The sequence below is a fragment of the Myotis nattereri genome, assembly GCF_964212035.1.
Source record: "Myotis nattereri genome assembly, chromosome: 2".
Lineage (NCBI taxonomy): Eukaryota > Metazoa > Chordata > Mammalia > Chiroptera > Vespertilionidae > Myotis > Myotis nattereri.
Genome location: NC_138076.1, coordinates 121066245 through 121327332, shown reverse-complemented (window position 1 = coordinate 121327332; position 261088 = coordinate 121066245). Strand labels below are relative to the sequence as shown.

General features: G+C 40.3%; 3 protein-coding genes across 5 annotated transcripts; 1 reads left to right on the top strand and 2 right to left on the bottom strand.

The window, feature by feature from the left end:
• Positions 1 to 70607: 70607 nt before the first annotated feature.
• Positions 70608 to 224774, top strand: WNK1 (WNK lysine deficient protein kinase 1). 3 transcript variants are annotated; one of them, XM_081083652.1, is made up of 31 exons: positions 70608 to 72398; positions 118108 to 118280; positions 137760 to 137980; positions 139127 to 139284; positions 161620 to 161708; positions 163619 to 163838; positions 164888 to 165221; positions 166932 to 167119; positions 167544 to 167576; positions 169759 to 170007; positions 171829 to 173064; positions 175078 to 175161; positions 182059 to 182208; positions 183381 to 183839; positions 184520 to 184798; positions 185492 to 185589; positions 185692 to 185854; positions 186238 to 186354; positions 186667 to 186840; positions 187020 to 187077; positions 187220 to 187342; positions 188082 to 189523; positions 190644 to 190727; positions 192637 to 192714; positions 193287 to 193347; positions 200658 to 200716; positions 202543 to 203201; positions 205900 to 206102; positions 207700 to 207894; positions 214561 to 214748; positions 221860 to 224634. In XM_081083652.1, the coding sequence occupies exons 1-31, from the start codon at positions 71637 to 71639 to the stop codon at positions 222175 to 222177; spliced, it is 8655 nt and encodes a 2884-aa protein (XP_080939778.1). In that variant the 5' UTR covers positions 70608 to 71636; the 3' UTR covers positions 222178 to 224634. The 3 variants fall into 3 exon arrangements, with proteins under 3 accessions (XP_080939778.1, XP_080939776.1, XP_080939777.1); XM_081083650.1 differs by lacking the exons at positions 167544 to 167576; positions 169759 to 170007; positions 171829 to 173064 and having other exon boundaries at positions 221860 to 224774; XM_081083651.1 differs by lacking the exons at positions 167544 to 167576; positions 169759 to 170007; positions 171829 to 173064; positions 183381 to 183839; positions 184520 to 184798 and having other exon boundaries at positions 221860 to 224774.
• Positions 224775 to 226227: 1453 nt separating this feature from the next.
• Positions 226228 to 260619, bottom strand: RAD52 (RAD52 homolog, DNA repair protein). The gene is made up of 11 exons (XM_081083653.1): positions 260521 to 260619; positions 259087 to 259188; positions 258190 to 258283; positions 257955 to 258022; positions 256160 to 256278; positions 254712 to 254787; positions 229763 to 229959; positions 229450 to 229595; positions 228304 to 228387; positions 227452 to 227658; positions 226228 to 227103 (listed from the first exon to the last, which is right to left on the bottom strand). The coding sequence occupies exons 1-11, from the start codon at positions 260605 to 260607 to the stop codon at positions 227042 to 227044; spliced, it is 1242 nt and encodes a 413-aa protein (XP_080939779.1). The 5' UTR covers positions 260608 to 260619; the 3' UTR covers positions 226228 to 227041.
• LOC308513536 (thymosin beta-4-like) lies at positions 226624 to 226758 on the bottom strand (the record flags this gene model as incomplete). The annotated part of the gene is made up of 1 exon (XM_081083654.1): positions 226624 to 226758. One exon carries the CDS (start codon positions 226756 to 226758, stop codon positions 226624 to 226626), a length of 135 nt encoding a protein of 44 aa, XP_080939780.1.
• Positions 260620 to 261088: the final 469 nt, after the last annotated feature.

Here is a 261088-nt window from a genome sequence, read left to right as displayed (position 1 = left end):
GAAGCCAGCAGTGAGAAGATCTCTTAATGCTGAACAGTGAGAAGAGCCCTACAGTGGAAACCAGATGGCCCGGTTCCTGTGTGTGCGGGATCACTGTGTTCTTAGGCACGTCACTGAACTTCGCTGATCTTCTCCTTTGTGAAAAGTGAAGCTGTCCAAAAAGATGATTTCTAAGATCCCTTCAACTCTCAAATTCTGTTTCTAATGTGTGTTTTTATTAAACACTTCCTGTGTAACAGTATAAGATCTCAGATCCAGGTCTGAATTTTAGTATGTAAAAGTTAAGGATTCCTAGTGGAATATTTATGTAATTAGAAAAATTTTAAGAAAAGTTACCCCTGTTACCTCTGCTAGTAAAGACTGGACAGGACAGATGCACGACAAACAAGATACCAGAGTGAGAATAAAGGCATACTTCAGGAAATGCTTGCAAACTCATGTATGCTCACTTACATATTCATTCAGCCACTTCCCAACTCACTGCCCCAGGAATCCCAGGCCCAGAAGGAAAGGGAAACTTTGGAAGAGGGAGCTACCAGTGCAGGACCTGATGAGGGGCCTACGTTGGCCAAATGGATAATTAAGAGATTGGGTGACTCTAGCACTGTCCAATAGAACTTTCTCTCTAATGAACTAAGTATTCAGTATAGCAGCCATTAGCCACGTGTAGGTATTGAACACTGGAAATGTGGCTAATATGACTGAGGATCTGAATTTAAAATTTAATTTAATTTAAATATATTTACATTTAATAGCTAGTAGCTACCATATTGGGCAGTGGAGCTCTAGACCAAAATTCAGTATATTTAAAACATTGAGCAAAAAAGAGAGAGAGGGCCCTAACCGGTTTGGCTCAGTGGATAGAGTGTCCGGCCTGTGGACTGAAAGGTCCCAGGTTCGATTCCGGTCAAGGGCATGTACCTTGGTTGTGGGCACATCCCCAGTAGGGGGTGTGCAGGAGGCAGCTGATCGATGTTTCTCTTTCATCGATGTTTCTAACTCTCTATCCCTCTCCTTTCCTCTCTGTAAAAAATCAATATAATATATTTTAAAAAAGAGAGAGAGAAAGGGAGAAAGAGAGAAAGGGAGAGAGAACTCATGGACATGGAGAACAGTGTGGTGATTGCAGGGGTGGTGGGGAAGTGGGTGGAGGGGAAGTGGTTGGAGGTGAAAGAGGGGATAAATGGTGATGGAAAAAAAGGAAAATAAAATAAAGGGAAAAAAAACATTGCTGAACTGTGGTCATCACTTATTTAATACTCCCACCCTGGCTGCTCATCTCTTGATAGATTTTCATTAGACAAAAGTCTGATTTGACATAAATAGGAACAGGTCACACAGCCCTCATGGGAATGCCCCCCTGAGACCCGGGGATGCTCTTGGTTGTGGTAAGTAAAATTCCCCTTTGGTCTTTTGCACTCAGGGTAGGGGGATTTTAACTGTGACTCACTATTCAATGAATGATTAATAACAGAGCCTTGTCATGTTGATAGGGAACACTTCTCACCTCTCACCTCTGTGATGAAGTTAAAAGGTGCCTGGCACTCCTTTGGTGGCTTAAGGGATTGAGAAGGGTGAGAGACGATCTCTTCTTAATAAGAGAGACATCAGTGGTTTTCAAAGTTTTTAAAGCAAGGGGTTCCTTTAAAAAAAAAAATTGAGATCTTATGCAGAAGTTAACATAAAGCAGATTAAAGTGAAACTGATGGGACCTGGAGTCACGTTCCACCCTCTATTTATCAAGCTACCCCTTAAGGCACCTCTTGGGAATTCCTGGAATTCTGAGCAGGTGACATGGTTTATGGGCCTCTAAGGGCCTTGGGTGTGTTAGGGCTGAGCAATCACAAGTCATACAAAATTGTGTGGCTTTTTTCAAGTCTTGAAATGACATATTGAACAATAAAGAAAACATGAAAAGCACAGTCAAAATTGTGCCCACTGATCCCAGCAGCAGATGGGATGCTGGCCCACAGGGCCTTTTTTATTGACGGTGTTCCGCAGTGAAGGCTAAGTCTCACTGTTGCACCTTTTCCCAGAGAGCACAAAGGACTCCAGGTTGGAATGTGGGGAAGATGAAGGCTGGAAGGTGCCATGGGGAATGGGTACAGGGCTGCAAAACTGGTGGGAAGAGGCGGGCAGGCGTGGGTGGGAGGGGGTGGAGTGGTGGTGGTGGTGGTGGTGGTGGTGAATCACACAGCACAACAGTAGAGTTCTTAGTAGAGTATGGAAATCAGAGCTCTGAAAAAAACCTCAGAGATGGAGGTACCAGTCTAACCACTCTGTCTTATAGTTGACAGAGGAAGCTTAGTGGTGAAGGTGGATTAGAGAATTAGTAGGTAAGTGTCCTGGTTATCCTTTTAATCACGTGGATGTATACATGTGAGTGTGTGTGCATGTTTCATGGAAGACAACTAATATGGGAATAGTTGCTTATAATTTCAAAATACTTTGTACATATTTTATTTGACACTCACAATGACCCAGTTGCAATTTACAGATGAGGAAACTAAAACCAAAGTGATTTGCCAAGATCATGCAGCGACTAGGTGATAGAGCCAGAAATATTCAATTCAATATTTCTTCTTTCCAATTCTTTTTCTTTTTTTCCACATGCTACTGTTTAACATATCCCCTCAACCCCTGCCACACACTCAGACACAAATCCTATCATTATTGCTACTTGTGCAGTGGAGCTACACCAGTGTTGATGACAGTAACTCATTATCAACCAAGAAAGACCTACTTTTGACTTCTGGTCCTGCTATTTACTAGTTGTGTGTGCGTGTGTGTGTGTGTGTGTGTGTGTGTGTGTGTGTTTTAAAATAGACTTTATTTTATAGAGCAGTTTTAGGTTCACAGCAAAATAAAGCACACAGTACAGAGATTTCCCACATATCCCTGACCCTACACATGCACAGCCTCCCCCACTAGCAACACTGGGCACCAGAGTGATACCGTTGTTATAATCGGTGCATCTACACCAAGATATCACTGTCACCTGAAGTTTATGTGTACATTAGGGTTCACTCCTGTTGTACATACTATGGGATTTGACTAGCTGTGCTTTTGAGCAAGTTACTTTTTGCTTCCTTTCCCCCTGTAAAAATGGGGATCATAAAATCCAATTTGTAAAGATCACTGTGAAATTAAACTAAATCAGATCATGGTTGTAAAGCGATTACCTGCCTTGCACAGAGTAATAAGAACACATTAGGTGGAGCTAATATGAGCTTTCATATGAAGGTCATCAGCTAAGGTCATAAGCCTAGCTGTAAAACCTTCCTGAGTCTTTTTCTTGTTCTCCTTTAGCTCAGCCCAGACCCTCTAGTCTATACTAACATAATTCAGCCAGAGATGAGTTTTAGAAGTTTCTTAAATATATTTGTCCACAAATATTTACTGTGCTACTGAGAGAAACTTCAGTTGTAAGTTTGGTTCTTAGAAGAGGAAGGGTTAGGTGAAGCAGGGATAAAATGCATGGACATTTACCAAACCCTTAAGTTGGGCCACAGGACAAGAAAGTTCTGATGGGATGACCTGCCACTAGAAACAGAAGGGGAAGAAAAAGTGCAGAAAGGGAAAAAAAATCAGAGTATGGGAGAGAGCTGCTGCTTGAGCTACTGTGAATGTGAAATAAATAAATGTTCTCAATGAAAGTTTACCAAAGGAGACATTTAATACTGCAAACTATAGACTATGCAAACCGAATGAGCCTGCATACTTATACCCACTTCTCCTTCACACCGCCTACCTTCAGACATCTTCCCAGAGGGCAGCTGGGGGAAATTGAGAGAAGCAAAACCAGCTTCCCTCATTTTATTTTTTTAATATATTTTATTGATTATTTACAGAGAGGAAGAGAGAGAGATAGTTAGAAACATCGATGAGAGAGAGAAACATCGATCAGCTGCCTCCTGCACATCTCCTACTGGGGATGTGCCCGCAACCAAGGTACATGCCCTTGACCAGAATCGAACTTGGGACCCTTCAGTCTGCAGGCCGACGCTCTATCCACTGAGCCAAACCAGCTTCGGCACTTCCCTCATTTTAACTTGTGAACAGCCTTGCCGAAAAGGTCTTGTGCCAAGTCAAGTGCTCTCAGTTGCTCCTTGACAACCAATTCCTCCCCATTTTGTTTGTTTTGAACAACATTGAGAGTCTGAACAACAGTATTTACATCACTGTTTCATATACAACCAGTCAGTAAGCTTTTCAAAAACAGGAATCATGGCTTCTACTTCTGAACCTCCCCTGGTAGACAAGCACAGAGTGGGTGATGCTGGGTTTCTGCAGAGTTTAGTGCCGGGTTCCCCAACCAAGTCAGATGCACAAAGAGGTTCTTGTTAGAAAAACTGTGGGTAACTGAGACCCAAGTGCGAGGGCACAGAACTGGACGTGCAGTTTCCTGAGGACTTGTCATAATGCGGCATCGATTGCTTTGTGATCTGAGGTTAGTCATTTCCTTTCTGTTACCTTGGTTTCACTTGTCTGCAAAATGGGGAGTACAATTTTACAAAGGACATGTATTTGCCTTTTTTTCCTGATTAAAAAAAAATATATGTTCATAATGGAAAACAGAATATACAGAAGAGTAAAGTATAAAATAAAAACCACCCAAAAGACAAACACTGTTAACATTTTGGTTTATGGTTTTTCAATCTTTTCTGTGTGTGTGTGTGTGTGTGTGTGTGTGTGTGTGTGTGTGTTCCCAGAACCAGCTGCATAATTTGCAGTGCCCAGTGCAAAATGAAAATGTGGAACCTCTTATTCAAAAAATATTACAAATTCTAAGACGGTGACAGCAGAGCATTAAACCAAGTTCAGAGCCTTCTCAAGCACCAGGCCCTGGGTGACTACACAGTCATATGCTCATGAAGTTGGCTCTTTATAGTGCCTCCTCCAAATAACAAAATCATTTATCTTTTTAAAAAAAATATATTTTATTGATTTTTTTACAGAGAGGAAGGGAGAGAGATAGAGAGTTAGAAACATCGATCAGCTGTCTCCTGCACACTCCCTACTGGGTATGTGCCCGCAACCAAGGTACATGCCCTTGGCTGGAATCGAACCTGGAACCCTTGAGTCCGCAGGCCAATGCTCTATCCATTGAGCCAAACTGGTTAGGGCAAGAAAATCACTTATCAACTGCTTTCTATGTGTCAAAGATTTTACCTAAATTATTTCTAATTTAATTCAACTTCCCTAAAATAAATGTGATTCTTCCTCTACCGTCTTCATTTTTCAGACAAAAATTATTTTTATGAGAGAGGAAGGGAAGGAGAGAGAGAGAACATTGATGTGAAAGCAAAACATTGGTCAGCTGCTTCCTGCACGCCCCCCACCAGGGATGGAGTCTGCAACTAAGAATGTGCCCTGACCAGGAATCAAACTGCAACTCTTCGTGCATGGATGACACCCAACCAACTGAGCTACACTGGACAGGGCAGTAAAAAATTTTTTTAAATGAAATTGAGATTATACTATATATAAAATACATTGCAATCTTTTTCATTTTATATCATGAGTGCTGTTTTCCCTATGTGTCTTAGTCTGTTCAGTCTAACAGCATAGACTGGGCACCTTATAAATAGCAGGATTTGTTGCTCACAGTTCTGGAAGCTGGAAGTCTGAGATCAAGGTGCCAGCAAGGTCAGGTGGGAGCCCTCTTCCGGTCACAGACTTCTTGTTGTATCCTCACATAGGGGAAGGGGTTAGAGAGCTCTGTGGGATCTCTTTTATAAGGGCACTAATACCATTCACCAAGATTCCAAGTCATGATCTAGTTACCCCTCTAAGGCCATACCTACTCAGACTATCACCTTTGGGGTTAGAATTTCAACATACAATTTTTTTTGGGGGGGGGGGAGGTGGAGACATAAATATGTAAGTAAATATAGGAGGAAAAAAGTGGCTATTTGTAAGAAAGATTTAAGTGCCAGATGATTAGGTATTGAAAATAATTTCATTACAAGATTATATTAATAGAAAGCACCAATGAGGCAGAGCAGGAGCATGTGGCCAGTGGAAATTTAACCTATACCCCTCATCTGGTCAACAGAACATAAGCTTTTCATTCTCCTGCTCTGAATACGAAGGAAGATATCTTTGCATATCCCCAACAGCCAAGAAGATTTTTATCAATCTCACTCTTTATTGTTTGCAAAATAAAAGCAATATAATTTTCCATCTCCCCCTTAGACAGATAGACACACACACAAACTCAAGTATCCCAATAGGGAGAGTGCATTCCCCCTCTATCCCTTGTCAATCACTGAGCTACATGTAAAAAGAGCCAGTTCTAAAGCTAATAATAGAAACCTTATAATATACTACTTCAGACTTTGGGAAATTTGCTTAATCACTCTTAAGTCTCAGTAGCCATATCTGTTACATGGAGCTCATAAGAGCTACTTATGAGTGTAAAGAGGAAAGGACCTAATAGATAGGCCTTTCCCAAAGCCAGGAATCTCTACGCCAAGAGCCAAGCTTAGGTCACTGCAATTAGACTTTCTTTGGAGGCCTTAATTCCTTAATGAAAACTGCAACCATGATAGTGGTGCCTGGGATCAGGAACTGGAAGAGGACAGTAAGGCCTATCACTGTACACACTTCCTCTCACATGTCAATTTTTTTTCTTGGTTGATAAACTGTGGTTAAAAGAAAGCCAGGATAGCTAGGGAGAAAACCAAGGTGGCGGCATAGGTAAACACCGGAAATTGCTGCCTCATACAACCACTTCAAAAATACAACTAAAAGACAAAACAGACATCATCCAGAACCACAAGAAGGCTGGCTGAGTGGAAATTCTACAACTAGAAGGGAAGAGAAAAGCACACTGAGACTCAGAGGAGGTGCGGAAGTAAAGTGCAGAGGTACGAAGGCGCACGTGGAAAGGGCTGGCAACTTAGGATGCGGCTGTCTTTTTCAATCGGGAGGGAGTCTCAAGCTCCCGACTGCTCTGAACTCCAGTTCCGGGCGAGTCTCTGGGGACTCAGACTCATACGGGGAGAAACTGGAGTGTCTGGCATCGTTCAGAACTTGAGGGCAGCTATCCATTGAGCCTAACTGGTTAGGGCAAGAAAATCACTTATCAACTGCTTTCTATGTGTCAAAGATTTTACCTAAATTATTTCTAATTTAATTCAACTTCCCTAAAATAAATGTGATTCTTCCCCTACCGTCTTCATTTTTCAGACAAAAAAACGGGATCAGAGAGTTTAAGTAACTTGCCCAAATTTACATAGCTAGTAAGTAGCAGAGACCATATTCATACCTTAGAGGTGCTTGCAGCAATTACCGGGACACTGAGACACGGGGCCTCTTAGGGTAGGACTGAGGATCAGCCATAGCTGTTTGCTCCACCTTGTTGATTCCTTGAGACCCCAACCCACCCAAGCTGTGTGCAGAGGCTTTTGCATATGAAAGGCCTGGCCCTTTGCAATCTAAAAATTAACTAACAATCTGCAGCTGGGTCAGAGAGACACAGAACTTCCAAAAGAAGGCCCAAGGCCCCACAGCAGCTTGCATTGATTCACAGCTGGGCCTCATCTAGGCACCTCCAAACCCCAAACAAAGAAGAGGAACCTGCATATCTCTCCATAGCTCCTGCTGGGTAGCCTCAGGCAGAGGCTAAATTAGCACCTCCTTAGAGATCCAAGAGCCAGTGTACCCAGTGGTCAAGTGGGTCCATCCAGATTACAACTCCTCAGATCCATAAGGGACACACTCAGGGGGCAGACTCAGTGAGCACCAAAGCCCCACTGAAGCAAGTCTTGCCCCAGAAGGGTGTCTTCAGCACAGAAGTTCTTCCACTGTAGACACAGCTGATTCTCACAGCCAATTGGCCTGGAGGTCAATTCCTCCCAGTGATACCTACAACAATCAAGGCTTAACTACAACAAGACTGTGCACAAAGCCCACAAAGGGGTGCACCGAGAGTGTCCACCTCCGGTAATTGGGGAGGCTGAGCCACTGGGCCCTATAGGACACCTAGCACAGAAAACCACTCTATCAACACAGGGAAGCAAAAAAAATGTGGAGACAAAGAAACAGGTCACAAATGACAGAAATGGAGGAAAGCAAATTACAGGAGATAAGAGTTCAAAACCACGTTTATAAGGTTTTTCAAGAATTTTCTAGAAACCGCCAATAAATTTAGTAAGACCCTCAAGAAATCTAGTGAGACCCTCGAGGTTATGAAAAAGGACCAACTAGAAATTAAGCATATACTGACTGAAATAAAGAATATTATACAGAGTTTCAACAGCAGACTAGAGGATCACAAGAATCAAGTCAAAGATCTGAAATATGAAGAAGCAAAAAACACCCAACCGGAAAAACAAAAAGAAAAAAGAATCCAAAAATATGAAGATAGTGTACGGAGCCTCTGGGACAACTTCAAGCGTACCAACATCCAAATTATGGGGTGCCAGAAGAAGAGAGAGAGCAAGATATTGAAAACCTATTTGAAAAAATAATGACAGAAAACTTCCCCTACCTGGTGAAAGAAATAGACTTACAAGTCCAGGAAGCGCAGAGAACCCCAAACAAAAGGAATCAAAAAAAAAAAAAAAAAAGGAATCCAAAGAGGACCACATCTCTCAGAGGTGCTTGCAGAGATTACCGGCACATCATAATTAAAATGCCAAGAGCAAAAGACAAAGAGAGAATCTTAAAAGCAGCAAGAGAAAGACAGTTAGTTACCTACAAGGGAGTACCCATACGACTGTCAGCTGATTTCTCAATAGAAACTTTGCAGGCCAGAAGGGAGTGGCAAGAAATATTCAAAGTGATGAATACCAAGAACCTACAACCAAGATTACTTTATCCAGCAAAGCTATCATTCAGAATTAAAGGTCAGATAAAGAGCTTCATAGATAAGGAAAAGCTAAAGGAGTTCATCACCACCAAACTAGTATTATATGAAATGCTGAAAGGTATCCTTTAAGAAGAGGAAGAAGAAGAAAAAGGTAAAGATACAAATTATGAACAACAAATACACATCTATCAACAAGTGAATCTAAAAATCAAGTGAATAAATAATCTGATGAACAGAATAAACTGGTGATTATAATAGAATCAGGGGCATAGAAAGGGAATGGACTGACTATTCTCGGGGGGGAAAGGGGTGTGGGGGGTGTGGGAAGAGACTGGAAAAAAATCATACACCTATGGATGAGGACATTGCTGGGGGGGGGGGGGGGCGGCGAGGGGTAAGGGCAGAGGGTGGGGTGAGAACCGGGTGGAGGGGAGCTATGGAGGGGGGAAAAGAGGAACAACTGTAATAATTGAACAATAAAGATTTAATTAAAAAAAAAAAAGAAAGCCAGTGTACAGCTACCTTTTAGGGGAAAGAAGAATCACAGAATGCAGGATATGGGAGGTGAAAAAATATTCAGTAGTTATTTATCCCTGAAGTCAACTGAGTTCCAGGGAGCTGAAGTAGGGACACCAGCATGAATCCAGTTTCTTCTTTAACAGGAGCTGGTGTTGTTACCCCCCTCACAGAAGATGAAGGGCATTGGGGGAGGAAAAATTCCTCCCCGTTTAGTATTGTTTCCACCTATCAAAAGGTAACTTTCTAGATGCCATGGTGACCTTGACTGGCAAGCACTCGCAACCCAATGTTTTATAAAGCGATTTTCTTAAGAAATAATATTATTAGACTTTAAATATATACAGTGCAAAGTGTTCCACCGCCCCCCCCCCCCCAATAAAAATCCCTGTGTTCTGAGGATCTGTAATTCCAAGTCTATCTCAATGGACCATGAAGGAACAGGGATGTTTTGGGCCCCTGTGTCGTGTGCACTGGCACTGCTCTCTCTGTCATGGGCACCCTTCCTACTTGGAACTCTCTCTCTCTCTGCTCTTCACTAACATTCCTCTGGTACCCTTTTATCATTACTAATAACTAACCCGAGTTTGGAACTTCAGCATTTACCAAGTATATTCACAGACATTGTTGCATTTGGGACTCATGACAGCCCTGGGCGTCACCTTCATTTCTCAGATGCGGTTGAGCGACTTGCCTGTGGTCAAACACTAGTTAACAGCAGGGCTGAGGCTAACATGCAAAGCTTTTTACATCACATCTTCTAGAATTCTTTCCTCTGTACCTTCTTGCCTAGTTAAATCGGGTGTAAAAATATGTTCTGTGCCCCCCTGAACTTGGCAGAGCCACCGCTTTCCCCCCTTGTTCCATTCTGTTCCTCCCCGGCATCACCAGTTTTTCTCTACTCTTCTCAGTCACAGCATTTGGCCACTTCCTCCCCATCCTAGGTAAGCTGCAGTTTTCTAGCACTTTCAAATTTACTTAGAAAAGCTTACCAATGGGAAAGACCCTTACACTTTTCTGTCTTTGATTTCTCCCCCAACTAGAAGTGAACGCCTACTTGAGAAACTGAGAATCCCTGTAATTACTGTGGGTTACATTTGGTTTTGGTTCTCATTATGATTTTTGAATTATTAATATAGTATACGTCTTTTATAGAATATTTGGAGACTACAGAAAAGGGGGGAAATACCATAAATAACTTCATGGTCTTAACACACTCTAGCACATCGTCTACCTTGATAATGATGATATTTTAGAAAAAATTCGACTCTCCACTTACTCCTATAATTATCACACTATTTTTGCACTTAGAATGTTTTTTAAGCTAATGGTTCCTTTTCAAGACACCACTGCCAATTCATGAGCACAGGGCACCACTAACTGCTCTGCCTTGGCCTGTTAGAGAGAACCACAAATCCTGTTTCTTTTGAAGGACGAGTCAGCTTATTTTAAACAGTTCTGCTGCCCACTAGGTCAGAGAAGGCCTCTATGAGGAGAGTATTTGAACTTGCTCATCTCTGGGTAACAGTGATGGTGCTTGTCCAGATCTGGCCATTCAAAAGTTCTTTGTAATTTAGGCAAATTCAAAATATGTCTTCTTTTCAGGAAGAAGGGATATATAAAATGCATCTATACAGTATATTTAGAAGAACTCTTCATAGTTTGGTTTAAAATTTCCTAAGTTTGGGTGTATATGTATATGTGTGTTAAGTCATGACATAAATACATAAAATGTTAGATATAGAAGTGACCTTAGTGATCATGGTGGGTGATGTGTAAGTGAAAGATACACCAGAATCACTGAGAGATGGACACATATGTAACAGAGGAAGCATTAGATCCAAAAGGTATAAAGAATTATTACAAACTAACAGGAAAACGTAAACGATGACATTGGCAGAGAACTTGAACAGATGATGCACAGAAAAATTCAATTGCTAAATATGAAAAAATGCTCCACCTCACTGGTACTCAGAGACATGAAACTTAAAGTGACAATGAGATACTGTTTCATATCCATGGAATTGGCCAAAAATAAAATGTCTGAAAATAGCAAGCGATGGAAAAGATGTAGGAAAAGGAAAACTGTCATACGTAACTGATAGAAATTATAGTGTCTATTTTGAAGAATAATTTGGTAATATCTAGAAAAGTTAAAAATGTCCACATTCAAAGACCTTGCAATCTACTTCTAGTTATACTCCAAGCAGCTTTTCTCAAATAGGATTCTTCATCTGAACCAGAGAACACAAACAATTATTGGAGTGACTATTTTCTCAACTCTCCCATGGATGGTACATAACCAGTATCACTCTATATGCATAGGAGGGAAGTTACTTCATTACATACAGTCATTGCATTATGACATTAGGATTTGTCTCATTAAATGCAACTGAGAAAGACTACCAAGGACTCTGTCAAACATATTTACAACACCATACCACAGGTAATAATGAAAAAATGAAAATAGTTTGTCCATGTGTAAGGGAAGAGATGAATAAATCACAGTGTGTTTATAGTATGGAATTCTATGCAGCAGTTTAAATAAATGATCCAGATCTGCATGATTCAGCATAGATAAATCCTGGAAACAAAATATGATTTAAAAAATTTAAGACATTCTAAAAGTGTGATATCATTAACAAATATTTTATAAAATGCACAAAGTAACAATATATATCATTTACAAAAATGTTTACTAATATTTTGTAGTAAAAAATATAAAACTGGGTCTAGATATGCACTAAAATTCATGACAAGGGCTGCCTCTGAATGGAGAGGAAAATAGGTCTGGGGAGGGAAGCAAAGGGGACTGTGACAGTCATTGGGTCTGTTTGTGAATATTCTGGCTTTTCTTTTAGGCACATTCTTTGAAGTTAGGCATGACCATCTGACTTACCTTAATCAATAAAATGTGAGTGGAAGTGTTACTTTTGAAAGGAAGATTTAAGAACCATATGCACAATTTACTATGTTCTTTTTCCTTTTGCTATAGTAACTAGCAGTATTTCATATGTCATTGTCTCAGGCTATTTCATCAGCTTGAGTCCTGGAGAAAGGACAATGCACAAAAGAGTTCCTACAGTAAACATGTGTCACGATTCAGAAATAGACTTTTGTTGATTTCAGCCACTAAAATTGTGGGATTGTATGTTTCTTACTGCATATAGCCCAGCCCATTGTAACTGATATAGAGACTTCATCTTGTTCTATAATGTTTTATTCCTCTTTTTATTCTTAACGTCTAAAGAAAATATAACTAAATATATTCATTTCAGAGGCGCGTACATAAGTATTATATCACTCTCAATATTTTTTGGTACTAAAAGAAGTCACCTTGGCCCTAGCCAGTTTAGCTCAGTCGATAGAGCGTCGGCCTGCAGACTGAAGAGTCCCGGGTTTGATTCCAGTCTAGGGCACATGCCTGGGTTGCAGGCTCCATCCCCAGGAGGGGACATGCAGGAGGCAGCTGATCAATGATTCTCTCTCATTGTTGATGCTTCTTTCTCTCTCTCCCTCTCCCTTCCTCTCTGATTATATATATATCTATCCCTGGCTGGTATGGCTCAGTTGGTTGCACATTGTCCCATGCATCAAAAGGTCACCAGTTCAATTCTAGGTCAGGGCACATGCCTGGGTTTCAACCTTGATCCTCAGTGGGGGGCGTGTAGGAGACAGCTGATGTTTCTCACATCAATGTGTGTTTTTTTCCTCCCTTCCCCTATCCATTCCTCCCTATCTAAAAATCTATAAAAACATGTTTTTAGAAAGAATCATCTAGAATAATTTTTCACAAGACATTTGATATGCAAGGGTGTAGGATAATATAAGAGGCATGTGCATTTTGAACAAACTCCCCAGATGAATTTGATAGGCTTCCCTACCTCTTCTCTGATCTAAAAAGCAATTCCTTTATTTATAGGAGAGAAAACTGTGTCCCAGAAACAATAAATATCTGGCTCTTCATCAAAGATTAATCTAATGCTGTAGCCACGAGGCCTTGTTTTAATAATTTTGACTCCAATCCAAAATTGTTACAGGAAACAGTCCTATGAAAATTTTCTGCATTTATTATAAAGCTACTGTCTAGGACATTGTCTATTATATTGCACAATAGCCCCTAAAATAAGATCTTATGTGTGAAAAAAATATTTTAAGAATTTAGTTCCAGGAAAACCTTACTCTATTATGGATAATTGGTAGGCATCCTCCTTTCTTTACAACTTGTTTTCCTTTTTGTTATGGTTTCCAGGAGGCTTAGAGGCAAAAGTATATTTAGCACGCATGATAGCCTTCTTGGTTTGCTTCGTCTTACCTTATACAACCCTGATACTAACTTTATTGTATGCATGCCCTTTGTTTAAGCTATCTCAAACCTCTTCAGAACAAAAGCAAAGAAACGGTAAAGGCTGTGTCATACTACCTCCTTTTTCAGGCTCCCTGTTGACTGTACTTCATTTCTCTTACATCAAGAAAACCCCAACTGCAGGAGGTACCTGCTTATCAGTCCTTAGCATGGCACAATGTTAAGTAAAAGTCTGACGTAACCCAGGTTAATTTATAACTGAGGGTAAGTTTTGATCACCTACATCAGTATAAATCAGGGGCTCCTCTCTGTGGATATATATTTTTGGGTCTACGTCATATTCTAAAGCAGGTGTTTCCATAACTATCTCTTCCTTTCCTCCTCACAGAGTATTTTATACTAAATATCCTAATGAAAAACACAGAATTAAGATAAATTCAAAGGGTTCACTAATACACCCAGACCTGTAATGTAAACAAAGGAATCACCTCAGTAGTGAAAAACTGTGCCAGGGGACAGGGGACTTTAGTTCTATTTCTAGGAGTGCTATTGTCTTGCTGTGTGACTTGTCCGCATTAGGATTTTGTTTCGTGTCTGTATAATGTGATATTTCTTCTAATTCTAACTTTCATTAAGATTTTATTTTTAAAAATAAGTAATTACTTTCTCATATTTTTTAAATTCTCAAAATTAAAAAAGAAGAAAACACAAACTTTTTAAAAAAACAAATAAAGAATTGAAATATTACACATTATCAAGCATGTAATCAAAGACAGGCTGTGGAGGAAATCAGTTCCCAGACAGGTAATGGCTTGTGATACAGGACTGGAATCTTCATCTCTAGGTGGGACAAGGGTTATGTTTGCTTGAGGGAGGTGGGGAGTTCGGGGGAGGAAGGGGGGTAAAATGACTTCAGACAAGGTTATTTTTCAGCATTCCAAGACCAGCTTGATTTTTATAAAAGCAAGGAACTTGAGAAGTAGAATTCATGCCAGTATGATCAACTAAAACCCTGTTTTCAAAATAGTATTCTGAGGAAAACTACCTTGAGAATTGCTAAGTAGTGGTCAAATCTGGAAAATTAAGTATGCTCTATTTCTTTGCTGGAGAATCATAATGAGCACGGAGCACTTTTCCTGCTCACTTCTGTGAACACCTTCCATGTTGCACTAAGGCCGTATCTTCCCTCTGGATCAGGAGTCCTGGACTCTTCTGTGTGGTCCTGCCACAATGTTACTCAGTTACTAGGTCAGGCCTATTGGGGTCTTGATCCCCCACCTAAAAATTAAGGAAGATAACACTTGTCCACACATAATAGGGATGAGTTAGGGAATGTTCATAAGGGCTTCCTCACCTTGGAAATTAGGTTCTATAGAAACAATTGCATTATCTCAGTCACATCAGCCCAATAGAATAATGTCACATCATCAACACAACAAATCTGGACCTAGCAGACACTCCATACTCAGCTTTCTATTCTGGTCTCTGAAGGGATTAATATAAATTCCATACACTTCAAGAAGCAAACCCATTTCATGCTGGTGCCTGTTTCAAACATAAGGAGGAATAAACAAAGGGCAGAACGAGAGGGCACAACAATAGTAGTTAATATCTATTGAGTATTTACTATATGCTAAGCATTGTGCTAAGAAGTTGAAACACACTATATTTAAACATACCCCATTTTATCCTCACCAAATCCTGAGGAAGGCATGCTTATTATGACAAAATTGAAGTTTAGAGAGACTAAATGTCTTGTTCAAGGTCATAAGGTATTAAGTGGCAGAGTTAAGACCTGAACTAGGCCTGTCTGACTCCAATGCCCACACTACATTAATGTTTCTTAAGGTGGCACACATAAGATGATCTTAATGTATTTTTATTGTAATAGTTTTACATTTTAATGTATATTAGAAAAATATAATATGCATAGCAAACCTATGATTTCATTAATGAATATTATAGGTGAGGGTAAGCAAAAGAAATTTTAAGTATATTTCTAAAAATATTCAGAAAACTATGCCCCGACTGGTGTGGCTCAGTGGTTAGAGTGTGATCCCATGCACCGCAGGATCGCAGGTTTGACTCCCTATCAAGGCACATACCCAGGTTTCAGGTTCAATCCCTGTTTGGGGTAGGTATAGGAGGCAATCTATCGATGTTTCTTTCTCACATCAGTGTGTCCTCTCTCTCCCTCTCCTTTCCTCTCTCTCTAGAATCAATGAAAAACATACTCTCTGGTGAGGATTAAAAAAAGAAAAAGAAAACTAGAAATCATAAAGGTAGTCTGCTAGTGACTGAAGTTGGAGAATCTCCGCAACATACCTATCTACCTTCCAACAGAGACATTAGAGGGAAAATGCTGGCAAAAACCAGTTAGATTCACTTTATCAAGGCTTTAAACTTGCTTCTTTCCCTAAAAAAACAAGTGTCCTCTATGTTCTTCAGAAGGAAGTGCATGAGAGCACATGAAGTTTTGTGATGGCTGAAGGCTGGCAACGGTTGCTGTGTTTACCTGGATGGGGGCGGGGGACTGGCAGAAGAAAATACCTGTGATTGTGAGATCTGTTTCACAGAAAATCACAGATGAAAAGCACTACCCCCTACAGAGAAATAAACAATGTCTTCAAGTCCTTGCAATCCTCTCCTTGACCTCCCAACCATGTGCAATTGCCCGGTTCATCTTTCAGTTCTATGAAGAAGGGGAGGGAGGGTCTTACTTAAGACTTCTTGGTTACAAAAGAAACCTGCTCAACTGGTTCAAGCCAAGGGGAAAGAAAAGCAACGGCAGAAGAAATAGAGGGGTTTTGATGAGCTTACTCAGTTTCTCACCACCAGGAGGTGGTACCAGGAGTGGAAATCAGTACCCAAGATCGCTGACCATTTCCTTGAGTGCCTCATTGCTTCTCTGAGGTTCTGCTTCATTCTCTCTCTTTCACAGCGTCATCAGGGATGACCATCTGGACTCTAGCTTTATATAACTTCACAAGTACCAGTGTTTCTAGGCCTCAATTCTAAATTGTCATAAGAGAATCAGATTGGCCCAGCTTGAGTCAGGAGTTCATTGCTGTTCAATGCATTACAACCACAGTGTAATGGGCTCTTCTGAAATCTAGTACCTTCATACTACTTGGTATTGGGTTCTGTGAATTCTAATAGACAAGAGTTGGGTCAACTTCCATGAAATTACGTTCCTTATGGTCCCCGTGTTTCCTGCTCTTTCAGTTTAGCAAGTTGTATTTTCGTATTTTGCATTTCAGAAAAAAGAGTGGATTTACTGCATCAGTAGCACTGTTTCTTTCATTGTACCAACTTTGTTTTCCTTGAGGCTTGACAGTGATGGACACTCACAAGGTGATAAAGCTGGAATCATTTGGGATATAAGGAAAAAGAGTTAAGGAGTTGGGCAATCGGTAATGGTTACTGAGTATCCACTGGCATATGCAAAGTGCTCTCCGGAATGGCTGAGTGATGACAATTGACTATGATTATGATAATGGTAATGGTGACAAAGAAATTAGAAGGATGGACATTTCTTTCTAGCTGGTGTATTTATTTTTTAATATCTTTTTGTTGTTGATAGTACTACAGCTATCTCCCATTCCCCCAGTCCCCCTTCTCCCCTTCTCCCAGTCCCTCCGTCCCTCCTCCCCCTCCCCAGGTCTTCACTACCCTATTACCCGTGTCCATGGGCTATGCATATAAGTATATAACTTCTTTGGTTTATCTCTAGAAGGATGGACTTAATGAGAAGACATAAGAATGTGGATAGAGAAAAGAAGCACAAACAATTGTTTCCATGTAGTAATAAGGAATCTTGAACTAAGGACTCAAAGACTTGAGTTTTAGACTTGGCTTTGTGATCTCAGACTAATGACTTAGCTAGTTGGGGTCCTTTAGTATAAAAATTAGGGTGCTCCTCTAAGTCAGAAATTCCTGTGATCCTACAGTCTATAATTCCGTGCCTGGAAGAGAAAGAGAATCTTGGAGTAAAAGGAGTGATCAAAGCCAGATGAAGATCAGAAAGGTCTGGTTTCTTACGGGAGAAAAATTTTCAAGAATGATTGAAATGTTTGAGGACAGGCTTTTGTAGAAAGGAGAAAGCAAGGTTGAGGTAATAGGGAAAGCCTAAGATAATAGCTTACGGGTAGAAATGAGAAGTGTGATACTAGAGAAAGAGCCCTAGACCAAAATATAATCTGGATAAATCATTTCTCTTTTCAGGGTCTCAGCTTTCTCCAGCTCTGTTTTTCAGAGCAGAAAATTGGATAGGGAAAGAAAGCAATCAGGTTTGCCTAGCTGAACCAGAGTCTAAGTTGAAGTATTAAAAAAATTAAGGTGGGTTGGAGTGAGGTATCTTGAAACTTGTATTAAGGAATTTCCCTGGCTTAGAACAGGGTAATTGGTTTTTACCATTAAATTCCCTTTGGTTTTTACCATTAAAATTCCAAGATTGCAAGCCGCTCTTCCTCATTGTAAATGTTGGTTACTATCGAACATTACCAATGTTCAGAGGACAGAAATCAGGATTGAGACAACTATTGTATACATCGGCAGCAATAGCAGTTCTATAAGATGACTCCAATAGAGTGTAAGGACAGTGTTGTTGCAGGCAGACAAAGAACATGAACTACAATCCCACAAAGGAACCAAAAAAGGCAATTTCAAAGAAAAAAAAATACTCCCAATATGCAGAATTACAGTGTCTGAACACAACAACTTGCTGGGCTCTGTTCTGATTTTGGTGACTGCATGACTCAAGATGAAGGGCTGACAAGTTGAGATCTGAAATCCCCTTCAGCTACATCTGGGAAAACTTGGAGTGGTAGTTGGCCATAACCTGTATTCACCTCTTTTTTTTTAATCCTCACCTGAGGATATTTTCCTATTGCTTTTCAGAAAGAGTGGAAGGCATGCAGGGAGGGAGAGAGAGAAAAACATTGACATGAGAGAGAAACATCAGCTGGCTGCCCCCCACACACACCCTGAGGGGAAGTGAACTGCAACCCAGGTATGTGCCCTGGACCAGTGGGAATCGAACCTGTGACCCTTTGATGTACCAGCTGACTCTCTAACCCACTTAGCAACACTGTCCAGGGCATCACTTATTTTTCAAGTAAAGTCTTTAAGGATCCTAGCAAGGCAACTGAAGGGAATGATCAGTTACTTAGGCTAAAAGAACAAAATGAGAAGTTGCTGGGTTGAGGTAGAAGATAGGAGGGACATAAAAAAAATATAATTAGTCCAGAGGTCTTACTTTAAATTGTATATTAAGGTAGAGGAACGGAGTGAAATAGTCTGAGTTCTCTTTGAAGAACTTCGGTGTGCTTTCCCTCTATAGCTACACTGAGAGCTGAGAGCAGAGTAGTAGCTTACCAGCTGGGAGAGAGAGAAAGAAAAAGAGAGAGATAGAGAGAGAGAGAGAGAATGATGACAATAATAATTGTTTTCTCTGAGCTAACCCCCCCAAGCTCTGTTCTTTCCTAAAGAAAGAAAAGTGTCTCTCTGGGATTTTTTCCCCTTCAACCCTCATGTTTTATTCAGGATTGAATAATGAAAGGAAGAGAAATAAAAAAAAAAATGCTAATGTTTATTGAGGGCCTTTGTATGCTAAACACTTTCTCAACTACTATTTCTTTTAATCTTAACATCTTTACAGATGAGGAAACTGGAGGGTCAGAATATTTAAGTAATTTAGGGTCTTCCCATTATAAAAGGAATAAGTGAGATTTGACCTCAGTCAAGCTCTGGGTCCACACCAAAGGGCAACAAATCAGGGCTGCTGTAGGCCATTAGCCACCAGGGGGACCAGATGAGTTTCGTGGCTTAGAGCAGTGTTCTCAAACTTGAGGGTGCAGCAGAATGTCCTGGAGGGCTTTTTAAAATCCAGGCTGCTGGAGTTCATGCCAGAGATTTTGATCCTGTAGATCTTGAGTGGAGCTCAATAATTTACATTTCTATCAAGATCCCAGTGGTGCTGATGCTACCATTCCCTCCAGGTTCGTACTTTGAGAATCACTGGCTTAGAGCTATTACATATTAAATAACGGAAGAACATCTCCAAATACATGCTCTAAAGAGAGTGGAGTTAAGGAACACAGGAGTGTTACATTTATATATGAAGGCCTGCACATTCCAAAGTGTCCTTATTCTGAATTCTCCATATTCTGAAAGCTGATAGAACCACATCTTCTTAATTTCTGGTGTCATGCAAGATTTCACCCACAAAACATTCTAATTTGCAAATGTGTACAGTTATAGGATTCTGCATTTGTGAGTTTGTATACTTGCTAATACAATTTTATTTGTAACCCCAAAATCAATCCTAGCAGTGCTTTTGAAGTCATACATGAGCATGTTCAGAGCTGGGAAAAATGTGAGTTGCCCTGAGCACATGCATGTTCTCAGCTGAGGTCAAACAAGGTGACATGCCTCCTTCTTATTTCAGCTCTCATTCTGTAAACACCCTATTTGAGGTCCACTTAGCCATGTTTTTCACAGTTTTGTGTTGTTGGTTTTTTTTTTCAGTTTTGTGTTTTCTCTTGGTGATTTTGCTGCTTAAAAATGTCTCCAAACATAGTGCTGAAGTGCTGGCTAGTGTGCTAAGTGCAAGAAGGCTGTGACGTGCCTTACAGAGAAAATATGTGTTAGATGAGCTTTGTTCAGGCAAGAGTTACAGTACTGTTGGTCATAAGTTCAATGTTAATGAATCAACAATGTGTATTAAATGAGCCTAAAGGAGCCAGACCAATAGACGTTGTGAGAATTTAAGAAATTTAATTGCTTTCTCTCACAGCAGGCTGAGACCAGTGTGTCGGTGACAGCCCCAAGGGGGTGGTTAGGTTCTCTTATATTGGGTAAAAGTATGAAATATCGGGCCAGGGTGTGGGAGTGTGAGTTGGTCAAGCAGAGGGGAGGGCAGAAGTGAGTCAAGGGAGTCAAGGGAGAAGAGTGCACAGGTTGGTCAGGCGGAAGGGAGTTCTTCTTACCTTGTTTCTGCAGACACCAGCCATCTGCCCCGACCTATGGGAAAAGGCTTATAACATATATTTCAGAAAACATGTCCAAGCAGGAGAGATTAAGGGTAGTTCACCCTAACAATCAGTTGATAAAAATGTGTGACAGAGTTGTAGGACTCTAACCCTGTGTTTCCCCTAGGAGCAATGATTCAGTATTCACTAATTCAATAACATCATAGAATATAGCTACCATGAACAATGAGAACTGATTATATATTATAAGGAATCTGAGGGGGTAAGGTGCAGGAAAGTACCACAAAAATCAAGATACGAATAAAAAGAGCAAGACTTGAAAATTAACTCAATGACTACATAAAGCTTGGCAAATGCAAATGCATGTGTATAAATTGTATGCAAAACTATGTTGTTTCTCTAGTTATTTCATATGCAGAATATAGGGGAATATTACTGATATTTGTTATTGTAACATGTCAGCCTTCTCCTGCTATTTCCTTTCAGATATTTTGTGTTTACAAAGTGGCTTTTATGCCCCCATCTCCATCCACCCTGTCGCTGGAGAACTGTGAGAACCCTCTGTACTAATGCCAGGCTTCTCACATTCAGTACCCAGGCCTCTGAGGAAGAAGGGCAGGGGCCTCACAGTTGCTGTTTATCTCACTCCTGTTGTAACCAGAGAACAATGGGTCCTGCTGGTGAGAAGAATACTTCCATTGTTGGCATGGTGGCTTAAGATGGGGCGCCTTTCCTTTGGTTCTGATTTTCTCAGATTAGCTACTTTTCAAAGATGAGCTATAATGCTGGGAAGCCAGAAGAGAAATCTAGTACCCGATACAATGTAAAACCATCCACACACAAAGAGTGCAAATACGGCCTGGAACTCAGATCATACTTGACATAGAGAACTTGGTTCCCACAGGTTTGGGTGGGGTTAGCTGTGTAGAAACCTACTGTCCTCAGCATGAGCATAGTAGTAGTAGAACTAAACTGTCTGGGGAGGAGAGATCCAGCTCAAATGGAAGGGAGAGTGGCAGCACTCTCATTGAGTCAGAACAATTCAAGATCATTGTCAGTTAAGTATACGAAGGTCCTTTCATTTTGTTTGTTGTTTGTTTTTATGTTCTAACTGAAAAAGTTTGTGATTTTTATGCTCATTGTCATAGTCTTCAGTCTGTCACTGGATCAAGATCAATTTTGTGTGCTATTGACAGTTAATTCCACAGTTTTCTCCCCTGTGACACTTGATGGCCAGTGTGAAAGAGGTTGGGAGTGCCTAGTTCCTCAATTTATGCTAATGAGTATAAACTCTGATGCTTTCTCTTACAGCACATTTGCTTTGTCTTTAGCTATTACTTGATGGAATGATGCATCTTGGGGCTAATCAGAATATTAATACTTTTCCTCCCATCATTTAAGTACTTCTGACTGGGCTAATAATCAAATTAACAGAGACAGATTAACAGGAGAAAATCAAAGGGTTTAATACTTGCACATGGGGAATTCACATAGACATGAAATTTCCAAAGACATTGAGGCAACATTGGGTATGTAAGACTTTTTTAAGACAAAGGAGAAAAGTGGGAAAGGTGAGGAGGTGGAGTATTAGATTTCAGAAGTGAACATGGGTAGGCTACAGGTAGTTGAGGAAGACTTGAAACCATACCTAGTAGGAAAATTCTTGCCAGGTGACTCAGAAGCAATAGGACACAGAGGGTATCTAACTCACAGGCCCCTGCCAGAAGTCCTCTTCTTTACTATAATTAATTAAAATTAGACTAAGGCAAACATCCTAAGATCTCCTTCCTGAAGCTGGTTTCTCTGAATCTCTTGGGCAGGAAAGGGGAGAGGGTCAAAAGTTTTTCTCTGAGTCTTATTTCTTAATAAACAGCTTAAAATCAATATCCCAAAAGGGCAGCTTCAGGGTAGGAAAACTTTGGTTCCCTTCATGTGCTTATACTCATCTTTCATGTAGTCTCAGCTGTGGTGAGCCCCTAAGCTCAAGGTCATGTCCTTTCTAAGGTAGTCCATATCCAATGTCCAAGGAGGGTATAAAGTCATGGAATTACTTGATGACCAATTTTAGTTCCAGACCTAAAATTGGGGTTGAATGAGGCTGTCATCAGGCCTGCATGGCAGCTCAACTTCTCCTTCAACTCAATTCTACTTCCCCGCCCTTTCTTCCTCAGTTGTGATCCCAAAGCGACTTTCTGATAAACTGAGACCATTATTAGAAGCCTCAAGCTCTCAAAAAAGTACAAGATCTTCTCTCTGTAGCTAAAATTAAACAGAAGGAGACAGGTGTATGGAAAAGCCAAGAACAAAGAAAATATTGATGATAAATTTTTAAATGCCAGGCTTATATTTTGCATCACTTTAATTCAGTTTCTTCTATTGATCATTTCTGGATGACTTTGTTATCCTCTAAAATTTGTATGGAACAGTATTGTTGCCACTGGATGTGGGGTACTTTCCGTGTTGCGAGGAAAAGCATTTCCAGGGACCCGCACGAGAAGATGACGTCTGGTGGCAAAGTTTATTCGGGAAGCAAATTAAAGAAGTTCCTCAATGTCTCATCTCTGTTCGTCTTGCCATAGAAAATCAGGACCAGAAATAGAGTCAGTGTTCAGAGATTCTGTGCCATATTAAAGCTTAATTCAGTCTAGCATCCGGCTAGCTTTGCTCGTGTTCCTGGCTGCACTCACTCTGTTGCTGTGCCTCCCTAGCTAGGCTCCAGCCTGGAGCCTGTGTTTGGAGTTTGAGTGGCAGTCAGCCATGCAGCTGCTGAGGCCACATGGCTAGGAGAGAGAACATGCAAACACATGGGCAAGTGCAGGTGAGAAAGAGAGAGAGGGAGAGGGAGAGGGAGAGGGAGAGAGAGAGAGAGAGAGAGAGAGAGAGAGAGAGAGAGAGAGAGAAAGCTTGGGAGGAACCAAAAGCTTTTTCAAAATAGCCAATCAGCTTCCCAAACTTTCCTGCTGGCTTACATTGGCGTCCACCCTTAGCCAATGATCTTTTCCCCAGGTTAGACTTACAGGCCTTATGGTTGAGTACCTCCCCCGTGCCATTTTTACTTTATTGCTCCTGTGTTTAGTTCCCGCTTTGTTCTATCCCATCCCCCAGTGATGTGTGGGGAATGGACCAGTGGTTTGGGGGAGGGAGGGTGGTGAAGCTGTTGCTTCCTGGTGAAGCAAATAGGCCTCTGCTTCCCCACTGAATATGCTCAACAATGTCTCCCCCTTTGCTTCCCTTCCCATCAATAATGAGCTAACTATGGTAACAGTATGCCAGTTCCCCAAAAAATTAAAAGTAGAACTGCCATATGATCCAGCAACTTCACTTCTGGGTGTATATCCAAAGAAAGTGAAAACAGGGTCTTGAAGAGATATTTATGTACCCATATTCATAGCAGCGTTATTCACAATAGGCAAGAGGTGAAAGTGAACAAATATTCACCAACAGATGAATGGATAAGCAAAATGAGGTGTACACATACAATCGAATATTATTCAGTCTTAAAAGGGGAGGAAATTCTTACACATAGATGAATCTTGGAAATATTATGGTAAGTGAAATAAGGCAATCACAAAAAGACAAGTAGGTATGATTACATTTATATGAAGTGTCTGGAGTAGTGAAATTTGGAGACTCAAAGTAGAATGGTACTTGCCAAGGGCTTGGGGGAGGAGGCAAGGGGAGTTGCTGTTTAGTGGGTACAGAGTTGTAGTTTTACAAGATGAAAAGAGTTCTAGAGATTTGTTGCACAACAATGTGAATGTACTCAAAACTACTGAACTGTACACTTAAAAATGGTTTAGATGGTAAATTTTGTTTGGTGTTTTTACCACAATTAAAAATAAACTTTTACGTGGCAAGATGTCAGAATTAAATTTTGGCAAGGGAACATTTAAGAGAGCATTTCTCAAACTTTTTTCTGTGTACACAACTCTCTGAAAATGGTTGTCGACCTGAGATCCTGCCCAGTGTAAGCCTTTGAAGGAGAGAAGTAAATTTTTCCCTGAAAGATACAAGCAGAGAAAGATAAAGCCTGGAAGAACCCTGGAAAAGAACAAGCAGGAAGTTCTCAGAGAAGTAGTGCCAAATGCAGGAGTTGCTCACCACAAGCCTTGCCATGTGGTGGCTGCAACAAGGACAGGCACTTCTTGTGTCCTGCAAAGATCATCTGAAGACAGAATGGGGAAGAGTGGAGAGAGTGCACGGGTTCAGGGCTGCAAACGAGCTAGAGCTGGTTGTACGCCACAGGCAAAGAAAACTGGAAGGAAAAACGATTTGCTGTGAATCTCAGAGGGCAATCACAATAGCAGGTGCTAAACAGGAAGAACCAGAAAAACAGTTTTTGAAGCCCTGCCTAGGAGGGCTCACAGACTGACATTTTAAAAGCAAAATGATACAGCAGTACCATTAGTCAAGTAACAGGCTGAGGATTCTGGCAGCCAGCGGCAAAAGCTCAAGAGACTCTGATGGTGCATCAAAGTCTCTCTTGAATTCTTGAGTGCCAGGTGGGGATCTTGGCTAATAATATTTGTCCTTTCATGTCTGGTGTAGTTCATATAGTACAATGTTTTCAAGTTTCATTCTTGTAGCATGTGCCAGAATTTCCTTCCTTTTGAAGGCCAAATAATATTTCATTGTATGTATATACCACATTTTATTTACCTATTCATTTGTCAAACGTGGTTGTTTCTACCTTTTGGCTATTGAAAATAATTCTGTTATGGACATGGGTGTATAATATCTATTTGAGTTTCTGCTTTCAATTCCTTTCGGTGTAAACCCAGAAGTGGAATTGCTGGATCATATGGTAATTCTAACTTTAGCTTTTGAGGAACCATCAATCTGTTTTCCATAGTGGCTGCACTATTTTACATTCCCATCAGCAATGTACAAAGATTACAGTTTCTCCACATCCATACCAACATTTATTATTTTTAGTGGTTTTTAAAAAATATATAATAAGCATCTTACTGGGTATGAAGTAGTATTTCTTGTAGTTTGATTTGTATTTCTCTATGTCTAATGATGTTAGCTATATTTTCATATGCTTACTGGCCATCTGTATATCTTTGGAGAAATATCTATTCAAGTCTTTTGCCCTTTTGTGTTGGGTAGTGATTTTTTGTTGTTGTTGTTAAATTGTAGAAATTCTTTGTATAGTTTGCATACAAATTCCTTATCAGATATATGGTTTGCAGATATTTTCTCCCATTCTTTGGGCTATCTTTCCACTCTTTTAAAAAAATTGATCTTAGAGAGAGGAAGAGAGGGAGAGAAGGGTGAGAGAAACATCGATGTGAGAGAAAAACACAGATTGGTTGCCTCCCGCATGCATCCCCATCAGGAATTGAACCTGTGACCTGGGTATGTGCCCTGACCAGGAAATGAACCGGCAACATTTTGCCCCAACCAAGTGAGCCATAGATTTCTTTGATGTAAAAAAAAATTTTAATTTTGATGAAGTTCAATTTATTTACTTTTTCTTTTGTTGTCTGTGCTTTTGGTATCAGATGCAAGAAATTATTTCCAAATCCAATGTTCCCTATGTTTTCTTCTGCGAGTTTTATAGCACTTACGTTTAGGTCCTTCATCCATTATTGAGTTAGTTTTTGTATATGGTGTAAGGCCAAGGTCCAACTATGGTTTTTTGCATGTGTATACCTAGTTTTCCTAGCACCACTTGTTGAAAAGACTGTCCTTTTTCAGCCTTATTATCTTTTATGTTTATGTCTTCAGGTTCCCTCCTTTGGTAAGAAAAACAGGAATTACCTAAATTATCCTCAGGTAAGCAATATTTAAGTAAAATACATTATATGTAAGTAATTTGGAAACAAAACCAGGTTACTAATATTAGAGCTATGTTAATCTTATGAATCTTAAGTTTCACCTCTTTCATGCTCCTCTACATTTTCTCAGCTTGAAATGATTCCTTCTTGTATTGATCTCTTAGCATTTATTGTCTGTAATTTTTTTACTTTTGCATGAATTTAAAAAATTAAAATAGATTTGACATTAACATTGTGTAAATGTAAGGTGTGATAATATTTATTAAATTATTAATTGGCCCACCTTTTTCTCCAGCAAAAAAAATTTTATTTTTTTTGGCTTGCAAACAGAAATTTATTTTTCACAGTTCTGGAGGCTGGAAAATATTATGGTGCTGGCATAGTTAGTGTTCGGTGAGAGCCTACTTCCTAGACAGGACCTTCTCCATGGCTGGCAAATTGGTGCTGGCTGTTGTCAGGAACCTCGGTTCTTCTCCATAGGGTCTTCTTTACAGGGCTGCTTGAGTGTACTCACAGCATGGTAGCTAGCTAAAAACCGCAGGAGGGGCAATCTAAAAAAAAACAAGGAAAAGGCTCCTATGATCTTTCTGCAGCTGAACAGCTCATTATTACTCTCATAATTTAATGTTACGGGTTTCATGTTAGGGATGATTTTATATGCATTCAGTGTCCGGTAGTACAATGTCATCAAGGGAGTATATAATTATGGAAGCTGAGACATCTCACAGTCTGCCGTCCGAAAGATGGATGCCCAGGAAAACTGGGGTATAATTCCTGTCCAAATTCAAAGGTCTGAGAGCCAGGGGAGCCAATAGTATAAGTCCCATGGAGGAGCAACAAACTTTTCTTGGGCATAATTCTTGTATTCTGTCCCAGAACTCAGAGACTGAGGTGAAGAATACTGGCAAAATCCACACAACCTAGATGTGCAGGGGACTCAATGCCCCATGGGGCAACTTTGACCAATGGGGCCAGGAACCAATTCTTCCTGCTCCAAGGTGGATACCTGTGAGACCATTCAACATAGCTTTTCAAAAAGTCCTTAAGAGACAGAGACTCCATTTCCTACAACAACCATTTTGAGACTACACCTTTGTATTGGCTCTCCCTCCTTTCCAGTTTTACTGTCCTCAGTTACATGGGATTATAGATCCTCCACCCCACCCCAATAGTTTTACTCAAGCCTTGGTCTCAATCCTAGCTTTCCAGGAAGAACACAGGCTAATACAACAACCTTAGTCTTTTGATATCTTTTGTACTTTTTAAGTTCAAAAATAACAAATGATTTCTTGATATAAGATTAAGAGGGGCCTAATTGTTTTGGCTCAGTGGATAGAGCATCGGCCTATGGACTGAAGGGTCCTGGGTTTGATTCTGGTCAAGGGCATGTACCTCCGTTGCAGGCCTTGGTCTGGGTGCATGCGGGAGGCAACACATCGATGTTTTTCTCTCTGTGTCTCTCTTCCTCCCTCACACTCTCTTTAAAAATTAATGGATATCCTTGGGTGAGGATTAACAACAACAACAACAGGAAAGACTAAGAGGATAGTAAATGTTGGGAATCAGCAAGGATTTGGCTATGTGATTAAGATAGAAATATTTAGTTTCTACATAAAACTAAGCAAGGCAATAGGCTGAAAATAGCCACTATTATGGAACCAACTATTTTGAAGGCACTGTCAGTTGACCAGAAGCTAACATTTCTCCTATTTGCCTCCTTCACAAGGCATCACTCTATGTAAGGAGAGCTGTAGGGCTCAGCTATAGGGTTAAGCCTCAGACAGACCTCTTGGCAAAGCCAGAAACAAGTCCCAGCTTAGAGGGCACAGCCCTCTTAGCATAATTAGGCTTGACCTTATCACGCTGCTCCTGCTCAGTAGATCTTATCTGGGTAGCTAAGTGCTGCCAAAACAAGTGAAACTCACGAGAACACTGTAACTATGGTGACCACTACCTTGTTTACCTCTGGCTATAAAATAAAGGCTCATCTTGCTGTCTGGGTCTCTCTCTGTGGCCTTAGCCAGGCACAGGAGATCCCCGACCCAGCTTATTCTCTTTGTCTGTCTTTGCTTATTCTCTTTGTCTGTCTTTTCTACAACCTTCGCTGCCCCACCTCAGGCTCACTGAACCCTTGGCTGAGCTGGCCCGGGACAGAGAGTTGGTGTGATAATTTCTCATATGTAACTATGCCATACTCTTTTCCCTTGCTTTTTAAAATAAGGTTTATTTGTTTTTAATGTGTACAATTTAGTGGTTTTCATTACACTCACAAAGTTGTGCAACCATCACCAATATCAAATTCCCAAACTTTTTCATCACTCTAAACAGAAACCCATTTTTATTAACAGTCACTCCCAATTCTCCCCTCCTCCAAATCCCTGGCAACCACTAATCTACTTTTTGTCTCTATAAATTCTGGACTATTCTGGACATTTAATATTAAAGAAACAATACAATATGCGGCCTTTTGGGTCTATACTCTTTCACTCAGCATGTTTTCAAGGTTCATTCATGCTGCAGCATGTGTCACTACTGCTAAGGTTCTTTCTTCCTGACATCAACCGATTCTTTGCCACCAGCCGGGGTCCTACAATTCAATTCTGCCAATAACTCCGGGAGTTGGGGTCAGATCCCACAGGATAAAGGCTCAGTCCCACAAGACTCTTCCCATTTCAGATATCAGCTGCAGATGGAGTGGCCAGGATACCCATAATTCTGCACAGCCAACTACAAATTCAGGGTTTCCCAAGGTCCCCCTATTAGGTTTGATAATTCACTAGAATGACTCTTACAGAACTCACTTACTATTACCTGTTTGTTATAAAGGATGTAACTCAGAGCAGCCAAATGGAAGTGATGCATGGGGCAAAATATGAGAGGAGGCACAGAGCTTCCACGCCCTCTCAGGGCACTCTAACCTCCCAGCACTTTGATGTGTTCATTAACTCACAAGCTCTCTGAGCCCCATTGCATTGTTTGTGGGCTTTGAGGAAGTTTCATTATGTAGGCATGGTTGATTAAATCATTAGCCATAGGTGATTGAATTCAATCTCCTGCCCTTCCCTCTTTGGATGTTGGAAATGGGGCTAAAAATTTCAACTCTCTAATCATGGCTTGGTCTTCCCCAAAACCAGCCCCCAAGCTGAAGCTATCCAGGGACCCACCAAGAGTCAACTCACTAACATAAACTCAAGTGTGGTTGAAAGGGGCTTGTTATGAATAACAGAAGGTTCTCCTATCACCCCTATCACTTAGGAAAACCTAAGGGTTTTAGATAAAGCTGTGTGCCAGAAACTAGGGACAAAGACCTAATTTATATTTCTTATTGTACCATAATACATCATTCCTTTTTATGGCTGACCTATATTCCATTGTATGGATATACCATTTTGCTTATCCATTTCATAGCTGACAGACCTTTGTGTTGTTTCCACCTTTTAACTATTGTGAACTATACTGCCGTGAACATTCATGTACAATTTTTGTGTGGGCATTTGTTTTCTTTTACCTTGGATAAATACCAAGAAATGAAATTGCTGAATTAAATGGTAACTCCATGCTTAACTTTTTTAGGACTTGACAAACTACCAAACTGTTCTCAAACACTTGTTTGCTTTTTAACTTTCTATGTGCACTATTTGGGTTTTATCTCCCAATTAACTTTATAATCTTAAAGAAAGGACCAATGTTTTCTACTTCCCTGCATCTGTATTTATCTTAATGCCTTACACCTAATAGAAACTCTCTAAGTATTTGTGTGTGATCATGTAAGTAAGATAATATGCCCTTTATCCTGGGAATCTAGTAACAAAAACAGTCTTACTGTCAGCTGGTTGGTGGACATATCTATGGCTTTCTTTGCTTTCCTTACTTTCCACACTGGAGAACTTTAGGCAACTGTTGGTTTGTGTGTGTTGTGGGGAATGGACAGAATGTAAGAGGGAGTGGAATTAGAAGGAATGGCTTACCTTATCTTTCTAGTCAAATGTTTATACTGATTCCCAAAGAATGTTTATCAGTGCTTATTCAAAGCATGGCATCCAATTTATACCATGCTCACAGTCTGGCAATGATTTGAAGGATCTTCCCTGTACTATTCAACTCAACTCAACTCTCCAATCATATATATGGAGACTTACTCCAGGGGTTATTCAGGATTCTCATTTGCAAGTAACAGAAAACCAATTTAAACTAACTCATGAAAAAAATTAAAAGTAGAGAGGATGCCATGGCCAGTTGCGCAGTGTTTAGAGCATCAGCCTGCAGATGGAAGGGTTGCAGGTTCATTTCCCAGTCAAGGGCACATACCTTGGTTGCAGGTTCCCCAGCCCCTATATAGGAGGGAACCAATTGATGTGTCTCTTTCACATCAATGTTTCTCTCTCCCTAACTCCCCCTTCTCCCTCCTTCCACTCTCTCTAGAAATCAATGAAGGAAATACCATCAGGTGAGGATTTTTTTTAAAAAGTAGAAAAGAAATTTATTGGTTGGGTCTTTGGTATCAGATTGTTCATGCTTGCTGTCTCCCTGAGTCTATTGGTTTCATTTTATTCTGTCTTGACTTTATTCTCAGAAAGATTCTTTCCAACTGGCAATATGACATCCCCTGGCAGTCCCTTTGATTCTCATGATCTCTTTGACACCAACACCAGAAAGTAAGGCAACTATCATGAACGTGGCTAAATTGTTTACCATCCTGCTGTGGTAGCCTAACATCAGGCTACAGTTTATTCTTTTTAGGGTGGGAACTCTGGAGATACCCGAACAGTCTAGACATCCATCCATCACACTGGTGTCCTCTACTTCTCTCCTCACCACAACTTCCTCTGGAAATTATTGGCTCAATAATTTGCGCCTCATGCTTGGATAGGAAGCACCTAATCTTGTTCTTAGAAAGGAACATAGAAGCCATAGAATGATTGGAAAATATATTGTCTCAGGATCCATTATTCAAAACTTCCTGCCATGCCTTTCCTTCTCTACTTGCACCTTTGCATTGGGCTTATCAAGCTCATTGAAATAGTCCCAGTCCTGCTGGGCAGCCATTCCTGACAGAGAACCTCAACAAGCATGCGAGGTTCAACCCAACGGTGTGCAGGGCTGAGGCTAGGACATGCAACCTCAGCCCTTTCTTCACTTGACCCTAGTATTCTTGCGTCTTTTCCAATACTGATAAATGCATCCCTATAATAATAAAAACTAGGATGCTCTTACAAGCCCAGATCAACTCCACGGTGAGATTTGGAAGTTTTCTATTGCTTCTTTTTCTGTCCTTCTGTGGCTATTGCTCTATCATTCCCCCCAAACTTTGTGAGCCAGGAATGGAAAAAGACATAGACACAATTGGAGCCTGGCTCACCCCACACTATTATGTTCCAGCAAGAAATCCAAGGAATCCAAACATGCTAAATTTAAGTCTACCCAACATTATAAAAATATAGTTACCAAGGTAGAAGGATATACAGTTTTAACAGTTTGTTAGCATAAATTATAAATTGTTTCTTTGTCTGTATTTGAGTGTTGGGCCCTGGAAAAGTTAGAAACAGACCTGTTTCTCCTTTTTTTCTTTCCTTTTCTTACTAACTCTGATGAGCTGTTGTCTTAGGCACCCTCCTAAGAAGCAGAGGACCAAAAGCATTAACTTTGCCAAGTAAGTCTTGGATTTGTATCTGCTATGCCTTCCACATAGGTCAATCACTGATGGACCCAAACCCTACCAAGCAGAGACACCTAGGGAAAGAGGATGATGTAATCAGTGTATTTATGCCTCATTTAGAAAAGTTTGTTGGTACGAAAGGAAGAAAAAAAATCATATTGGTGTGGGTTATGAATAGAATGCCTCAGCAGCAGCTTCAAGAAACCTAAGCATGCTGAGAAGTGGTATGCAAAACAAGTATGAGAGCTCTCCTAATGTGAAGAATCGCCCCTTTGGAAGAGCTCACAGAACTTTACATTCATTGTCATACCACCTACCTAAGAGGTGAGATTTACTATTATGGTTACATGAAGATGAGGAAACTGAGGTACTAATTAGTAACTCTTAACACTTAATTAAAAGTCAGTCCCTCCATGCCAGGGTAAAAACAAGTTTTGCAGGTGCCTGAAATATTTATGGTGTGTAAATTATATCTCAATTAAAAAAAATATTTTGTTATTGATTTTAGAGAGAGGAAGGGAGAGGGATAGAGAGATGGAAACATTGATCGGTTGCATCCTACACAGGGATCAAGCCCACAACCCAGGCATGTGCCCCGGCCAGGAATTGAACCATGACTTCCTGGTTCATGGGCCAACTCAACCACTGAGCCACACCAGCTGGGCAAATCATATCTCAATTTTTTAAAAAATCAACTATAACTCTTGACCAGAACCAGTTATGTAATTTGCAGGGCCCAGTACAACAAGAAAATGTGGGACCTTTGTTTAATATTATGAGGAAATTCAAGACAGTACAGCAGAGCCTTAACCCAAGCATCGGTCTTTCTAAGCAGGGGGTCCTGGATGACTGTACAGGTTGCACAGCCATGAAGGCAGCACTGTACATTGTGCAGGTGAAGTCAGATGTAAAACTCAGGTTCCCAATGTCCCAGCAGAACAGTGATCCTCAAACTGGGGGACATAAATTCCTCTAATAAATTTTGGGGCATCTTGAGACTTTTCTCATTGTTTTATTTTCCTGTCATCACTAAAGTTTGATAAACACAGGGCCATCTCGTCTTCTATCAAAAGTCAGTCCCTCCATGCCAGGGTAAAACCGGCTTTGCAGGTACCCGAAGCCTATATAATTTTAGGGCCTTCTGTAGGAAAAAGAATACAAAATTACAAATAAAAACTAGGTCTTAAAGAGGCCCATGCCAGCAAGGAACCCTGAGGCATCAGCTTCATTAGCTTCGGGATAAATCTTCTCTTCCTGCACCTATGTCCCAAATCTCCTCTCCTCTCAACAACTGAAGGCTTTTTCTCCTTTGTTATCCCTTCCCTGTCCTGTGTCATTAACCTCACTGCATCTATTATCATTCCTCCACTCCTGCTTCCCCATTAACTCCTCCTCTCTTTTTAGGTGCCTTCCTTTCTGCTCTTTTCAGAGCCAAACTTCTGAAAGCGTTGTCTTCACGGGCTACTACTGCACCTCCAACCCACTGCCTTGTTTAGTTCCCACCTCTCCACTGAAAATGGCTTTGTAATGCTTCTTAACAGTAAATTATATGGCTCCTTATTGCTTGAACCTGTGAACACTGTTCTATGCTTACCTGTTTGAACTCTCAGCAGCATTTGTCACAGCTGAGATCCCTCTCTTTCTTCAAGCTCCTCTCTTGGTTCAATGGCACCACAATCTCCGTGTTCTCCTCTTAGGCCTCTGTTCCTTTTGCTCTCCTTTGCAGGTCCCTTTTGCTCACACTCTAACAGTCTTTATGGCATATGAACTGATTAACCCACCTGGGGCACAATCCTCAAGTTCTTTTCTCTTCTCTTCCCTTCCCTTCCCTTCCCTTCCCTTCCCTTCCCTTCCCTTCCCTTCCCTTCCCTTCTCTTCTCTTCTCTTCTCAATCTATACCACCTTCCTAACCTCATGTACCTTTATGGGCTGAGGACTCCGATTTTTAGAGAGAGGAAGGGAAAGGGATAGAGAGATGGAAACATCAATCAGCTGCATCCTGCACAGGGATCAAGCCCACAACTTAGGCATGTGCCCCAGGCAGGAATTGAACCATGACTTCCTGGTTCATGGGCCGACTCAACCAGTTCCAGTCTCAGATCACTATCTGCCAGTTTGGCATCTCCACTGGGATGTGTCACAGATACCTCAAACTTAATATGTCCAAAATGGGTCTTGGGGCTCCCTTACTACCCCAAAGCCAACTCTCCCCTAGCTTTACTCATCTCAATATATAGCACCATCACATAACCAGTGGCTCAAGTGAGAATCATTCTTGATTCACCAGTAAGTTCTATAGAAACCAACCCCTCAACCAAAAACCATATCTCAAAGGTATTTTCTTCTCTCCATTCCCCATGATCACACCCTATCCCACCTAGCCCGTGATTTCTAATTCCAGTAATAGCCACATCACTGGTCTTCTCCCTTCCTCTGCTGCTCCCTGTTTTTCATAACAACCAGAGCAGCACTGTCCCATAGAAATATAATATGATCACATATGTAAGTTTAAATTTTCTAGTAGCTACATTAAACTAAAAAGAAACAGGTAATACTCATTTCAACAATATATGCTATTAACCTAATATATTCAAAATATTATTATTTCAACATATAGTCAATATAAAAATCAGAGAGAGCCGAAACCGGTTTGGCTCAGTGGATAGAGCATCAGCCTGCGGACTGAAAGGTCCCAGGTTTGATTCTGGTCAAGGGCATGTACCTGGGTTGCGGGCACATCCCCAGTAAGAGATGTGCAGGAGGCAGCTGATCGATGTTTCTCTCTCATCGCTGTTTCTAACTCTCTATCTCTCTCCCTTCCTCTCTGTAAAAAATCAATAAAATATATTTTTTAAAAAATCAGAGAGAAACCAAGATGGCGGCATAGGTAAACACCGGAAATTGCGCCTCCCACAACAAACTCAAAAATACAACTAAAAGACAAAACGGACATCATCCAGAACCACAGGAAGGCTGGCTGTGTGGAAATTCTACAACTAGAAGGAAAGAGAAAAGCACACTGAGACTCAGAGGAGGGGCAGAAGTGCAGAGGTACGGAGGAGCATGCAGCAGGAGCACACTGGCGACTGAGGACGCGGCTGTCTTTTTGAATCAGGAGGGACTTACAAGCCCCTGACTGCTCTGAACTCCAGTTCCCAATGAGTCTCTGGGGACCCAGACTCATACAGGGAGAGACTGAACTGTCGGGCAGCAGGCAGAACTCGGAACTTGAGGGCAGCTTTCTCTCAGAGGTGCTTGCAGGGATTACCGGGACACTGAGACTCGGGGCCCCTTTGGGCAGGGCTGAGGATCAGTCATAACTGCTTGCTCCACCCTGTTGATTCCCTGAGACCCTGCCCCACCCAAGCTGTGGCAGAGGCTTTTGCATATGAATGCCCTGGCCCTTTGCAATCTGAAAATTACCTAACAAACTGCAGCTGGGCCAGAAAGACCCAGAACTTCCAAGAGAAGGCCCAAGGCCCCACAGCAGCTTGCATTGATTCACAGCTGGGCCTCATTTGGGCACCTCCAAACCCCAAACAAGGAAGGGGAATCTGCAGATCTCTTTGTAGCTCCTGCTGGGTAGCCTCAGGCAGAGGCTAAATTAGCACCCCCTTAGATCCAAGAGCCAGTGTACCCAGTGGTCAGAGTGGGACCATCCAATTACAACTCCTCATACCCATAAGGGACACACTCAGGGGGCAGACTCAGTGAGTACCAAAGCCCCACTGAAGCAAGTCTTGACCCAGAAGGGTGTCTCTAGCTCAGAAGTTCTCCCTCTGTAGACACAGCTGATTCTCACAGCCAATTGGCCTGGAGGTCAATTCCTCCCAGTGATACCTACAACAATCAAGACTTAACTAGAACAAGATTGTGCACAAAACCCACAAAGGAGTGCACCAAGAGTATCCACCTCAGGTAATTGGGGAGGCTGAGCCAATCCTATCGGACACCTAGCACACAAAGCCACTCTACCAACACAGGGAAGCATAAAAAATGTGGAGACAAAGAAAGAGGTCACAAATGACAGAAATGGAGGAAAGCAAACGACTGGATATAGAGTTCAAAACCACACTTTTAAGGTTTTTCAAGAATTTTCTAGAAACCGCCGATAAATGTAGTGAGACCCTCAAGAAATCTAGTGAGACCCTGGAGGTTATGATAAAGGACCACCTAGAAATTAAGCATACAATGACTGAAATAAAGGATATTATGCAGAGTTCCAACAGCAGACTAGAGGATCACAAGAATCAAGTCAAAGACTTGAAATACGAAGAAGCAAAAAACACCCAACCAGAAAAGCAAAATGAAAAAAGAATCCAAAAATACGAAGATAGTGTAAGGAGCCTCTGGGACAGCTTCAAGCATATCAACATCCAAATTATAGGGGTGCCAGAAGAAGAGAGAGAGAGCAAGATATTGAAAACCTATTTGAAGAAATAATGACAGAAAACTTCCCCTACCTGGTGAAAGAAATAGACTTCTAAGTCCAGGAAGCGCAGAGAACCCCAAACAAAAGGAATCCAAAGAGGACCACACCAAGACACATCATAATTTAAATGCCAAGAGCAAAAGACAAAGAGAGAATCTTAAAAACAGCAAGAGAAAGAAACTCAGTTACCTACAAGGGAGTACCCATACGACTGTCAGCTGATTTCTCAACAGAAACTTTGCAGGCCAGAAGTGAGTGGCAAGAAATATTCAAAGTGATGAATGCCAAGAACCTACAACCAAGATTACTTTATCCTGCAAAGCTATCATTCAGAATTGAAGGTTAGATAAAGAGCTTCACAGATAAGGAAAAGCTAAAGGAATTCATCACCACCAAACCAGGATTATATTAAATGCTGAAAGGTATCCTTTAAGAAGAGGAAAAAGAAGAAAAAGGTAAAGATACAAATTATGAACAACAAATACACATCTATCAACAAGTGAATCTAAAAATCAAGTGAATAAATAATCTGATGAACAGAATAAACTGGTGATTATAATATAATCAGGGGCATTGAAAGGGAGTGGACTGACTATTCTTGGGGGGGAAAGGGGTGTAGGGGATTCGGGAAGAGACTGAACAAAAATCGTGCACCTATGGATGAGTACAGTGGGGGGGGGGGGGTTATGGCGGGGGTGGGGGTGGGAACTGGGTGGAGGGAGCTATGGGGGAAAAAAAGAGGAACAACTGTAATAATCTGAACAATAAAGATTTAATTAAAAATAAAATAAAAATCAATGAGATATTTTATTTTTAATGTAATTTTAAATGTACAATTTTACATATACCAAATCATATATATTTTATACTTAGAGTATACCTCAATTCTGACTAGCTATATTTCTAGTGCTCAATAGTTATAGGAGGCTATTGTTTACCATATTCTGAAGAGCCAGAGTGATTTAAAAAAAAGTAATTCGAATTACTTTTAATAATTTAGTGCTTAATAACTTTTCGGTGGATTCACGGTGCATTTGGGACAACACCAAAACTCTTCACTGAGGCCTACAAGGGGATCCATGATCTAGCCCTATCTTTTCCACATATTCATCATCCTTGTGCCTCTTTTCTTGTTGTTCACTTTGCTCTAGCCATCTTGGCTTCCTTTCCATTCTGAGAACACACCAAGTCTCTGTCTGTCTGTATGTCATGGTTCCTTATCCTCAAATTTCAGCTTAAATATTATCTCATCAGACAGGCCTTCCCTGCCTGCATCTAAAAAGGTCCATCTGGCCCTGAGCAGTTTTGCTCAGTGGATAGAGCATCGACCTGCAGACTGAAAGGTCCCAGGTTCGATTCCAGTCAAGGGCATGTACCTTGGTTGCGGGCACATCCCCAGTAGGAGGTGTGCAGGAGGCAGCTGATCGATGTTTCTCTCTCATCAGTGTTTCTAACTCTCTATCCCTCTCCCATCCTCTCTGTAAAGAATCAATAAAATACATTTTTTAAATAAAATAAAAAGGTCCATCTGTGTTATCATTTATCACAATACTCTGTTATCTTCATAGTGCTTGTTATTTTCAGTTTGTAATTATATTAGTTTATTATCTATCACCTCTATTAGGCTATAAGTTTCATGAAGGCAGGAATTATCTCTAGCACTGTATACAAATCTTACCTCTAATTGGCACTCAATAAATAAATATGTGAGCACCCTAACCCCCTCACTAAGGGAATAGGAAACAAATTCATTTCAGTAGAGTTGTGCATCAAATTATAATAAATGCATAAATAAATAAATATATCATGGCTAGAAGATATTCTTTCCTATTAACCAAGGAAAGGTTTTAATGTAGATAAAGCTAGATTTGGTTTGTTATCTTTCTTTTTGAAGATAGCTTAATATTTTCTCTGCAGATAGGGAAATTTCCTTGAAAAATATTCTATTAAGGGGATGTGCTTCTGGGACCTTCCAAATCTTAATATAATAGTTCCTTGAAAGTGAAACTCTTATTCTATGAGACAAAACTAGAGACTCCAAAGCCTCTGGCTTTAGGGAAAGGTAGCTGGAAGATGAATGGATGTCCTTGATGCCAACCTACAGTGATTACTAATTTATTCACTCATTCAGCAAATGTTGATAAATGCCTTTTTAGCAGGCACTGTTCTAGGCTCTGGGGATACGGAAGTGAGCCAAACAGACAAAAATTCCTGCCATTTTTTTTTTAAATTAAATCTTTATTGTTCAGATTATTACATTAGTTACTCTTTTTTCCCACCATAACTCCCCTCCACCCAGTTCCCACCCCACCCTCCGCCCTCACTCCCCACCCACTGTCCTCATCCATAGGTGCACGATTATTGTCCAGTCTCTTCCCTCACCCCCATACCCCTCCCCCCACCAAAAATAGTCAGTCCATTCCCTTTCTATGTCCCTGAATCTATTACAATCACCAGTTCATACTGTTCATCAGATTATTTATTCACTTGATTTTTAGATTCACTTGTTGATAGATGTGTATTTGTTGTTCATAATTTGTATCTTTACCTTTTTCTTCTTCTTCCTCTTCTTAAAGGATACCTTTCAGCATTTCATATAATCCTGGTTTGGTGGTGATGAACTCCTTTAGCTTTTTCTTATCAGTGAAGCTCTTTATCTGGCCTTCACTTCTGAATGATAGCTTTGCTGGATAAAGTAGTCTTGGTTGTAGGTTCTTGGTATTCATCACTTTGAATATTTCTTGCCACTCACTTCTGGCCTGCAAAGTTTCTGTTGAGAAATCAGCTGACAGTCGTATGGGTACTCCCTTGTAGGTAACTGATTTTCTTTCTCTTGCTGCTTTTAGGATTCTCTCTTTGTCTTTTGCTCTTGGCATTTTAATTATGATGTGCCTTGTGTGGTCCTCTTTGGATTCCTTTTGTTTGGGGTTCTCTGTGCTTCCTGGACTTGGAAGCCTATTTCTTTCACCAGGTAGGGGAAGTTTTCTGTCATTATTTCTTCAAATAGGTTTTCAATATCTTGCTCTCTCTCTCTTCTTCTGGCACCCCTATAATTCGGATGTTGGTATGCTTCAAGCTATCCCAGAGGCTCCTTACACTATCTTCGTATTTTTGGATTCTTTTTTCATTTTGCTTTTCTGGTTGGGTGTTTTTGCTTCTTTGTATTTCAAATCTTTGACTTGATTCTTGCGATCCTCTGGTTTGCTGTTGGGAGTCTGTATAATATTCTTTATTTCAGTCAGTGTATGCTTAATTTCTAGTTGGTTCTTTATCACAACATCGAGGGTCTCACTAGATTTCTTGAGGATCTGACTACATTTATCGGCGGTCTCACCAGTCTTCTTGAAGATCTCACTACATTTATCGGCAGTCTCACCAGTCTTTTCAAGGGCCTTATTAAATTTATCTGCGGCTTCTAGACAGTTCTTTAAAGACCTTAAAAGTGTGGTTTTGAACTCTATATCCAGCAGTTTGCTTTCCTCCAATTCTGTCATTTGTGTCCTGTTTCTTTGTCTCAGCATTTTTTATGCTTTGCTGTGTCGATAGAGTGCCTTTCTGTGCTAAGTGTCCCAATTACCTGAGGTAGACACTCTTGGTGCACCCCCTTGTGGGCTTTGTGCACAGTCTTGTTGTAATTAAGCCTTGATTGTTGTAGTTATCACTGTGAGGAATTGACCTCCAGGCCAATTGGCTGTGAGAATCAGCTGTGTCTGCAGTGGGAGAACTTCCGTGCTGGAGACACCCCTCAGGGGCTAGACTTGCTTTGGTGGGGCTTTGGTGCTCACTGAGTCTTCCCCCTGAGTGTGTCTTTTATGGTTCCATGGAGCTATAGACTGGATGGTCCCACTCTGACCTCTGGGCTTCCTGGCTCCTGGATCTCTAGGGAGGTGCTAATCTAGCCTTTGCCTGAGGCTATCCATCAAAAGTCTCCCTGCAGGGCTTAGGCGGGGCAGGTCCCATGGGATCAACAGGGCGGGGCTAGCAGTTATGGCTGCTCTCAGTCTTGCCCGCAGAGGCTCTGCTTCTCAGTGTCCCGGTAATCGCTGCAAGCCCCTCAGAGAGAAAGCTGCCCTAGGGTTCTGACCGATGCCAGACAGTCCCGCTTCTCCCGTATGAGTCTGGGTCCCTAGACACTCGCCCGGAGCTGGAGCTCAGAGACTGAGACTCCCTCCCGTTTGAAAACGACAACCACGCCCTCAGCCGCCAGCCCGCTCCGCATGCACTCTGCACCTTAGTATTTTACTTCAGCACTGCGCCTCCTCTGAGTCTCGGTATGCTTTTCTCTTTCCTCCTAGTTGTAGAACTTCCACTCAGCCAGCCTTCCTGTGGTTCTGGATGATGTCTGTTCCATCTTTTAGTTGTATTTTTGAAGTGGTTGTTTGAGGCAGCAAACTCCGGTGTTTACCTATGCCACCATCTTGGTTTCTCTCCTGCCCCTTTTTGAGTTTACATCCTAGAGTGGGAGATAGATACTAAATAAGAAACGAAATCTATAGTATGTTAAATGGTAGTAAGCTCTACAAAGAAAAATAAAGCTAGGAATAAAAATAGGGCATCCAGGACTTACAGTTTTAGGTAGGATGACCAGAAAAGGCCTCAGTGAGATAGTGATACTTGCATAAAGAACTGAAGAAAGTGAGCCATGTGGCTAAGTTAAGAGAGTTCCAGACAGCAAGGCCAATGTACCTCGTAGCTGGAGTAGAGTGAATGACAGAGAGAGATGTTGGGGATGAGGTCAGAGATATTGGGGATTGGTGAATAGAGCCAGAAGTTGGTCATAATAAGGCCTTGGGCTTTTGCTCTGGGTAAGATGAAAAATCAATGGAGGGCTATGAGCAGAAGAGCGACATGGTTCTGATTTGCATTTTTAGATGATCACTCTCACATATGTACTGGATGAGTGAGTGAAATTGATGAATGAATGAATCTACCAACCAATCAATTAATCAGGGCAAGAAAAAATAGAACTAGTAGGCTTTGACTCAACTTGGGAACAAGAAACAATGTTTAGAAATAACCCCTAAAAAGCAGTGAACCTCCTGATTCACTTTTTTTGTTAGATTAAAGACATAAAGACTCAGTTGAGGTGCTTGCACTATTTACTGCAGATCCTCTTTAGGCTTGTTATCTATATCCTAAGGAGGGTCAGGCAAGACACTTGAGCTTGTGAGAGGAAAGCAGCTGGCTGCTGGTGAGCCTGGTGGAGGATCTCAAGCAGCTCCTTTGTCACTAGAAACCTGACTCTTTTTGGTTTAGAGAGACAATGACAGGCTTGGCTGGGGACCAATAGAAACCTGCCAAGTATACAGTCTGCTTCTCTCAGCCTAGACAATCTTTGAGAAAGGAGTGTATCTTTTGAATTTGCAAAATGAGACAGCAAAGGGGAGAACTAACATTTCTCATTAGTATAACACTCAGATTGTGTCAAAATGTGTTGCTGGATCTATTTTGTTCTAACTGTGAGAAAGCAAGACTTATCCATAAACAGAAGGGAAGATATAATTGTGGGATTTAGAACTGAAGGAGCTCCAAAATGGCTCCTCTAGAAAATTTATCTCTGCTAACCATTGTCTACCCCTGCTATATTCTTTACTTTTCTCTTTTTAAAAATGGAAATTAATGTTCTAATTACAAAAAATAATACATGTACATAGTTTAAAATTCAAATACGAAAGAGTAAAGGATGCTAAGAAACAATATAGACATGCAAAGTCTCAATAATATAAGCATGTAAAATCTTCCTAAAGTCACATATGTATTTGACCCTATCCCAATATTAGGATATTTTTAGAATTATACAAAGAAATGCTAAAGTAAATGCTGAAAAACAAATGTGCAAAACTAATGATGAAATTTCTGAAAAAGAAAAATAACAGGGCAGGATTAACTTAATCTGATTCCTACCTCATTCCTTATACCAAAACAAATTCCAGATGGATCAAATATTTAGACGTTAAAAATAAAACCATAAAAGTACTGGAAGAAGCATAGGAAAGTTTTAAAAAATAATCTTGAGTTATGTTATGATTAAATTGTGTTCCATCAACTGTGTTTCCTATGTTGAAGTCCGAACTCCCAGTATCAGAATGTGACTGTTTTTGGAAATAGAGTCTTTAAAAAGGTAACTAAATTAAAGGTCATTTGGATGAGTCCTAATCCAGTCTGACTGGTGTCAATATAAAAGATGAGATTTGAAACCAGACACACACAGCGACAAGACCATGCGAGGACTCACAGAGAAGGTAGCCATCTACAAGCCAAGGACAGAGGCCTCGGAAGAAACCAACCCTGCCAACACCTTGATCTTGGACTTCTAGCCTCCAGAACTGAGCGGAAATCAATTTCTGTTGTGGTACTTTGTTATGTCCAGCCTAGCAAACTAAAAACAGGTGACTGCTGAAACCGGTTTGGCTCAGTGGATAGAGCGTCGGCCTGCGGACTGAGAGGTCCCAGGTTCGATTCCGGTCAAGGGCATGTACCTGGGTTGCGGGCACTTCTCCAGTGGGAGATGTGCAGGAGGCAGCTGATCGATGTTTCTCTCTCATCGATGTTTCTAACTCTCTATCTCTCTCCCTTCCTCTCTGTAAAAAAATCAATAAAATATATTTAAAAAAATAAAAACAGGTGACTGAAATCTTTCTAAGCAAGATATAGAATTTAAAAGCCATAAAATCAATGATGAATAAATTTAATGACAGAATTTAAAACTTCTGCACAGAAATAAAAACAAACATCCAAAAGCCCACCCCACCCAAAAAAATTAATAACCAGCTGGGACAAATATGACTACCAAATGGCTAATTTCTTTAATTAAAGAAAAGAATAAAGGAACCCAGGATTGCCAAATTCTTCTTTCTTTCTTTCTTTCTTTCTTTCTTTCTTTCTTTCTTTCTTTCTTTCTTTCTTCTCTCTTTCTTGTAATAGAAGCTGGAAATTCAAAGTCTTATGTGATATCACCTGATGGTTTCACATTGAATACTAATTTCCAATTTAAACACTGTATGGGCCAACACTGTATGGGGCTCTGAGTTTATGATCTCTAGTCCAGATTACCAGCACAAGGGGCCTTCCCTTCAGCAAATCCATCCAAAGTGGGCTGTGAGTTCTTTTTAAGATTTCACTGCCATTGAGTGATGCAGAGTGTTTCTTCTTAGTCATCCAAAAGCATACTTACACACAAACACACACACATGCCACAAATGCATGCACACACACAGGCAAACCCAATTAATATTTAACTCTCAAATACAGTAAAGGTTGGAACTACATTATAGAAGAAAACCATTTTCCAATATGCAAGATAATATTTACTATCCCTGCCATGCTAAATGGGAATAGCTTTACATTTTTTTTGTGCAGAGGTATGTCAGTCACTTCCTCTTCCCCTCAGTGGTAACACAGGTCAAGAGGCCTGCCATGAGAAACAGGAGCCTTTACAGAGTTGTCTGTTGATTGATGGCTACACTGAGAACCTGAAGTAGCTTTTAAACACACACACACACACACACACACACACACACACACACACACACCTTCTATGTACTTTAATCCAAATCACATTCCCAAGCAGACATCTCCAGAAAGGAGAGGAAATGAGAGAATTTATGATCTACTTGCACAAGAATCTCCTCCTATGAATACCAGTAAGTGTGAGGTGAGGGATGGTGTGCCTGTTTGTGGAGGTAGGGGTGGGAGGGTTGTAAAAATTATAATTAAAAATTTTAACTATGGCTAATCTTGGATAGTAAGATTTGGGATGATTTTGCTTTTCCTCTACATGATTTTCTGTAATTTCTACAGTGAACTTGTATTGCTTTTAAAAACCAGGAAAAGAATAATAAATATTATAAAAATCATTTTGTATGCTAATCTTATCTTTCTAACTCCTTTAAGTAAGGGGTCACATTTTTTTTGGTATCCTATCTCATACTATAATTTAGGGCTCATTGTTGGCACTTAATATACTCTTGCTAATTATCATTAATTTGGAGTCTTTTCCACAGCTAGTCCTGATCAAAGTCACCTAGGCAGAAGTTTTGCCTGGGTAAGAATGATCCTCATGAAACTGTCTGGAAAGCAGAACCTATGGGGTGTATGTGTATTGCCTATTTGGACTTTTAGCCAGCCTCATAATGCTGTGTTCCAGAAATCTGCTCCAGGAGTGTATTTGGCATTATTTTAAACTTTCAATAGTACTTATTGGTTTACAAGATTGCCATTCACAGATTTAATACTAGATGGTGTGCATATCATCCATCAAATGGAATGTTATTTTATCCAAGAAGCATGCTCTGATTTCCTCACCTAGAAGTAATCTTTCCTTCCTCTAATTTTTATTACATATGGTTTCTACCTCCATATCATGCATCATTTTCTAAATTTTTGTTATAGTTATTTGTGCATACATCTTATCGCCTCTCCTTAATTCTGTGTTTCCGGAATTGGGACTCCTTCTTCAGTCACCTTGCTTCTACAATAAGAGAATAGCTACCACTGATCAAGTAGTTGTTTGTGTGCTAAGATCTTCATGCTATAGGTGGAAGTGGAGTTCTTGCGACATCACAAGGAAAAGAATTTCCTGAGACTTGCATGGGAGAATGAGTAATATTCATTTGGGTGGAAATAAACCCCTGGGTTCCCAATGTCCCATTTCCCTCCATCCTGTCATGGAGAAAGTCCAACTGTGTCTTCAGCAGGGCCAGAATCAAGGCCACTGCCCATAGTTTCTGCTCCATATTAAAGTCCAGTCCAGTCCAGCATCCTGCGTATGGAGTGTGGGGCGTGGTTACAGTGTTTTGGCCAGGTTTAGGCCTCAGACCTATGAAAGGACAGGGTCCTCTCATTGCCACATGCAAGTCCCAGCTGGAAGGCAAGGCCCTCCCAGCACAATCATAGTCAATGGCTGTGGTTGTAAGCTTGAATCTATGGTCCAAACACGTAGCCCCACGTGCCTTGTGCTAGAGTTCAGGTGCATGTAGTTGAGTGAGGTTGAATCTCACGAGAATGCTGTAAACAACTTGATCACGCCCCTACTTTGCCTCGTGATCTCTGCTATAAAATAAAGACACAGCTTGTGGGCGGTGGTGCTGCCTCCTCATCAGGGAGCAGCGTCCCACCGAGACCCAGCTTTCATTCTCTTATCTTTTCTCAATCCTTTCACCCCCCCCACTCAGGGTCACTGAACCAGGCTGAGCTGGCATGGCACATAAGGCGCCCTGGGGCTGAGTATACCATGGCCGTGTCGGCTCCCCACAATGGAGTCCACACAGCTATGGTTCATGTGGCTGCTAAGACCACATGGCTATGGAGAGGGACCACGTGAACGCACAGGTGAGCAAGAGAGAGGGAAAAAAGAGAGGGAACTCTGGGGATTTTAATCAGGAGCTTCTTCAAACTAACCAATTAACTTTCCAAGATTTTACATGCATCTCATGGGGTTCACCCCCTAGCCAATCCATTGTTCCCCAGGCTAGACTGACAGACAAGCACCTCCCCTGGGCCACCCCAACTTCTGCTTCATATGTGCCCACCTCTCCTTTCTCCCTGCAACAATCCAGTATAGGAGCGGGGAGAGAGGGGTGTTAATCTCCTTGGAGAAACAATGGTGTGTGAAGCTGTAGCTTCCTGGTGAAGATTCCCAGGTAACCATGCTTATAATGTCTGACTTTTTACAATGTTTGCTTTCTTTCCTTTATTAATATTAACTAGCTAATTATGACAATAACATTCACGTGGACAATCCCATTTAAACTTCACAACTACTCCTAATGAAGTATTCTTTATCTCTCTTTTATAAGTGAAAACAGGGGGACCTAAAAGATTAATATCTTGTACAGCAGATACCTGGTAGGTCACTAAGCAATGGAGCCTCGATTAAAACTCAAGTACTTTGACCTCAGAGCCTATGCTCGTCATTACTGGGTCATAGCACCCCCCAATAATACTTCCTGCACATTGTAGGCAATAAAAATGTAGTAAATACTTGTTTAATGGATTCATTAATTAGTTAAACAGTGATACAAGAATGTTTGGTCAGCTGTTAGGAGACCTTCTCAGTTCCAGATACCTCCCCTGACCTACAATTTTGGGACTGTAAAGCATTTAGGAGCAAAATCAGGGGATATTCAAGGGTTAGATATCTAGACCACCATCAAACCAAGTTCTACCAATACTAAATTAGTAACATTAGAATTAACTTAGTATACTGTTTTACAATCCTATGCAAACATAGCTGAGACTTACTAAAGAGGAGAGATTACACATCTCAAAGAACTAAATAACATAACTTTTGAACCTTGATGTTCAGGGGAGAGGGCAGATATTGATATATCTATACTAATAATAGCTTAGAGCCATCATGACCTAAACGACCAGACGGACAACTGGTCACCAGGAAGTGCATGGAGCACCTCTCGGTCCCTCCCCCACAGCCCACAGGCTCCTATCACAGCAAGGCTGGTGGCAGGCTGGTGGCAGGCTGGTGGCAGGCTGGTGGCAGGTGGGTGAGCAGGGTGGCGGGGGTGGGTGGGGAGGGCCAGGCAGGCACAGCTAGGTTGTTAGCCTCCGGCCCGGCCTAACAACCTTGCTACTGTGGCGGCTTCAGATGAGACCCAGAGAGAGGCCCAGAGACAGGGGTGGGGCCTGATCAGCAGCTGCTGGCTGCTGGTGAGGCCTGGAAAGAGAGAGGCAAGGCCTGATCCACAGCTGCCATGGAGGCTGCAGATCAGGCCCAGAGATAGGCCCAGAGAGAGCAACAGCTGTCAGCGGGGCCATTCTGGATTTCCCAGAAGAGCCAATGGCTGCCTAGGAGGTGGAGCTTTTGACACTGACTGGCATAGAAACCAACCAATCAGAACCTAATCTGGATAACTGCAAAGGCAGAACCTAAGGTGGGGGCTGAGGAGGGGTTTTAAGGGCAACAGCTGTTTGGTGTAAGGTGTAAGAAAGTGGTTCAATTTTTTAATAACCGGTTTGGCAGTATATTGCATATGGCTGGCTATCAGTCCAGATATAGGGATTATGTATCTTTGTCTGCACAGAGCATCTCCTCCTGCTGAAAAAGGCTCCCCCCGCCCCCCCCCACCCCCGCCTATTTAAGCAATCCTATCCTATATAATCTATCTATACTAAAAGAAGGGTAATATGCTAATTAGACCAGGTCAACCGGCCATCTTCCAGATATCTGACTTCTTTCCAGACAAAGCCATGGTGGCGGGGGGTGGGGGGGGGTGGTGGTGGGCAGGGCCAAGGCAGAGGCAGTTAGGGGTGACCAGGCCAGCAGGGGAGGGCCGTTGGGGGCAATCAGGCTGGCAGGGGACCAGTTAGGGGTGATCAGGCAGAGGGGTTAGGGGCAATAAGGCAGGCAGGCAAAGAGGTTAGGGGCAATCAGGCAGGTGAGCAGTTAGGATCCAGCGGTCCCAGATTGTAAGAGGGATGTCTGACTGCCAGTTTAGGCCCGATCCCTGGCAGTCAGACATCCCCCAAGGAGTCCCTGATTGGAGAGGGTGCAGGCTGGGCTGAGGAAACTTCCCCCACCCCCTCCATGCACAAATTTTGTGCACCAGGCCTCTAGTAGAAATATAATATCTATAGCTATATGTATCTTATAAGGTTATTTGTGAGGTTTATTGAGATAATGTGAAATATCCATACAGTGTTGGGTACATAGTAGGAACTCCATGAATATCAGCACTACCCTACACTTTATTCTCATTTCCCACTTTGCAGTTAAGTTGAAAGAAGGCACAAAGCCAAAGCAGAGATGAATGGGCAACAGCTGGCAACAGGAGATGTTAGTCACATTCCACAGGACTGAGTGGTTGTGAATCAGAGGTGTTAAGGTTCACTCCCAAGATTCCAAAGAGCAGCTTTTAGTCTTACAAAAGTAGTCGGGAGGGTAATAAGTAAGAGGCCTACCGGAAGGCAGAGGAAGTCTTATTCCTAGCAGAGGGTGAAATGGTTTTTTAGGATTCCTTCAAGTAATGAGTGACTATTTTGTAGTTAGAATTGGATTAGCCCAAGGCAATGCAGAAATTCATGTATCTCACTGTACCGTCTGCATTTTACTGAGGAATAGAAAGATTAATTGCAGGCACCTGCCAGGCTGGTCATCCCACTTAGTGTAACCAACCCTGGAGAGTTCCTCTCACATTCCAGAAACTGCTCAGTCTCCTGCCTCTGTGAAGTTTACGTGTCTGTTTGGAAAAAGACAGTTCAGGCCACATTTTCCCCAAGTAATAGAAAAAACCTATCTCAACAAAGCTAGAAGTTTTCTGACAAATCTAGGTTACTTAAGAGATATTTCAACAACCTATGTCTTTGGCACAGGTTCCGTGAAAAAGACTCCTAGATGCAGATATACATACAGGGTTGTTGTTGTTTTTTAATCTTCATTGTTGAAAGTTTTACAGCTGTCCCTTTTTTTTTACCCCCCGTTGCCCCCTCTCCACCCAATTCCTGCCCCACCTCAGGCCTTCACCACCCTATGGTCTGTGTCCATAGGTAATGCATATACTGGTATGCATGTAAGATCTTTAGTTAATCTCTTCCGGACCCTCCTCCCCAAAACCCGTCCCTCTGAGATTTGTCGGTCTGTTCGATATTTCCATGCCTCTGATTCTATTTTATTCATCAGTTTATTTTGTTCATTAGATTTCCTGTTTGTTTATTTTTATTTTTAGATTCAATTGTTGATAGATATGTATTTATTGCCATTTTATTGTTAAGATTTTTTATCTATTTTTTTCTTCTTATTCCTCTTCATAAAGAATATCCTTCAATATTTCATGTAGTTCTGGTTTGGTGGTGATGAACTTCTTTAGCTTTTTCTTGTCTGTGAAAGTCTTTATCTGACCTTCAATTTTAAATGAGAGCTTTGTTGGGTAATCTTAACTGTAGGTCCTTGCTAGTCATCACTTTGAATATTTCTTGACATTCCCTTCTGGCCTTAAAAGTTTCTCTTGAGAAATCAGCTGACAGTCGTACAGGTGCTCCCTTGTAGGTAACTAATAGCTTTTCTTTTGCTGCTTTTGAAATTGTCTGTAACCCTTGGCATTTTAATTATGATGTGTCTTCATGTGGGCCTCTGTGGGTCCACTTGTTTGGGACTCTCTGTGCTTCCTGGACTTGTAAGTCTATTTCTTTCACCAGGTAGGGGAAGTTTTCTGTCATTATTTCTTCAAATAGGTTTTCAAAACCTTACTCTCTCTCTTCTCCTTCTGGCACCCCCATAATGTGAATGTTAGTACACTTGAAGTTGTCCCAGAAGCTCCTTACACTATCTTCATATTTTTTTATTCTTTTTTCTTTTGCATTTCTGATTGGGTGTCTTTTGCTTCCTCATATTCCAAATCATTGATTGAGTCTCAGAATCCTCTACTTTACTATTGAATCCCTGTAAATTAGTCTTTATTTCAGTTAGTGTATGCTTAATTTCTTACTGGTCTTTTTTATGTCTTTGACATTCTCACTAAGATACTCGAAAGTCTCACTAAATCCCTTAAAGCTCTCATTAAATCCCCTGAAGCTCTCATTAAGATCCTTGAGTAACCTTATAACCATTGTTTTGAACTCTGTATCCAGTAGCTTGCTTGCTTCCATTTATTTCATTTATAACATGTTTCTTTGTTTCTGCATTTTGGCTGCTTCCCTGTGTTTGTTTCTGTGTATTAAGCAGAGCTGTTATGTCTCCTGGAATTGATAGTGGCCTTGTGTAATAGGTGTTGCATATGGCCCAGTGGCTCAGCCACCCAAGTCACCTGAGCTGGGCAATCGAGGTGCGCCTCTGTGTGGGCTGTGTGCACAGTCTTATTGTAGTTGAGCCTTGATTGTTATTGGCATCATTGGGAGAAATTGGCCTCCAGGCCAATTGGCTGTGAGGTCCAGCTGCATCAGTCTCAATGCACTTTCTTCTTTATTTCTCTAGTTGTAGGACTTCCTGAATTCAGCCAGATTTCAGGTGATTCTGAGTGATGGTTGTTCTGTATTTTAGCTGTGATTTTGATGTGGCTTTGGGAGGCAGCGGGTACCAGCATTTACCTAGGCTACCATCTCGGTTCCTCAGGTTTTCTCCAGGGCTTTTTTGTTTTTAGGTTTTTTTTGGTGGGGGGTCTTCTTAGGAACAAAGCCTGTACAGGAGTAAGGGAAGCAGAATTAGGCAGAGAGAGAGAAGTTGAACTCCAATGCCCTTGTAACAGCTAAGCCTATAGAATGCTTGTTAACAGTGCACAGTTGTCCCCAATAAAATAAGGTGTGGCCTTTGTATCTCCTATTGCCGTAGTCGGCAAACTGGGCTCACGAGCCACATGCGGCTCTTTGGCCCCTTGAGTGTGGCTCTTCCTAAGCCTCAGGAGTACCCTAATTAAGTTAATAACAATGTACCTACCTATATAGTTTAAGTTTAAAAAATTTGGCTCTCAAAAGAAATTTCAATTGTTGTGCTGTTGATATTTGGCTCTGTTGACTAATGAGTTTGCCGACCATTGCCCTATTGAATAGTCTTTGATTCTGGCTGCTTGGGGAAGGAGGTAAAACTTTGTGCAAGGTAACTCCCTTGTTCAAGGCTATTCGGAAGGGGACTCAGCTGTAAACCTCCAATAGCAAATACCTGCAGCTGTGGAAATTCATCCATTATAACCTGCTATGCCACTGGGAGTCATGTTCAAAATCTATGAGAGATTTTAACTTGTCATAATTTTCAAAGGTAGTAATAGAGGAGAACTGCTACCAGAGAGCTGCCTGAGTTAGAGGGGGCTCTCCCCAGCTCAGCTCTTGTCACACTGGCAAGAAAGAATTCCTAGGAGTGACAGAAATAAGTGTTGAAACAAAGCAAGCAAATTTATTAAGAATACACTCAGGCCCTGACTGGTTTGGCTCAGTGGATAGAACATTGGCCTTCGGAGTCCTGGGTTCAATTCTGGTTGAGGGCATGTACCTTGTTTGCGGGCTCAATCCCCAGTAGAGGGTGTGCAGGAGGCAGCTAATCAATGTTTCTCTCTCATCAATGTTTCTAACTCTCAATTCCTCTCCCTTCCTCTCTATAAAATCAATAAAATATGTATTTTTAAAAATAATACACTTGGCATAAAGCACAAATGGGCAACTCAGGTAGTCTGAGCACCCTGCCTAGTGGGGGTTCAAGGGTTTTATACTTTCCCCCTTATAAGATTCAAGGTTCCCCTGCTGGATATCTTGGCTAGAGACTAGGTTTCAAGGTTGCCCTTTTACATTATTGTGGCTTTTGCCAGAAATTATAAGAACATCTGGTGAATTTATCTCGGCAAGACCACTGACTTCTTTATTCAGTTGGTGAGATGACTCCCCATTTCTCCCCACCCTCTTTCTCTCCTCCTTCCCTATCAGCTATCTATACTGCCTAACAAAACATCATCTAGAATTTGAGGTTTGGAAAGGGGTGAGATAAAGGGACATACTGTAATTTTCAACTTTCTGCAGTGTAGACAAGCAGAACAAGAATTGGATGACCCTTAGGGTACACTCCAGCTACATTTATGGCTGATGGAGAAATCTGTGCATTTATTCTTGACTGCAGAAATTAGGGAAGTACAATAAATGGATTTCTACACCTGGAAACTTAACCCAGTAGCCTGGAATTATAGACATCACAGACAGTAGGTCCTCAATAAATGTCTTTTTAAATTGAATTATATTGCATTGATTTGGAGTTCCTAACTGAGGGATCCATTGTGTCTCTTTGCAGAAAGTGTGGAGAGAGATTAAAAATGGCGGTGGAGTAAGTGGATGCTACACAGACATGCCTCAAGGACCAAACTAGAATTACACCTAAAATACAAAAAAAAAAAAAAAAAATCCTAAATAATCAACTGAAGACTAGCTGGAGAGAACCTTGATAATGAAGAATGGAAAGTGGAGACCACATAAAGACTGGTAGGAAGGGTGGGGCCATGAAAGGGCTGGTTGTGCTCCCATAGACAGCAGCTGAAGTTCCAGAGAGATATCGCAGCTGTGAGGAGTTGCCACTGAGAATTCTGGGGTCTAATCCCCAAGCTGGACTCCCCAGAAGAGAGCACCAGAATGGAGAAAGGTGCCCACATAACATCTGGCTGAATTAGGAAGAATCAGAAAACATGAATAGGCCAAAAACAACTGAGGAAATTGAAGCAATAATAATAAAATAAAACTTCCAGCAAACAAAAGCCCTGGACCAAATGGTTTCACAGGGAAATTCAAAGAAAAACTAACACCTATACTCCTCAAACTATTCCAAAAAGTCCAAGAGGCAGGAACACTTCCAAGCTCTTTTAATGAGGACAGCATTATCCTAATTCCAAAACCAGATAAAGATACTACAAAGAAAGAGAATTACAGGCCAATATCCCTGATGAACATAGATGCTAAAATCCTAAAGAAAATATGAGCAAATCAGATCCAGCAATATATTTGAAAAATCATATACCATGACCCAGTGGGATTTATTCCAGGCATGCAAGGCTGGTACAATATTCACAAATTAATAAATGTGATACATCACATAAACAAAATGAAAGACAAAAATCACATGATCATATCAATAGTTGCAGAAAAGCATTCAACAAAACCCAACACCCATTTTTTATAAAAACTCTCAGCAAAGTGGGAATAGAGGTATCATACCTCAACATAATAAAGGCCATATATGACAAACCAACAGCCAACATCATACTCAATGGGCAAAAACTAAAAGCATTCCCTCTGATAACAGGAACAAGACAGGCATGTCAATTTTCACCACTCTTGCTCAACATAGTACTGAGAAGCTTTAGCCACATTGATCAGACAAGAAGAAGAAATAAAAGGAATCCAAATTGGAAAGGAGGAAGTAAAACTCTCATTATTTGCAGATGACATGATATTGTACATAGAAAACCCTAAAGACTTCTCCCCTCCCCCCCTGCAAACTACTAGATTTAATAAATGAATTTGGCAATATAGCAGGATACAAAGTCAACACCCAAAAATTGGTGGCTTTTTTATACATCAATAATGAATTCTCAGAAAGAGAAACTAAACAAACAATGCCATTACCATTGCAACAAAAAAATTAAGATACTTAGGAATAAACTTTGGAGGTAAAAGACTTGTACTCAGAAAACAACAGGACATTGAAAAAAGAGATAGAGGAAGATATAAACAAGTGGAAGATTATACCGTGTTCATGTGTTGGTAGAATTAACATAATTAAAATATCCATATTACCCAAGGCAATCTACAGATTCAATGCAATCTCCATTAAAATGCCAATGGAATATTTCACAGATTTAGAACAAATACTCCGAAATGTATATAGTATAGAACCAAAAAACACCCCAAATATCCACAGCATTCTTGAGAAAGAAGGACAAAGTTGAAGGATTCACAATACCAGATATCAAGTTATACTACAAAGCCACTGTAATCAAAACAGCCTGGTACTGGGACAAGAACAGGCATATAGATTAATGGACCAGAACAGAGAACCCAGAAATTGACCCAAGCCATTATGCTCAATTAATATTTGACAAAGGAGGCAAGGACATACAATGGAGTCAAGACAGTCTCTTCAATAAATGGTGTTGGGAATATTGGACAGATACATGCAAAAAAAAAAAAAAAGAAAGAAAGAAACTAGACCACCCACTTATACTATACACAAGAATAAATTCAAAATGGATAAAAAACTTAAATGTAACTCGTGAAACCATAAAATTCTAGAAGAAACCATAGGCAGAATAATCTCAGACATCTCTCATAGCAATATGTTTATGGATACATCCCCTAGGCCAGTGATGGCGAACCTTTTGAGCTCGGCGTGTCAGCATTTTGAAAAACCCTAACTTAACTCTGGTTCCATGTCACATATAGAAATTTTTTGATATTTGTAACCATAGTAAAACAAAGACTTATATTTTTGATATTTATTTTATATATTTAAATGCCATTTAACAAAGAAAAATCAACCAAAAAAATGAGTTCGCATGTCACCTCTGACACGCATGTCATAGGTTCGCCATCACTGCCCTAGGCAGTGGTCAGCAAACTCATTAGTCAACAGAGCCAAATATCAACGGTACAACGATTGAAATTTCTTTTGAGAGCCAAATTTTTTAAACTTAAACTATATAGGTAGGTACATTGTTATTAACTTAATTAGGGTACTCCTAAGGCTTAGGAAGAGCCACACTTAAGGGGCCAAAGAGCCGCATGTGGCTCGCGAGCCACAGTTTGCCAACCACGGCCCTAGGGCAAAGGAAACGAAGGAGAAAATAAACAAATGGGACTACATCAAAACAAAAAGCTTCTGCACAGCATAAAAAACCATCAACAAAACAACAAGGGAGCCCACTGTATGAGAGATCATATTTGCCAATGATACATCTGATAAAGGGTTAATATCCAAAATATATAAGGAACTCATACAATTTAACAAAAGGAAGACAAACAACCCAGTTAAAAAATGGGCAAAGGACCTGAATAGATACTTCTCCAAAGAGGACATACAGATGGCCAAGAGACATATAAAAAATGCTCAAAGTTACTGATCATTAGAGAGATGCAAATTAAAATGATAATAAGGTATCACCTCACACCTGTCAGAATGGTTACCATCAACAAATCAACAAATGACAAGTGCTGGTGAGGATGTGGAGAAAAGGGAACCCTAGTACACTGCTGGTGGGAATGCAAACTGGTACAGCCATTATGGAAAACAGTATGGAGTTTCCTATAAAACTTAAATATGCAACTGTCATTTGGCCTAGTGATCCCACTTATAGGAATATATCCTAAGAAACCTGAAACATTAATCAGAAAGTATTTATGCAACCCTATGTTCATAGCCGTGCAATTTACAATAGCTAAGATCTGAAAACAGCCCAAGTACCCATCAGTAGATGAGTGGATAAAAAAGCTGTGATACATTTATACCACGGAATACTGTGCAGCAATAAAAAAAGAAGGATCTCTTATCCTTTGACACAGCATGGAGGGACTGGAGAGTATCATGTTAAGTGAAATTAGCCAGTCAGAGAAAGACAAGTATCACATGATCTCACTCATATGTGGAATCTAATGAATAAAATAAAATGATGAACAAAATAGATCCAGAGACACAGGAGCATAAAACAGAATGTGGAATCACAGAGGGATGGTGGGAAAGGACGAGAGGGTGGGAAGTGACCAACCAAAGAACTTATATGCATAATAGAGGCCCGGTGCGTGAAATCTGTGCATGGGGAGGGGGTCCCTCAGCCCAGCCTGTACCCTCTCACAGTATGGGAGCCCTTGGGGGATGTCCGACTGCCAGCTTAGGCCCGCTCCCCCCAGGAGGAGCTGGCAGTCGGACATCCTTAGCGCTGTCGCAGAGGTGGGAGAGGCTCCCACCACCACTGCTGCACTTGCCAGCTATGAGCCTGGCTTCTGGATGAGCGGGGCTCCGCCTGTGGGAGCACACTGACCACCAGGGAGCAGCTCCTGTATTGGGCATCTGCCCCCTGGTGGTCAGTGCGTATCATAGTGACCTGTAGTCCTGCCATTCAGTCAATTTGCATATTAGCCTTTTATAATATAGGCTATGCATACTCATGGACACAGATAATAGGTGATGAAGGCCTGGGGTGGGGGGCAGGGGCAGGCTAGAAGGAGTCAATTGGGGAGGGGGGAAGGGGACATTTGTAATACTTTCAACAATAAAGATTTTTTTTTAAGTGGGGAAATTTTTCTTGTAATATAGGTGCACAAATATGACCATCTTGATTTAATCTTACAAAGGTCCAAAAGTCTTATTTGTGTAATTTGTCAAATCCTAGGAAGGAAAGGTAAGAGGATGAGTGTTTATTATACCTTGGCAAAACAATGGAAAAATCCTAAACATCATCCAACCAGTTGTTCCCTCTGTACACTTATATTGACCCTTTTAAATTAAGTCTCCATACCCAATTCCACTGTGTGCATGTGGGGGTGGGGGGGAATCCCACACACAAACAAACAATTCTCCGATATCAACAGGGTGTTTGAGAATCAACTCAATTCTGACATTATCTACCCTAAAATAGCATCAGATTCCACAAGTTAAGCTTTCAGTCCTACTAGACCAGTGATGGCAAACCTATGACACACGTGTCAGAGGTGACACGTGAACTCATTTTTTTGGTTGATTTTTCTTTGTTAAATGGCATTTAAATATATAAAATAAATATCAAAAATATAAGTCTTTGTTTACTATGGTTGCAAATATCAAAAAATTTCTATATGTGACACGGCACCAGAGTTAAGTTAGGGTTTTTCAAAATGCTGACATGCCGAGCTCAAAAGGTTCACCATCACTATACTAGACTGACCCCACCTCCACATACTCTTCAGATGCCAGTCTTAAGTCCAGGCTTTCTGTGCTTCCACCAACCAGCTACAAATTGGAGGTTCCAATGATCTCCTCCAACTCAGAATGCCAATCCCTAGTCCAGGTTGCTTCTGACCAGCTGGCTGTAAATCAGATGTTCCTGCAATCCTCTCCTTGGGTTCAGTTGATTTGCTAACCGGCCCACAGAACTCAGAGAAATGTGTTACTTACTAGATTACTGATTTATTGTAAAAGGAAATAACTCTGAAATAGTCAGATGGAAGAGAGGCATAGGGCAAGGTACGTGGGAAGTGTCCTCTCTAGGTGTGCACCACTCTTCCCACATCTCCGTGTGTTCACCAACTCAGAAGCTCTCCAAATCTGTAAGTCCTCTTGGGTTTTTATGGAAGCTTTCTTACATAGTCATGATTGATTAAGGCAAGCATGTCAAACTCAAAGGCTAACATGGGCCAAATAAACAAGGTTTATGTGGGCTGCAAAAAAACAAAAGCTTCAATTTTCATAGAAACATAGGTTTATTTTGATAGAGACATGCTGAATACAAAGAGCTGAAATAAATGAGTAATCGTTAACATAAAATAATAGAACAGTTTAATAAAAATTAATATATTTTTATTGATCATTAACTTACCAGACACTGAATAACTGCAAAATTTAATAAGAGTAACGCAAACGAACCTATTTTTCTTGTTCTCCAAAAGCGAAATATTTCCTGTTGCACACACCAAACAAGTCAGTCCAAGACTAATGACATGGCAGTCAGATGCTAAAATACTCGCTGCTAGTACTAGTGGAGAGAAATGGTGCACTTGCGCATAAGGAGTGTAAGGGAAATGAATGCAACATGATTATAGTAATTAGTCATTAGTGAACATTATAGTTTGTTATTATTTATTTTTCTTTATATATATTTATTGATTTCAGAGAAGAAGGGAGAGGAGAGAGAGAGATAGAAACATCAATGACAAGAAAGAATCATTGATTGGCTGCCTCCTGCATGCCCCCTACTGAGGATCGAACTCACAACCCTTGGCATGTGCCCTTGACCAGAATAGAACCCGGGACCCTTCAGTCTGCAGGGTGATGCTCTATCCACTGAGCCAAACCAACCACGGCTGTAGTTCATTATTAATAACTAGTGACCCGGTGCATGGATTCATGCACATTGAAAGGAAATTAATTTAAAAAAATATTTTAATATCGCTATTCAATGCCCTTTCTCTATAATAGAAGTGTCAATCAAATTCGTGATCAACAATGACAGATCGAAACACACCCATGCAATTGGTGCTAGAGAGAGCTTTATATGTATCGCGCATGCACGAGTCAATGTTTATTTTTAAACTAGAGACCTGGTGCACGAAATTCGTGCACAGGGGGGGGGGACGGGCTGTCCCTCAGCCCAGCCTGCACCCTGTCCAACCTGGGACCCCTCGGGGGATGTCCGACTGCCGGTTTAGGCCCGATCTAAACCGGCAGTTGGACATCCCTCTCACAATCCGGGACTGCTGGCTCCCAACCACTCGCCAGCCTGCCAGCCTGATCACCCCCTAACCACTCCCCTGCCAGCCTGACTGACACCTAACTGCTCCCCTGCTGGCCCGATCACCCCCAACTGCCCTCTCATACTGGCCCGGAAATCCCCAACTGCTCTCCCCTCTGGCCCAATCACCCCCAACTGCCTTCCCCTGCAGGCCTGGTCCCCCCCAACTGCCCTCCCCTGCAGGCCTGGTCCCCACAACTGCCCTCCCCTGTGGGCCTGGTCACTCCTAACTGCCCTCCCCTGCTGGCGTGGTCGCCCTTAACTGCCCTTTCCTGCAGGCCTGGTCGTCCCCAACTACCCTCCCCTGCAGGCCTAGTCACCCCCAACTGCCCTCCCCTGTAGGCCTGGTCCCCACAACTGCTCTCCCCTGAAGGCCTGGTCACCCCCAACTGTCCTCCCCTGCAGGCCCAGCCACCCCCAACTGCCCTCCTTTGCTGGCCTGATTGCCCACAACTACCCTCCCCTGCTGGCCATCTTGTGGTGACCATATTTGACCACATGGTGGCAGCCATCTTTGACCACATGGGGGTGACCATCTTGTGCAACAGCATGAGGGTCAATTTGCATATTACCTCTTTATTATATAGGATTGCCAGTGCGTGTCATATGTACTGGCTGGTTGGTGGGCTGGTCGGACAGACAGTTGGTCACTTAGCCTTTTATATGTATAGCAGGATATTGTAAACATTCAGTTACAAAATATTAATTAAAATGCTTCTTACATACTGTTATATTGGCTGGGCTGCAAAAATATTTGTTGTGGGCCTCATGTGGCCCACAGGCCGAAAGTTTGACATGCTTGGATTAAGGCATTGGTCATAGGCAATTGATTCAACCTCCAGCCTCTCTACCCTCCCCAGAAGTGGGGGCTGGAACTGAAAGTTCTAATCCTCTAATCACATGATTGGTTCTCCTGACAACTAGCCCCAAACCTTAGGTTACCTGGGGGCTTTCCAAAAGCCATCTCATCAGCATAACAAAAGACACCTTTTTCACTGTCAACACTGAAAATTTTGAGTTCTAGGAGCTATGACATAGAAATTGTAAATGAGAAATATGGATCAGTTGCCGTCCATACATGCCCGAACAGGAGGTTGACCCCGAAATCTGGGTATGTACCCTGACTGGGAACCTAAACTTTGATCCCTCAGTGCACAGGATGACACTTCAACCAACTGAATCACACCGGCCAGGGCTATATTTTACAAGTCACAATATTGCACCTTATATTCCCATAATATTTACCTCATATATATCACTCAATATCTGTCTCAAATTAAAGGACTTTTGTTTTATTTTGTTTGTTTTTAAAGTTGGTGTCTACTTTTCTACTAGGTTATAAACTCATGGAGAAGAAGATACCAACATATCCCTCCTTGTTTTCCTCCAAGTCAAGGATAATTTACAAAATAATTAACACCCAGTACAGCACAGGCACCAATCAATCCAAATGGACACTGGTCTTAAGCAATTTGTATGGCCATACTGGGGTTACAGCTGGATATGTTCTGCATACAGAAGGCATCTAATAATCAACTTTGGTTTGAATTTCCTTGGTTTGATAATCTTGGCCCTAGCATCTAATGACTTTCGTTAAGGAGACAGGCTATGTTTTTTTATTGCCAAAATATGATCATAACCATTTCTCCTTCTTGATTTAATCCCACAGAAATCTTTGAGTAATTCTGAAAACTTTGCAATAAACAGGACAATTCATCCACATCTGCATTGTCCAATATGGTAGCCACTAGCCAGATGTATAAAATATAAGACACTCAGTTAAATTTGAATTTCAGATAAATGAAAAATAATTTTGTAGTGTGTGTTCCATGCAATATTTGGGATATACTTCAAACTACAATATTATCTGTTGCTTATCTGAAATTAATAATTAACTGGGCCCTAGCCAGGTAGCTCAGTTGGTTAGAGTGTCATCCTACTATGCCAGGGTTGTGGGTTCGATCACTGGTTAGGACATATGCAGGAATCAACCAATGAGTACATGAATAAGTGGAACAACAAATTGATGTTTTTTTCTCTGTCTCTCCCTTCCTGTCTCTAAAATCAGTAAGTTAAAAAAGTTAAAAATATATAAAATAATTAACTGGGCGTCCTGTATTTTTATTTGCTAAATCTGATGACCCTACATATGTGGATATCTAAATTTAGATTAATTAAAATTTAGTAAAAGTTTAAAATTTAGTTTCTCAGTCTCACCAGCTGCATTTCAAGAGCTTAATAGTCACACATGTGGCTAATGGTTACCATCTTGAACAGCAGAGATTGGAACATTTACATCATTGCAGAAAGCTATATTGAACACCACTTTTGCCAAGCAAAAAATAAAAGAAAAATTTTGTGCATTTTACAGGTTATAAAATATTACATTTGGGGTTGGGAAATTGCCAGCAAACCCTAGGAGAGTCCTTTTTAACATAGCCAAGAAGCCACAGTCTTTATTTTCCAGTCTGTTACTATGATTGCATATGCAGGATATTTGACTAAAAGGGAGGTGAGTCTGTATAAGAAAAGTAGCTCTCATACAGCTACATGGTAGATTCTGTTGTTCTGCTTTTCTCCTGGGACTGCCAGGAAATAAGTTATCAGATCAGAGCAAGCCAAAATTTAAAAGGTCCTAAATAGAAAATAAATGTGTTATTTGACTTATTAATATCAATATTCATAGATTTTCTTAAATTAATAATCAAAGAACATCATCAACTACAATATCTGTTTATAAGTCAAATCTGTGATGAACTTGGTAAACACAGAATTATTCCCTTTCTTAATTAGCCTTTTGGGAGAAACCTGTAGCCCTGGGAGAAGATTATTAAAGTCTAGCAGAGATATGTGCTAAAAGCTGGTTTTTACATAAGACTTAGTGAATCTAAAAAATAAACTGGCTAACATACCAAATGTGACCAGCTGAAAAGTGAGAAGACTGTTTCACCATCAAAGGCAGGAAACATATAAAGCACTTGACACAAGCATATTAAAAGGTCATATATCAACAAAATAAAATAAAAAATTAAAAACAGATGACATTTTTAAAAAAATTGCTAAATATGTAACAGGATCGATATCATTGAGCAATTCTGAAAACTTTACAATAAACAGTTCTTACAGATCAATAATAAAGAGACAAATGCCTCAGTAGAAAAATAAAAAAAGATAGGCAAGTCACAAAACACAAAATAGAAAAGGGTAATAAACATTTAGTGTCTGGAATAATGCCTGTCACATAGTTGGCACTCAATAATATCCATTGTAGAAATGAATGTCTATGAACACTGTTTTATTTAATAACTAATCAAATTAAAGTATCAGTGAAATATTATTTTCCTCTGTCAGATTTGCAACAATAACAGATACCCAGTGTTGGTAATAATGAGGGAAAATGTGCCATGCAACCCACTGTTGATGGGAAGTTAAAGTGGCATAAACTTTTTCGTGGGGAAAGTTGACAATATGAAAAAAAGCTTTCTCTAAAACTTTTGACACAGCAGTTTCTAGGAAGTTATTCCAAGAAAATAGTTACAAACGAGAGGCCTGGCCCACAAAATTAGTGCACGGGTACGGTTCCTAGACCTGGCCTGCAATCAGGGCCATCTTCCCTGGCTGCCTGCAGCCAGCCCCGCCCCCCGCTGCCACCCACCCTCGGTTCCCCATTCAACATCGAGTAAATTTAAAAGAATCTACAGGAAGGAATAATTGTGTGTGTGTGTGTGTGTGTGTGTGTGTGTGTGTGTGAATGTCTGTTTGTAAACTGATGACCATTCTGGTCCAGGCACTGCTGATAACTCAAAGCAATGGAATAGCAAAGAACTTCTATAATATATGTATAATTCATGGACCAGGACAATATTGCGATGGAGGGGTGGGGGAGGGGCAGGAGCATGGGCAGGGTGGAGGGGGTCAATGGGGAACAAAAGGGGACATCTGTAATACTTTCAATAATAAAGATACATTTTTTTAAAAGCATAATTTCATTTGGTATTTGTGCTCCCTCAATTGGTCAATGTTGCCAGTTTTATACAGTAAACTTTATATTTTATGTATCCCCATTAAAAAATGTTTAGTGCCACTTTAGGATAAATTTTCTTTGTTCAAAGCTTAATCTGGCTTCATCTATTATTTCAAATCAGTTAAACCTGAGAAGACGTGAAAATTAAGGAAATTATCAGCTGTTAAAGTGTGTATACATTTTTGGGGGACTATATAGATAGATATAGATATATAGATAGATAGATAGATAGATAGATAGATAGATAGATAGATAGATAGATGCACACACACTGACTAACTAGGAAGACTTTTAAAAACCCCATTTAGTATTAAATAGCACTAAAAGATAATAGTGTGTTAGAAGCTGACAAGGTATCATACTATCTAAATGGATTTGTTGACCTTTAAAATAGACCTTGGCTCTCATGTCTATTTGTCACAATTTCCTACTTATTTCCTTCCCCACCTTTTCCCCATTGTCAATTCTTGTTATTCTCAGTGGTCATGGAAAAAAGGTCACGAGGGCCTTAATGTGACCAAAACAACATAGCCTGGCTGGTCATCTCTCTTCCTTACTGGACTATTTCTTTTCCTTTTAGTTTTTGTTAAATATATTTTTATTTATTTCAGAGAGGAAGGGACAGAGAGATAGAAACATCAATAATGAGAGAGAATCATAGATTGGCTGCCTCCTGCATGCTCCCTACTGGGGATCGAGCCTACTACCTGGGCATGTGCCCTGACCAGGAATCAAACCGTGACCTCCTGGTCAACCACTGAGCCACACCAGCCAGGCTGAACTATTTCTTTTTCTAAAAATGTTTATTAAGGAATAATTGATGTACAACATTATATTGGTTTTGGGTATACAACATAATTCAATATTTGTATATATTGTGAAATGATCACAATAAGTTTGGTTTAATACCTGTTTGCTAAACTATTTCTAATTGGGCTCATTACAAAACCTCTAATAGTAAGAATAAAAGCCTTTAAAAAAAAATCTTGTACCAATAAACAGAATCTCATTAAGACGTTCATTTGGTCTTCCCCCCAACTCTTCAAGAGAATGCTCAAATAATAATATCCAATCCAATATAAATTTTCTACATGTAATTAAATGCAACAGAATTATTAGATTGCAAAACTTGGAAGTGGTCATTTTATGAAGTAAACTGTCATTAGTATTAGTGTGAAGAGAGAAAACAATTTTTAGAAGGGAAGAGTGAATAAAAGATGAGTTAGGGCAAATGGACTGGGAGAGTCAAGCTGGAATGGAGAGGTAGAGAAAACGAAGCCCTGTATTTTATATTTAGAATTTAAATGATAGTTCTAAATTCTTGTTTAAAGGAGATCTGTTAATGTGCCAAGCCTGGAAGAGAGGAAGCAGTTCTCTGTGACAGTGGAGTCAGTTTACATTTACCCTATGTCTCTTCCCCATTGCATGTAACTTCCACTTATAAACCTGGGAATAGAGACAGATCTCCCCAAAAAGTATCTTAAAAACAGCAAAATATTAGTAACAACTTATAAGTCTAAAATTGAGGTAGTGTTTAAACAACTTTTGGGTCAGCCATGTGATGAAAGCTTATGCTATCCTTTAAAATGATACTGTAAGTATAAAAAAAATAGTAAAAAAATTTATAAAAATACTAGAGGCCCCGTGCACAAATTCGTGCATGGATGGGGTCCCTCAGCCTGGCTGGCGACTGGAGCCAATCACGGCCATCTCGACCAGTCCTGATTGGGGCCACTGGGGGCCAGTTGGCCAGGGAGGAACCACGGAAGGGTTCTAGGGCATGTCCAGCCCATCTCACCCAGTACTGATCAGCCGGACACCAGCAGCAAGCAAACCTACCAATTGAAGTGTCTGCCCCTGGTGGTCAGTGCGCATCATAGCAACTGGTCGAGCAGTCAACTGAACAGACACTTAGCATATTAGGCTTTTATATAGAGAGAAGATGATTATTTTGTTAGGTAAAAAATGTAAAACAACATGTAAGTAAAAAACAAAAGAAGAAGAAACATACACATAAAAGCACAGAGAAATATTGGAAGAAAATATATCAAAATGTTAATGTGGTTTTCTCTGGTAGAATTATGAGTGGTTTTCTTTTTCTTTTTTTCTTGCTTATCTTTATTTTTTTTCTCCTTTTTTTCAGATTATAAGAGAAAGTTTACTTTTAAAGTTACAGATGTAATAGAAATGAGCCATCTGGGCTACCTGGATTCAGGAAACAAGTTACAAAGGCAAAAGAAAGGCTTTGGAGCTTAGTAGAAAGGCAATGGCAACACACCTGGAAGAAGAGAGGGAAGGGAAAGAGCAGGCATACTCCTGAGAGGGAGAACTCTGCTTATCTTTATTTTCTAAATTTTTTAAAAAGAACCTGTACACTGCTGGAATGAGAAAACAACAAAAGTTAGTTCTTAAAAGAATTAATTAAATAAATAAATAAGAATCTTTGCTGAACTTTAAAGTGAAAAATAATGTAATTTTAAAAGTACATCCTTTACTATTATGATGAACAGAATTTATTAAAAGCCTAGTTTGTTGTATGTATAAATATGTGTGTAGGAGGTGATCTTGGATACACAAGGTTACATTTAATATTTTTTTTCTATTAAATATATCTTTATTGATTTCGGAGAGGAAGGGAGAGGGAAAAAGCGATAGAAACATCAATGATGAGAGAGAATCATTGATCAGCTGTCTCCTGAATGTCCCCTACTGGGGATCAAGCCTGCAACCCAGGCATGTGCCCTTGACTGGCATCAAACCTGGGACCCTTCAGTCTGCAGGCTGATGCTCTCTCCACTGAGCCAAATCCGCTAGGGCACATTTAACATTTTAAGTTAACCACATAGTTAACATTCCTCATAGATTTTGTAGACGACAATTCATTATAAGACACAGAACTTGTTTTCACCAGGCTTATATCTGATTGTGGGAATAAAGTTTAAACATGTGGAAATGTCAATAATAATTCCCATGGCTACCTAGTATGTTTTTCTACAAGTCATTAAATGATGTTTTATTCTCTAACTTCATGACCAGAAGAGTATTTTTGTTCATCAGTTTATGTTGTTCATTATATTCCACAAACGAGTGAGATCATGTGATATTTATCTTTTTCCAACTGGTTTATTTCACTTTGCATAATGATCTCCAGGTCCATCCATGCTGTTGCAAGTGGTAAAAGTTCCTTCTTTTTACAGCAGCATAGTATTCCATTGTGTAGATGTACCACTGTTTTTTAATCAACTCATCTGCTGATGGACACTTAGGCTGTTTCCAAATCTTAGCTATTGTAAATTGAGCTGTTATGAACATAGGGGTGCAAATGTTTTTTCTGATTGGTGTTTCTGATTTCTTGGAATATATTCCTAGAAGTGGGATGACTGGGTCAAATGGGAGTTCCATTTTTAACTTTTTGAGGAAACTCCATACTGTTTTCCACAGTGGTTGCACCAGTCTGCATTTCCCCCAAGCAGTGCACGAGGGTTCCTTTTTCTCCACATCTTTGCCAGCACTTGTCATTTGTCAGTTTGTTGATGATAGCCATTCTGAGGTGTGAGATGGTATCTCATCATAGTTTTGATTTGCATCTCTTGGATGATTAGTGACTGAGCATGTTTTCATATGTCTCTTGGCCTTCTGTATGTTCACTTTTGAAAAGTATCTATTTAAAGTCCTTTGCCCATTTTTTGATTGAATTGTTTGTCTTCCTTTTGTTAAGATGTATGAGTTCCCTATAGATTTTACTGATTAGGCCCTTATCAGATACAACATTGGCAAATATGTTCTTCCATGCAGTGGGCTTTCTTGTTGTTTTGTTGATGGTTTCTTTTGATATGCAGAAGCTTTTTATTTTGATGTAGTCCCATTTGTTTATTTCCTTCTTAGTTTCTATCGCCCTGGGAGTTGTATCGGTAAAGATATTGCTACGATAAAGATCTGATATTATGCCTATGGCTTCTTCTAAGATTTTTATGGTTTCTCATCTTATGTTTAAGTCCTTTATTCATTTTGGGTTTATTTTAGTGTATGGTGTAATTTCATGGTCTACTTTCATTTTTTTGCATGTATCTGTCCAATTTTCCCAACACCATTTATTAAAGAGACTATCTTGACTTCATTGTATGCTCTTGCCTCCTTTGTCAAATATTAATTGAGCATAATGGCTTGGGTCAATTTCTGGTTTCTCTGTTCTGTTCTGTTGGTCTATATGTCTGTTCTTTTGCCAGTACCCAGGCAATTTTGAGAACAGTGGCTTTGTAATATAGCTTGATATCTGGTATTGTGATCCCTCCAACTTTGTTATTCTTTCTCAAGATTGCTGTGGCTATTGGGGGTCTTTTTTTTATTCTATATGAACTTCTAGGTCTTTGAAGTATGCCATCAGTATATTTTTTTATTTTTTTAAAACTGTATAAGGACATTCTCTCTTTTTATAAAAATATATATTTTATTGGTTTTTTTACAGAGAGGAAGGGATAAGCATAGAGAGTTAGAAACATAGATGAGAGAGAAACATTGATCAGCTGCCTCCTGCACACTCCCCATTGGGTATGTGCCTGCAACCAAGGTACATGCCCTTGACTGGAATCGAACCTGGGACCCTTGAGTCCACAGGCTGACTCTCTATCCACTGAGCCAAACCGGTTAGGACTGCCATTGGTATTTTAATGGGAATTGCATTGAATTTATAGATTGCTTTGGGTAGTATGGACATTTTAATGATGATGATTCTACCAATCCATGAACATGGTATATTCTTCTATTTGTTTATGTCTTCCGTCTTCCTCTACCTGTTTTTTCAATGTCCTGAGGTTTTTTGAGTACAGGTCTTTTACCTCTTTAGTTGAGTTTATTCCTAGGTATCTTAATTTTTTTGGTGTGATGGTAAATGGGATTGCTTTTTTAGTCTCTCTTTCTGTAAGTTTACTATTGGTGTATAGAAATGCCATAGATTTCTTGGAATTAATTTTGTATCCTGCTACATTGCCGAATTCATTTATTAAGTCTAATAGTTTTTTGATGAAGTCTTTAGGGTTTTTTATGCACAATATCATGTCACCTGCGAAAAATGACAGTTTTACTTCTTCTTTTCAAATTTGGATGCCTTTTATTTCTTCTTGTCTGATCACTATGGCTAGCACTTCCAGTATTATGTCAAACAGGAGTGGTGAGAGTGGGCATCCCTGTCTTATTTCTGTTCTTAGGTGAAATGGTTTTAGTTTTTGCCCATTGAGTATGATATTGTCTGTAGGTTTGTCATATAAGGTTTTTATTATGTTGAAGTATGATTCCTCTATTTTCACTTGCTGAGAGTTTTTATCAAGAAAGGGTGTTGGATTTTGTCAAATGCTTTTTCTGCATCAATTTATATGATTATGTGATTTTTATCTCTCAATTTTTGTGTGTGTTGTATCACATTTATTAATTTGAGGATATTGTACCATCCATGCATCTCCAGAATAAATCCCATTTGTTCATGGTGTATGATCTTTTTAATGTAATGCTGGATCCGATTTGCTAGGATTTTGTTGAGGATTTTAGCATCTATGTTCAACCTGAATATTGGCCTGTAAAATTCTCTTTCTTTGTAGTGTCCTTATCTGGTTTTGGGATTAGGGTAATGCTGGCTTCATCGAAAGAGCTTGTAAGTGTTCCTTCCTCTTGAATATTTTGGAATAGTCTGAGGAAGATAGGTTTTAGTTCTTCTTTGAATGTTTGGTAAAACTCCCATGTGAAGCTGTCTGACCCAGGGCTTTTTTTTTTGGCCGAAAGTTTTTAACTTAGGCGTTTATATATAGATAGATGTTTTATGTAGATTACAGAGGGATCTGTTCTCTACTCGATAATTGAAATGACAGAGAAAAGAAAAATACTATTAGGGATATATTAACGAGTAACAGAAAATATGTTAATTGAAAGTTGGTAAGCATTTAAAAAGGTGTCTGTAATAAAATAATCACACTAAATATTTTAACCTTTAAATCTAACCATTGTACATAATGTAGTTATACTCAACTTAAAGTTGTACCTGTTTTCATAGTAAAACTAATGTTGCACAAATAGGAAAGTGTGTCATGTGGGCAAGTAGGGCTTTAAATCAAGTTAATTATTTACAGTATATTTAATTGTTCTTGGTTGAAATAACGTGTTGATAGGACATGGTGATTGTCAAGGGACTTGTGTCCAATGCATTGTGGCCAAAGTTTCAACGCAGAGTAAACAGGAATGGGTAATAATAAAGTTTTTAAATGACCATTCACACAGAAATAGCATCATTTTTTTGTGGTGCCAACATTTGAACATTGTGATTTACTGATCTTCTTTTAACTCACCAATTTATAATTAGTTGAATTATGTTTAAAATCAGACTATTTTTCCTAGTAAAGCAACAACTAAGCAAGTTCTAAGAATCTGCCTCAAGATGTACAATAAAAATGTACTTTAAAGTCATTTTCCCCCCTGCTTTACATTAAAATTTAGGATTGGAGACAAACCACTAATTACATATACCATAATGAGATTTATCATTATCATAGCAAATGAGTTAACGATATATTTTCTAAAAAATGGAACGCTATTTTAGCTCTCGAGTTGCCCCTACTGAATTTGTATTTTAAAATGTTCATAATCTGCTAGCTTCATGAAACCTAACAACCGTTGGTTTTAAAACAAACTTTTTTGTATGTCTGAAAGTGTAGCTTTTGATAAATAAAAAAGCTGTAAGCGTGTATAACTATTTTACTTAACAGGTAAATTAATATGAATTATATAGCAAACTGCTCTAAGTGGAGCTCATCCAGATAAGTTGTAGGCGTTTCCTAGGAAACTAGTGTTAACCAACGAATCTTCTGTCAACTTGCTTCTAAAGTACTCGCAGTCTTAGCGTGGTCCTCCGCTAGACTGCGCGCTACTGAGCTCGTTCCACAGCGGGCGCTGAGGAGAGGCAGGCGTGTGTTGACGCTCTGATGCCCTTGCATACATTTCAGGGCTTCCCGCTCTTACCCCGTCGGGCTTAGACATTTTTAACTGCCATCCGGCTCCCCACCCTGGCTTCCAACTCTGTCTGGTGCCCCCTAGTGCTCATCACCTGTATAATCCTGAGTAGTTGTGAGAAGCAAAGGGGTCCAGGGAGCCCAAGGATACTTTCCATTACTGTGAACTGTGTGGATCCAAATTTCCTCTATGTCCAATGCCATACATTACATGTGTACTTTCATACACCCCTAGAGAAAGAGGGGATGGTGTTTTACTAAGCCACCAAAGGAAAGATGGAAATTGTTTCAACCAACTACAGAGAAGTCAACTCAGCTCTCTCAAATTGGGGTAAAAGAGGCAAATTTCCACTTCCTCCCTCCCCGCACCATTTATTTTATTTTATTCTGGCAAAGAGTTCACTATGATCCTTGATTTCAGTAGGGTAGCCCATCTTTGAGAGCCAGAATGTATTGGAGCTGGAGCTGAGAATGCCCACAACTTATCTTGATTGCTATGGAAGGGAGGAGGATAGAAGATAACTCTCCCTGTTTCCTTCCCCAACCCATTTAATCAATATTAATCTCATGCGCAATCCACAAAGTTTCTTTTGCCTTCCGGAGCTGTTAGCTCTTCTGGCTGAGCCTAGGCTCTGGTTCTCCTGCTTTGCCTTTCCCCTCCACCCCAACAGCTCTACAGTCACTCAACACTTCAGCAGCTTTCTCCATTAAAGATGAACAACAGATCATTTTTCTTTGCATGGCAACCCTAAGAGTTTTCTCTAGCTTCAGCAGAACATTGATGGGAATCTATTCTCTCGCCTGCCTCCCTTTTCTTTTTACTTCTTTCTTTCCTTTTTTCTTTTTTTCCCTTCCTTCCCTTCTTCCACAATTAACCCCTAAATAATGATTTTCCCAGCTAGCGCTGATTTTAAGGATGGGGTTTAGCGACTCACGGTGACGCTCCCATCAGCCTTCCAGAAGGGGCGGTTTCCAAAAGAAAACTACAATTCCCATGAGGCGTCAAATTAAAACTGCCGCAGGGCATCACGGAAGTCGTAGGCTCCTTCCGCCTGAGCCCCTTTCATTCCTTAAGCGAGTAAACTACAAGTCCCAGGAGCCTCGGTACTGGCACGCCTGCGCGAGAGTCCTGAGGGTGAGGTGGGGGTGGGGGTGGGGGTGGGGCTGCCCCGGGCGGTGGGGGGCGGGGTTCGAGCGGGCTGTGTGGAGCCTTCAGACTCCCGGCGCCATTTAGCGCGGCGAGTTTCTCTGTGGGACGCGCCTCTTCACACTCGACCACTCTGCACTCCAGTCTTCGGTGACAGAAGGTGCCTGTTGGGGTTACTACTCTTTTCTCTCCCTGTCCCCCTTCACCCAGTCCTTTCGGTCTCCTCTGCTCTTGGCCCAGAGAAGCAGCGGAGCTCGGGCCCCGCGGCGAGCGGCCCTCCCCTCCCCACCGTTCCCTCCCTCCGTCAGCCCCCGGCACCGGCCCGGGAGGAGACGGGGGTTTGCCAGGCCCGGGGCGGGCGGGGAGGCCTCGGGGAAGGGGGGGCCCGCTTCTCAGGCACCGAGGCTTCGACTCTTCAGTCCGGGCGATGGACGCCTTGTGAGACTGGTCCCCCTCGCTGGGGGCGCGTTTGTGAGGCGGCGACCGACTGACTGTCCGGGAGCCCCCGGGCCCGGCCCTCCCTCGCCTTCCTCGGCCCCTCCCACTCTCTTTGGCCCTGGAGCTGCCACCGCTCGGGAGTCGGTGCTAGTCCCTGCCTCGCGTTGCCGCCGCCCTCCGGGCCTAGCCCGCCCAGTCCGCGCAGCGGCGGCGGCGGGGAGCCGGAGCCGGAGCCGTCGCCGCACCCGCCGCATCCGCTTCCACTCGGTGCCGGCTCTTTGCCTTGCCCCTCATGACTGCGGCGTCTCTGCTGCTACAGCCTTCCCGGCCGCCGCTTGCCGCAGGATGGCTGCGGATCGCGAGGCGCTAACCCCAGTGGCTCAGCTCCTCGATAGCCCGCCGGCGAGCCCGCCTTGTGAGCCGAAGCAGCAGTCGCAGCAGGGCCCCGTGTCCCGCCTCGCCTTCGGGGCGACTTGTCAGTGCTAAGCGAGGAGTCGTCCGGTTTGATCCTAACCCGTCGGGAGCCGGAGCCGTCGTAGCGGTACCTGCCAACCTGCACCGCTCCTCCGGGTCGGCCCCTCACCCTCTCTTCATTCACAAATTCGGCCCGGCTCGCCTCGCTCCAGCGGACCGACCATGTCCCGAGGCGCCGCGGAGAAGCAGGGCGGCACTCCGAGCTCCCTGTTCCTCTCGCCGCCGGCGCCTACCCCCAAGAATGGCTCTAGCTCAGATTCCTCTGTTGGGGAGAAACTGGGCGCGGCGGGGACAGACTCTGGAACTGGCAGGACCGAGGAGTACCGGCGTCGCCGCCACACTATGGACAAGGACAGCCGTGGGGCGGCCGCGACTACCACCACCACCGAGCACCGCTTCTTCCGCCGCAGCGTCATCTGCGACTCCAACGCCACGGCGTTGGAATTGCCCGGACTCCCGCTTTCTCTCCCCCAGCCCACCGTCGCCGCAGTGGTTCCACAGAGCACGCCTTCGGAGCCCCATCGCGAGGAGACCTTGACCGCGACCGTCGCTGCCCAGGTAGCCCAGCAGCCTCCCGCCGCAGTTGCTGCCCCGAGAGAACCCGCTGCCCCGGGCCCTGCAGCCACGACTGCCCCCAGCAGTATCAGCAAAGACCGCCAAATTTCCCAGCCCGACCATGTGGGGAGCAAAGAGGAGCCTCCATCAGCGAGAAGCGGCAGCGGCGGCAGCAGCGCCAAGGAAGCGCAAGAGGAACGGAGCCAGCAACAGGATGATATCGAAGAGCTGGAGACCAAGGCCGTGGGAATGTCCAACGACGGCCGCTTTCTCAAGTTTGATATAGAAATTGGCAGAGGCTCCTTTAAGACGGTCTACAAAGGACTGGACACTGAAACCACTGTGGAGGTCGCCTGGTGTGAACTGCAGGTATAGCCCCGCCTACTTTATTATACGGTGGTTTGGGTCCCAAATGTGCTCGGTTAAGCCAGTTTATCGAGTTCACTCGTTACTTGTCATTCTTTAACTGTTCGCGCAGACTGGGGGGGGGGGGGGGAGGCCACCTTTTCAAAGAGATTGAAACTAGATTTTGGGGGATTATTGATAGCCAGTGAGATTTGCTGCTAGAGAAGGAGTTGTGAAAATCTTTGGTACAAACGCATTGCCTACTTGTTGTTATTATAGTATAGTGTCTGGCAGGAAACTTGGAAATAGTGGAGGACGTTTTTGAGTTAGGAAAGTACAGTCTTCCTGCCTTGTACATTTCGGACTCATCAGAGACTCTGCAGTGATGATTTGCTGGTGTGTTACTGAGATCAGACTGTTCTTTTTTAATAAGAACGACCTTGTTCATGAATGACCTTCCTTTGGCTATATCTTTGTTGGCGGTTACACAGCCATTTAATAATAACCACTATAAAAAAGACTTTCTTCTGGCCAAATGCCTTGGTACTAGTAAGGTACAATAAGTATTCGATGTTGTACCACCTAATGGCGCTTAAGCCTTATGCTAGCTAGCAGTGATCTTACATTGTTAATTAAAACTAGTATGTCTTTAGCCCAGAAACTATACAATGAATAGTACTAGCCCATGCAAAATTATTGTTTTAGTTTTGTTATAAAAGATTTTTAAGCCAAGCTTTCCCAAAAGTTCATAGGAGTTACTACAATGCTTCCTTTTTAATCTCTGGGAGGTTTTCATGGTGTAAATAATGGTGTGCCATTCTGGTTGACAAGTATATTCTAGGTTTAAATACCTGGTTTTGGGTTACTTGTTGTTTGACCTGTATCAGCTTGATTTCCTCATCAGGAAATGAACGTAGGTTATTGGAAGAAGCAGTGTTAATACTGAATGTAAAAGGCAGGGTTTTTTGTTGTTGTTTTTTTAATGAAGAATGCCATTATCTATATTCTTTTTTGCCAAGAAAAAGGAGCAAGCTGAAATAGGATATGAAAGTAACTGAATGATCTAGGAATTTTGTTTTATCTATGTTAATAATACGTAATTCTTTGAACGTCACCTTCCAAATGACCAAGGCCATATCAAATGTGAAGGGAAAATTAACATGTGGAAGGAAATAAACTTAAAAACTGACAAGTTCTTTAGAACATAATATTGTAGGTTTTACAGTTAGTGATATAGAACTTCTAGGCATTGTGAAAAAACTACACTGTTTTATAGTGGTCTAGAGTTGGGAAGGTGACAGATCTTTAAAAAAATTTGTCAAACTATGATTTTATTCTTATTGTTCAGTCTTATTCAGAAACTTAGGTCTGCCTGGCTCTACTGCGTGGGGCAGTGGTTGAACTTCCACCTATGAACCAGGGGGCAGGGACGGAGAGAGAGAGACTGAGAGAGTGAGATAGAGAGAAATATCCATTGGTTGCCTCCCCCACACTCCCCAAAGGTAGATCCAACCTCCAACTCCAGCTGGGGCATGTTATATCAAAATATTCAGTTTAGTTAAGAAAAACCACACTAATTATTTCTGTAGATGTATTTTGTGCAGCCAAGGTTTAGCTTCTCAGAAACAGATGATCTTTTTTTTTTTTTTAGATGGTATTGTGTTAAACACAAACATATAAACCAAACAGTAAGAGGTGAAACTAATTAGTGAATCAAATAATAATTAATGTGCACACTTTCTATATTAGTACATAAAAGTAAACAGATTGCTTAGGATAATGACAAGATCATCTTGATAACTAATAGTTTTGAGCTTAATAACCTGATATATTCATCTCTATGTGGATACTCTCCTTACTTGGACTGGTAGGTCATTGCAGATTAAGGTAAATTTGGAAATGCAACAGATTATCTCTTTTACATGCTGAAGAGTTCCAGGCATTCTCATATTTATACTAAAGGCCGGGTGCATGGATTCATGCATCAGTGGGGTCCCTCAGCCTAGCCTGTGCCCTCTTGCAATCCAGGACCCCTTGGGGGATGTCTGTCTGCTGGTTTCGGCCCAGCGGGATCCCCGCAGGCCCTGGGATCGGGCTGAAACCAGCAGTCGGGCATCCCCTGAGGGATGTATTAGTGGTGAAGCAGCAGGCGGTGGGGAGGAGCCCGGGCCAGGTGCTGTTCAGCTCCCACTCTCCCAATGCCAGTGCTGGCATGTAGGGGGAGTGTCCACAGGGGAGGCTCGTGCCACGCAGCTGCACTCGCCAGTCACAAGCCCTGATTGGTCAGCTGAGCAGCTCTCCCACAGTGGGAGCACACTGACTACCAGGGGGCAGCTCCTGCGTTGAGCATCTGCCCTCTGGTGGTCAGTGTGCATCCTAACTACCGGTTGAATGGTCGAACAGCCACTTAGGCTTTTATATGTATAGATGCTCTTTAACTCTGCATTCATCCCTTCCACACAAGCACTCAGCTATAGGTAGTAAAGAGTAGATAAAGAATTCTAAATAAAGAAGTAAATTGGTTAGATTTGCATATTAATAGTTGTGGAGAATAAATTTAAAGAGTACAGTGGTGTGGAGTTTAGTTAGGGTCTGAATATGAGACGTATTAGAGGAATGGCATCTTTAAATACTTAGGAGATAAAGTATGCAGGGTTTAGTGATTAATTCAATTTGGAGGAAAGTGAAGAAGGGTAAGAGGGTGGGGCTAGATCAGGGGTGGGCAGACTTTTTGACTCGAGGGCCACAAGGGGTTCTTAAACTGGACCGGAGGGCCAGAACAAAAGCATGGATGGAGTGTTTGTGTGAACTAATATAAATTCAAAGTAAACATCATTACATAAAAGGGTACGGTCTTTTTTTTTTTAGTTTTATTCATTTCAAATGGGCCGGATCTGGCCCGCGGGCCGGGCCATAGTTTGCCCACGGCTGGCTAGATGATGGTGCTGTCAATTGAAGGAGGGAATGAGAAAGAAGAGTGGTTTTAGTTTTTTTGAGATGATGACTTTGAGGTCATTGTAGAAACCTCCAGGAAGAAGTTCAATTGTCGGTTATATTACTGAACATCAAAAAATAGGTCTGAGGTAGAGATAGAGGATGATGATCCCCGAATTTCTATATTAGTCATAGCTGAAATAATGAAAGTAAATGAAATCCTCTAGAGAGAGGAGATATACATATGTATAGTGAGAGAAAGAAGTAGAGGAAGAGACTAGGGCAAAATAGGAATAACTAATGGATAAGCAAAGGAAAAAAGAGCCCAGGGGTTAGACTAAATAGAACACTAGAAGAGTAGTAATATCAAGGGAATAAAATTTCAAGAAAACATTATAGCAGAGAAGTCCAAGTTGCTTAGCAGTAATTGTTCAGAATGAATTTTTGAAGGAGTAGGATAAGAAGTATAGAGATTAGGCTATTGAAATTGTATATTGCATTTGGTTATTAAGTCATTAACAATAAAATTTAGGATTATCTAAGGGAGATTAAGGAAGAAGCTCATAAGTAGATGTAAATCACTGGTAATATTCTATATTTCTGAATTAGTTTGCAAGGGAGAAGTACAGAAATAGAATCTATAAGTAACTCATGTGGCTATTTAAATTTAAATTAATTAAAATGAAACACAGTTTTAAAAATATGTATAGTTTTAAAACTCAGTCCTTTAGTTGCACCAGCCACATTTCAAGTGTTCAAAAGCCGCATGTGGTTACTATATTAGATGGTGCAGTTGCGTACCATACTCACACTGGCTAGGCATCAAACCTGCAACCTATGTGCCCTGACCAGGAATCGAACCTGTAACCTTTTGTTGTAAGGGACAACGCTCTAACCAACCGAGCCACCTGGCCAGGTTGAGTTGTATGTGTTTTAAATAGCTTTATTGAGATATAATTCACACGCCATAAAGAATATACCGTACTATTTTATAACTTGTTACAATTTAAAACATCTATACTCTATCCTACATAATAAAAGCCTAATATGCTAAGTGTCTGGTCGTCTGGTCGGCCGTTCACCAATCAAAGTGTAATATGCTAATGATACACTAAGGCTGCTTAACTGCACCGATGGAGTCCCTTGGCCTGGCCTGCACCCTCTCGCAATTTGGGACCCTTCGTGGGTGGGGATGTCGGAGAGCTGGTTTTGGCCCGATCCCACCGGCCAAGCGGAGGGACCCCACTGGTGAACGAATTTGTGCACCAGGCTTTTAGTTAGTAATAAAGAAAAAAATAGCCTTTCGTTTTGTGGAAAATATGTACAAAGGATGTTATTACAAACTCACATATACATGCAGAGTTGACAAAGATTAACATTGTTACATTTGCTCCAAATATTTGGTGACCTTATAGTTTCAAAAGAGTGGAAAATTTGCGGTGGATTTAAGGAATAGCTGAGGAAGGTTAAGAAGCAGAGGTAATAAGAGAAGGTAATTTATCATTTATTTACTTTTTAAATTTATCTTTATTGTAGGAATTACTACAGATATTTCCTCCCCCCATTCCCTCCTTAACCCCCTGCACCCTGCTCCCACTCCCTCATCAGGACTTCACCTCATTATTGTCTATCCATGGGTTATACATATATGCATATAAGTTCTTCGATTAATCTCTTACTGCCCCTGCTCCCCTTTCCCTCTGAAATAGGTCAGTCTGTTGCATGCTTCCATGTCTGTGGACCTATTTTATTTGTCAGCTTATTTTGTGCATTAGATTCTACATATAAGTGGGATCATGTGATACTTGCCTTTCTTTGACTGTCTTATTTCATTTAACATAATACTCTCCAGGTCCCTCCATGCTGTCTCAAAGGGTAAGAGATCCTTCTTTTTATAACTGCATAGTATTCCATTGTGTTAATATACCACAGCTTTTTTTTTTTAATTGATTAAGGTATTACATATGTGTCCTTATCCCCCCATTCCCCCTTCCCACACCCCACTCATGCCCTCACCCCCCTGTTGTCTGTGTCCATTGGTTAGGCTTATATGCATACATACAAGTCCTTTGGTTGATCTCTCTCCCTTACCCCCACCCTCCCCTACCTTCTCTCTGAGGTTTCATGGTCTGATCGATGCTTCTCTGTCTCTGGATCTGTTTTTGTTCATCATTTTATGTTGTTCATTATATTCCATAAATGAGTGAAATTTATCTTTCTCTGATTGGCTTATTTCGCTTAGCATAATGTTCTCCAGTTCCATACATGTTGCAAATGGTAAGAATTCCTTCTTTTTTACTGCAGCGTAGTATTCCATCACAGCTTTTTTTTTTTTTTTTTTTTTTTTTAATCCATTCATCTACTGATGAGTACTTGGGCTTTTTCCAGATCTTAGCTATTGTAAATAAAACTGCTATGAACATAGGGGTGCATATATTCTTTCTAATTGGTGTTTCGGTATTCTTAGGATATATTCCTAGTAGTGGGATTACTGGGTCAAATGGCAGTTCTATTTTTAATTTTTTGAGGAAAGCCCACACTGTCTTCCATAGTGGTTGCTCTAGTCTGCATTCCTATCAGCAGTGTACTAGGATTCTCTTTTCTCCACATCCTTGCCAGCACTTGTTGATTTGTTGATGATAGACATTCTGGCAGGTGTGAGGTGATATCTCATTGTAGTTTTAATTTGCATCTCTGAGGATTAGTGACATTGAGCATTTTTTCATGTCTCCTGACTATTTGTATGTCCTCTTTGGAGAAGTGTCTATTCAGGTCTTCTGCCCATTTTTTAATTGGGTTGTTTGTCTTTTGTTGAGTTGTATGAGCACTTTATATATTTTGGAAATTAGGCCCTTATCAGATGTATCATTGGCAAATATGTTCCCCCATACAGTGAGTTCCCTTTTTATTTGATGCTGGTTTCTTTAGCTGTACAGAAGGTTTTTAGTTTGGTGTAGTCCCATTTGTTTATTTTTTCCTTTGTTTCTCTTGCCCTAGGGCCTAGGTGATGTATCTGTGAAAATTCTGTTATGTGAGATGTCTGATATTTTGCTGCCTTCATTTTCTTCTAGGATTTTTATGGTTTCACTACTTACAATTTAAGTCTTTTATCCATTTTAAGTTTATTCTGTGTCTGGTGTAAGTTGGTGGTCTGGTTTAATTTTTACATGTATCTGTCCAATTTTCTCAACACCACTTACTGAAGAGACTCTTTATTCCATTGTATGCTCTTGCCTCAATTGTCAAAGGTAATTTCTTTAGACTAGTTTGAATGAATATAGAGCAAGAAAGATTGGGTGGGTAAGTAGAAGATGTTATCAAGGATAAGGTGGATAGGTGAGCAAGGAAAGATCTTTAAAAGTTGAAACATTGAAATGTAATATTTGGTTATTCTTTATGGATAGTTAAATTCAATCTAAACACTTTATACCATATATCAACTAGTTTACAGAACACTCAAGTACTGGGAGCAATGTGCTGATTTTTAAACAGTTTGCTTTTTTTATGTAATCTGGCATTCATGCTACATTTGCATATCAGTATGGTGATGTGTAAGTGGAGCAGCTCTCTGAAATTACCATCCTTGTTTGCCACTTGAGGAAACAGCCAGATTTCTTGTAATTCCATTGCAAGAAAGTTCTGAATTATACTATTTCTAGAATATAGTCAAAATGGACTTTTCTACAAAAGTAGAGTTTGACATGCTTGTGAGGGTAACGAGGGAGACTTTACTACTCATGGTTACTCACGCCACCAAAACTGGAAAAGAACAAGACAATTCTTTTAGAGCAGTTTTAGGTTTACAACAAAATTGAGAGGGAAGTACAGAGATTTCTTATGTACCTACTACCCACACCCCCAACATGCTAGCTTCAACATTCTCCATTATAAACATTACTCACCAGAACAATACTTTTTGTACTATATTGACAGAACAGTACTAAATTGACAAATCGTAACCAAAAGTCTATAGTTTTCCTTCAAGGTCACTCTTAGTGTTGTACAATCTGTGGGTTTGGACAGACACATATATCTCCATCATTATAATATACAAAATATTTTCACTGCTCTTCATTCTTCTATCACCCTGACTGACCCCTGGCTACACTAATCTTTGTTACATCTCCGTGGCCTTGCCTTTTCCTGAATAGTTGGAGTCATACAGTACCTGTAGCCTTTTCAGATCGACTTCTTGTGCCTAGTAAAGGCAGAAAATTAACCGATGATTTTGTATTTGAGTCATAATTGTTGACTAGAATGTTTACAAAGACCAAGTCACAGAGGGTAGGTGTTCATTCAGAAGTGTTGAGGATAAAGGATTGGACTAAATGACCCTTTTATTACTACTATTTTGTGATGTGTTGAGAATTATGTGCATAGTTATATTCATCGCATGATTTACAGTGTTTCTTTTAAGTTACTATTGTCATTGGATAAAATCAGTCAGTATCTGTGCCTTTCATTTGCATCTTTTTCTTTTTTCTTTTTTTGATGTATAAATATATTTAATTTAATTTGGCTTCTTTTTCCTGAAGTTCCAGTGGGGGAATAATAGGCTTCTCTGCCCAAAGTAAAGATGTCTACTGACTGCAGGGATTCTGGACAAGCATGTTTGCATCCTGCTTGTCGATGACCGTGTTAGGGGCCGGTCAGAATTTTCCAGCAGTGAATTCATTTGCAGTTTTTAAATAGCTGAAGAGTTATATTTGTTTCTGCATGAAAGAGAAGATTTTATCATGGAATTAGATGCTTGTGTTACTTTGGGCCAAATGTAGTCTACTAGAATTTTGATATAGAACTAGCTGTGGTCTATCACAACTATTATCCAGCTGTGTAATTTCTCAAGTATAATATTAATACTTGATTTGAAGAGAAATAGTGAAATCAATGCTTGCTATAAGTATGGTATTTCTTTTGAAATGACAAGTGGTAAATATTTAGTATCATAGTTACTGTAGTTTAGTTCAATGAAACAAATATTAATATTACACGATAGCTATTTTTTAAAAAATAATTTATCACAGACTCAGGAAACTTTAGACTGTTTAGCTTCCAAAAACTGACAGTATTTTTCATCTGTCTTTGTGTCTGGTTCAGATACGGCAGAATTGTACTATTAAATGTAAGCTTTGAGTGGTACTTAATTTTGAGTTGTAGCCACAGGTAACTATGACTGAAACATAATTCAAAACTTTTGACAATTTGCCCTTGCTGGCTTGGCTCAGTGGATAGGGCGTCGGCCTGTGGACTGCTGGGTCCCGGGTTCGATTCCGGTCAAGGGCACATGCCTGGGTTGCAGGCTCGATCCCCAGTAGGGGGTGTGCAGGAGGCAGCTAATCAATGATTCTCTCTCATCATTGATGTTTCTCTCTCTCCCTCTCCCTTCCTCTCTGAAACCAATAAAAATATATTTTAAAAAACCCAAAAACTTTTGGCAATGGATAGCTTGTTAATTGCTTTAGAAGGATTTTAAGCCTTGCTTCATATTTAGTGCTTTAACTAGAAATATGTAAGTAGCTGGCTCATGGTTTCCTAATGATTTAAATTAAGTTGGAATTATCTTTCAAATTAAGTGATTTCACATTAGGGTTAAATTTTGTTTATACTGTTTACTTGAACTGTGGGAAACCTGAAGGGGGGCGGTTACGGTATTTAATATTTAGATTTGATGCTTGAGTTTTTAAGAAATCTTATAAAGATGTTAAGATTTGTGTAGATGTGCTAGTGGTAAAATATTTTTTTAAAATTATATATTACATATAACATAAACCTAGAAAAGTTAACATATCGTGACTAATTGGTTATCATAGTGAGTAATTTGTTATTAAAAAGTGAATTGTGGAAATTATCAAAGGAAATACATTTTGTTGTAAGCAAAAATATTAATAAAATATAGATATTCAGGCATATGGAGAATAATTTTAATGTGTCAATGAAAATGAAAACTCATATTCTGTAAGTCTGGGTTTTGGACAACTAATAAATTCCTTATGTAAAAAATGATTTGTGGAAATTGAAAGGCAACAGTCATTGTGCTAACACTTGTGATTAGGGCTTGAGATTATGAATGACTTAATAAAATAATATGGGACAGGACATACCCACTTTTTAAAGAGATTAACATAACCAAGCTATGGGGAAACATGAAAGATTTTAAGAAAGAAAAACACTAGGTTTATATTTTTTAAACAATGGATAAAGTCTGATTCCCACACCTCCCCACCATACCCCTCAGTCCAGGAGGATAGCATTCTCTTCTTTAAAACGGCCACTGACTCTGTTTCTCTTAACAGTGATGATCATATTGTCACTCTTTCTTTTTTTTTTTTTTTTTATTGATTTTTTACAGAGAGGAAGGGAGAGAGATAGAGTTAGAAACATCGATGAGAGAGAAACATCGATCAGCTGCCTCCTGCACATCTCCTACTGGGGATGTGCCCGCAACCCAGGTACATGCCCTTGACCGGAATCGAACCTGGGACCTTTGAGTCCGCAGGCTGACGCTCTAGCCACTGAGCCAAACCGGTTTCGGCACTCTTTCTTAAGAGTTGAATAATATGTTCAACTTATTTTCATAATATTTTAGAATAATTAGTGAGTGAACTTTGTCAGCTCATATTTGGCATACGAGTGGTAGTTGCTTTCCGATTTATAATTCTCAGTTGGGAAAATAATCTAGGTTATGTTGTGAATATAATTTACAAATATACTCATAACACATATATATTTATAAATTTCCTTAGTCTTCTAAGAGAAAAATTCATATGTAATCTCATGAATTGACTGAACTATGGAATAAAAATATTGGGTTTTTTAATATCTCAACTACTATATTCTGGTTTGAGAAATAAAGAATAACTAAGACATTTTCTCCTCTTTGAGTGTGACAGAACTACCTCAGTCAACCTCTATTTCCTCTTCTTTGAATTTGTTTGAAATTCCTATTTACTACACTGATTTGACTAGCCTCCATTAGTCTCAAAAGTCAGAAGAAATAACTTGCTATCTGCCATTTCTAATGTTAGTAATTTTAAAATCTGAAAATTTGTTAGTAATCATTAACAGAATTGTTTAAGGGTTAAACAATTAAAGTTGTATATAGAAATAATTTGAGGTACCTTTTTGGGTTCTTTGCCAGTAATATTATGACTTTATTATGACTATAGGACAGGATGTAGAAATAAATCTTTGCTTTATTTATGAAGCAGTGATAATCCCACCTGCAGTGTTTAATTTTTTTTTTTAGCTCTTTGTAGAGAGATCACCTTTGTTTAGCCTTCAGTTCTTCCATGCTAGACTTCAGTCCTTATATGCTTCAGTCCTTATGGACTCCTGTTGTTGGTGAAGATTTATTTGTCAAGAGATGGGAATAAAGGATTTCAAATTTTTACTGTTTTTAAATGGGGCCTTTTAAAATATATATAATATCTAAAATATATATAATGTCTAATACTGAGTGAGGCACACAGATAGTAAAAATATGGCCTCTTTTAGATTTTATAGTACTTTGGTTTTAAAATTTGGACAGAATATAGAAATGTAGGAAAATTTCGGTTATATTATGGCCCCAGCCATGCATTTTCAAAAGCAGTGTGTTGCATTTCTAAAGCTAGTGCATTGCATGCACCACTGAGCATAATGGGAAAAGAAAAGTGCCATAAAAAGCTAAGTACCAAGTAACTAGCTAGAAAAGGCTTTTAATGGGAGAGCTGGTACGGTCATTAATCTAGTAGAGTAATACTTGAGGAAATGGTTCCTTGTGTTTAACTGCAATTTCTTTTAGTTATTAGAGACCAAAATAGGAAATTCAGAATTAGCACTTAAATGCTGATATAGGTTTATTTTTTTTTAAAGTGCCTTTTTGAAGCCCAATTTAGTACAAAGAAAATTAGGATGGGAGGCTTGGTTCTCATGCTAACTACAGAAGAATGACCTTGAGTAAGTATGCTGTCTTATTAGTGAAGTGAGTGGTAGAATTGTTTAAGGATCTTTTCAGCGTATTCTCTTGAACAATTGATAAGGAGGATTTTTACCTTGATTCAGTCTGATTTCCCCTAACACTCCTCCGGTTACTAAGTGTATAGTAGTTTTGCTCTAAATAGACTACTTTTCAGTGACTTTCAAACTTTTGATTAAGACCCATTCTAATCTAATAATTAAATTTTACATTATGACTTAGTACATGCACACATAAAAAGACAAAAGTTTCACAAAACTTATGTTTTCTGTCCTATTTCACTTAAAAATAAAGGCTATTTACAGTCCACTCTGAAAAAACCCCCACTTCATTTAGTTTTTTTTACTTAATTTGTTAAATCAAGTGGCAAGTTGATTAAATATTTGCCACAAAATGAAAATATAGTGACTATATGAGTTTTAGTTCCTGCCATTGTTAATAAACACAAACTCTGAACAGTATTCATTCTTAGGAAGGGAACAAATGATGGTGACTTTAAATAATAGCTTATTAGGTACATGTAAAGTTCTACAGTTGCTGGTTTATAGATAATTTAGTGATTTGTTAGTTTTATTTCTACTTTCTATTATTTAGTCCCTTATTAATAGATACAATACTGGCATTCACTGTATCAAACCAGTGGGACTAAAATTCTTTAGCACCTTTTTGGATTTGAGTTTTTTGAGTATTTTGTGGTTAATTTAAAAAAGTTTTCTGCTTTTGCGTTCTAACCATGAAGATATATTTTGTAAAAAAACTTGCCAATCTTATAGTTCTGTCAAATTCCTTTATTCTTCTACTCCATGACTTTCTTAGGGGATTTGTGTCTTTTTAAATCTAAGAAAGAATTAAAATAAAAATTTTTGGGAATGTTAATATTTGTGTGACCTTGGACATCCCACTCACCTAAATCCTGAGCCTTATTCATCATCTGAAAATGGTAACTTGTGCACTTGACTGGACTATTTTAAATAACAAAGAAAAAATGCAGTATACTCATTTACTCAAATGATGTAAAATTTTATATAATTGTAAGTCATTATTATAGACTTGATTTTGGAAATGAACTTCTGAGCTTTTGGGCTTAAAATGACACTAAAAGTTCAAAACCTAATTGTCATTTGTTTAAGACTTTGAATCCTGAATTCTTTTTTTTTCTTTTCTTTTTTTTAAAATGTATTTTATTGATTTTTTACAGAGAGGAAGGGAGAGAGATAGAGAGTTAGAAACATCGATGAGAGAGAAACATCGATCAGCTGCCTCCTGCACATCTCCCACTGGGGGTATGCCCGCAACCCAGGTACATGCCCTTGACCGGAATCGAACCTGGGACCTTTCAGTCCGCAGGCCGACGCTCTATCCACTGAGCCAAACCGGTTTCGGCAGAATCCTGAATTCTTTAAGAAAATAATAAAGGTGGTGACATAGCTGACTATTTAATCTAGCAAGTTTATAACAATGCCACCTGCTTGTTCTGTAGTACATTATCTCATTAAATTCTCTCAGTAACCCCATATATAATATGTGTCATCTCTATTTTTTAGATGAGGAAACCAAGGGAACTATTTGGTGGAATAGTGTTTCTAAAATTGGAGCTTTTAGTTGTGTATCATTGAATATGTCACTTTGGGATTCCCAAATCTGTGAAATTAATTAGAATTTAGAAATCGAATTAAAATCTGAGGAAACACGATGGAAATAAAATTGTCATGACTTTATCTTAATGTCACTAATCAGAGAAATGCAAATTAAGACTATAATATTTTTATCTATGACAAATTAAGTATATCTATACTGATAATAGAGAAATATGCAAATTGTCTGGGACACAGTCACAGTAACAGTAATGAGTGAATAGCAGGCTGCGTGGGGTAACAAGGCCAGCAAGGGGGTTAGTGAGGGACGACCAAACGACTGAACAGCAGGCTGCGTGGGGCGACCAGGCCAGCAGGGGGGTTAGTGAGGGATGACCAAACGATTGAATAACAGGCTGCATGGGGTGACCAGGCCGGCAGGGGGGGCATTTGGGGGCAACCAGGACGGCGGGAGGGGACAGTTGGGGGTGACCAGGCTTGCAGGGGGTAGTTGGGGGTGACCGGGTTGGCAGTGGGGGCAGTGAGGGACAGTTGGGGGTGACTAGGCCGGCACAGGGGGCAGTAAGGGACAACCAGGTTGGCAGGGGTGGCAGTTAGGGGCAACCAGCCCGGCAGAGGGGGGAAGTTGGGGGCGACCAGGCTGGCGGGGGTGGGGGCAATTAGGGGCGACCGGGCCGACAGAGGGGGGCAGTTGGGGGCAACCAGGTCGGTGGGGGGGGGCAGTTAGGGGTGACCAGGCTGGTGGGGGGGCCAGTTAGGGGCAACCAGGATGGCAGAGGGGGGCAGTTGGGGGTGACCAGGCTAGCAGGCAGGCAGGTGAGCAGTTAGGAGCCAGTGGTCCCGGACATCCCCCGAGGGGTCCCAGATTGGAGAGGGTGCAGGCTGGGCTGAGGGGACCCCCCCCCCCCCCCGCCCCGTGCACGAATTTCGTGCACTGGGCCTCTAATTAAAAAAATAAATGTCCTAAATCAGCACTGTCTAATAATATGTGTATCACATATGTAGTTTAAATTTTCTAGTAACCACATTAAAAAAATGCAGGTGGAATTAATATATATTTCCAAAGAGGACATACAGATGGTCAAGAAACGTAAGAAAAAAGAGATGCAAATTAAAATGAGGTATCACCTCACACCTGCCAGAATGGCTACCATCAACAAATCAAAAGAATATATATTTTGTTGCTCTGAAGTGAAATTCTCTTTTCTTATTAATTCAGCCATACTATGTCTTTTGATTAGAGCATTAATCTATTTGCATTTAAAGTAATTATTGATGATATGTAGTTATTTCCATTTTATTCTTACTTATGATAATCCCTTTTCCTTTTTTCTCTTAAAGAAATCTCTTTTGATTTAATGAGGCCGTGGAGCCTCATTTTTTAAATTTATTTTTTATTTATTTTTGTTAATCCTCACCCACGGATATTTTTCCATTGATTTTTAGAGAGAGTGGAAGGGAGGTGGGGAGAGAGAGAAAGAGAGAGAGAAACATCAATATGAGAGAGACACATCGATTGGTTGCCTCCTGCTTGCGCATGACCAGGGCTGAGGATTGAGTCTGCAACTGAGATACGTGCCCTTGCCCAAAATTGAACTCAGGACCCTTGGGTCTGAGGGCTGACACTCTAGCTAGCCACTAGGCAAAACTGGCTAGGGCTCTTAAAGAAATCTTTTAATTATTTTTTGCGGTACTGGTTTGGTGGTGATGATCTTCAGTATGTTCTTGTCTAGGAAGCTCTTTATATCTCCACTTCTAAATGATGGTCTTGCTTGTTAATCTTGGTTGTAATTTCTTGCTTTTTATCACTGAATATTTCCCACCAATCCCTTCTGCCCTGCAAAATTTCTGTTGAGAAATCAGCTGGCATTCTCTGGGAGTTCCCTTGTTTTGCAACTAACTGCTTTTCTCTTGCTGCTTTTAAGATTCTCTCTTTGTGTTTAACCTTTGGCATTTTAATTATGATGTGTCTTGGTGTGGGCCTCTTTGGGTTCATCTTGTTTGGGACTCTGCATTACCTGGACTTTTGTGTCTATTTCCTTCTCCAGGTTAGGGAAGTTTCTAGTCATTATTTCTTCAATAAGTTTTTGATCCTTTGCTGTCTCTCTTCTCCTTCTGGTATCTCTCTGATGCAAATGTTGGTAAGCTTGGTGTTGTCCCATAGGTTCCTTAAACTATTCTCATTTTCTTGTTCTTTTTTCTTTTTGCTGTTCTGATTGGATGCTTTCTGCTACCTTGTTTGCTAAATCATTGATTCAGTCCTCTGCTTTATTTCCTCTGTTGGTGATTCCTTTTAGTGTATTTGTCATTTTGCTTATTTTTCATTTCTGACTGATTCTTTTTATGGTTTCTGTCTCCTTTTCTGTTTACTATCTCTTTGCTGAAATTCTCTCTGAGTCCATCTATTCTTCCCCTAAGTTCATTGAGCATCCTTATAACGAGTGTTTTGAACTCTGTATCTGGTAGATTGCTTTCTTCCATTTCATTCAGTTTTTTTTTCCTAGAGTTTTGACCTGATTACTTTGGGACATGTTTCTTTGTCTTTTCATTTTGTCTGCCTCTCTGTAGTTGTTTCTATATATTAGTCTATGTATTAGTTCTGCTAATGTCCCATTCTTCGCAGGGTAGCTTTATGTAGTAAGTGTCATGTGGGGCTGGGCCCAGTCACACATTCTCCATGTTCATATGAGGTGGATGCTCCAGAAGTGTCTCTTGTATAGCAAGTCCTGAAATAATGTTGATTTGTTCAGTGTCATTTTGTTAATGTTGATGAGATGTCATAGGAACTTAACTCTTGTTTTTAATTAATTAGCTTATCGTAAAATTGGTTTTGTTATGTATTGTTTCACTTAAAGTCACATAACTATGTACTACGTTGAAGACTTATTATACTTGAGTAAGTATACCTTTCATCAACATAAAATATGCATTGTCTCAAATTTTTTTACTTAAATTTCCCTTTTTATATAGTCATTTCTTTTACTACCATTTATCTCATTTATTTCTTCATCCTCTTCCTTCTTGTATCATTTTAATTTAGATGTTTTTTATAAACAACACATAGCTAGATTTAAAAGGGGGCAGAGAAAGCCTATTTCAAAGGTCTCTTTTAATAGAGGACTTTAATCTATTCACACTTATAGTGATCATTGATGTGTATGGACTTGGTCTTCTTCCTGCTTTCTAAGTGGTTATTTCTGCCTTCCCTTTCTTTAGCCTGATTTTCTTGGATGCATTTTTATCCCTAGTGGTTTGTATGTTAAATATTTTTAATTATTCAAGTGATTACTCTGAAATTTATTTTGAAAGCGAACATTTTAGAACTAGGTTGTTTTAGAAAATAAACACTATTTCTCTTATTTCTTTGGTGGTATTTTATAACGAAAAGAGTACAGATTCAAGATTAAGACAGGTTGTGCTTGGACCTTGCTACTTTTTGATGGTGACTCTCTTGTGTGTATTTCTCCATCCTTAAAGAGAGAATAATAACAGGGGTGTTAAGTTTATAATAATAAAAGGGTAATATGCTCATTAGACCAGACGTCTTCCAGACGTTCTTCCTGATGAAGCCGGGCCAGAGGGAAGCCAGCATGGGTCCTGGGTGCTTGCGGGTGGACAGTGGAGGGAAGCAGCCTGGGTCCCAGGTGCCTGTGGGTGGCCAGAGGATGGAAGCTAGTGCCGGCAGCCTGGGTCCCAGGTGCAGGAGGGAAGCCAGTTCTGGCAGCTGGGGGAAGGAAGGTCTATTCTTGCACCAATTTTTGTGCATCGGGCCTCTAGTATGTATATAAAGCACTGACACATAGTTAAGGACTCAGTAAGTGTTATTATTAGCTGTCACTTATTAGCAAAAGCTTGAAACTGCATTAGGTAGCATAGTTCTTAGGGGTCCTAGTGGTTGCCTGGTTCTTAATCTGTATTTGCTATTGTATTGTTTTAAGAAATTCATCTTTATCCATTTTACAACTCTATTTTCATTATTCTGTAATGTGCATAGTCTGTTTTGTAGTACAAAGTCAAGTCTGTCTTCTGTTCAGCTGAGTTTTCTACTTTTATGTCTTTCATTTTTACCTTTGTGTATTCTTTTTTTATCCTTCTATCCTCTTAATCTCTGGACAGGCTCAAACAAACCAACAAAAAAGGTTAATATCTTGGATGGTGTGATGGTGTCATGGTTATCTGAATGCCATTTTACATGTTTGTTTGTGTATGTGTATTTGGGTATGAGGCATAGTGTATCAGTCAAGCTTCTTCAGAGAAAAAAAAACTAGTAGGAGATATCCCCACCTACATGCCCGATATTTAACTCAATTCTGACACCAGTCTCATAGGATTAAGGGCTCAGTCCCACAAAACTGCTTCCTCTCCTCTTTCAGATGCCAAATGCAAGTCCAGATTGTTACCTATGTACTTTGGCTGGCTTTATAGATTAGAGTTTTTAACTACCCTCTCCTTGGGTTTAATTTGCCAGAGCAGTTCACAAAACTCAGGAAAACATCTACTATGCTATCGGTTTATTAAAAGAATTTATAATTCAGGAATAGCTACATGGCAAAGATGCATAGGGCAAGGTATGGGGAAGGGGCATGGAGCTTCCATACCCTCTCCAGTGTGCCACTCCCTCCACATCTCCACGTTTCCCACCCGGAAGCTCTCCAAACTGGGTCCTTTTGGGGTTTTATGGAGGCTTCATTATATAAACACTAGAGGCCCAGTGCACAGATTCATGCACCAGTGGGGTCCCTGGGCCTGGCCTGCACCCTCACAATCTGGGACCCCTCAGGGGATGTCAGACTTCCGCTTTTGACCCAATTCTTGCAGGCCAGGTCGAGGGATCCTAGTATGCCTATAAGATCTTTGGTTAATCTTTTCTCACCCTCCCCCCTCCCCTCTGAGATTCATCAATCTGTTCCATGTTTCCATGCCTGTGCGTTGAGTGTCTGCTCCCTGGTGGTCAGTGTGCGTCATAACTACCAGTCGAATAGTCACTTAGGCTTTTATATATATAGACTAGAGGCCCAATGCACGAAATTCGTGCAAGGGGCTCGTCTCCCCGCCACTGCAGCTTCATCCGGTCTAATTAGCATATTATGCTTTTATTATTATAGATACTTGGTTAAATCATTGGCCATTAGTGATTGAACTCAATCTCCAGCCCCTCCACTACTCCCTAGGACAGTGATGGCGAACCTTTTGAGCTCGGCATGTCAGCATTTTGAAAAACCCTAACTTAACTCTGGTGCCGTGTCACATACAGAAATTTTTTGATATTTGCAACCATAGTAAAACAAAGACTTATATTTTTGATATTTATTTTATATATTTAAATGCCATTTAACAAAGAAAAATCAACCAAAAAAATGAGTTCACGTGTCACCTCTGACATGCGTGTCATAGGTTCGCCATCATTGCCCTAGGAGTTTGGGGTGTGGTACTGAAAGTTCCAATATTTTAATCACATTGGTGGTTCCCCTGGCAATCAGCCACCATTCTTAGGTTACTAAGAGGCTTTCCAAAGTCACATCATAATAAACATAACAAAAGACACTTTTTATATTGTTTGTACCACTTAGGAAATTCCAAGGGTTTTCGGAGCTCTGTGCCAATACATATTTTTTATTATAAATCACAATATTACATATTACGGATTTATTTCATTTCAAGGAATAAGCTTATATGATTGTTGGGGCTGGCAACTCTGAAATCCACAGGGCAGGGCTGGCCATCACGTTGGGAAACTCTTGCAGGACCTTATACTGCAGTCTTGAGACAGAATTTCTTTCTCAGCTCAATTTTGCTCTTATTGCCTTTCAAATGATTGGCAAGACCCACCCAATTATTGAGGATAGTTTCTATTACTTAAAATCAACTGATAGTAGGTATTAACCATATCTACAAAATAACTTTACAATAACATCTAGATTAGTGTTTGAGGAAGTGGGTTCTATAGCCAATTGGACACCTATAGCCAAGTGGACACATTAAACCATTATAGATGGTCATACTGTTTCAGGATCAATTGTCCTTATCCATCAGCCTCTTCAAATTAAAAACAAAAGTTGTGTACAATACCACATGGAAATTAAGCATTATCCAGGTTTTTAGTAAAATATAGTTTATAGTTATACCTCATTGACATGAGGTCAACTCACATACCAATGAATTGTGGGTCATTTGTTTGATATCCAAGTGAAAAAGACCTATAATGCCAGCATGGGAAATGACTGTTTCTAGAATAGCCAGCAAAAGCCGATACCCACACAGTGTCTGAAATGTATTACATACAGAAGAGTGTAAAATGGATGAGACTAACATTAAATGCTGTACATCTCTTTGGTGCCAATAATGTTAATAGTTGTTTAGACTTTAACCTTTGTTTATAACACTTTCTGTGGGACTATTTATTACTTGAATGCTCCGAGATGAAGACCACATGTTCTTTTCAATTAAGACATAATAATGAAAGAGAATACTGAGCTTACATTACATCTTTGATGGTGAAATCAGAAGTGAAGGAAAGGGTAGTGAAACCGTAATAGAAATAGATTGGGAGGTTAGTAGGTAAGATTTATAGGCAGCCCATAATTTTGGGAAAGGCTACCTTTTTTATTGATGGCACTGAACAGGACTGCTGATTTATTCTAAGATTCATAAATCTAGAAAAAGCTGTACCACAAAACCCCAGTGGTTTTCCATTCTAGTTAAGTGAGAAGTGAGACAGTGTACTATGTATATAGTAACATCCTATATAATAAAAGGCTAATATGCAAATTGTCTCCTTGGGAGTTCAACTGACCGGGAATTCAAATGCTCACTATGACGTGTGCTGACCCCTAGGGGGTGGTGCTGAACAAAGGAAGGCCCCGGCTGGCAGCTGGAAGGCCCTGATTGGCCCTGATCGCTGGCCAGGCCTATGGACCCTACCCGTGCATGAATTTCATGCACCAGGCCTCTAATTAAAGAATAAAATAAAAACCACAGAATGTTTTGCTTTTAAGTAAAGCATAACCTTTAACCAGTATAGTATGGTGTGGTAAATGATGCACCCAACTAGTCATAAAATTTAGTTTCTCTCCTCAATTCTACTACCTGTATTAGTCTTCCTTTCTCTATTTAGTGTTCAGGTTAATTGTATCATTTTTGCCTTCCGTTTCCCTGAGGTAGAAACTGTGTGGTTATAACTCAACTCTGTCTCTTCCCATTTCATTAAACCCTACCTATCTTTTTCCAGAAATGTCTCTTCTATTCTCTCCTTTCTCTCTAATATCTTAATTTAGGTCATCATTTCATGTTGATGTTTGGATAATCGAAACGTTTAAGCATCTTTTACCCTTGTGCATGCACTCAGCACAACCCCATCCAATCAAACTTATAAATCTGTCATTTCCTATACTGCCACCGAGTCATTTTAAAAATATATATATTTCTTTATTGATTTCAGAGAGGAAGGGAGAAGAAGAGAGAGATAGAAACATCAATGATGAGAGAGAATCACCGATCAGCTGCCTCCTGCACACCCCCCATTGGGGATCGAGCCCTCAACCCAGGCATGTGCCCCTGGCCAGAATCGAACCTGGGACCCTTCAGTCTACAGTCTGATGCTCTTCCACGGAGCCAAGCTGGCTAGGGTCACCAGAGTCATTTTTATTAAAAACTTCATGTTATTTGCATTGCCTAAAGTTTCATTTTCCTGACTAACATTTGGGAGTTGAGAATGCATATTATAGGTTCATAAGAAGTGCTACATTGTAGAAACCTGTTTTACCAATTGATACTCTTAGTATGTCTTTTAACATGCCAAAACAGTGCTCTGTGTGACACTGTTTCGTGAAATCCTGGCCTGTTAAAAGATAAAGTCTAAATTCCTTAGCTTGGTAGGGTAATTTTAGTTTTGTTCCAGCTAACATTTTTAGCCCCATCTTTTTCTTCCTTACACACAGTTATTCAAGGAACACATAACTGAGGCTATTTGCTCAGCTTAGAAACCAATCTTTGCCTTTATGTTGCAAATAATCTTTGTAAAAAGTCCTGTGATAGTATTCTTTGTGTTACTTTTGCTTTGATAGAGTATCTTCTGAAAACATTGAGTTCAGGATGTTTTTGGCTACAAGTAGCAGAAAATCAACTTTAATCAATAAAAATTAATAATTTTTCTTAAGAGGTAGGGCATTCCAGTAGGCTAATTCAGTTATGGCATTAAAGGTCTCTTTACCATTCTCAGCGTGTATTTCAAACTAATGCTCTTAGTTTCTCATTTCCAAGTACCACACGCAACATGAATAACATTCAGCAGCAGAAGAAATAGTTTCTTTCAGATTGTTTCATGTCTCACTGGTCAGAGTTGTGGTCATTCCCTTGCCTAAATCAACTACTGAAATGGGACCTCTATGATTGGCTTAGGGAAATCATCATTTATTCCCTTGGACCAGAAATAGGTCCTATACCTTTATTCTAGCATAGCATTGATACTTGAATCAAATAAGTGATTATGATTAGCAAGGTGAAGTGGGTTAGGGCTGTGGTTGGCAAACCACGGCTTGCAAGCCACATGCGGCTCTTTGGCTCCTTGAGTGTGGCTCTTCCACAAAATACCATGTGCGGGCGCACACGTACAGTGCGATTGAAACTTCGTGGCCCATGCGCAGAAGTCGGTATTTTGTGGAAGAGCTGATATTTTGTGGAAGAGCCACACTCAAGGGGCTAAAGAGCCGCATGTGGCTCGCGAGCCGCAGTTTGCCAAGCCGCGGTTTGCCAACCACTGAGTTAGGGAATGGCTGGTAGATAATTGACAATGCCTGTTACTTAACTTAATCTTGAGGGATGGGAAGGAAGTAGTAGAGTAAAAGGAAACAACATTTTGGTTAAAGTGATTTCTAACCTGAGTTTTGTGGACCAGGGGAAATTAGTAGGAAGACTTTTCCTTATTCTTCAAAGCCATTCTCATTACTGCTTGTGTTTTCCTTTTTAAGAATAGTAAGCATGTCTAACATATTTCCCTAGGAATCTATCTTGACCTATGTATATGTAAAAGCTGTGTCATGGGCTTACTTAAAAAGAACATAACAACAACTGATTTAGTTTGAATGAAGCATGTTCTGTGAGATATAGGCCTTATAGGAAACTGCTCATCACTGTTTTAAAATGACAAATCTTTTGATGTCCCATACCTTAGTGTTAAGTTTTATTGTTTTTTAAGTTTTGTTGTTTTTATTTAGGATATTCTTTCTTTTCTTTTTTTAATAATATATTTTTCTTGATTTCAGAGAGGAAAAGAGAGGGAGAGAGAGATAGAAACATCTTATATAATAAAGAGGGAATATGCAAACTGACCGTCACTCCGCCACAAAGATGGCAGCACCCACAGCAGAGGGCAAGTTCCTGTAACGAGCTTAATGAGCAATCAGCAGGGACCTGAAGCTGCATGCCCCGCCCCCGCCCCCTCCCCCCGTGTGGCTTGACAGGGGACCTCAGGCTGCACTCCCTGCCCCAGCACCAGGCCGCAGGGGGGCTCAGGCTGTGCCCACCACCTTGCAGGGCTTGACGGAGGACCTCAGGCCATGCCCCTGCCACCCTGGCACCAGGCCAGGGGACCTGAGGCCGGACTGGGGGACCTGAGGCTGCACCCCCTGCCTGGCGGGGATTGACGGGACCTCAGGCCGCGCCCCCCACCCAGCAGGGCTTGACAGGAAACCTGAGGCTGCGACCACCTCCCAGTGGTGCTTGATGGGGGACCTGAGGCTGTGACCCTCTCCTGGCGCTGGGCAAGGGGACCTGAGGCTGCGCCCCCCCCGCCTGGTGTGGCTTGACAAGGTTGGGAACGGCTGGGTCTGGATCTAGCCCAATTGGACGGGGGAGGGCTGGCCTGGTCTGGGTTTTGCGTGATTTTGAGGCACACGTGGGTGGGCGGGGACATGACTCTGGGCCCTGTGGTGCACCCCAGATTCTGACAGGAGGAAGCTTTTCATATAAATTTTACTAATTTTCTTTCATCTCTGACACTTCTATTATAGAGAAAGGACAAATAGCAATATTAAAATATTTTTTCTAATTAATCCCCTTTTAATGTGCATGAATTTCCTGCACCGGGCCACTAGTCCTATATAATAAAAGCCTAACATCTAAGTTTCTGGTCATCCAGTCTGCTATTCAACCAATCAAAGCGTAATGTGCTAATGATATGCTAAGGCTGCTCAACCCCTTGCAATGATGTGCACTGACCACCAGGGGCAGACAGTCGACTGGTTGGCCAGTTGCTATGACATGCACTGACCACCAGGGTGCAGATGCTCCAACCAGTAGGTTAACTTGCTGCTGGGGTCTGGCTGATTGGGACTGAGTGAGATGGGCTGGACATGCCCTGGAGCCCTCCTATGGTCCCTTCCTTGGCTGGCCACCCTCCCGCATCCCTCCTTGGCCCCGATTGTGCACCATTGGGTTCCTCGGCCTGTCCTGCACCCTCTCACAATCTTGGACCCCTCAGGGGATGTTGGAGAGCGGTTTCGGCCCGATTACAGAACAACTGGTCGCTATGACGCGCACTGACCACCAGGGGGCAGATGCTCAATGAGGAACTTGCCCCCTGGTGGTCAGTGCACTCCACAGGGGGAGCACCACTCAGCCAGAAGCCGGGCTCACTGCTGGTGAGCACAGTGGTGGCGGCGGGAGCCTTTCCTGCCTCCGTGGCAGCGCTAAGGATGTCCAACTGCGAGAGGGTGCAGGCTGGGCTTTTGTGTACCGGGCCTCTAGTCTATGATGAGAGAGAATCATTAATTGGCTGCCTCCTGCACACTCCCTACTGGGAATTGAGCCCGCAACCCAGGCATATACCCTTGACCGGAATCAAACCTGTGACCCTTCAGTCCGCAGGCTGACACTTTATCCACTGAGCCAAGCCGGCTAAGGCTTAACATTTTTTTTAAACTTTGGGAGATAAGAGTTTACAGCCTAAGTATTATTTTGTTTAGTTTTTATTCTCTTTCCATCTTCTGTTTCTTCTCTCCCTCCCTTCCTTCTCTTCCCTATCTTCATTTTTTTCTCTTTTTGGAATGGAACTTGAGCACATCTTTTGATTCTCTCTGCCTAATCATGTTCTAATTTTAAAGGTAAAGATGTAGAAGTCCAAAAAGATTAGATGATTTTCTCCAGATCACTTTGGATATTAGAGCAAGATTTAGAAGTCAGATTGTTTAAGGAAATGAATTGCAGGGGTAGTGGAAAACTAAGAGAAGTGCATTATAAGACTAGAGGCTTGGTGCACAAAATTTGTGCACTGGGGGGGGGGTTGTCTCGCAATCCAGGACCCCTCAGGGGATTTCTGCCTGCGGCAGGTGGACATCTGTCACAGTCTGGGACTCCTCACTCCTTACTGCCCGCCTACTCGCTGTTTCTTACCGCTCGGCTTGCTGCTCCTTAGCACTGCCACAAAGGCGGGAGAGGCTCCCGCCACCACCGCTGCGCTCGCCAGCTGTGAGCCTGGCTGAATGGCGCTCCCCCAGTGGGAACACACTGACCACCAGGGGGCAGCTTCTGCATTGATCAGTGCACATCATAGTGACTGATCGTTCTGGTCATTCCACTATAATGGTTACTTAGGCTTTTATTATATAAACCAGAGGCCCGGTGCACAAAAATTTGTGCACTCGGGGGGGTCCCAAAGCCTGGCCTGTGCCCTCTTGCAGTCTGGAACCCCTGGGATCAGGCCTAAGCTGGCAGTCAGACATCCCTCTGGCAGCCCGGGAGCCCTCGGGGGATGTCCACTTGCCAGCGGGGAGCAGGCCTAAGCTGCAGTCGGACATCCTTAGCACTGCGGAGGAGGCGGGAGAGGCTCCCGCCACCACCGCTGTATTGGCAGCCATCAGCCTGGCTTGTGGCTGAGCAGAGCTCCCCCTGTGGAAGTGCACTGACCACCAGGGGGCAGCTCCTGCATTGAGCATCTGCCCCCTGGTGGTCAGTGTGTGTCATAGTGACCAGTCATTCCCAGTTGTTCTGCTGTTAGGGTCAATTTACATATTACCCTTTTATTATATAGGATAAATGCCTGGTGCACAGGTGGGGGCCGGCTGATTTGCCCTGAAGGGTGTCCTGGATCAGGGAGGGGGTCCCACTGGGGTGCCTGGCCAACCTGGATGAGGGGCTGATGGCCCTTTTCAGGCTTGCCACGCCCCCCGGCGTCCCAAGCTCCCAGCCGCTCTTTTTTTTTTTTTTTTTTTAGTGCCTCCTTGAATGGAGGCCAGGGCAAGCTGGAAGCAGGTATCTGGGATTTATTTATTGTCTATAATTGAAAGTTTGTAGCCCAGGGCAGGCAGGAAGCTTGGCTTCCTCCATCACAGGGGGCAACCCAAGCCTCCTGCTCACTCCAGCTCTGTAGCCGCTGCAATCTTAGTTGGGTTAATTTGCATACTCCTGATTGGCTGGTGGGTGTGGCTTGTGGGTGTAGCAGAGTGGTGGAGTGATGGTTAATTTGCATGTTTCTTTTTTATTAGTGTAGATTCTGTAGACAATTGCCTTAGGCTCTTTTTAAACCCAAGAGAGCCTGATATTTTTAAAAGGGTAAAAGTTGTTTTGGTTAGGATTGGTGTGTTATTATGAATTTTATAATGTATTAGTACTATAGTATATAGTAATAATAAAATAACATATTTGGAAAAGAAATATATAAATGTCAATAACAGATTTTATTATGTTTTTAAAAAATGTTAACCTATAAAACAAACAAAAAAAACCCATATGTAACCCAAAAAAAGAAGGTAATTTCCACATAATAGTGAGGCCTATCTGGAAATTTTCATGTATATACACAAATTTTAGCAATATCAGAATGCTGTTATGAATATTGGTTCTTTGTAACATTTACATAAGAACTTTGTGTACAATGTAATCCTTAGCTTACCTAAAATCTATATCTGTGCTTTTCTATAATTCCTGGATTAAGTTTATACTTGACCCAAGAGATACTGTGAAAGAGTTTTTTAAGGTTTAGTTTCATATGTAACCTGCTACCCTAACATCGTAACCTATTTTAGTCCATCAGGTATGTATTAATGATTCACTTCGTGAAAGATATTGCGGCGGGCAGATACAATTGTCTGTGTTTATGGCTAACTTAGTTCAGGACAATGTACTTAAAATTAAAGTATATAACATTAACTATTAATATGATTTTTAATGCCATTTCCTGATAATTTTATTTGTATTTATAATCTTAAATTTGGGAAGAATGTTTGCTTTTTTTAGTCTTTTAATTTTTATACATATGGCAATGCAAGAGTCATTTATTAATCCAGGTTTAAAGCATTTCATAATTTAGTTGGCCTGAATAATGTAGGGATTAGGTGCGTCAACATCCCTGAACACCTGTGTATAACTTTTGACTTCCCCAAAACTTCACCACCATTGTCCCTTGGTGTTGTTGGGGTAAGGGTAGGGAGAATTGATGTGATTTGAGGACTCTGGTGCATACCAAAATCTGGGGATGCTCAAGTCCCTTATATAAGGTGGCATAGAACAGTGCTTAGTTAGCCCTCTGCATTCACGTATTCCGAACTGTTGAGTGAGAATATGTTTTGTATCCGTGGCTGGTTGAATCCCTGGATGCAAACTCGTGTATATGGAGGGTCCACTTTGTATTTATTGGGGGGAAAAAATCCTCAAACTCGTGTTGTTCAAGGGTTAGGCTGCAAGGGGAATAGAAGTTTTATTCTATACCCAGGATCTGTAGCCAGATTACTCACAATGGAAGAGAGGAATTATGGGATTTCCCATTACACCAGTCTGCCTACCTGCCTGCTCTTTTCTCAATCTAGACCTCAGGAGAGGAAATTTATTTTACATTTTATTTATTTAATTTTTAAAAAATAATTCTTTATTCTTGAAAGCATTACATATGTCCCCTTTCCCCCCTACCCCCTCATTGACACCCTCCAGCTCCAGGCCCTCACTGCCCCATTGTCTGTGGCCTTTGACTTGTTGCTGAAACCACAATACTAACTAAACAAATCTGACTTCACTTCAATCTTTTTTTCCTTTAGAAATACAAGAAAGAAACAGGAAAAACACACACCTTTATTTAATTTTCATTTACTCTTTGAATATAAATCTGAAAGTGTAGGGCATTGGAACTGATCTCTTACAGCAGTTCAGAGATTCAGTTGCAGAGTTTAATGGTTAAGACTGGGGAGATATATATATATATATATTTTTTTTTTTAATTAAATCTTTATTGTTCAGATTATTACATTTGTTCCTCTTTTTTCCCCGCATAACTCCCCTCCTCCCAGTTCCTGCCCCACCCTCTGCCCTCACTCCCCACCCACTGTCCTCATCCATAGGTGCACGATATTTGTCCAGTCTCTTCCCGCATTTCCCACACCCCTTTCCCCCCCAAGAATAGTCAGTCCATTCCCTTTCTATGTCCCTGATTCTGTTATGATCACCAGATTATTTATTCACTTGATCCTTAGATTCACTTGTTGATAGATGCATGTTTGTTTTCATAATTTGTATCTTTACCTTTTTCTTCTTCTTCCTCTTCTTAAAGGATACCTTTCAGCATTTCATATAATCCTGGTTTGGTGGTGATGAACTCCTTTAGCTTTTCCTTATCTGTGAAGCTCTTTATCTGACCTTCAGTTCTGAATGATAGCTTTGCTGGATAAAGTAATCTTGGTTGTAGGTTCTTGGTATTCATCACTTTGAATATTTCTTGCCATTCCCTTCTGGCCTGCAAAGTTTCTGTTGAGAAATCAGCTGACAGTCGTATGGGTATTCCCTTGTAGATAACTGATTTTCTTTCTCTTGCTGCTTTTAAGATTCTCTCTTTGTCTTTTGCTCTTGGCATTTTAATTATGATGTGTCTTGGTGTGGTCCTCTTTGGATTCCTTTTGTTTGGGGTTCTCTGCGCTTCCTGGACCTGTAAGTCTATTTCTTTCACTCGGGGGGGGGGGGGGGGGGGAGTTTTCTGTCATTATTTCTTCAAATAGGTTTTCAATATCTTGCTCTCTCTCATCTTCTGGCACCCCTATAATTCTGATGTTGGTACGCTTGAAGCTGTCCCAGAGGCTCCTTACACTATCTTCATATTTTCGGATTCTTTTTTCATTTTGCTTTTCTGGTTGGGTGTTTTTTGCTTCTTCGCATTTCAAATCTTTGCCTTGATTCTTGCGCTCCTCTGGTCTGCTGTTGGGAGTCTGTATAGTATTCGTTATTTCAGTCCGTGTATGCTTAATTTCTAGTTGGTTCTTTATCATAACATCGAGGGTCTCATTAGATTTCTTGAGGATCTCACTACATTTATCGGCGGCTTCTAGACAGTTCTTAAGAGACCTTAAAAGTGTGGTTCTGAACTCAATATCCTCCATTGACAGTTTTGTCCTGTTTCTTTGTCTCCGCATTTTTTATGCTTTCTTGGTGCACCCCCTAGTGGTCTTTGTGCGCAGTCTTGTTGTAGTTAAGCCTTGATTGTTGTCGGCAATACCGGGGGTGATTTGACCTCCAGGGTAACTGGCTGTGAGAGTCAAGACTGGGGAATTATATTTATTTCTAAGTACAGGTATTATGATTCTACATAAACTGAAACTTCATTGGCCAGATGTGTAGCAAAAAAGATATTGTTGAAGCAGCAATTGATGTGTGTGTGTGTGTGTGTGTGTGTGTGTGTGTATCTAATAATAGAGAAACATGGTAATTAACCATAACTTCACTACCCTTCCCATTGGCTAATCAGTGAGATATGCAAATTAACTGCCAGCCAAGATGGCGGCTGGCAGCCAGGCAGCTGAAGCGAACAGGAGGCTTACTTGCTCCAGTAATGGAGGAAGCCAAGGTTCCCTGCCTGCCGCTACTGGGCTCTGAGCTGCAGTCTAAGAAACAATGTTGCAAATATAGAAGCTAAACAAGCCCCATGCTTTCAGCCAGCTGGCCGAGCTGGAGTTGCAACAGTGTTTCAATTATAGAACCCAAACAAACCAGATACCTGCTTTCAGTAGCCGAGGTCTCAGAGCTGGAGCCGAGCCTTAGAGCTAAAGCCGGCTCTCAGTTCCAGTGACAGCCATAGAAGGTAAATACATCCCAGAATAAAAAAAGAAAAAAGAAAAAAAGGAGAGGTTGGGAGCTTCAGTCACCCGCCCGCCTGAAAACAGCCCTCAGCCCCTCACCCAGACTGGCCAGGCACCCCAGTGTGGACCCCCACCATGAAGGGGGTGTGACCAGCTGGAAACAGACATCATCCCCTCACCCAGGCTTGCCAGGCACCCAAGCGGGACCCCCACCCTGATCCAGGACACCCTTCAAGGCAAATCAGCGGGCCTTCACCCATGCACCAGGCCTCTATCGTATATAGTAAAAGGGTAATATGCAAACTGACCCTAACAGCAGAACAAATGGGAATGACTGGTCACTATGACACACACTGACCACCAGGGGGCAGATGCTCAATGCAGGAGCTGTCCCCTGGTGGTCAGGGTGTTCTCACATGGGAGGATCTCTGCTTAGCCACAAGCCAGGCTGATGGCTGCCAGTACAGCAGTGGTGGCGGGAGCCTCTCCTGCCTCTTTAGCAGCGCTAAGGATGTCCGACTGCAGCTTAGGCCTGCTCCCCGCTGGCAAGTGGACATCCCCCGAGGGCTGCTGGGCGGCCAGAGGGATGTCTGATTGCCAGCTTAGGCCCAACCCCCCGGGGAGCGGGCCTAAGCCATCAGGTGGGCATCCCCTGAGGGGTCCCAGACTGTGAGAGGGCACAGGCCGGGCTGATGGACCCCCCTTCCCCCCCAAGTGCACAAATTTTTGTGCACCGGGCCTCTAGTATATATACATTTAGAGGGAGAGAGGGATAGAGAAGGAGAAACATCATTGATCATATCATCAATCATTAGCTGCCGCCTGCATGATCCCTAATGGGGATTGAGCCTACAACCTGGGCATGTGCCCTGACTAGGAATCAAACCAGTGACTTCTTGGTTCCTTGGTCGATGCTCACCGCTGAGCCATACCAGCTGGGCACAACTGATGTACTTTTCAACAGAGAAACTTTCCAGCCAGCCCAAAGCCATATATAAAATGCAGTCAGATCTAATTTTGTAAAGTTAGGTAGATATTGTGTTTCCTCCACAATATTCGTATTTTGAAAATTATGAGCAAGATTTAGCTAAAAGAAAATATGCATATTCTTTCCCCCCTGATTGACAAGCAGCTTCTAAAAATATGTTGATTCAAGTCGTAGTTTTATGTATTACAAACTATAGTTAGGTAAATAATGGTTACTTTGAAAATCCATAGTTATTGCTGATTTTTTGACAAGTATGTTTTATTTAGTCAGATACACTCTGAGGATGGCCTTTTCTGTAGGAAATTAGTTCATTAAAAAAATCATAAGCAAAACAAGACTGAGAAAAAGTTCAAACATAGCATTTGCACAAAAATAAAAATACTTACAACAGTACAATATATTATTCATGAATGTACATATGTTGTCACTCCACTGGAGTGATAAATGCCATAGTCCAGACAGTGGTTAACTATGGAGAGAGGGAGAAAGGAATGGTTTTATTTTTATTTCAAAGAAATATTAATTTGAGTTTCAGAATTAGTAAAACATTACATTAAACAAGTCAGACCTTGCCAATATGAAGATATCAAGTTTTTATTCTCAATATAAAATTCTGATAAGGCAGGTACACTTGTGCAAATCAGGCTTTCTGTTTTTGTTTTTCCTAACCCCTAACTTTGCAAATTGTACTGCTTACTGAATTCTCGATATCCATGTAGTGTTGAAATATTTATTCCTTGACCCCCAAGTGGGTATGGGAAAGAGGGAAAAAGTTAAGATTGAGCTGATAAGGAGAGAATCCTAGAAGAAAAGCTGACATAAAAATATTTAATTTTTTGTTAATCCTCACCAAGGATTTTTTCCATTGGTTTTTAACAAGGGTGGCAGGGGGAGAGGGCAAGAGAGAAAGAAAGAGAGAAATTGGTTGTCTCATATACCTGCCCCAATTGTGCCAGGGATTGAACCTGCAACCCAGGTACATTCCCTCAATGGAGTACCCTCGACTCATCAGTGTGCGAGCCAATGTTCTAACACCTAGCCACACCAGCCAGGGCAACATAAAAGTATTTAAAGTTCATATGAATGGATATGTTATGCTTCCCTCTTTTTTTGACGAGTCCTCCCTCTTCTTTTTTTTTTTTTAAGCTTAAAAATTTTTTTATTTTGGTCTTATTTCCTTAAGTGAATACCTCATTATGCACACTGGAAAGCTAGTGCATTGTTGTTTTTTTTAAATATGTATGTATGTATTTATAGAGAGGAAGGGGTAGGGGACAGAGAGAGAAAGAAAACATTGACGTGAGAGAGAAACATTAGTTGGTTGCCTTCCGCCCATACCCCAACCAGGGATGGAATCCACAACCTGGCCATGTGCCCTGACGAGGAATTGAACCAGCAACCTCTTGGTGCAGTGATGGCGAACCTTTTGAGCTCGGCGTGTCAGCATTTTGAAAAACCCTAACTTAACTCTGGTGCTGTGTCACATATAGAAATTTTTTGATATTTGCAACCATAGTAAAACAAAGGCTTATATTTTTGATATTTATTTTATATATTTAAATGCCATTTAACAAAGAAAAATCAACCAAAAAAATGAGTTCGTGTGTCACCTCTGACACGCGTGTCATAGGTTCACCATCACTGTCTTGGTGCATAGGAAGATGCTCAACCAACTGAGCCACACTGGGCCAGGGCTGCATTGTATTTTTATATACTACTTTATTTTATTGATTTCTTTCCTGAACAAAATGAAATAGTTGTATCAGGCTCAGTGAATTCTTTGATTAGATTCTGTCTTTGTGACATGCACCCACCACATATGTGTTCTGGTGGTGCTGATTCTGAACAGGATAATCCACTCAGTTTCAGTGCTAATAACTCCATTTGAGTTTTTTAATTCTGTTGGTCTCCCCTTTGTCATCCTTCATTACTCCATTAAAAAAAACAACACAACTTTGGAAACTCTTTTTCCTATTCTCTGCAGAATAACAGTTTTCTTTGAAGTATAAAATTTCCTTTCTATAATCAAGAAGTTTTCTCTTTGTTCCTATCCATATTCAATTTCCTTTCTTGTATCCTCCTGTGTTTTATTGCTTTCTTTAAAACAAGCATGTCAAACTCAAAGGCTAACACGGGCCAAATAAATAAGGTTTAAGTTTATGTGGGACGCAAAATAACAAAAGCTTTAATTTTCATAGAAACGTAGGTTTATTTCGATAGAGCAGTGGTTCTCAACCTTCCTAATGCTGCGACCCTTTAATACAGTTCCTCATGTTGTGGTGACCCCCAATTTCATTGTTACAAATTGAACATAATTAAAGCATAGTGATTATCACAAAAACAATATGTAATTATATATGTGTTTTCCTATGGTCTTAGGCAACCCCTGTGAAAGGGTCGGTCGACCCCAAAGGGGTTGTGACCCACAGGTTGAGAACCGCTGCAATAGAGACATGCTGAATACAAAGGGCTGAAATATATAACATAAAATAATAGAACATTTTAATAAAAATTAATATTTTTTCTTGAACATTAACTTACCAGGCACTGAATAACTGCACAAATGAATAAGTGTAATGCAAATACACCTATTTTTCATGTTCTCTGAAAGCGAAATATTTCCTGTTGCACACACCAAACAGATTAGTCCAAAACTAATGATGTGGCATTGGCTGCTAAAATATTCGCTGCTAGTATTAGTGGAGAAAAATGGTGTGCCTGCATGCAAGGTGCTTAAGAGAAATGAATGCAACATGATTATAATAATCAGTCATTAGTAAATGTTGTAGTTTGTTATTAATGACTTAGAGGCCCGGTGCACGAAATTCTTGCACTGGGGTCCCTCAGCCCAGCCTGCACCCTCTTGCAGTTTGGGAGCCCTTGGGGGATGTCCGACTGACAGCTTAGGCCCATGCAGGGAGCAGGCCTCTACCATAAGTCGGACATCCTTAGTACCGCCGTGCCAGCCATGAGCCCCAGCTTCTGGCTGAGCAGTGCTCCCCTGTGGGAGTGCACTGACCACTACAGGGCAGCTCCTGTGTTGAGCGTCTGCCCACTGGTGGTCAGTGAGTGTCATAGTGTTTGGTTGATTTGTATATTAGCCTTTTATTATATAGGACTAGAGGCCCGGTGCACAAAAATTTGTGCACTCATGGGGGAGGGGGGTCCCTCAGCCCGGCCTGTGCCCTCTCGCAGTCTGGGACCCCTTGGAAGATAACGACCTGCTGGCTCAGGCCTGCTCCCAGGTGGCAGAGGGCAGGCCCAATCCCTAGGCGCAGCCCCTGGTTGGGCTCAGAGCAGGGCCGATTGGGGAGTTGGGGCGCTGCCCCCTGTCATGCACAGAGCAGGGCGATCGGGAGGTTGTGATGCCACCCTCAGTCACGCTCAGGGTAGGGCCAATTGGGGGGTTGGGGCACCATCCCCTGTCACACTCAAGGCAGGGTCGATGGGGAGGTTGCGGCGCCACCCCCTGTCACACACAGAGCAGGGCCAATCAGAGTTGGGGCACTTCCCCCTGTCACTCACAGAGCAGGGCCCATCAGGGGGTTGGGGCTCTGTACCCTGTCATACACAGAGCAGGGCCAATCAGGGGGTTGGGGCGCTGCCCCCTGTCACGCACAGAGCAGGGTGGATCAGGGGGTTGGGGCGCCGCCCTCTATCACCCACAGAGCAGGGCCGATCAGGGAGTTGGGGCGCCGCCACTCTCACACTCAGGGCAGGGCCAATGGGGAGGTTATGGCTCTACCCGGTCACACACAGAGCAGGGCCCTTGGAGGGGGCGGTGTTGAGGCACCGCACCCTGTCACACACAGAGCAGGGCCGATCAGGGGGGTGAGGCACCGCACCCTGTCACACACAGAGCTGCAGGGCGATCAGGGGGTTGGGCAGCTCCCCCCTATCAGGCACAGAGCAGGGCTGATCAGGGGGTTGGGGCGCCTTCCCCTGTCACACACAGAGCAGGGTGGATAGGGAGGTTGTGGCCCCGCCCCCTGTCACACACAGAGCCGCAGGGCGATCAGGGGGTTTGGGCGCTGCCCCCTGTCACGCTGATCCCGGTGCCGGGAGGCCTCATGGCTCCGCTGATCCCGGTGCTGGGAGGCATATTACCCTTTTACTATATAGGGTAGAGGCCTGGTGCACGGGTGGGTGCCGGCTGGTTTGCCCTGAAGGGTGTCCTGGATCAGGGTGGGGGTCCCCACTGGGGTGCCTGGCCAGTCTGGGTGAGGGACTGAGGGCTGTTTTCAGGCTGGGGGTGACTGAAGCTCCCAACTGCTCCTTTTTTTCTTTTTTTCTTTTTTTTATTCTGGGCCAGCTTTAGCTTTGAGGCTTGGCTCCAGCTTTTAGGCCTCCACTGCTGAAAGTAGGTTTCTGGCCTTTGCTTACAATGTTGCGATCCTGCTGGCTGAAGCCCGGCGGACTAAAGTAGGTTTCTGAGGTTTTGTTTAGCTTCTATATTTGTTACATAGTTGCTTAGAGTTGCAGCTCAGAGGCCGGCAGCGGCAGGCGGGGAATGTTGGAGTCCTCCGTCACTGAAGCAAGGAAGCCTCATGTTAGTTTCAAGCTGCCTGGCTGCCGGCCGCCATCATGGCTGGCAGTTAATTTGCATATTGCTCTGATTAGCCAATGGGAAGGGTAGCGGTCGTACGCCAATTACCATGTTTCTCTTTTATTAGATAGGACTAGAGGCCCAGTGCACCGGTGGGATCCCTCAGTCTGGCCTGCAGACATTCCCTGAGGAGTCCTGGATTGCGAGAGGATGTAGGCCAGGCTGAGGGACCCCACTAGTGCATAATCGGGGCCGGGGAGAGACCGCTGGAAGGCTCCAGTGAGTGTCTGGACCGTCTCACCCAGTCAGAGCTTCTGCTCCCTGGTGGTCAGTGCACGTCATAGCGACTGGTTGAACGGTCGAATGAATGGTCAGACACTTAGCATATTATGCTTTTATTATATAGGATTATGTATAACAGGATATTATAAAAATTAAGTTTTGAAATTTTTATTAAAATGTTTCTTATATACCGTTATATTGGCTTGACCGCAAAAATATTCATTGTGGGCAGCATGCGGCCTGTGGGCCACGAGTTTGACATGCTTGCTTTAGAGTGTTGTAGTGTAAGTCACAGTTAATTTTCTTCACATTCAAATGAATCTAATCTATTTCATTAAAAACTATTTGAATTTATGTGAATGGCTAGATAGTGAGTGTTCTGAATTTTGCTTTGCAATTGATATTGTAAATCATTTTGTGAAAATAGTTTGCCTTGGGCTAAATGTGTTGACTGTCTTTTTATGATTCAGCTATTATAAGTATCTGCTATATTTTCAGCATTCACATAAAGCTGTTTATATGTGCCAAGTTCTAGATATTTTTGAATTATGTTTGGCTTTTGCGTCCCTCCAGAAGAGAGGGGTGGAGAGAATCTCTTAGGCCCCAAATTTACATATTTGTGGCATAGATTTGGGGATGAAGTGGAGAATACTTAATGATAGAATTGTATAAATTAGTACACATCTGGTTTTAGAAAGCATCCATCTTTCTTGTGTAAGTAGATCATATTTTCTTGCTGCATTGAATCTTTTATTAAATAAGTGAAATGCAAATAAAAATGAGCCAGATTTCAAAGAAGGGATGGATGGAAAAGGAGATTGTAAACAACCAGTTTTCTTTTTTACTTTTATTTATTTATTGTCTAAAGTTTTACATATGTCTCCTTTTTCCCCTGCTTGACTCCTCCTCCCCTCGCCCTCCCAGCTATTCCCACCCCAGGCAAGCCCTCACCACCCCAGTGTCTGTGTCCATTGGTTATGCTAATATGCATGCGTACAAGTCCTTTGGTTGCTCTCTAGCCCCCCTCTTCCCCTGCCATTTGTCTCTGGATCTATTCTTGTTAATCAAATTATGTTGATCATTATATCCCACATATGAGTGAGATCATGTGATATTTATCTTTCTCCAACTGGCTTATTTCACTTAGCATAATGCTCTTCAATTCCATCCATACTGTTGCAAATGGTAAAAGTTCCTTCTTTTTAATAGCAGCATAGTATTCCATTGTGTAGATGTACCACAGTTTTTTAATCCACTCATCTGCTGATGGGCACTTAGGTTGTTTTCAAATCTTAGCTATTGTAAATTGTGCTGCAATGAACATAGGGGTGCATATATCCTTTCTGATTGGTGTTTCTGGTTTCTTGGGATATATTCCTATAATTGGATGACTGGGTCAAATGGGAGTTCCATTTTTAACTTTTTGAGGAAACTCCATACTGTCTTCCACAGTGGCTGCACCAGTTTACTATTCTTTTGATGACTGTTTTTGTTGTTTTGAAACTAGTACTATTTCAGAATAGTTCTTAGAAGAGTCCATGGAGAAGCAAGGTACACAATGTCATTTTTTTAAATGTCCCATTGCTGCCCCCACCCCCATAATGATATCTATTGACCTATTGAGGAAAATTGATATAGACTCTCTTCTGTGTGGGATAGATCCAGTTCCTCTCCTTAAGGGTACCAGATAGGAAGATCATAAAGAAATTTGTATTAGCAGTTTACTCTGTTGCTTTGGCCACATAAAATCCATGTTAATTTTTATATTGTATTTCAAAACACCTTAAAAACCTGTCAAAACATTTTGTTGTTGTTGTTAACAATTGAGTTTTTACATGAGGATCATTTATTTTGTTTCTATTATTTATTTCCCCAGGACTTCAATCTCTAGTTATTCTGGAATTTTCAAAAGAAGAAAAGTTATCTATAGATGAAAATGCAATATATTTAGTAGATAGACATATTTATAAGTTCAAAAAGTAGTATGATATTAAAATTGTTATTAACTGTGTAGGCCTGTGAAAGAGAGATATGCCAGACTTAAGTAATTTTTGCAATTACTTTTTTAAAAAATACAGAATAATTCTTTAAAAATATTTTTTCTGTAAATTGTAACTGAAATCTATGTTTCATTGGAAAGCAGTGTTTTAAGTTGCTGTTCTCTCTCCCTGAAGACAAGTTTTTATTTTTGTGCCCCAATACCCAGCAATTTGTTTCACTTTAAAAGATGGAATAGGTAACCAGGTCTTTGCTAAGTCAGTGTGGTGTAGAAAACGATAAGAAGGGAGGACTCCAATATTGGCCTAAAATATTTTAATCAAGGAATTCCAGGCACTTATCTCCACCCATATTTTGATATGTAGACTTATCCTATAAGGTCTTAATTTAGCAGTAAAACTTTGAATATTGCTAAAAATAAAGTGCTAATGACATTTAAATATTAATAGGACTTGAGGGCCAGATATTTTTTATGTACAGCTGTTAGCTAATTAAGTGAATATTTCAGGTTTAATTAATAAAAACCAAGATCATTGTTTCAATCACAATTTATTTGGAAGGTTTGCTTCTGGGTCTAATAAAATAAGCAATAGGAAGGCATAAAATTGTTAAGAAAATAATGAAATTTAGGGGTAAAGAGAAAATGCCTCTAGGGGATATTTAAAATAAAATAACATTAAAAACAAGGAACTGAAGATGTGTAAGTTGCTCTAAGTCCATTGTACCAAATATCACCATTGTGTTTCTTACCCAAGAAGAAATTGCATCATCAAATAAATCTACTGAGCACTGTTATTTGATGGTACTGAGATGAACAATTGTTTCAGTTGTTGCCCAATTCCCCCCCTCTAACTCTCAGCAGCCTGGAACTGTGCATGTTATGGAAGTTCATGTGACAATGATCCTTGGTTTTGTTCATTTAGCTTGTCAAAACAATTTTATGTAGGTGGAAAGAAATGAATGAAATGAATAGAGTGGGTTAGCTGCATTAGCTCTAGCTGCACTGAAGGTAATGAATGTTGCAATTGGAATAGTGTTGCAAGCCCCCAGGAATATCCAGTTTGTTAATGCTGGGGAGAACTTCTAAAAAGCAATAGTGGCTAATCTGTTCTAAATCTCATTTGATATCATAGTCTTCATGATAATTTGATTGACAGTTGATAATATTTAAACAATGTGTATTTCTTTTATTTTACCTTCAGTAGTTTAGTAAAGTACTTAGTCCTTTTCAATGATCCCTAGTTAATAAGCAAAATATCAACATGGCTTTTCTGAGAAGAAAATTGTTTTAAAAGCTTTACAAATTTTTAACATACTTTTGTCTTCTTGTATAGTGAATAGAACATGAGCTTTAAATCAAACCTTCATTTAATTCTTGGTTCTGCTTTTTGTTATTGTTGTTGTTAATTTAAATTCTTTATTGTTTAAAGTATTACATGAGTCTCCTTTTTCCCCCATTGACCTCTCCCTGGCCGCTCCCACCCCCCAGCATATGCCCTCACCCTTGATTCTGCTTTTCATGTAACTTTGAGGGAGATACTAATTTTTTTTTTGTCTGTTCCTATGTCAAAAGAAAGTAATATTTCCACTTTCACAGGTTGTTTTTTTTTTTGAGAATTAATGAGAACAGAAGTAAAACATCCAGCTAGTAAATGGTAAACATTTGGAAAATTTTTTAAAACTCCAGTTCTAAATGGTTTGGGTGCTTATGTTAATTTTCATCTATTTTACTATTATCTTAAAAATTTTGGGGTGTTAAAATAACGTACTTCTCTGAGATGTTGACAAGTTATTGAAAGAAGCACCAAATTATTTGTGTTATTGTCCCCATTTAGTTGATAATCTGTACTCATCTAACTATATTTTTCCCCTTTAAAAATATTTTTAATAAAGATTTAAGCAAGTTTCTCAGACCCCTTAAAATCATAAATAACTTCAAGAAGGATAAAAATCTACGATATATAAAATAGTTTCTATTTACAGTAGAGATGGATTCTATGCAAAATTAGATAAAAGTTCATCTCACTTCGATAGAGTTTTAAGATTGCCATTTAGTGTATTCTCAAGAAAAAATGGTTGTAGATTTTTGGTGAGGAAGAAGTCCCTGTTTGTTTTTCTTCTTTATACTTTGCTATACATAAGTAGTTGGCATCACTTTTACAATGGTAGTTAACAGCTTTGACTTTTGCAAATTGGTCATTGTGTTTGCCTTGTGTTAGATGTACCAACATTCAGAGACCCAATTTCAATTCTCACCTTTCTTTTAATTTCTTTTGTCCCTGGGGGAATGCTAACTGCTTGTTAAATACATACACAAACTCTTTTTTATTTGGAAAACACATTCATAGATTCATTCAACACATGGTTATTGAACAGGTCCTTATACTAAGATGCTAAAGACGGAACACTGAAAAGCATTCGTCACTGCTTTTAGAATAAGTTTCAATATAATATTTTTTGTGACTAGAGACCCGGTGCATGAATTCATGCACCAGTGGGGTTCCTCAGCCTGGCCTGTGGGATCGACCCAAAACCGGCTCTCCGACATCCCCCCAAGGGGTCCCAGATTGCAAGTGGGTGCAGGCCAGACCAAAGGGACCCCACTGGTGCATCATCGGGGCTGGGGAGGGATACGGGAGGTTGGCCAGCTGGGAAGGAACCACGGGAGGGCTCCAGGGTGTGTCCCGCCTGTCTCGCTCAGTCCTGATCTGTTGGACCCCAGCAGCAAGCTAACCTACTGGTCAGAGCGTCTGCCCCCTGATGGTCAGTGCACATCATAGTAACTGGTCAAGTGATCAACTATCTGCCCCCTGGTGGTCAGTGCATGTCATAGTGAGTGGTTGAACAACCTTAGCATATCATTAGCATATTACTCTGATTGGTTGAACGGCCAACTGGTTGACCGGACACTTATCATATTAGGCTCTTATTATATAGGATTAAATGCTATAAAAGAGGTATATGCATTGTTTATAAAAACATATACTAGTATGGAGTGGGGATGACTTAACCTACATTGAGGGGCAGTCAGGGAAGGTGTTCCTGAAGAAATGAATTGATCCCTGAATGATGACTGGGCATTAACTAGGCAACTAAAGATGGACAGAGGGGCATCCCAGATTGAAGGAAAAGTATGTTTAAAGGGCATGAGTTGAAAGAAGTGTGGCATGTTTGGGAATGGAAAAGATCAGAACGACAAGATTAGGCTAGAAGAGTGGGCAAAACCATATAATGTAGGACCACATAGGTCACAGTGATTTTCACCTTTATCCTAAAGGCTGTAGAAAGCTATTTATTAAAGAGTTTTAAACAGAGTTATGGTATACATGATTTCATTGAATCTAAAATTCCTCTAATAGTATGACATTCTAATTTTAGAGAAGTTAAAAATAGGAAAAGTTGTATTTCTAAGAATTAGTTGGCATACCTTAGAATTGATTAAAATGATATAAAATATTCTGGCTGTATATGGACAAAGTGGAAAATATACTGTACAGGGAAAGATTAGATTTTTGGAAACGACTTAGTAGGTTATTGCAGGAATCTAGAAGAGATAATGATGGCTTGAAATAGGATAGTGGTAATAGAGAAAGACATAAATAAATTGCTTCAAGTAAGCTTTCATCAGAGAATTTACAAGGCTTGTACACTTTAGAACATTGTTAAAAATTTGGAATTGTATATATCTTTTAGTATATTTTAAATTATAATTAAAATTTAAGTAACTATAGAATGGTTTATGCTACAGTGTTAGTTCACATCTAGTGACTGTTCCTGTCTAAGGTTACATATAGCAGTTGAGAGAAAACATTTACAATTGAAGGTTTGTAGATCTTTTAAACTATATATAAGGGATTGTGTAAAGGCCCTAAACAGAATATTATTCAGACTTAAAATTTTGTTAACTTTCTGTTTGTACAACAGTGGATATGTGTATTTACATAATTTATTTAAGCTGCTCCATTAAGAACCATACTCTACCTTATTCTGTATAATATATATTCAAAGGTTCACCTACAGTGGTCTGATATTTTTTCCAGCAGTTAGTTCTAAACTATCAGTGAAAACACACATTTAAATAGCTAAATTTAAATTTTCTAGCTCACTGTTACTAATGTTTTGAGTCTTCACTCTTCCAATCTGCATCCTATATTCCCAGGTTTACCTTTAGCAAAAGGTCTTAAGCATTTCAAATATTATATGACAAGAACTATGGATACTTTCATACCCAGGATCTCACTTAATCCTTGGATTAGCCTGCTGATAGTGGTTCTTTCCTTACATGGCTAACTCTAGTTAATACATACTTGTGAACAAAGAATTGAGTGTTTTATGATATGCTCTCAAAGTACCCAATGCTTTTCTCTTCATCATACTTAATAAAATTAATGCCTCTGCCTCTTAACACTGTAAGGTCTAGGATAGCAGAAATCTTGTCTCTGATGCTCATCATATCCTGTTGCCTGACATAGAGTACCCAAATATTATTTACAATTTAAGCAAACATTTATGAAAGTGTACAGAAATTGCTAAAACTACAGTGAATGTTGCATGCTATATGAGAATTCTTATCAAGACAATCAGATAGGTAGACTGTATATTAAGTTATAAGAATTAAATATCACTTAACGATATGTGGAATATACTTCATTTGATTTAAAATAAGTTTTCTTTTTAAAAAATATATATTTTTATTGATTTCAGAAAGGAAGGGAGAGGGAGAGGGAGATGGAAACATCGATGATGAGAGAGAATCATTGATCACCTACCTCCTGCACACCACACCCCCTTCTGGGGATTGGCCCACAACCCAGGCATGTGCCCATGACCAGAAACCAACCTGGAACCCTTCAATCTGCAAGCTGATGCTCTATCCACTGAGCCAAACCAGCTACGGCTAAAATAAGTCTTCTTGGTAGGGTCAGTAATAGATAAGAGAATCAACAATAGATCTAGATTTTTCTTTTTTCTATATAAATTTCCCCTAAATGAGGAACATTTAAGAATGTGTAGTGAGCCCTGACCGGTTTGACTCAGTGGAGCAGGGGTGGGCAAACTTTTTGACTCGAGGGCCACAATGAGTTCTTAAACTGGACCGGAGGGCTGGAACAAAAGCATGGATGGAGTGTTTGTGTGAACTAATATAAATTCAAAGTAAACATCATTACATAAAAGGGTACGGTCTTTTTTTTTTTTTTTTTTCAGTTTTATTCATTTCAAACAGGCCGGATCCGGCCCGTGGACCGTAGTTTGCCCACAGCTGGGATAGAGCGTTGGCCTGCGGACTGAAGGGTCCCAGGTTTGATTCTGGCCAAGGGCATATACCCAGGTTGTGGGCCTGATCCCCAGTAGTGTGCATGCAGGAGGCAGCCGATCAATGATTCTTGCTCATCATTGATGTTTCTCTCTCTCCCTCTCCCTTCCTCTCTGAAATCAATAAAAATATGTATATTTTTTTTTTTGTAAAAAAGAATGAATGGTGAATAAGATTTTTTTAAAAAACATATTGGGAAACCCTATTGTCAGTAAAGGGAAAAGCAAACAAGCTGAAAACTTCTTATTGTAAAACATGAGATATTTTGAAAATTTTGATGAACAGAACAACAAAAACCTATTATCTTCAATGCATAGCTGAGTTTGTTACAATGTAAGGGTAATTTCCAAGGTCTGAAAACTAAGAAGAAATGTAAAATCAGAGCAAGAAAAGTGTGAATTGACACTAGGACTTTTCTCGGACAGTTGCCAATCTGTTAACTAAGAGGCATAGTTTTACTGTCTATCTGAGGATAGATGAAATCTCAAGGCCAAGCAGTTATTGGAATTGAGATCCAATAACGTTGTTCTTTGAAGAGGAAAATGAAATGAAAAACAGACTAGAGATTGTGGGATACACTCACAACTGAGGATATTCCAACAAACATCACAATTTGAAATAACCACATAAAGAAAAAAACCAACAGAAGTGAATATCAGCAGCCAAAACAATAGCAAAATTAGATCCCTAGTAACTCAGATAAAAGTGGCAGTGAATTGAGTCTGTAAAGTAAGTTATATTATCAGGAAAAGGACTAGAAACTAACTAAACAACAAAAATCAAGATGGTGTTGGAAGAAGTAGTGAATGATTGATTTGATACCCAAATAGAGCTTCAAGGAATGAAAATGCATTGTGATTAAAAACTAAATGCTCCCTCCTGCCGGCCTGCTTGCCCCCAACTGGCCACCCCCGTTGGCCTGATCACCCCAACTGCCCTCCCCTCTTGGCCTGATCACCCTTAACCACCTCTGCCTCGGCCCCGCCACCATGGCTTTGTCCAGAAGGTCTCCTGGTCTAATTAGCATGTTACCCTTTTATTAGTATAGATCAGCTGTGGGCAAACTACGGCCCGCAGGCCGGATCCGGCCTGTTTGAAATGAATAAAACTGAAAAAAAAAAAAAAAAAGAAAAGACCGTACCCTTTTATGTAATGATGTTTACTTTGAATTTATATTAGTTCACACAAACACTCCATCCATGCTTTTGTTCCGGCCCTCTGGTCCAGTTTAAGAACCCATTGTGGCCCTCGAGTCAAAAAGTTTGCCCACCCCTGGTATAGATACATTGGATTATAATGGAAACTAATATTGAATAGTTATCAAAATTTTAAATTTGTGATATATTATATATTATTAGTGCATAATAAAGCCTGAAAGTCTAATAGCTATCATAATTTAAAAATAATGATTTGTGGAAATGCTATTTTGAGATAATCTGCATCTACTGTTAGGTGATATGAAAATAATCTAGGTCTGTTGGTGACAAAAATCACAGTTACTATTATGCTATTACGTGTACACATTAATAATTCAAGGAGATATTAAATTTCAATTCATGGTAAATGAAAAATATTTGTTTGTTTTCACACATATTCACAAATCTTCCTTAAAGGGTTTTGTGGACCCTAAGTTTAAGAATTGAGTGTTCTGCCTTGGCCAGGTAGTTCAGTTGGTTAGAGTTTCATCCTGATATGCTAAGATTGCAGATCCAGTCCCTGATCAGAGCATTTAAAAGAGTCAACCAATGAATGTATAAATAAGTGGAACAATAAATCAGTGTTTCTCTCCCTCTTTCTCTCCCTTCCTCTCTAAAATCAAAAAATAAAAAAGAACACGTGTCCTATTAATACCCTTAAATGTATGTCCAAGATTAACATTACAACACTATTATTACAGTATTAGAGGCCTGGTGCATGAAATTTGTGCACGGTGCGGGGGTCCCCTCAGCCCAGCCTGCACCCACCCTCTCACAATCCAGGACCGCTGGCTCCTTAACTGCTCGCCTGCCTGCCTAATTGCCCCTAACTGGACCCCCTGCCAGCCTTATCACCCCTAATCACCTCAGCCTGCTGACCTGATTGCCCCTGACTGCCCCCCCCCAACCTGGTCACCCCCAGCTGCCCTAGCCCCACTGGCCTGGTCGCCCCTAACTGCTCCTCTCCCCCCCCCCCCGCCAGCATGGTCACCCCAACTGCCCCCCCTGCCAGCCTGGTCACCCCCTACTGCCCCCCCTCCCGCTGGCCTAGTCTCCCCACACAGCCTGCTGCTCAGTCGTTTGGTCATCCCTCACTAACCCCCCTGCCGGCCTGGTCACCCCACACAGCCTGCTGTTCGGTCATTTGGTCGCCCCTCATTGCCCCCCGCCGGCCTTTTTGTCCCACTCAGCCTGTTCGGTCGTCCGTTCGGTTGTTTCGGATGTGATGGCCCCTGGCTCTTTATATATATAGATAGTAGTAACAAAAAATGGGGAACAACTTAAAGATTCATTAATAGGAGATTTTAGCTGAAACCGGTTTGGCTCAATGGATAGAGCGTCGGCCTGCGGACTGAAAGGTCCCAGGTTCGATTCCGGTCAAGGGCATGTACCTGGGTTGCGGGCACATCCCCCTCTCTGTAAAAAATCAATAAAATATATTTTAAAAAAAATAGGAGATTTTATAAATTGTAATACAGGATGTGGCAAAAGTAGGTTTACAGTTGTGAGTACACAAAAGTTTATTCTTGTATTATTTATTAATTATTGTATTTTCATATTAACAACTGTAAACTTACTGTTGCCCCATCCTGTATAGTCAAAGGATAACTGTAAAGCAGTGATAATGAATGGAGACAAGTTATAATAATAAGGTAGATATCTTGTCATATCTCCTTATATGCCATCAAAGATTATCTCAATATTGAGTGAAAAAGAAGCAAACTTCCAAAAACATACTGTATACCATCATTTTATGAAATTTTGACATTTCATATAAAGTGTAAAAACCCAGCCCTAGCCAGTTTGGCTCAGTGGATAGAGCGTCAACCTACGGACTGAAGGGTCATGGGTTCAATTCCGGTCAAGGGCATATACCTGGGTTTCGGGCTCAGTCCCCAGTAAAGGGCATGCAGGAGGCAGCCGATCAATGATTCTCTCTCATTATTGATGTTCTCTCTCTCCCTCTCCCTTCCTCTCTGAAATCAATAAAAATATATTTTAAAAAAAATAAAGTCTAAAAACCCATATAGGAATGGTATGTTCAAATTCAGGGTAGTGGTTATTCAAGGGTAAGGAATTGTGATGGGAAGGGCAACCTAATTGCACAGAGGGCTTTAAATTATGTTTGTGATGTTTAATTATTTAACTGTATGATGGACACATTACTTTATTATATACCTAAAATATTTTGTTAAAATATGTATTACTTGTTTTGACAGAATATTAATGTAAGAAAGATAGTTTCAATTTAAATTTGCAGGAAAATTCAGAGTTTGTGTATATATAGGACCTTGTTAAGGGAAAACAACAAATTCACTGCTTTTCCCCAGTTTATCTCAGACAGGAATTAACCTGTGAAGTGCCAGATGCTTTAAATATGTGATAAAAGCATACCTAGTAAATTATTTAATTCTTATAACAGTCCTGTGAGTTGAAGGTATATATTCATAAAGGGAATTCTAACCAAAGCAAAGACAGAACTAGGATTTATATTTAGACCTTTCTACCTCTAAAGTCCATACTTGTTTCCTGTTGTTAAATTGCACATTTCTAGCAATAGATGACTTATTTTAGAAGTAGTAAGTTAACTCACATACAAAATGAGACTGTATCTGAGGCATATTTAATAATACTGATACTAAAATAATCTTAAGTATGACTTTATAATCCAAAGTTTTCTTAAACATACTTTAGCCTGTTTCCACACTCATATGATAGACTGATGAAAGTATTAGTTATTAGTAAACTTGTTATAGTGTTCCTATTTTAACACTGTTGATCATTATAACTTAGTACATGTTTACCATCTAAATTTAACTGTAATTTGGTGTTTTATTATTTTAAACTACATTCTGTTTTCGTTTTTGATTGTAGGATCGAAAGTTAACAAAGTCTGAGAGACAGAGATTTAAAGAAGAGGCTGAAATGTTAAAGGGTCTTCAGCATCCCAATATTGTTCGCTTCTATGATTCCTGGGAATCCACAGTAAAAGGAAAGAAGTGCATTGTTTTGGTGACAGAACTTATGACATCTGGAACACTTAAAACGTAAGTCCATCAATATAAAAGCTGACCAAGAACTATGAGAAAACTTGAGTTTTCTTATTTTAGGCCTTATCAGTCCTACTTTTGTTGCCTTAGGGGGGAACTGTCCCTTCAACTGTTAGTACAATGGTGTTTCTTCAACATCAGCACATTTTTCTGTCCAGAGAGTCTTCTGGTGTATAAAGTAATTTAATAATTATTTATTGGTAAGTATTAAAATGAGATGTTATTGCCCAGCCAGCATGGCTCGGTGGTTGAGCGTTGACCTAAGGAGGTCATGGCACACGCCCGGGTTGCAGGCTCAGTCCCCAGTGTGGGGTATGTAGGAGGCAGCCAATCGGTGATTCTCTCTCATCATTGATGCTTCTGTCTCTCCTTCTTCCTTCTCCCTTCTTCTCTAAAATCAATAAAACTATATGTGTGTGTGTGTGTGTGTGTGTGTGTGTATTTTAAGAGATGCTATTGCAGAATAAACCCAGTTATTTTAAGTCATTGTACTTGGTGTTTCTAAAATTTGAGTGGCTAAGGGATCAGAAATCAAGTGTTGATAAGGGAGCCCTCTAGTGGTTAAAATGAAGTTGAAATTTACTGAGAAGCTTTACCTATTATGTTATCAAGCAGTATTAGGCAGTTTTTGTTGCACCTATGCAACTATTGTATCAAATGCACACTGTATTTTGAACATTATCACTACATAATTTCATTTCCCATAGCATCAGAAATTGAAAAGCCAAAACAGGTAGTCCTATTATTTCTTTCAGGAATACAGATAGGTCAAATGCAGAAATTCCCTGTTGCCTATTATAAAGAGTTTTAAGGTAAAAGTTGGAGTATGCCTCTGGAATCTCAGGTCTCTTTTTTGTACTCAGTATCTATTTGTACTCAGAGAGGAAATTAGTATAAATTATGTGGTGTAAATTTTTTATTGTGAAGGAATTGGATTTTAAAAAATTGTCTCTCTAGTGTATATTGATTATTTATTACTTTCTTTAATTAATACTACTGAGCTCATTAATCCAAGATCTTAGAACAGCCGTGGGCAAACTATGGCCCGCGGGCCGGATCCGGCCCGTTTGAAATGAATAAAACTAAAAAAAAAAAAAAAAATGACCGTACCCTTTTATGTAATGATGTTTACTTTGAATTTATATTAGTTCACACAAACACTCCATCCATGCTTTTGTTCCGGCCCTCTGGTCCAGTTTAAGAACCCATTGTGGCCCTCGAGTCAAAAAGTTTGCCCACCCCTGTCTTAGAAGCATAAGTCTTGTATCTCCTGGATGTAGTCATTTGAGTGTGCTCTTGGATGCTTAAGACTAACATGTTGAAAAGCCAACAAAATTTCCCCCCACTGCAGATTCTATTTTCTACTCAACCTCTGTAATATTTATGGCAACACCCTTATCCTAGTCATCCAGGCTTCTTGGTATACATATGTCTGTTTCTACTACACTGTGGTCCCTAGCACTATGCCTGTAACTTGTTAAGTAGTTGAGTGAATTAAGGAGAATTGTGTGATAGTAGTTTTGTGTATATCTGCATCTTGAGACTCTTTTCACTGTTTTGTATACTTCGTGGATTGTCAATAGACTTATCAGGTACACTCTACAACAGTTTACTTGTTTTAAAAACTGTAATAAGGGGCTTTGGGTAACATAGTGGGCTAAGTCCCTGTTGGATTGCCTCCCCCGTACCAACAAACTAAAGTGTAGAATGTCCTTAAAGCTTTTTCAATAAGCATCCAAGCTTCAGATAAAAAAAATAAATAAATAAAAGGAGATAAAAAGCGAAGGAGAAGTAACTCAAGGCCAAAACAGGAGCTGATACACTGGCATTCTATGGGAATTTCATACCATTTATGGGATTTGAGGATTGGATACTAGAATTTTAATGTCCATGCTAGGACTAAGCCTTAGAACTCAGTAGAAAGGAAAACTGGAACTTAGCTTCTGTCAGAAGACTGAATTACCTATTTAAGAGAGAACTCTGCATCCCAATGAGTGAAAATTCTAAGGAATTTTGCCTATCTGCCCAGGACTTTGGATGGGAGGAAAGTTCCTATGAAAAACGGAAATCTCAGCCTACATAATATATAATATAAATTTGTACTATCCACTTGGTGCAGGAATCCCAAGATTAGGAATAAACTTCATAATTGTTTCAGAGTCCAATGACAACTCCCAGAACATTTTCATACTTCATTGATCATATGGACAAAACAGTCTCTTCTAGTGAAGGTGACTTCATAATTAAATTACTAGCCAGTAAAGATGATCAGATACAACTGGAAAATAGCACCATAGAAATTAAAGATACTATAGACAACTCTGAAAGTGATTATAAAATAAATGTGTAATTATTTAAAAATTTCAGTAAAGATATATGTAAATATATAAAGTATATACAAGCATATAAAATAATAAAGAATAGAAACCATAATGAAGAAATACAACTTTGTCAAAAAAAGTTCAGATACAATTAGAAAAAATCCAAAGAACTAGAAATAAGAATAAATCATTAAAATTTTAATGGTTAGGTTCAACAGCAGACTAGATTGAATAGACAAGAATAAATATGAAGGTGCTTGCTTTGGCAGCACATATACTAAAATTGAAACGATACAGAGAAGATTAGCATGACCTCTGTGCAAGGATGACACGCAAATTTGTGAATTGTTCTATATTTTTTCTCAGCAGGAAGGCGGGAGTGGATGGTGGGTGGGAAGAGATGAACCAAAGAACTTGTATGCATATATGCATAACCCATGGACACAGTAATAACGTGGTAAAGGCCTGGGGTGGGGGGTGGAGGATGGGGACGGGCTAGACGGTGTCAATAGGGTAAAAAGGGGACATATGTAATACTTTCAATAATATTTCATATATATACTAGAGGCCCGGTGCATGGATTTGTGCACTGGTGGAGTCCCTCAGCCTGGCCTGTGCCTTCTCACAATCCAGGACCCCTTGGGGGATGTTGGATGCCCAGTGCATAGATTTGGCCCAATCTCCGCAGGCCAGGCCGAGGGACCCACCTCTAGTATGCATATAAGATCTTTGGTTAATTTCTTCCCCTCCCCCCCTACCTCCCCTTCCCGCTGAGATTCATCAGTCTGTTCCGTGTTTCCACTCCTGCGTTGAGCGTCTGCCCCCTGGTGGTCAGTACCGGTTGAACAGTCACTTAACATATACATATATATATATTACATAGAAAAAAATTCTTGAAGTTTGCTAAAAGAAAAGTAAATATTAAGAAATCAGAAAAAGGTGGAAGATACGAGAAAAGATGAGAAATAGAGTGAGAATTAGATTTAATTTTACTCTATAATAAAAAAAAATATATGAGGAAAGACAATATTTGAAAACAGGATGGCTCAGATTGAGAATGTGTATATAGTCCAAAACAAATAGATTTAAAGCAAATCTATATTCATACTGTAAGAATACAGAACAATGAAGAACATTGGTAGTTTTTGGAAATGCAAATGGAGTGAAAGGGATGGGATGTATTTCCAAAATACATGTATTTTGGATCCTTTAAGTTTCTATCTTTGTTCCACATATATAAATACTTAAATCGAAATAAATACCCATGCCTGAAAAATAAGATGGGAATATATGGATTAGAAAATTTTGTTTAAGTGATGCAAATAAAGTTAGGTTTTTTAAAATTGAAGTGAAATTACTAACATAAAATCAACCTTTTTTAAGTGTACAATTCAGTGGCATTTAGTACATTTGCATTGTTTTGTGGCCACCACATCTAATAAGTTCCTGAACATTTCATCACCATCAAAAGAGCACCTGGTACCCATTAAGTTGTTACTCCCATTCCTCTTCCTGCACAGTATAATTTGGTCATGAGGAGTTGCTTCTCTTGGTGATTTCAAGATTCTCTCTGTATCTTTGGCTTTCAGCAGTTTGAATGCAATATGTCTCATGTGGATCTCTTGGATTTTATTGAGCTTCCTGGGTGTGTAAATTCATGTCTTTTATCAAATTTGGAAAGTTCTTGGCCATTATTTTATAAAATATTCATTCTCTTCCTTTTCTCTCTTATTTGGGACTCCCATTTTGTATATGACTTGGTATCTCACAGGTCTCTTAAGCTCTGTGGATTTTTTTCTTTATTCTTTTTTTCTTTCTGCTCATCAGACTGGATAATTTCAATCAACTTACTTTGATTTGCAGCTTCTATCTTCTGCCTGCTCAAATCTGCTGTTGAATTCAGTGAATTTTTCATTTCAGTTATTGTGTTTTAGCTCCAGAATTTGTTTGGTTTCTTTTTATAATTTCTGCCTCTTTATTGATATTCTCTTTTTGTTGAACTAAAATATCCTATACTTGCCCTGGCCAGGTGTCTCAGTTGGTTGGACCATCATTCCAGACACCAACAGGTTGCATGTTAGGTCCCTGGTTGGGGCACTTTTGGAAGACAACTGACTCTCTTTCTCTCTCAGCAGTAAAACATATCCTTGGGTGAGGATTAAAAAATAAAAATAATAAAATTTCCTACTCAAATATTTGGCAGCCATTGTTCTTAGCATTTAGTCTTCCAATTCTGTGGGATAAGTACCATAATTTTTTATCCCACATTTAACCATAAGTTGGTTATCAGTTTGTATGAACTATTTCAGCACTTAAAAGCTGATTAAGAGCTATGGTTATGAGGCTGGAAGTTTTCAACTATTAGGCTTTTCTTCAGTGTGATTGGGCATGAGCAAACTGTAATTAAGGACTCAAAAATGTATCAGGAAGATCATCATTTATCTATCAATTAATTATTATGTCTTTTCTGCACTGATGATGCCTGATTGTCATATTTCTTATTTGGTTGTGGTGGTTTTAATAATGTTCCTAATTTTATATAAAAATAATAATAATAAAATTTTTAATGATTTTTGGTATTTTTTTAATGAGGCATAGTTGATATACAACATTAAATTAGTTTCAGGTGTAAAATACAATGATTCACAATTTGTATATATTGCAAATTGATCACCACAGTATCCAGTTAACATCTGTCACCATACATAAGACAATTTTTTTCTTACGATGAAGACTTTCAATATCACTCTTAGCAACTTTCAAATAAGCAGTATAGCATGATTAACTATATTGTATATTATATCCCCATGACTTATTTATTTTATAACTGGAAGTTCATACCTTTACTGCTTTCATCCTTTTTGCCCACTACCACCTGTGCCTCTGGCAATCACCAATTTGTTCTTTATATCTATGATCTTGGGTTTTGTTGTTTGTTTTTTTCTCTGTCTCACTTATTTCATTTAGTGTAATGTTGTCAGGGTTCATTCATATTGTCGCAAATGGCAAGATTTCATTCTTTTTTTATGGCTGAATAATAGTTACTGTAATTTTTATTATAATAGCTATTGAGAACACAATGTCACTTCCTACTGGCTAGGGTAGTCTTGAATGTCTTTGTCAAACTAATAGGATTAAAATTAGGTTTTAAAGAAGCGGTTCTCAACCTGTGGGTCGCGACCCCTTTGGCAGTCGAATGACCCTTTCACAGGGGTCGCCTAAGACCATCAGAAAACACATATATAATTACATATTGTTTTTGTGATTAATCACTATGCTTTAATTATGTTCAATTTGTAACAATGAAATTGGGGGTCACCACAACAGTATTAAAGGGTCGCGGCATTAGGAAGGTTGAGAACCACTGCTTTAAAGGATAGGTAGCTCTTCTGTAAAAAAAAAAAAAAAAGCTGCCCTAGCTGGTTTGGCTAAATGGATAGAGCGTTGGCCTGCAGACTGAGGGGTCCCAGGTTCAATTCTGGCCAAGAGCACATGCCTGGGTTGTGGGCTCGATCCCCAGTAGGGGGTGTGCAGGAAGCAGCCAATCAATGATTCTCTCTCATCATTGATGTTTCTATCTCTCTCTCCTTCTCCTTTCCTCTCTAAAATCAATAAAATGTATATATTTTTTTAAAAGGTGCTTTGGGAATTGTATAAAAAGAAAATAAAAGGTTAACTATAGGTTAACTCTTTTGGTTAAAAACAGAAAGTTTATAAAGAGGAATAATGACAAAAAAAGGCTCCTGTAGATATGTTAAAGATAAAATGTAGAGAGTTTTGAATGTAGGGCAAAAGATTAGCATCTGATTTAATTTAAGGATGATAGAAAACCACGGAATGTATTATGACCTAGCAGAGATACAGTGCTTTGAATAATTCAGAAAACAATTGAGCGCCTACTATGTGCCAAGGACTAATGGTAGTAAATACATAACAGATTAGAGATAGAGTAACCAGTCAAGCAATAGCAATAGCATAAGCTTAAGAGTTCACTTACCTTCTCTCTTGAAATTAGCTGTGTAACCTTAGGGTCACAATCCTCATCAGTAAAAATAAACTTAATATTATCTACCAAAAGTGGAGGTGACTTTCATTATTAGCATTGCCTGAAATGTATGCCAGATCAATTGTTTTAAAATCCAGTGTGTTTAAAAGTGAAATTCCTGAAAATTATAAACTTTTTGTTTATCAAAATATGTTCTCAACAGTAAAAAGCAAATCACAGAATGGGAGAAAGTATTTGCAAATCATGTAACTCAAAAGGGATTAATATCTAGAATATATAGAGAACTCTCTAAACTTAATAACATAAAAATAAATGATTCAAAAATGGGCAAAGGACTTAAGTAGACATTTCTCCAAAGAAGATATACAAATGGCCAACAAGTAGTACATGAAGTGATGTTCCATACCCTTAGTTATTAGGGAAACACAAATCAAAACCACAATGAAATACCACCTCACACCTGTTAGAATGGCTATTATAAAAAAGATAAGAAATAACAAGTTTTGGCAACAATGTGAAGAAAAAAGAACCTTTGTGCACTGTTTTTGGGAATGTATGTTGGTGTAGCCACTATGGAATACAGTATGGAGGTTCCTCAAAAATTTACAACCACCATATGATCCAGCAATTCTACTTCTAGTATTTATCCAAATGAAGTGAAAGCAATAACTTGAAAAGACATATGTTACCTCCAATGTTCATTGTAGCATTATTTTTAGTTGCCAACACATGAAAGCAACCTAAGTGTCCAGTGAATGGATAAATACTATTCATCCATAAAAATAAGTAAATCTTGCCATTTGTTTTCAGCAACATGGATGGATCTTGTTGGCATTACGCTAAGTGAAACAGAGAAAGACAAATATAGTATGATCTCACTTATGTGTGGAATCTAGAAAACAGCCAAGCCAAACAAACAAGAAAGTCCAAACCACCAACAACAAAATCATACTTACAGAGAACAGATTGTTGGTTGCTGGGTTGTTGGGAGCATGGGGTAAGGGGTGGAGATGAGTGACACTGATAAAAAGATACAAACTTCCAGTTATAAAATAAATAAATCTTGCCTGGCTGACTTGGCTCAGTGGTTGAGTGTCAACCTATGAACCAGGAGGTCACGGTTTGATTCCTGGTCAGGGCACATGCCTGGGTTGTGGGTGTGTCGATTCCCAGTGGGGGACATGCAGGAGGCGGCCAATCAATGATTCTCTCTCATCACTGATGTTTCTATCTCTCCCTTTTCCTTCCTCTCTGAAATCAATAAAAATATTAAAAAATAATAATTAAATAATCCTGGGGAATTCATATATAGCTTGGTGACTGTCCTGTATAATAAAACCCTAATATGCAAATCAACCGACTGGCAGAACGACCAGTTGCTATGATGTGCACTGACCATCGGGGAAGATGCGCAATGCAGGAGCTGCCCCCGACTGGCATCTGGCTCACATCTGTCCCGGATTGTGAGAGGACACAGGCCGGGCTGAGGAACCCTTTCCCCCGCCCCCCCTTCCTCCGCCACACACACACACACACACACACACACTCCCATGCATGAATTTCGTGCATTGGGCCTCTAGTCCTATATAATAAAACCCTAATATGCAACTCGACCGAATCGCGGAACTATTTGTTGCTATGACGTGCACTGACCACCAGGGACCAGATGCTCAACGCAGGAGCTGCCCCCTGGTGGCCAGTGCGCTCCCACAGGGGGATCCCCGTTCAGCCAGAAGCCGGGATTGAGTTGGCGAGCACAGTGTTAGTGGTGGAAGCCTCTTCTGCCTCTGCTGCAGGTGGCGGTAAGGAGTGAGGGGTCCCAGACTGTGAGAGCCCTGGACTGCGAGAGGGATATTTGACTACCAGGGTATCGGGCAGAAGCCAGGAGGCGGACATTCCCCAAGGGGTCCCAGACTGCAAGAGGGTGCAGGCCGAGCTGAGGGCTCCCCGCCCCGAATTTCATGCACCGGGCCTCTAGTCTATCCTATATAATAAAAGAGAAACATGTAAATTGACCATCCCTCCGCTATGCTCACCAGCCAATCAGACGTGAGCATGCAAATTAACCGACAAAGATGGGTTAATTTGCATATGCAGGCGCCGGGCAGAGAGCAGAGCAGGAGAGCTGGCAGAGAGTGGAGCGGCTTGGGGAACTTGGCTCCCCAAGTTGCCAGACGGAGAGCAGAGAGGGAGAGCTGGCGGCTTGGAGGACTTGGCAGAGTGGGAGGCCATTGGTTGGAGACAGAGCAGGAAGGGAAAACCAAAAGCACAGGGAGCACCAGGAATTCTGGGAATAGTAGTTCTGGTGGCAGCCCGAGGACCTGAAGCAGAAACCCAGAGTGCGGGGAGCACCAGGAATGCCAGGAATCGTAGTTCTGGTTGCAGACGGATCTCCTAGACCAGTGATGGCGAACCTTTTGAGCTCGGCGTGTCAGCATTTTGAAAAACCCTAACTTAACTCTGGTGCTGTGTCACATATAGAAATTTTTTGATATTTGCTACCATAGTAAAACAAAGACTTATATTTTTGATATTCATTTTATATATTTAAATGCCATTTAACAAAGAAAAATCAACCAAAAAAATGAGTTCGTGTGTCACCTCTGACACGCATGTCATAGGTTCGCCATCACTGTCCTAGACACTAGAGCAAAGTGAGCCTGGAGCAAGTTACTGTTGTGGTGGGGGATGGGAGGGAAAGCAAAGGTGAGAGACATAAGTAAAATCAGAGTGTCTAGGAAAAATTAAAGGGAAGATATCCTAAACTTCCAGGAAATCTCCACCAATGAAGCAAAGAAAAAAAAATGCCTCTATTCTGTGAGCAACAAGCCAAACTGAGTTGGATTCTCAGACAATTCACTCACATGATTGCAAAGACAGATAGAAACTCCCGGGTTGGAGAGGGCTCCCAGATTGAAGAGGGTGCAGGTCGGGCTGAGGAACCCCCAACACCCCCTAGTGCACAAATGTCATGCACCGGGCCTCTAGTATATATATAAAGCCCTAAGCAACCAGTCAACCGTTTGACCGGTTGCTATGACATCCAGTGACCACCAGGGGGCAGACACTCAACGCTGAAGCTGCCCCCTGGTGGTCAGTACGCTCTCACAGTGGGAGCGCCACTCAGCTGACAGATGTGAGCCAGATGCTGAGCTCACAGCTGGTGAGCAGCTGCGGCGGTGTGAACCTCTCCTGCCTCCACAGCAATGTTACCAAGCTGCAGCGGGGCTGGAATGAGTGGGAGCAGTGCCCAGCCTGGGCTTGGGCTCCTCCCCGGCCGCCTGCTACTTTGCACACTACTACATCCTCTGAGGGGTCCTGGATTGCGAGAGGGCACGGGCCAGGCTGAGGGACCCCACCGGTGCATGAATCCATGCACCGGACCTCTAGTAGTTAATAATAATACCGTATTGTATTTGAAAGTTGCTAAGAGAGATCTATAAACTTTTCATCACAAGAGCATCAGTGGAAAAACCTATAGCTAAAGTCATATCAAACTGTCATATTTAATCTTTTACCACAGAGATTTGGAACAAGCAAGGATGCCTGTTTACATTCAGTGTTGTTCTAGAGGACCCATGCATTGCAATGAAGCATAAAAACAGTGGAAAATTAATAAAAGGCATGAAATTAGAAGAAAATAAATAAAACTACCCATGTTTGCAGATTATGAAATTGTTTACATGGAAAATTCCAGTTGATTATATCAATTTTAGAGTTATGTGAGAAATGCTCGCCCGTCCGAATTCAAATAATGGACTCGGAGACAGAAGTATGGCAAAAACGAGACTTTTAATTTGTTCTCGAGAGCAGCTGTCCCTCCGGTTGTACAGGCACACATGGGGTAGCTATCAAAGCCTATTTATTCAGTCCCTTTTCCAGTTCGTTATTTGCTGAATACTATGGGTTCACCTGTTTCCTCATACGTCGCCTAGGTCTTAAAGTCTCCCATTGGGCCATTTAAAAAACAATTGGGGTGAAAACCAAGATGGCGGCATAGATAACACCAGAAATTGCTGCCTCCCACAACAAATTCAAAAATACAACTAAAAGACAAAACGGACATCATCTAGAACCACAGGAAGGCTGGCTGAGTGGAAATTCTACAACTAGAAGGAAAGAGAAAAACACACTGAGACTCAGAGGAGGTGCGGAAGTGCAGAGGTACGGAGGCGCACGCAGCAAGGGCTGGCAACTGAGGACGAGGCTGTCTTTTTGAATCGGGAGGGAATCACTAGCCCCTGACTGCTCTGAACTCCAGTTCCGGGTGAGTCTCTGGGGACCCAGACTCATACAGGGAGAGACTGAACTGTCTGGCAGCGGACAGAACTCAGAACTCAAGGGCAGCTTTCTCTCGGGGGTGCTTGCAACGATTACTGGGACACTAAGACACAGGGCCCCTTGGGGCAGGGCTGAGGATCAGCCATAGGTGCTTGCTCTGCCCTGTTGATTCCCTGAGACCCCACCCGACCCAAGCTGCAGCAGAGGCTTTTGCATATGAATGCCCTGGCCCTTTGCAATCTAAAAATTACCTAAAAAACTGCAGCTGGGCCAGACAGACCCAGGACTTCCAAAAGAAGGCCCAAGGCCCCACAGCAGCTTGCATTGCTTCACAGCTGGGCCTCATTTGGGCACCTCCAAACCCCAAACAAGGAAGGGGAATCTACAGATCTATTCATAGCTCCTGCTGGGTTGCCTCAGGCAGAGGCTAAATTAGCACCTCCTTAGATCCAAGAGCCAGTGCACCCAGTGGTCAGAGTGGGACCATCCAATTACAACTCCTCAGATCCATAAGGGACACACTCAGGGGGCAGACTCAGTGAGCACCAAAGTCCCACTGAAGCAAGTCTTGCCCCAGAAGGGTGTCTTCAGCACAGAAGTTCTCCCACCTTAGACACAGCTGACTCTCACAGCCAATTGGCCTGGAGGTCAATTCCTCCCAGTGATACCTACAGCAGTCAAGGCTTAACCACAACAAGACTGTGCACAAAGCCCACAAAGGGGTGCACCAAGAGTGTCCACCTCAGGTAATTGGGGAGGCCGAGCCACTGGGCCCTATAGGACACCTAGCACAGAAAGCCACTCTACCAACACAGAGAAGCAAAAAAAAATGTGGAGACAAAGAAACAGGTCACAAATGACAGAAATGGAGGAAAGCAAACGACTGGATATAGAGTTCAAAACCACACTTTTAAGGTTTTTTAAGAACTTTCTAGAAACCGCCGATAAATGTAGTGAGACCCTGTAGAAATCTAGTGAGACCCTTGAGGTTATGATAAAGGAACAACTAGAAATTAAGCATACACTGACTGAAATAAAGGATATTATGCAGAGTTCCAACAGCAGACTAAAGGATCACAAGAATCAAGTCAAAGATTTGAAATACGAAGAAGCAAAAAACACCCAACCAGAAAAGCAAAATGAAAAAAGAATCCAAAAATATGAAGATAGTGTAAGGAGCCTCTGGGACAGCTTCAAGCGTACCAACATCTGAATTATAGGGGTGCCAGAAGATGAGAGAGAGCAAGATATTGAAAACCTATTTGAAGAAATAATGACAGAAAACTTCCCCTACCTGGTGAAAGAAATAGACTTCCAAGTCCAGGAAGTGCAGAGAACCCCAAACAAAAGGAATCCAAAGAGGACCACACCAAGACACATCATAATTAAAATGCCAAGAGCAAAAGTCAAAGAGAGAATCCTAAAAGCAGCAAGAGTAAGACAGTCAGTTACCTACAAGGGAATACCCATACGACTGTCAGCTGATTTCTCAACAGAAACTTTGCAGTCCAGAAGGGCGTGGCAAGAAATATTCAAAGTGATGAATGCCAAGAACCTACAACCAAGATTACTTTATCCAGCAAAGCTATCATTCAGAACTAAAGGTCAGATAAAGAGCTTCACAGATAAGGAAAAGCTAAAGGAGTTCACCACCACCAAACCAGTATTATATGAAATGCTGAAAGATATCCTTTAAGAAGAGGAAGAAGAAGAAGAAAAAGGTAAAGATACAAATTATGAACAACAAATACACATCTGTCAACCAGTGAATCTAAAAATCAAGTGAAGAAATAATCTGATGAACAGTATAAACTGGTGATTATAATAGAATCAGGGGCATTGAAAGGGAGTGGACTGTCTATTCTTAGGGGGGAAAGGGGTGTGGGGGATGCGGGAAGAGACTGGACAAAAATTGTGCACCTATGTATGGATGAGGACAGTGGGGGGGGGGTGCGGGCGGAGGGGGGGGGGAACCGGGTGGTGGGGAGCTATGGGGGGGGGGGAGAGGAACAACTGTAATAATCTGAACAATAAAGATTTAATTAAAAAAAAATATTGGGCCGAGGCTTTTTCTAGTTGCCTCCACCTACCCCTGTCCTGGCGCTTCAGGGGTTTCCACCCATGATGCTGGCTCATGTCCACAGTTCTTTGTTCTTATATCCTCTTCCCACCTCCCTACATTCCATTTGCCCTAGGGAAATTCAGTAACCATTTTCATAAAAAGTTGCCTATGCTGGAGATGGATCACAGAGGCCGATTTCCTACTGTTATAAGATAAAGGTTTGCAATAATCTATATTTTATATGCTTTCTTATTTTTTAGATGTGAAAGAAATATAAGCCAGTGTCAACTTCCCCAACATGTTATTATACAATTTTCCAATTGCACAGAAAAGTAGAAAGAATTATGCAATGAATGCACACATAATCACTGTCCAGTTTCTTGAATTAATTTTTATAGCATTTGCTTTAACATATATTCATCTAATCATTCCCCTACCAATCTATTTTAATTTTATTCATCACAAAATAAGTTGACATTAGTATGCTTCACCTGTAAACATTTCAGTACCCATTTCATTAAAGTTCCAATATCTGTATGTTTTGTTTTTCCTTATGGTAAAATTTATATACAGTGAAAAGTATAAATTATCCTTGTATATTCATTGGACGAGGTTTTATTTTGTTATTATTATTTTTTTTAATCCTCACCCAAGGATATTTTTTTCCATTGGTTTTTAGAGAGAATGAAAGGAAGAGGGAGGAAAAGAGAAAGAAAGGGAGAGAAAGAGAGGGAGACATTGATGTGAAACACATCAATTGTTTGCTTCTTTCATGTGTCTTGACTGGAGCCATGAATCAAACTGGTAACCCAGGTACACACCCTAGACCTGGAATCGAACCCGAGACCCTTCGGGTGTGCAGGCTGATGCTCTAACCATTGAGCACACCGGCTGGGGCTGGATGAGTTTTGCCAAAGTAATTTACTCATAATCATAACTTTATTAGGATATGAGAACATTTCCAGTATCTCATTAAATGCCCTTATGCACCTTCCCTGGCAGCCTTTCCCTCACCCTTTTGAGGTGACTGTTTTTATATTTATTTATTTATTTTTAACTAATTTATTTATTTTTTAATTATAGCTGACATACAATATTATATAAGTCTTACGTGTACAATATAGTGATTAGATATTTATATATCTTACTAAATGATCATGTCTATAAATCTAGTACCCACCTGGTACCTACAGAGTTATTATAAGATTGACTATATTTCTTATATATTTATTTCTTTATAACCCAATGAATATTTTGTAAACCAATTTGTACTTCTTAATCCCTTTCCCTTTTTCACTTATCCCCCTAAGTCCTACCTCATCATACAACCATGAAAATGTTCTCTATAGAGCCCAGCAGGTGTGGTTCAGTGGTTGAGCCTCGACCTATGAACCAGGAAGTCATGGTTCGATTCCTGGTCAGAGTATATGCCCAGATTGCAGGCTCCATCCACAGTAGGGGGTATGCAGGAGGCAGCGGATCAGTGATTCTCTCTCATCATTGATGTTTCTATCCCTCTCCCTTCTCTGAAATCAATAAAAATAAAAAAATAAAAACAATATTTTGTATATCTGTGAGTATATTTTTTTGTTTGTTTGTTTATTTTGTTTTTCAGATTTCACATGTATGTGAAATATATAGCATGTTTCTTTCATTTGCCAGGTTAGGGAAGTTTTCAGTCATTATTTCTTCAAATAGGTTTTCAATTCCTTGTTCTCTCTTCTCCTTTTGGTACCGTTATGATGCCAATGTTAGTAGGCTTGATGATGTCCCAGAGGCTGCTTAAACTATTCTCATTTTTCTTTTTGCCTTTCTGATTGGGTATGTTTTGCTGCCTTGTCTTTCAAATTGCTGATTCGATCTTCTGCTTCATCTAATCTACAGTTGATTCCCTCTAATGTATTTTTTAAAATATATTTTTCCTAGGGGCCCAGTGCACAAATTTGTGCACCTTGAAAGGAACTGTGGGCAGCGAGGCTGTGGTGGGCACAGGGGGGAGTCTCGGCCCATCCTCTGCGGCCCGGCCCCTCCCACCATGGACCCCAACCCCTTTTTGCTGCAGCCCCGCCTCCTCAACCACTACCGCTCCTATGCACTGACAGCACCAGCCCCACTCTCACCCAGTGATGGCGCAATCGCCCCTCAGGTGCAGGGGGAGGTGGAGAAACCCTGAGGGGCAATTGGGGCTGGCAGCCGTTGCTCGCATACACTGACAGTGCCAAGTGATCCGGGCCGATGCTGGGTGCCAGCAGTAGGTGCGAGTAGGGCTGGTGCGCGGAAGCAAAGGATTTTCAGTAACCACCAGAGGCTTGCCCCGATAACAGCGACCGGCGCCCTGCCTTGGTCTGGCACCCCCTCTCACCTGCTCCATCATCCCACTGTGGCCAGTGCCCGCCATGTTCCACACGTGCCCCCTGGTGGTCAGCAAACGTCATAGCGACTGGTTTGTTCAGTTATTCGGTTGTTCCACTGTTCGGTCTATTTGCATATTAGGGTTTTATATAGAGAGATATTTTCAGAGAGGAACATTAGAGGGAGAGATAGAAATATTAACGATGAGAGAGGATCATTGATCCACTACCTCCTGCACACCCCCTACTGGAGATCAAGCCTGCAACTGGGACATGTGCCCTGAACTGGAATTGAACCGTGACTTCCTGGTTCATAAGTTGACTCTCAGCCACTGAGCCACAACGGACAGCCCTCTAATGTATTCTTCATTTCAGTTATGAGAGTCTTCATTTCTGGCTGGTTCTTTTTTATGTTTTCTATATCCATTTTTGTTTCCTCTTTTTCTTTTATATATATACTAGAGGCCCAGTGCATGAAAATTCATGCACTGAAGGGGGGTCCCTCAGCCTGGCCTGCCCCCTCTCACAGTCTGGGAGCCGACCCGGCAATCAGGGGAAAGCAACGCCCCCATCACACCTCTGCTGCTGCCATACCGGCAGCGCAAGCCTCGGCCGGCCCTGGTTATCTAAGCCTTGGGTGGCCGCCATCCAAGGCTTGCCTGCACCTCAGGCATTGGCTGGGCAGCCAACATTCGGGCCGACCCTGGGCAGCTGGGGGTTGAGGGGACTGGGGGACTCGAAGCAGGTGCGCGGAGTGGCCGGAGCCACCTGGGGGCCTGGCCATGCCGTGTGCCTGCCACCCCATGGGGCTGATGGGACTGGGCGCTGCCATCTTGCGGCTGTGGGCACCGCCATCTTTGAGGGCATGGCAGTCAATTAGCATATTCCCTCTTTATTGGCTGTGGGCACTGCCATCTTTGTGAGGGCATGATGCTCAATTAACATATTCTCTCTTTATTAGATAGGTATATATAATTGATTTCAGAGGGGAAGGGAGAAGAAGAGATAGAAACATCAATGATGAGAGAGAATCATTGATTGGTTGCCTCCTGCACACCCCCCACTGGGGATCAAGCCCACAACCCAGGCATGTGCCCTGGTAGATTGCTTGTCTCTATTTTGTTATTTTTCTGGAGTTTTGTTCTGATCTTTCATTTGGGAATGTGTCTTTGTCTCATTTTGGCTGCCTTCCTGTATTTGTTTCTATGTATTAGATATAACTGCCATAGTGTCGCCTTATGTAGTAGGTATCCTGTGATATCCAGTTGCACAATCTCCCTATTACCTGAGTCTGATGCTCTAGATATATCCCTGTGTAGGTTATGTGTCTTCCAATTGTAATTGAGACTTGATTGCTGTTGGTATTTCAGTGAAAAGGATTGACCCTCAGGCTGATTTGTTGTGAGGACTGGCCATGACTGCAGGAGAGGGGTTGTGTAGGGGTTGACCCTATGGAGCAGGATTTGCTTTTGCTTTAACTGGGCTCTGATGCCTGCTGATTCTGCCTTTGGAGTGTCATTTGTGGAGGTAATTGGGTGGTAGTGTGGTGTTGTCTGAAGCTGGCTACTGGGTTTCTTTGTTCTGGGGCTTCTTGGAAGGTGTAGGCCAAGGTCAGCTGCAGCCTATGCCCTGCCTGGGCCCACCTGACCTAGTAGAAGCTACAAAATGATTTGCAGATGATTGCTGCTTTTTCTGGGCTTGGAGGTGCCTGGGAATGGCTAAGCTGTGAATTGAGGCTTGCTGCTACTAGTTTCTGAGTTGGGGCTGCCTAACAAGAGGTTTGGTGCACACAGGGGCCAGATGCTGCTATTTGGGGTTTGTGAACCTCTGAGATTTTTTATCCACAGCATGAGCTGTTGTTATGGAAAAGCCACTAGAAGTGGCTTGGGGTGGGCCTACAAGTTGGGTGGGGTGAGTCCTCTGGGAATGGGGGTGGGAGATCAATGTTAGCCAGGTTAATGGAGACTCAGATATGATTCTCATTTGTGCATGGAGAGGAAGGACTCAGCAAAGGAACAGGGGCTTCTGCCAGCACTTCCATCTGGGAGGAAGCTGCCCCTCCAAGCCTTCATCATGAAGCTGGACAATTCAATTCTTCCCCTATGTCTCTGACATCTTTCAAGCTGCTGCCCAGTACTGCAGCTCAGAATGAGTGAATCTTAGTAAGTCTGTGAGCAGGTTCTTTAAGAGGAACAGCTGAGACTCCAGCAGCCCTCCATCTTATTCAGCCACAGTACCTGTGGGTCTTCACAGCCAGGGGTTATGCAGACTTCTCTTTCAGGCACTGGAGCTATGGGCGTGGGGCTAGGAACCCTTGCTCCTAGGGGGAGAACGTTGCAGCCAAGGTTTCCCTTTCAAGTTTTAAGCACCGCACATGGATGTGGGACCTGCCAATTCCACATCTCTGCCCTTCCTACTAATCTCTGGACCTGAATTCTTCTGTATATCCTTAGTTATAGGACTTCTGTTCAGCTAGTCTTTAGGTGGCTGGTCTCATTGCTCTCTCGCAAGCTCATTTGTGCCTGGCTGGTCTCATTCCTCTCTCTCCAGTGTTCAGTATCTGAGCCATTATCAAGTGAGGGCGTGATGACCATTTGGATGTTAACTCTTTATTATATAGGACTAGTGGCCCAGTGCACAAAATTCATGCAGGGGAGGGTGTCCCTCAGCCTGGCCTGCACCCTCTCCAATCTGGGACCCCACAGGGATCGGGCCTAAACCGGCAGTCGGACATCCCTCTCTCAATCTGGGACTGCTGGCTCCTAACCACTCACCTGCCTGCCTGATCGCCCCTAAGCACTCTGTCAGCCTGCTCCACGCCCCCGCCCCCAGCCGGCCTGCTCCCCCCCAATGCCCCCCACCCCCGCCAGCCTGATCACCACTGACTGCCCTCCCCTCCTGGTCTGATCACCCCTACCTGCCTCTGCCTCAGCCCCACCACCATGGCTTTGTCCAGAAGGTCTCCTGGAAGGTTTCCCAGTCTAATTAGCATATTACCCTTTTGTTAGTATAGATCAGCCCTGGGCAAACTACGGCTAGCGGGCCGGATCCGGCCCTTTTGAAATGAATAAAACTAAAAAAAAAAAAAAAAAAGACCGTACCCTTTTATGTAATGATGTTTACTTTGAATTTATATTAGTTCACACAAACACTCCATCCATGCTTTTGTTCCGGCCCTCCGGTCCAGTTTAAGAACCCATTGTGGCCCTCGAGTCAAAAAGTTTGCCCACCCCTGGTATAGATAGAGGCCTAGTGCATGGGTGGAGGCTGGCTGGTCTGCCTTGAAGGGGGTTCTGGATCAAGTTGGGGATCCCTTTGGGGAGCGGGGCCAGCCTGGGTAAGGGGCTGATGGCTGTTTTCAGGCTGGCCAGGTCCCCATCAGGGTGAGGGTCCCTGCTAGGGGGTGTGGCCGGCCTGGGCAAGGGGATGATGGCCATTTGCAGGCTGGTCATGCCCCCATTGGTGTGAGGGTCCCTGCGGGGGGCATGGTTGGACTGGGCGAATTGCCGAGGGCCGTTTGAGGGCAGTTTACAGGCCAGCCAAGCCCCTTGTTTTGTCCAGAAGGACATCCAGAAGGTCTCCCAGTCTAATTAGCATAATGCTCTTTTATTAGTATAGACTAGAGGCCCAGTGCACGGATTCATGCACTCGTGGGGGGCATTGCCAATGGGGATCCAGCCCGCTGTGGGAGCACCACTCATCCCGGTCAGCCAAGCGCCACTCCCACTGTGGTAGCGCACTGACCACCAGGGGGCAGCTCCTGCATTGAACATCTGCCCCCTGTGGTCAGTGCACGTCATAGCAACTGGTCTACCAGTCGTTCTGGTTGTTCCATCACTGGACTTTTATATATACAGTGGGGCCTTGACTTACAAATATCCCGACTAACGAGTTTTTCGAGATACAAGCCGTCTCTCGGCCGATTTTTTGCTTTAAGTTGCGAGCTAAAATTCGCGTTACGAGCCAGCTTCAGATACCCCGCCACTAGTTGGTGCAGCGAACGTCACAGTGAACGCCACAACATCAGCCCAGCATCACGTGTCTCTCTCGTTCACTTTAAGATTTGACATACGAGTAATTTGAGTTATGAGCTCCATCACAGAATGAATTAAACTCATAAGTCAAGGCCCCACTGTATATAGATATGCATCCATTAAGAATTGCTTCACCATTTATCAGAAGTTGAACTCCACCACTTAACTTGTAAATAATTTTAGTAATGATTTAATTTTAAGGTATTAATTTTTTTGTGTTTTGTTATCGACTCTACTTACCAACCACTTATTATCCATGCCCTTTAACCTTCCTAAAAGTATTATGTACCTTTAAGGTTCCTGGATCTTAATATTCTAAATTTGATATTCCTATATCAGATATGCTAGAATTTAATGGAATTCTTCAAAGCAGTAAACTCATATCATTGATAACCTGTTGGGTATACCTTGCCTTTTCTAGATACCTAAAAAGGTTTAAGGTGATGAAGATCAAAGTTCTACGAAGCTGGTGCCGGCAGATCCTTAAAGGACTTCAGTTTCTTCATACTCGAACTCCACCTATTATTCACCGAGATCTTAAGTGTGACAACATCTTTATCACTGGTCCTACAGGCTCCGTCAAGATTGGAGACTTAGGTCTGGCAACCCTGAAGCGGGCTTCTTTTGCCAAGAGTGTGATAGGTATGTTTCAGGTGTACCTTGCAGCCTAACTGGCTTTCTGACATTCCTTTTATTTAGAATCCCGACCCTGTCAGAGCTTTTATTATGTAACATAAACCTTCAAAAATTCATAACATGAATTTAAGAAGTGATAAGTTCTACTTATGAGATGTGTAGCTCTCTATATTTACGCTTCTAGAATCATCTTCTGTCAATGTTTTTATAAATTATATAAACAGAAATAAGGTGAACTCAATAAAACTTAATGTTAGCTATCAATCTTATTGGGTCATTCTTTTGATATTTAGGATTATATATTTATTTATATAAAAGATATAGTGAGTTACTTTCCCTGTGAAGGAAACAATTTCTATGTATTTTAGTTACTAAAATAGTCTGTTGGATTTATATGTATATTGAAAAATATCAGCCTATTAAAAGCTTATTTTAAAGTGTGAAAAAATGAGTTCATTCTGAAAGTTTGGTTTTATCAATTTTTTACCTTATTCCTATTCTTCACAAGATATGATATATCTAAAACAGGATTTTTCAACTTAAGTACTATTGAAATTTTGGATTAGACAATTCTTTGTTATAAAGGTTGTCTTGTACATTGTAAGATTAGTTAGCAGCATCCCTGGCCTCTACTCACTAATTGCCAGTAGCACACCCCTTGTTCTCCCCCTTGTTGTTATAACCAAAAATGTCTCTGGAAATTGCTAAATGTTAACCTTACAGCTACCATACAGTAGGGGGCAGACAAGTATTTTGATCTTTTTTAACCCATCATCCTGTCTTACAGGTAAATACATTGTGGTTACTTTATTTCTTGCTAGTTTCTTACCTTTTCCTTTTATTTGTTTTCAATATGAGATATCAGCTTATCTTTTTTTTCAAGGCTCTGCTTGGTATAGCAGTAATCCATTTGAAATAGTAAATAAGGACACTTGACCCTGTTCTAGTTTCTTTTATAAAGGCCTTGCAGTGAGAGATCTATAATATATTTGATGAAACAGACTAAGATTTTATTCCTCTTTCTAATACCCCTCCCTTCCTTCCCTCTTCCATTTTATTCTCTTTCTCAGGTCAACTCCTGCTTCTTCCCTGGGTGAGTAACATCTGCAGCTTCTACTTGCATTGAGTCTGAATCATTCTTTTAATTTAAAGGTACCCCAGAATTCATGGCCCCTGAGATGTATGAAGAGAAATATGATGAATCCGTTGACGTTTATGCCTTTGGGATGTGCATGCTTGAGATGGCCACATCTGAATACCCTTACTCAGAGTGCCAGAATGCTGCGCAGATATACCGTCGTGTGACCAGTGTAAGTCTTCCTCTCACTGACTGATGAATTTAGGTCACATTAAGAAGGAATCCCAAGTTAGAGAACATCAAATAATGCAGAAGGGAACAATAATGAAGGCATACTGAGATGTTGGAAGAAGAGGGACTTGAGGTATTTATTGCTCATGATACAGTGAGAGCAAACATAAAGATGAAAGAAGCACCAATTTATCCTGGACCCTCCTTGCATTCATTTAGATGTTTATTATGAGATATGTAAGTTCTCATTTTTCCCACCATGAAGCTTATTTGAGTTATGCTCTTAACTTAAGCTGGTTTGTTCACAGACTTTTTCTCTGAATGGATTAAAATTGATATACTAATTTATTAAATCATTTATTAATACCCACAGTTTTTAAGGTATATATTTAAACCATATTCTAGTTTAAATTACACATGGTAATTCATCTCTGTATTTTTTAGAGTGCCAATTGAAACCTAAAGCATAGTTGTTAGGTCCATAATATAAAGCACTGGAAGTTTACTATAAGAATGTGGAGGCTTTCCACAAAAGGCATAAAAGTTAAGCAAAGTAATTTTATTGACTATTTTTATAACTTTTTCTATTATGAAAAAAATTTAAACATATAAAAAATAGAGAGAATCATACAATGAATTCCCATTTATTCAACGCAACATGAATATTGGGGCCATTTTTGCTACACTTACTTCATCTGTTCTCTTTCTTTATTTCATTGTTTCATTTTACCACTATGTACTACATTATGCCTCTATAAAAATTAAAGATTTTTTTATTATATAACCATATCATACCTAAAAAATTTAATAGTAAATTTCTGGATCATTTAATACCCTAACCTATTAAAATATTTCCCCTATTGTTTCAGAGATGTCTTTTTACAGTCAGTGTTCAAAATAGGGTCCATCAGGATCGACAGAAGACATTTTGTTTTCATGTGTCTTTATCTAGAACTATTGCCCTTGCTTTTTTTTTTCTGTGTTTTATTGATTTGTTGAAGGAATTAGATGAATTGTTTTGGGAAATGTTTCACATTCTGGATTTGTCTGTTTGCTTTCTTATGATGTCATTTAACTTGTTATTTTATCTTCTACATTTCTGTAAACAGAAATTTACGTTAAAGTTGTAGAGCGGTGTTGGTGATATAAAAATAATTTGTCTTTTTAACTCATCCATACAAAAGTATACAGTGTCATTTTCTGGAGGCTAAATAATGTGTGATACTGCAGCAGATTTACAAAAGCAGCTATGACAATCCACTTGTCTTCTTTTAAGCCATATTCTGCTCACTAAATTTTTCTTTTTTGGGGGGGGGAAATATTGGGTTTTTTACTTTAAAGGTTATATATTATTAACATTTAATGAGGTTTATTATAAATTTTTATAATAAATTGTTTTTGTTGTTAATCCTCACCTGAAAATATTTTCCCATTGATTTTTAGGGAGAGTGGAAGACAGAGAAAAACATCGATGTGAGAGAAACACATCGATTGGTTGCCTCCTGCACATGCCCTGACCAGGGCCTGGGCTGGGGAGGAGTCACTACCAAGGTACATGCCCTTGACTGGAATTGAACCCGGGACCCTTTGGTCTGTAGGCCGACGCTCTTATCCACTGAGCCAAACTGGCTAGGGCTATTATAATTTTTGATGAATTAACATTTTACAACTTGCCCAGTTTTGATTTCTAACATGGTAAATAACAATACATAAGCAAAAGTCTTTTGCAGTCCTCAATCATTTTTAAAAGTGTAACGGAGGACTCCAAGAGAAATAAGTTTGAGACCACTAGTTCCAAATGCTTGATTAAATTTAGGTTCATTCTGGCCAGTGTGGCTCAGTTGGTTGGGTATTATTTTGTGCACTGCAGTCTCGGGTTTGATTTCTGGTAAGGGCACATAAAAAAGTTAGGTTAAAAAATTTTGCAAGAATAATTAATATGTGGTTCTGTGTATTTTATATTACACTAGAGGCCCAGTGCATGGATTCATGCACTTAGGGGAGTGGGGGGGTGGGGGGTCCTTTGACCTGGCCTGTGGGATCGGGATGAAACCGGCTCTCCAACATCCCCCGAGGAGTCCCGGATTGTGAGAGGGCACAGGCCAGGCTGAGAGACCCCAGAACTCTAGTATGCATATAAGATCTTTGGTTAATCTCTTCCTACCCTTTCTCGTCCCCCTTCCCTCTGAGATTCATCAGTCTGGTCCATGTTTCTATGCCTGTGGTTTCCGCTCCTGTGTTGAGTGTCTGCCCCCTGGTGGTCAGCGCGTGTCATAGCTACTAGTCTGCCAGGTCGCTTAGGCTTTTATATTTGACTAGTAGCCTGCACACTAATCCGTGCGCCAGTATCTTGCTGCCGTGCGCCAGTAGCTTGCTGCCGCCCTCCAGTAACTCTCCACCCCACCCTCCTGTAGCTCCCCCGATACCCCCTCCCTCCGCCCCCTCATAGCTTGCTGCCCTGCCCCCTCCTGTAGCTCTCTGCCACCCGCTTGTAGCCAGTAGCTCACTGCTGCCCTCCTGTAGCTCTCCGCCGGCTGCCTCGCCCTTCTGTAGCTCCCTCCGCCTCCCGCCCCCCCCATAGCTTGCTGCCCTGTCCCCTCCTGTAGCTCTCCACCGCCTGCTTGTAGCTCACTGCCCCACCCTCCTGCTGATCCGTGATTTGGTTGTTATGCTTCACAGCGTAACTACGATTTTCATATTACATCTTTATTATATAGAATTAAGAGGCACAAGTATCTAGTTAACTCATTTTTAGTGATACAGTTTTATTAAACTTTTATATATTAGAAGATGTGATTACAAATTGTTTATTTAGATTTGGATAGCTGGTTAGAATGGTAATTTAGTATACTTCTAAAAATCTTATGGCCCAGTGGTTGAGCATTGACCTATGAATCAGGAGATCACAGTTTTATTCCCAGTCAGGGCACATGCCCAGGTTGTAGGGTTGATCCCCAGTGGTATGGGTGGGCAGGAGGCAGTCAGTCGATGATTCTCTCTCATCATTGATGTTTCTATCTCTCTCTCCCTATCCCTTTCTCTTTGAAATTAATAAAAATCCTTTAAAAAAAAAAACCAAAAAAACTTAAGATAAACATTTTCATTAGGGTAACCAAATTAGTTTTATATCTTCACAAATAAAGTTTTGGGACATATCTTTGATTACCTCATTAATTATAATTGCTATGAATATTCCTATAATGTCCTCTTTTTTTTTTTTTTGTAGTTTGTATGTGATTCTACTGTGTGATAGGTATGCGACGATTTTGGACAGTTAATTTATTTTATTCAGCATGAATGATAAGAACCATTAGGGTCTTTATACCCAATAAAAATAATAGATATTGTTTGTATGGAAAAGAGCATTACTCTCAAGTTATTTCTCAGCTTTGTAAATTTTGTGGTATTTTATCAATTATTGTTACTATCTCCACGTCTCTTGAGTCCTTATTGTTATATTCGTCAGCCCCTTTTCAACACACATTCTCCATCCCACCCCAGTTTCTAATTCATGGTAGGGCTCTCTAAAGCATTGATCTTCAACTCAGGCAGGAGAAATGTAGTTTCTTTAGGCTTCAGATATTTGCAGTAAGTATCTTAATCATTATTCTATAGTTTTGCCCTTAAAAAGCTCATCTGCTTTGCCTCTTACAGTTCTAGATCTGTATTCCAAGTTCAGGTCTTTTTTTATTATTACATTTTTTCCCCTCAGTGCATAAAATAATTTCCATTTTTCCTTTTTTTCTTTGGAGATAGGGTGGCTTATTTACTGGATGATTTTCCCCTTTATTTAGAATTCGTAAAACCTCAAGAAGTATATGTGACTCATTTTTTTACTCTCTACTTCCGGTTTATCAGATTCTTACTTCAGAATAACTCTTAGATGCAAGCCTTTATTCTGATTGTCAAAACTCTGATTTTACATCTTATGTCACACCTTAACTTATTGTCCAGAAGTAGTTTATAATATAAATTATTTTTTTTGCTTATCACAGCATGTACAAATTTTTAACATTCTCTTTTGCTATTCCTTATCTTCTTCTAAATACTTTTTTAGTTAAGCTAGTCCTCTTTATTATCATACACATATGCCACATCCTTTCCTTTATTCCTCCCATTTGTACATGCCATTTACCTTCTCTCAATGATGAGAGAGAATTATTGATTGGCTGCCGCCTGCATGCCCCACACTGGGGATCAAAAAGTGACCTCCTGGTTCATAGGTTGACACTCAACTACTGAGCCATGCTGACTGGGCAGTTTTTACATTTTTTAAATGGTGAAAATCAAAAGAATAAGTCATAACGTGTGAACATAATACCAAATTCATATTTCAGCATCATAAATAAATTAACAAAACCCAGCCATACTCATTTATTTCTGTATTATCCATGTTTGTTTTTACATATAGTGACACTAGTGGCCTGGTGCCCGGATTCATGCATGTTGAAAGGAAATTAATTAGAAGAAATATTTTAATATCCTTATTCGCCCTTTCTCTATAATAGAAGTGTCAGAGATGAAAGAAAATTAGTAAAATGTGTATGAAAATAATATATAAATGATTAATAAACAATAACAGCATGATATAACAACAAAGACATGATATAAAAACAACAAAAAGCATGATATGAAAACAAAAACATGATATAAAAATAACATTGATAAAAACAATGACTGATAAATTGATTAAACTTATTCTAATATCTCCCTGTATACCACATTAAGAGTAAAAACACTTTCAGAGTGCTTGACTAATTTCCCTTGTGATGAAGTACTTACAACTTTAATGTCACACGTTCTTTGAACTTGAGAGGAAGCAACATATAACTGACCATGTCCAAAAACTGGTTCAGGTAGGAATATTTCTATTCTGCCTAGAGTTTGTCGTGATTTATTACTAGTCATCACAAATGCTGGCATCACGGGAAACTGTCTTTGAATTAATTTATATGTCAGACTGGGACAAATCAATTCTTGGAAACAGAAAAACCTCTCTTTCCACAGATCCTGTTAATACTTCAGCTTCGAGAAACACACTTGCGCAATTGCCACCAGTGAAAGCTTTATATATATCATGTGTATGCAAGTCAAAATTTATTTTTAAATTGCCAGCGTGCATCATATGTGCCGGACAATCAGTCAGATGGACGGACAGTTGGTCACTTAGCCTTTTAATATTTCTTTTTAATATATTTTTATTGATTTCAGAGATGAAGGGAGAGCCTTTTATATACATAGATAGTTGAATAATTGCAACAGACTATATGGGTCAAGAAACCTAATAAAATATGTTCTGTCTGGCTCTTAATAGAAAAAGTTGCTGATCCTATTCTTAACACGTCTCCACAACTTCTTGAAATTTTTTCCTTTAAAGAATCCTATCTAATGAGGAAATATGCTAATTGACCCTCACACTGTCGCAAAGATGGCGGCGCCCACAGCCAATAAGGAGGGAATATGCTAATTGACTGCCCCACCCTCAAAGATGGCAGTGCCCACAGCCACAAGATGGCAGAACCCAGTCCCCTCAGCCCCGCTGGGGCAGCAGGTGCACAGCCGCTCCATGCGCCTGCCTCTGGAGTCCCCCAGTCCCCTCAGGCCCCGAGCCGCCCAAGGCTCAGGTAACCAGAGCCGGTGAGGCTTGCGCTGCCGGCAGTGGCAGCAGCAGAGGTGTGATGGAGCGTTGCCTTCCCCTGATTGCCGGGTCCCCTCCCGCCCCCGAGGGCTCCTGGACTGTGAGCAGGCCTGCCTGAGGGACACCCCCTCCAGTGCATGAATTTTCATGTACCGGGCCTCTAATTCTATAAATAATTTCTAATCTGATATATGGTAATATTCTTACTAGCCAGCTTCTGTACTTAGGATATATATGAGAATCTTGGTGCAGGCAGGTAGCTTCTTGAATTATTAGCTCTGAAAATTTGTGAATAGTCTTCTCTCTGTTAAGAGTAGAGCTTTCATTTTAATTCTTTGATAAAAACATAAGATGTTTTAATGTAATAACCATTTTCATTGACCGTACTTATTCTTAGTATTGGCTTAAGAATAAATGACATCTTAAACAAACCCAGGATTACTGCTTCAGGTGATCATTCTGGATTTTAAGCATAAGGGTTTATGAACCAGTGTCTTTATATTACCTTCCAACAATTCTGAATGTTTTGATATCCAACAGACTAGAATAAAGTATACATAAGATAGCCATATTTTTAAACATTCTCCTCTCTCTCTCTCTCTCTCTCTCTCTCTCTCTCTCTCTCTCTCTCTCAGACAGCCTTCTCTGTTACTCTTGCAATATTTCTAATTTGAAATTGGGATAGATTTCATTATGTAACAGCAGACAAGGGCTCTACTGTTTTGTAGGCTGCTGTTAGAGCAGTGGTTCTCAACCTTCCTAATGCCACGACCCTTTAATACAGTTCTTCATGTTGTGGTGACCCTCAACCATAAAATTATTTTCGTTGCTACTTCATAACTGTAATTTTGCTACTGTTATGAATCATAATGTAAATATCTGATATGCAGGATATATTTTCATTGTTAAAAATTGAACATAATTAAAGCATAGTGATTAATCACAAAAACAATATGTAATTATATATGTGTTTTCCGATGGCCTTAGGCGACCCCTGTGAAAGGGTCGTTCGACCGCCGAAGGGGTCGCGACCCACAAGTTGAGAACCGCTGTGTTAGAGTATGCATTGATTGGGCTTTCTCTGTTACTTAGTGATAAGTGTTTTTGATTAATCTTGTGAATTCACTTCCTGATTATTTTTTTAAACAAAGGTTGGTACTTAAAATGTTTCAGGAGATCATGGAATTTTAGGTTTCTTTATATAAAATGAACTATAACCCAGCTAGTGTGGCTCAATGCTTGGGCGTAGACCTTTGAACCAGGTCACAGTTTAATTCCCAGTCAGGGCACATGCCTGGGTTGTAGGTTCGATCTCCAGTAGGGGAGTGTGCAGGAGGCAGCCGATCAATTATTCTCTCTCATCATTGATGTTTCTATCTCCCTCCCTCTCCCTTCTTCTCTGAAATCAATAAAAACAGGAAAAAAATAAATATATGAACTATAAAAGTAACTCTGCTGTTTAAAGAAATCATGTCAAATTATATGGTAGAACTAATTATCTAAAATTTATCCCCATTCCACACCCAACCCAGCAAATATAGTTAACTGGTTAGAAATAATGACTGTGTAGGTGAGTAGGTGAAAAATATGACAAAACCCTATTGATTAAAAGTTGCTTACTGGAGGATCAGGGTAAAAGCAGTATGTTTCAGACTGTCAGGCACAGTACCACCATAATATTAGATAAACATTTATATAAGCAATTATTTGATAAAAGTAAACAAATTGATTTTTTTAGAAAAAGCAGTTGAGACACTGCCTAATAAACAAATGCATCTTTATTTGCAAATGCTAACTCCAGCTCAGTTGAGAAGAAAATCCCTTTCTCAAATGAATGAAGTATTTGGTATTAGTTTAATAGAGCCTAGAAAGACCAGTATCACTGTTTCTATATTCTTTTTATATATATATATATATATATTTCTTTATTGATTTCAGAGAGGAAGGGAGAAAGAGAGAGAGATAGAAACATCAACGATGAGAGAGAATCATTAATCGGCTGCCTCCTGCACACCCCACACTGGGGATCGAGCCCGCAACCCAGGCATGTACCCTTGGCCGGAATCAAAAACCTGGGACCCTTCAGTCCACAGGCTGACGCTCTATCCATGAGCCAAGCCGGGTAGGACTCTATATTCTTTAGTAGAATACGTACCCTATTGTCAGTTTTTCTTTTTTTGAGATAAAATTCACATCATAAAATTTATCATTTAAATACTTTTAAGGTGTTCAATTCAGTGGGTTTTAGTATATCTACAATAGTATATCTGCAGTCATTGCCACTAATACCAGAACCTTCCATCACCCCCAAAAAAGAAACTCCATGCCCATTAGTGGTCACTCTTCATTCCCCCTTCCACTCAGCCAATAGTATACTTTTGTTTCCATGGCTTTGATTGGTCTGTTGTGTACATTTCATACAAATGTAATTATACAACATATGTCCTTTTGTATTGTGCTTTGTTTTTGTGTTATCTTTGACTTACAATAATGCTTTCAAGGTTTATCCATGTTGTAGCATGAATCAGTGCCTCATTCCTATTTATGGCCGCGTACCATTGTATGGATATACCACAGTTGTTATGTTCAACAGATTTTATTTCCCTTTAGTTCTGTAGTTTCTTCCTTCAACTCGGGAGAACAACTGGGAACAGGAAGGATGAAATATAACAAGTATCTTAAAAGGTATTATCCTAGAACTCAGTTTATTAAATCTTTGTTTATACATATTGTGTTATAACATAGCATACGGTACATTGTAGGCACTCTAGTAAATATTTTGAAGAATAAATGTTTCAATTAAAGGAATCCCAAATATTGTCAAACACTATGTAAGTTTGGGAGAGTTTAATTTGAATTCCCTGCAAAAGAGGAATGAAACTCAAGATCACCTTTGAAATATTAACAAAATTTTCCTACTACTATGAAATTTAATATTAGCAAGTAGAAACTGATACACCTATACAATCAATACATTTTATAGAATAGGGGAAACATTTGATACAAATAGAGCAGAAAACAATAACTTTAATAGTTAGAATCAAAATTCTAGGACTAGAAAGCATTTGAAAGAATGTTATCTGTTCACATGCTCTTCCTTCAATTTGTAGTTCTCATAGTTAAAATTTCTAAACTACTAGTTCAAGTAACTTTTTGCATTATGGGGGTAGGTCTGTGTTTTGTTTTGTTGAATTGTTTCCCCATAACTTTTACCCTATAATTACTTACTTTGGTCTCTGAATTTCATAGGGAAAAAACAAGTAACCCTAGCTTGTTTGGCTCAGTGGACAGAGCGTCGGCTGAAGGAGGTCCCGGGTTCAATTCCAGGCAAGGGCACATGCCTGGGTTGCAGGCTCCGTCCCCAGTAGGGGGCATGCAGGAGGCAGCCCATCAATGATTCTCTCTTGCCATTGATGTTTCTATCTCTCCCTCTCCCTTCTTTTCTAAATCAATAAAAGTAAATCTTAAAAAAAAACAACAAATTATAATTTCATGTTAGTCTCTGAAATGTTTTAAGACAGTTCCTGAAGTCATGAGCCCTTTCTGATTGAGACCCATGCTTTTCAATTTTTAGAACTATTCTTTTTAATTTCTTGAGGGAAGAGGCTTATATGCATAATTGGAAGAGGGAGGTGCACAGCAATTGTTTTCTTGACTTGGAGGAGACAATAAGCCCAGAAAAACTGTAATTGGACATAAAGAAATTGGTAAAGGAAACAATTAGAATAATGGATATCATTTTCTTACCTGTGCTTATATATTTATGAGTGCGTATATGTATCAAAATATAAAAATATGTATATTTCAAATTGTGTAGTGTATATTGCATCAATTATACTTCAGTAAATACTTAAAAAGTGGGGAAGCAAAAGGAGATTGGCAAGATTATTTTAAGACATTATAAAGGCCTACTGGTAGAGATTTAAGATCTGTCCATTGAGATCTTTTGAGAAAGGATCAAAAGATGGAAGCTATCAGACTTAAATGATTTAGCTCATGACTCTCAAATTCTCTTGTATCAGGCCCCCTTTATACTATTAAAAATTACTAAGGAACCCAAAGAGCTTTTGTTTACTTATTTTATATTTAGTTTGCCATATTAAAAATTAACATGGAATTTTATTATTAATTATTAATTAAGAAATAGTATAATAAGCTCAGTATATGTTGACATCAGTGACATTTTACCAAAAAATTTTTCTCCACGACTTACTTTTAAAATGAAGTGGAAAAGTGGCATTTTTACATTTTTTACAGATCTCTTTAATGTCTGGTCAAAAAAGGAGACAATTAGATTCTCAAACCTGCTTCTCCATTCAATCTATTGCAATACATTGTTTTGATTGAAGTGTATGAAGAAAATTAGGCTTCATGCAGATATGTCCTTGGAAAAGGAAGTACCTTGCAGGTCCCCTAAAAGGATCTTGGTACCTCACTTTTGAGAATCACTTGTATTTAGATCTTTGCTATGCAAAGTGCAATCCCCAGACCAGCAGAATCTGCATCTTTTGGGCACATGTTAAAAATGTAAAATTCTTGCCCCATCACAGGCAGATTGAATCAAGACATTCATTTTACAGGATCCAAAGATGATTCATGTACACATTAAAATTTGAAAAGGGAGAGCTGAAACAGTGTTCACCTGAGGTCCCTTTCGGTTCCGTGTAACATATTTTTGGTTAAATAAATAAAAAGTAGGGTAAATAATGTAATACCAAACATTATTTGAATAAGTTATTATCCTACCATTCATGAAACCTTTTTACTAAGTACCCAAATTCATTAAGGAATTTAACCCTATTTAATTACATTTTTTCTTCCTTACTCAGGAGTTGCTTTTTAATAAAGCAACATAATAAGCCAGGATGTAAAAAAGAATAAAAAGCTTGAGGAATTCTTTAAGTCAGTTGGAACTGTTTTAGAATCCTTAGTTTCTAAGTATATTGCAAGCATATACTTGTGCTTTATTTTTCCTCTCAGCTGTAAAAATTTAGTTCTGTATTATCTACAGTCCATTATTCTTTACTGTCAATTATATTTCTTATCTGGATAATGCTTTCTTCATTTCACCAACCTCAATTTCTGGCTTCCAATGAGGAATAAAAAGGGCTATGTTTTTTTTTAATTTCCCGAAGTTTTCTCCTGTTTTGTGTGCTGAGATAAATGGGGGATTTAAGTAAGTGCCTAGATTAGAGAATGATTTATATGATTATGTAAATGATAGTAATGACTGTGTTGAAATACGCCTGGAAGTATTGTACTTTCTTTTAACTCTGATTTGAATGTAATTTAACTAGTTTTTTTAAAAGTATGTGTTACATTAGTCTACCTAACCTATTGCACATTTATTAATGAAATCTGCTTGGTTATTCATTGAGAGATTATAGGGCTCCTTGATGTAAACTTACCCCTGCCACTTCAGAATTCTGCTTTCTATCCCAGATTTACTGTGTATAACCAATTAATCATCAGTAAATTGCCCCCTCCTAAATGCAAGGCCTTTGATAGGTTTAGTACTAACTTAGAAAAGGAAGGAAGAGTCCCTCTTTCACACTCAGGATTACTTTTTTAGCTCTGAAGATCACAGAACTTTAGTCAGTTGAACCATAAGCTCTAGTTTCATGTTTTTAAAAATTTGTTTAAACACTTATTCACTTATTTAACATCTATTAATTGGGTATCTTTTGCGTGCCAGTGAATGATGATACAGCAGTGAATGAAATAGTATGTTTTGTTTTTCCTCCCACTTTTTAGTTGGAAAGGTAAACATGGAAGTGGTATTTACAGTAAAAAGGATGGATTTAATAGACATAATGAAGTAGGGGTTTTGATCTCCTTGAGAGGCTCAAAGACAGTATTCCTGAGAATGTATACTTAAACTTAGAGCTTTATTGGCTTGCTATAACAGCGACACTGAAGCAAATCTGTATGAAGGTATGAGCCAGTATTTCAGTCCTCTGGCACTCTTCACCAGAAGTATTTCTAGGATTCTTAGAAGAAAGTCATGCCAATATCATTCCCTATGCTATGTTCCTACCACACTTTACCTCTGTTTTATTAATAAAATAATTATATTGATAGTAACTGTTGGCCCCCTCATAAGTACTGAGCCTCTCAAGGACAGGTTTTTCCTCTGTAGATCAACTTACTGTAACATGTCTGGCACTGCAGTGGTACACTGCCATGCAAATAGCTGCCTTTAGCAATGGGCATATAATAAATATATGCCCTCTGTGCTAGACATTGCATAAAACACTTTGCATGTATTATAATTCTTCCAACAACTCTGGAGGGAGGCATACTACTATTATCAACAGTTGATAAATAAACAATCTGAAACCCAGGATGGCTAGCTTAAGATTACATATTTACAAAATAACAGTTATGATTTCAGATCCCCTGCTCACATCAAAATGCTATACAGAATCCATAAATGTCAATTATAATGTCAGTCTGTGATCTGAGGGCATTTGAACCTGTCTGTAAGTGCCAATATGAAGGGGACAAATGTAGACGATGGTTTAGCAATCATATTCTATAGTGCACTGATGATAAATTGTTGTATGTCATTGTTCTGTACATGCAGTTCATTCAAGTCTAAGTGTTACTTGCTCAGAGGGGCCTTCCCTGCCTACCCTATCTAAAACATTCTTAAGTATTCACACATTTTACTTCTGTCCCTTTGTGGTTTTATTTTTCCTTATAGCTTTTATCACAGCCTTACAATATTTAAAGCCCCAATTAGAATACAAATTCTATGGGTTGGGGGTTTTATTTGACTTGTTCTTTGCTGTATTCCTTAGTATTTAGAAACTGGCAGGTCATTGGCACTCTGTATTTATGAAGTGAATACAGAAATGTAGGGAGTAAAACACAATTTTATGTTGCCTCTGGAGGAAATGTGCTCTAGAGTTGGGTCTGCTTGAATTAGACAAGTTACTTAACTTCTCAGAGCTTAAGATGTTTATGAGGATTAAGGATGTAGAACATAGTAAAGTGCCTGACATGCACTTATCACTCAGTATTTATTAGGTATTGCCGTTCTTACTGTTAACATCATTGTGAATGCCTAGTAATGAAATAAGTTGTCTCTTGTTCTAGTCTTTTCTCCATTGACATTCAGCAAATTGCAGTGATTAAAATGTGTTTAATGAACTTAAAGTTCAATTTTAAATGAGAGCAAATGAGCTTACATTTAATGTAATATTGCTTGTTGCCAATCACCTTGCAAAAGTGCTTTACATATACTATCTTGTTTTAACCTTTTGTGTCCAGGTAAGTAGTTGGTAGATAATATCTTCACTTCACAGGTAAGAAAATAGGTTCAGAGGCTAAACATTTTTTCCAAAGAAATGCAGGAAAAATAATAATAATAATAATAATCCTATATAATAAAGAGCTAATATGCTAATTAGATCGTATAGCAGAACGACTGTCCAGACATCCTTCTGGACGACCTTCCGCAGCCTGAGGTTGCAAGGGCCGAGCCCCTTCCATGAATTTCATGCATCGGGCCTCTAGTAATAATAATAATCATAATAAATGTCAGAAATCAAGCATCACTGACATGACGCAAATACAAACCTTGAAATTATTTCCTTTACCTGTTTCTGTTTTTTAACCTTTTTTCTAGACCTCAAGAGAAAAAAAACCTTTGGGTTACATGGGTAGCAGGTTTGAGCCCCCTGTTCAAAGAAGTCTTCAGTTAACTTGAAAATCTCTGCCATTGGTAACGAGAAGATCCAAATAAGCGTACTAATATACTAGGCACAATTTTTGTCCACTGTTAAAAGATCAGAAACTGCAATAAACAATAGCATCAATGAAGGATATCTGAAGGATAGTGCATTTTAGGTTGGAGCAGTATAAAGGCTTTCATGTATCAGAGAGTAATGAGCCTTGAGGAATTATGAGGTAAACTAATTTTCTTTGATACAACTAGCTGGATTTGGTAGGGAGTTTGAAGAGGCTTGTTTTCCAATGGGATCATAAGGTATGTTCAAATTCCTCTAAACTAATGGTTCATACCAGTAAGAATCTAGCTGAATCCAGCCTCATAACAACCAAGTTAGGAATAATGGGGATTTTTAATTACTTTGTTTGTGTAATTTGACTTTGTCACTAATTCTATTAGCCTTTCGATTGCAAGGTTTGGACATTCTGTCTGGGAAAAACAGAATTAAAGCAGTTAGGACAAAATTCCTTTTAGTTTTTATATAACAGATTGCAATTCACCCCCCCCCCCTTTTTTTTTTCCGGAGAGAATTGCAGCTGATTCTGATTAGATAGGGTTTGAAAAGTTGAGGGAAACACATTTTTTGTTTGTTTGTTTTTTATTTAGCAGCTGGAATTTTTGTGCTAGCCAGAGATCTAAATCCACTGGAATTAGCTGAAAAATTTTTTTTAATAAGTTTTATTTCTGTTTCCATTCAGTACGTTTGGATTATACATGTAAAAGAAAATTGTATATTATGGGCTATGTCTTGGGAACATTGTGAAAGATTTTTACAGTCATTCAATTACTCTACTGTGATTTGATTAAGATTAAAGGTTCTTAATATTAATCAGACTGTTAATCTTAAACCAGGCAGTTCTGGGTATCATTCCCAGTGTTTTAGGTGCTAGAGAACAATTATGAAATCCTTATTTCAAAATTTCCCAGGAAAGTTAGTTTTATTTATTCACACTGAATGTTGATCTATAATTCACAGGTTTTATCCTAAAAGTCATTAGACTATAGAATAAAAACTGGTAGGGTATAAAAAGATGGTTTCTACATTTAAGTACATTATAATAGTATTTAGTTTCCTAGTATTTTGTAGATAACTTATGTGCCAAAAGAGTCATACTTCAGCCTTTTTATTATATATGATTTAAAATATACCTTGGAAGAAGTGTAGGACTTAGTTGGCTTAAAAAATGGGGGAATAGGAAAAGTATTCTTGTTGGTGAAAACAAGTGTTAAGTATTCAGTGAACAAGTAACCAGCTTGATTGGACTTATCTTGGGTAGATAGGAGTAGAGAAGTAGATAGAGTTGGATTGTGAGAGCTTTTTCACACCAGATTAAAGACATTAAAAGTACTTTAACAAAGACTAGAAGCAACATTGAACCCCAGGCATTGTGGAATTTGGATTTGCTTTACCCACCCACTGGAATCTAGACTCCATTTCTTTTATTCTAGACACTGAAGATAATGCAGTGTATCTAGTAGGTACTAGGTTACACAAGACTAAACTAGACACTCCATACATGCCAGTTGAATTAAGGAATTAATTCTAACTTTGACATAGTATTAATTTCTGGCCCACCATTGTCATATTTGAATGGGGGTGAGTGGGGAGGACTTTCACTGAGATTCCTTTTTAGAGCTGAGATTCTGTGGCCATCTTATAGATGTGAACTGTTAGCCATTTTTGAGCAGTGTGATGTTAAATGATGTTAGGTGATCGGAAATGGTTAAATATCAGATGATTCAATGAAACCAGATGATTGAACTAGCCACAATGTAAAATACAAATTGGAGACAAGAGAATGGAAACAATGAGGCCTATCTTAAATTGGTCTAAGCTTAAAGAGGTTATTACAGTTTTGATCATCTGGACTTGGGTGGTTACAACTGTTATACAAAAGAAACAACAATTTTTAGAGGTAACAGGTCAGTAAAAATTACATTTTGCCTGGTCAGCATCTTTGGCTGTTGGAGGGGATAGTAGGAGTATTAGTTGCAGAACTGCTTATCAGCAGTTTTAAACATGTATCTTTGTTAAAGAGCTCATAGACAGTAATAGTACTTATATTGTAGGAAGAAGCATCCAAGAATGACTGTTTTCTGTCTGGAATATAGAAATAATGATGATACTATTGAAGAAATGGGGAAATCCAGAGAAAAGCATGGGCTTTCTGAACGAGGAATTAGAGTTTAGACATGTAAATTGTTATCTGCATGTGAATGGTATTTTTATTGTATATATTGAAAACTCTCATTTGATATGTAGAAAAGGTCGGTCTTCATAAATCTAGGTATCTGTGACTACATTATAACTTTGTCCTAAAAAAGCTACCTCATTTTGGTTTTGTTTGTTGCTCAATAGAGTTTAAAAACTTACCCACATCTTTATATCTGATAAATCTATGAAGCAGGCACCTGTTTTCTAGTTCTTCCATTTTCATTAGCTAACCATAATCTTCAACAGGCTTACTTAACCACTTAAGTTACAGGTAATACTATATTTCTGACCAATACCTGATATCCTATACTACCTACTTGGTAGGGATGAGCTGTGTTGAGCCAGAGATCAATGATAACTACTTTGAAATAGCTTGTTATGGTCTGGCTGGTGTGGCGTGGCTCAGTTGGTTGGAGCATCGTCCCATACACTGAAAGGTGGGTTCAGTTCCCATGCAGGGCATATACCCAGGTTGTGGTTTCGCACAGTCAGGGTGTATATGGGAGGCAACTGACCAGTGTTCCTCTCTCTCTCTCTCTCTCTCTCTCTCTCTCTCTCTCTCTCTCTCTCTCTCTCTCTTTCCTTCCTCTCTCTGGAATCAATTGAAAAAAATAAAAAAGAACATGTAGTAGCTTGTTAGAATTCATGGTCATTTCTACCTTTAGAGTAAAAGTATTTCTACCAAATAGCTCCCAAGCTCTTACCTTACACTACTGTTTAGTAATTGAAGCCTTAGTACCCACTGTCTTGATGGGGATTCAAGCTTACCAAATTACAGGCAATAGGATTTGATTCTGTTATATGTTAAAACAATTCAGTGAACAACACATTTTCTACCATCCTTTGTTAATGCCATGAACAAAACCTTTCCTTAATAACTAAAATCAAAGAAGGGGTTATTTGGGCCCATGCTTTCTTCCTGGCAATGGAAATGTCTTTAAGTAGATAAGCATATTGAGGCTTTTTAATAGAAGAGAGGGAGAAGAATAAATTCTTACTACTTCTGTGTACCAATTCAAAGCTGTTTATTTTTTTTAATGTACCATGAGAGAGTGGTGAGGCATTTACCTTAATATTAGCACTTTTTAAATTAGGTAAACAGAGGAACTATTATCCACACTTTTCAAGTGAATTTAGGGGATATAGCTCAGTTCACACAGACTTGGTTTTTGAAAGCTTGAACTGAGAAGTATTATGATCTCCTTGTCCAGTATACTTTTGGCTACATATGCTGAGTTACAGTTTGATCATTGAACTCAATCCCCATTTTTTTTTAAAAGCATAGTTTCAACGTGATTAGGGGGAAGGGAATACTTAGATAAATAGTTTTCTAGTGTAGGTTTTGATGTCAAGGAGGCAGAACTTGTGGACATAATGGGTGGAGCTTTGAACAAGTAAAAATCTCATTTTGCTTGTCAGGAATCTGTTGCTCTTGGAGGAGAAGCAGGAAGAATAGTAGCAGAACAGTTTCCCAGCTGTGTAGAATGTAGTTTTGTTTAAAGGGACAATCTAAAATAACTAGATTGTTGGTTAAGCAGGGCAAACCCATATCTGAGAGTTGGGGAAGTATGGCTAATGTGAAACAAGAAATTATGCTTCAGTCTGACTTTGATGTCTGCCTTGCTTATGCTGTGGGCTAATTTACTCTGTTAATTTACATTGTCATTTTCCTTTGTAACAAGTCTATTTTGCCTTTTCTGATGGATTTTACAAAGAAAGATTTTTGCTCAGTGTTTGTCATCGTAAATTCTCATTGCTGCTGCTGTCCTCAAAAGGATTGTGTAAATGAGGTGGGTAAGAATTTTCAATATACAAAAGATACACATGTATATATATATTTGGTGGTATGTGTAGAAAGCTTCACTTAAAGTGTTGAAATTATTGATTTTAGAATGGGCTTTTTAAAATATTTAAAGTTTTATAGTTGAGTTAATTTTACACTATATTTTATGTGAAGAGGAACGAGGCTTTTCTCAATTCTGAATGGTTAAGAGAAGTTTTACTTTTATGTAAAAATAGTTAAATGTTACTTAAACACATTTGAAATGTAAGCTTTTAAAAAGTAAGTGCTGACGATTTTTAAGAACTAGAAGATTGAGCCAGAAGAATACTATATAATGACTTTATTTTTCCAGTAAATTAGTTGGCAAATCATAAGTATATAGAATTCAAAGAAAAACTCAGAGTCTATAAAATGCATGTATATGTTTTTGTTTTTTCTTAGTTACAAAAAATAAAACAACATTTTATAATCATTTATATCAACTTGTGCAGTTATTTTTGTGTACTCCGTTTAAAATTGCCCAAAAGTGGCCTTTGTTTTTTGTTTTAAGAGAATACATAATTTTGTATAACCCTCAAAATATCTTAAACATTAGATGTTCAAGAAGTACTTTTGTTTAATGCAGAGAAACCTTGCTACTGTCCCATGTCAAAAAACATAATATGGTACTACTGCCCAGAGAAGAGATCCTGTGACTTACAAAAGTAGATGAATATTTCTAAAGCCAGTTGGTTGCTGGCTGAGGAAGACTGTGTACCTTTTAACTATTCATTTTTCTTAGGTGTAAAATATTAGCTAAACTTATCTACCTTATTATTCCGTTCTGTTTTGTGTTTTTGAACTTCATTCACAATAAGTGAGCAAAATTTTGCTTTCACTGGTTAGAACAGGGCTAGAATAGGACTGTGTGTGGCTAAATCATAAAGTAAAGAAAAGAGAGAGAAAAAAGAGTAAAGAGGTGGCAGGATTTTTTTAGGCTCTAAATTGTCCACCCTATTGAAGTATATGAACCAAAAGGGAAAAAAGATGAAAACTTTTTTCATCAAAACATTTTTTCTTCATTATTTTGTCCTGTCTGGTGCTTAAAATCATGTTTTAGAATAATCTCAACCAACTTTAAATAAAATTATTAAATATATTCGGGTGACACTGGTTAATAAGATCATACAGGTTTAAAGTGTATATTTCTGTGATACATGATCTTCATACTACATTTTATGCCCACTACCCAAAGTCAAATCATCACCATATATTTGGCCCTCTTTATCTTTTACTACCCCCCTCAACCAACTTTTTTACATTAACAATTACTTATTAAAATTTTTGAAAATACATAGAGCTTTCTCATCTCCTAAGAACAAGAAACCTGTGAGTATAATGTGTATATGAAAACCTGTACTCGTTTCTTTTAAGCAGCTTTCTATTTATATGAACCAGGTGACTTTTCTGTAGGCCACTTTAAGGGTCATGAGGTTTCATACTAATTTTTACATTTTTGGGTCTTTTTAAATAAACATCCCCTATAAAGTCCTGCTTCTCAAATGATTCAGAATATCTCTGCTAGATATTTTTATAATCTTGACTTCTTGATGGTAGCTGACTGGTGAAATACCTTTTTATTCTTTTCATTACCTGAGTGACTAACAATAAGCAGCCTTAATCTTTTAATACCAGCTGCTGGACTGGTAAGGTGTGTCTCCATTTTATTGGGCTACTTTGGCACCTGCAATACATTTTTGAAGGCAGCAGTAACATTTGAATATGTAGAGTTTTACTGCCAGAAGGCCAAACTCATTCCTCTAAATGTGTGTGTTGTATAGCATTGGTATGGAATTTTCCATACCTAAATCTTAGCTAGAGGTTGAAAAAGTAGCATAACCTAGTAGTTCAGGGTGTTATACAATGCACAGTTGGTTTTGCTGTTGGTGACTTTATATCTCATTTGTTCAACTCTTATTTCTATTTGTAAATAAGATTTGATTTCTTATTTGTAAAGTCGTGAGTGTATATATGTTTGCATGGATAGGATTAACAAAAGGACCAAGGATTGAAAGCAGATTCACAGTGGATCTTGGTGATTATTATTCAAGAGAATTCTCTGCTTCCTTTTAACTCTAAACTTTATTATCTTTGCTGATTTCCTTGAAGTCTAAAATGGCTTTAGATCAGCAAACTTAATAAGTCAAAGAGCTTTCAGCCTAGATATTACATTTGATTCTAGCTGCTGTGAATATAGATAAGTGAATTGTGCAAGTATTCCCATTTGCTTGACAAGGAATCTGAAGCTCAGCTGTTTCTATTTGCCCAGTTCACACGGAATTCAACTTTTCTATTAAATCCTTTTATCTTTCCAATATGCTTAAGCTAAATTGAAGCGACTTTTGATAGAATCAGTATATATGTACTTTATTAACTTAATATGACAGGGGTCCTCAAACTTTTTAAACAGGGGGCCAGTTCGCTGTCCCTCAGACCGTTGGAGGGCCGGACTATAGTTTAAAAAAAAGCTATGAACAAATTCCTATGCACACTGCACATATCTTATTTTGAAGTAAAAAAACAAAACGGGGACAAATACAATATTTGTATTTGCATGTGGCCCGCGGACCGTAGTTTGAGGACCCCTGATGTAGAGTTTTTCTGCCAGAAGGCCAAACTACATTCCCCTAAAATGTGTTTATGGAAGAAGGAACATTTTCCTAATCATATTCTTTATTCTGTTTTGCTGCTTTTCTGTATCGTTTAGAATGTTTTTACAGGCAAAGGCCAACTATATATGTGTCCACTTTTAGCAAAGAATTGTCTTTCAGATAATTTTCTGCCAATAGTGAATGTTCTACGAACTCAATATATAGTATTTTAGAATGTTTTTCCATTACATTTATGAATAGCATTTTAAAATTTGCTTTTAGCCCCACTGGCATGGCTCAGTGTTTGAGCGTCAGCCTATGAACCAGGAGGTCACAGTTTGATTCCTGCTTAGGGCATATGCTCGGGTTGTGGGCTCGATCCCCAGTCTGGGGCAAGCAGGAGGCAGCCGATCATTGATTCTCTCTCATCATTGATGTTTCTATCTCTCTCTCTCCCCCTTCCTCTTTGAAATCAATAAAAATATATTTAAATTAATGAATAAAATTTGCTTTTTTTTGTTTGCTACAGTAAACAGTTCTACATGTTTATTGTAGAACATTATAAACAAATATAGTACAAAATCTCTAGTGTTTCTACTACCAGAGAACTTTTAGTGTGCATCATCTATTTTTTTTTCTTAAAACAGTTCCTATTTTCTTAAGCCTTAATTTGAAATACCATACCACCTTGCTCAATTAAAGCAGCTTTTTGCTTCAGAAGCATTATTTTCTTATTTTTATTAGAATTCAAAGACCAGTTGGGAAAACTTAATTTGCTGGATTTGAAAGTAAGCAAAATACAAACTGCTATCTTTGTAGTCATTACTCAGAAGTGAACCTTTTAAATACATTGATTCAATTTTAGGATCAGCACTACTACACAGTTCCTTGCTGTGGAAGGTTAGCCATAGAGGCAGAATCCTCTAAATTAGGACTTTTGAATAATGCATTGAGTAAATAATGATAATTACTTCACTACAACTCTAGTATTTGAAAACTTTTTTTGAGCTAACTATTTGATGTTGAGTTGACCCTTCAAATAACACAGGTTTAAACTATGCAGGTCCCTTTTTACATTTTTAAAAAAATAAATATGTATAGTACTATAAATTTTGTCTTATGATTTTCTTAACATTTTCTCTAGCTTACTCAGTTGTAGGAATACGGTATAATATGTACATATATATATATATATATATCATACAAAATATGTGTTTATCAGCTATGTTACTAATAAGGTCAACAGAGGGCTATTAGTTGTTAAGTTTTGGGGGAGTCAAAAGTTGCAAGTGGATTTTCAACTGCCCAGGGGGGTTCAGTGCCCCAAAGGTCAACTGTATTTCATTTCAATCTATGAGAAATTACATGCATTTCTGTGATCTATCAAATTATCATTAACTTTGGTTTAATATATCTTGTCACTGAGACTGTAGATTATTAGAATTTATATATATTCTAACTTTTCTAGTTCCTCTGCCCTGTTTTCCTATGTTTTGTGTATTTAGATGCCACTTGGATCGTGTCTGTGGTTAATCAGATGAGTTGGGAATAATGAGTTGGTTTTGAACACATCACCTCTCAGATAGGGGTATTTTGTTATTCTTGTATCTTTCAACACATTACTGAAATTTTTATTTGCAAAGAATTTTCATGAAGATTCTAAAATATCACTGTGATGCTATTTAATATTACATGTAATAGTTGTATTGACTGTTCTTCTGAAATTAATTAAACACTTAGTCTTTCATATGGGTCTAATGTATCACTCTTCATTTTGTGTTTCATATGTATAAGACAGTTTGCTCTTCAGTTCTCATGCCAAACCAGCCCAAATCCTTAACTCCTTCTATACTTGGTGAGTTTGTTAAAGAGTACTGTAATCATAGAATACCTGCCAAACTGAGCATGTGAATTCATGCCCACACATGAGTTCAGTGTTCAAAACAGTTAATTGCTGTGTTGATTAATGTGTTAAGTAACAAGGTTGAACAAAAGACATTCTAACCAATTAGAGTATTTGGCCTTCTTTTTAGCCAATAACTTCTTTTACTTAAAACAAAGCAGAAAATGTTGACAACATTCTAAAATTTTCGCTAGCCACATATAGAAGCCATGGAAGTAAGTGACCCCTACCGTCTGTTTCTTTCTTTTGTTTTGTGGGAGTTATATTGACACTACTCAGCTCAGCCGGCATGAACCAGCTCCTGCAGACAAATCAGAAAAAAGCCAGGTTGATAAGAAAGCAATCTAATGGAACCTTAAAAGTCAATTGAAAGTCAAAGTTCAAAGGCTCTGCTTTTATTAATGTGTTCTTGTCACTTTTTATGGGTTTCAGGGAGTGAAGCCAGCCAGTTTTGACAAAGTAGCAATTCCTGAAGTGAAGGAAATTATTGAAGGATGCATTCGGCAAAACAAAGATGAAAGGTAAGTTGCCTCTAGACCTGTTGCTTAAACAAAAACCTAAAATGTAACATGCTGTGAATATAACACTCAATCTAAGGTGTATTTTACTTGTAATTAGTTTTCAACTAATGTCATAATATCTTTAAAAGTAGAATTTTGTCCATTGAAGTATTCAAATTTGATATACTGAAAGGTTGTAAAACTATGGTTTAGTAGAATTTAAGTAAACCAAATTACCTGAAACATCAACATTTAATGATAACTTTGTATAGCATCAGTTTGATGTATAAAACTCAGTAGAGTTCAGTCCTGGTCAGTGTGGTCGGTGGTTAGAGAGTCAGCCTATGCTCCAAAGTGTTGTGGGTTGGATTCCCCCGTCAAGGGCATGTACCTGGTTGCAGGTTCCATCAGGTGCGTGCAGGAAGGCAACCAATCAACGTGTCTCTCTCACTTCGATGTTTCTCCTCTTCCCTTCCTCCCTTCCACTGTCTCTAAAAATCAATTGTAAAAATATCCTCACATGAGGATTAACAACAAAACAGAAAACTCAGTAGGGTTCCATCTCTAATGCAGCAAATCTATTCCTTAGTTTTTTATCCATTGAATTCTAAAAGGTAAAATAAAATCTTAGCTCTTGAAAATCAACTCAACTATACAGGTCTTGATTTGCTTTTATTGTGCCAGAATTGAAGAAGAGCAAAACATCAAAATTCCTTTGAGTAAAAGGAGACGACATTGCCCAAAGCTTAGGAGGAGATCTGGCTTAGTCATTTGTATTAACAGAGGACTTTTCTCAGAGGAGTGGCAAGTATCTGATCTGCCATATAGCTGATTCATCACCCGTTAGGCATGGCAAAGGTCCAATGTCTGTTTTTGAAAAATAATCCACTTTCAATGTCCCCCCCCTTACACTCTAAAAAAAAAAAAGATCAGCCTGTACAAATATAAATTGTAAGTTGAGCATAGTCTACCTCCAGAAGAATGTGAGCAATCAGGTATATCAACCAAATTAAAGAATTCCATATCTTCCCTTCTCCAGTCTCATGCTCTTTTCATAACTTCATTATTTGGAAGAGGTTAACATCATGATCTTTAAGGCTTTTTAATAGAAATTTAATTTGGGTTTCTATTTTTGTATGCACTGATTGGAGAGTCCTTAATCTCTTTAAGAACTTTTTTTACTATAAACAAAGGAGTATTTGTTTCCCAGTCTTCAAACATCTTACTCTGTTTCTTTTCTGGATGGACCAGTTCACTAGATTACTGGTATTTTGAGACCATTTATCTAAAGAAGATTGTTCCACAATCAGACTTCTGCCTAGTACACAAATTGTTGAACAGGAATTGAGAGAATTTTGGGGGGTAAATAAAGCTTCTCTAGTAGAAGGTAATGAACTTGAAATCAAAAGATTTATTTTTGAGTTTTAATTCCACCATTTACTACTTTTATAACTATGAGCAAGATTTTCAACCTCTCTGAACTTCCATATCCTAATTAGGATATCTTATTGAATGTTGGTCAAGGATCAGATGAGATCCTACATATGAGGATTTTTTTTTGGTAACTATAAATGCTATATAAACAATTATATGGTATTTTGAAGTTATGATAGTCTTTGTATTACTTGGTATTGTTAGTACACTATTAACTTAAATTAGATAATTATATTAAAAAGATAACAATACTTTCCATTTTTATTCATAAATGATATTGTTACATATGAGATTGTTATGATGTTCTGTAACTTGAGAGTAAAATTCTATAATCACTATCCAAATGGAGCAATGTAAAAATGAGTTACAAATATCTCTTGTTTTTTGTCAATCCTTTTCATTATTCCAAGCATAACAATAATTAGCCACACTTGAAAATTATCTTTTAAATCTAATGGCGCTTTATGTGTGTTTTTTTCCCCTTCTCTTTTCGGAAGATATTCTATCAAAGACCTTTTGAACCATGCCTTCTTCCAGGAGGAAACAGGGGTACGGGTAGAATTAGCAGAAGAAGATGATGGAGAAAAGATAGCCATTAAATTATGGCTACGTATTGAAGATATTAAGAAATTAAAGGGAAAATACAAAGACAATGAAGCTATTGAGTTTTCCTTTGACTTGGACAGAGATGTGCCAGAAGATGTTGCTCAAGAAATGGTAAATTATCACTAATCAGCCATTTAAAAATTGATGCAGATTTATGTATATTTATATTATTGAACAAAAAAGCAGTTTATGAAGCAGTGTATATGGAATATCCCATTGATATAAAATTGTGTTGATTAATGGCCCCAAAATTATTTTTGAGGAAAAGATATATAGACTTAGATAGGTATGGATGGATGTATGGATCTAATAGAATAGAATATGAATATGGAAATAAAAAAACTAGAATACATTCTGAAGTAATTTTGAGAATTTAATGTTAAATGACTCCTAGTTTGTATAAGCATATTTAGTGAGAATGCAAAGTTATGTCTTCTAAATATTGATACGTTTGCCTTTGACCAGTCATCTGTATAAACCCTAAATTAATTATTTTTACTTTTAAAATTGTTTTTACTTTTACTTGACATATTTACCACAATTGTTTTATCTGGTTAAGTGGTTGCCTAGTGCAGTGGTCAGCAAACTCATTAGTCAACAGAGCCAAATATCAACAGTACAACGATTGAAATTTCTTTTGAGAGCCAAATTTTTTAAACTTAAACTATATAGGTAGGTACAGTGTTATTAACTTAATTAGGGAACTCCTAAGGCTTAGGAAGAGCCACACTCAAGGGGCCAAAGAGCCGCATGTGGCCCGCGAGCCGCAGTTTGCCGACCATGGGAGTGAAAGGAAGTCAAGCAACACAGGTTAATAGTAATGATTATGTGTGAGTGGGAAATAGAATGAATAGAATCTACTGGGACTTAATTTGATTTAAAAACTTTGGTTTTAGGTTTCCCATTGTTTTGTTGTTGTGAGAAGTGAAGGTTTACCCACCTCTCAAGTTTCTACAAAGCCTTGGCACCCACCCCATGAGTATCTACAAAAATGGTGGGAAAATGCATAATGTTAGACCAGTAATTTCACAGTTAGTTTAAGATCAAGTCTTAGCCTTCTCCTTCTCTACTTTTCTCCCAAAAGGGCCTTTTTTGTTTTATATTTGGTTTGTTTTCTTTTGATAACCTACTGCTTCCTAATGTACATTTTTATCCTATAGGTTGAGTCTGGGTATGTCTGTGAAGGCGATCACAAGACCATGGCGAAGGCCATCAAAGATAGAGTGTCATTAATTAAGAGAAAACGGGAGCAGCGGCAGTTGGTGCGGGAGGAGCAAGAAAAAAGAAAACAGGAAGAGAGCAGTTTCAAACAGCAAGTAGATCAACAATCAAGTGCTTCCCAGGCAGGAATCAAGCAGCTCCCCTCTGCTAGCACTGGCATACCTACTGCCGCTACCACTTCAGCTTCAGTTTCTACACAAGTAGAACCTGAAGAACCTGAGGCAGACCAACATCAGCAACTACAGTACCAACAACCTGGTATATCTGTGTTATGTAAGTATTTTGGGAAGTGGACAAGTATTTTAAGGATACTCCTAATTGACTTTTTTAATAGAGGGCCAAATTATTTTGTTTTACTGTAATGGGGGAACTATCTTTTCTGATTCTAGATTTATATTGAGGTCTCGTTACTTCCTGTGGATGCAGAGTTGTATCATCCATCTCTAAGAATACTTTAATAGCCACCCCATACTTGGTAGGACCCATATCTGGATGATACTGTTTTCTCTGCCTCTCCCCTCTGGCCTCTGTTTGTTTTGTTTAGAATTTTTTTATTTAAATTCTTTATTGTTTAAAGTATTATATATGTCGTCTCCTTTTCCCCTATTGATCTCTCCCAAGCTGCTCTCACCCCACCCCCACCCTACCCCCAACCCCAGCACATGCCCTCACCTCCAATTCTCTATGTCCATTGGTTATGCTTATATGCATGCATACAAGTCCTTTGGTTGATCTCTTACACTCTCCCCTCCCTTGCCTTCTCTCTGAGGTTGGACGATCTGTTCGATAGATTCTGTGTCTCTGGATCTATTTTGGTTCATCAGTTTATTTTGTTCATTATATTCCACAAATGAGTGAGATCATGTGATATTTATCTTTCTCCAACTGGCTTATTTCACTTAGAATAATGCTCTACAGGTCCATGACTTTTTATCTTCTTATTAATGATGTTGCCCTGGTCTCTTGGTTTTGAATTATGAATGCAACATATAATAAGTTTGAAATGGTTACCATCTACCTGTTTCTATTCTTACATTCATGACTAATAGAAAGAAGGATGGGGCAGTGAGGAAATGTGAAAAGGATATAAGATAATTTTACAGATTCCTTCATCTTGGAAATTCCAATTTATAGATTTCTACTTTTCACAGATCCTTGAAATGAAACCCTGTATAATAAAAGGCTAATATGCAAATAGACCAAACCGCAGAACCACTGGTTGCTATGACATGCACTAACCACCAGGAGGCAGATGCTCAATGCAGGAGCTGCCCCCTGGTGGTCAGTGCGCTCCCACAGAGCCTCTCCCTCCTCCACAACAGCGCTAAGGATGTCTGACTGCCGGGTTAGGCCCACTCCAGGGAGCAGGCATAAGCCATCAGTCAAACATCCCCTGAGGGCTCCCAGACTGTGAGAGGGTGCAGGCTGGACTGAGGGACACCCCCCCACCCCACCCTTGAGTGCATGAATTTCATGCATTGGGCCTCTAGTGTAATTTATAATGAAAAATGAACAAGTTTATGTTAGCTACTTATAATTTAAGAGCTAACTTACATTAAACCCATTAATCTGGTTTAGCTCTTAACAAAGTTGAATAATGTATAAATTGGAAACTAATGAGACTGCTAGAAGTTACAGAACTACCTGCTTAATACTAAGAACCCACTGATCTCCAAATTCAGGACTTTGAAAGTTATGTCAAACTTAAGGCTAACAGCATTCCATTTAATTCCTTTATTTGTAAGATAATAAGAGTCTGTGATAGCCAGGGATTTTTTTCTTTTTAAGACATTAAAACTTTTTTCCATATGGATCTCTCATTTAAATATAGAAATATACTTAGTAAATAACTAGTATTCATTATTTATTTAGTTCAGGTCTGTGCAAAGAAAAGAACTATTTGATCCTAAAGTCATCAGTTTGTGATGAGAAAAATGTGAACCTCCATTTTATGATTTGTCTCTCTCTGTTTTTCTCCTTCAGCTGACGGGACTGTTGACAGTGGTCAGGGATCTTCTGTCTTCACAGAATCTCGAGTGAGCAGCCAACAGACAGTTTCATATGGTTCCCAACATGATCAGGCACATTCTACTGGCACACTCCCAGGGCACACAGCTTCTGTTGTCCAAGCACAATCTCAGCCCCATGGGGTATATCCACCCTCAAGTATGGTAAGTAACAGCTTAAGAGAGTGTAAACCTGTAATGAGAGCCAATAGATAATGTGCTAAATTTAAATTATTTATCATATCCAGGTAATAGCATGAGTCTGAAGTAGAAAATATACATGGTGTATTTCTGAAAGAAATAGGTTTATTATTGAGTGTATTAAGAGTAGTTCAGGCAGGGCAGGGAATGCACACACACACACACACATATGGAAAGGTCAGCTGGGTATAAGATTTAGGCTGTTCTGCCTTTGATTAAAGATAATGATAATGTTCTCTTTAGCACTTTAGAGTTGAAACTGTTCAGAGCAGCATAAGTTAGATATACAAATGTTTGGGGGTTGGGGGTAAGGAGAGTTTTTCAAAGCTTACTTATTAAAAGAATTACTAAGTATTTTCTGTAAGATTTTTTATTGTATAAAACACAGGTAAGACCTTCAGACCATTATAGAATGCTGCATGTGAGTACTCCAGAGTGAAAGAATCCTTTATTTGTATGACCATTTAATTTAGCGCTTGTGTTTAATCATTAGTTGCTATGTATGTTCCTTCTTAAGTCTGTGTTGGACACAAGTTCCTTCCTTATTATATGTTCATGTGCTTTTTCCCTTTATTTGGTATCTGTTTCTTACTGATTTATTTTTAGAATCAACTTGTGGAGATTATTTCCTAAAATGTTTTATACATTTATATATACATACATACACAGACACATATATACACATTATTACCCCATGTTTTACATTAGCCACTTTTGCTTCTTATAATATTAAACTAGACTATCAGATAATATCTCATTTCTTTTGATGATCCTCCGAAGCCTTCACAGGTAAATAAAACATACCATCTGGCTCAGGAAGGAATTGGAGAATAACTGGTCACTATATAACAGTTGTTTAGTGAAATCTTTAGACAGGTAGATTTCCCTTTCGCAGAAAGCTTTTAATCTGAATTTTGTGGAACTCTTGCTCTTCAATAAATGAAAATATTTCTCTGTTAAGAAAATACTTCTGCTTGCTCTTGTCTTTTATCCTACAGCTTGGGATAAAAGGTATTTATTTCAGAGTCCATTTATCAGTCCTACATTGGCTAGGTCTCAAGATGAATGGCCATAGTAACACAAAGAAAACTACTAATGTACAAATGTTTAACAATCTACTTTTCTGACCTTTAAGATAATTAGATAGGTTAGAAAAACTTTATAAAGAGTGTATAGATGTATTTCTGTGATCTGGCAAATATTATTTGTCAGAATTTCTTGTCAGTTTCTACTCTTGTTATAATTGACTTTTTTCTGATCATCACACTAGACTTTTTGAAAACTACTTTTAATTTTTGGCTTCATTCATTCATTACAGGGCTATGAACATTGGGCCCCTTCTTTAGAAAAAGAAGTGGAGTGATCATTTATGAAGATTTTAACTATTTGCACCACAAACATAGTTATATTTATTGATCTGCTAAAAGCAGGCTGCTAATAACATTCTTGCCTTTTAATGACAATATTCTTTGGAGGTATCATGAAGTTATTAAATAATGAGAACTTAATAAATTTTTATAATTTTGTTCTTATTCAAGAAAGATTTTATTGTAACTTACAATAATATATCAATTATATGTAGAATTTAGAAGTTAGAATAAAAGAGAAACAAGGGTGGAGAAAAATAGAACCAGGAATGAAATACATAATCATACAATGATACTTAAATACTTGCTGCTGGCAGGCCATAAATTTGGCTCATAGCATTCTATGCAGCCAATTTTAGGAGAGAAAAAAAATGTAATTAGTTGCAGTTTACAATATCCAAAAGGAAATAAAAATCTTGCTCAGGACAACCTTGCAGTATTAGATGTACTGCTTTGTAGCTGTATTATAACCTTTGTGTTAAGGTGCCTTAAACTTTGTAAACCTAAATTGAATCTCTGATGTACCTGAAAAAAATTTTTAAGTTAATTTTTAAAGATTCACATTTAAGCTATTTTCCATTGACTACTTTAATATAAATATACACTATTTCCTGTATCTACTGTGAATTACTACTAGAAAGATAATCCTTTTCCTAGTAGAAAATGACTTTTTAAATTACCTTTACAGATATAGGCAAGCGAAATAAATAAAATACTGTGAGCCAATAACTTTTTTAATCTGATGCCTACTCAGTAGAAATGAGAAACCTTTTCTGAGGCTTCCAGAGCTCTTGCAAAGTAATCCAGACTTAAAATCTTCTGTATCTTGTAATATGCATTCAACTAATAGAATTCATTCTTTTCTAATCTTTAGAAGTTTGCAGAAACTATAAGCCAATATTCATTGTTTACCCTATGTTCTGCTACCTCAGTCACTCATTCTTATTCATACAATCACAATAGTTCATGTTATTTTAGAATATTTAGGAAGATAATTGATCATTATCATGGTTCTTCATTAAAAAATCCTGTACTTGACCAACAGTATAGAGAGAATAAATATGATCAGCCCGGTGTGCTTTCTGGAATTATTTCTCACCAAAAAAAATTGGCTTTGTGGAATTGGGGGGGAAAGAATGTTTCTTTATGTCAGCTTTGCCCTGTTATCATTGTACATTTGGTTATTTTGTTTTCAAAGTACTGTGTTTTTCATGTGTGTGTTTGTTTTCTGTTTAGCCTCGTCGTGGCCGTAGCATGTCGGTTTGTGTTCCCCATCTTTCTGCTGTTCCCTCTCTGTCCCGCATCTCTCCCAGTGCTCCTTCCACCCCACCACCAGTGCAGTCTGCACCTCTTTCTCCTCCCCTCCTTCGGACTGCCCCTGAGGAAACTTTTGCCGAAAAGCTTTGTAAAGCATTGGAGAGTGTCCTGCCTATGCACTCTGCCACTCAGCGCAAGCACCGACGCTCCAGCCTGCCTTCCCTCTTTGTCAGTACTGTATGTAACCATAAACTTCCTGACAAATGAAAATTTATTACCAATGAATACATCCAGGCATCAAGTATTTTCATAAAAATTAAATAACAGCTCTGAACTTAGTATTACATTATGCTTTAGGATATCAGTTCTTCTGTAGAAAATTTTTTTTGTTGTTAGAAGGTTTTATGGGGGGAAAATGCAAGGAGGTAATGAGAGAGAATGCTTATAGCACCCTTGACACATATCAGTGTGCGCACAATAAAATTTAGCTTTTTAAAAATATCCTCCTATCCCCCACTGACCTATACAAATCCTTGCATTTTCATATCCTAGTAAAGAATATGAGTATTATTTAATTTTAAGTTCATTGTTGGCTTAATCAAAGGCAAATTTTCCCTTTATCAAACAATACCCAAAAAATGTTTTCTCCTCACTGTATTCTAAAGCGATGCTAATGAAACTGGATGAATCTATTTTTCCCCCATAGTCAGTGAATAATAATTAAAGAGTGAAAGTTGATTTTAATTTCTTAGCTGTTTGAAATGATGTGTCAGCTAACTAAAAGGCCACATAATGTTCCCTCGTGAAATTTTTTTTTCTTAGATTAAGGTGGAATCTTGACTCTAATGAATACATTAGTCACATATATAGTACATATGATTTTCGTTGGCCCATCCATGTCTATAAAAGATCTATCTTTTAAAGCTTTAAACACTGTGGGACCTTGCTGTTGCTTTTCCAGATAGAGAATATAGTTAACATTCTGATCTAGCAATACCAAATCTTCCAGATTTTTACCCAGGAGAATGATATGGCTTTTGAATACTAATAGAAGCCCTCTTTTAGATGTTGTGATGAAATAACAATAGAACTGTTTTGCTAACTTGATTGGGGTCTTCCCTATTGAAAAAATGAAACCATATTCTTTTAAAAAATGAGCCTATGAAAGTGAATTATTACAGTGTGCACTTTTTGCACTTGGCAAGGGCAAGGTAGGATTCTAAAGTTAGAGTTTTAAATCCAGAACTTCTTCTTTGACTCCCCCCCCCAAAAAAACTGTTGTATCAAGTCAGCTGTTATTTATATTCTTTTCAACTGATTTGAACACCAGATTATTCAACCCTTAACTAGAACCAGAAAAGTGGACATTTAGTAATTTGGCATCTGTCACATGTTTCATGTAGTAAAATTAACTGTATCTGGTTTGGGATAGACCAGAAAAAAGACATTACTGTCACTAGTCAAGTTGTGTATCTTTTACTATCCACCAAAAATCTCTTCTGATTTCTACTTAGAAGATATATGATTACTTGATAAGAAAATAACACTGAAGCCTCTAACAGGAGAGGATAATAAATAGAAAATATAGGTAGACTTTGTATAGTAGCTTAAATTAAAATGCATTTCTTATATTATAAAAATGGTTGGGTTTATTGTTTTTCCTTAACTCTTTCTCTACTGATGTAATTTATATTAAGTCTAAGAGTAAGCATGTTTAAAAAAAAGAGTAAGCATGTTAATTGTAGGTAAAAGTAAAATAATCACTTAGAAAGTTAAATTCTTTTGAGAAAGGAAAGTTGAGAATGGAAATTTGTGGAAAAGCAGCTTTTATCTGATGCAAAGAGTCCCACAAAATAATTACATGGACCCTGGATGTATTTAATGGATTTTCACTATGCACATAATTTCTACAAGTATTGTTATTTCTTTATTAATTATAAATTTGATGTAACCATTTCATAGGGTTACACAGAGCTATCCAGTTGTGCATGTCAAATGTAATTTCACATATGAATGTATGAATTACTTGTCTTATTCATGTTGATACAGCCTCAGTCCATGGTGCATCCGTGTGGGGGGACCCCAACATACCCAGAATCACAGATATTTTTCCCAACTATTCATGAACGTCCAGTTTCCTTTTCACCACCTCCCACCTGTCCACCGAAGGTGGCCATTTCCCAGCGGCGTAAGAGCACCTCCTTCCTGGAAGCCCAAACTCACCACTTCCAACCCCTGCTGAGGACTGTTGGCCAAAATCTTCTTCCACCTGGTGGCAGCCCAGCTAACTGGACACCAGAGGCCGTAGTTATGCTGGGTACTACAGCCAGTAGAATAACTGGAGAGCCATGTGAGATACCGGTCAATCCTTTGTTTGAACCACCTCAAGTTTACAGTGACTGTAGACCTGGACTAGTACTTTCAGAAGAAGCTCACAGTTTTGTTCCTCAGGAAGCGTTGTATCTAGCTGGGGTACAATACCAGGCCCAGGTGGCAGAACAGTATGAGGGTATTGCATACAACTCACCAGTACTGTCAAGTCCTATGAAACAGATACCTGAACAGAAGCCAGTACAAGGGGGCCCTACCTCACGTTCTGTCTTTGAATTTCCATCTGGACAGGCTTTCTTGGTAGGACACCTTCAGAATTTAAGATTAGATTCTGGATTGAGTCCAGGATCTCCCCTCTCTAGTATTTCTGCACCTATCAGTACAGATGCTACATGTTTGAAATTTCACCCTGTCTTTGTTCCTCATTCTGCGCCTGCTGTGTTAACTCATAACAATGAGAGCAGAAGCAATTATGTATTTGAATTTCATGTTCACACTCCAAGCTCCTCTTCAGGAGAAGGAGGGGGAGTTTTACCTCAGCGTGCTTACCGAAATCGACAGGTTGCAATGGACTTGAATCAGGAAGAATCACCTCCTCAACCAGTTGGATTACATGGCCACCTGCAGCCTGTGACTGAAGAACAGCATAATTATGCCCCAGAATTGACCGTTTCTGTGATAGAGCCTATCGGACAGAACTGGCCAATAGGAAGCCCAGAATATTCCAGTGATTCCTCACAAATTACTTCTTCAGACCCCAGTGATTTTCAATCACCTCCCCCTACAGGGGGAGCAGCTGCACCTTATGGCTCTGACGTCTCATTACCCTTTATCCGTCTGCCTCAGACAGTGTTACAAGAATCCCCACTTTTCTTCTGTTTCCCCCAAGGAACCACATCTCAGCAGGTTTTATCTGCCTCATATTCTTCAGGAGGATCTGCACTCCATCCACAGGTTATAGGAAAACTTCCACTATTTTAAACTACCCTACTACGCATCATTACATTTAAATTTTCTATCCCTCCTTTTCATTTATGAGGAATATTATTTAATTTAATTTATTATTGAATTTCTTCATTTGGGAGTATTATAAACTATTTGTATTTAAGAACAAAATATGAGAGAGAAGCTGCCTAATTTACCTATAATATATGCAAACCCTTAGAAAAAGAAAAACTAGAATTTTAGTTGGTTATCAAAATCAATTACTTTTATCCATAGATAGCATATTTAAAACTAGTAGTAAAAAAGTAGATGTCTATATTGTGATGTTGACTCAACATTAATTATTTATAAATACTAATGTAAAGTATTTCTTTCTCCCTAGAAATAAACATGGCTAGTTTAAAAAACAACAACCAAAAACCTTTTTTTATGTAGAATAAACAATACACAGAATTTTCATTAGTGTGGAAGGATTTTAAAAGACAGAAAGGAAACGTCTCAAGAGTTTGTTTTAACAAAATGAAGATGCCTTTTTAAAAAGGCATCAATCTAACAAGTCACTGTGTATATCCAAATAAAATGTTAATCCATAAAGTTAACTAATTCTAATTTATAGCAACTAAGTTAGAATCTTGTGTGGGTGGTGGGGTTTTTTAACATTTGTTTAAGAACTTGTGATATATGTTGCAAGCTAAGGAACATTAAATATCCCAGGCCTTGGTGTTTTTATCAACAAATATAAATTTTGTTATTTATGTTTATGAGCTTATGCACTCTTACAAATAAAGACCAAGTAATGTCCATAATAGAATTCAAGAAGTGGATTTAGTATTAGCTATTTTATATATTTTGATACATTTTTATCAAACTTATAAGTCTTATTAAGATCTGTGTAGGAGATTATGCAATTATATATTTAAGACATCATTTGGATCTTTAAAATATTCCACTCTTTTATAAAAAACTGTATGTTCTCCTTTGTACTTGCTTCCTATGTGGGCATAAACAACCCTGAAAGTGTACCTAACGTATCATTTACTTAGAATAGTAACAAGAATAAAAAAGATCCAGAAACTTTAAAATTATACTGCATGGGTATACAGTACACTCACATCATTACACTAGTTGTCAGTCTGTACTGTAAATCTTAATGCACTGCCAGCCGTTCTCCTTTAAATTTCCAAAATAAAATTTCAAATATCAAGTAGTTAATTTACAGACTTATTGCAGAAACAATGAATGTGTATAGTGGTTAAGATGTAGTGACATGTTATATCCAAGGAACCTTCAAAGAAACCTCTTGTAAAGCCCCACATTCATTTCTCACATTGTTATTTTAACTTAGACTTTTGTAGGTCAGGTTTTCTCAAATTCAACACTATTGATGTTTTACTTTGGATAATTGTTTGTTTGGGATAACTGTTCTGCACAGTGTAGGATGTTTAACAGCAACCTTGGCCTCTTTCCAGTAGATGCCAGTAGCATCAACCAAAAATGTCTCCAGATACTGCCAAATGTCCCCTGAGGTGAGGGCAAAATTGTCCTTGCTTGAGAACTAATACTGTAAGCAATTAATGATAACAGATTTTTTTTTTACACTTTTTCATAAAAATCACCATGGCACTACAAGAAATAGCAAAAGGAATCAAATTAGCATTATCAGATGCCCTTTTTTCTTTAATTGTTCACATACAGAGGGATATTTTTTACATTGATATTCTTACTTTTTCCTGATTATTGTCACTAACAATTATATTAGGAATCTTACAATTTTTAGCTAAAATTATAGCCTGAGCAGAAATGGTTGGGTTTTAACTATCAGTGGTTTTTGCATAGGATCAGAGTATGTTCTTTTCTTACAAAAGATTCCCCAACAGTCTCTTCATATATACTTTATCAAACTAATGTCTCATCTTACTCAAGCGAACTCTCAGGAGCTTAACATTTATTGCCAAAGCCTGACTTCTCTGTACATTTACTTCAGTGCTTTTCTAATTTGTTGTATTTACTTTTTTTCTATAGGCACAGGGGCAGAGCCAGGGTCAGCCGTGCTCAAGTATTGTAACAGGGGTTTCATCTTCCCAACCCATACAACATTCTCAGCAGGTGAGAGCAATTCATTGCTACATTTTATGGATTAGCAGTAGCCAATACACTGTTTTACATCTTTCTTGAATTAAATTTCTGATGTAAATGGTCTACTTACTAAGTGTTTGAAAGGAAAATCAAGAGGCATAACATCTCATATTCAGTAACATTTTAGAAACTCTCCTTTATTTAATGTATTTTTGAACAGTCTTCTAGATTAAAAGAATCATTGATGCTGGTCAAATTTATCTGCCTTCTTAAACAGATAATTCAATACATAATTTAACAATACAAAGAATATCAATTCTATTTTCACTTATGTATATATGACTTGTTCTTTTGTGAGCATCATCACTGGTGATATTTGTAATAGTTATTTGCATGGAAATAATGCTTTTTGGCACGATTCAATATTTATTAACTGTTTCAAATAAAATTTATAGTTACTATATGGTACATCGTTTCCTACAAAGTGTGTTTTTGAACCACCAAATTGTAAATTGGCTTCTGTTCCTATTGATTTTTGAAACAGAGCCTTTAATTCTTTTTTGTTGTTGTTAATCCTTACCTGAGAATATGTTTATTGATTTTTAGCAGGAAGGAGGGAGGAGGAGGAGTTGGAGGAGGAGGAGGAGGAGGGGAGAGAGAGAGAGAGAAACAGAGAGAGAAACATCATCTAACTCAGTGGTTCTCAACCTTTTGGCCCTTTAAATACAGTTCCTCATGTTGTGACCCAACCATAAAATTATTTTCATTGCTACTTCATAACTGTAATGTTGCTACTGTTATGATTGTAATGTAAATATCTGATATGCAGGATGGTCTTAGGCGACCCCTGTGAAAGGGTTGTTCGACTGCCAAAGGGGTCACGACCACAGGTTGAGAACCGCTGATACTGTTGCCTCCTATATACAAGCCAACTGAGGATTGAACCAGCAACCTTTTTTGGTATAAGTGACAACACTCCAACCAACTGAGACACCCGGCCAGGGCCAAAGCTTGTAATTCTTATTATAAATTGCCTGCTTTTGGTCCAGCATGTGACCATGTAGTCATATGATACTAGTTTAAGATCAGGTGTTCTTTGTACAAGGTTACTTTGGCTATATACACGTTTAACTCTGTGAACACCTCTATCTTATAGAATGTAGCTGTTGGGAATTATATGCTTTGTCTTGCTCCTGCTGTTTCAGACAAATATTTGAATGTATATATATTTATAGTTCAGTTGAGTAGTCATATTTTTGCCAACCTTAACAAATTCTATTTTAATATTAACCCCCAATAAGAATACAGATTAAAAGTTAAATAAAGCTGGTTGAGGATAGAAGCATTATCATGGATACCAGTCTCCTAATTTGTGTGTTTTTAGACACAGAGCCAATACCAATAAACTGAGCAAATATAAGGGTGTACTCTGTTTTTCCCTTTCTATAGGAATTTCTTATATATCTTACTCTATTTAAACAATTCCATAAATATCAGGTTAAAAGAATTAGGTAGTTGACTCTTCTTTAGAAAAAAATATGACTAAATGGCTATCTCTACAGTACAAATAAGAATTTATGTTTGTGATTTTTTTTTAGATAACTTTTATTTTGTGACTTATTTTAAATATAGCATGATATTTAAGTTAAGGAGAATCATAAAATTGAGTCAGGTATTTGCAGTTTAAAATACTTAATTTTCCATGCTCATATAAACCTGTAAATGAATAGAACTAAAAATTACAAGCCAGAATTCAAGGTTTCTATAGCGTTCTTTTTTTCTATATTAAAGTTCTGTAGGGACTTCAGATTCTGTAGAGGTACCCAAGAAGCTGCACTTATTTGTTGTAGCTATTGGGTTTCCATAAATTTTAAAGAAAGATTGTAAATCTTCTGTACTATATGAATAGAGTCTGTTTTTAGATATAATTTTTATTTTACCCCTTAGGAAGCCATATCTCTAGTTTTATTAGAGCTAGGCAAGAAATGTATTTTAGCTGAAATTTACTTTATTTCATGGGTTTCTGAAATATAATGGATAAGGGATTTGTTGCTTTTTTCATGTTTTTATTGAATACCTTTTAGTGGTATGAGGTACTAAAAAATAGCTGCTTCTTTCTACTGGAAAACTTAGTTTGTTTCCACAAGAAGACTCATGAGCTGCCCTACTTACTTAGTAACTTCTTCTGAAGGGCACATGTAAAATCTTCAGGTATTTCTTAGTTTCTGTTTAATTGAGGTTCATGAATATTTTTTTATTCAGCACCCATGTCCAATAGATAGTACACAGTCAGGATAGGCTGGTTTGAACTGGTTTCATGAGGCAAGTTTATGCAAAGCTGGTGCCAAGCTACTGTGCTAAATAATACCTGGTTGGCTGATGTGTTGGTTATTAGCCAGTGAGATTGTGCACACAAAAAATCACCACATACTCCTGGTCTATCCAAAAGAGCCACTTCTCCCCAAATGTTCTAAGGTATAATTGGCGTACATGCCTCTCAGTTATTTTAAGCAAAGAGTGAGGGTTTATGTCTATAAACACTGTTCATTTTTTACTGTTCTCATCAGCACCACCTCCCAACTAAGTAAGCAATTTATTTTCCTAATTGAGTTCATGCTCTGAAGAGCCACAGGTTATGCCGAGGCCCAAAAGGGACCAGCTCTGACTTCTTTCAGGGAGCCTAACTACCCTAGTAGACATATATGTCAACTCCTACAAAACAAATAAGGATAATGGCTAACATTATATACAGTGTACAGAGCACTAGCCTGCATTTTTATTTAATCCTTATTGAACCTTGTAGTATAGGTACTATCATTATTTCCATTGTGCAGATGGGAAAGCCAAGATGAGATCTAAAGAAGTAGAGTGATTTACTCAAGCTTATACAGCTTATAAAAGATGGATAACAATTTAATCCAAGTAATCTGATTTCATAATTCACCATTTAACTGCTACCCAATTGTTTCATGAAATGAGAGACATTACATAACAGTGAGGGGACTATCAGGAAAGCTTTGTGAAAGAGATCCCATTTGAACTGGACTCTAACTATCATTAGTCTCAGATGTAAGAATAAAGAATAGCCCTAACCGGTTTGGCTCAGTGGATAGAGCGTCGGCCTGCAGACTGAAGGGTCCTAGCTTCGATTCCAGTCAAGAGCATGTACCTTGGTTGTGGGCACATCCCCAGTGGGGGATGTGCAGGAGGCAGCTGATTGATGTTCCTCTCATCGATGTTTCAAACACTCTATCCCTCTCCCTTTCTCTTCCTCTCTATAAAAAAGCAATAAAATATATATATTTTTAAAAAGAATAAAGAATATTCTAAAGAGAAAAAAAAGGTTGATTGGAGTGAGCTGATTGAGTCTCAATCTTGATGTAAACATAGTTCTGCATTTATGCTGTTGGGAGAGATAATCACATACCCAAATATAAGGTAGGGATTTTTTTTCCTCAAATTTATCCGTTTTCTTTAGTATGAAGAAGGGACTCACCATATACTGTATTCAAGCTTTATCATACTTTCATGTCACAGAGCTCTTAATGTCCTTTATTTTAAACAATAACCAAAAAATATTAATGGAATAAAACTGGCGAGAACAAATGTAAGGATCTTAAAAATAGTCTATGTGTTTGGAAATATTTATAGACAAATTCTGACAGAATGGGTTTTAAAATAAAAGTCAAGAAATTACTATCCTATATAATAATAGATGAAAATGCAAATCATCCATTATAGCGTCACATCACAACAAGGTCAACAGGCTGCATCCCCACTCTCTGCTCAGGCAGCTGCAAGGCTCGGGATAGGATAGGATATGATAGGAGGGGATAAGAAAGGAGAGGGAGAGGAAGGCAGGCCTGCATGCAGACAGGCTGAGAGGAGAAAGAGAAATACAGAAACGGGACAAGAAAAAGATGCAGGAATAGAAAAGGGAAGGAAACACGGGGCTGCACGCAGGAGGGCGTGGCAACCATGGGGGGGAGGGGGGGCGAGCAGGTACACCTGGTGAGCGGCGGGGCACAGGTGGCAAGTGGGGAGCCCTACCCAGGTGCGGGAGGAGGGCAGTGGCCCCTGATGCGGGCCGTTGGTGGGGAGGTGCTCACGGGTCCAGGATGGAGTGGTGGACGGTCTGAGGCCTTCTATGTGGAGGCACTCCTGCTTCGTGGCAGCAGCGCCCAGGCTGTGCTGACCTCAGTCAACCCACTGGGAATGGGAGCAGGACAACCGCGGGGCGGGCAGGGAACCTGCGGGATGGTGAACCTCTGGCTGGGGCTGAACACTGGGCTGGGAGTTAATGCGCCTCCCCACCCCACCCCCGAACAGAAGTTTTAAGAAGGGAAGGAATGAGGGAACATTTTTATAAAGGAGTCAGTAGAGAGCAGAGTTAAAGAAGGAAAGAGGATATATGAGTGAACTGTAGGAGCTATAATGAAAATCAAATATAGTTGTGTACTGGGACAGATTTTAAAAGTAGGAGTTAGAAAAGAAAAAAAGATAAATGATAGTAAATAATTAGGCAGGTAGATAGATATTAAAACAGTGGAATTAAGTAGAGAAGAATGTATGGGAAAGGTAGGATGAGAGAAAGAGGGAGGGAAGGAAAGTTTTAAAGGGGAGCCGGTAGAGCTTAAAAGGAGAATGGGAAGAAGGAAGAAATGGGGGAGGGAGCAAAGCCGTCCGAGGGAGGAAGTGAAGAAAAATATTAAGGTGGGAAGGAAGGAAAAGAGGAGGGAGGGCAGGGTAAAGATAAAGGAAAGAAGGAATGTGGAGAGGGAGGGAGGGTAGGAGAAAGATGGGAAGAAGGATGATGGAACAGAATTAGGAAATTAGGAGGAAAAAAAAGTTTGTAAATGATGAGTTAGTAGGAAAAAGTGTTACAGTAAAGGAGAGAGAGAAATTGTGTGAGAGGGAGAAGCCAATAAGGAAGTCAAATACAACTGTGTGTGAAGGGGATAAGATTAAAAAAAAAAAAGTTAATAGGGGTGATCAGGCCGGCAGGGGAGGGCAGTTAGGGGGATCAGGTGGGCAGGCAGGCAGATAAGTGGTTAGGAACCAGAGATCCCAGATTGTGAGAGGGATGTCCAACTGCCAGTTTAGGCCTGATCTCTCATCGGGCCTAAACTGGCAGTTGGACATCCCCTGAGGGCTCCCAGATTGGAGAGGGTGCAGGTCGGGCTGAGGTACCCTCCCCCCCTTGTGTGCACGCGTGCACCAGGCCTCTAGTACTTATATAATCAATCTTATTTAGGTATATAAATTAATACCTTTGATAATTGTAGTATTTCCATGTAAATCCCTTAAAGTTTAAATATATTCAAGTTGACCAAAAAAGTGTGCCAGTTTTTTGTTGTTCTTTTCAGTGGGAAAACAGAATTTTCTTATATTCAGGGTTGCCTTATAGTTGCATAAATATGATAGATATATCTTAGTTGCTGAAAATATTTTACATAATTCAACAGCCATTTGTCCCTCTTTTTTTAAGTTAAAATAAGAAAATTGCATTATCAGAAATAGTTAAATAAGAATAAAATGAACATGACTACTGGTGATTTTATTTTTCTAAGAAATCAACGAAAATAGTCATCATTGGAACATTGATGCCATTGATAAATGAAATGAAAACATGTTAGAGAACACTTTTTTTATTATTACTATTATTAGTTAAGGTATTACAAATGTGTCCTCATCCCCCCCATTAGCCCCCAACCTCCCCCCCCCCCCCCCCCCCCCGCCCCGCACACTCACGATCCCATCCCCGTTGTCCATGTCCATTGGTTTGGCTTATATACATGTATACAAGTCCTTCGGTTGATCTCTTCCCCTTACCCCCGCCCTCCCCTACTTTCCTTCTGGGGATTGATAGCCTGATCGCTGTTTCTCAGTCTTTGGATCTGTCCCTTTTCATCAGTCTAGAGACCACTTTTTATATAATAGGCATGTTTTTATTTTAACAAAGGAAAATGTATTTATATATTTAAAAAAATCATAAAGATGCACTAAACTAATAGTGGTTGCCACTGAGAAATGGGGTTGGGGTATTTTCATTTAACTTTATAATCTAATGTATTCGTTAAAATTTTTATTACAAACAGGTATTGTTTTTGTATTATAATTTTTTAAATTAGTTATAGGTATTAGAAAACCTTAAGTCAGCTATGAAGTTCAGATTTTTGTTACACAAAAGGGAGCAATTAATTTATTATAAAGATTAGTATTTGAGTACAAATATGTGTCATGCATTAAGTTTAAGTGTGTTACACCAGAGTGGCCAGCATATGTTGACTCCCAAAAGTCATTTCCTTTGTCATGCTTTGTTTGACTTGAGTTGACAGTGTCCTTATTTTCAAAGAAGGAAACTTCATTTTGGCAGTAAAGTGAACAGTCTCTAAGGTATTACAGCTAGTAAATGATAAAACTAAAATTCCTAATACAATGCTCTTCTCACTATTTTGTAGCTATAACCAGAGCTATTTTTCAAGTAAATTAATTATACAGTTTATAAAATAGATTTTGGAAAGATTAAAGGGGGAGATTGGATTAGTTTAATAGAGGACCAAAGTGAAAGCTGATAATGGAGAAATAGGAAAAAAGGGGTAGTGGGGTTGGAGGAGGTAGGACCTACTTGGATATGGTATCTAAAGATCTTTATAAATGACATGCTATTGAGGCAAGGGGGAATGCTGAGTGAAGAACCAGTGGTGACTCAAGTTTTGAAACACTGGTTAATTGTTCTTGGTGGTACCACCACAAGTAAAGAACACCAGAGGAAAAAGAGAAATGTGAAGGGGAACTGATGAATTTGGGTTTGTCTTGATTACTAAAATCATTTTCAGGCACTGAAGGCCTTAGGCAAACGTAATTCCTTGAAAACATGCTCTTAATGACTTGAAATAAAACTGAGTAATTATATTTTATTCTCAGCAACAGGGAATACAACAGACAGCGCCCCCTCAACAGACAGTGCAGTATTCACTTCCACAGACAACAACCTCCAGTGAGGCCACTACTGCACAGCCAGTGAGTCAGCCTCAGGCTTCACAGGTCTTGCCTCAAGTATCAGCTGGAAAACAGGTAAATGGTTCCTAAGAGTATGCTAAAGGGAATTCCATGTAACCTGTTCTTTCATGTAGATAGACTTCTACTTTCTCTAATGGTGCAATATCAAAGTTGTTTGTTTCTTTGCAAAAATGAAGTAAAAAATTGCTCCTTTTGTGCATATGCATTGTTTAATGTAAATGGATACATACTGAGCAGTGACCATCTAAAAATATTTAACTTTTAGGTTTGACAAGAGTCTAAAATCATTTTGACAAGAATTAGAACTGGTGGGTTAATAAATGTTACATTTTCTAGAGTTGTGTCAGCTATCTAATATTCCAGGGAATATGCTGTATTTTCATGTAGATTTATGCATTGTTTTATCCCTCATTGCCTAATGATAGTAAGTCATAAAAACCCCTTTTATAGAATGATTTCTTTTCTAAGGCATCCTTTCAATCACTTGAAAAGTGCCCCATAGAAGGAATGCTCTTCTGAATTACCTTTTTCCAACTTTAACACTGGGGCTTGTTGTGCTTGTATTTTGGCACAATATATTGTTTCTGTCATATTTTATTGCTCTGAGATATTATCAGTTGTAAAATGCACCATTGTTTTATGTATCTCTAAGTACTGATACACCATTAATTGTAAGATATATCTCAGTTTCACAAATGTTAAAATGACAGAGTGCAGGAGAGGGATGATTACATCATAGAATCAGTGAAATACGGTAAATATACCTACTTTTATAGGCCTTTGTTACAGGCAATATTGATGAAATATAATTCCACTGGGAATAAAGAAATTCATTTGAATTTCGGTAACTATAGTAATAGCAGTCATAGATTTAGTGACTGCAAACCTGCCAGTGAATTATGGTATGGGAAATATATCTCAATTAATGCTATGAACAAAAAAGCCTTGCCTGTGGAAGGGTCCTCATTTTATTGTTGAAAAATGAAGCATTAGTAAACTTCTCTACAAAGATCTGGAACAGTAGCCAATCATCCTCTTTGTATCCTGCAATCCTTTCCCTATTTTTATGTGGCATATTAACTTACACTAATGTATCCAGAGTTTCTTCTTGTTGTTTTCTTTTTAAATTTTCATTCCTTTGAGCTAATACATGTCTTGCTTTGGTGGCCTTGCTTCTTCTTTTTTTTTTTTTAAATCTGTCTGTTTTGTTTTCTTTACCTTCTCAGCTTCCAGTTTCCCAGCCAGTACCAACTATCCAAGGCGAACCTCAGATCTCAGTTGCAACACAACCCTCAGTTGTTCCAGTCCATTCTGGTGCTCATTTCCTCCCTATGGGACAGCCACTCCCTACTTCCTTACTCCCTCAGTACTCTGTCTCTCAAATTCCTATATCAGCTCCTCATGTGTCTGCGGCTCAGACAGGTTTCTCAACCCTTCCCATCACAATTGCAGCTGGCATTAATCAGCCTCTGCTCACCTTGGCTTCATCGGCTACAGCATCTGTGATCCCAGGGGGATCAACTCTGGCTTCTAGTCAGCTTCCAACCCTTCTGCAGCCTGTGACTCAGCTGCCAAGTCAGGTTCACCCACAGCTTCTGCAGCCATCAGTTCAGTCCATGGGACTACCAGCTAACCTTGGACAAGCTGCTGAGGTTCCACTTCCCTCTGGAGATGTTCTGTACCAGGTATTGTGTTATCTAGCAAAAAGGAGGGCACCAGAGGGTTTTGTTCTTATAGTAGACCATCAAGGACTTGAAAATATAGTAGTTTTATATCAGAATAACTAGCAATAACAGTAGTTGCTGATCTTTCCTAGAGAAACTAAAATAGTAAAATTCTGAGAAAGGATAGGGTGATGATGTGTAATGATTCATTTCCATTTTTCTGAAGATACCTCTTGGGAGAAAAATGGTTCATTTAAAACTCAGTGAAAGCTAATTAAATGCTAGATATGGCTACTAAGAGTACATCAGGCTACTTTTGTAATAAGAATAAATAGAGTAACTAACATGGTATCAATAAAAAGCTTCAGGGTTTGGATTTAGAAGATTAGCAGGTCATGATATGACTGGAATGACTGATACCTTGAAGAGCTTTTTCATTCTTCCACTTAAGATTGACTAGAAAGTAGATATTTCTGGAAGGGAAAAAAAACCAAAACAGCAACTTAAAACACAGTTGTAGAATCCTGTCCCCTAAATTGAAATCAGAAATCTTTAAATTATTAGAAAAAGAGTGGGCTACTATTCTTTGCTATGTGCATTCTTTCTCTCTCTCCCTTTTTTTTTTTTTTTGGCATGTCTTGCTGTTTTGCTAATTTGATGACCTGACCTGCACTAACTCACCTTCCTCATTTCTATCACAGGGCTTCCCACCTCGATTGCCACTGCAATATCCAGGAGATTCAAATATTGCTCCCTCTTCCACCGTGGCTTCTGTTTGCATCCCTTCTACAGTCTTATCCCCTCCCATGCCTACAGAAGCATTAGCTACACCAGGTTACTTTCCTACAGTGGTGCAGCCTTATATGGAATCAAATCTTGTAGTTCCTGTGGGCAGTATAGGAGGACAGGTTCAAGTGTCCCAACCAGCAGTGAGTTTAGCACAAGCCCCCACTACATCCTCCCAGCAAGCAGCTCTGGAGGTAAATGGAATTTCTGCATGTTAACATCTAAAACATATATATGTAATGGGATAAAAATTACAGAGCAGAAACATAGGTTCCCTGGTTTAGAACTCATTTGGAGACTATTTCAAACTAACTTCTGAATGACTTTTTCTTACAGCAGAATGAAATGCCAATGTGGGGGCCTTGTTGCCACTGGTTGTTCTGTTGGGAAGTGAGTGTGCCTTGGAGAAGATTAACCCTATTAGCACTTCACTTCTCTAGCTAGTACTTTAGCCATTATTCTTCTCCTTTCACAAATTCTTGCCATTGGCAGTCGTAAGAATATCTTATCCTGCTGTGCTCCCAGTAATCATTTTTGCCCTGCTAGGAGAAAGATCTGAATCATCTTTGCACTTTACTCTGCCTGCCCTATTGCACACTTCTGGTAAGATGCTGGCTGCATGGCAAATTATAGTTTCTCACTATCTAGCAGCTATGTTGGCTGGTATCACACCATGCAGTCTATTTCAGAGACTAGCTTTAGAAACTTCCTTTGGAATTTTAAGACCACTATCTCTAGATGCTGAATATTGAGAATTACTAGTAAATTTAGTGCTTCTAGGACTTAGGGGAGGGATAAGAAAAGTAAAAAGAATAGCTTGTTGGGAATGGTGAATAGTAAATGAAATGTAGTACTGCCAAGATTTGAATTATCCTTTCTATTCACAGAGTACTCAGGGAGTGTCTCAGGTTGCTCCTCCAGAGCCAGTTCCAATAGCACAGCCACAACCTACCCAGCCTACCACTTTGGTCTCTTCTATAGACAGGTAAGTAAAATTCTCTGTCCTTGACTGGTAGTAAGATGATATGAAACTTAAAAATATCAAAACTTTAAGTCTCATATTGTAAACTGAACTCTTTTTTTGAAGTGCACATTCAGATGTTGCTTCAGGTATGAGTGATGGCAATGAGAATGTCCCATCATCGAGTGGAAGGCATGAAGGGAGAACTGCAAAACGGCATTATCGAAAATCTGTAAGAAGTCGATCTCGTCATGAAAAGACTTCTCGCCCAAAATTGAGAATTTTGAATGTAAGTATTGCTGATATGTGGGTTTCCTATAGTTTATATTATGTGGCTATTTCTAACTCTCAGGTGTACTGATGAAATTTTAGGACTTTCTAATCACTCAAATGATAGTTAAATTCCATATTTCTATGATAAGACTCTATTTACCTTTTAGAAAAAGAACAGTTTTAGTTTACATTTCTTTCAAACTAGTGGAAGATGAGTATGTGTCTCAAAGGCTAATATTTTCTTTCTACCAGTTTAAGAGGCAGAGTACCAGTGCCAGGAATACCAGTGGTAACATCAGGCTTAAGTTCAAGTGATAATCTGCATTACTTTCTCAAATTCAGTAACAAAGGTGAATGTGGTTTTCCAAGATATGAAGTACCTTTTCTTTTTCTTTTTAGGTTTCAAATAAAGGAGACCGGGTAGTAGAATGTCAGTTAGAGACTCACAATCGGAAAATGGTTACATTCAAATTTGATTTAGATGGTGACAATCCCGAGGAGATAGCAACAATTATGGTATGTCTCCATTTGGAATTCCAGTTTTACCTTAGTACTTGATCTAAGTAGCCACTGCCCTAGCCAAATATACAGTATTTTGTAATATATTTTTACATTTATTTCTATGTGAATATAACTAGTACACCAAGCCTGTGATTTAGGATGTTTTTGTATAGGACATACCTAACTAGTATTGAAGAACTTTCATATCAAGTAAATAATAATATAGGTGGTATGCAGATAGGACAGAAGTCATGAAGTTGGTAATTGAATGACTTAAAGCTTGAGAAACATTGTACTAATCAGACTGATATCACATTTCTTTTACAGGTGAACAATGACTTCATTCTAGCAACAGAGAGAGAGTCTTTTGTGGATCAAGTGCGGGAAATTATTGAAAAAGCTGATGAAATGCTCAGTGAGGATGTCAGTGTGGAACCAGAGGGTGACCAGGGATTGGAGAGTCTACAGGGAAAGGATGACTATGGCTTTTCAGATTCTCAAGTAGGTTCAACATTCCCATAGTGAAGGTTTGTTTGTTTAACATATTACTGTAGTGCCAAGCAAAATATCCAGTGATCATATGTCTGAGATGATCACACACTTGTGTTCTCTTTGCATGTGGCAATTTGCCTAATTCAGATTGCATTGAGAATGAATTGAACTACTTTTGTTTGTTGTAGAAATTGGAAGGAGAGTTCAAACAACCACTTCCTGCATCTTCCATGACACAACAAATAGGTGAATGAATCTCTTTTCTTTCTGTGTTTGCTCTTACCTTTGACCGAAGTGTGCTAATAATAAAATCTTAAAGCTTCATGTCAGTGACAGTATATACAGTATAATAATAATGCAATCAAGTGGTTTGTTTCTTTTAAACTAGGCATTCCTACCAATTCTTTAACTCAAGTTGTTCATTCTGCTGGAAGACGGTTTATAGTGAGTCCTGTGCCAGAAAGTCGATTACGAGAATCAAAAGTTTTCTCCGGTGAAATATCAGATACGGGTAAGGAATTGCTTCTACCACATACTTCTATAAATTTTGTGGCATCTCTGCTATATTGGAAGCTAGGTCATCTAGCAGTAGTTCAAATAATGACACAGACAATAAAAGAGATTAGAAAATTGGTATTATAACTAACAGATAAACATACGAAGAAAGGAAATAAGTGATGAATAGAGATTAAAGAAAAAGAGCCAAAGGTACAGCCATAACTAGATACAGTCCACGTAATAGATACTGTATAGATACAGCAATATGTATTTGCTTTTCCATTTAGTACTATTGCATATGCTTTGAAGTTACTTCATGGTTTTGTGTTTGTTTTCAGAAACAGATAATAGTATACACTAACTTACTTTGATCTAACTACTTTGCTATTTTAGAGCCTATCATTTCCTTGGGAGAGTTATTGTTTTTTAATATATTTTTATTGTTTTAAAAGAGGAAAGGAGAGGGAAAGATAGATACATCAATGATGAGAGAAAATCATTGATCGGCTGCCTCTTCATGCCCCACACTGGGGATCAAGCCCGCAACCTGGGCATGTGCCTTGACTTGAAATTGAACTGTGACCTAGTGGTTCATAGATCAACTGAGGCATGCCAGCAGGGCCCTTGGAAGAGTTTTTAAACCTTGTTGGTATGTGGCCTAGTTGGTAATCCAAAAACAGATTGCTAGGACATTCTTTTGAATCCACCCTTTAAAAATGGACTGATTCTGAATTTTTTCTTTTCCTTTGCAGTTGCTGCCTCTACGTCTCATGGTGCTGGAATGAATTTGTCTCACTCTGCTTCATCCCTTAGTCTACAGCAGGCCTTTTCTGAACTAAAAAATGCCCAGATGACAGAAGGACCCAATACAGCACCTCCCAACTTTAGTCAGACAGGACCAACATTTCCAGTAGTACCTCCTCCCATGGGTAGCATTGCTGGAGTCCCCACCACAGCAGCCACACTTTCAGTATCAGTCCCTGTAACTAGCTGCCCTCTTAATGACATTTCCACATCAGTCATTCAGTCTGAGATTACAGTGCCCACTGAAAAAGGGATTACCACCTGCACAAGTGTAACTTCAAGTGAACTCTGTATACCACCTGTGTCTGATGAATCACCAGTGCTTTCCAGCATGGTTTCAGGCATCACTATACCTGCAGTTGTCTCAACATCAGCAACATCCCAGTCGGTTCTGGCTCCCACATCTGGGAGTGTTGTTTCTAGTATAGGTACTTTACCCTCTAGACCGGTTTCAACAACTTCAGCCTCTGCAGTGAGCAGTGCTGCTGCTCCAGGGGCTAATCCTCCACCTGCATTATCTCAGCCATCAGCAGGCAGTACTACTACAGGGGCAGCCACATTAACCTCAGTTTCTAACACCACTCCGTTCCCAAGCTTAGCTTCACAGCCATCTCTTCAGCTTAGCAGCAGCACCTCTGCTCCTACACTAGCTGAGACAGTAGTGGTTAGTGCACACTCACTTGATAAAATATCTCATAGCAGCACAGCTGGATTGGCTTTGTCCCACTCTGCACCCTCCTCCTCTTCCCCTGGAGCAGCAGTATCTGGTTCCATTTCTCAACCTGGTGGGGTGCATCCTGTGGTCATTCCCTCAGTTATAGCTTCTACTCCTGTCCTTGCCCAAGCAGCAGGACCTACTTCTACACCTTTATTACCCCAAGTACCTACTATCCCACCTTTGGCACAGCCTGTTGCTAGTGTGCCTGCTGTACAGCAGACACTAATTCATAGTCAGCCTCAACCAGCTTTGCTTCCCAACCAGCCTCATACACACTGTCCTGAAATAGATGCTGATACACAGCCCAAAGCTCCTGGAATTGATGACATAAAGACTCTGGAGGAAAAGCTGCGATCTCTCTTTAGTGAACACGGCTCATCTGGAACTCAACATGCCTCTGTCTCATTGGAGACATCACTAGTAGTAGAAACCAATGCCACACCAGGTATCCCAACGACTGCTGTTGCACCCAGCAAACTCATGACTTCAACTACAAGTACTTGCTTACCACCAACCAGTTTGCCATTAGGAACAACTGGTTTGCCTGTTATACCAGTGGTAACACCTGGGCAAGTTTCTACTTCAGTCAGCTATGTTTCAGCCCCCGTCAGCACTACACCAGGAGTGAAACCTGGAACTGCTCCGTCAAAGCTACCTTTAACTAAGGCTCCAGTAAGATTCTTGTTTTGAAATAATTAAATTAATATAACCACTCTTTTTCCTTCTAATATATGCATTTTTCCACTCAGCCTTGCAAATTACAAATGAAGTTATAAAAATGTCTGCCTAATAATAGGCACTTGGTATTTATTAAATAAATAGATTGAAGGTGGTAGGGTATATGTACATTGAACATGAGAGATTTTTCCTTTTGAAATATGGCATGATTTGGGGGTTACCTATACTGCACGATTTTCTAAGAATTATAATAATCAGGTAAAATTACAGACATTTCTTCCTAATTGGTACAAATTGAAGGACTCTATCCCAAAAGACAGCTAAATGCTTCTACTGGCAATTATACACAGTAACAGAAGTTCATAATCTTTGTTTCAATGAGAATGAAGCAAATTATCTGCTTTGCTTAGATTCCACAGATGTATAATATGGGGTCAATAAAAAATTGGAAGTTAATAATGTGATACAAAGGAGAAGAATCTAATCTTAAGAATAAAATAACTAGAAGGTGTTTTCTAATCCACTATGGTGGGTTTCCTCTCATTCTGCCATCTTCAATCTCTCTGATCTTTTCCAAGTAATAAGGCTGTACTTTTTTTCTACTGTATTGTATGCATTGCCATTGATAGGAAATGCTTTTAACAGTAGTTAATATAGAGGTTTTACTCAGACAGAAAACAAATTGCTTGATAGTATTGGATTTCTGATGCCTTTTGTTATCAGGCCTGACCCTTGGTTACTTCTGAATTGTTTTTGTTTTCTCAGAAAAGTATTGTTTGTTTTTGGAAAAGCTTGATTATATTGTACCACGGCAGTGGTTCAAAAATATCTGGACTGTGCTTCTCATGTCCACACAACCTTTGTTCCCTCTATTTTCCCTGGAGAATAACTTCTTATTAAATTTTACTATTCATTTTATTGGTATGTCACAGTAATCCCTATAATAGTATCATGGTTACAATGTCCTTTATTTAAGAGTATAACCCAGATGACAAGCATGCGTTAACTAGATACATGTTATTCTTATGCTTCTGCAATTTGAATTAGTTGATTTGTTCTCCAGTCTTTACATTTCAGTGTCTCATGGACTTGAATTTCCCTTCATTGTCTGTAGGTTGTGTCAGTGGGTTCTGAACTTCTAGCTGGTATTCCATCCAGTGAGCAGCTGCCACCTTTTCCAGGACCTTCACAAACTCAGGTGCCCCAAGACTTGGCATATTTCTTAATGTGCCCCTATTTTCTTTCACAAAGGGTATTTAAATTCTTCATTGTGGGATCATGGCTTCTGGCTTCTATTTGGTTTTGACTTAGTAACAGCTTTCTTTTAAAATAGTGTAGCTAATGACCCAAGCCCTATTTAAAGTAAGAAGCTTCATAGTTCTTTTATTTGTAATGTTGCTTCAAGTCATCCAGAAAACATTTAATATTAATATTTTTTCATATTTTACGAAGGAAGAAAATAGCAAAATTGATATTTTGCCAAACAAATAAAATTCCTTCTTTCATTCGTAGAATAGTGAAATTGCATCTTAGGTATGAGGTAATTTGCTCTAGATTTCATGGAAGTAAAAATTACATGTATACAGAATTAACTTTGAAAGTTCCTTAGGAAAGGGTACCATACTAATAATTGATAATAGCCTTTTTCTATGAGTTTAGTACAACCATTTTTTTTCTTGAATTTGACATTTCTTTTAATGAACATTAAATTAAGTAATTGGTTTATATATAGATGGTTATAGGGTGCTATTTCATGAAAAAGATATATCTTTAAATAGAAAAATCACTCAGCTCAGGTGAAATGAGATTCCTCATAGAGGAATTAAGACCAGTGATGTGAATGTGAGATTCCTATCTCACACTCAGTTCTACCCACTGGGTAGGATGGTGGTCAGAATTGCTTACAGTATTTAAATTCCTTCCTTTTCCACCCTACTCTACCACCCCACACATTTAGTTGAATTCCCATAGGAAGTACTCGTTATGCATCCATTGTAACCATGAAAAAACTTCTGTGTGGGTCAAGCCTAGTAAACATTGAAACTAAATTAGAAATTTATTTTAGAACTGTAAAAGAAAAACATAGTAAATTGCTAATTTGAAAAGCCTGAATTTGTCTTTACTTCTTTGATCCCAGATATACAGTAGCACATAATTTAATGAACTTACCATAATAAAGTTTTAACTCCAACAGAGAAACCACTTCATCAGCCACTAAGTTTTGAAAAAAATTGCATTGTGGAAGTCTGTAAATTGGGAGTTTCACACCTATTTTCTCATTAGAAGCATGTATTTATAATTCTAAGAGAGCTGTAAGTGTGATGAGAAACAGCAATAAGACATGTGGAGGGATAAGTAGATAGAGCCTACATATAGACAGGGAATAGCATAAGTAAAAGCTATAGAAGAATAGGTTGCTGGAAGCCAAGATAGATAGATGTTAAGAGACTGTGGCAAGAGTAAAGTTTATGGCCTTGAGATGGATGGTAGTAAGACCTGGTTAATAGGATGGGATACTCAGACCTCCAGTTCCTCCTTTCTGTCATTTATAGGGCAGGTATAAGAGTATAGATTATTAAGGATTTACAAAAAGAATAATATTACTTGATAGTGCCATCTTTTATTTGTAAGGCCAAGGTCTCAGAAAGATGTACCAAACTGAAGAAGAAAATAGGGAACATGTGATAACTTTTAATCTACCAGTAGACCTTGATAAATTTTTCAGAACATATTTTAAGGAGAGGACAAATAGACAACTTTTTTATCACTTTCAGTAACATTAAACATAAAAGGTAAGAAAGAAAACTTAGAAACTATAAAAACAAATGTAACAGTTTTTCTAAGAAACTGTAAAAACATAAATGCAACAGTTTCTCTAAAGTTTGAGGTTGACATAACATTTTGAGAGACTGGTAAATCATTCAAGCAGTACTAGTATATCTAAATTGAATTTGGTATATTGAGTTTCATATTCCGTGAATAGACACACATTATGTCATGTCAATCTAAAGCATAAAACAGTATGTCCTATATAAATGGTCTATACATAGGGATTCTGAATATGCCAAAGACCTATATTTATTATGGTTGTTTTCATTCAATCCCAGCAACCTCTGGAAGATCTTGATGCTCAGTTGAGAAGAGCACTTAGTCCAGAGACTATTGCAGTAACATCTGCAGTTGGCGTAAGTTTTGAAAATCTTGATAAAATCTTCCCATAACCCTATGTATTATGTTCTTAGAACATAAACTGTAAATTTGACTATTGATACCTTTAACACCTATTTTGTCTTTGTTTGTTCAAGCTAGCAGAAATGAAACCGGTTAATGAAAAATTAACACTGACCCAGTAGTGTAACTGGAAAAGATTTTATTTGAAAAATGCTTTTCTTTTTCTCTGGTTAGAATTATACTAAAGGTTTTGTATTTATGATTCAGAGGAGGTTATACTCTAATCCTTTCAGGCATGTGACATAATAGTGTTCTGATTAAAACTAGTTTTCTATGAATATTCAAGTTATACTCAAGTATACCATAGGAAAAATTAAGAAAGCCATGTAGAAGCATTAAGACTCAATTTCTTCATTAAAATACTTTTTTCTTTACATTAGACCTATTTTTAGGCTGTTAAAAAAAAATACCCTCAGACCTAAGTGTTTCTTCACATATGCTCTTTATAAGAGGAAAAGCAGCAGGCCAAATTTTAAGACTGACCAAAGCTAAAGATTTTTGTGGTATCTGTATCTCTGTTTTGCAGCCTGGGTCCATGGTGCCTCCAACAGCAGTTACAGAAGCAGGAGCTCAGCCTCAGAAGGATGGTGAGAAGCATCCTTCCTCTTATATTACCACTTCCAAACCTCCCTATAAATGATTACTATTTCAAAGACATATTCTTTTTTTTTTTTTTTTAGATAGTTTCTTAGTACAAAACCCTTTGTTATTAGTTAGGCCTAGGTTCTTGCTAAGAGATGAAAAAATTCAAGCACATATAAAAGTTAATTTACTGATAAATTTCTTGGCTTTTGTGACACTAAATATATAGAGATAAATTTGAGTAGCAAAGATTGTAGAAATACAAATTTAAGATTTCAATTAATCAGTTTAAGCATTTTTATCTCTTTTTGGAGTAATTAAAATTGGCATGTTCATAAAATGTAATCTCTTTAGAAAGGCATACTTCCAACTTAATTTTGCAAAAATTACCTATATCATCAATTTAAATATTTTATTAGTACTTTTATCACCCTGAACTTAGTCATAAGTCTGTATCAATTACTGCTATTCTAAAGTTTTGTAGTGAATCTCTTTTCATTTAAAATCATGAGTCCCACAGAATCTAGGAAATTTAAAGGTTCTATTTTTTTGTTGCCTTTTCCTTCAGAATCAAGTTTAAAAGTGAAAATACTTAAATGTGATCTATACTTATGCAGTGTGAGTTTTGTATACCACATGCTTAATATTAATTACCTTTTTATAAAAATCTATTCTATTTTATACCACCTGACATAAATGTACTTCCCTGTATAAATGTTTAAAATATATATATATATATATATTAATTTCAGAGAGAAAGGAGAGAGAAATAGAAACAATAATGATGAGAGAGAATCATTGATGGTTGTCTCCTGTGTGACCCCTACTGGGGATCAAGCCCGCAACCTGGGCATGTGCCTTGACTGGGAATCGAACTATAACCTCTGGTTCATAGGTCAGTGCTCAACCACTGAGCCACACTGGCTGGGCCCCCATATAACTATTAGTAAGATTACCTAAGTGCTCTTACTCCTTTTTTTTTTTTAATTAAATCTTTATTGTTCAGATTATTACATTAGTTACTCTTTTTTCCCCACCATAACTCCCCTCCACCCAGTTCCCACCCCACCCTCCGCCCTCAGTCCCTACCCACTGTCCTCATCCATAGGTGCACGATTATTGTCCAGTCTCTTCCCTCACCCCACACCCCTTCCCCGCCTCCCCACCCCAAGAATAGTCCATTCCCTTTCTATGTCCCTGATTCTGTTACAATCACCAGTTCATACTGTTCATCAGGTTATTTATTCCCTTGATTTTTAGATTCACTTGTTAATAGATGTGTATTTGTTGTTCATAATTTGTATCTTTACCTTTTTCTTCTTCTTCCTCTTCTTAAAGGATACCTTTCAGCATTTCATATAGTACTGGTTTGGTGGTGATGAACTCCTTTAGCTTTTCCTTATCTGTGAAGCTCTTTATCTGGCCTTCATTTCTGAATGATAGTTTTGCTGGATAAAGTAGTCTTGGTTGTAGGTTCTTGGCATTCATCACTTTGAATATTCCTTGCCACTCCCTTCTGGCCTGCAAAGATTCTGTTGAGAAATCAGCTGACAGTCGTACGGGTACTCCCTTGTAGGTAACTGATTTTCTTTCTCTTGCTGCTTTTAGGATTCTCTCTTTGTATTTGCTCTTGGCATTTTAATTATGATGTGTCTTGGTGTGGTCCTCTTTGGATTCCTTTTGTTTGGGGTTCTCTGCGCTTCCTGGACTTGGAAGTCCATTTCTTTCACCAGGTGGGGGAAGTTTTCTGTCATTATTTCTTCAAATAGGTTTTCAATATCTTGCTCTCTCTCATCTTCTGGCACCCCTATAATTCGGATGTTGGTACGCTTGAAGCTGTCCCAGAGGCTCCTTACATTATCTTCGTATTTTTGGATTCTTTTTTCATTTTGCTTTTCTGATTGGGTGTTTTTTGCTTCTTCGTATTTCAAATCTTTGACTTGATTCTTGCGCTCCTCCGGTCTGCTGTTGGGAGTCTGTATAATGTTCTTTATTTCAGTCAGTGTATGCTTAATTTCTAGTTGGTCCTATCACAACATCGAGGGTCTCATTAGATTTCTCGAGGATCTCACTACATTTATCGGCGGTCTCACCAGTCTTCTTGAAGATCTCACTACATTTATCGGCGGTCTCACCAGTCTTTTCGAGGGCCTTATTAAGTTTATCGGCGGCTTCTAGACACTTCTTTAAAGACCTTACAAGTGTGGTTTTGAACTCTATATCCAGCAGTTTGCTTTCCTCCCATTCTGTCATTTGTGTCCTGTTTCTTTGTCTCGGCATTTTTTATGCTTCACTGTGTTCAGTAGAGTTCCTTTCTGTGCTAAGTGTCCCAATTACCTGAGGTAGACACTCTTGGTGCACCCCCTTGTGGGCTTTGTGCACAGTCTTGTTGTAATTAAGCCTTGATTGTTGTAGTTATCACTGTGAGGAATTGACCTCCAGGCCAGTTGGCTGTGAGAATCAGCTGTGTCTGCAGTGGGAGAACTTCTGTGCTGGAGACACCCCTCTGGGGCTAGACTTGCTTCGGTGGGCCTTTGGTGCTCACTGAGTCTTCCCCCTGAGTGTGTCTTTTATGGTTCCACAGAGCTGCAAACTGGATGGTCCCACTCTGACCTCTGGGTTTCCTGGCTCCTGGATCTCTAGGGAGGTGCTAATCTAGCCTTTGTCTGAGGCTATTCAGCAAAAGTCTCCCTGCAGGGCTTGGGCAGGGCGGGTCCCATGGGATCAACAGGGCAGGGTTAGCAATTATGGCTGCTCTCAGTCTTCCCCTCAGAGGCTCTGCTTCTCAGTGTCCCAGTAATTGCTGCAAGCCCCTCAGAGAGAAAGCTGCCTCAGGGTTCTGAGCGATGCCAGACAGTCCTGCTTCTCCCGTATGAGTCTGGGTCCCTAGACATTCGCCCGGAGCTGGAGCTCAGAGTCTGAGACTCCCTCCTGATTGAAAACAATAATCACGCCCTCAGCCGCCAGCCCGCTCCGCATGCACTCCGCACCTTAGTATTTTACTTCAGCACTGCGCCTCCTCTGAGTCTCGGTATGTTTTACTCTTTCCTCCTAGTTGTAGAACTTCCACTCAGCCAGCCTTCCTGTGGTTCTGGATGATGTCTGTTCTGTCTTTTAGTTGTATTTTTGAAGTGGTTGTTCGAGGCAGCAAACTCCGGTGTTTACCTATGCCGCCATCTTGGTTTCTCTCGATTTCTGTTCTCTTACTTCTTGTCTTTCCTTATCTTTCCTAAATGCTAAATTTTGCTTAAAACCTTTCAAAATATTTTCAAGGGAATTGATTCTCTTGTTTTAAAATGAATGACTCCAAAAATCACTGGAACAAATGATAAATTCTAGAAATGGACAAACTACAAGGGAAAGTAGAATATTAAAAAGGTGACCTTTCAAATCATAATGTGATGGGATATTTCAGTAAATGGTTTGGGGCAATTGGACAGCCATCTGGAAAAAAAGCAAAGATCACTAGCCTTCCCGTGGTCCGCAAACTGCGGCTCGCGAGCCACATGCGGCTCTTTGGCCTCTTGAGTGTGGCTCTTCCACAAAATGCCACATGCGGGCACACGTACAGTGCGATTTAAACTTCCTGGCCCATGCGCAGAAGTCGATTTTCAGCCTGGACCAGTCTGTTTTGAAGAAGTACTGTTGATATTTGGCTCTGTTGACTAATGAGTTTGCCGACCACTGCTTAGACCAAAATAAATTCTAAATGGATCAAAGATAAAAAATGATATTAGCCCTAACCGGTTTGGCTCAGTGGATATAGCGTCAGTCTGTGGACTGGAGGGTCCTGGGTTCAATTCCAGTCAAGGGCATGTACCTTGGTTGCGGGCACATCCCTGGTCGGGGGCGTGCAAGAGGCAGCTGATCGATGTTTCTCTCTCATTGATGTTTCTGGCTCTCTGTCCCTCTCCCTTTCACCCTGTAAAAAAATCAATAAAATATATATATTTTTTTTAAATGATACTATACAAATGGTGCTATAGGAAGACAAAGGAAAATTTTTCTTTTTTCTTAAATTTTAACTGTCTAGATCAGAGTCAGCAAACTTTTTCTGCAAAAGGCTAGATATTAGTCTTTGCTAGCCATACAGTCTCTGTCACAACTACTCAAATCTATTGTAGCTCCTGAGCAGCAGTAGACAATACATAAATGAATGAGTTTCGCTGTGTTCCAATAAAATTTATTTACAAAAGCAAGCAGTGGGCTGAATTTGGTCCATGCATTGTAGCTTGCTGATCCCTCATACAGAGAAAGGTGTTGTGTTTAATACCCAGCCCAGAAGTGGTAATAGATCTTAGTTTTTCTTCTTGGAAAAAAACATGCCATTTAGTCCAAAGATAAATGAAAAACTGGGAAATGTATTCATGTGCATGTATTTATATCACAAAAAGGGCTACTTTGCTAATATTAAGAGTTCTATAAATTGAGCATAGACAAGAAATAAAAGATTAAGAAAAAAGAAACATAGGCATGAAAATACAGTGGGGCCTTGACTTATGAGTGTCCCGACTAACGAGTTTTTCGAGATAAGAGCCGTCTCTTGGCCGATTTTTTGCTTTGAGTTGCGAGCTAAAATTCGGTTTACGAGCCAGCTTCAGATACCCGACCGCTAGTTGGCACAGCAAACGTCACAGTGAACGCCACAACATCAGCCCAGCATCACGTGTCTCACTCGTTCACTTTTGATTTGACATACGAGTAATTTGAGTTACGAGCTCCATCATGGAACAAATTAAACTCGTAAGTCAAGGCCCCACTATACTTTATGATAACAGAAATACAAAATAAAACCACAAGTGGTAGCACTTCTCATTTCTCGTTGATAAATTCAGAAGTTTAACAGCCACCATTGACTTCGTAGTCTCTTTGGAGATAAATTTAGTTATGTCTGTCGAAGTTTTAAATGGAAATGATTCAGCATTTTCATACCTAGATATTCCACAGATCTATAAGAAAATATTTAGTAGAGCATTTGTATAATAGCAAGAAATTTGAATAACTTAAATTTTCAGTAGAAGCTTGGTTAAAATGTGGTACATTTTTTAAAAAAATTATATCTACTTTTTGCATACATTCAGTACAACACTATGCAGCCGTTAAAAAGAATGAAACATCGATACAGAATGTTCTCTAAGTGATAACATTATATGAAAACTAGAGGCTTGGTACACAAAATTCGTACACGAGTAAGGTCCCTAGGCCTTGCTGGCAATCCAATCAGGGCCTTCCTTCCAGCTGCCAGCCGGGGCCTTCTTTTGTTCCACACCACCCCCTGGTGGTCAGCGCACGTCGTAGCGAGTGATCTAACTCCCGGTCTCCCCGTCGAACTCCCAAGGGGACACTTTTCATAATAGCCTTTTATATATATATACTAGGTGCCCAGTGCATGAAATTTATGCGGGGGAAGAGGAGGATTCCTCAGCACAACCTGCACCCTCTCTCATGTTCCGGGACCCCGATCGCTCCGGGCCTAGGTGCAGGCGTACAGACTTGGGGCGGCCTGGCTCCCGAGGCCCCATTTTATCAAGAGAACAAAGTCGGCGTTAGTTACAGCCCTCACCGAACCCAGTACAGTGTGTCTGTGCGTACAACTGCCTCATTCATGTGCCTGCTTCGCCCTACTGAATTACTAACATCTTGAGGACATAGCTCTGTCTTTTCCTGTTCACCTTCAGTGCCTGGCCTGGTGCCAGGGACCTGGGAGTGTTTGCTGAGTGAGTGAGTGAGTGAATAAATGAGTAAGTGAATGAGTGAATTAATGAGCGAGTAAGTGAATGAGCAAGCGGCTATGGGGCAGGAACTTCTGCCACGTCACCATGGCAACTCGGCAGAAGTTCCCACCCCACTCCCAGCGGCCCGGTGACCCAGGCCCCCAGCCACTCCTTCAGCAGAGGCCAGGGCAGGCAGGAAGCTTGGCTTCCTCCGTCAGTCGCCAGGGGCAACCCAAGCCTCCAGCTCCGTGGCCACTGCCATCTTTGTCGGGTTAATTTGCATATCACGCCCATTGGCTGGTGGGCGTGGCTTGAGCGCAGCAGAGGGGTGGCTAATTTGCATATTTCTCTTTTATTAGACAGGATAGATATCAAAATCAGTATTCTGGTTGTGTGAAATAAAGAAAATGCCAGTGTAGATTCTATATTATCTCTAGAAAGAAACTCAAACAAGTGATTAACCCTAGAGAGGACCTACATGGCTTTAAAGTTGCTCAGAACTGCATGTTAATGGTTCTAACACCTTTACTGTCTTGTCCTAGGATTTTGCCTAAATGTTACCTAACCAGTTTGCCATAGCTGGTTTTTATTTAAAAATGGGTCTTAATAGCCCTAACTGGTTTGGGTCAGTGGATAGAGCATCGGCCTGTGGACTGAAGGATCCCAGGTTCAATTCCAGTCAAGGGCACATGCCCGGGTTGCAGGCTTGATCTGGGGATCGAGCAGGAGACAGCCATTCAATGATTCTCTCTCATCATTGATGTCTCTATTTCTCCCTCTCCCTGAAATTAATAAAAATATTTATTTTTTAAAAATGGGTCTTAATATTCTAGGTGAAATTTCATTGTTCCCTTCATTTATTTATATCTTTGAGTTAAAGAGTGGATAACAGTGTAACTGCTTGTTAACCTTAGTTTTATAGTATCTGTTAATATTGTAGTTAAGCTACAAAGCTACTTTGGTTATACAATACTCAGTATTACCAGTGGAGGATACGTACCAAGATGTATCCAGTAGATGCCTGAAACTGCCAATAGTATGAAACCCTATATATTTATACTATTTTCCTATACATACATACATATGATAAAGTTTAATTTATAAATTAAGCACAGTAAGAGACTAACAGTGACTCATAAAAAATAGAGCAACTCTAACAATATACTGTAATAAAAGTTATGTGCATGTTTTCTCTCACTTTCTCTCTCAAAATATGGAATTATTGTGGATAACTGAAACCACTGAAAGTGGACTAGTGGATAAGGAGGACTTCTATAGGGAACTTATTCCTTCAAACATGCCATATCAACATACATGTGTACAAGTAAAGGTAGAGGGTAAATGATAAATTTTCAGACTTTGACAATTTTTCCCAAACAATATAATCTTTCATACTAAAGGTAACTTCTAGGAGAGCAAACAATAACTTTTCCCTTGTTGGACAAAGCCCAAGGGGACAGGGGGGTAAGGAAATTTTCCTTGCCTCTAACAACTTTCATCCGATACATAGTTTCATTTTGCTGTATTTCTGGCCAGTGGGAAAAGACGCTAACTAGAGATGCTGATTTAAGTTTTTTTCCTCCTCCATTTATTTGTTCTAGTGTCACAAGTCACAGTAGCTAGTTCAGGAACTGGTGTTTTTAAGACGGGGCGATTTCAGGTAAGACAATCACTTTTCCTTGCTTTGATTCCCCTTTTGGGGGGAATATATATTTAACAGTATTATTACCTACCTTTTGGGACCTAATTGCCAATTTGATGATATATTTCTTTTGTATAGAACTTTATAGCTCTTACTATTTTTCCCTATTCAAAATAATACATGCTATTAAAGAAAATATGGAATACTTAGAACAGTAGATAAATAATAGAAAATGATACTATCTGCCTATCCTTCCACCCTCCCCAGGATTACTTTTTGGGGTGTTCTTTCCTTCCATTCCTTTTTTCCTGTATATGTGTATACCTAAAATTGCCCTTGCTTCACTGAACGCTGAATGATACTTTATAGCTTTTCCCCCATCTAATGATTTATTTACCTAACCATTCACCTGTTATTTTATTAGTCACTAGGTTGTTTTTCCAACATAATGATTAAAGTAATAGTAAACAACTTTGTATATAAAATATTTTTCATGTTTAGGAAAATCTTTTAGGATTAATTTCTGAAGTAAAAATACTAGGTCAAGTGATTATATAATTTTATTTTCCCAGTTGGCCCAACAAGGGAACATGTTTTGGCTGTTAGGATACAGTGCCAGTCAAGCTTAGAAAATCATTTTTATTACTAATTTAACAACCACTTTTCAATTATTCTTGTCAGCCAATGGTTGTTGGCACCAGTTCAACAGCAATAAGAATCCCCAATTTGGGGTGCTGTGAAGAAGGAAACTTTATTCAGTGCAAAACATATCAATTGTGATACAGCATGCCTATGAAAACAGCATGGCTGTGAGGCAGGCCTGAGGCCAGGCTCCACTCTGGCTAGACAGCTCTGCTCCTTGCTGGTCTGGGCTGCTCCATACTGTAAATTCTGGCCTGCACTGATCTGCTTTGCTCTGCTCTGGTGAGATATCTTCAGCTAGGGAAATGCAATCATCAGCCTTTGGTGGAGAGGGAAAGTATGCTCCCAGAGCCAGAAAGGAGCTGATTTATATAGACTGAAGTTCCCCATCCATGGTCCCTGATTGATCCATCCTCATGCAAATGAAGACTCCCAATTCCTCACAATTTGGTCCAAAAGGCACAGGACAGAATAGAGCCACTCTGATTGGTTGAAGAAGTTGATAACTGCTCAACTCTGATTTGGTGGAGAAAGCATCTGTCCTATTGGTTAAAATATTCTAGGAATTCTTTTATAAGGGCTGGATCAGATGGCAGAAATAATGCAGCCAGGTAGTTCAGTGCAGGTTTCTCCCTAAAGGACAGTTTGTTTGAGAGGCCCCCGTATGAAAATGGCTGCTAAGCTCTGTTTTTGTTTTGTTTTCATTTGAGGCCAGTTAGCCACCAGGAGCCCTTCTTAGTAGATATCTTTTTCTCAGGGTTCACATTTTCATGATAATGCTTGGTTGTGTTGATTCTTGAAGCTTAGCTGCCATTTAACATTTATTGTATTTAATCTTTGCAGTTTTTATTATTCACAAGAAATCCCCGACATTCCATGACTAGTTGTTACTTATATTTTTACTAAGATTTGAATGTGAGTCCGATGCTTTAGATATAAAAGTGTAGTAATTTACTTAGTAAGCTTAGCCGGGTGCTCAGAATATACATCTAATCTGTATATCTCAGTACAGATGTGTTGTTCTCTATAATGATATTCTATTTATTTTCACAATAAAAAATGGAGGGACTATGTAAAGGGATAATCAGCCTACTTACTGGCTAGGAAATAGTGTTTCTGTTATTTTCTATTTTAATGGTCCACTCTAAAAATTGAATATTAGGGACTTTTAAAAGAATCTTACTTTGGTCTCTTTCCATTAGGTTTCAGTTGCAATGGATGATGCCCAAAAAGAGGGTAAAAATAAGTCAGAAGATGCAAAGTCTGTTCGTTTTGAATCCAGCACTTCAGAATCCTCAGTGCTATCAAGTAGTAGTCCAGAGAGTACCCTGGTGAAGCCAGACCCTAAAGGGATGACCATCCCTGATACCTCTTCAGATATGCCAGATAGTGCCCACAAAACTCCTGCCTCAGAAGCAAAGTCAGAAATTGGGCAGCCTACCAAGGTTGGACGTTTTCAGGTGACAACTACAGCAAACCAAGTAGGTCGTTTCTCTGTATCAAGAACTGAAGATAAGGTCACGGAGGCAAAGAAAGAGGGACCAATGGCATCTCCTTTTATGGATTTGGAACAAACTGTTCTTCCTGCTGCGATACCAAAGAAAGAAAAGCCTGAACTGTCAGATCCTTCGCATCTGAATGGACCATCTTCTGACTTGGAGGCTGCCTTCCTAAGTAGGGATGTGGATGATGGTTCAGGTAGTCCACACTCCCCCCCTCAACTGAGCTCAAGGAGCCTTCCTATCCAAAATCTAAGTCAAAGCCTTAGTAACTCACTCAACTCCTCTTACATGAGTAGTGACAATGAGTCAGATATTGAAGATGAAGACTTAAAGTTAGAGCTGCGACGACTACGAGAAAAGTACGTATGTTTTCTCCTATGAAGAATAATGGCAAAATTAAGACCTAACTCGTGGTGCCTATATTAGTATTCTTTTCACTACAATAAGTTTATGTCTCATTTCTTTTATTTATTTATTTACTAGAGGCCCGGTGCATGGATTCATGCACCGGTGGGGTCCCTTAGCCTGACCTGCACCCTCTCACAATCCGGGAACCCTCAGGGGATGTTGCAGGCCCAGTGTACAGATTTGACCCAATTCCTGCAGGCCAGGCCAAAGGACCCTACTGGTGCATGAATCTGTGCACTGGGCAGGTTTCAGCCTGATCCCCACAGGCCAAGCTGAGGGACCCCACTGGTGCACAAATCCATGTACTGGGCCAATTTTGGCCCGATCCCCTCAGGCCAGGCTGAGGGGCCCTTAGTATGCATATAAGATCTTTGGTTAATCCCCCCCCCCCCTTCCCTGTGAGATTCATCATTCTGTTCCATGTTTCCATGCCTGTGCATTGAGTGTCTGCCCCCTGGTGGTCAGTGTGCATCATAGCTACCAGTCAACCAGTTGCTTAGGCTTTTATATATAAACTAGAGGCCCAGTGCACAAAAATTTGTGCACTTGGCAGGGTCCCTCAGCCCGGCCTGTGCCCTCTCGCAGTCTGGGACCCCTCAGGGGATGTCCACTTGCTGGCTTAGGCCCGCTCCCTGGGGGGATCAGGCCTAAGCTGGCAGTCAGACATCCCTCTGGCAGCCCAGGAGCCCTCGGGGGATGTCCACTTGCCAGAGGAGAGCAGGCCTAAGCTGCAGTCGGACATCCTTAGCGCTGCTGAGGAGGCAGAAGAGACTCCCGCCATCACCGCTGTGCTGGCATCCATCAGCCTGGCTTGTGGCTGAGCAGAGCTCCCTGTGGGAGTGCACTGACCACCAGGGGGCACTCTGCCTGGTGGTCAGTGTGTGTCATAGAGACCAGTCATTCCCAGTCATTCTGCTGTTAGGGTCAGTTTGAATATTACCCTTTTATTATATAGGACTAGTGGCCCAGTGCATGAAATTTGTGCACATTAAAAGGGGATTAATTAGAGGAAATATTTTAATATTGCTATTTGCCCTTTCTCTATAAAAGAAGTGTCAGAGATGAAAAAAAATTAGTAAAATGTATATGAAAATCTTCCTCCTGATAGAGTCTGGGGCGCACCATGGGACCCAGAGTCAAGTCCCCACCCACCCACATGTGCCTCAAAATTGCTTGAGACCCAGCCGTGCTCCCCCCCCCCCCCCCACTGGGCTAGATCCAGACTCAGCCAGTCCCACACTTGTCAAGCCTTGCTGGGCGGGAGGACGCAGCCTCAGGTTCCCTGGCCTGGCGCTAGGGTGTGGGGCGCAGCCTGAGGTCCCCCAGCCTGGGCCGGGGCGGGAGGCATGCCTTGAGGTCCTCCGTCAAGCCCCACCAGGTGGGGGACACAGCCTGAGATCCCCTGTCAAGCCCCGCTAGGCAGGGGGTGCGACCTCAGGTCCTCTTGCCCGGTGCTGGGGCGAGGGACGTGGCCTGAGGTCCCCCGTCAGGCCCCGCTGAGCGGGGGTGTGTGGCCTGAGGTCCCCTGTCAAGCCTCGAGGGGGGCGTAAGCACAGCCTCAAGTCCCTGCTGATTGCTTGTTAAGGCTCGTTACAGGAATTCGGCCTCCGCTGTGGATGCCGTCGTCATTGTGGTGGAGTGACGGTCAATTTGCGTATTCCCTCTTTATTATATAGGATTTTTAAAATATATTTTTATTGATTTCAGAGAGGAAGGGAGAGAGAGATAGAAACATCAATGATGAGAGAGAATCATTGATTGGCTGCCTCCTGCATGCCCCCTACTGGGGATCGAGCCTGCAACTGGGTATGTACCCTTGATCGGAATTGAACCTGGGTCCCTTCAGTCTGCAGGCCAACATTCTATCCCAGCCGTGGGCAAACTACGGCCCGTTTGAAATGAATAAAACTAAAATAAAAAAAGACCATACCCTTTTATGTAATGATGTTTACTTTGAATTTATATTAGTTCACACAAACACTCCATCCATGCTTTTGTTCCGGCCCTCCTGTCCAGTTTAAGAACCCATTGTGGCCCTCGAGTCAAAAAGTTTGCCCACCCCTGTTCTATCCACTAAGCCAAACCACTTAGGGCTATGTCTCATTTCTTTTAAAGGAAGGGTAATGGGCAAGAGCTAGTATCTGAATGTAGTTCTCATTGGGTCTCCTGTACTCATCAGGACCCACATCATTTCCAGTTATAGAACTTTGTCGGCATCTTTTGTGTTATTGTTACTAAATTACTTTTATTAACAGCACTTTTTATAATTATTGACCTAGCCTTAGCTATTTATTAGTTTACCAAATGAACCAGTGTTGAAATGTTTTGTTGGTCATATTTGACAAACTGAATCAGAGTAGCAAATTCAGTTCTCCTGTGTATAACCTCAGAAGCCCTAATCTTTTCTCCTACTGTATCATCAACCATTTGTTGCCTGGGAGCTTGTTGGATTTTGGCTTGGGTAATGGAGGCCATCAAGATGAGTTGACAAACTAGAATCTCAAGGTGTAGTAGAAACTAGATTAAAAACATTTGGGGCAAAGATTCAAAAGTAGGCACTTCAATGGAGGTTAAAGAATATGTGGTTAAGTCTTGTTTGAACAAAGGTGGTTTTAATATTTTTGAATTATGTCTGGTTATCTTTCATAGACATCTTAAAGAGATTCAAGATCTGCAGAGTCGCCAGAAACATGAAATTGAATCTTTGTATACCAAACTGGGCAAGGTTCCCCCTGCTGTCATTATTCCCCCAGCTGCCCCTCTTTCAGGAAGAAGAAGGCGACCCACTAAAAGTAAAGGCAGCAAATCTAGTCGCATCAGTTCCTTGGGCAGTAAAAGCCCCCAGCTTTCAGGTAAGAAGCCATGGACCAGGTCAGCCATGGTGTCCCGTCTTTTATTTCTGTCTTCAACAGTGTATATAACCTATTGAACATTTGTTGTTTTTGTTAAATATCAAAAGAATTTAATTGATTTTCCTAATATTCTTACTTCCTTGAATTCTCTACTCCCCATATTTATAGTACCTCTTTTTTAATTTATGGAAGTAGACTGGTTGAGTTCAATGACCTATTTCATTGTAATCTATATTGCTATCCATGGGTAGTCTTCATTTATAGTTGTTCTTAAGGATAAAACATTAGCTTTGCCTGGTAACACATACCTCATATTTCTCCAAACTCTTGGGCAGTTAGAAGAAAACATATTTCACCTGTACTTAGTAAAGTTCAGTTTGGTTCTTCCTTTCAATGAATGAATTGGTCATAATTGTGACTGGAATAAATATAAATTTCATATAGATATTTGAGTATGTCTTAAGTGATAATTTCCTTGGTTAAAGTTTTTATTTTATTTACCTATATTGGGACAAAGAATTTCCTAATGCTTGTAAGTAAAAAATAGTTAAATCATAATCTCTTGTAATGAATTCTATGTCTATTTAAATTGTGATAAACAGTTTTTACCCTTTGGTGAAATTATGGTAATGTTAACAGATAATTAGTTGAAAAGTAAAAAAGTCTGAAATAAGTGTATATCTCATATTTGCTCTGCAGGGCTAACAAATATGTTGGAGAGCAATTGCAAACTTTTTAGCAGCTTTCCATTCTCTGGAAGTTTTAGAGACCCAAATTTTCTCTAGCACATTAGAACCAATTCAGTAGTAGAGATGTGATTTTAAGGAATAGCAACTATTTTTAACAATTCTTCTGTACTTGATCTGACATATGCTTACAAGAAAAATTAAGCAGACACTCCTTGCCAAACTTATTTGTATCATGATCCAACTCAGTGTTTTATGATAGAGTTGTGGAACTGCAAAATGGAATTCTCTCGTATCTATATATTCTAGACCAGTGGTCAGCAAACTGCAGCTTGCGAGCCACATGCAGCTCTTTGGCCCCTTGAGTGTGGCTCTTCCACAAAATACCACGTGCGGGCGTGCACGTACAGTGTGGTTGAAACTTCGTGGCCCATTCGCAGAAGTCAGTTTTCGGCCTGGGCGTGTCTATTTTGAAGAAGTACTGTTGATATTTGGCTCTATTGACTAATGAGTTTGCCAACCACTGTTCTAGACCAGTGGTCCGCGAACCACCAGTTGTCAACTGCAGCTCCAAAAGTTTCCTTAAACCAGCTGTCGCCAACCTTTCGGACCTCGTGGACCACCAGAGGTCTGCAGACCACCAGTTGGTGACCACTTTTCTACACATCCACTCAGCTCAGATTTGTGATCCATCTAGGTTTTCTAAAGCTAAAAAACTTTCAGGATAATTTCCTATGGCCCTATTAACTGTTGATTCTCATGCCATTCCACACTTCCCCTTCTATTCATTAGTCATAGCTTTTGGCCCATTAATCACTCAGTGGCACAAATTGGAAGAATAAGGACAGTGCCTATTAAAGTGCATTGGGAAAGCTGTACTTGTTTCTTCATGCCACTTTGTCTTCTGGCAGGTAATTTGTCTGGTCAGAGTGCAGCTTCAGGCTTGCACCCCCAGCAAACCCTCCAACCTCCTGGCAACATCCCAGAGACTGGGCAAAATCAGCTATTACAGCCTCTAAAGCCATCTCCCTCCAGTGACAACCTCTATTCAGCCTTCACCAGTGATGGTGCCATTTCAGTACCAAGCCTTTCTGCTCCAAGTCAAGGTAAGAAAGTAAAACAACCGTCATCTTCCAAAAACATTAAAATGGAGATATTGCCATGTCCAGGACAAAAGCCTAATGAGTAGCTTATTGTTAAGGTGAGTTGGAAGACCAGTTGACCAGAACATCGCCTGTGTGTTGTACACTTCCAAGGATCTATGAGCTGAAGGGGTGGGAAGTGATTAGGTAGGTGCACTCATTGTTCCTATCAGGTGAAATAGCTTCTTTTCAAAGGATTACAGCAAATGTTTAGGTTTGTGACCGATATGAAGAACTCATTTGGGATTTGCAACTTAGGACTAGACAGATTTCCTGCACTAAATTCTAAGGTGTTTTAGCAGTTTCTGAAAGCTAATTTGCTGGATTAGCTAATGTGGGCTTTTTAAATTTCTAAGTATGGGAGTAGCATACGAAGATGAATTGCCCTACAATTCAATTTTTTATATAGATTATTTACTTTTCAAATAGATTTATTTATTAATGATTGCTCAGAACCTTCCTGTAGAGGAAAGAGCTTCTAGTAACCTTAGAACAAGTATGAAAGGAGTTCACTGTCTGGGGAGAAAAGAATGGGGAAAATATGATAGGTAGCTTAGGTACCTTTGTCACAATTTCACTGAAATTGAAGATGTACTTTTTGGCCAGAGCTCAAACTACCTAGCATTATTCCCCTGTGAAAAGCTTTTTGCAGATGGAGGGAATTGAGGCCTAATTTTCCTGTCCTGTATATTTGACCTTTCCCTAGAAGCTTGTTCTGTGTGTCATTGTAGCGCATTTCACCACTCCAGCCTCAAGTTTCTAACATCTTGTAGTTGTGTTCTGTCTCTTCTCTCTCTGTTCTTCCCTGTTTCTCCCCTCCCACAGGCTGTGCGAAGTTTAACTGTGCATCTGAGCAGGTGACATTCAAACCTGGTGGCAGGAGGACCCGATTTCTGAGTACGCCCTGCTTGGCTCTTTGTGTGTAACACCTTTACTCCTTCCTCGCCCTTGTTTTTCTGCTGCTTGGATCTGATATTTCACGCAGTCCATTTTCATTTGTCTTTGTATATCATTTACTCAGCGGCTTGGCTGAACTACTGTTACCCTCAGAAGTTTGGGTCCCTACATTAATCATTATAAAAGATGTAGAAATAATAATAGGTTTCTATAAATTTCAAAATAACTTTCTGATAGAATTGCTTCTTCATAGATCCATGTAGATATGGTGTTAGGTTACATAGATTGCTGCGTCTTTTAGAATAATGAAGACTGGACCCTGGTCGGGTACTCAGTGGTTAGAGCAGTGGTTCCCAACTTTTTTTTGGCCATGCCCCACCTAAGCATTTCTAAAATCCAGACGCCCCCCCTGTGACATATCATTCTTATTATTCAAAAAGTGAACTCCTACTCACTATTTTAGGAAGCCTAAAAGGCCGTTAACTTGGCCTAACCAAGCTTCCAAAGAACATGGCATCCATGAAAGAGAAAAATAAAAGAATGAAAGGACAGGTGAAGTACTGAGGAAGAAATCACTAAGAAAGTGTTAAAAAATAATATGAAGAAGTTTCAAAACATATAATAGAGAACTGAAATTCATAAATATGTCACTATATATTTATATATGTATATGAGGCCCTTAGAACCATAAGAAATGCAAAAATTCACTGTTAATAACTCATTCTTGAATTGGCCCCCCTTAAAAATCAAACTGCCTCCCTGTGGGGTGTGTGCCCCACGTTGGGAACCACTGGATTAGAGCATCTTCTTGATAAACACCAAGGTCAAGGGTTTGATTCCCAGTCAGGGCACATACAAGAATCAACCAATGAATGCATCAATAAGTGGAACAACAAATTAATGCCTCTCTCTCTCTCTCTCTCTCTCTGTCTCTCTCTCTCCCCCCCTCCCCCTCCCTCCCGCCCCTCTCCATGCCCCCCCCCCCCGCCCTTCCTTCCTCCTCCTTACTCTCTCAAATCAATCAATGATTTTTTTTAAAAAAAAGAAAAAATAATGAAGACAATATTTGTCCTATTCAGTGCTGCCCATGTTGATCACTGATGCACTTAGATCCTGGCAGCAGGTAAAAGTTACACCCTAATTTTCAGAGGAGACTGGAATCTTTTTCTGGCCAATTAAGCAACCGTCTATCAGTTGAAAAGCTGCTAGAATTTCCTCATTGGATCCTTTCACCACCACTACCTTCTAATTTCATAAAATCAGGTGTTGAAAGGGTTTCAGTGTAGTTACTCTCATAAAGCATTTATTCTGTTGAAGACCAAATCCCAGCACCTGCAAGTGAAAATGGTATTTTTACCTTAACTGCTGAGATTTCCAAGCCTTCTCCTTAAAGGCACAATAGCAAAACCTCTCCACCCATCTTTCCCAATGGTGAAAAGATGATGACACCTGTCTTCTAGGGTTGTTCTACAAATCACATACATGAAACAGGCAGCACGGGAGAAGCATGCATCATTTCCCTCTGATTGGCCCGCAAATGTAAATGGAAATAAATTTTTTAAAATGAATGTAGGGCTTAAGTAGAAAACTTTTGCTAGAGTTTAAATAAAGGTCTCTGTTAAGGCCTCAAACTTCTGATGTGGTTATTGAAGTGCTTTTTAAATGCATGTGCTAAGGCCATCACTATTTCTGAGTATGGTTCAGAGGTCCTTGGGCCTCTCATATCACTAGCCAAAGCTAATTAACAAAGGTGTGGAAGGCGTTACAAGTTTGGTAGTTTTCCAAGCGTGTGTGATTTTTGAGCATTCATATAACTTTCTGGTTAAACTAGGCTGGACCAAGCATACTAACATCTTGATGCTTAAATAAGCATTTAATTTATATGTCCAGCTAGAAAGATGAAAAGACATTAATAGTAGGAGGCAAGTGTTATACAGCCTGAAATGTTTAACGGAATAAAGAGAACCAAGGCTTTTTTGTAAAATATAATATGGTAGATACCACTTCAAATTAATTCAATGAATTCTCATCACACTCTTAAAGGTAGGTGGTATTATACTATTTTTGAATAAAAGTGTTTAGAAATATTAAAATCTTATCGCTTCCTGCTGGGTCTAAAATGAAAGGTGACATCAGTATACTAGTATATCTTATAAGCCTTGGTGACCAAATTACAGGAGGCAGATTTAAAGCAAATGTGGAAAGAAAAACCAGGTGCTTATAGGCATGGAGGTCTTACTAGTTTGGGATGCATTATTCTATGCTCTCCAAATAGATAATGGTTTGGAAGCATGGCTTGCCTTAATGCTTTATTTATGTTCAAAAGTTGCTTGTTTTCCATATACTTTTAAAGATTTTTCTAGAGGGGAAAGTACTAATATGTACTAGTATGTCTAGGATGTGAAAATATATTAGCCAATTTAAATTAATTGAAAACTGTAACAATGGTAATATCTATCAGCCCACTGTGGTAGAATTGCTAATGCATTTACTTGAGTGCTTTTTAACAACCCAGCAGGAGAAACAGAAAGCGGGACAGGGTCAATGGAAAGACTGCTTGGGTATTTGAAATTCAAGCAGTGAGATCTGAGAGACTGGAGTTCCTCCCCTCCCAGACCTTAATGCAGAGCATTGCACTTCTAGATACAAAGATTGGGTATGGAAATCCAGCTTCTGTCAGCTAGGTACCACAGCCCATCATATAACCAAGTCAAAGCTAACAGCCAGTAAAATACATCCCATAGAACTACATCTGTGGCAAGGGCTCCAGGTCCTACCAGTCTGTCTCCCCTCCTGCTTTCTCTTGCTGGGACTTTGTATGCTCTTTGGAGATTCTAAATATTTTATACTGATGTTTCTTTATTTTTAACACATTGCTCTCTCTTTGTGCTTCAGGGAAGATGGTGAAAAAAGTCTGTCCTTGCAACCAGCTCTGTAGTAATTATCTTTTATTTTTCTGTTACTTTTGGTCCTTGATTGCAAATCCTGTTATCCTTGAGTTCTTTGAACCCTGAAGCCTCACAACTCCCTGATTCCCAATTTCCATCTCTCTAGTTCCGCACCCTTTTCTAATATATTATTTAACATGCTTATTTGCTGAACACTGGCTATCCTTCCAGATTAAGAAATCACCTCATAGTCAGTGTTTTCATTGATGACGCCCTGCAAGCCTACCTCTGTGGCATTATGGCTTGATAAGCCCATGGATATGTACAGAGAGATCAAGGACTCCTGACTCCTTTGTGAAAGAATTTGTTAGTTAACAAAATGTGCCGGCCACTGGAAAATCAGCAGTGGTCACCGCATACAAGAGCCCATTACCCCACATCTGCTAGGTTGGTGAGGTGAAAGGCACAACTTTGTAGAGTCTGGCTTCTTAGATTGGTAGCTTTTCATTAAAGTGCAGGCAGTTCAACAACCCCACAGGCCACCTAGGTCAACCAGAAAATGCTATACTTGGGATATATTAGGCAGTAAGTTGTGGCTGCTAATAGGTTATTGTTATTAGGATCTGGCGGTGTCAGGATGGGGAAAACGTATTATAGCAGGAGAAAACTGAAGAACAGATTTTGGGTGGTTCAGCATACACTTACTTTTGAGAGCTTTTCAGCAGAACTGAGAAAGGTTAGTCAGTATACTCTGGAAGGAACACAGTGTTCTCAGAAATGTTTGCATTAAAAGTGTTCTTAGACACTTTATTACTGAAATGGACAAAATCCACAACATGTTCTAGTGTTTATAGTCAACTTTTCCCAGGAGTTTATTTCTAGTCAGAAAGGGATGTGTTTATTTCCTTTAATGGGAAAACCTGTTTTCAGAAGCCAGAATAAGGTCAACTGTACGGTTGACTCTCCCTCAAGGTACAAACCTTACCTTCAGAATCCACTGCTGTGTGATATAAGTTAAAGTGAGACATGAGAGTTGGTCATACAGGGGCCTCACAGCATGAAAGGCAACAAGCATGAGACCAGAGCAGGCGGTCTCCCAGCACGAGCTTTGTAATTGGTGTTCACCTCACAGAGCTTCTTGTATTTGGCTTTGAAAGCTCTGCTCACTTGGGATAGTGTCTGGTTTTGTTTTAATTGGCTCACTTACCATCAAGCTCACTAAGCAATCACCATTCGAACCAGATGGTGGTCCTCATGCATGATATGCTTGCCTTCTGGACTTCACCATCATGACTGCCATCCTCACTGCCTCTTCCTCCCTCCTATTCCACCACTGTCTCACTCTCGCTGTTCGAGGAAGGCTGTTTCCTGTGCCATAGGGGAACTTACTCTTCCCTTTACACTGTACATGCAAAAGCGATTCCCTGTGGCTCTCCTGGGCACTGAGAAGGGAGCTAGCACACACTACAGTAGTTCCATGTGAAGCCTTGGTGGTAAGAAGCATGTGACCTTCCTCTGCAGCTTCACCTCCGAATTAGCTATTTCTCGAGTACTGACATGCTTGTGTGTGCCATCTCTGGATAGTGTGGTATAAACTTACCCCGCAATGGATCATAAAGGGCTTTTCAATGGCAGAGTTGCTTCAGGTATGCTGCTGTGCTTCAGTGCTGCTTTGACCTTGAAAGCAGGAAAATGTATGCATTTATGTAGCCCCCAGTATTACTGGGATATCTTAAGGCCTAGTGCTCACAACTTAGTAGCTTTTATTTATTCTATAGCAAATGTGGTATCTGCTGAGAAGGTGGGGTGAGGGCTTATAAACAAGACCATGACTCTTCTCTCCCTCTTCCCTAAAACTTGCCTCTTCGCATAATCTTCAGTGTGCCCTCCAGCAGAGCCGAAATCAGGCAGGACACAGACTCCTTTCTTCTCATCAAACTATAGAAATAGAACTCCTTCTTTGCGCCTCAAAGCTTCCTCCTCCCTTTTGCACCCCTGCCTCAGCTGAGTGTTCCTATTGCTTCCACATAAGAGTGCTTGCTGTTCTGGGAAAGGGGGTGGAAGGGCTGAGGATCCTGGAACCAGTTGAAACTGAGGTCATCTTCAGGAAAAGCATGCCTTCTTGGAGTTGAAAGATTCAGGCAAACAGTAAACCTCCCTCACAAGTAAACTTGGTTCTTCACTCATAGGAAATTGGGAAAGGTTGAAGCCTTATTTCCTCTCAAATTTATGTTTACAATTTGTGTTTATGGGGTCCACGTAAAAAGTGTTTTTGAACAGAGCATGCTGTTTCTCTTACCACCTCTTTCCATTAAGGAATGGCTAAAGATTATGGCCAAGTCCCACATGGCTTGGAAACTATGTCTTTTCCTGGGCCAAACACCTGTCTTTGCATTTCTGTAACTCCTACTCAAACCCTGTCCCAGTGCTCAAGAAATCACCTTGTTTGCCCTGCGTTCTCTAACACTCTAGAACAGCTAGCCTCACTGACCGTCCCACTCTTCCCTCATCGATGCTGGAAACGTTTGCTGGCAGTATGTTTCAGTCCTCTGAGATGCCATGTGAATGGGCTGAAAGAGGGCCCTGCCCTTTGTACCAACCATGGTCCTGAGTTCTTTAGCCTTCCTTACCTGCAGCTCCTGAAGAGAATCTGGTTTCATTGCCCTGTTATAGCAAAACATTTGGCTAAATAAGGACTTGGAATCTTCCTTTGTTGCATGGCTTCCCAATCCATCCTCCCCATTCTGTGGCTTGCCATTCATCATTCTGTGAGCTTTTCCTCTTCATTAAATTATAATCCAAACACCATGTAATGTTTATATTCTGCTGCTTCTTCTAACTCTAGGGACCAGCAGCACAAACACTGTTGGGGGGACAGTGAACAGCCAAGCTGCCCAAACTCAGCCTCCTGCCATGACCTCCAGCAGAAAGGGCACATTCACAGATGACCTGCACAAGTTGGTGGACAATTGGGCCCGAGATGCCATGAATCTTTCAGGCAGGAGAGGAAGCAAAGGACATATGAATTATGAGGTAAGTTTTCCTTTTTTTCCATTTTGCTAATCTATTAGTGTCACTTAGCACATCTGAGACCATGCTTAACATTTCAGGCTGTGATCTACTTTAGTAGCTCATTAATTTTAACACTTTTTTAAAATATGGTGGGTTTTTTTGTTTGTTTTTTTAAATATTTTTTTTTATTGCTTAAAGTGTTACAAAGAGTATTACATATGTCTCCTTTTTTTTTTCCCCCGCCCTTGACAATCCCTTGGCCTCCTCTACCCCCCAGTGTCTTGTGTCCATTGGTTATGCTTATATGCATGCATACAAGTCCTTCGGTTGATCTCTTACCCCCTCCCTGCCCCCCCACCTCCCCAGCCTTCGTGCTATAGTTTGACAGTCTGATGAGGCAGCTCTGCCTCTGTATCTATTTTTGTTCATAAGTTTATAATGGTCTTTATTATCCATGAATGAGTGAGATCATGTGGTATTTTTCCTTCATTGACTGGCTAATTTCACTTAGCATAATGCTCTCCAGTTCCATCCATGCTGTTGCAAATGGTAAGAGTTCCTTCTTTTTTACAGCAGCATAGTATTCCATCGTGTAGATGTACCACAGTTTTCTAATCCATTCATCTACAGATGGGCACTTAGGCTGTTTCCAGATCTTATGGTGAATTGTGCTGCTATGAACATAGGGGTGCATATATCCTTTCTGATTGGTGTTTCTGGTTTCTTGGGATATATTCCTAGAAGTGGGATCACAGGGTCAAATGGGAGTTCCATTTTTAGTTTTTTGAGGAAACTCCATACTGTCTTCCATAGTGGCTGCACCAGTCTGCATTCCCACCAGCAGTGCACAAGTGTTCCTTTTTCTCCACATCCTCTCCAGCACTTGTCGTTTGTTGATTTGTTGATGATAGCCATTCTGACAGGTGTGAGATGGTACCTCATTGTTGTTTTGATTTGCATCTCTCGGATGATTAGCGACTTTGAGCATGTTTTCATATGTCTGTTGGCTTTCTGAATGTCCTCTTTTGAAAGGTGTCTATTTAGGTCCTTTGCCCATTTTTTGATTGGATTGTTTATCTACCTTTTGTTGAGTTGTATGAGTTCCCTATAAATGTTGGAGGTTAAACCCTTATCAGTGATAGCATTGGCAAATAAGTTCTCCCATGTAGTGGGCTTTCTTGTTGTTTTGTTGATGGTTTCTTTTGCTGTGCAGAAACTTTTTATTTATTTATTTATTTATTTATTTTTTATTGTTATTGTGGTGTGGGAAACTTTTTATTTTGATGTAGTCCCATTTGTTTATTTTCTCTTTAGTTTCCAATGCCCTAGGATCTGTATCGGTGAAGAAATTGCTTCGGCATATGTCTGAGATTTTGTTGCCTTTGGATTCTTCTAGTATTTTTATGGTTTCCCATCGTATATTTAAGTCCTTTATCCATTTTGAGTTTATTTTTATGTATGGTGTAAGTTGGTGGTCTAGTTTCATTTTCTTGCATGTATCTGTCCAATTTTCCCAACACCATTTATTGAAGGAACTATCTTGACTCCATTGTATGTTCTTGCCTCCTTTGTCAAATATTAATTGAGCGTATTGGTTGGGGCTGATTTCTGGGCTCTCTATTCTATTCCATTGATCTATATGTCTGTTCTTGTGCCAGTACCAGGCAGTTTTGAGAACAGTGGCTTTGTAATACAGCTTGATATCTGGTATTGAGATCCCACCTACTTTGTTCTTTCTCAGGATTGCTGCAGCTATTCGGGGTCGTTTTTTATTCCATATGAATTTTTGGAGAGTTCGTTCTAGGTCTGTGAAATATGCCATTGGTATTTTAATGGGAAGTGCGTTTAATATATAGATTGCTTTGGGCAGTATGGACATTGTAATGATGTTGATTCTACCAATCCAAGAACATGGTATGTTCTTCCATCTGTTTATGTCTTCCTCTATCTCATTTTTCAACGTCCTGTAGTTTTCTGAGCAGAGGTCTTTTACCTCTTTAGTTAAGTTTATTCCTAGGTAGCTTAATTTTTTTGGTGCGATGGTAAGTGGGATTGCTTTTTTAGTCTCTCTTTCTGCAAGTTCACTAAGGGTGTATAGAAATGCCATAGATTTCTTGGTGTTAATTTTGTATCCTGCTACATTGCCGAATTCTTTTATTAAGTCTAATCGTTTTTTGATGGAGTCTTTAGGGTTTTTTAAGTATAATATCATGTCATCTGCAAATAAGGACAGTTTCACTTCTTCTTTTCCAATTTGGATGCCTTTTATTTCTTCTTCTTGTCTAATTGCAATGGCTAATACTTCCAGTACTATGTTGAACAGGAGTGGTGAGAGTGGGCATCCCTGTCTTGTTCCTGTTCTTAGGGGAAATGGTGTTAGTTGTTGTCCATTAAGTATGATGTTGGCTGTGGGTTTGTGTTTTTATTGTGTTGAGGTATGATCCTTCAATTCCCACCTTGCTGAGAGTTTTTATCAAAAATGGGTGTTGGATTTTGTCAAATGCTTTTTCTGCATCTATTGATATGAGTATGTGGTTTTTTTTCTTTCAATTTGTTTATGTGATGTATCACGTTTATTGATTTGCGGATATTGTACCATCCTTGCATCCCTGGGATAAATCCTACTTGGTCGTGGTATATGATCTTTCTGATTTACTGCTGGATCCGATTTGCTAAGATTTTGTTGAAGATTTTGGCATCTATGTTCATGAGGGATATTGGCCTGTAATTCTCTTTCATTGTGTTGTCTTTACCTGGTTTTGGTATTAGGGTGATGCTGGCTTCATAGAATGATCTTGGAAGTTTTCCTTCCTCTTGGATTTTTTGTAATAGTCTGAGGAGGATAGGTTTTAGTTCTTCCTTGAATGTTTGGTAAAACTCCCCTGTGAAGCTGTCTGGCCCTGGGCTTTTGTTTGGGGGAAGCTTTTTGATGACTGCTTCAATTTCTTCCATAGTTATTGGCATGTTGAGATTTTTAGATTCTTCCTGATTGAGTTTTGGAATGTTGTATTTTTCTAGGAATATGTCCATTTCCTCCAGGTTGTCTAGTTTGTTGGAGTAGAGTTTTCCATAGTATTTTTTAGCAATCATTTGTTTTTCTGTGGGATCTGTTGTTATTTCGCCTCTATCGTTTCTGATTTTGTTTATTTGGGTCCTCTCTCTTTGCTTCTTGGTGAGCCTGGCTAGAGGTTTGTCAATCTTGTTTATCCTTTCAAAGAACCAGCTCTTGGTTTCATTGATTTTATGTATTGTTTTTTTGGTCTCTATGTCATTTATTTCTGCTCTAATCTTTATTATCTCCTTCCTTCTGCTCACTCTGGGGTTTTCTTGTTGCTCTCTTTCTAATTCTTTGAGCTGTAGATTTAGATGATTTATTACCATTTTTTCTTGTTTGTTGAGATAGGCCTGTAGAGCTATAAACTTCCCTCTTAGGACTGCTTTCATTGTGTCCCAAAGGTTTTAGATTGTTGTGTTTTCATTGTCATTAGTTTCCAGGATGTTTTTAATTTCTTCTTTGATCTCATTGGTAACCCAATCAATATTTAATAACATGCTATTCAGCTTCCAAGTGTTTGAGTACTTTGAGTTGTTTTTATTGTAGTTTATTTCTAATATTATGCCCTTGTGGCCTGAGAAGATGCTTGGTATGATTTCAATCTTCTTGAATTTGGGGAGACTTTGTTTGTGACCCAATATGTGGTCTATTTTTGAAGATGTCCATGAGCACCTGAGAAGAACGTATATTTTGTGGCTTTGGGGTGAAGTGTTCTGAAGATGTCGATTAAGTCCATCTGATCTAGTGAGTCATTTAGGATTGCTGTTTCTTTGCTGAGTTTTTGTCTGGCGGATTTATCCAGTGATGTCAGTGGTGTATTAAAGTCCCCTACTACGATTGTATTGTTATCGATCTCTCCCCTGATATCTTCCAGGAGTTTTCTTATGTATGTGGGTGCTCCTGCACTGGGTGCATATATGTTTATCAGGGTTATATCCTCTTGTTGTATTCATCCCCTTAGTATTATGAAGTGGCCTTCCTTATCTCTTGTTATGGCCTTCACTTTGAGGTCTATTTTGTCCGATAGAAGTATTACTACCCCAGCTTTCTTTTCCTTTCCATTTGCCTGAAAGATATTTTTCCATCCCTTCACTTTCAGTCTGTGCGAGTCCCTTCTAATGAGGTGGGTCTCTTGTAGACAGCAAATATATGGGTCATGTTTTTTTTTGTTTTTTGTTTTTTTTTTTAATATATTTTATTGATTTTTCACAGAGAGGAAGGGAGAGAGATAGAGAGAGTTAGAAACATCAATGAGAGAGAAACATCGATCAGCTGCCTCCTGCACATCCCCTACTGGGGATGTGCCCGCAACCCAGGTACATGCCCTTGATCGGAATCGAACCCGGGACCTCTCAATCCGCAGGCTGACGCTCTATCCATTGAGCCAAACCGGTTTCGGCGGGTCATGTTTTTTTTATCCATTCAGCCACTCGATGTCTTTCGATTGGACCATTTAGTCCATTTACGTTTAAAGTTATTATTGAAAGGGACTTGTTTGTAGCCATTTATATTTTTTTTGTGGCTCTTTTCTTTCTGGGCTTTTTATTTCTTCTTTTTACACCAGTCCCTTTAGCATTTCTTGCATTGCTGGCTTGGTGGTGATAAACTACCTTAGCCTTTTTTTGTCTGTGAAGCTTCTTATTTCCCCTTCAATTTTGAATGATAGCCTTGCTGGATAAAGTATTCTTGGATTCAGTCCTTTGCTTTGCATCACTTTGTAAATTTCTGTCCATTCTTTTCTGGCCTGATGTGTTTCTGTTGAGAAATCATTTGATAATCTGATGGGGCTCCTTTGTAGGTAACTCTCTGTTTCTCTCTTGCAGCCTTTAAGATTCTCTCTTTGTCCAGTACATTTGCCATCGTTATTATGACGTGTCTTGGTGTGGGTCTTTTGGGGTTCATCTTGCCTGGGACTCTCTGTACTTGTGTAACTTTTTTCTTCCCCATATCTGGGAAGTTTTCTGACATTATTTCTTCAAATAGATTTTCTAGTCCTTACTGCTCTTCTTGTCCTTCTTGCAGCCCTATTATGCGTATGTTACTTCGTTTCATGTTGTCCCAAAGTTCCCTTAGGGTCTCCTCCTGCTTTTTAATTTTTTTCTCCATTTGCTGTTCAGATTGAGCGTGTTTCTCTGCCTTATCTTCTAACTCACTAATTCGGTCCTCTGCTTCTTCTAGTCTGCTGTTGAAACTTTCCATGGTGTTTTTGATTGTAGCTATATCACTTTTCATTTCTTCCTGATTCTTGCATAGGTTGTTGATTTTCTTATCCATCCGGTGAATGAATTGTACAACCATTATTCTGAATTCTTTTTCTGTCATGTTGCATGCTTCAACTTCATTAATTTCCTTTCTTGGCAACTCCTCATTTTCTTTCCTCTGGGTGTTGTGTCGTCTCTTCATTCTGATTATCTCCCGATGGTTCAAACGTTGAGTTGCATGGGCCTGGGCTGTGTGCAGTGGGAGCCTCCCACCACCCTAGTGTCACTGAGGAGCTCTGACACTAAGATGTGTGGTTGTTGTGGGTTGGTGGGAACCAGGCTCCCTCAGAGTCAGTGTTGTCAGCGCTCAATGTGTCCTCGTATGCGCCCTTAGAATCAGGGACCCTGCCTGCACCGTGCTGAAAAAGAGACCCCCTGAAGCGTGTTGAAAACCAAAGCCCCCTAGTGTGCGCCAGGAGTCAGAGTTCCCCAGAATCCAGTATCAGAGTCTCTGTTGGTTCGCGCGACCTTGCCTTGAGAATCAGGTTCCCTGTGTGCCCTTGCACCAGGAATTGGAGTCACTGGCTCTTAGTATGAATGCACAGGGAATCAGGATCTCAGGCGCAGGTGATAAGAAACACAGTCAAGTCACTGGTGCTTGGTGCTGCCTCCTGCCCAGAGAATCGGAGTCCCTGCGCCTGTGATACGCGGGACAAATTCCCGGTGTTCGCGATTGCTCCCAGCCCAGGGCTCCGAAGCCGGCAGTGCGCCTAGGATCAGTTCCCGGGGTTCGCGCCTTTGCTCCCAGCCCTGGGCTCCTGGAGCAGGCAGTGCGAGCAGGAACAGTTCCCAGTGTTCACGCGATCTCCCAGCCCAGGCCTCCGAAGCCGGCCCTACCCGGGATCAGCTCCAAGGTGCTCGCGCACTTCCTGGCCAAAGTTCCTGGAGCTCTGAGGCCCCGGCAAGGGGTGGGTCTATCAGTTCGTTACTCTGGTGCTGCCCGTGAGCCTGCGGGAAGGGGGGATGGGCTCTGTTACTCACGGATCTGCCGCGGGGATTTGTGAACTTTTGGTGTCCGCAGGTCTGTAGCTGTGGTCACAGGTCTCTGTCCCCAGTGGCTGCAGGGTCCTGGTATGCGTCTGAGATCAGACTGGGTGGTGCTGAGGCCAGGATCCTAGTCTCAAGCAGCTCTGTTTCCCAAGATGGCGTGGTTGCTGTGCCTGCGTTGGCCGCCCAGGAGTGTCCGCGCAGGGAGCGGGACTCTGCCGCCTGTCAAAGGCTATAATGCCTTGGAAGGGCAAAACCAAATCATTTCTCGGGCCTTATCTAAAATACGGTTTTATTGATTTCAGAGAGATAGAAACATCAATGATGAAAGAGAATCATTGATCGGCTGCCTCCTGCACACCCCCTACTGGAGATCGAGCCTGCAACCCTGGCATGTGCGCTGTCCGGGAATCAAACTGTGACCTAGTCCATGGGGTGACGCTCAACCACTGTATCGCTCCAGCCAGGCGATTTTAATTCTTTTAGAAAAACAAGACAAAAGTCACCCAAGTACCCTTTTATTTTTCCTTCCCTGAATCCTTCACTCCCTATTGGTCAACTCAGTTTTTTCTTCCCTTTCCTTTATTACCCTGAACTGCATGCCCGTCGTCATACACAAACAGACACACACACACACCACCACTCAGTTCCAGACTGAATGGTTATTCTCCCCTGTCAGGTAAGTGTAAAGAGCCAATAATTATTATTATGAAAGGATTTATAAGAGTAGAACAGCCCCAGTTGTAAAATTGTATTTTTGTATTGCCCATTTCACACTCACGCATGTTATGCCTACACCAGACTTTACAATGAGTTGTTTTGTTTTCAGGGCCCTGGAATGGCAAGGAAGTTCTCAGCACCTGGTCAGCTGTGCATCTCCATGACCTCAAACCTGGGTGGCCCTGCCCCCATCTCTGCAGCATCAGCTACCTCTCTAGGTCACTTCACCAAGTCTATGTGCCCCCCACAGCAGTACAGTTTTCCAGCTCCTCCCTTTGGCACTCAATGGAGTGGGACGGGTGGCCCTGCACCACAGCCACTTGGGCAGTTCCAGCCTGTGGGGACTGCCTCCTTACAGAATTTCAACATCAGCAATTTGCAGAAATCCATCAGCAACCCCCCAGGTTCCAACCTGCGGACCACTTAGACCTAGAGACATTAACTGAGTAGATTTGGGGACAGGAAAGAGTGCTGAGTGATTGGGGGTGGAGGGGTGAGTAGCCTATATACTAACTACTAGTGCTGCATTTAACTGATTATTTCTTGCCAGAAAGGAATGTTTTTAATACTGCTTAGAGCCCTTAAAATGGAGAGTCTTCCTCCCCTTCACCATTAATTGGAGTGGGACAAGAAAGAAAGAGCAGCTTTCTTGTGGTGGGGTAGCTTCAACTTGTGCTTTCCTGTTTACCTGTACCCAACAGTGAGGGCTAGGAAAGAGAAGGGCTTTTATCAGGAAGCTATTAGAGTGCTCAAGGGAAAACCAAACCCCACCTGTATTTTTAAGTGGGTGTAGCTCTTAATTTTGGTACCTACCCCAAGTCCCTCATTCCCTCAAGAATCTAAGCCACAAGACAAAAGTATTGGGTTCTTTCTTACCCTGTTCCTCCACCCAACCCCCCGCCACCCCTTTCTCTCTCTCTCTTTCTCTTTAGAACCCAGTGAAAAACATCAGAAGATTGAAGTTTCAACCCTTTCTTATGATAGGTCATTAGTGCTTTAAGCAGATGATATTAGCAGTTTTGACTGCAGCATTAGTAATTAGGAAAAAACGTTCCCTGCGGACATGTAACTTTGCCATCAGTTTTGATGTGGAAACACTGTGATATATAAATGTTGTTGGACAACAGTAGTTTTAAGATGAAAATATGAAAGGTTTAAAAGGTTGAAAAAAAAAGCTAGCTCTGTCCTTTACTTATTGAGACACTTTAACATTTTCCTTTGTATTTCCATTGTATTAGATAAATAAATGTGAATGTAAAATTGTATAAATTACTTACTTGAATACTTCTGTTCTCCCAGTATTGCTTGCTGGATATTTTAGTGCCTTGGACTTCTATTGCTTTTGCCATTAGCATCAACTTCTCATCAGACCCCAGATCAGCAAAGGGCATGTGGGAGGAAATCTAAGGCCCAGGTGACCCCAGCAGTGGGTTATGCCAAAGGGAAATTGAGAGTGTTCTTAAGTCATTTAACAATTTTGTCTAGAGCAGGTGTGAGATGAGCAGGTTGAGAAATTAAGTTGACATCAGTGCCTGAAAGCAGAAAGTTCTGTTTCAGGAACAGTGAGGAGGGGTGCTGTAATAAAATTGGGCAATTTAAAAGATTAAAGGAGGCGTGGGACAAGTGAAAGAAAAGACTAAGGTATGGGAGAACAAACTTGTTTGAAGTAATGTGATGCCTGGCCATAGCCTTACTCATTGAGCTGGGCTTGAACAGACCTAGAAGAAATGGCTGAACATGGGAAGCGAGAGGGGGTTAGTTTTGAAGTTGGAAAACGTGATAGTGAAAAGTGTCACAGATGGAGAAAGTTGCTCTAAGAAAACTGTTTGGATTGCTTTCCTCTTGTTGCAAATGTACCAGGCATTTCTCAGCTTGGGGTATTGTATTTTTGTGGAAAGTGGAACCACATCTGAAGTAAGCATTATAGGAAAGAATCATATTCTTCCTGTTCTTCTCCTATGTTCAAATGGTTGCAGGATCATAATCTGTTGTGCCACCTTTATTTCTGCAATTGCAACTGATATTCTCACATTTCAACAAATATTCTCCTTAAGTAATAACTGCAACCAACCAGTATTATTTAGTGCTATGCCTAGTTATAATGGGCAGTTCTATTATTTTCAGAGCTTTCAGGAAATACTCTCCTAATTGGCTAACTGGGGGTCTCTATTATCTCTGAAGATGGGGAAAAAGTTAGGACTCTTAATTTTTTGGGTGCTTCTTGTCTTGACTCTTGAGTTGGGAAATTGACATATTTCCAACCTCTTACCCACCTCAACGGCACATCCCAGGAATCACAATAGGAAGAGCCTGTTTGGCTCTCCTATCCGGTTGTCCCTCTGTGGGCCCTGTTTCTTTACATTAGCCTAGGCCCCAATGATGCAAATGAAAGCTGAAGGTTTTAGGAAGGTAGAAATGAAAAGGGCAGAGGTTCCAAGCCCTCCTTCAAAATTGTTTACTTATTCTCTGCTTATAATTCTTGGGGAGATGGTAAGAGTAAGGAATAGAACAAAGAAGGTGGCCAAATTAACGAGAAATGGACTACCTGAGACAAATGAAACAATACGTTTTACTAGAGAAACAAGCAAGCCAAATGCAGCACATTGTTTGTTATTTTGGTTCAATAATTTTGGGATCTCTTCATTCACAACAAAGAAAGAACTGGTTTTATTTACTGTTGATTTTTTTTTCCTTCCTGTGGATGAAATAACTGAAACCTAGAGGAATGAACTAGCTACTGAAATGTTTAAATTATTTTTGTGTTAATAGTACACTCTGAGTATCTTTTTCCACATTAAAAAATCTGAATTATAAATGTTTTCCTTACATTATTTAACAATGTATACTGTTTAAAAAAAAATGAATAAACAATTCAAACCTTGGGTTTCTCCGCAGCCGTTAATTGTACATTTTGCACTAACTCTGGGTGTTGCGCTTCTTGTAAGATTGCGCTTTGTGCTTCAGTTTGTAACCTTTGTAGACTTATTTAATGAAACCATTCAAATAAACCAAACTTGCTTTTGATGAGTTGTGGGGTTTCATTCCCAACCAATTCATTTTTCATGATTTCATCAGCTGTTTTGTGTGCAATTTATAACTGGATTCCTAACTTTAGTGGCAGGTCTGACCTGAACTATGGTTATGCTGCAGACAAAGATGATATTCTGAAGAGGATAAGAATATCAAAATCAAAAAATGACTATATAACCAAATCTGCACAATAGGTGAGATAAAAGAGAAATCAGCCCTAGCCAGTTTTGCTCAGTGGATAGAGTATTGGCCTGTGAACTGAAGGGTCCCGGGTTTGATTCCGCTCAAAAGGCACATACCTCGGTTGCAGGCTTTTTTTCTGGCCTGGGCCCTGGTCAGGGCTCGTGCAGGAGGCAACCAATTGATGTGTTTCTCTCACATCAATATTTCTCTTCTTTCCTTCTCTCTTCCACTCTCGTTAAAAATCAATGGAAAATTATCCTCAGGTAAGGATTAAAAAAAAAGAAATTAGGGTAAGCCACTGCCTCTTCATCTTCCCAAGAAATAGAAATGGATTACTGCTTTCTGTTCTTTAAGAGTTCCTTGCCTCAGGTTCCCAGCTTCCCACAAATGCATGTTATTCAAAAAAATAAAAGCCACTGCTTCAAGATTAGATTAAAAGGTACAGCCCAAAAATGCACCTTAAAAAGTAGACTTGCAAACTCATTATTTGAGGGAAAGAATTATTGAACATCTACAAAGCATGATGGAAAAACAATTTATTGTTAAGATGGGTTTATCACACATCTGAATGGGGAACTATATACAGCAACTTACATTTTCTATTTTGTTACCAAATAATGGGTTTATTTTGTTTTCTTAAAATTCCTTTTCTTTGGCTTTACATCATTGTCCCCCCAATTAAATGAGAGATTAACATGGATGAAGATCAGCCTGGACTCTGATGCACAGGAGTCAAACACCACTCCACACTTTGTTCCAAGCCCTTGTGTGGGCAACATTGGAACTTGGTGCCCTAACGTGAAAGGCAGAGACACCCAGTAGTGTAGATCGCTGTTAAAAGTTGGTGTTTGGCCGAAACCGGTTTGGCTCAGTGGATAGAGCGTCGGCCTGCGGACTGAAAGGTCCCGGGTTCGATTCCGGTCAAGGGCATGTACCTGGGTTGCGGGCACATCCCCGGTGGGAGATGTGCAGGAGGCAGCTGATCGATGTTTCTCTCTCATCGATGTTTCTGACTCTCTATCTCTCTCCCTTCTTCTCTGTAAAAAATCAATAAAATATATTTAAAAAAAAAAAAAAAAAAGTTGGTGTTTGGTAGTATGGCTTATGTTACTTTCAGCCACTGGTGATGCCTAAAAGTTCTGTATTTATTAATATAATAGTTAAGAATAAATAATGAGCATCAAGAGCCCAAGAAAAGGTATTTAATCTACCCAAAGCCTACTCAGTGTGCAACAAGCTTTTCTTTTTCTTTTTTTCTTTTTTTCAGGTTTTAAAACTTTTTATTTGCATATTTAAAAAATTGTGCATTCCAATAATTAAAATCATTTGAACAAAAAAATGGCACTCTGATTAAACTGCATTTTACAGCCCACAGGACCCCTTGGACCAGCTTGGTTTTAACTCTAGATTTCACCTTCGTCCCACCCAGCTCGTTCCTTCACCAAAATGCACGTTGTCCCCCTTCCCCACCAGCCAGCCAGACAGATGGGAGCGGCAGGTGTGGCCTTCGTCGTCAGTAGTTCTGATGTGAAAAGGGGCAGCACAGTCACTTAAACTGATCCCACCTCTTTGCATCTTACAAAGTTAAACAGCTAAAAGAAGTAAAATAAGAAGGCAATGCTTGTGGAATGTACAGTGTATATTGGCGGCACGTGCCTCATTACGATTCGCCTGCTTGCTTCTCCTGTTCAATCGTTTCTTTTGAAGGGAGTAGATTTTTCTCTTGTGTTTCTGTCTTCTTCAATTTCGACTTATCGAATTTCTCAATCTCAGCCATATCGGGTTTGTCAGACATGGTTGCAGAGGACGCCGAGCAAGGTGCATGAACGGGAGAAGTCCGATCTCAGGGACCGCTGCCGAGGCGCAACAAGCTTTTTCAAAGTACTTGTTTTCCAGCTGCTCAGCTTTATCTGCAGTAGGCTCCAGTAGTCAAATCCTCTGGAAAAGTTCAGAAGGAAGCCAAGTAAATCCTTGGAAATAAAGCTCATTCCCTAGGAATATAATGAACAATTTCATGGCCAAAAAGCAGTTTTCTAAAGTCCCTCTGTGAGAGTCTGGTGAGGTGACCTGAGCCTCTGTTAAGATGGATCCAATTTCCTTTTCTTCAACTCCTGGTTCTTCCTGTAGGAATCACAGTTTCCTATGCAAGAGAAAGCTGTTAAAATATAGCTGCCATGATTTTAAAATGAACTCACAGCTAGTAATTTCTGAATTAGTTAATGATCCTAATAAACTAAAAACCTAAGAATGAAAATTGTTATGAAGACATCCCTCTGTTAACTCTAGACCAGATTGTAAGTAATCATGACGGGCCCACTTTTCATAGGAAAAGCTCCTAATGCAGTCATGCCTAAGCTTCCCACTAGGATTGCAAAGCACAAGTTCTGGCTCTCAAACCAATTATCTTCTATTTTCTGCTATTCCACCTTTAAAATTCATAGAACTAAACCCAGGCTCTCCAATATCTGTTCCTAAAACACTTTGCTACCTATTATGTGTTGGTTAACGCTGGGAGCTTGGAGGTGCGATTTTGCTTGTGGATTCTGGTGGCAAAGGCTTTGTGGGGTCCTGCTCCGGGTCACCATCTGGTTCCTCAGGACTGGTGTGGCAGCAGTCTGGTGTGACTCTGGCATAGACAAGGGCTTGACAGCACCGTCCCCTGCATCAGGAACCATATCCCATATTTCAAAACTGTCTGCAAAGACAGAGATCACAGGAAAATGTAGTGCCAACAAAGAAGGGAGTGTTCTCACATAAAGTACTGGAAAAGCAGGTCATAAGAAATCACATATCATGAGTGCCCAATGATAGTTTATAGATTCTCTCTCCCCAACTCCTAAAAGTACATTGAAACTTCTGTTAGGACAGAGAGTGAGGGAGCTAAATCTGTGCTACCGTCAGAACTGCTATCCATCCACTCTGGGTCCTCTTTCTCCTAAAACTTCATGGGGCTATAAAGCAGAAGGGATTTTTATACCTCTTTTTTTTTTTTTTTAAATCCTCACCTGAGGATATTTTCCCCATTGATTTCCAGAGAGAGTGGAAAGGAGAGAGAGAGAAACATCTATGTGAGAGAGGTACATTGATTGATTGCCTCCCATATGTGCCTCTACCAGAGCTGGGGAACCTGCAACTGTGGTATGTGCCATTGACCAGGAAGCAAACCCACGACCTTTCAGTCAGAGGACCGATGCTCCAACCACTAAGCCAAACCGGCCAGGGCTTTTATGCCTTTTTTAAAATGCATTTCTAACTACCCAAGGTATCCAGTACAGTAACTTACAAGCAATTCGTAGGTATTTCCTGATTAATACTTAGCATCCCTTTAGCATATACTGACCTGCAGGAAAGTCTTTCTCGGTGATTGGTTCTGCACCATCAGCTTTGGGAGTGCTGTGTTTCAAAGGCGGCACCGGTGGCTCTGCTACACAGGAGAGACCGCAGAACTCAACTGTGAGGGAGCAGCCTCAGAAGTGCAAAGCAGCCTAGAGTTACACTGGTTCATAGCACAGCCAATAGCAGAATTCAACACCCTGAGTCGCAGTCCCCCTGTAGATCTATATGAGGTTCAAAACAGCCTTTCCCCTAAAGGGGAGGGAGAAACAGTTTATTTCTCCTTTAGGGACATAAATAGAAGGGTTATTAGAAGACATCTGGCCTAGTTTTTACTTTTGAAAGCTATAACTTTGTTCCAAGAAATTCTTAAGTAGAGATTCAATATAGAGAAACCAATATAATCAATGACTCTGAATAGGGGTGGGAGAAAGGCCTGGAGGACTCTCCTCCACCCCTTGCCCTCAGGGACTCTACAATGGTTTGGAAGCTAAAGATCTAGAATAATTCTTATTAAGAACATCCAAGCACCGTAAGTTGATGTTTTTTTTTTTCCCTCTACATTAATTTCAGCCTCAGTGCTGAGGGGAATATTAATGAAAGCAAGTCCTCGATAAACTTCATAATTCTTAGGGAGAAGCTAAGCAAAAATCCCATTGATCTGGGATTAGCCCTTCTGTTTCTACTCTCTGGGAAAGACTCCAAAAATAACTTCTATATACAATTCCCACTGAATCTGAACTCTGAAATAAACAAGGTCACAGATACATAATTACCAGAAGCCCCCTTTACCTTCAAATGCAAATCTTCCTTATATTCAAAGTCAGCTCAGAAAGGCTTTGTAATGCAGAGGCAGTCAAAGTAAGGAGCAAAATACCCTCTGTACCGAGAAACTTCTAGTTCCGGATTTTGTCAAGGCCCATTCCCCATCTCCCACCCACCCCCCCGAAAGATTAGTGTCTTTAGAAATGGGGAAAATACACAGGATTTCACTCTTAATTTTTTTGTCTCATCTATCCTATGTGTAACTGGAGCTCTGATTTGGACCTAACCATACTGTGCTGGCAGAGGATCAGAGTCCTCAGACCACAAGCCTTCCCTGGGGTACTGAGGACACCTCCCTGGGGCCTCTGCTCCCAGCCTTCTCACAAACCTGGATTCTTCTTTTCAATGGGTGGAGCAGATAGCTGAACTCGCTGCTGTTTCTCCATTTGCTCCCGGAACTGCTGCTGCAGCTGTTTTTGCCGGAGCTTCCGCTGCAAAGTGGCATCACTCTCCGCAGCAGAGGACGCCAGGCTTCTGCATAGGGAGCAACAAGGTGGGAGTGAGTTCCTGAGTTACCTGAACAAACAATATACAGTTCTGAGGGGCAAACAAACCAACTTGCTGGCTTTGAAGGTAAAAATGGAGATAACTTAGTCTGCATGAGAAGGCAGAAGAGAAAGGTAGGAACTTAGGTCCTGTACCTGGATCTGCTGTCCTTATCCCCCTGCATCATGATGTGGGGATCATTTGAGTGGCTTGGTCTGCAAGGAGAGGTTGCCTCCTGTGGTTTTGTGGGTCCCAGAGCCATGTTTTGTCGGCAGCTGCTGTATCTCGCTTGTTCCACAAATGGTTCAAAATCTTGTCTCTTTGCTTTAGTTAAATCCACTTCTAGAGGCAACTAATGAAGGAAGAAAAAGGGTGGATAACTTCCTCCAACTGCTCTTCCCCTTCCTTTCTTTCCCTGCCTTAAAGATCTAGATTCCTAGAAAACAGCATGACAATCCTCTATCCATCATGACTTCTAGGTCCTGAGAAACTCAGACAAAAGATCTAACACTTCAAGTAATATTTTTAATTACATGAGGAGTAAACAATTTCATTTCCTACTTTATACTGGTCAGTATTAATGATCTTGATAAAAAGGAATCTTATTTTAGGTTTGATTTAGGGCAAATGGTCTGTAAAATCTAATTTGAATCTTTCCTTGGCAACTGAATCTGTCTGGTGTTGTCTACATTTTATCTCTCCCTTTTTTTTTTTTTTTAATGGAAAAGATCACACAGTCTTTGTGGAAGCCTATACCTTCTCTGCCCTTTCTGCCAGAACTACCCCCTGCAAACACAATATTCATCCCGGAAAAAGCCTTGGGTATGTCATGGCACCATTATGTGTCCTTCAAATAACAGGAAGAAAAAGCTTGAAAAACCAAAACTAGGGAATTGCCCAGTTGGGGTTTCTAGATCTGACCAAATGAGAGAAACAACTGTATTTCATAGCACAGGGCAAACTGTTTTACTTCCTAGACATGAGCACGACAGAAACTCAGACCGTTCACTTTGGAAGAACTTCTCTCCCAATTCATAATGTGGATACTGAGACAATCATTGAAAATGAGGGATTGAGTTGATAAAGATAACCTGAAAATGAAAATTACACTGAAATTTCTTTTCCACATGAGAAAGTAAATGAGTAGGTTAAAAAGAAATGACCTTATGCTACAACATGTGTTGAAGACATTATGCTAAGTAAAATAGCCAGTCACATGGCACATAGAATAGTTAAAACCAGATTGACAAGAAAAATGGCAGCTGAATAGGCAGAAGTGTCACAGATCTCCTCCTGCAGCCAAGCCAGAAAAGCAACTAAATCAGAAAACATCCACCCGGAGTTAACAAATTAGACACAGTTGAGGAGACCATCTTCAACAAGGAAGGGCAGAAGACACCTAGAGAATGCAAATTTCCAGCCATAATCCAAGTGGAACCACTCACATACCCCAGCAGTGAGGGGCGCAGTGCCTTCTGGCAGGCTCCCAGAACTCTGCAGTGAGCACTCACCAGAGTGACCTCCGGCACCAGGCCTCCTCACCAGCCCACTGGGACCCAGTATCCCAGGATCTGGCTCCAAGACCCTGCAGTGAGTACAAGCCAGGGAGAACCCTGGACCCCACCCCTACGCTGGGCCCCAGAACCATGCTGCCAGTCTGATCTAGAGCCATCCAGTGCCCACTCCACTCCAAGCCCCAGGACCTGCTGCCAGGTCAACCTGGAGGAACCCAGTGCGTTCCCCACTCCGGGCCACAGGAGAGCTATGACTGTGCAACCCAAAGCAACCCGTGCCTGCTCCACCCTGGGGCTACCCAGAGCAACACAGCACACACCTCACTCCGGGTCACAGCAAAGCGAGAACAGTGCGACCCAGAACAACCAAGCACGCACCTCACTCAGGGCCACAGGAGAGCTCTGACCGTGCAATTCAAAGCAACCTGTGCCCGCTCCACCCTGGCCCCCGGGACAGTCCTGCTGGAGCTACCTGGAGCAACCCAGCACATGCCTCACTCCAGGCCACAGGAAAGCGAGGACTGTATGACCCAGAGCAAACCACCCACACTACACACTGGGGAGGGGCTAACTAGAGCACCCCAGTGCATGCCTCACTCTGGGCCACAGGAAAGTGAGGAATGTGTGACCCAAAGTAACCCAGCACATGCCCCACTCCGAGCCACAGGAGAGCACTGCTGGAGAAAACCAGAGCAATCCAATGTGCCCAGCCAGGGGCCACAGGACTGTGCAGCAAGTGCGCTGACAGGGATATCTAGGGTGCCACCCTGCCACAGGTGCCGGGGCTGCAAAGTGAATTGCATGTCAGAGAGTGCTGGGTCCTTACAGGGAGTTGCACACCAAAGGAACTGTGCACGCGCTCCCGCCACCCCGAGCATCTGAAGTGGATAACTGAGGGACCAGATCCATGGGAGAAAGGGATGCAACTCAGAGCACAGACAATAAAGGGGTGTGACTCAAGGCAGATCCAGCCTCTGGGCTGACAATTTCCAGACCACTGGCTTGATAGAGTCTTCAATCTCTCAAACCCCAAGCAGGGTGCCCAGGACCAGAAACAGACAGCAAAAATGGGGAAACAATGCCCCAAGGAAAGAAAAAGAGAAATTGTCATAAAAGGAACTAAATCAGAGGTTCTCAACCTGTGGGTTGCGACCCCTTTGGGGGGTCGAACGACCCTTTTACAGGGGTCGCCTATGACCATTGGAAAACACATATATAATTACGTATTGTTTTTGTGATTAATCACTACACTTTAATTATGTTCAATTTTTAACAATGAAAATACATCCTGCATATCAGATAGTTACATTACGATTCATAACAGTAGCAAAATTACAGTTATGAAGTAGCAACAAAAATAATTTTATGGTTGGGGGTCACTAAAACATGAGGAACTGTATTAAAGGGTAGCGGCATTAGGAAGGTTGAGAGCCACTGAACTAAATAAAATGGAGGCAAGCAATATGTCAGAGAAAGAATTCAGAGACAGGGTCATAAGGTTCCTAAACTGATTGGAAGAGAAAATCAACTTATGTAAGAATCAAGAGGAAATGGAAAATGATATAGCTGCAATAAAAAACACAATGGAAGGTTTCAACTGTAGACTAGAAGAAGTGCAGGATCGAATCAGTGAGTTAGAAGACAGGGTGGAAAACACACCCAATCTGAACAGCAATTGGAAAAAAAATTAAAAAGCAGGAGGAGTGCCTGAGGGAGCTTTGGGACAACATGAAACGAAGGAGATGAAGTTGAGCAAGGAATAGAAAAACCTATTTGAAGAAATGACAGAGAACTCCACTGACGTGGGGGGGGAAAAATTCACACAAGCAGAGTCCCAAACAAGATGAACCCAAAAAGGCCAACACCAAAACATGTAATTACAATAGCAAACATTAATGACAAAGAAAGAATCTTAAGGGCTGTAAGAGAGAGACAGAAAGTTACCTACAAGGGATCTCCCATTAGACTATCAAATGATTTCTCATCAGAAACACATCGGGCCAGAAAGGAATAAAAAAGAGTATACAAAGTGATGCAAAGCAAGGGACTGAATCTAAGAATACTCTATCCAGCAAGGCTATCAATCAAACTTGAAGGTGAAATCAGGAGCTTCGTAGACAAAAAAAGGCTGAAGGAGTTTATTATCACCAAGCCAGCAATGCAAGAAATGTTAAAGGGACTTTTGTAAAAAGAAGAAATAGAAAAGGAAGAAGGAACACAGGCATAAAGAATAAAAATGGCAATAAACCTATCCTATTAATGAAAGCCTATGTGGTTGAGACATCCACACACCATTATGCCCTCAAACTAACAAGCAATCACCAGGAGGTTGCGTGTGCACCAGCGTGCACATGTGGGTGAGAGCTTGACACTGCGTGCACAGTGCGGAGGTGGGTCCCATGGCTCCACGCGGTGAGACCAGGGGTCCCGCGGCTCCATGCAGTATGGAGGTGGGACCCACAGCTCCGGCCTACCTCTTTGGGGCAGTCCGTGAAGGAGCTCTGGATGGGTGGGCGGGGCCTACCTCTTTGGGGTGATCGATTGCAGGGCTCCCGCACTGTGAGAGGGCACAGGCCAGGCTGGGGAGCCTCTCCTCCCCCATGCACGAATTTCATGCACCGGGCATCTAGTCAATAATAATTTTAAACATAAATGGATTAAAAGCTCCAATCAAAAGACATAGGGTGGCTGAATGGATAAGAAAACATGATCCATATATATACTGTCTACAAGAAACCCACCTCAGAACAAAAGACACACAAACTGAAAGTAAAGGATGGGAAAAAAATTTTCAGGCAAATAAAAATGAAAAAAAAAGCTTCGGTAGCAATATTTATATATGACAAAATAGACCTCAAAGTGAAGGGCATAACAAGAGATAAGGCCACTTCATAAAACTAAAGGGATCAATACAACAAGAGGATATAACTCTGGTAAACATATATGCACCCTATACATGAACACCCAAATACATAAAAACACTTCTAGAAGACATCAAGGGAGAGACCGACAGCAATACAGTCATAGTAGGGGACTATAATATCCCATTGATATCACTGGATAAATAGTCTTGAAAAAAATCAACAAAGAAACAGCAATCCTAAATGACTCACTAAAGCAGATGGAACTAATTAACATCTTTAGAACATTTCACCTGAAAGCAATGGAATAGACATTCTTCTCAAGTGCATATGGGACATTTTTAAAAATAGACCACAAATTAGGACATAGGCTAAGTCTCTTCAAATTCAAGAAGATAGAAATCATATCAAGCATCTTCTCAGATCACAATGGCATAAAATTAGAAATCAACTACAAAAACAGTAAAAAAAAAAAAAATCAAACACTTGGAGGCTAAACTGCATGCTGTTGGACAATGATTGGGTTACCAAAGAGATCAAAAGAGAAATAAAAAGCATCCTGGAAACAAATGACAGTGAAAACACACCAATGCAAAATCTATGGGGCACAGTGAAAGCAGTCCTGAGAGGGAAGTTCATAGCTTTACAGGCCTACCTCAAAAAAACAAGAAAAAATGGTAATAAATTATCTAATCCTACAACTTCAAGAATTAGAAAAAGAGCAACAAAGAAAGCTCAGAGTAAGCAGAAGGAAGGAAATAATAAAGATCAGAGCAGAGCCCTAACCAGTTTGGCTCAGTGGATAGAGCGTCGGCCTGAGGACTGAAGGGTCCCAGGTTTGATTCCGGTCAAGGGCATGTACCTTGGTTGCAGGCACAGCCCCAGTAGGGAGTGTGCAGGAGGCAGCTGATCGATGTTTCTCTCTCATCGATGTTTCTAACTCTCTATCCCTCTCCCTTCCTCTCTGTAAAAAATCAATAAAATATATTAAAAAAAAAAAAGATCAGAGCAGAAATAAATGACATAGAGACCAAAAGGCAATACAAAAGATCAATAAAATCAAGAGCTGGTTCTTTGAAAAGATAAACAAGATTGATGAACCTCTCGCCAGGCTCACCAAGAAACACAGAGGACCCAAATAAACAAAATCAGAAATGAAATAGCTAAAGTAACAACTGACCCCACAGAAAATACTATGGGTTGTAAAAAAAAAAAAAAAAATACTACAAACAACTCTACTCCAACAAACTAGACAAGAAATGGACATATTCCTAGAAAAATACAATCTTCCAAAACTCAATCAGCAAGAACCTAAATAGGCTAAAAAACCTAAATAGGCTGATAACTACAGATGAAATTGAAGCAGTGATCAAAAAAATTTCTAGCAAACAAAAGCCTTGATTCTGACAGTTTCAGAGAGGAGTATTACCAAACATTCAAAGAAGAACTAAAACCTATCCTCCTCAGACGATTTCAAAAAAATCAAGAGGAAGGCACACTTCAAGCTCTTTCTATGAAGCCAGCATTACCCTAATCCCAATCTGAAGACAGGTCATTTTAAACAATCTAAGCAGAGAAGCAAAAAGAAGAAAGAAATTAAGAGAAGTGAGGAGAGATAAGGGACTGATAGGACACTATCATACACTATATTTAAAGAGTCTCAGAAGAAGAGAAAGAATGGGGCAGAGAAATTATTTATGGTGTTAGGAAAACTGGACAGCAACATGTAACAGAATAAAACTAGACCAGTAGTAACAACACACACAAAAATTAACTCACAATAAAATACAGACTTGAATATAAGACCTGAAACCATAACATTCCTAGAAAAAAAAAATAGGCAATAAACTGTTTACCATTAGTCTTGGTAATGATTATTTAAATTTGACAACAAAAGGTAATTTACAAAAAGAAAAAAAATAAACAAGTAGAACTATATAAAACTAAAAAGCTTCTGCACAGCAAAGGAAATCATCAACAAAATGAAAACACAACCTACCAAGTGGAGAAAATGTTTACAAATGATATAACTGACAAGGGGTTAATATCAAAAAAATCATAAAGAATTCATATAATGCAAAGCAAAAGAACAAACAATATGATGAAAAAAATGACAGAAGATATGAGTTGATATTCTTCCAAAGAAGACAAACAGGTGGCCAATAGGTACATAAGAAGGTGCTCAACATGACTAATCATCAGGAAAATACAAAACCACAATGAGATATCATCACCTCACACTGTTAAAAATGGTATTATCAAGCCCAACCAGTGTGGGTCAGTGGTTGTGCATCTACCTATGAATCAGGAGGTGATGGTTAGATTCCCTGTCAGGGCACATGCCTGGATTGTAGGCTTGATTCTCAGTAGGGGGTATGCAAGAGGCAGCCGATCAAGGATTCTTTCTCATCATTGATGTTTCTATCTCTCTCTCTCTCCCTTCGTTTCTCTGAAACCAATTAAAGAATATGTTTTAAAAACAAAATTTTTTAAAATGGCTATTATCAAAAAAACAAGAGATAACTGTTCGTAAGTGTGTGGAGAAAGGGGAACCCTTGTTCTTGTACACCATTAGTGGGAAAGTAAATTGGTTCAGCTAATAGAAAAAGAGTATGGAGGTTCCTCAAAAAATCCTAATATATAAAAAGCCAGGGGCCCTCATGACCAAAACGACCAGATGGGACTATGGAACAGCAGGCTGCAGGCGCAGCAGGCTTAGGTGGGCGGAAGGGCGGACCCAGCGGAGGGAGGCCTGTACTCCCCACATGGGAGTGGCTGTGAGTGCTCCTGATAGCACGCAGCTGCTGCTTCAGGTTGGCCTGCAGGCTCTGCTTGGCACCAGCTGCTGCTTCAGGTTGGCCTGCAGGCTCTGCTTGGCACCGCTCACAGCCGCCGCCACATGCTGTGGCATAAAACACATTGTGAAGTTAACAGAAGCACAGGCACCACCTCCATGCCACACCCCCACTTCCGTCAGTCCCACCGACCCTGAGGCGCCTCCCGGAGCTGTTCCCTGCAAGGCCTGTGGGAAGATCCCGCCCTCGGAGCGCACCAGGCATTGTGGTGGGCAGCCCGGCTCCCTGTGTGCCGAGGGCCTGGAAGGACCCCAGTGACAGAGGTAGCACAGGGCCCGGTGACGAGGCTGCTGGTGGCGGCGGCCCCTGTGACTGATGGTGTGCTGGTTGTCAGTGAAGCACTCTCAGCCAGCCGCCTCCGCTCTCACCCTCACCCTCGCTGCTGGCTGATTGCGGTGCAGCCTCCTGGCCCAGAAGGTGCCGATTGAAAGGACAGCCACCATGGAGGGCCAGATTGATGTCCTCCTGGCCAAGCCACGCGGGTTTGCGGATCTGCGCAGGTGCAGGCCTCCGGTGCACGCATCCTCTCCCCTCCCCACTTCCCTTGCGTGTGAATGTCCCACAGCGCGCTGTCACCCACGTGCACCCGCAACAGTCCCGGACCACGGCGCCCACATGTTCCCCCCGCCCCTCGACCGCACTTCTGTCAACCCTGGCGTGCCCACATCCCCCACACCATGTGTACACATCCCCTCCATGCGCATGTCCCCTCCAGCGTGCTCACGTCCTTTGGAGCGTGTCTGCGTGCTCAGGATGGGCGCCTGTGATATGACAGTGAGAGGGCGGAGTGGTGACACCTCGGGGAGGCCAGTGCGGACGAGATCGCCTCCGTGGGGCTAATGCATGTGCTGAGGTGGGAGCAGGTGTGGACAGACACACCTGGTGGGCATGGGGCGGCCCTCGCTGAGGTGCCTTTGGTCAGCATTTGAAGTCGGGAACCCAGAGGAGGCAAGGAGGCCCATCCTCTCAGTAAAACAGTGGGAGAGTCCGGTTGACTGCAGGGGAGGAATGTGCACTGGGGGTGCTGGCGCCCATGAGTGAAGGCCGCCCTGACTGTCTCACTCGCTCAGGGCCTAGCACACTCCTGCCGGGCAGCGGGTGACATGACGTGCTTTTCCGGGTTAATGAGAGAAAACATTGATTCTCCTGCTGCCCACGAAGGTGGAAAGCAGAGTGGGGAGATGCGAGGTTCCCTGTCTGGGAGTTCCAAACCCACCATTGGTTCCTTTCACCACTGACTAGAGATATACAGGATGTCTCCCAAAAATGTATACACACTTTGAATACCTACTAATTCCAATGGGTTTAAGTATGAAAAGAAACAACAACGGAGCTGTCATCTGTTAAAAGTGCAATCGGACATCCCCCAAGGGGTCCCGGATTGGAGAGGGTGCAGGCCAGGCTGAGGGACCCCCTCCCCCCACCGTTGTGCATGAGTTTCATGCACCCGGTCTCTACTTAAAAATAATACCCCAGCTGGTTTGGCTCAGTGATTGGAGCGTCAGCCAACAACCGAAGGGTCATGGGTTCAATTATGGTCAAGGGCACGCACCTCGATTGCAGGCTCGATCCCTGACCCCAGTTTGGGGAACATGCTAGAGGCAACCAATCAATGTGTCTCTCACATTGATGTTTTTCTCTCTCTCTCTTTGTCTCTCCCTTTCACGCTCTCTAAAAATCAATGGGGAAAAAAAAATTCTCAAGTGAGGATTAACAAAAAAAATATTTTTTTAAATAACACTATGATATGATCTAAGCCAGGGGTGGGCAAACTTTTTGACTCGAGGGCCACAATGGGTTCTTAAACTGGACCGGAAGGCCGGAACAAAAGCATGGATGGAGTGTTTGTGTGAACTAATATAAATTCAAAGTAAACATCATTACATAAAAGGGTACGGTCTTTTTTTTTTTTTTAGTTTTATTCATTTCAAACGGCCGGATCCGGCCCGTGGGCCGTAGTTTGCCCCAGGGCTGATCTAAGCAAAGGTAATTTTTAAAAAGAGAAAAAATCAACAAGTGAAACTATATCAAACTAAAAAGAGAATTGTTAGTTAATGATCTAACAATTTTACTTCTGGATAGTTACCTGAAGAAAATGAAAGCACTAACTCGAAAAGATATCCACACCCACCATGTTCACTGTAACATTATTTACAATAGCCAAGACTTGGGAGCAAAGGAGGTAGCCACTGATGAATGAATGGTTAAAGAAAACGGTTAAAGAATAACACACAATAGAATGTTATTTACCATGAAGGAGGAAATCTTGCCATTTATGATAACATGAATAGACCTTGAAGGCATTATGCTAAATAAGTCAGACAAAGATAAATATCAATCTCACTTATTTGTCAAATCTTAAACAACAACAACAACAACAAAAAACACATCAGCTCCTAGGTACAGAGAACTTATTGTCAGAGGCAATACAGGGCGGGCACAATGGATGAAGTGGGTCAAAAGGTACAAACTTCTAGTTATAACATAAGTTATGGGGATATAATGTACAGCATGGTGACTAGAGTTAATAATACTGGGTTGTATGGTATATCTGACACTGGCTAAAAGAGTAAATCTTAAAAGTTCTCATCATAAGAAAAAAAACTTAGTACTGTGGTGGATGTTAACTGACTTAATATGATTATCTTGTAATATATACAAATATTGAATCATTATGTTGTACACCTAAAACTAATAAAATGTTATATGTCAATTAAAAGTTAAAGACAGCCCTAACCGGTCTGGCTCAGTGGATAGAGCATCGACCTGTAAACTGAAGGGTCCCAGGTTCGATTCCAGTCAAGGGCATGTACCTTGGTTACAGGCACATCCCCAGTAGGGAGTGTGCAGGAGGCAAGTGATTGATGTTTCTTTCTCATCGATGTTTCTAACGCACTATCCCTCTCCCTTCCTCTCTAAAAAATCAATAAAATATATTTTTAAAATTAAAAAAAGAGTCAAAGACAAAGAGAAATCTCAAAAGCAACAAGGGAAAAGCAAATCATATACAAGAGAACCTTCAAAAGATCCTTAAATTTCTCAGTAGAAGTCTTACAGGCTAGAAAGGAGTAGGATGACATATTCAAAGAATACTATATCCAGAAAAACTATTCTCCAAAATTGGAGAAATTAAGACTTTCTCAAATAAACAAAAGCAGAGGGAGTTCAGTAGCTCTAGATCTGCTCTTCAAGAAATTCTAATTGGCCCTAGCTGGTTTGGCTCAGTGGATGGAGCATCAGCCTGTGGACTGAAGGGTTTCAGGTTTGATTCCGGTCAGGGCATTGTACCTTGGTTGCAGGTTTGATTCCTGGCCCTGGTCGGAGCGCCTACGGGAAGCAACCAATCAATGTGTCTCTTTTACAACGATGTTTCTCTCTGTGTCTCTCCCTTCCACACTCTCTAAAAATCAATGGAAAAATATACTCGAGTGAGGATTCACACAAAAAAGAAAAAAAAAATACTAACTGGATTCCTTGAAATTGAAACAAAAGGATACTACTAGACAGCAACATGAAGCATCTACACTAATAAAAGAGAAAAATGGTAATTGGCGTACGGCGATACCTTTTTCATTGGCTAATCAGGGCTATATGCAAATTAACTGCCAACTAAGATTGGCAGTTAACTGCCAACAAGATGGCGGCTAATTTGCATATGTAGGCACAATGCAGGGAGGCGAAAGGGAAAGCAGGAAGAAGCCCCCTGCCACTGACAGTGATCGGAAACCCAGGGGGGAGCTAAGAGCTGGGGGGCAGGGCAAAGGCGGCCCTGGGGCCGCCTTTGCCCTGCCCCCCAGCCATGATCGGAGAATCAGCCGCCTTTGCCGCCCTGGCCAGTGATAGCAGGAAGTAGGGGTGGAACCAGCGATGGGAGCTGGGCACGGTCGAAGCTGGCAGTCCCAGGAGCTAGGGGTCCCTTGCCTGGGCCCAAAGCGAAGCCCACAATCACGGCGCCCCCCGCTGCCACTGCAGGTCCCCGCTGCCTGGGCCGGATGCCTAGGCCAGAGGCGTTAGGCCTGGGCAGGGGCGGAGCCTGCAACCGCGGGGAGCTGGGGGTCCCCTGCCCAGGCCTGACACCTCTGCCGGAGGCCTCAGGCCTGGTCAAGGGGCCGATCCAGTGATTGGTGATCGGAGGGTGATGAGGGTCAACTCCTCTGGCTGAGGCATCAGGCCTGGGTGGGGGGCGGAGCCGGGGGTTGGGGAGATATGATGGTCCCCTTGCCCAGGCCTGAAGCCTGGGTCAGAGGCGTCAGGCTTGGGCGGGGGGTGGAGCAAGCGATCAGAGGGAGATGGGGGTCCCCTGCCCAGGCATGATTCCTGGGCCAGAGGCCTCAGGCCTGGGCGGGGGCCAGAGCCAGTGATCGGGGGGAGATGGGGGTCCCCTGTCCAAGCCTGACACCTCTGGCAGAGGCGTCAGGCCTGGGCAAGGGGCCGATCAGGCGATCGGAGGGTGATGGGGGTCAACGCCTGAGGGCTCCCAGTATGTGAGAGGGGGCAGGCTGAGCTGAGGGACACTCCCCCCCCCGCCCCCACACCCAGTGCACGAATTTCGTGCACGGGGCCCCTAGTATAATATAAAATTTCTCCAGTAAAGGTAAATACATGGGCAAAACCGTATAATTTTAATTTTGGTGCACAGAATTTATATGAAAAACATTAAAATATGTAATGAATATAAAATATAATTTTAAAACCATTAAAACTTTTGTAACTATAAATCTATGTTAGTGGATATAAAATATATAAAATAAAATGCTATAACTTTAAGATTTTTTACATAATTACAATAGTACCTCCAGGAAAATATCTGTAGAATATACACATATAAACAAGGGGAAATCTATTTTGTCACTACCAAAAATATTCAAGACACAAAAGAAGATAATAAGAGAAGGAAGGAGGGACAAAAAAGCAACAAGACGTACAGAAAACAATTAACCAAATGACAATAAGTCCTTCCCTATCAATAAAACTTTAAATGCAAATGGATTAACTTCCCCAATTTAAAAAAAAAGTGGCTGAATGGATGAATACAAAAAACAAGATACAACTCTATGCTTTCTCCAAGAGACTCACTTTATATCTAAGAACACAAACAGGCCTAAGGTGAAAGGATATAAAAAGATATCCATGTAAATGGAAACCAAAAAGGAGCAGGAGGACTATACTAATATCAGACATAAATAGACTTAAGTCAAAAACTGTTATAAGAGACAAAGGACATAACATAATGATAAAAGGATCAATTCACTAAGAAGATATAACAATTATAAGTATTTATATACTAGGTAGCAGAGCTCCTACATTTATAAAGCAAATTTTGACAGATTGTAAAAAAGAAATACATAGCAACACAATAACAGGAGACTCTGATACCCTAACTTTCAATAATGGATACAACAATCAGACATAAGATCAATAAGGCAATAGAGAATTTGAATGCTGTAAGAGCAAACTGGACCAAATAGACATATACAGACTACTCCATCCAACAATAAGATATGTACAGGGTGTCCCCAAATAATGTACACACACTTTAAAAGTTGATAGCTTAATTTTGAAAATAAAATATATTTTAGGAGAAACTAAGATGGCGGCATAGATAAACACCGGGAAATAGTTGCCTCCCACAGCAATTGAAAATTATCCCAAAGGACGGAGCAAACATCATCCAGAAAAACAGGAAGGCTGGCTGAGTGTAATTTCTACAACTAGAAGAAAAGAAAAGCACGCTGAGAGCCAGAGGAGCTGCGGAGGCTGAGTGCAGAGGTATGGCGGCGGCTCGCGCGCGCGGAAAGGGGGTGGCACCTGAGGACGCGGCTGTCTTTTTGAATCACAAGCTCCCGACTGCTCTGATCTCCGGTTCTGGGAAGTCTCTGGGGACTCAGGACTCATACAGGGAGAGGCTGCTCTGTCAGGCGGCAGAGGGTGAACTTGAGGGCGGATTTCCCTCAGAGGTGCTTGCAGCCCTTACCGGGACACTGAGACGCGCGACTCCGGGCGCGGAGAATCAGCCATTGCTTCTTTCTCCGCCCTTTTGACTCCCTGAGACCCCGCCCCACCCAGGCTGCAGCAGAGGCTTTTGCATGTGAATGTACCTAACTATAGCCCAGCCAAGCAGACCCAGAACTTCCAAGAGAAGGCCCAAGGCCCCGCAGCGGCTTGCATTGCTTCACAGCTGAGCCTCTTCGTGGCCCTGGCTGTGAGGCCTCAGGCAGGGGCTGAATTAGCACCTCCTTAGATCCAGGAGCCACTGTACCCAGTGGTCAGAGGAGGACCATTCTCCCACTTCAGACACAGCTGCTTCCCACAGCCAATTGGCCTGGCGGTCAATGCCTCCCAGTGATCCTACATCAACCAAGGCACCAAGAGTGCACCAAGAGTGTCCACCCCAGGTAACTGGGGAGGCTGAGCCACTGGGCCCTACAGGACACCTGGCGCGCAGGGCCACTCTATCAACACAGGGAAGCAGCCAAAATGCAGAGACAAAGGAACAGGTCACAATTGGCAGAAACGGAGGAGGACAGACGACTGGATATAGAGTTCAAGGCCACGTTTATAAGGTTTGTCAAGAATTTTATGGAAACCGCCAATAAATTTAATGAATCCCTCAAGGAGTATAGTGAGACCATGGAGGACATGAAAAAGGACCAACTAGAAATTAAGCATACACTGACTGAAATAAAGAATAATTTACAGAGATCCAACAGCAGACAAGAGGATCCCAAGAATCAAGTCAAAGATTTGAAATACAAAGAAACAAAAAATACCCAACCGAAAAAGAAAAAAGTAAAGAGATTCAAAAAATATGAAGATAGTGTAAGGAACCTCTGGGACAACTTCAAGCGTACCAACATCAGAATTATAGGGGTACCAGAAGGAGAGAGAGGGCAAGATATTGAAAACCTTTTTGAAGAAATAATGACAGAAAACTTCCCCGACCTGGTGAAAGAAATGGACCTACAAGTCCAGGAAGCGCAGAGAACCCCAAACAAAAGGAATCTAAAGAGGACCACACCAAGACACATCATAATTAAAATGCCAAGAGCAAAAGATAAGGAGAGAATCTTAAAAGCAGCAAGAGAAAGACAGTCAGTTACCTACAAGGGAGTACCCATCCGACTGTCAGCTGATTTCTCAACAGAAACCATGCAGGCCAGAAGAGAGTGGCAAGAAATATTCAAAGAGATGAATAGCAAGAACCTGCAACCAAGATTACTTTATCCGGCAAAGCTATCATTCAGAATGGAAGGTCAGATAAAGAGCTTCACGGATAAGAAAAAGCTGAAGGAGTTCATCACCACCAAACCAGCATTATATGAAATGCTGAAAGGTATTCTTTAAGAAGAGGAAGAAGAAAAAGGAACTCTTACCATTTGCCACAGCATCGATGGAACTGGAGAGCGGATAAATACTACAAGATCTCACTTATTTGTGGAATATAATGAACAACATAAACTGATGAACAAGGACTGATCCAGAGACAGAGAGGCTTTGATTGGACTGTCGGGCCTTGGAGGGAAGGTAGGGGAGGGTGGGGGCAAGGGGGAAGGATCAACCAAAGGACTTATATGCAAGCATATAGGCCTAACCAATGGACACGGACAACGGGGGGGGAGGGGGAGAGCGGGGGGGGGGGGTTGAGGGTACACATATGTAATATCTTAATCAATAAAAAAATATAAAAAAAATAAAAATAAAAATAAATAAATAAATATATATATATATATATATATATATATATTTTAATAAATACTGCCTTTATAATTATTCAAAGGGTGTGTATACATTTTTGGGGGGACACCCTGTATTTCCCAAGTATACACAGAACATTCTTCAGGAAAAACCACATGTTAGGCTATAAAACAAGTCTTAAATTGAAGAAGAGAGAAATGATACAAAGTATCTTTACCGATCACAATGAAATAAACTAGAAATCAATAGCAGAAGGAAAATGCAAATTCCACAAATATGTGGAAATAAAATAGCACACTCTTAAAAGAACAATTGATCAAGGAATAAGTCACAAGGGAAATTAGAAATTATCTTGAGAAAATGAAAATGAAAACACAACTTACCAAATCTTATGGTATGCAGCAAAAGCAATGCTAACAGGGAAGTTTATAAGCTAGCAGAAGAAGGGAAATAAATACAGCTTAGAGCAGAGGCACATGAAGTAGAGAACAGTAAGATAATAGAAAAAAAATCAACAAAATTAAGAGTTTTTTTTGAAAAGAGTAACAAAATTTATAAGCCCTTAGCTAGTTTATCTAAGAAAAGATTATTTAATTGAAATCAGAAATGAAATAAAATACAACTAAAACCATCCTATCTAATAAAAGAGAAACATGGTAATTAGCCGTACATTCGCTACCCTTCCCATTGGCTAATCAGGGCGATATGCAAATTAACGGCCAGCCACGATGGCGGCCAGCAGCCAGGCAGCTTGAAGCTAACATGAGGCTTGCTTGCTTCAGTGACGGAGGAAAGCCAACGTTCCCCGCCTGCCTTGCGGCCTCTGAGCTTGCAGTTTGAAACATTGTTACAAATATAGAAGCTAAACAAAACCCCAGAAACATGTTTTCAGTGAGCCGGGATCTCAGAGCTGGAGTTGAAACAGTGTTTCAATTATAGAAGCCAAACAAACCAGATACCTGCTTTCAGCAGCAGAGGCCTCAGAGCTGGAGCCAGAGCTAAAACTGGCCCAGAATAAAAAAAAAGAAAGAAAAAAAGGAGCGGTTGGGAGCTTCAGTCACCCGCCAGCCTGAAAACAGCCCTCAGCCCCTCACCCAGACTTGCCAGGCACCCCAGTGGGGACCCCCACCCTGAAGGGTGTGTGACCAGCTGCAAACAGCCATCATCCCCTCATCCAGGCTGGCCTGGCACCCCAGTGGGGACCCCCACCCTGAAGGGTGTGTGACCAGCTGCAAAGAGCCATCATCCCCTCACCCAGGTTGGCCAGGCACCGCAGTGGGGACCTCCACCCTGATCCAGGACACCCTTCAGGGAAAACCAGCCAGCCCCACCCATACACCAGGCCTCTATCCTATATAGTAAAAGGGTAATATGCCTCCCAGCACCAGGATCAGCGGAGCCGCGGGGCCTCCCGGCACTGGGATCAGCGTGACAGGGGGCAGCGCCCAAACCCCCTGATTGCCCTGCAGCTCTGTGTGTGACAGGGTGTGGGGCCACAACCTCCCTATCCGCCAACCCCCTGATCAGCCCTGCTCTGTGCCTGATAGGGGGGAGCTCCCCAACCCCCTGATCACCCTGCGGCTCTGTGAGAGGGTGTGGCACCCCAACCCCCTGATCGGCCCTGCTCTGTGTGTGACAGGGTGAGGCGCCCCAACCCCCCCGCCCCCCCCCCCACGGGCCCTGCTCTGTGTGTGACGGGGTAGAGCCATAAACTCCCCATCGGCCCTGCCCTGAGTGTGAGAGTGGCGGCGCCCCAACCTCCTGATCGGCCCTGCTCTGTGGGTGATAGAGGGCGGTGCCCCAACCCCCCCCCCCCGGCCCCCCGCCACGGGCCCTGCTCTGTATGTGATGGGGTAGAGCCATAACCTCCCCATTGGCCCTGCCCTGAGTGTGACAGTGGCGGCGCCCCAACCCCCTGATCGGCCCTGCCCTGTGGCTGATAGAGGGCGGTGCCCCAACCCCCTGATCCGCCCTGCTCTGTGTGACAGGGGGCGGTGCCCCAACTCCCCTATCAGCCCTACTCTGTGAGTGACAGGGGGGAGCTCCTCAACCCGTTGATCGGCCCTGCTCTGTGTGTGACGGGGGGAGCTCCCCAACCCCCTGATGGGCCCTGCTCTTTGTATGACAGGGTTCGGAGCCCCAACCCCCCTGATTGGCCCTGCTCTGTGCATGACAGAGTGCAGCACCCCAACCCCCTCACTGGCCCTGCTCTGTGCGTGACGGGGGTGGCGCCGCAACCTCCCCATCAACCCTGCCTTGAGTGTGACAGGGGGCGGTGCCACAACCCCCCAATCGGCCCTACCCTGAGCGTGACTGAGGGTGGCATTGCAACCTCCCAATCCGCCCTGCTGTGTGAATGACAAGGGGTGGTGCCCCAACTCCCCAATCAGCCCTGCTCTGAGCCCAACCAGGGGCTGCACCTAGGGATTGGGCCTGCCCTCTGCCACCCAGAAGCAGGCCTAAGCCAGCAAGTCATTATCTCCCGAGGGGTCGCAGACTGCGAGAGGGCACAAGTGGGGCTGAGGGACTCCCCCTCCCCGCCCGAGTGCACAAATTTTTGTGCACCAGGCCTCTAGTAATGAAATAAAATGGGAGAGAAGAAACAAATCTCCTGTGTAGAAGAATTTTGTATAATTTGTGTGGCTATTCCCCTTCAAGAAGGTGGGATTAACTCCTCACCGCTATGTGTAGTCTCACATAGTGACAATTAGAACAGGGGAGAAAAACAGTGGGTTTACAGTGGAGAAACCTAAGAAACACTCACTCAGCCAGGTAACCAAGGTCAACATCAAATATGATTAGTCATGTTGATAGTATGTATCCTTGATGTGATAAAATGGCACTTTACCTCTATGGCCTTCCTCCCCAAAACCCATAACCCCAGTCTAATCATAAGAAAAATATCAGACAAATCCCAATTGAGGGACTTTCTACAAAATACTTCTAGCATTTCTCAAAACTATTGAAGTCATCTAATCAAGGAAAGTCTAAGAGGAGTCTGAGGAGACATGACAAGTATAATGTGGTCTCCTGGGACAGAAAAAAACTAAGGAAATCTGCACATAGTATGGACTTTAGTTAATAATATCAGATCAATAGTAAGTCATTAGTGTGACAAGTATACGGTATGACTATAAAATGTTTACAATAGGGAAAACTGAGTATGCCCTATACAAAACTCTGTACTAGGCTTTGCAATTTTTCTGTAAGGCAAATACCATTCTAAAATTTTAAATTTAATACTTTGTCTAAAAAAAAAATTTAAGCTTGTTAAAAAAAGAAAATGTCCACATTACCAAAGTGATCTATAGATTGAACACAGTCTCTATCAAAAATTTCAATGGTATTTTTTGCATAAATAAGAAATTCACCCTAAAATTCAGATGAAATCTTAAGGGACCTCAAATAGCAAAAATAACTTTGCAAAAAAAAAGAACAAAGTTAGAGAACTCACACCACTTTATTTCAAAACATATTACAAATCTACAGTAATCAAAATGGTATGGTACTGCCATAAAGACAAATATAGACCAATGGAAAAGAATACAGAACCCAGAAATAAAACCTTGCACATATGATCAAATGATCTTCAACAAGCATGCCAAGACCACTCAATAAGGAAAGGAGAGTCTCTTCAACAAATGAGGCTGGGTAAACTGGAAATCCACATCACACACAAAAATAAATTCTACCTCTTCCTGTCAGCAACCTGAGGTGACCTCTAAAAATGGTTCGCTATTCACTTGATCCAGAAAACCTCTCAAAATCATGTAAATCAAGAGGTTCAAATCATCATGTTTACTTTAAGAACACTCGTGAAACTTCCCAGGCCATCAAGGGTATGCATATCTGAAAAGCCACTGAATATTTGAAGAATGCCACTTTACAGAGGAATGTGTACCACTCTGTCATTACAATGGTGAAATTGATAAGTCCTCAGGCCTAAGAGTGGGGATGGACACAGGGTTGGTGGCCCAAAAAGAGTGCTAAATTTTTGCTGCACACGCTAAAAAATGCAGAGTAAGGCTGAACTGAAGGGTTTAGATATAGACTCTCTGGTCATTGAGCTACTCCAGGTGAAAGTTCCCAAGATGCAGTGCAGAACTTACAGACCTCATGGGCACATTGAGATGATCCTTACTGAAAAAGAGCAGACTGCTCCTAAACCAGAAGAGGTAGGTTGAAAAATAATAATAATAATAATAATAATAATAAGATATCCCAGAAAAAAAATGAAGAAACAAAAAGTTATGGCCAAGAAGTGAATTTAGCATAAAATAAATGTTAATAAAAGTTAACAAAATGGCCCTAGCTGGTTTGGCTCAGTGGATAGAGCATCGGCCTCCAGACTGAAATGTCCCAGGTTCGATTCTGGTCAAGGGCACATGCCTGGGTTGCAGAATCAATCCCCACCCTGGTCGGGGCACTTGCAGGAGGCAACCAATCGATGTTTCTCTCTCTGTGTCTCTCCCCCTCCCTTCCACTCTCTCTAAAAATCAATGGAAAAAACTGTTTTCCCGAGGGGAAACCAAGATGGCGGCATAGGTTAACGCCAGAGATCGCTGCCTCGAACAACCAATCAAAAATACAACTAAAAGACGGAACAGACATCATCCAGAACCACAGGAAGGCTGGCTGAGTGGAAATTCTACAACTAGGAGGAAAGAGAATATCATACCCAGACTCAGAGGAGGCACAGTGCTGAAGTGAAATACTAAGGTGCAGAGTGCACGCAGAGCGGGCGGACGGCGGAGGGCGTTGTTGTTCTTTTCAACTGGGAGGGAGTTTCAGACTCTGAGCACCAGATCCCGGCGAGTCTCTAGGGACCCAGACTCAAACGGGAGAACCGGGACTGTCTGGCTTCGGTTGGAACTCGGAGGAAGCTTTCTCTCCGAGGTTTGCAGCGGTTGCTGGGACTCTGTGAGGCAGAGCCCCTAGGGACGGAACTGAGAGCAGCCATAACTGCTCACTTCACCCGCCCTGTAGATCCCCGGGGACCCGCCCCGCCCAAGCCCTGCGCAGAGCCATTTGCCCAATAGCCTCAGGCAAACGCTAGATTAGCACCGCCCTAGAGATCCAGCACAGAAGCTCTCCTACTGCAGACACAGCGGACTCTCATAGACAGTTAGCCTGGAGGTCAAATCACCACCGGTATTTCCAACAACAATCAAGGTTTAACTACAACAAGACTGCACACAAAGACCACTAGGGGGTGCACCAAGAAAAGATAAAAAAATGCGGAGACAAAGAAACAGGACGCAAATGTCAGAAATGGAAGATATAGAGCTCAAAACCACACTTTTAAGATCTCTCAAGAACTGTCTAGAAGCTGCCGATAAACTTAGTAAGGCCCTCGAAAAGACTGGTGAGACCGCCGATAAATGTAGTGAGATCCTCAAGAAATCTAATGAGACCCTCAATGTTGTGATAAAGAACCAACTAGAAATTAAGCATACACTGACTGAAATAAAGAATACTACACAGACATCCAACAGCAAACCAGAGGAGCGCAAGAATCAAGTCAAAGATTCGAAATGCGAAGCAGCTAAAAACACCCAACTGGAAAAGCAAAATGAAAAAAGAATCCGAAAATACGAAGGTAGTGTAAGGAGCCTCTGGGACAGCTTCAAGTGTACCAACATCAGAATTATAGGGGTGCCAGAAGATGAGAGAGAGCAAGATATTGAAAACCTATTTGAAGAAATCATGACAGAAAACTTCCCCCACCTGGTGAAAGAAATAGACTTACAGGTCCAGGAGAACCCCAAACAAAAGGAATCCAAAGAGGACCACACCAAGACACATCATAATTAAAATGCCAAGAGCAAAAGACAAAGAGAGAATCTTAAAAGCAGCAAGAGAAAGAAACTCAGTTACCTACAAGGGAATACCCATACAACTGTCAGCTGATTTCTCAACAGAAACTTTGCAGGCCAGAAGGGAATGGCAAGAAATATTCAAAGTGATGAATACCAAGAACCTACAACCAAGATTACTTTATCCAGCAAAGCTATCATTCAGAACTGAAGGTCAGATAAAGAGCTTCACAGATAAGGAAAAGCTAAAGGAGTTCATCACCACCAAACCAGGATTATATGAAATGCTGAAAGGTATCCTTTAAGAAGAAGAAGAAGAAGAAAAGGTAAAGATACAAATTATGAACAATAAACATGCATCTATCAACAAGTGAATCTAAGAACCAAGTGAATAAATAATCGGGTGATCATAATAGAATCAGGGACATAGAAAGGGAATGGACTGACTATTCTTGGGGGGAAAAGGGGTGTGGGAGATGCGGGAAGAGACTGGACAAAAATCGTGTACCTATGGATGAGGACAGTGGGTGGGGAGTGAGGGCGTAGGGTGGGGCGGGAACTGGGAGGAGGGGAGTTATGGGGGAAAAAAGAGGAACAAATGTAATAATCTGAACAATAAAGATTTAATTAATTAAAAAAATAAAAATAAAATAAAATAAATAAAAATCAATGGAAAAATATCCTCAGAGGAGGATTAAAAAAAAGTAAAATAAATAAATTCAAAATAGAGTTAAGACTTAAACTTAAGTCTCCAAGATCTAAAACTCATAAAATAAAACACAGAGGAAAACTTCATGATATTGATTTGGCAATGATATTTTGAATATGACTCCAAAAACATGGGCTAAAAAAGCAGATATATACAAAAGGGACTACATCAAACTTGAAAACTTAAAAGGTAACCTACGGAATAGAAAAAATCTTGCAATCACATCTTTGATAAGAGGTTAATATTCAGCCCTAGCTGGTTTTGCTCAGTGGATAGAGTATCGGTCTATGGACTGAAGGGTCCCAGTCAAGGGCACATGCCCGAGTTGTGGGCTCGATCCCCAGCAGGGGGCGTGCAGGAGGCAGCCAATCGATGATTCTCTCTCATCATTGATGTTTCTCTCTCTCCCTCTCCCTTCCTCTCTAAAATTAATAAAAATATTAAAAAAATTTAAAAATTTTAAAAAGAGGTTAATATTCAGAATATGTAAAGAACTCCTACAGCTCAACAACAAAAAAATCAAATAGCCAAGTTTAAAAATGGGCAAGGGACTTGAATACACATTTCTCCAAAGATGATATACAAATAGCCAATAAGCATATGAAAAGATGTTCAACATCAGTAATCATCAGAGAAATGCAATCAAAACCACAATAAGATATCACCTAACCAGCATGGTTCAATGGTTGGAGAGTTGGTCTGCGCATCAAAGGGCCATGGGTTCAATCATGGTCAAGGGTACATACCTAGACTGTAGGTTCGATCCCCAGCCCTGGGAGACAGCCAATCAATCTCAATCTCTCTCTCTCTCTCTCTCTCTCTCTCTCTCTCTCTCTCTCTCTCTCTCTCCCCTCCTTTCCACTCTCTCTGCAAATCAATGGAAAAAATATCCTTGGGTAAGCATTAACCAAAAAATAATGTATTTTTAATTAGATTAAATTTTTAAAAAAGATATCACCTCACACCCATTAGGAAGGCTACTATAAAAACAATGAGAAAAAAAATAGCAGCCCTGACCAGTTTGGCTCAGTGGATAGAGCATTGGCCTGCGGACTGAAGGGTCCCAGGTTCGATTCCAGTCAAGGGCATGTACCTTGGTTGCGGGCACATCCCCAGTAGGGGGTGTGCAGGAAGCAGCTGATAGAAGTTTCTCTCTCATTGATGTTTCTAACTCTCTATCCTTCTCCCTTCCTCTCTAAAAAATCAATAAAATTTATTTTAAAAAGAAAAGAAATAGCACATGTTGACAAGGATGTGGAGAAATTGGGACCCTTGTGCACTCTTGGTTGAACTGCAAAATGGTGCAGCCTTCATAGAAAACAGAATAGAGAAGTTCATCAAAAATATAACTACCAAATGGACCAGCAACCCCACTTCTGGATATGTATCCAAATTAATTGAAAGCAGAGTCTCGAAGTAGTAATTGCACATCCATATTCATAACAACATTATAGACTACAGCCAAGCAATAGCAGCAACCCAAAAATATGATACTAACATACAATGGAATATTATTCAGCCTTTAAAAGGAAGGAAATTCTTTCTTCACCAATACAGCTCCTAGGGCATTGGAAACTAAAGCAAAAATAAACAAATGGGACTACATCAAAATAAAAAGCTTCTGCACAGCAAAAGAAACCATCAACAAAACAACAAGAAAGCCCACTGTATGGGAGAACATATTCGCCAATGTTATCACCGATAAGGGTTTAATCTCCAACATTTATAGGGAACTCATACAACTTAACAAAAGGAAGATAAACAATCCAATCAAAAAATGGGCAAAGGACCTAAATAGACACTTTTCAAAAGAGGACATTCAGAAAGCCAAGAGACATATGAAAACATGCTCAAAGTCACTAATCATCTGAGAGATGCAAATCAAAACAACGAGGTACCATCTCACACCTGTCAGAATGGCTATCATCAACAAATCAACAAACGACAAGTGCTGGCGAGGATGCGGAGGAATAGGAACACTTGTGCACTGCTGGTGGGAATGCAGACTGGTGCAGCCACTATGGAAGACAGTATGGAGTTTCCTCAAAAAGTTAAAAATGGAACTCCCATTTGACCCTGTGATCCCACTTCTACGAATATATCCCAAGAAACCAGAAACACCAATCAGAAAGGATATATGCATCCCCATGTTCATAGCAGCACAATTCACCATAGCTAAGATCTGGAAACAGCCTAAGTGCGCATCTGTAGATGAATGGATTAGAAAACTGTGGAAATCTACACAATGGAATACTATGCTGCTGTAAAAAAGAAGGAACTCTTACCATTTGCAACAGCATGGATGGAACTGGAGAGCATTATGCTAAGTGAAATAAACCAGTCAATGAAGGAAAAATACCACATGATCTCACTCATTCATGGATAATAAAGACCATTATAAACTGATGAACAAAAATAGATACAGAGGCAGAGCAGCCTCGAACAGACTGTCAAACTACAGCTGGAAGGCTGGGGAGGGTTGTGGGGCTGGAAGGGGGGGCGTGGTAAGAGATCAACCGAAGGACTTGTATGCATGCATATAAGCATAACCAATGGACATAAGACACTGGGGGGTAGGGGAGGCTGATGGATTGTCAAGGGGGGGAAAAAGGAGACATATGTAATACTCTTTGTTATACTTTAAGCAACAAAAAATAAATAAAAAAAAGGAAGGAAATTCTGACACAAGCTACAACATAGATGGAACCTTGAGGTCATCATGCTAAATGAAATAAACCAGTCACAAGTGAACAAAAACTGTATGTTACCACTTTAGGAGACATCTAAAGTAGTCAAATTCATAGAAACAGAAAGTAGAATGGTGGCTATCAGGTACTGGAAGAAAGGGAAAAGGGTTTTATGGGTAGTGAGTGTCAATAATAAAGATAAAAAATTTCTAGAGATCTGTTTCACTACTGAACTGTACACTTAAAAATGGTTAAAATTGTAAATTTTATTATGTTTTTTACTATAAAGAAAAAAAGAAAAGAAAAACTATGACAATTATCTGTTGTAAACATGGATTCAAAAATCCATAGCAAAATATTAGCAAGCTGAGTACATATATAATAACATATAAAAAAAATTTTAAAAAAGAAAATAAATGGAGTTTTGACAGATACCAATTGACACACACCTCTATTAGGGGTTCCACAAGAAAAAGTACCCCTAAGAGAATGCTGCCCCAGGTGGCAGCACTGCCGGGACCTCAGAGAATGCCACAGAGGAACAGCCACAGGGACACTCCAGACCCAAGTCCTCAAAGGCCAATGCTCAGGTCAGGGGACAGGCACTGACAGAAACAAGGGGGATCTGACCCTGCACCAAGACCAGTGAAAAGCAAGAAGGCTGCACAGGGGAGGCTCTGAGTGCTTCTGAGAAATGACGGTGGTGCAGCTGAGGGTTATGTGCTCTTTTAAGATTTCACAGACCACTGACAACCACAGTTCTCTATGTAAAAGACAGAAATAACATTCTCTAGACTTCAATTTCTTCAGCTGTGAAATAAGGGGACTGATTCTTATAAGCTCTGATAGTCGGAGTCCAAAATACACATTCCAGACCCTCTAGAGCTGTGTAATACTCAACCCATGACACAAGGGAATTAGTTATATCTTTACTGCAATGCATTCCATTCATTTATTTCTAACATACCTGGCGTGGAAGTTTATTCAGTGACCTCAGATAGTCCTTGTCCAGAATACAATTTCCAAGTGCATTCCCAAAGCTTCTAAGGGTAAGAAATAAAAATGGAAACAGGGGTGAGAATTGTTATATGTAAGTATCAGAGAACAGAGTTACAACTCTGTGCAAGCTGCTTCTCAACAGCAGCCAAAAAAATAGATCCGAATATGCCTTTAAAACTGGTTATTGAGCATCTGCCATGTTCCTGCACAGTGTTAGGTTGCGAGAATACAGCAGGAGGCATAGCAGTCACAAATCCCTGTCCTCAATGAGAGGCAATGAATAAGAAGACTCAGACACCATTCATAGAACCCCATTAGCTACCTCCTGGCATGGAGCGCAAATTCCAGAGCAGAGATCTTTTATTCCCCAGGACTGCTCCAATTCCCCAATAATGGGACACACCCCCTTAGGGGCTCCATCCTCCATTAAAGTTCTTTACTCAGGATATACTAGTATACACTCCCTTACAGGCTATGGTATTGCAAATTTTTAGTGAATGTTTATACATGTACTTTCCTGGTGATCCAATTCACGTTAAATTTCAAAGGTATCTATGACCCAAAAAGGTTAATAACTAAGTTAACTAAGTGAGCCCTGGCCAGTTGCTCAGTGGTTAGAGCACCAGCCCACGGACAGAAGGGTTGAGGGTTTGATTCCCTGTCAAGGGCACATACCTCAGTTGGGGCACATGTGGGAGGCAATTAATCAATGAGTCTCTCTCAAGTCGGTGTTTCTCTTTCTCTCTCTCTCTCTCTCTCTCTCCCCTCCCTTCCCCTCCTTCCTCCCTTGCACTCTCTCTAGAAATCAACGAAAAAAAATATCCTTGAAGATTTTAATTAATTAATTAATTAACTAAGTGATGTATACACAATGAAGAGGTGTTTAGCTGTGTTAAAGAGAATGAGGAAACTATTTATGTACCCATGTGGAAAGGTCCCCAAATACCTTACTGAGTGGAGAAGCAAGTGCAAAATCAAGTACAAAACAGAGAACATAATAATCTACTACTTATTCTCAGAAGCAGAGACTTAAGCATAAAATAGCACTGGGAAAATACAAGGAAAAATAGAAAAGCAGGGCAGACAGGGAGTGAGACCTATGTATTTTGATTTTTGGACAATCTATATATATAAAAGCCTAATAGGCAAAGTGTCCCCTCGAGAGTTTGACCAACCGCTATGACGTGCGCTGACCACCAGAGGGTGGCGTGGAACGAAGGGAGGCCCCAGCCAGCAGCTGGAAGCCGGGGAAAGGGAGGCCCCGGCTGGCAGCCAGAAGCCACTAAGGACCCTACCTGTGCATGAATTTTGTGTACTGACCCTCTAGTGTGAATATACTACCTTTTCAAAAACAACAAAACTGCTTTGAAAAAGGCACTGAAATGAAGCGGTTAGACTCCAACCCTTTTTGCTTACCTCAGTGCTCGCTTCAGCCCATCTGTCACTGCCTCCTTCCTTGCCTTCTCCAAAGACAAGGCTTTTGACTTGAGGCCCTCACTAACACCATAGCCCACATCTTCATGATATGAACCATCCTGGAGGTAGAAAAGGAGTTCAAAGTCTAACATGAAAGTCTGCAGCTGTGTCTCTGGTTCTACAGCTCTTCTTTTCCTCAAGCAGCAGCGTTCACACTGGGCACATATAACCCAGGGCCCTACGAAAGGGCACATGGGCACAGAGAGCTTAAGAGACTCAATTTCCAGTACTATTTCCTAAATCTGATCCGCTTGGAAACGTGACTGTGGTTAAGACAATTCTCCTTTCCCACTTCCTCTTTTACATATCCAACCCACCCAAAATCTCACTAAGATACACTACCTAAAGGTATAAAAACCTCTGGACACCTAACAAAAGGACAATTTTAAATATTGTATTTAACAGACTCTACTGATTGGACAGCAAATCCTTTCGCAAGTCATGTGGTATCCACAGCTTGGCCTTCACCACCAGTGAAGATGGATCTGATCAAGTTGTTAGCATACAGAGAACTGAATACAATTCCTGATGATAGCAATGTATGATTTTTTGAAATATAACTCAGAAAGCATTCAACATAATGAGTGATACTATAACAAATCTCTTTCCATTTCCAGTTTATTTATATGACTAAGGCTTTTCAGTACTACATATAAAATAAAAAGTCAGAATAGAATTAAGGCTGAATGTTCTGACTAGGAATAAGTAACATTAAGTAATGGATATATAAACTAACTAAAAAGAAAAAAAAAACAGCTTTATCCACCCAAGAAATGCATTTTCCATAAAATTTTATTTTTATTAAGTATAAAAATTTGGATGGAGTTATGGTGTCTCTTCCACATAAAATTGATTGATCAATTGTATGCTAATACTACCTATAACAATAACTCAATTCAGAAAAAAATTTTTATTTAGATCCTTCAAGTAACTGGAAATTTACCAAAAAAATTTTAATTTTATACACACACACATACACAAACGAGGCAGAGAAATATGGTAAAGTTATTAATAAAAAAAGGTTTCAGCCCAGCCAGTGTGGCCCAGTGGTTGAGTGTTAACCCATGAACCAAGAGGTCACTGGTTTAATTCCTGGGTTGTGGGTTCAATCTCCAGTAAGGGATGTGCAGGAGGCAGCCAATCGATGTTTCTTTCTCATCAATGTTCCTATATCTTTAGCCCTCTCCCTTCCTCTCTCTCTCTCTTATAAAAAAAAAAATTCTATGAGAAATATATATTATATTAGGAAAAAAGCCAGCAGAGAAATAGAATGGGAATATGAGTTCAAGAAGAAACAATGTAAAATGTCTTATGATTAAAGAATAGTTTGCTTAAAAGTAAAAGAATAGCTTGCTCATGTACTTTTGAATGGATAGTAGTATTTAATACTCTATGATAATTAGAATCATTTGGTACATTATAAAAAGATATAACAGATTTATGTTAGAATGTAAAAGTTTACAATATATTCTTGCAACTACTTGTATTTATGGTGAAACTTTTAAGTGTCAACTTAAAAATGTGCAGAGAATAGAGTTTTTCAAAATTCTCTTAGGGGACACATGGGAAAAAATGTTTGAATACCACCATCTTAAGAAACACTGACTAAGACCCAGCTCTGGGCCCCATTTGGCAGCTTAGTTGTGCCATACCCCAGAGACTTCCCTACTTGCTTATTCTCTCTCACCACCCGCCCCAAACCTTGGAGGCAGCAAGTCTATTTCCTCACCCTCACCTTCAACTGGACTCGCACAAACGCACAGACTCCCACGTAGAACTTCCCGTTGTTAAAGTCAACAAAATCTAGGAGTGGGAGAGAAAACCAGCAGGAGGAGGTATGGATCCCTGGGCTTCGCCCATATTCTTCCAGCTGGCAACCAAATACACCCACCCAACATCTTCACCCACAAATACTTTTATCAAATGAGACAATGCCAAGTCAGGGAAATGAAGAGGTCACCATTGCTCACCCACATTCTGCTGTGTGATAGAGTGTGCCCAGCCATTGTAACCAAACATCTCATTGGCCAAATTAATTACCCTGTGGCCTTCGATGTAACACACCTAGGAAAAAATTAAAGAAAAAATAGCTTGTTAAAATTTCTTACCATTCTTATATGTAGAACAAAATTTACTTCATTTATTCCTTACCAGGTTTTTGGGAAAACTGCCCTTAAACATTCCAGGAAAATGCTCAGTGAACTTATTTTCAAAGGTCCTTCCTGAAGGAGCCAGTTAGAAGGGATTAGACTCAAGGGTAAAGATATCCACTTGCCTAGGGGTTTCCAAAACTCAGTTTCCAAAAAAGCAGATATCTCAGGTTGTCATATATTACAGAAGATCCAAAACATACACAAAACTTAAAAATGCCCTGACCGGTTTGGCTCAGTGGATGGGGCATTGGCCTGCGGCCTGGGGGGTCCCAGGTTCGATTCCGGTCAGGGGCGTGTACCTTGGTTGCGGGCACATCCCCAATGGGGAGTGTGCGGGAGGCCGCTGATCGATGTTTCTCTCTCATCGATATTTCTAACTCTCTATCCCTCTCCCTTCCTCTCTGTTAAAAAATCAATAAAATATATATTTAAAAAAAAAAAACTTACCATTTGAGAAACAAATGGTAAGAGACACATTTTTAAAGGATTACGTAAAAATCCTATAAAGCCAGGTATAAAGGTCTCAGACAACACTTGGGTCACTTCTGATGACAATGAAGTCTAGAAGCCATCTCTTCCCGAAGACAGTAGGAAACATCAATATCAGTAAACAAGAGACCTTCTGAACCCATGAGGACCCAAAGAGGGAGTTGGCAAGATCATCTGAGAAGTCAGCCCTAGGGGTACCCACTATTCAGGTATAAACTCTCCTACCTTCTGGCCTCCCCCAGCCATGCGGCTACTTATGTATTCTGGGCCCAGCCTCTGCCTCAGAGCACTCTGGATGGCCTGGTACTCCTCTGCTGTGTACTGGTACTACAATCCAGAAGGAAAATTAAAGTTACATTTCCAGCATTCTTTATATCAGCAAGTCTCCAACTTTTTGGTCTCCACACTCTTACACACTCCTAAAAAGTATTGTGGTCCCTAACAGCTTTTGTTTATGTGGGCTGTATCAATTAATATTAGGAATTAAAACTGAGACACTTTTAAGACAGACATTCCACTAGCTATCAGAGCAATGATACCACTATGTACTACGCAGTCTCTGGAAAACTCCTGTTCATTCATGAGAGAATGAGACTGAAAAAAGCAAGTAGTATTTTATAATATTATGAAAATAATTTTGATTTTATGGACTTTGAAAAGGTCTGAGAGATCCCTAGGGGGTCACTGAACCACATTTTGAGAACCACTGCCATCCCTACAAAACTTTCTTAAGCCAGAATTGGGAAACTAAAAATTCCCACTTCTGAGTCTGCATATAACATTTATGCAGGCAAAGGAGGAGAGGAGAGAAAGCATGACAGGGAGTCTTTATTCATTTTCTTCTCCAAAGTTGTATATCTCTTCTTCAATTGAACAATTTCCCACCCTACACAGATAAATATACTATTACTTGTTTGGACTTTTTAAAATATATTTTATTGACTCTTTTTACAGAGAGGAGGGGAGAGAGATAGAGAGTTAGAAACATTGATGAGAGAGAAACATCGACCAGCTGCCTCCTGCACACCTCCCACTGGGGATGTGCCTGCAACCAAGGTACATGCCCTTGACCGGAATCGAACCTGGGACCTTTCAGTCCACAGGCCAACGCTCTATCCACTGAGCCAAACCGGTTAGGGCTTGTCTGGATTTTTATCTCCTTGGTTGTTTCCTCCTTGCCCTATTTAGATGAAATAAATACTCACAAGCAGATCTCTGGTAAAGAGAAAGACAAAATTTGGGTGGACAAAGCAAGAGTCTCTTTCATATGCACAGGGTATCTCTACATAGCATGACACCAGAAATTCTGGCTGCCTCCATAAAAAAAACTGGGTGAAGGTGGGCAGAATGATAGGGAAACAGTAAAGTGTTCACATATCATCTTTGTTTCATTTTGAATGTTGTATCACATGAAGATGTAATCTATCCAAAAACTAAATAAAATTTAAAGCTAAATGTAATCCCCAGTACTGTTAGTACTTTGATGCTAAAGTTTCAAAATGCCCTGTATTCATCAAAGGCTCCCAAATAATGCATCTAAAGGAAAAATAGCAATAAACAGCTTACACATGTGTACATGATGGTGCTTTACAAATTGCTTCCTCATTCCTTTTTCACTTAACCTCATTCTTTGCAAGTGTGAAAAACCCAAACCGTTACCTGTCCAAAGCATAATACGGAGTTGCCACCAGCAGAAGAGGGATGGCTGTCACCTCCTCCAAGAATTGCTTCCTCAGTCCCAGACATGTGGATTCTGGTTGACCTCTATATAAACAGAAGATTAAAAAAGGATCTCAAAAAATGCTGAAGTCAAAAGGCAAGAGCCACTACTAAAAAATCAGATAAAACATCCATATGTAAGATTTTACAAGTCACTTTACTTAATGCTTCCAAATACTGCCCCAGTCAAGGATTAAATTCCTTGGTGCTTAGCTACAGTCTCATATCCCCTGAAAGTCTTTTAGGGGCTGCTTCTGCTTTCTGCTAAAATTTTTGCTAGGATGATAGTGCTACTAAAGGTGATTTTTATAATGAGAATGTATTATAATGTTTACAGGTGAAAAGTTGAAATTATAAAAACACTCTAAGGGAGAGATATGAACTTATTACTACCTATTACATGTGCAATATGACCCTGGCCTCTGTAGGGTCAACAAAATGTATAACACAGTAACTGAACTGTTTGCCAAGAGCTAACAAGCTATCTAGTGGGAGAAGACTAACAGAC

Bases quoted from the DNA above. Each gene is read 5' to 3' on its own strand.
- RAD52 (XM_081083653.1), bottom strand. From the start codon at position 260,607: ATGTCTGGGACTGAGGAAGCAATTCTTGGAGGAGGTGACAGCCATCCC. The intron at 228,388-229,449 runs GTTTGTGAGAAG...TCTCCTGTGTAG, and splicing joins CATTGAAAAGAAGAATCCAG to CAGAGCCACCGGTGCCGCCT. The intron at 227,104-227,451 runs GTAGCAAAGTGT...TCTCTTGCATAG, and splicing joins CGTTAACCAACACATAATAG to GAAACTGTGATTCCTACAGG.
- WNK1 (XM_081083652.1), top strand. From the start codon at position 71,637: ATGTCCCGAGGCGCCGCGGAGAAGCAGGGCGGCACTCCGAGCTCCCTG. The intron at 165,222-166,931 runs GTAAGTATTTTG...TTTCTCCTTCAG, and splicing joins ACCTGGTATATCTGTGTTAT to CTGACGGGACTGTTGACAGT. The intron at 173,065-175,077 runs GTTATAGGAAAA...TTTTTTCTATAG, and splicing joins GATCTGCACTCCATCCACAG to GCACAGGGGCAGAGCCAGGG.